At 42.1% G+C, this 215,003-nt stretch overlaps 4 protein-coding genes, 1 long non-coding RNA gene and 1 pseudogene across 5 annotated transcripts; 2 read left to right on the top strand and 4 right to left on the bottom strand.

Annotated features, from left to right (window-relative positions):
- Window positions 1-1,257: 1,257 nt before the first annotated feature.
- On the bottom strand, window positions 1,258-193,997 carry LOC146548161 (NACHT, LRR and PYD domains-containing protein 12-like). The gene is made up of 12 exons (XM_085265035.1): window positions 193,923-193,997; window positions 189,271-189,323; window positions 184,251-184,382; window positions 181,880-182,003; window positions 180,007-180,235; window positions 178,111-179,902; window positions 169,152-169,325; window positions 162,034-162,207; window positions 153,986-154,180; window positions 151,702-151,878; window positions 149,153-149,326; window positions 1,258-1,737 (listed from the first exon to the last, which is right to left on the bottom strand). Exons 1-12 carry the CDS (start codon window positions 193,995-193,997, stop codon window positions 1,725-1,727), a joined length of 3,312 nt encoding a protein of 1,103 aa, XP_085121161.1. The 3' UTR covers window positions 1,258-1,724.
- Window positions 33,360-120,655, bottom strand: LOC146548163 (protein NLRC3-like). The gene is made up of 9 exons (XM_085263809.1): window positions 120,639-120,655; window positions 117,194-117,328; window positions 115,336-115,571; window positions 113,443-115,231; window positions 108,519-108,692; window positions 90,382-90,558; window positions 38,917-39,090; window positions 35,681-35,857; window positions 33,360-33,573 (listed from the first exon to the last, which is right to left on the bottom strand). The coding sequence occupies exons 1-9, from the start codon at window positions 120,653-120,655 to the stop codon at window positions 33,360-33,362; spliced, it is 3,093 nt and encodes a 1,030-aa protein (XP_085119935.1).
- On the bottom strand, window positions 39,166-45,810 carry LOC146548165 (NLR family CARD domain-containing protein 3-like). The gene is made up of 2 exons (XM_085266232.1): window positions 45,537-45,810; window positions 39,166-40,940 (listed from the first exon to the last, which is right to left on the bottom strand). The coding sequence occupies exons 1-2, from the start codon at window positions 45,808-45,810 to the stop codon at window positions 39,166-39,168; spliced, it is 2,049 nt and encodes a 682-aa protein (XP_085122358.1).
- On the top strand, window positions 98,654-100,424 carry LOC146548164 (uncharacterized; annotated as a pseudogene).
- Window positions 129,606-132,600, top strand: LOC146548162 (uncharacterized). Its single transcript, XR_014890901.1, has 5 exons — window positions 129,606-129,952; window positions 130,652-130,717; window positions 131,068-131,226; window positions 131,679-131,771; window positions 132,069-132,600. It is a non-coding gene; the product is annotated as an uncharacterized LOC146548162 (long non-coding RNA).
- Window positions 193,998-203,147: 9,150 nt separating the features above from the next.
- Window positions 203,148-206,319, bottom strand: LOC146548160 (uncharacterized). The gene is made up of 6 exons (XM_085266250.1): window positions 206,195-206,319; window positions 206,002-206,073; window positions 205,784-205,902; window positions 205,640-205,700; window positions 205,455-205,549; window positions 203,148-205,019 (listed from the first exon to the last, which is right to left on the bottom strand). Exons 1-6 carry the CDS (start codon window positions 206,228-206,230, stop codon window positions 204,041-204,043), a joined length of 1,362 nt encoding a protein of 453 aa, XP_085122376.1. The 5' UTR covers window positions 206,231-206,319; the 3' UTR covers window positions 203,148-204,040.
- Between the last annotated feature and the right edge of the window lie 8,684 nt (window positions 206,320-215,003).

Here is a 215,003-nt window from a genome sequence, read left to right as displayed (position 1 = left end):
ACCTCTGTCACTCTGAAGTCACATTGAGTTTTCCTCACTGACTGTTTCAGACAGGATTGTGGGAGCAACACAAAAAGCAGCTTCAGCTGGAAACACACAGTTTAGTGTCTTTGCTGCTCGCTTTAAGTCACAATAAACAGGAAACTCATTGTGTCTCATGTCAGAATCACTCATATACAGGACAGGAAGAGGCGGAGCTTATTTCCTGCAGGGAGAGGTTAGCAGTCTGTGTCTTTCTCATTTCTGACTCCTAAAGAGCTGAAAAACACAGGCTGTTATTGGCTGGCTGACACTGGGATTAATGTCCTTGAAGCCAGCAGTCTTTAATGTCCAGGTTCAGAACGGGCAGGTGAAAAACAGTCCTTTATGTCCTCTGATGTTCAATAAACTGTCCTGATTACTGAGGGAGCAGAGAAAGTGTCTCCATCACTCACCACAGCTGGATGCTCTGAAATCCTGGAATCCAGCTGTGGAGAGGAGCGCCGGCGGCGTGGACGCAGTTTAGTAATCAGGGAACGGGAGGCAGGAGGGAAACACAGCTGGGACCAATTACACACACGAGACAGGAAACAGTAACACAGGACTGTCAAAGTAAAACAGGAAATATAACACAGAGTCCAAAGTAAGGAGACGTGGGACACAGTGAAGACACAGAAACAGAAACCAGAACTATAATCACAAAACAAACTCAGAAACATAAAGAGTGAATCAGCTGATTCAGTGTTTGTGACAAAAACATGGATCCTGGTTAATAACTTTTATTTGTTTGTTTCTGTATTATTTTGTGTATCGTTCTTATGAGCTGTTGTTTTGTCAGTGAAATATTATTTCATTGTTTTAAGCTTTTTGTTGACTTTGAAGTGCTTAAGTTGATATTTTTGAACATTTAATTTGTTCGATTATTGTCGAGTCGATAAAACTGTCAAACGCACAGCTGCTTCCAGCACGGCCGGAGGAGAGGTGGCCGAGCAGACGCACAACACACACAGCTCACAGGTTTGCATTTCTATATATTGCAGATGTTGCAGAAATTGAGAGTAAAGAACTCGGAGATCCAGCGCTGTCTCCTGCCCCTTATTTATACACCACAACACAACGACAGGCGTAACTCACACAAACGGGTAACATGAGGCTCAGATGCTTTGGACGTGTTCACATATACTGGACACAGAATGATGAAGATGGAGCTGCAGGAAGGAGGAAAAGAGGAAAAACACAGAAAAGATTCACAGATGTGGTGAAAAAGGACACGACAGCTTCTGTTTGTTAGTTTGGTTTTTCTTTATTTGGTAAAGATTCAGAAATAAAGAGAAGATCACATGTTTGAATATTATATTAACGTTCTGTAATTACAACAAGTTGTAAAATCTTTCCAGAGTGAGACAGAGACTGTGCAGAGACTGTAGAAGGACAGAGCAGCAGCAGAGCAGTCCAGATACACTGATGATCCTCTGTCAGATCCAGAGGGACACACAGGGCTGATGCTGGACTCTACATTGTGTCTGACAGTGGAGCTGTTCTCAGAGCAGTTCACTCTGCAGCACTGACAGTCATCTGCACTTCATTCCTCTGTCAGTCACTGCTGGATGAAGCTCTCCTCTCCACCTCCCAGTAACATGGCCCAGTCAGAGCGTCTCTACACACAAGCTGCTGCTGCTTCAACCTCTCTGGATCATCAGGACACAGCTGCTCCTCTCTCAGCACACACACCGTCCTGTTTACCATCATAACCTCCACCTGCAGAGAGAAGGAGGAAGAGCAGAGGAGATAAACGAGTGTTTCCAGAGACTCTTCATCAGCTGTCAGTCAGTGATGCAGCACATCCAGTATAAAGAGCAGCAGGGACGTCAGTGCTGGGACTGTACTAGGACTCATTGTTGCTTCACTTTTTCTAATCTTTGGATTTTTATTGAAGTTGCTGAAAATGTTTTTCCCTCCTAGTTTGAGTTTGGACTTTCATTCATTAGAAGAACCTTGGTGTGTCCACTCTGAGCTCTGTAGGAACCCCAACAACAAGCCCAACAATCCAGATGGACGGTTCCAGCTGTTAACTGGAGGAATTCCATCCAAACATCTGCTCTCACTAAATTCTTCCTCACCTACAGACTGTGTTCTTCACTGCTTTAAACTTGGAAATCAATGCAGTCATTGGTCTGCGTGCTGCTTTGTTCAGAGAGCTGATTGGCTGTTGACAGTGTTTGATCAGAGCGTGTCAGCCGTTACTATGGTGACCATAAAGGTGAGAAACAGGAAGTGTTTGTGTCCAATCCTGAAGCCTGTCACCGTTCTCCTCTCACAGCTTCACTGAGAAGCTGCAGCTTTACAGGAAACACTGGATCTTTGTTTCATACTGACTGTGTTTAGTACAATACTGCTGACAGCACCACCCACTCACTCCATCACTCTACTTACACCAGAGTCTCCAGTCTGTAGTCTGGACTCTGCTGAAGATCAGACAGCTGCTTCACATCTGGATCCTTCAGGTTGTTTAAGTCCAGGTCCAGCTCTCTCAGATGGGAGGGGTTGGACTTCAGTGCTGCTGCCAGATAATCACAGCTGATCTTTGACAAACCACAGCCCCACAATCTGTATAAAGAATGAAAGATGTAAGTTTATTAGACAAAGTGCTTGAAATCATTCAGTGTTTCATCATCTGTTCAGAGCTGAAGAAGGTTCAGAATGTAGAAGTTTAGAAAATGGAAACTCCAAACAGCTGAAGCCAACAGGAAGCAGCTTCAAACAGGAAACTGTGCAGAGTTTCAGACTATATGTCCTGATGCAGCCAGTTGGATTTTGGAGATTTGAATCTCTGTTCTGTGACTAAGTCCTTGAATCATTTCTTCCAGTTGGTCCAACAAGACAGACTAAGTATTGGACATGTGTTGTGGCTCCATCAGGGGAGCTTCTAAATGTGATGTGATGGCCCCTCTGGGTCTGTCAGGTCACAGCACTGAAGAGAGCTCAAACTGGGCACACAGTTGTTCCAGTCTGGACCAAAGACTCTATACTGGGACTGAGGGACTGCTTTGACTGCACCCACTGGGACTTTTGAAAGGTTCATGTTCTCACTTAGATCATCGATTTCTACTGACATTTCTTTCTGGGAAAAATGGGGATTACTTTGGAAACAGGAAGTATTTTCCCCAATAAGCAGCCCTGGATTAGTAAATCACTCCAACATGTTCTCAGGCAGAAGAAGCTGTCTTGTTATGAGGGAGAGAAGAAAAAGATTGAGGCACAGAAACCTGTTGAAAGAGAGATAAAGCAGCTAAAATCAGGTGTAAAAGTAAAGCAGAGGATGAGCTGAATAAAGGACACTCAAGGCTGGCTTGGAAAGGAATGAAGTCCATGGTGGGGATGCAGAACAAGGAGCAAAGATGAATGTGATGCTGAATCAGCAGAAGACTTGGACTCATTTGATTCCAGCTTTGATATCATTGATTTCAATGAAGAGCTTTGTGATTGTAGCAAAGGGCTGGTAGCTCTGAGAGTCCCACTGATGAGCTGTTTGTGTGGAAATCTCTTAGTGGGACCAAAGAGAGAAAAAGCCCTGGTCCTGATGCTGTGGGAGGGAAATGATTGAAGTGTGCTGTGAGGAAGTGACTGGGAGATTTTCACACATTTTCCAGTCCTCCTTGGAACAACAGGAAGTTCCCAGCATATGGAAACAAAGGTTAAGTGTCCTATGGCACTCAGTGATGATGGTGCTGTGGCCCCACCACCTCCACCTCTTTGTAAAGGAACTAACTGTAATCTGAAGCTTCAAATGGAACTAAGACTTCCTCCACTAGGTGGCAGTGTCTGATGAGAAAGTGTTAGTGGAGCTGGCCTGGAGTCAGAAACAGGAAGATGCAGGATTTGGGCTGAAATGGGCAAAAGTGGTTAGCACTAGTGCCTTAGAGCAAGAAGGTTGTAGGTTGAAGCTTGTTGGTCAGCTGGGCCTTTCTGTGGAGGTTGGATGTTCTCCCACAGTCCAATGAAATGCTGCTTAGGTTCATTGGTGCTTCTACATTGGCTGTAGGTGTGGATGTGAGGGAGTGCTTCTCTGTCGCTCTCTGTTGGCCCTGTGATGGACTGCTCACCTGTGCAGGTGGACCACGCCTCTTGCCCTATGACAGCTAGGGCACAGGCTGCAGCCCTGTGAGCCTAAGCTGAATAAACAGTTAGCAAAAATGATCCATAGATGGCCTGAAATCCCCCAGTTAGCAGTTTGGTAGATAGCTATGACATGCTAATCCCATCCAGCAGCTGTATTCTACCTGTAAGCTGATCCCTGCTGAGCCAAAGCACTTTTTCATATACAAATTACAACCTTTAATAGAAACCTATTGGTCAGCATCTTATTAGCCTGCTGTTAGCTTCATTCCACAGAAAACTGAGAGAAACTAACAGAGTTGATAAAGAATAAAGAGAAATGTGCTGATTTAAAGCCTTTGAAGTGCTTCAGATGATCTCTGTCCACTTCTGTCCACTCATTCATTCATGTAAGCTTTCTAATGCAGCTTTGATCTTCACAGTCTGCTTGATGAAACTCATTCTAACCCTGAATGTCAGAGTGTTCCTCCTTCTCTTTCCCATCATTCATGCTGGCAGTGGAGGAGATTTGGATGTTGGACTGTGTTTTGGATGATGTGTGTATGTTTGTGTTGGACTGCTGTCTGTAAAGCAAACGCACATTTTGCTTTGGATTTCAGTGTCACACAGACTTTAAGGTGCAATGAAGAGTTTGAGAGTTTCACAGTGAATTTTCCAGTGGAGGATTTTTCTTCTTCTTTGAAGGTTTGAAATGTGAACATTGTTCTGCTGCAGTCAATGGACTAAACCAGAGAAGAAGAAAACAGACTTTACCATGAAGATCCTCAGTGTGGATCAGTATAATATCAGCCTGATGTCTGCAGTTTAGTGTCAGCACAACTTTCACATCATATTCATCTCAGCACAACTAAAACATGCTGACTGACCTCAGAGTTTCAAGTTTACATCCTGGACTCTCCAGGAAACCACACAGATGCTTCACTCCTGGATCCTTCAGGTTGTTTCCCCACAGGTCCAGCTCTCTCAGATGGGAGGGGTTGGACTTCAGTGCTGCTGCCAGATAATCACAGCTGATCTCTGACAAACCACAGCTCTCCAATCTGTATAAAGAATGAAAGATGTAAGTTTATTAGACAAAGTGCTTGAAATCATTCAGTGTTTCATCATCTGTTCAGAGCTGAAGAAGGTTCAGAATGTAGAAGTTTAGAAAATGGAAACTCCAAACAGCTGAAGCCAACAGGAAGCAGCTTCAAACAAACACAACAAGAGAAAAAACTCTGAATGTTTCACATTAAAGTCGTACATTTCTCATAAAAACAGGACAAAGACTTGAAAAAGTCGTGTTTTTCCTTCCAGGAACCACATGGCTTCACTTTTAAAGGTGAAGTGTGACAGAAATGGACATATTTGAAGTCCAACACCTTTTTCCAGTCACATTATTAAAGCAGACAAACTACAAGCTCATTTTCATTGCAACAAGTCATCTTCTGACCTGGACTAACAACACTGGTCTCTATGTGCAGCTGGCTGTGAGACCAGTGCTCAGGGAGCGTCTACAAAGTGCAACACTGAAAGAACATCACACACTCATTTGCTTCCAGCACTTTCACACAAACATCTACTGTCATTATTGTCACCAAACTCTGTGGATCCTTTATTGCAAATTCAAATGGGATCAAATGGTCAGACAAAAGAGGGTTATGAGGAAATATGATGAAATGTTGTGTATTAGCAGCAACTTATTGAATCTTTTTCCTCAGAAACCAAACAAAATGATTGACAAACATGTTTTTACAAACTCAGTGTTGGACTTGGATCAGCAGGATAAGCTGATGTTTAAAGGCATTTGAGTCTCGCTGTATGAGAGTCCAGTTCTTACTCAATATTTATGGATGATGTTCTTTCAGTGTTGCACTCTGTTTGGCACAAAATGAAATTATTTGGCCTCTCAGATGCTTTTAGAGATTCCCAAATGACTGATGATGACATCTCTGGGGTCTGATTGATAGAAAAAAAATCTCTTTGAGACCTTTTGTAACTGACAAACTCTTCATCTGCTAACAACACTGAGTTGAATCTCCATGGCTGATAGTTGGAGCAGGCATCAGGAATACACATTGAAAAAACAAGAGGAGAAATCACCAGAGTCTTATAATCACATTCTGTAACTAAAGGGAGACGTTTTTCTATACAAATATATGTTTTATGGACATTAGAAAAAAAAGAGTATTGATGTGAAGCAGGATTATGAAATCTCCATACATCAGCCAGCCCATAATGATCAAGAAAGCTCTGAATGACGCATGCTGAGTTTGGACTAAGTGTACTTTTGTGTGAACTGTGGTCCATAGCAGATAATGAGCAGTTTAGGTCTCCCTCAAAGATGATATTGTGTGATGACATATTGGGGAGCCGCGCAAAGACATTAGTGAAAAATCTGTGATCGTCCCAATTAGAGGCGTAGATATTTGCTAAGATCAAAGGAAAACCATAAACTATATTTTCTGCACTTAAAATCCTGTAATTTTCTCATAAATCGACAGTGCGGCTTATGGATGAATTCTGGTTGTGCTTACTGACCTCGAACCGATTTTATGTGCTACACGGCGCTCAGAAACCTTTCAAAAGATGTTTTGGTACGACTTTGCTCAGCTACGAGGCCGCACCGCTTGATGGATTGTTGGAGCATTACAGCTACGAGGAGCCTCGCGGAGTGATACGTACTCTGCTTCAACGTAATATTACTGTATTGAGTGTGTATAAGGACCATAAATGGCACCTGTAAGAGACACGGTTACAAAGAGGGTTTCAAACTCCAGGCTGTCAGTCACGCAGTAGAACCTGGGAACAGAGCAGCTGCTTGTTATTATGCTCAGCGTCTGTTTACATTTTGACTGCACGATTGTGAGCTTTTTGTTATGCACAATAACAACATTGTTTTCTTTTATTTATGGAGCATTATTATTTAATAAATGCTGATCATTTATTCCTGAGTAATTGTTTCATGTACATCTACGCTGTATGTTAATAAATGTGCCTGTGTGAGATTTGGGACACAGCTTTGACTAAGAACTCTCTTTTTGTTCATACTTTCTGGCTTCAAAAATATCGAGATATATATCGTATATCGCCATCCAGCTAAAGAATATCGAGATATGAACTTTGGGTCATATCGCCCAGTCGTAATATTGCAATAGGTTGTCCGTTAAACTCAAGCGGGGCTTGGGCCCTGGCACGGCGTAGCCACACAATCCTGGTAGTAGTGACGCTCGGCTATGACGGCGTGCGGGTTACCAGCTGGCTTTCTCAGGATAGGGCTCCTGTGTGAGCGGTTGACAATAACGTCTTTATCCATACCCAGCACTTCACGTAGTAGCACGGATACGGCCGTGGAGGAGCTCGAGTCCAGGCCCTCTGGGATCCCTATGATGTGGATGTTAGCTCTCCGCTTCCTGCCTTCATCACATTTATCCTTCAGGTCAGACAGCTCCTCCTTCATACTCTCTACTGTAGACTGCAGGGTGGTCACCTCATCGCTCCACATTGACAGCCCATCCTCAGCTTCTTTCACTGTAACCTTTACTCCATCAACTTCGCCGCACGTCGCCGCCATGCTGTTAGCGATCTCATTTCTCAGTCCTTGCACGTCAGCCCTTATATTGTCAAAATCTTCTTTCAATGCATTTCTGACTTCTTCTTTTAACAGCGTACTAATGTCCTCTTTAATGGATTGAAGAAGCTCCAATTTTAGAGCAGTAGGATCCACATCACGCGCGTCTGTTGAGTCTGCTCTTCAGCGGCCGTAGAGCTGGACGCTGCCCTTTGGCCATCATCGATACTCTCGCCCGAGATCGCACCGGGGCTAAAATATTCACCTGCTCAGCTGTTTTTGATCAGTTTGAGCCTGTGTGGTTTGATCAGGTGGAGGAACGATGTGATGCTATAAAGACATCATCTTGTCCAAATGAAGTTGTTCCAACACGTGTTTAAAAAGATTTTAAAGGTTGTCGGTTCCGACATCTTAGCGATTTTTAACAGCAGTCTTAGTTCAGGTGTTGTACAGCCTGTTTTAAACATGCTGTTGTACAGCCTGTACTAAAAACCTGATCTGGATCCTCTGTCCGCTCAAACTTCAGGCCTATTTCAAAGCTTCCCTTCCTGTCGAAGATTTTGTAAAAGATTATATTTGTTCAGCTGCAATCTGTTGTAAAAGTTTCAGTCTGGTTTTAAAGCTCTTCACAGCACTGAAACTGCACTTTGAAAAGTTCTTAATGATCTTTTATCAGCCACTGATCAGGAGACTCCGCTGTGCTTTTGGATCTGACCGCTGCCTTGACCACAGCATCTTGACCTCACCATTGGAGCATGGCGGCATCAAGGGCGCTCTATTAGACTGGTTCAGCTCTTTTATTAAATCGCATTATTACATTTGGGGCTTATATTTGACGGCAATTTGAAAAACAGCTGAGCTCAGTTGTACAGCGGTCTTTCTTCAAACTGAGGCTTTTATCTAAGGTGAGATCATTTCTATCTTTTAAAAACCTTGAACGGGCGATTCACGTTTTCATGACGTCCCAGCTGGATTATTGTAACTCCTTATATGTTGGAGTTAGTGGGACCTGCCTGGCAAGACTGCAGCTGGTCCAGAAAGCTGCAGCTCGTCTTCTGACACAAGCTCAAAGACATTTATCGTCCCAACAACCACATATACGCTGGTCCCTCGCTGTAACACAGTTCACCTTTGGCGGCCTCGCTGTTTCGCTGATCTTTTTTGTGCAATTTTGCATGTTTTTGTTTTTTACAGTGCATTGTGTTCTGCGTCCTGATTGGCTGTAGACCATTGTCAGCCAATCTCGTGCCGTGTCTCCTGTACAGTACAGAATGTGTTCAAATTTACAGCAGTGTGACTCTGCAGTGCTGCACTGTATGTTTGTACGTTTTGTCCCAACAAACAACAATGATGACGAGACGTTTTGCACCTGTGGTAGCAGCCAAAGGCAGAGGAAGATGCTGACCATCATAGTTTCAACAAGGAGGCAAAAAGGTTGTAACTGTCCACAACAAGAACATCGTAAGGATGGAGTCAGCTTTGGCTTTGTGGCTCAGTGACCGCAGGAAAAAGAACATCGTGCTGGACACCAACATTATCTGCAGAAAAACTCAAAAGCTTTATGAAACTTTACCTGACAGCGAGGAGCCCAGGCCATGGACGAGTGCTCCTCACACAGAACCAAGCTCATTTAATGCCAGCAAAGGCTGATTTGACACATTTCAGAAACACTTTGCTTTCACTCTTTAATAATGAACTTATTTTTCTATGAAGGTTTGAACTTTGTTTAAACAAGAGAGAAAAGTGTGAAAATGTTCATGCCTGTCTGAGAAAAGTGTAGAAAGTGTGCAGTGAGGGTTTAACTGCCTTAAAACTTCTATAATACTTGTAAAACATAAAGCTGCTACTTCATTCTGAGACTTATTTTTAGAACGTAACTCGATAAACGAGCGACCGCAGTAATGTATTGTGTTTATTTTGAAAACTCTCAACAGGATCTTCAGATTTATTTTGAAAGCTTTATCTGGAAAACACAAACACATAAGCAGGAAACAAAGAGCGTGATATGAAACGATAGACGTTTTCATATGGTCATCATATATACATCGTTCTATCGAACAGCCCCAGCTCCTGCTGTCAGTCTCTGTAAATCTGCTCTGAAAACACATTTGTATTCACTGGCTTTTAATACAGCATGAGAGTTATTTGATATTTGATGTGTGATATTAATATTAGCAGTTATTTTAATAGTTATTTTGGATTCTTGTACAGCACTGTGGTCAACGCTGCTGCTGTAATTAATGTGCTATAAACACATAAACAATCTGCAGTTAAACATCCAAAACTAAAGATGTGATCGCTGCCTTTAGAAAATGTGCTGATGCACAAGATATCAGCTCCATTAAGGTGGAATGTGGCCGTGTTAGAAACATGTTGGAAGAAGTTTGAAGCTGAAACTGTGAAGCTGAGAGTGAAAGAGCTCCAGCGTCTGTCACAGGAAACTTTCTTATTTCCACACTGATGAAAGCATCAAGCTTTGATTTCCTGCTGCTTTTATTGAGTCACACTGTGAAACTGAGCCACAGCTGAACCAGCATCCCTGTACAGCAGACACTTACAGCGCTTGGCTGCTTCCATTGGACCCTCTGCACAGAGCTTCAGTTTCCTCTTCTGGTCCCAAAGTGCAGAACAACAAGGTTTCAAACAGCTTCGTTCCAGCAGCATCAGCCACAGACATGCAGAGAGAATCCTTTGGTTGTGTTGTGTGTTTGCATATCTGCTGTGCTGCTTTGTGAGGATGGATCATCTCCTGCAGCTCCAGATAAACAAGCTGGACCTGAACCTGGTAGCTTCACTTAGAAGACACTTGTGACGGGAACGTGTGAGAAGTTTTGTGCAGACAAGTTTGGATTTAGAGTGTGGGACGAGCTCTCCACAGTCTTTGTGGAGATCCACATTCTGCATACTGCCTGTGAGAAGCTGCAGACATTTGTCCTCCAAATCCACTGAGCAGCTGCTCGTGGTGGTATTAGCTTCATGTGTGCGTGTTAGCATGAAGCCTCGGTCACACTCTGCTGTGGACACGGTCACGGACAGCTGGACGCCTGATGGACGAGTCGTCCGTCCTGTTAAACTTCTTTGAGCATGAGAAGAGCATGAGAAGCTCAGTGGACACTGTTCAGTGTTTTAACTCTCGCTTTCTGATGGGTTTAGATTTTATTATTGTCATTTGTATTAGGAAATATTTAACCATATATTCTTAGAGGTGTATAATCAATTGTGTAGTGATAGGATGTGTGATCTTTAGCAGGCTGCAGGGGCTTGGTGTGTATTCCACACTAGAATGCACACCCACATCCTGGGAGCACGAGAGAGGTCGTACCTTCTCTTATTGTTTTATGGCAGGATTAACGTAGCTACGTCTGTTCTAGTCTAAGTGCTTTTTGTTTAGATGAACTGCTGGACTTCCTCACCATGTTATCTAGGGTGAACCATCTAGGGTGAAGGGGGGTCTACCCTCTTCCTGACCAAGGATGTTATATGACCCTTTGATCAGCAGTACCACACACACACACACACACACACACACACACACACACACAGTATTCTTTGTTCACATGTATACCTATGTGAGATGCTATATGTTAATGACCCTATGCATATTCATGTAACCACAATAAAAGGAGTGCTATGGGGAGCCTGGCTGAGAGTCTGATGGTGGTCAAGTGGTGGAACGACGCTTGGCTCCAGCCAGGTCTCCCTCATGCATGAGTAAACCAGAGAACTTTGGTGCCTTGTGTCTTGCTTTTTGCTGCGTAGCAGATTGTCCTTAACGTTCCAGTGGATAGGTTCAAACTACAAACCTATCACTTTCACTTCAGCTTCACCAACAACAGCACAAGCAGAGCAGCCCACTGCCTGCATGGCTGGGACAGCGCCCCCTGGTGACTGTAAACCACTACAACATGTAGACGGCCGTCTGCAGGCTGGATGTAGCACCACCGCAGAGACGTGCTGCAGCTCTGTTTAGTTACCCAGCTGACAGCAGAGGCTGTAGTTTACTGTTACCAACATGGAAAACTGAAGCTTCACCAGCTGGAGCTACAGAGCTGGAGAACAAAGGAGACTGAGAGGCCAGAATGATGTGGGAGGAAACATCAAGAGCCTGTTTGAAAGGAGACACATGTGGATGCTGTGCCAGTCTGTGGTCTGTCAGAAGTCAGCTGAGTCACACTGCAAGAAGCTGCAGAATCTCAGAGGAGGAGATTTGGAAGTGTTTGTGGGACAAACTGGACTCAAAGAAAGAAGATGTTTGTGAAGTCTTTGGTGGAGGTGAGCAGTGTGAAGCAGAACACATGCAGATGAATCAGGAGGTCAGCATCAGTGTCTCCTTGTGGTGGACGGTAAAAGAATCAGAGCCAACGCTCCCGTCCACCCTCGGCATGAAGCAGTGCTGTTTCTGAAACAGGAGGACAAGTCCAGAGAAGACAGAGGAAGCAAAGATGAGGGTGGGACAGGACAGCAGGACTTCCTTCACACCTGCAGCTCCATCACACTGCTGTAGCTCCTCTTCATCACACATGTACCTGCAGCCTGTCTTCAAGTCCAGGAGTCACCTCCACACAGTGTAGAAGCCTCCTGTGCAGACCATGGAGTCCAGCCTCTGTCAGGGAAGTCGGCACTAAAGCCTGAAAGACTTCAATCTGTCTCTGCTCCACCCGAGAAAGACCAGCACCGTACTTGTTGTGCATTCAAGGAGGGAACATCAGCGCTGCATCGTGGGAACAACACCGCAGGAACAAAGACACAGCACGGCCGATGAAGGACGAGGACAAAGGAAAGGTGAGTGAGAAGACCCTGGTGGTGTGGACGGACCTGCAGGGGCTCCAAGACTGAGGAGCAGAGACGTCCATGTACCAGCTGAGGATGCTGCAGTGATCCAGGGAGCTCGGTCCAATCTGAGGCCGTGTGAACTACGTGGACCACAGTTTCTTCACAGACTTCAGCCACGTGAACATCTGGAGATCCAACAGTGCACGAGCTGTGAGCCATCAGCTGTTTCTCTCATCAGCTGCTGGAATGAGAGCTGCTGGAATCATCTCGAGCAGCAGGAAATCACTGATGTTGTTTCTAACCAAAGATATGGGACTGAGCTCCGCTGAGCTCCTTCTACTTTCATCCAGATAGAAACTGCTACAGTCTGCTGATTATTGCTTTGCCTCCATCACACGAGCTCTTTATCCTGTTCTTCACTCTCATTGGTTCTTTGTCTGCTTGTTTTTACAACAGTAGTCTTCTGATTGGTCAAAGGAGACAATCAGCTGTGACTAAATGTAGCTCCTACAGCAGTGATGGGAATAACTACTGAAGCTAATCCAGTATCAAAGCTCAGGAATCAGCAGCTCCCACCTCGTTTTCTTTCAACAACTATTTTTAGCTGCTGTGTTTTTGTGTTTCTGCAGACCTCAGACATCCTGCTGCTCTGGACAACTTTTTCATTCTTTTGTATCATTATTTTGCTTTTCTTTTATTATTATGTTATATGTATTAATATGTGAAACACTTATTCTTTGTGTTTTTGCTTTGCTCCTGTCAAACTGCTTTAATAAAATCTGCTGCAGTCTAAACTGTGGACGTTCCCTTTTTAACCCTTTGTGAAACAATAAAGGTTTAAATCTGAGTATTCATCTATGTTAGTGTTTAATGGGTCTAATAGGTTGCTTTGGCCTTTCCCAGTAATATCTTCCCTTGCAGTCTGTGGTCCAGGCTTCTAAAACCATCCCAGGTTAACAAGAACTACAATCTAGAGGAGAGCTGCCATAACAGGTGTGACTGATGAGATCTGACCTGCAACGTTACTCAGGTTTGTTTGTATCAGGACAAGCAGGGAAGCCGCCTGGACGTCAAAGTAGTTAGAGCTGGGCGAGTGTCCTCACCCACATCGGCTTCACAACTCTGCATCATCTACTGAGTAAGACTCAGAGCATCAGAGATTAGAAGGTCTACAAAGAGCTGAACCAGACTTCCTGTATAAAGGTTTTAGTTCCACAGATCGACAGTGTCAGCACAACTAAAACGTGGAGACTGACCTCAGAGTTTCAATTTGATGTTGTGGATTCTCCAGAAGAACACACAGCTGCTTCACTCCTGAATCCTGCAGCTTGTGGTCGCTCAGGTCCACCTCTCTGGGATACGAAGGGTTGAGCTTCAGCACTGCTTCCAGATAATCACAGCTGATCTCTGACAAATCACAGCTCTCCAATCTGTATAGAGAATGAAAGATGTAAGTTTATTAGACAAAGTGCTTGAAATCATTCAGTGTTTCATCATCTGTTCAGAGCTGAAGAAGGTTCAGAATGTAGAAGTTTAGAAAATGGAAACTCCAAACAGCTGAAGCCAACAGGAAGCAGCTTCAAACAAACACAACAAGAGAAAAAACTCTGAATGTTTCACATTAAAGTCGTACATTTCTAACAAGAGTATTTTAAAGACAGAGTCACTGATGATCATCTTCTGCCCAGTAAAACTTTGGTTTTCCACATGTGAGTGTTAATGATGCACAAAGACTGTGAGTGCAAAGAGGGAGCGAGGAGGATGACAGAGAGATGGTACAGGAGCATCAAGAACCCGGCGAGGAAATGAGCAGAAGGACTTTGGAGCCTGTTGGATTGAAGCTTTCACAGAGACGTGTTTGACTGGACACCACCAGGACAGACTTTTAATCCCAGGATTTGGATGAGCTTTCTGTCTTTATGGTCACAAATGATGCTGTAACTCTGTGACTGTCCTGGAACTGTCAGCAGTGTGGTTACGTCCTTTTGACCTGAGTTTCCACAGCTCTTATAACAGCAGTGTACATTCAGACTGAGACACGCTTCAGTCTGTATGGACCTGTTTCTGTAGCTGCCACCATCATTCTACGGTCGTGTCCAAATTCATGGGCTGCATCCTCCCGAGGACCCGGCCTTTGCGGTCTACGTGGGCTGGGTCCTCAGAAGGTCGGGTAGGCTGGAAATAAACGGCTGGGGAAATTGGACGGTCTAGCCTTCTGATTAGCGTCACCGCTGTCTCGGTGGAGTTTAATAAACTCAGCCGTCTGCTCCTTGCTATCTAAAATATAACAGGACACTGGCGTAAATTCTCGACCGTCTCATACTTCTGTTTAATCAGTTTTCTGTTTGACGTTTAGTCAGCTCTGTAAAGACCAAGGAGGAACCCACCCGGGGGATTAATAAAGTTTTATTTTATCTAATCTAATAACTTTAATCTCAGCCAAACCGATTTACTCACGAACAAACAAAACACTGAAAAAAGCCAAACAATAACATTTTGAGGTTGTCTAAGTGACTTATATATCACGTTTAACCTGAGTAGCGAAAGTCCGCGGTGATCTGAAAATGATGTGCCGGGAGTTGTGCCGTTCTCGGCGGCTTCAGTGACCCTCGAGCTCCCGGCGAGCTATCGAGCTGGTGGGTAGCAGACGTCTCCGAAAACGTCGAAGCACTTTTGCAAATATGCGGTATCTTGATAAACCGAGCAGATATTTGATGTTTACACAGCTACTTTCTCGCCTGAAAATATGTTAAAAGTTTATTTTGTGACCGAAAAAGATTAGTATGAGTAATTTTAAAACTTAGTAGCGGCCGCCATTGTTGGAAACTGGAGTTTGGCTGGGCCGCGCTATGAATTCTGGGATATGGTAGGCCACGAAGGACACACCCGACCCATCCTTCAAATTCGGGGAAAAGGAGGACGCATTTGTTGGCTGCATTCGGAGGAGTCTACGAATTTGGACAGCCTTCGACGTGTCGCTGTGACGTAATCGGTCTACAAATGCGACCTCAGGAGGATGCAGCCCATGAATTTGGACACGACCTACATGTTTGTACATCAGCTTATCAAATACTGTCTGCTGTCTTCATTTATTACTCTTCACCTGCTTCACTGTCACTGTGTGGGCGGAGCTGTCTGAGCCCTGCCCACACAGACACAGCTCCTCTCTGGAGCAAAACTTCTGCTTCATCTCCACCTCTTTTCTTCATCCTCCACCTCTCTTTTCTCTTCTTCGGTGTTCTGCAGCCACAGAGCCTCACAGCCGTTAGCACGCCCATACCTGAGCAGCTAGCATTACCCAGCATGCCGTGCAGCAGTGTCAGTTTGTAAATGTGCAAGAATTCCTGCTCCAAACTGTTTCACAGAGTGCTGTGTGCCGTGACCTTTGACCTGCTAAAGACAGTCAGCTGTGGATTATTCATTGTTGTGTCTGATACTTAGAACTGTGAGGAAGAAGCTACACAGTTAATCAGGGTCCCCTCTCTCTGAATCAGGAAAGGTGGGCAGGCCGCGTGTGGGCCGCGGGCCATACGTTGAGTATCACTGTTTGAAATGTGAACATTGTTCTGCTGCAGTCAATGGACTAAACCAGAGAAGAAGAAAACAGACTTTACCATGAAGATCCTCAGTGTGGATCAGTATAATATCAGCCTGATGTCTGCAGTTTAGTGTCAGCACAACTTTCACATCATATTCATCTCAGCACAACTAAAACATGCTGACTGACCTCAGAGTTTCAAATCGACATCGTGGATTCTCCCGAAAACCACACAGATGCTTCACTCCTGAACCCTTCAGGTTGCTGTAGGTTCCACTCAGGTCCACCTCTGTGGGATACGAGGGGTTGGACTTCAGTGCTGCTGCCAGATAATCAAGGCCAATATCTGACAAACCACAGCTCTTCAATCTGTATAAAGAATGAAAGATGTAAGTTTATTAGACAAAGTGCTTGAAATCATTCAGTGTTTCATCATCTGTTCAGAGCTGAAGAAGGTTCAGAATGTAGAAGTTTAGAAAATGGAAACTCCAAACAGCTGAAGCCAACAGGAAGCAGCTTCAAACAAACACAACAAGAGAAAAAACTCTGAATGTTTCACATTAAAGTCGTACATTTCTCATAAAAACAGGACAAAGACTTGAAAAAGTCGTGTTTTTCCTTCCAGGAACCACATGGCTTCACTTTTAAAGGTGAAGTGTGACAGAAATGGACATATTTGAAGTCCAACACCTTTTTCCAGTCACATTATTAAAGCAGACAAACTACAAGCTCATTTTCATTCCAACAAGTCATCTTCTGACCTGGACTAACAACACTGGTCTCTATGTGCAGCTGGCTGTGAGACCAGTGCTCAGGGAGCATCTACAAAGTGCAACACTGAAAGAACATCACACACTCATTTGCTTCCAGCACTTTCACACAAACATCTACTGTCATCATTGTCACCAAACTCTGTGGATCCTTTATTGCAAATTCAAATGGGATCAAATGGTCAGACAAAAGAGGGTTATGAGGAAATATGATGAAATGTTGTGTATTAGCAGCAACTTATTGAATCTTTTTCCTCAGAAACCAAACAAAATGATTGACAAACATGTTTTTACAAACTCAGTGTTGGACTTGGATCAGCAGGATAAGCTGATGTTTAAAGGCATTTGAGTCTCGCTGTATGAGAGTCCAGTTCTTACTCAATATTTATGGATGATGTTCTTTCAGTGTTGCACTTTGTCGACGCTCCCTGAGCACTGGTCTCACAGCCAGCTGCACATGGACCAGCTGACATTACCCAGCATTAGAGGCGGCTGTAAAAAATTCATGTTCCCATTTAAATGGTTTTAATTTGAATAAAACGATGTTGATTCATTCAATCCTGAATCGATGTTTAATATAAATGTATTTTGCCAGAATCTCAGGTTAAAGCTCACAAACTATTTCAACAAGCAGCAAACAGCTAAAACAGTAAATGAGAGCAGCTAAACACACAAAGATGGAAACACAGAGCGTGGATCGTTCACTCGACGGCACGTACACGGACACGCCGTCGGGGCTGAAAGTGGACAGCTCACAGATCCTGAAGCTGCAGGTTTCATCTGTCTCCAACCAAAACTGAGTGAAGCAGCAGCAAAAGAAGATCCAAACTCTGCTTCACGTTTGATCAATATGCTCATGAATTCTCTCTGACTTTGGCTGTTCCTGCCTGCACAGCTCTCTCTCTCTCAGTGTACTCCAAGAACAGCTTCAAACATCTGTTTCTGCATCATTCACTGTTTATTAGCCACCAGTCTGCTGTTGTGTTCAGTGCTGTCGGCCTCTGACAGTAAAGCCTCATTTCTGCTGTTCCATGGAAACTTTTTAAAATGATGACAGATTACAAACTCTCAGCTGTGTCTGTAATCAAACCTCTGTAACTTTGCTTCACTTCAGCAGCATCAGCTCATGTTCACATGTTGCTTCATGGTTTGCTTCAGTTTTTGATCGACTGCAGAATATTTTGAAGGTTATCTGCTATAAAAAGCCAGAAGAGGAAAATCTGCTTCATGTGTTTCTGTTTGATCCTCAGTGACTTTGACACAAAGGCCTCTGCTGTGATGATCACACCTCTGATCAAGTCTCACAGTGTCACAACTGATAAATGATCAGAGTTAGAATATTTCTGACTGTCTGCTGTGTGCCGTGACCTTTGACCTGCTAAAGACAGTCAGCTGTGGATTATTCATTGTTGTGTCTGATACTTAGAACTGTGAGGAAGAAGCTACACAGTTAATCAGGGTCCCCTCTCTCTGAATCAGGAAAGGTGGGCAGGCCGCGTGTGGGCCGCGGGCCATACGTTGAGTATCACTGTTTGAAATGTGAACATTGTTCTGCTGCAGTCAATGGACTAAACCAGAGAAGAAGAAAACAGACTTTACCATGAAGATCCTCAGTGTGGATCAGTATAATATCAGCCTGATGTCTGCAGTTTAGTGTCAGCACAACTTTCACATCATATTCATCTCAGCACAACTAAAACATGCTGACTGACCTCAGAGTTTCAAGTTTACATCCTGGACTCTCCAGGAAACCACACAGATGCTTCACTCCTGGATCCTGCAGGTTGTTCTTAGTTGAAGACCAGGAGGAGTCATTACTCAGGTCCAGCTCTCTCAGATGGGAGGGGTTGGACTTCAGTGCTGCTGCCAGATAATCACAGCTGATCTCTGACAAACCACAGTCCTTCAATCTGTATAAAGAATGAAAGATGTAAGTTTATTAGACAAAGAGCTTGAAATCATTCAGTGTTTCATCATCTGTTCAGAGCTGAAGAAGGTTCAGAACAGAGGTGGGACCAAGTCATTGTTTTGCAAGTCTCAAGTAAGTCTCAAGTCTTTATCCTCAAGTCTCAAGTCAAGTCTCAAGTAATGTCAGGCAAGTCAGAGTCGAGTCTCAAGTCACTGGTGTAAAAGTCCAAGTCAAGTCACAAGTCTGAAATTTTGAATTTCAAGTCCTTTCGAGTCATTAAAAAAAACGAAAAAAAGCATGTTGCAGTTATATGCTAAATGTAAATATTAGACCATGTAATTTTTAAATCTGTGTTTTTCTCAACACATGACAAAATAGTGAACGTAGAAAATATACACAAATTGTGAAATTGCACCTCTTTAAAATGCAGCTCAATTAAACCTAGCTCCAAGAATAATTTTCACCGACAGTTCTGAGATAAGCTGCATGTTATTCTTGGATGCGGTTGTAGGACCGGCTTTAAAATCGCATGACAAAAATATCATACACATTAAAAAAACTGTATCACCAACGTAGCCTGGACAACATTTGCTAGTTAGATGAAGTCAGCTATCTCATCTTAGCATATTTATATGCATATTTATAATCATACGGTTCTTGGAGTGAGTGCATACACTCATGAAGTTTAGTAACTTCAGGTCACTGCAACAAGCCCAGGTACAGTTTACCGACGGATGGGTACAGGACCTTGAAATGCACCGTGTAGAACGAAAGACCATCGTACGTATCATAAGTTTACCAGTCTCACAAATCGTCGTCATAAATACACATTCGTTAACCGTTTATTAATAGGACCTTTGAGCTCAACGGTAATTAATTAGTAGTGGAAATAATTTCTGGTTCATTACAGAAATGTAGCAGTGACAATAATATTGTATGCTGTAATCGTACTGGGCAATTAGTGATACAAAACAACTGTTTTATCCTGTGAATAAAAGTATATGTTTTTGTTAATGTACCATAATAACAGAAGCGAAACGCAATATTGTGTCAGGACAATTCACTATTTATGCACAATAAATAAAGGAGCATAGCGCGACAATTTCTGTTCAGCGCCAGACTTGCTTGTAACCTATATCACCAATTATGTTAAGAAAAATGACGCATTAACTACAACAGCAGACTGACCTTTGTGTAAATGCTTGGAGCAGACTAACCTGTGAGCTGGAGTGTTCTGAGACGTTATATTTGATCTTTGAATGGCTGCAATCCAGTCGCATCTTTGTTACTTCGGAAACATGGCTCGAACAATTTCTCTTAAACGTCGTAATCCGATAACAACCGATTTCTTTACCCGTCGGCTTCCCGTGGCTGTCATGCGACCGGCTATTGCAGTTAATAATACAACAGCTTCTTGCCATTTTTGTGTTTCTTTTTATCGCTGTATAACTGATTTCAATTGAAAGCCTGCGTGCGCTAGTACCTCTTGCCACGAGTTCCCAGAATCCTTTGCGGTTCTACCCGTGAATGACGTCACATTTTCAATCTCTATATAATATGCGTGTTAAATTTTATATTTGGGGTAAAATATCAAGTCTTTTCAAGTAAACCGGTTCAAGTCCAATTCAAGTCCCAAGTCATTGGTGTAAAAGTCCAAGTCAAGTCACAAGTCTTAGAACATTTTTTCAAGTCAAGTCTAAAGTCATAAAATTAATGACTCGAGTCTGACTCGAGTCCAAGTCATGTGACTCGAGTCCACACCTCTGGTTCAGAATGTAGAAGTTTAGAAAATGGAAACTCCAAACAGCTGAAGCCAACAGGAAGCAGCTTCAAACAAACACAACAAGAGAAAAAACTCTGAATGTTTCACATTAAAGTCGTACATTTCTCATAAAAACAGGACAAAGACTTGAAAAAGTCGTGTTTTTCCTTCCAGGAACCACATGGCTTCACTTTTAAAGGTGAAGTGTGAAAGAAATGGACATATTGAAATCAATGATATCAAAGCTGGAATCAAATGAGTCCAAGTCTTCTGCTGACTCAGCATCACATTCATCTTTGCTCCTTGTTCTGCATCCCCACCATAAACATAAAGAGGCAAAACTCACATTTTCCAAAATCCTCTTTAAGCTTCGACAATAAAGGAAGATAGTTTTATACAAGTCTTTGTGGTTTTGTGTCTCTGTAATGGATTGAAGAAGCTCCAGTTTTAGAGCAGTAGGATCCACATCACGCGCGTCTGTTGAGTCTGCTCTTCAGCGGCCGTAGAGCTGGACGCTGCCCTTTGGCCATCATCGATACTCTCGCCCGAGATCGCACCGGGGCTAAAATATTCACCTGCTCAGCTGTTTTTGATCAGTTTGAGCCTGTGTGGTTTGATCAGGTGGAGGAACGATGTGATGCTATAAAGACATCATCTTGTCCAAATGAAGTTGTTCCAACACGTGTTTAAAAAGATTTTAAAGGTTGTTGGTTCCGACATCTTAGCGATTTTTAACAGCAGTCTTAGTTCAGGTGTTGTACAGCCTGTTTGAAACATGCTGTTGTACAGCCTGTACTAAAAACCTGATCTGGATCCTCTGTCTGCTCAAACTTCAGGCCTATTTCAAAGCTTCCCTTCCTGTCGAAGATTTTGTAAAAGATTATATTTGTTCAGCTGCAATCTGTGGTAAAGGTTTCAGTCTGGTTTTAAAGCTCTTCACAGCACTGAAACTGCACTTTGAAAAGTTCTTAATGATCTTTTATCAGCCACTGATCAGGAGACTCCGCTGTGCTTTTGGATCTGACCGCTGCCTTGACCACAGCATCTTGACCTCACCATTGGAGCATGGCGGCATCAAGGGCGCTCTATTAGACTGGTTCAGCTCTTTTATTAAATCACATTATTACATTTGGGGCTTATATTTGACGGCAATGTGACCTTTGAAAAACAGCTGAGCTCAGTTGTACAGCGGTCTTTCTTCAAACTGAGGCTTTTATCTAAGGTGAGATCATTTATATCTTTTAAAAACCTTGAACGGGCGATCCACGTTTTCATGACGTCCCAGCTGGATTATTGTAACTCCTTATATGTTGGAGTTAGTGGGACCTGCCTGGCAAGACTGCAGCTGGTCCAGAAAGCTGCAGCTCGTCTTCTGACACAAGCTCAAAGACATTTATCGTCCCAACAACCACATATACGCTGGTCCCTCGCTGTAACACAGTTCACCTTTGGCGGCCTCGCTGTTTCGCTGATCTTTTTTGTGCAATTTTGCATGTTTTTGTTTTTTACAGCGCGTTGTGTTCTGCGTCCTGATTGGCTGTAGACCATTGTCAGCCAATCTCGTGCCGTGTCTCCTGTACAGTACAGAATGTGTTCAAATTTACAGCAGTGTGACTCTGCAGTGCTGCACTGTATGTTTGTACGTTTTGTCCCAACAAACAACAATGATGACGAGACGTTTTGCACCTGTGGTAGCAGCCAAAGGCAGAGGAAGATGCTGACCATCATAGTTTCAACAAGGAGGCAAAAAGGTTGTAACTGTCCACAACAAGAACATCGTAAGGATGGAGTCAGCTTTGGCTTTGTGGCTCAGTGACCGCAGGAAAAAGAACATCGTGCTGGACACCAACATTATCTGCAGAAAAACTCAAAAGCTTTATGCAACTTTACCTGACAGCGAGGAGCCCAGGCCATGGACGAGTGCTCCTCACACAGAAGCTCATTTAATGCCAGCAAAGGCTGATTTGACACGTTTCAGAAACACTTTGCTTTCACTCTTTAATAATGAACTTATTTTTCTATGAAGGTTTGAACTTTGTTTAAACAAGAGAGAAAAGTGTGAAAATGTTCATGCCTGTCTGAGAAAAGTGTAGAAAGTGTGCAGTGAGGGTTTAACTGCCTTAAAACTTCTATAATACTTGTAAAACATAAAGCTGCTACTTCATTCTGAGACTTATTTTTAGAACGTAACTCGATAAACGAGCGACCGCAGTAATGTATTGTGTTTATTTTGAAAACTCTCAACAGGATCTTCAGATTTATTTTGAAAGCTTTATCTGGAAAACACAAACACATAAGCAGGAAACAAAGAGCGTGATATGAAACGATAGACGTTTTCATATGGTCATCATATATACATCGTTCTATCGAACAGCCCCAGCTCCTGCTGTCAGTCTCTGTAAATCTGCTCTGAAAACACATTTGTATTCACTGGCTTTTAATACAGCATGAGAGTTATTTGATATTTGATGTGTGATATTAATATTAGGAGTTATTTTAATCGTTATTTTGGATTCTTGTACAGCACTGTGGTCAACGCTGCTGCTGTAATTAATGTGCTATAAACACATAAACAATCTGCAGTTAAACATCCAAAACTAAAGATGTGATCGCTGCCTTTAGAAAATGTGCTGATGCACAAGATATCAGCTCCATTAAGGTGGAATGTGGCCGTGTTAGAAACATGTTGGAAGAAGTTTGAAGCTGAAACTGTGAAGCTGAGAGTGAAAGAGCTCCAGCGTCTGTCACAGGAAACTTTCTTATTTCCACACTGATGAAAGCATCAAGCTTTGATTTCCTGCTGCTTTTATTGAGTCACACTGTGAAACTGAGCCACAGCTGAACCAGCATCCCTGTACAGCAGACACTTACAGCGCTTGGCTGCTTCCATTGGACCCTCTGCACAGAGCTTCGGTTTCCTCTTCTGCTCCCAAAGTGCAGAACAACAAGGTTTCAAACAGCTTCGTTCCAGCAGCATCAGCCACAGACATGCAGAGAGAATCCTTTGGTTGTGTTGTGTGTTTGCATATCTGCTGTGTTGCTTTGTGAGGATGGATCATCTCCTGCAGCTCCAGATAAACAAGCTGGACCTGAACCTGGTAGCTTCACTTAGAAGACACTTGTGACGGGAACGTGTGAGAAGTTTTGTGCAGACAAGTGTGGATTTAGAGTGTGGGACGAGCTCTCCACAGTCTTTGTGGAGATCCACATTCTGCATACTGCCTGTGAGAAGCTGCAGACATTTGTCCTCCAAATCCACTGAGCAGCTGCTCGTGGTGGTATTAGCTTCATGTGTGCGTGTTAGCATGAAGCCTCGGTCACACTCTGCTGTGGACACGGTCACGGACAGCTGGACGCCTGATGGACGAGTCGTCCTTCCTGTTAAACTTCTTTGAGCATGAGAATAGCATGAGAAGCTCAGTGGACACTGTTCAGGGTTTTAACTCTCGCTTTCACTTCAGCTTCACCAACAACAGCACAAGCAGAGCAGCCCACTGCCTGCATGGCTGGGACAGCGCCCCCTGGTGACTGTAAACCACTACAACATGTAGACGGCCGTCTGCAGGCTGGATGTAGCACCACCGCAGAGACGTGCTGCAGCTCTGTTTAGTTACCCAGCTGACAGCAGAGGCTGTAGTTTACTGTTACCAACATGGAAAACTGAAGCTTCACCAGCTGGAGCTACAGAGCTGGAGAACAAAGGAGACTGAGAGGCCAGAATGATGTGGGAGGAAACATCAAGAGCCTGTTTGAAAGGAGACACATGTGGATGCTGTGCCAGTCTGTGGTCTGTCAGAAGTCAGCTGAGTCACACTGCAAGAAGCTGCAGAATCTCAGAGGAGGAGATTTGGAAGTGTTTGTGGGACAAACTGGACTCAAAGAAAGAAGATGTTTGTGAAGTCTTTGGTGGAGGTGAGCAGTGTGAAGCAGAACACATGCAGATGAATCAGGAGGGAACAAACTGAGTGGGCGGAGCTGCCTGAGCCCCGCCCACACAGACACAGCTCCTCTCTGGAGCTAAACTTCTGCTTCATCTCCGCCTCTTTTCTTCATCCTCCACCTCTCTTTTCTCTTCTTCAGTGTTCTGCAGCCACGGAGCCTCACAGCCGTTAGCACGCCCATACCTGAGCAGCTAGCATTACCCAGCATGCCGTGCAGCAGTGTCAGTTTGTAAATGTGCAAGAATTCCTGCTCCAAACTGTTTCACAGAGTGCTGTGTGCCGTGACCTTTGACCTGCTAAAGACAGTCAGCTGTGGATTATTCATTGTTGTGTCTGATACTTAGAACTGTGAGGAAGAAGCTACACAGTTAATCAGGGTCCCCTCTCTCTGAATCAGGAAAGGTGGGCAGGCCGCGTGTGGGCCGCGGGCCATACGTTGAATATCACTGTTTGAAATGTGAACATTGTTCTGCTGCAGTCAATGGACTAAACCAGAGAAGAAGAAAACAGACTTTACCATGAAGATCCTCAGTGTGGATCAGTATAATATCAGCCTGATGTCTGCAGTTTAGTGTCAGCACAACTTTCACATCATATTCATCTCAGCACAACTAAAACATGCTGACTGACCTCAGAGTTTCAAGTTTACATCCTGGACTCTCCAGGAAACCACACAGATGCTTCACTCCTGGATCCTGCAGCTTGTTCTTAGTTGAAGACCAGGAGGAGTCATTACTCAGGTCCAGCTCTCTCAGATGGGAGGGGTTGGACTTCAGTGCTGCTGCCAGATAATCACAGCTGATCTCTGACAAATCACAGCTCTTCAATCTGTATAAAGAATGAAAGATGTAAGTTTATTAGACAAAGTGCTTGAAATCATTCAGTGTTTCATCATCTGTTCAGAGCTGAAGAAGGTTCAGAATGTAGAAGTTTAGAAAATGGAAACTCCAAACAGCTGAAGCCAACAGGAAGCAGCTTCAAACAAACACAACAAGAGAAAAAACTCTGAATGTTTCACATTAAAGTCGAACATTTCTAACAAGAGTGTTTTAAAGACAGAGTCACTGATGATCATCTTCTGCCCAGTAAAACTTTGGTTTTCCACATGTGAGTGTTAATGATGCACAAAGACTGTGAGTGCAAAGAGGGAGCGAGGAGGATGACAGAGAGATGGTACAGGAGCATCAAGAACCCGGCGAGGAAATGAGCAGAAGGACTTTGGAGCCTGTTGGATTGAAGCTTTCACAGAGACGTGTTTGACTGGACACCACCAGGACAGACTTTTAATCCCAGGATTTGGATGAGCTTTCTGTCTTTATGGTCACAAATGATGCTGTAACTCTGTGACTGTCCTGGAACTGTCAGCAGTGTGGTTACGTCCTTTTGACCTGAGTTTCCACAGCTCTTATAACAGCAGTGTACATTCAGACTGAGACACGCTTCAGTCTGTATGGACCTGTTTCTGTAGCTGCCACCATCATACTACATGTTTGTACATCAGCTTATCAAATACTGTCTGCTGTCTTCATTTATTACTCTTCACCTGCTTCACTGTCACTGTGTGGGCGGAGCTGCCTGAGCCCCACCCACACAGACACAGCTCCTCTCTAGAGTTAAACTTCTGCTTCATCTCCGCCTCTTTTCTTCATCCTCCACCTCTCTTTTCTCTTCTTCAGTGTTCTGCAGCCACAGAGTCTCACAGCCGTTACCACACCCATACCTGAGCAGCTAGCATTACCCAGCATGCCGTGCAGCAGTGTCAGTTTGTAAATGTGCAAGAATTCCTGCTCCAAACTGTTTCACAGACTGCTGTGTGCCGTGACCTTTGACCTGCTAAAGACAGTCAGCTGTGGATTAGTCATTGTTGTGTCTGATACTTAGAAGTGTGAGGAAGAAGCTACACAGTTAATCAGGGTCCCCTCTCTCTGAATTAGGAAAGGTGGGCAGGCCGCGTGTGGGCCGCGGGCCATACGTTGAGCATCACTGTTTGAAATGTGAACATTGTTCTGCTGCAGTCAATGGACTAAACCAGAGAAGAAGAAAACAGACTTTACCATGAAGATCCTCAGTGTGGATCAGTATAATATCAGCCTGATGTCTGCAGTTTAGTGTCAGCACAACTTTCACATCATATTCATCTCAGCACAACTAAAACATGCTGACTGACCTCAGAGTTTCAAATCGACATCGTGGATTCTCCAGGAAATCACACAGATGCTTCACTCCTGAACCCTTCAGGTTGCTGTAGGTTCCACTCAGGTCCACCTCTGTGGGATACGAGGGGTTGGACTTCAGTGCTGCTGCCAGATAATCAAGGCCAATATCTGACAAACCACAGCTCTTCAATCTGTATAAAGAATGAAAGATGTAAGTTTATTAGACAAAGTGCTTGAAATCATTCAGTGTTTCATCATCTGTTCAGAGCTGAAGAAGCTTCAGAATGTAGAAGTTTAGAAAATGGAAACTCCAAACAGCTGAAGCCAACAGGAAGCAGCTTCAAACAAACACAACAAGAGAAAAAACTCTGAATGTTTCACATTAAAGTTGTACATTTCTCATAAAAACAGGACAAAGACTTGAAAAAGTCGTGTTTTTCCTTCCAGGAACCACATGGCTTCACTTTTAAAGGTGAAGTGTGACAGAAATGGACATATTTGAAGTCCAACACCTTTTTCCAGTCACATTATTAAAGCAGACAAACTACAAGCTCATTTTCATTCCAACAAGTCATCTTCTGACCTGGACTAACAACACTGGTCTCTATGTGCAGCTGGCTGTGAGACCAGTGCTCAGGGAGCGTCTACAAAGTGCAACACTGAAAGAACATCACACACTCATTTGCTTCCAGCACTTTCACACAAACATCTACTGTCATTATTGTCACCAAACTCTGTGGATCCTTTATTGCAAATTCAAATGGGATCAAATGGTCAGACAAAAGAGGGTTATGAGGAAATATGATGAAATGTTGTGTATTAGCAGCAAGTTATTGAATCTTTTTCCTCAGAAACCAAACAAAATGATTGACAAACATGTTTTTACAAACTCAGTGTTGGACTTGGATCAGCAGGATAAGCTGATGTTTAAAGGCATTTGAGTCTCGCTGTATGAGAGTCCAGTTCTTACTCAATATTTATGGATGATGTTCTTTCAGTGTTGCACTTTGTCGACGCTCCCTGAGCCTCACAGCCAGCTGCACATGGACCAGCTGACATTACCCAGCATTAGAGGCGGCTGTAAAAAATTCATGTTCCCATTTAAATGGTTTTAATTTGAATAAAACGATGTTGATTCATTCAATCCTGAATCGATGTTTAATATAAATGTATTTTGCCAGAATCTCAGGTTAAAGCTCACAAACTATTTCAACAAGCAGCAAACAGATAAAACAGTAAATGAGAGCAGCTAAACACACAAAGATGGAAACACAGAGCGTGGATCGTTCACTCGACGGCACGTACACGGACACGCCGTCGGGGCTGAAAGTGGACAGCTCACAGATCCTGAAGCTGCAGGTTTCATCTGTCTCCAACCAAAACTGAGTGAAGCAGCAGCAAAAGAAGATCCAAACTCTGCTTCACGTTTGATCAATATGCTCATGAATTCTCTCTGACTTTGGCTGTTCCTGCCTGCACAGCTCTCTCTCTCTCAGTGTACTCCAAGAACAGCTTCAAACATCTGTTTCTGCATCATTCACTGTTTATTAGCCACCAGTCTGCTGTTGTGTTCAGTGCTGTCGGCCTCTGACAGTAAAGCCTCATTTCTGCTGTTCCATGGAAACTTTTTAAAATGATGACAGATTACAAACTCTCAGCTGTGTCTGTAATCAAACCTCTGTAACTTTGCTTCACTTCAGCAGCATCAGCTCATGTTCACATGTTGCTTCATGGTTTGCTTCAGTTTTTGATCGACTGCAGAATATTTTGAAGGTTATCTGCTATAAAAAGCCAGAAGAGGAAAATCTGCTTCATGTGTTTCTGTTTGATCCTCAGTGACTTTGACACAAAGGCCTCTGCTGTGATGATCACACCTCTGATCAAGTCTCACAGTGTCACAACTGATAAATGATCAGAGTTAGAATATTTCTGACTGTCTGCTGTGTGCCGTGACCTTTGACCTGCTAAAGACAGTCAGCTGTGGATTATTCATTGTTGTGTCTGATACTTAGAACTGTGAGGAAGAAGCTACACAGTTAATCAGGGTCCCCTCTCTCTGAATCAGGAAAGGTGGGCAGGCCGCGTGTGGGCCGCGGGCCATACGTTGAGTATCACTGTTTGAAATGTGAACATTGTTCTGCTGCAGTCAATGGACTAAACCAGAGAAGAAGAAAACAGACTTTACCATGAAGATCCTCAGTGTGGATCAGTATAATATCAGCCTGATGTCTGCAGTTTAGTGTCAGCACAACTTTCACATCATATTCATCTCAGCACAACTAAAACATGCTGACTGACCTCAGAGTTTCAAGTTTACATCCTGGACTCTCCAGGAAACCACACAGATGCTTCACTCCTGGATCCTGCAGGTTGTTCTTAGTCGAAGACAAGGAGTCATTACTCAGGTCCAGCTGTCTCAGATGGGAGGGGTTGGACTTCAGTGCTGCTGCCAGATAATCACAGCTGATCTCTGACAAACCACAGTTCTTCAATCTGTATAAAGAATGAAAGATGTAAGTTTATTAGACAAAGTGCTTGAAATCATTCAGTGTTTCATCATCTGTTCAGAGCTGAAGAAGGTTCAGAATGTAGAAGTTTAGAAAATGGAAACTCCAAACAGCTGAAGCCAACAGGAAGCAGCTTCAAACAAACACAACAAGAGAAAAAACTCTGAATGTTTCACATTAAAGTCGTACATTTCTCATAAAAACAGGACAAAGACTTGAAAAAGTCGTGTTTTTCCTTCCAGGAACCACATGGCTTCACTTTTAAAGGTGAAGTGTGACAGAAATGGACATATTTGAAGTCCAACACCTTTTTCCAGTCACATTATTAAAGCAGACAAACTACAAGCTCATTTTCATTCCAACAAGTCATCTTCTGACCTGGACTAACAACACTGGTCTCTATGTGCAGCTGGCTGTGAGACCAGTGCTCAGGGAGCGTCTACAAAGTGCAACACTGAAAGAACATCACACACTCATTTGCTTCCAGCACTTTCACACAAACATCTACTGTCATCATTGTCACCAAACTCTGTGGATCCTTTATTGCAAATTCAAATGGGATCAAATGGTCAGACAAAAGAGGGTTATGAGGAAATATGATGAAATGTTGTGTATTAGCAGCAAGTTATTGAATCTTTTTCCTCAGAAACCAAACAAAATGATTGACAAACATGTTTTTACAAACTCAGTGTTGGACTTGGATCAGCAGGATAAGCTGATGTTTAAAGGCATTTGAGTCTCGCTGTATGAGAGTCCAGTTCTTACTCAATATTTATGGATGATGTTCTTTCAGTGTTGCACTTTGTAGACGCTCCCTGAGCCTCACAGCCAGCTGCACATGGACCAGCTGACATTACCCAGCATTAGAGGCGGCTGTAAAAAATTCATGTTCCCATTTAAATGGTTTTAATTCGAATAAAACGATGTTGATTCATTCAATCCTGAATCGATGTTTAATATAAATGTATTTTGCCAGAATCTCAGGTTAAAGCTCACAAACTATTTCAACAAGCAGCAAACAGATAAAACAGTAAATGAGAGCAGCTAAACACACAAAGATGGAAACACAGAGCGTGGATCGTTCACTCGACGGCACGTACACGGACACGCCGTCGGGGCTGAAAGTGGACAGCTCACAGATCCTGAAGCTGCAGGTTTCATCTGTCTCCAACCAAAACTGAGTGAAGCAGCAGCAAAAGAAGATCCAAACTCTGCTTCACGTTTGATCAATATGCTCATGAATTCTCTCTGACTTTGGCTGTTCCTGCCTGCACAGCTCTCTCTCTCTCAGTGTACTCCAAGAACAGCTTCAAACATCTGTTTCTGCATCATTCACTGTTTATTAGCCACCAGTCTGCTGTTGTGTTCAGTGCTGTCGGCCTCTGACAGTAAAGCCTCATTTCTGCTGTTCCATGGAAACTTTTTAAAATGATGACAGATTACAAACTCTCAGCTGTGTCTGTAATCAAACCTCTGTAACTTTGCTTCACTTCAGCAGCATCAGCTCATGTTCACATGTTGCTTCATGGTTTGCTTCAGTTTTTGATCGACTGCAGAATATTTTGAAGGTTATCTGCTATAAAAAGCCAGAAGAGGAAAATCTGCTTCATGTGTTTCTGTTTGATCCTCAGTGACTTTGACACAAAGGCCTCTGCTGTGATGATCACACCTCTGATCAAGTCTCACAGTGTCACAACTGATAAATGATCAGAGTTAGAATATTTCTGACTGTCTGCTGTGTGCCGTGACCTTTGACCCTCTAAAGACAGTCAGCTGTGGATTATTCATTGTTGTGTCTGATACTTAGAACTGTGAGGAAGAAGCTACACAGTTAATCAGGGTCCCCTCTCTCTGAATCAGGAAAGGTGGGCAGGCCGCGTGTGGGCCGCGGGCCATACGTTGAGTATCACTGTTTGAAATGTGAACATTGTTCTGCTGCAGTCAATGGACTAAACCAGAGAAGAAGAAAACAGACTTTACCATGAAGATCCTCAGTGTGGATCAGTATAATATCAGCCTGATGTCTGCAGTTTAGTGTCAGCACAACTTTCACATCATATTCATCTCAGCACAACTAAAACATGCTGACTGACCTCAGAGTTTCAAGTTTACATCCTGGACTCTCCAGGAAACCACACAGATGCTTCACTCCTGGATCCTGCAGGTTGTCGTTGTCGCTCAGGTCCAGCTCTCTCAGATGGGAGGGGTTGGACTTCAGTGCTGCTGCCAGATAATCACAGCTGATCTCTGACAAACCACAGTCCTTCAATCTGTATAAAGAATGAAAGATGTAAGTTTATTAGACAAAGTGCTTGAAATCATTCAGTGTTTCATCATCTGTTCAGAGCTGAAGAAGGTTCAGAATGTAGAAGTTTAGAAAATGGAAACTCCAAACAGCTGAAGCCAACAGGAAGCAGCTTCAAACAAACACAACAAGAGAAAAAACTCTGAATGTTTCACATTAAAGTCGAACATTTCTCATAAAAACAGGACAAAGACTTGAAAAAGTCGTGTTTTTCCTTCCAGGAACCACATGGCTTCACTTTTAAAGGTGAAGTGTGACAGAAATGGACATATTTGAAGTCCAACACCTTTTTCCAGTAACATTATTAAAGCAGACAAACTACAAGCTCATTTTCATTCCAACAAGTCATCTTCTGACCTGGACTAACAACACTGGTCTCTATGTGCAGCTGGCTGTGAGACCAGTGCTCAGGGAGCGTCTACAAAGTGCAACACTGAAAGAACATCACACACTCATTTGCTTCCAGCACTTTCACACAAACATCTACTGTCATTATTGTCACCAAACTCTGTGGATCCTTTATTGCAAATTCAAATGGGATCAAATGGTCAGACAAAAGAGGGTTATGAGGAAATATGATGAAATGTTGTGTATTAGCAGCAAGTTAATGAATCATTTTCCTCAGAAACCAAACAAAATGATTGACAAACATGTTTTTACAAACTCAGTGTTGGACTTGGATCAGCAGGATAAGCTGATGTTTAAAGGCATTTGAGTCTCGCTGTATGAGAGTCCAGTTCTTACTCAATATTTATGGATGATGTTCTTTCAGTGTTGCACTTTGTCGACGCTCCCTGAGCCTCACAGCCAGCTGCACATGGACCAGCTGACATTACCCAGCATTAGAGGCGGCTGTAAAAAATTCATGTTCCCATTTAAATGGTTTTAATTTGAATAAAACGATGTTGATTCATTCAATCCTGAATCGATGTTTAATATAAATGTATTTTGCCAGAATCTCAGGTTAAAGCTCACAAACGATTTCAACAAGCAGCAAACAGATAAAACAGTAAATGAGAGCAGCTAAACACACAAAGATGGAAACACAGAGCGTGGATCATTCACTCGACGGCACGTACACGGACACGCCGTCGGGGCTGAAAGTGGACAGCTCACAGATCCTGAAGCTGCAGGTTTCATCTGTCTCCAACCAAAACTGAGTGAAGCAGCAGCAAAAGAAGATCCAAACTCTGCTTCACGTTTGATAAATATGCTCATGAATTCTCTCTGACTTTGGCTGTTCCTGCCTGCACAGCTCTCTCTCTCTCAGTGTACTCCAAGAACAGCTTCAAACATCTGTTTCTGCATCATTCACTGTTTATTAGCCACCAGTCTGCTGTTGTGTTCAGTGCTGTCGGCCTCTGACAGTAAAGCCTCATTTCTGCTGTTCCATGGAAACTTTTTAAAATGATGACAGATTACAAACTCTCAGCTGTGTCTGTAATCAAACCTCTGTAACTTTGCTTCACTTCAGCAGCATCAGCTCATGTTCACATGTTGCTTCATGGTTTGCTTCAGTTTTTGATCGACTGCAGAATATTTTGAAGGTTATCTGCTATAAAAAGCCAGAAGAGGAAAATCTGCTTCATGTGTTTCTGTTTGATCCTCAGTGACTTTGACACAAAGGCCTCTGCTGTGATGATCACACCTCTGATCAAGTCTCACAGTGTCACAACTGATAAATGATCAGAGTTAGAATATTTCTGACTGTCTGCTGTGTGCCGTGACCTTTGACCTGCTAAAGACAGTCAGCTGTGGATTATTCATTGTTGTGTCTGATACTTAGAACTGTGAGGAAGAAGCTACACAGTTAATCAGGGTCCCCTCTCTCTGAATCAGGAAAGGTGGGCAGGCCGCGTGTGGGCCGCGGGCCATACGTTGAGTATCACTGTTTGAAATGTGAACATTGTTCTGCTGCAGTCAATGGACTAAACCAGAGAAGAAGAAAACAGACTTTACCATGAAGATCCTCAGTGTGGATCAGTATAATATCAGCCTGATGTCTGCAGTTTAGTGTCAGCACAACTTTCACATCATATTCATCTCAGCACAACTAAAACATGCTGACTGACCTCAGAGTTTCAAGTTTACATCCTGGACTCTCCAGGAAACCACACAGATGCTTCACTCCTGGATCCTGCAGGTTGTTCTTAGTCGAAGACAAGGAGTCATTACTCAGGTCCAGCTGTCTCAGATGGGAGGGGTTGGACTTCAGTGCTGCTGCCAGATAATCACAGCTGATCTCTGACAAACCACAGTTCTTCAATCTGTATAAAGAATGAAAGATGTAAGTTTATTAGACAAAGTGCTTGAAATCATTCAGTGTTTCATCATCTGTTCAGAGCTGAAGAAGGTTCAGAATGTAGAAGTTTAGAAAATGGAAACTCCAAACAGCTGAAGCCAACAGGAAGCAGCTTCAAACAAACACAACAAGAGAAAAAACTCTGAATGTTTCACATTAAAGTCATACATTTCTCATAAAAACAGGACAAAGACTTGAAAAAGTCGTGTTTTTCCTTCCAGGAACCACATGGCTTCACTTTTAAAGGTGAAGTGTGACAGAAATGGACATATTTGAAGTCCAACACCTTTTTCCAGTCACATTATTAAAGCAGACAAACTACAAGCTCATTTTCATTGCAACAAGTCATCTTCTGACCTGGACTAACAACACTGGTCTCTATGTGCAGCTGGCTGTGAGACCAGTGCTCAGGGAGCGTCTACAAAGTGCAACACTGAAAGAACATCACACACTCATTTGCTTCCAGCACTTTCACACAAACATCTACTGTCATCATTGTCACCAAACTCTGTGGATCCTTTATTGCAAATTCAAATGGGATCAAATGGTCAGACAAAAGAGGGTTATGAGGAAATATGATGAAATGTTGTGTATTAGCAGCAAGTTATTGAATCTTTTTCCTCAGAAACCAAACAAAATGATTGACAAACATGTTTTTACAAACTCAGTGTTGGACTTGGATCAGCAGGATAAGCTGATGTTTAAAGGCATTTGAGTCTCGCTGTATGAGAGTCCAGTTCTTACTCAATATTTATGGATGATGTTCTTTCAGTGTTGCACTTTGTAGACGCTCCCTGAGCCTCACAGCCAGCTGCACATGGACCAGCTGACATTACCCAGCATTAGAGGCGGCTGTAAAAAATTCATGTTCCCATTTAAATGGTTTTAATTCGAATAAAACGATGTTGATTCATTCAATCCTGAATCGATGTTTAATATAAATGTATTTTGCCAGAATCTCAGGTTAAAGCTCACAAACTATTTCAACAAGCAGCAAACAGATAAAACAGTAAATGAGAGCAGCTAAACACACAAAGATGGAAACACAGAGCGTGGATCGTTCACTCGACGGCACGTACACGGACACGCCGTCGGGGCTGAAAGTGGACAGCTCACAGATCCTGAAGCTGCAGGTTTCATCTGTCTCCAACCAAAACTGAGTGAAGCAGCAGCAAAAGAAGATCCAAACTCTGCTTCACGTTTGATCAATATGCTCATGAATTCTCTCTGACTTTGGCTGTTCCTGCCTGCACAGCTCTCTCTCTCTCAGTGTACTCCAAGAACAGCTTCAAACATCTGTTTCTGCATCATTCACTGTTTATTAGCCACCAGTCTGCTGTTGTGTTCAGTGCTGTCGGCCTCTGACAGTAAAGCCTCATTTCTGCTGTTCCATGGAAACTTTTTAAAATGATGACAGATTACAAACTCTCAGCTGTGTCTGTAATCAAACCTCTGTAACTTTGCTTCACTTCAGCAGCATCAGCTCATGTTCACATGTTGCTTCATGGTTTGCTTCAGTTTTTGATCGACTGCAGAATATTTTGAAGGTTATCTGCTATAAAAAGCCAGAAGAGGAAAATCTGCTTCATGTGTTTCTGTTTGATGCTCAGTGACTTTGACACAAAGGCCTCTGCTGTGATGATCACACCTCTGATCAAGTCTCACAGTGTCACAACTGATAAATGATCAGAGTTAGAATATTTCTGACTGTCTGCTGTGTGCCGTGACCTTTGACCCTCTAAAGACAGTCAGCTGTGGATTATTCATTGTTGTGTCTGATACTTAGAACTGTGAGGAAGAAGCTACACAGTTAATCAGGGTCCCCTCTCTCTGAATCAGGAAAGGTGGGCAGGCCGCGTGTGGGCCGCGGGCCATACGTTGAGTATCACTGTTTGAAATGTGAACATTGTTCTGCTGCAGTCAATGGACTAAACCAGAGAAGAAGAAAACAGACTTTACCATGAAGATCCTCAGTGTGGATCAGTATAATATCAGCCTGATGTCTGCAGTTTAGTGTCAGCACAACTTTCACATCATATTCATCTCAGCACAACTAAAACATGCTGACTGACCTCAGAGTTTCAAGTTTACATCCTGGACTCTCCAGGAAACCACACAGATGCTTCACTCCTGGATCCTGCAGGTTGTCGTTGTCGCTCAGGTCCAGCTCTCTCAGATGGGAGGGGTTGGACTTCAGTGCTGCTGCCAGATAATCACAGCTGATCTCTGACAAACCACAGTCCTTCAATCTGTATAAAGAATGAAAGATGTAAGTTTATTAGACAAAGTGCTTGAAATCATTCAGTGTTTCATCATCTGTTCAGAGCTGAAGAAGGTTCAGAATGTAGAAGTTTAGAAAATGGAAACTCCAAACAGCTGAAGCCAACAGGAAGCAGCTTCAAACAAACACAACAAGAGAAAAAACTCTGAATGTTTCACATTAAAGTCGAACATTTCTCATAAAAACAGGACAAAGACTTGAAAAAGTCGTGTTTTTCCTTCCAGGAACCACATGGCTTCACTTTTAAAGGTGAAGTGTGACAGAAATGGACATATTTGAAGTCCAACACCTTTTTCCAGTAACATTATTAAAGCAGACAAACTACAAGCTCATTTTCATTCCAACAAGTCATCTTCTGACCTGGACTAACAACACTGGTCTCTATGTGCAGCTGGCTGTGAGACCAGTGCTCAGGGAGCGTCTACAAAGTGCAACACTGAAAGAACATCACACACTCATTTGCTTCCAGCACTTTCACACAAACATCTACTGTCATTATTGTCACCAAACTCTGTGGATCCTTTATTGCAAATTCAAATGGGATCAAATGGTCAGACAAAAGAGGGTTATGAGGAAATATGATGAAATGTTGTGTATTAGCAGCAAGTTAATGAATCATTTTCCTCAGAAACCAAACAAAATGATTGACAAACATGTTTTTACAAACTCAGTGTTGGACTTGGATCAGCAGGATAAGCTGATGTTTAAAGGCATTTGAGTCTCGCTGTATGAGAGTCCAGTTCTTACTCAATATTTATGGATGATGTTCTTTCAGTGTTGCACTTTGTCGACGCTCCCTGAGCCTCACAGCCAGCTGCACATGGACCAGCTGACATTACCCAGCATTAGAGGCGGCTGTAAAAAATTCATGTTCCCATTTAAATGGTTTTAATTCAAATAAAACGATGTTGATTCATTCAATCCTGAATCGATGTTTAATATAAATGTATTTTGCCAGAATCTCAGGTTAAAGCTCACAAACTATTTCAACAAGCAGCAAACAGATAAAACAGTAAATGAGAGCAGCTAAACACACAAAGATGGAAACACAGAGCGTGGATCGTTCACTCCACGGCACGTACACGGACACGCCGTCGGGGCTGAAAGTGGACAGCTCACAGATCCTGAAGCTGCAGGTTTCATCTGTCTCCAACCAAAACTGAGTGAAGCAGCAGCAAAAGAAGATCCAAACTCTGCTTCACGTTTGATCAATATGCTCATGAATTCTCTCTGACTTTGGCTGTTCCTGCCTGCACAGCTCTCTCTCTCTCAGTGTACTCCAAGAACAGCTTCAAACATCTGTTTCTGCATCATTCACTGTTTATTAGCCACCAGTCTGCTGTTGTGTTCAGTGCTGTCGGCCTCTGACAGTAAAGCCTCATTTCTGCTGTTCCATGGAAACTTTTTAAAATGATGACAGATTACAAACTCTCAGCTGTGTCTGTAATCAAACCTCTGTAACTTTGCTTCACTTCAGCAGCATCAGCTCATGTTCACATGTTGATTCATGGTTTTCATGGTTGATTTACCTCATTTTTTCAAAAATGACCTCTGATAGGAAAGTCTCATTTCTGCTGCTCAACACTGAAGAAATGTAAACTTTTCAAAATGATGACAAATTGGAAAACACCTAAACCCAGGAGATGTAACCCTTCTCTCTGGGGCGGAGGCAAGCGGACCACCTCTTTGATTAGAGCTGTGTCTCTAATCAAAGCAGAGATGGAACGATGCCACTTTTTTTTTTAAATATCTTGCTGCATTTTGTATAAGTTCATACTCAAGTTTAAAAAATCTAAACACTAAAGCTGTTCTGTTATACCTGTCTGCAAAAACACACTGCAGCCAAAACATTAGACAATACTGATCTTTGTATTTAAACTTTTTTCAGAACTTTAAATCTAAGTATTTAAAGTAATATTCAAAAGTCATTTAAATCATTTTTATGCAGACTTCAAAAACTCTGGTTGTGAATAAAAGAAGTGCAACATCAGCACCAAATAATGTTTCTATTGAACAACTAACACAAACAGGTTGTAGAATGGAGCCTTTTATACTCACAGCTGAACAGAAACAACATCCAGAGTGGAAAACAGTGCAAATAACTGCAAACAGGCTTCATGACACTCATGTTTGATCAGATTCACTCCCTGCTCTCACACACCAACTCCAGACCTGCATTCATCTTTTCCCTCTGAACCCCCCAAACATACAAACCCTGAGACACCACCATTGCCCTTTCACTGACTGCCCCACTCCACCATTTGACTCTTAGAACTGAAGACGCTTCTCTCATAAGAGGTGAAACATCTTCAAGGAAACTTAAAGAAGTCCAGACGCTTTTCTTTCCAAGCTCCTTAGACTACGATGACCTGGATGTCTGAGAACCTTCACAGACTGATTTTACAAGAACAACTTGTGTCAAAAATCCCTGGCAGTGCCTCTCTGTCACACACACAAATCACTACAGTTACAAATTTAATAACTTAAAAAGTAAAAAGACCACTTTTGAGCCGTGTCTTTTTGGCCATAACGAATACCAAAAGAACCGAAATTTAATAACATTAAAACCAAACAATAAATGAGCAAAGTAGTGCATGATAAATATAGACAAATACAAAGTGCAATATAGAAACACTGGGTAAAAAGAAATGAACAATTAAAAAGGAGGATAACAGATGTGAGCAGTAGTTAAACAGTAGAAATAAATATATAATAAACAAACAAAAATAGATAATAAATGAAAGCCAGGTCTGAAAGGTGAGTTTGGCTTTAAAAGCATGAAAACACACTGCTGTCTTCAGGAAGGCTGCTCCAGTAACAGAAAGCCATCTACATGTGGGTTTAGTTCTGACTTTAGGGACAAGTAAAAAAAACAAAATAAAATAAAAACATCTGTCCAGACAACCTGACAGTCAAAAATATAAACTCAGGAACTTAAAAGGAAAATTGTGCTGACTTTGAACGTCCACATCAAGATAAACTTACAGATTTAAGAGTCAAAAAGTGTCAAAACGTCTGTATCCTTACCTGAGAGTTTCAAGTTTACAGTCAGGACTCTTTAGTCCAACACACAGCAAATCCAATTCTGAATCCTGCAGCTTGTTCGAGCTCAGGTCCAGCTCTCTCAGATGATTGGATGGGGAGCTGAGAATTTCAGACAAAGCTTCAAAGCTTCTTTTTGAGAGTTTACAATCTCTCAGCCTGAGGAAGAATAACAATGGAGACATATTCTTTTATTCATCTAGCATTATTAAACATATTTGTTCATAGATTCACTTACAGCACTTTCTTGGATGCTTTGACCACTGGCAGCAGCTTCAAAAATGCCTTCTCTGAACCGGAGTATTTCTCCAGGTCGAACTCATCCAGATCTGATGACAGTAAGATGAAGACCAGAGCCGACCACTGAGCAGGAGACAGTTGATCTGTGGAGAGACGTCCTGATCTCAGGGACTGTTGGATCTCCTCCACTAGAGAACGATCATCCAGTTCATTCAGACAGTGGAACAGGTTGATGCTTTTCTCTGCAGACAGTTTCCCACTGAGCTTCTTCTTGATGTAGTGAACTGTTTCCTGATTGGTCTGTGAGCTACTTCCTGTCTGTGTCAGCATGCATAGAAGATCCTGATTGGTCTGCAGTGAAAGACCCAGGAGGAAGCGGAGGAACAAGTCCAGGTGGCCATTTGGACTATCTAAGGCTTTGTCCACAGCACTCTGGTAGAAGTCTTTTACAGTAAGTGTTTTCTGGAAGATTTTAAAGAGAGGAGATTGTTTCTTAAGCAGGTTGACTCCAGAGTTGATGAAGGTCAGATAGACATGAAGAGCAGCAAAGAACTCCTGAATGCTCAGATGGATGAAACAGTAAACAACGTTGTTGAACATGTGACACTCATCAGCTTTAAAGATCTGTGTGAACACTCCTGAGTACACTGAGGCTGCTCTGATATCGATGCCACACTCTGTCAGGTCTGATTCATAGAAGATCAGGTTTCCTTTCTGCAGCTGATCAAAGGCCAGTTTTCCCAGAGACTCAATGATCTTCCTGCATGACTCTGTCTCAGCTCCTCCATCATACTTGATGTCCTTCGTTTTTAGGTGAAATAGCACAAGGCGTAGGTAGAGCTCTGTGAGAGTCTTAGGCAGATCTTTGCTCTCTTTGTTCTTCATGACAAACTCCAGAACTGTAGCAGTGATCCAGCAGAAGACTGGGATGTGGCACATGATGTGGAGGCTTCGTGATGTCTTGATGTGGGAGATGATGCTGCTGGCCTGCTCCTCATCTCTGAATCTCTTCCTGAAGTACTCCTCCTTCTGTGGGTCAGTGAACCCTCTGACCTCTGTCACCACGCCAACACAGTCAGGAGGGATCTGATTGGCTGCTGCAGGTCGTGTGGTTATCCAGAGGCGAGCAGAGGGAAGCAGTTTCCCCCTGATGAGGTTTATCAGCAGCACATCCACTGAGGTGGACTTTCTAGGGTCAGTCAGGATTGTAGTTTTGTGGAAGTCCAGAGGAGGTCGACACTCATCCAGACCATCAAAGATGAACACAACCTGGAAGTCTTCAAAGATGTAGATTCCTGCTTTTTTGGTTTCAGTGAAAAAGTGATGAACAAGTTCCACCAAGCTGAACTTTTCCTCTTTCAGCAGATTCAGCTCTCTGAAAGTGAATGGAAACATGAACTGGATGTCCTGGTTGGCTTTGTCTTCAGCCCAGTCCAGAGTGAACTTCTGTGTTAGGACTGTTTTCCCAATGCCAGCCACTCCCATTGTCAGCACTGTTCTGATTGGTTTATCTCTTCCAGGTGGGAGTTTAAAGATGTCTTCTTGTCTGATGGTTGTTTCTGGTCTGTCTGGTTTCCTGGATGCTGTTTCAATCTGTCTGACCTCATGTTCATCATTGACCTCTGCAGTCCCTCCCCCTGTGATATAGAGCTCTGTGTAGATCTGACTCAGGAGGGTCGGGTTTTCTGTTGTAGAAATCCCCTCGAGCACACACTGGAACTTCTGCTTCAGGTCTGACTTGAGTTTGAGCTGACACTCAGTGAGAATCTCTGCATGAATAAACAGCAAATGACACAAATGAGAAAACTGCATTCTGGTTACTGTGGTTATGTGTTCAGTTCACTGGACTCTTGGTGTCATGATCCGGGTGAGTCTGAGTAACTTTCCACAGCATCAGCTCTCCTCCCCTGGGTGGAGCCCTCCTCACTCCTCCCTGCTCCTCACCTGTTGCCAATTACTCCGGCAGTATTTATGAGCAGCACTCACAATGAACCTTCTCCAGATTGTCTGCTTACCACAGTCAGTTCTCTGCCTCACATTTTGTCTTGTGCTCCTCAGCTTGTTTCGCGTAACCCTCTTTTCCTGTTCCCTAGTCGGCACCTGGATACATCTTCCAACTCTCGCCATAAGTCACGCCTCAGGATTCTGCCCTGCCACTGCTGGGAAAACTCACTCTTGCAAACTGCCATCCTCACCTGCCTGCCTCCATGTGCACCCACATCTCACTCTGTACCCAGATTTAATTCATCTCCTCCTCCAGCTGATCTCCACCTGCAGCCACGTAACACCTCTTAGTTTTTAAATCTTGGACTCATTCACTACACTGTGGACCACTCTGATTATTATCTCCTTTGTTCCAGTGATCCTGGATAGTTTCTATTCGCCCGTTTCTGCCCCTGTTGTTCCTTTGACCTGCCTCAGCTTATGTTCTGGCCTCAGCTCTGCACTTCTCATAATACCTCGCTTGCTGTTGAATTTAGCCGTGATTCAGCTTTCTCTGTCAAGAAATCTAGTAAAATACATTTCTGTTAAAAGTCACTCAGCCTCCGTTTTTTGGTTCTGTGCTTGACTCCATTCCTTTTCATGAGCCATTGAGCCCTGACACTTGGGTTATAACTAGACTTGTAGTCAAGACCGCCTAATCCGAGACCAAGACAAGACCAAGACCAGAGGGTATCGAGACCAAGACAAGACCAAGACCAAGTTGAGACGAGACCAAGACCGAGACTGAGACGAGACCAAGACCGAGACCGAGACAAAAAAAGTCTTTAAACTGCAGCCAGATGCTATTCTATATACATATGCAGGACACCTTAAACTAGTTTTTTAATTAAGCAACAAGGCAGAACAAAGTCGGGCCTGTATCAAGACACAGGGACTAAACCCCAATTCAACCAGACCCAGAACTGATCTGGAATTAAAACAGAATCAGAACCAGAATCAGAACTAGATGATAGTAGCACTAAAAAATCATCATAGACCTGCACTACACTTATTTTTTAATTCTACCAAAGTACAATATTTAGATTGAGAAAAGTTCATATAATTATTTAGCCTTGTTGTGCAAACAAGCCTGCATAACTTAATAAATACAGAATTTGAAAAGTAACAAATGGTATCTAAAAAGAAACACTAGGTACTAGATACATGTTCTGATGAGTTTTGGCAAACAACCATTTGACTAACATGTGTCTCACCTGCTCTTGTTCATCTCTGTTCTGTCCTCATTCTCTCTCTCCCTCTCTGCTCCTCTCTCTCTCCCTCTTTGTGCTGACAATCAAGCCAAACACCAACATCATCAACTATACAGTTGAAACCACATATTTATGTACTCTTCAGATAAAAACACAAACACTTTTTAATTGTAACATCAAATCAGACTAAATGTTTATTTTTTTAGATTGATAAATATAAAAAACATATTTGTTAACTTTAAGAGTAAAGAGAGAAACTATCTGTATTTCTTAATTGCAAATGGCACCAAATTGTATTCAAACTGAGCCACACTTATGGAGCTCCACAGTTCTTTTCCTGGTGTTTTGGTTGACATCTCTTGATTTTCCCATGTCAAAGAAACAGGCTCTGTGTTTTGCCTTATATGCATCCACAGCTGTGCCACAAACTTACTCACATGGACTCTACAAACCTATCAGAAGCTTCTTCAGCTCAGAATTGAATCGTCTGGAGTTTCTTATTAATTAACAATAAACTTAGTGTACATGTACTCCTTAATATGATGAAAGTGATTAAAATAGACAGCTCCCTCTTTTTATTCTGACATTTAACTAATTCAAAAGATATTTCAACATTTATTTATCTAAAACAAAAGTTTACTCTAAATTGATGTTTAACAGTAAAAAAAAGTTTTTATGTTTTCTCCATAAAGTGTATGTAAATATCTGGTTTCAAATAACCTCCTGTGTACACATGAATATCTGCTCTTTTGGTTGGTTTGATTAAAATGGGACCAGCAGCAGGTTTAAGGTAGTACATTAAGATTGTGTACATCAGTACACAATTGAAACCGATTTAGAGAGTTTGTTTAGCCGTGGAGGGTAACAACTGAAAATATGAAATGTAAATCTCTAAAGAAACAGCATTGTTGCTGTTCGGCTTTTCATTTCGCCATTTGTTGATTCACTCGAAGAGCAAGTAACGCAACCAAGTGATCAGTTTGATATCAATCTTTTGTGATACACCGTCATATTTACATTATTAGTTCAGTACGAATGATTTGCTTTGGTACCTGGTCAAACTTAAGCTGTCCTCTGTCTGCAGCAAACTCGCAGCCAGCAGCTTCTCCCCCCTGGCTCACATGGGTGCTGTGCTCAGTCGCCTAGTGCCTGAGCTCGGATCATACCAAAATTAGGGGGAATTTACGACGGTGCGCTCTGTGCTTCGTGTGTTGTTTTTGTTTTATACAGTTGTCAGTCAGGCATCTAACTAAAAAATTACACTCCAAAAGACCCCATGCTTCTGAAAAAATGACCCGGGCTTAAGCCCAGTAAGCCACCCCCCCCCCCCGCTCCGCTGATGGTTGACTCCAAATCTCCCGAACACTATGTCGATTTGAGAACGCAAGACCGAAACAGCGAGACCAAGACCGAGACCAAGACAAAAGTCCGTCGAGACCAAGACGAGACCAAGACCACGTAAGAGTGGTCTCGAGACCGGTCTCGAGACATCCAACTCTAGTTATAACTGAGGGCAGGTTTTATAGAGACACATTCGATTTAATTATGTTTATTTATACAGCACCAAATCAATACTAGCAGCATTTCACATATTACATAAACAACAATATGGAGCCAGTAATGAATAAATATGTAGAATAAATGAAAGAATTTCAAGTATAAACGTTTTTTTTAATTCCTCCAAATAACAACAACAGTCACCCCAATGTGCTTTATATTGTAAGATAAAGAACCTACAATAATACAACAGAAAAAAACCCAACTATCTTTTTGGGTCCTGAAAACTGAAGGCTCTGCCTCCCATTCTACTTTTAAATACTCTGTGAACAACAAGTAGGCCTGCAGTGTGAGAGCGAAGTGCTCTAATAGGGGGATATGGTACTACAAGGTCATTAAGATAAGATGGGGCCTGATTATTTAAGACCTTGTATGTGAGGAGCAGGATTTTGAATTCTGGATTTAACAGGAAGCCAATGAAGGGAAGCCAAAACAGGAGAAATCTGCTCTCTCTTTCTAGTCCCTGTCAGGACTCTTGCTGCAGCATTTTGGATTAACTGAAGGCTTTTCAGGGAATTTTTTGGACTTCCTGATAATAATGAATTGGAAGTAATAAATGCATGAACTAGTTTTTCAGCGTCACTCTGAGACAGGATATTTCTAACTTTAGTTGCACAAATGGAAGAAAGCAGTCTTACATGTTTGTTTAATATGTGCGTTGAAGGACATGTCCTGGTCAAAAATGACTCCAAGGTTCCTCACAGCGTTACTGGAGGCCAAGGTAATGCCATCCAGAGTAAGAATCTGGTTAGATACCATATTTCTAAGATTTTCAGGGCCGAGTACAATAACCTCAGTTTGATCTGAATTAAGAAGCAGAAAGTTAGCGGCCATCCAGGTCTTTATGTCTTTAAGACATTCCTGCAGTTTAACTCATTGGTGTGTGTTATCTGGCTTCATGGACAGATGGAGCTGGGTGTCATCTGCATAGCAGTGTAAATGTATGCTATGTCTTCTAATGATACTGCCTATGGGAAGCTTGGTAATGGGAGCGTTGCCAGCAGAAGGCTGAAGTGGAATCTCCAAGAAAGCTGCAGAAGAAAAAGCATGAGCTGAAATGGTGGATTTCAGTCAAATAAGGAGAACTGTGGCTTTCCTCCAACCTTTGACCAATCACCTTAGTGTCCTGTTTATCAACCATAATAAAAAGCATTTACTGTCTGGGCATTTTTTTGTTTGGGTCTCCAAACAGCAGAAAGAAATGGCAGCCATTTTTTTAACTTTACCTTCAACTGGTAAATAGATTTAAGAAATAGCACTTTGATCATATTTGTGACGTGTCCCAAACTGTTGTTGTCGCCTCATTTATGTTGATAAAACAGCTCTAAAACCAATCTGACAATATAAATCTGTAAAATGGGCAGAAAACCTGCTGCTGGTCCCATTTTAATCAAACCAACCCAAAGAGCAGATATTCATGTGTGTACACAGGAGGTTATTTGTGCAGATGCATAAAACACATATAAACTGTTGGCTTTCTGCAGTCTCTCACTCCTGAAAGTGTTGGCAAGTGTTTTGGATTTATTATTTATATGGATTTTAATGGCACCTGTGTAATGTTAACTAAGGTTTTTATTGTTTATGTGTTTTTTGTTTAGTCATTCCCTGACTTACCTGTGGGTTCTGGGATGGTTTTATTTAAATTCTCCAACAGATCATTCCTGTTTAACCTCCCCAAAAGATTTTTAGTGACTTCAAAAGTGTTGATAGAGTAGGTATCAAACATCAGATCCACTATGTTCGTCCTCTCTGCATTCTCCAGTTCACTCTCTGGGATTGCTGGTAAACCTTCTACAGACCCGTTCTTCAGATGCCACTTAAATTCTTCAAAGTCATCACGTCCCAAATCCTTCAAAGTCCCCAGAAGGATTTCTTTAGGTGTCGTCATCTTTTACCCTGTAAGGACCCGATAAACAAAGACTGTAACAACAGCTGGAGAGGTAATTGTCTGATTTATCAGAATTTAACTTGATTCTAACAGCAGTTCATCACAATAAATTTCTAAGGCTCAGAATGCAACAAAATTGCACATGAAGAAGCACATAGAGAAGTATCCAAGTAACACTTTGCTACAATATAAAACAAACTATTATAAATAAAGAAAATATATAAACTAAATATATACACTACCCGTCAAACATTTTAGAACAGCCCAATTTTTCCAGTGTTTTCGTCACGGTTTGAGAGCCGTGTGTAAATTATCAAAGGACCCTTTATGCAGGCAGCTCAGATGCAAGTGAGTTTATTCATCACATGGTGATACAAACAGAAATGGCGAAGGTGAGCATGGAAACTAAGCAAAAACCTAAAAACTAATAGTACACGAAGGGAAGACGAAAACACGGAACACAAGGGGTGGGAGCAAAGCACCACAACACATCACTATATAGACAGTTACACAGAGGGAGACACAGAAGGCAACAACACAGGGCGGAACAAATGGACAGAGAAGACTAAACACAGAACAGAGTGCACAGAGAAACAAGGGGGGCAGGGAATCAAAACCTAGGAAGCATAGAATAACTCACAAACTAAACTGGCATAATACAAAAATCACAAAGAACTGAAACCACTAGCTCAGGAGACCCAGGACCCTGACAGATACGCAGACAAACCAGCAACTAACAGAGGCAAACACAAGGCTTAAATACACAGAGGGATAACGAGGGAATGAGACACAGAAGGAGGACACAGCTGGGAGTGATTGACAAGACGAGACAGAGGAAACGCAAACTAAACACACTGACATGAGACACGGACCTTCACAACAAAGCAGGAAATACAAAGACTGAACTTAGAGGTACAACAAAACACAGAACCAAAACGTAAGAATAAACAAAGATACATCATGAAATCAAAGATTAACAATACAAAACAGAAAACACTGAGTCACAGACCCAGGATCGTGACAGTTTTATTGAAAATATCCTTTTTATTTCTCATTGCGCTCTGAAATGAAAGCATAGTACAAATAAGCAGTTGGAGTTAAAAATAAATCATGAAACACATTTATAGACCAAAGTTTATTCTAAACGTTTGACTGAACACACCCGTGGCTTCTGTCTACAATAGAAATCAAATATTCTCCCATATCTGTAGCAGATGTTCCCGTAAACGTGGACCTTGTAATAATAATAATAATAATAATAACTTTATTTATAAAGCGCTTTCAAACAAAGTGCTGTACAACTAAAGAGATAAATTAAATAAAAGCGATACATAGCAATACAGGTAAAAGACACAATACAAGTTAAAAACAATAAAAATGTAAAAACTAAAAGCCATAGAATTAAGACATGTAGGATCGGGTGAACAAATGTGTCTTCAACTTGGTTTTAAAAACCTCCACAGAGCAGCCTGCCGAATATCTTGTGGGAGGTTGTTCCACAGAAACGGGGCATGAAAAGAAAAAGCTCTCCAATTGACTTTTTTCTGGCTCTAAGAACTTTTAGAAGACCAGAGTCCTGAGATCGGAGAGCACGAGATGGAACATAAAGGTGTAAAAGGTCGGAGAGGTATGAAGGTGCCAATCCGTTTAAAGCCTTGTAGGTGAGCAGCAGGACCTTAAAATCTGCTCGAACCTGACAAGGTAGCCAGTGAAGACATCTCAGAACAGGGTAATGTGCTCAAATTTCCCAGTTCTTGTTAAAATGCGAGCAGCTGCATTTTGCACCAACGCCAGAATCTCAGGTTAAACCTCACAAAACTTTAACAACCACCAAACAGCTGAAACAGTAAATGAGAGCAGGAACACGGATTCTGCACAAAGACGTAAACACAAAGCTCGGAGCCGCCGACGCATCAGAATCAGTGAGATGTCGCCTTTCTCACCCGATGGCACGGACACGGTCGGGGCTGAAAGCCGACAGCTCGCTGATTCTGATGTTTCGGCGGCTCCGAGCTTTGTGTTTACGTCCTTTTTACGCTGATTCTAAAGCTGTTAGTTTTATCTCTCTCCAAACAATATTGACTGAACCAGCAGCAAAAGAAGATCCAAACTACGCTTCACATAAACATCGTCATGAACTCACTCTGACTTTTGCTGTTTTGCTTCCACCAGGATAAAAATCACACTTCATGCACAGCTCGCTCTCTCTCTCTCTCTCTCACACACACAGTTTCCTGTCTAAAAATCTGTTTTCTGCATTATTCGCTTGCTTGTTACGCACAAGTCTACCGTTGTTTACAGCGCTGTCGGCCGCTGTTTTTTTCCTTTTACTTACTTCCGAAAAGAAAACCTAATTTCTGCCGTTCAACAGGCTTCTGAACAAATTTAAACTTTTTAAAATTATGCAAATTGCAAAACACTGTGTCTGTCATAAAACCGCTGTAACTTCAGAGGTAATGTTCATATGTCGATTAATGGTTTTCTTTCGTTTTTGATCTACTGTAGAATATTTTTATAAAACCACCTTCATGTTTTTCTGTTTTATCTTCAGCTACTTTGACACAAAGGCCTCTGCTGTGATGCTCACACCTTTGATAAAGTCTTGCGAGTGTCAGCTTCCTTTTTATAGATACAAAAATATGTAAATGTACTGATCTGAATTATAATATTTCTGACTGTCTGAGGCAAAATTTCCCAGATTCAAATCGAATTGAATCGAATCGTGGATCGAATTGATTCAGGACCTTGTGAATCGGAATCAAATCAATTCTAGAATTCAGTGACGATACCCTGCCCTATTTGCGACCATGTCAACATCCAGTCCAGGCTTTTTCAAGATTGGTACTACCACAGCTGATTTAAAACATTCAGGAAAGACTCAATGAAGTATTTAAAAGAAACAGGTTGTAGGGTCCTAATGCTGACCACAGTTCCTTTATAGCCCAGGCTGGTAGAGGATCCAAAGAACAGGTTGTACATCGAGCTGCTTTTACAACCTTACTTAATCCAGAAAGGGAAATAGAGATGGACCAATGCGATATTACGTATCGGTCCATCTCTATTTCTATTAATTTACGTCAGTATCGATACTGATTTTGTATGTATTTTGAAGGATTTGAACCAAAGGCAAAAAATACCATGAGCAAAAAATGGCAGTCATGATTATAAAATAGGGAGGTTTCTTTTTTTTAACATAGATTAAACTCGTTAAATAAAACAACAAGTTTATGAGCTTTCTTGTTATTCACAAGTTTCAGCAATTTAGCCCAGAGTCTAAAGTCATTCAGCCATCTGTTTATACATGGTTTAGCTTTAAAGTATCTGCATTTGTGAAGAAAAATTTTTCCCATTAACAAAATCGTCCTAATCAACAGGTCAAAATCTGCATTCTCAGCAAGTATTCCAAATTTTATTACTGTCACCGTCAAATGTGGTAACTGAATTCTCCTGGACTGTAGCCAGCTCCACATGTCAGTCCAGAAGGAGTGCACTGATTCACAGTAGAAAAACAAGTGATCCAGACTTTCAATATCATTTTCACAAAATGTGCAGGCGTTCACATCTAAGTTAAATTTCCGTCTTAAGAATTCATTGGTTGGATAAACCTCATTAATGATTTTAAAGTGAACCTCTTTTACTTTAGGGGAAAGAGGAAGTGAAATATACTTTTTTCTTATCGCCTTAACCTCCATGGTCTCAAATTCTTTAAGGATATAATTTCTTTTAACCGGATTAGGGCAAATGTCGTTGATCAAAATATTCCTGATCACTTTGTTTGTAAACCTGCTGTCACCAAATTCAACTCCAGCTATGCAGAGCTGCCTCAGTCCAGGAGAAATTTTAGAGTGCACAATATCTTCTTTTATCGTTGATCTCAAAGGGACTGGGATGGCTTTCACTAGGGATTTATATCTGTTAGCAGTACATCTTACATCAAATTTCTCACAAAACGTCTCATGTTTTAATAAGACCCCATTATCATCCATAAAATGAGCTACAGCCCAAATCCCTTAAGATCTTCCAGTAGAGAAGGACCTGCTGATGGAAAGCTGAGAGTTTAACAGGTAACGAACTGCAATCAAAGTCACAACGTAACAAAAAGTCTATTCCACCCATTTTGCCAAAAATCACATTGGGAATAATGTTCCAAAAGGAATTTTTGTTCCTAATGAAAGATCTTAACCATTTCAGTTTTAGTACACCATTCATAACATCAAAGTCAATGGCATTAGCCCCACCCTCTTCATAATTCTTAATCATATCATTTTTCTTTATATAATGACATTTGTTCCTCCATATGAACCTAAAATTAAGATTATTTATAGATTTAATTAGTTTTGGAGATATGGGCAGAGAAAAGGCTGGATAGATTAGTCTGGACAGACTGTCCATTTTGGTTAGCAAGATTCTCCCAAACAGAGTTATGTCCCTTTGCAGCCACCTGTTTAAAATTGACTTACACTTTTCTATATTGGCACAGATATTCTTATTTTCTGTTGATGTCTTATCCTTGCAAATTACAATGCCCAGATACTTAACCTCTTTTTTTGATCTGTATATTATCTATTGCTTGCAGGGGACACTCATGCAGAGCTAGAATTTCTTATTCATTAATATTCAGCTGTAGGCCAGAAGCTTTGGAGAAGTGGTTGATCACCTGTAAGGCTAAAGGAATCTGGTCCTCATTTTTTAGAAACAGGGTGGTATCATCTGCGAGCTGACTGATTATTATCTGTTCACCCATCACAGTTAACCCCTCAATGTGACTGTTTTTAATCAAAATAGATAACTCAGCAACCATGATGAACAGAAGTGGTGAGCTGCTACATCCCTGCCTTATCCCTCTATTAACCTCAAACCTTGAACATGTACCATGTTCTAGCAAATCAAATCAAATCAAATCACTTTTATTGTCACATCACATGTGCAGGCACACTGGCACAGCACATGCGAGTGAAATTCTTGTGGGCGAGCCCCACAAGCAACAGAGATGTGCAAACACAACAACACAAACGAGCAAAATACAAGAATGGCTAATCTGAAACTAATAAATATATGTACAATATATAATAGTGTATGCATTTCTGGATGTGTATACTAAATATTTTCCTACGTGTGTGTGTGTGTGTGTGTGTGTGTGTGTGTGTGTATACACATTTTTACAAATTAAATAGTAAAAAAAATAATAATAAAATATATAAAATATACAGAGTTGAATATGTGCAAAACAGAGCTGTTAATGTCATTATATAGCATCTCTATAACATTGATAAATTCCTGTCCAAAACCAAAAGACTGCAGAGTTTGTAATATGAACGTATGTTCAACTGAGTCAAATGCTTTGTAAAAATCCAAGAACAGGATGTATCCTCTCTCTTGTGTCACGATGAGTTGTGTAGCTGTCAGTGGCTGGACCCACGTGCAGGACTCAGAGAAAAAACATTAACTTATACGACAGCTTTATTTGCTGGTGAGTCACCCTTGGCGATACATAAACAACAACTTAAACTAACTAGACTGGAGATGCTGAAGGTAGACGACAATGAATACACACACAACAAACGTGGAGGACGCAACAACTGGCAGGGAAAAACACAGGGCTTAAATACATACTGAGGTGATTAGGGAATGTGAAACAGGAGGAGAACACAGCTGGGACTCATCAGACATGACAAGACAAGGGGCGGCAAAACTCAACACATTGACATAGTACACAGACTTTCAAAGTAAAACAGGAAACTGAACAGACGTGGACTAAACTAGGGGATACAGTGACAGAACAAGAGACACACTGACAGAGATGACTGTATACTAACAGAAGTAACACAGAACCACGACCTAAGAAGGAGAACACAAGAAATGCCAAGGACCTAGGGAGTTAGGAATACTAGCGACAAAAATCAAACCCAAGAGAATCAAAACACATCATGAAATCAAAGATAACTAATACAAACAGAAAAACACTGAGTCCACAGACTCAGGACCGTGACATCTTGGATTATTTCACTGTACTCAAGGAGGTCCAAAACCAGCCCAATATTGTTATGAATTAGTCTTCCTTTCAAAAAACCTGATTGTGTTTCACTGATAATGTTTGAGATGCCTTTCTTTAGCCTCTCAGCTACAGCTCCAGACAGGATCTTATAGTCAGTGTTTAGTAAGGTGATGGGTCTTAAATTGTCTAAAATTCTTTTATCCTTACCCGATTTAGGGATCAGGGTTATCAGCGCTTGTTTCATGCTCGGCATCAGTTCTTTTTTTCTCTATCGATTCCTTTAATGCATCAAACAATAAAGTTCTTAGGTCCTTCCAGAAGAATTGATAAAAATTAGTAGTGAGTCCATCTGTCCCTGGGGACTTGTTTAATGCCATTTTCATGACCACCAAATCCAGTTCCTCAATTTGGCGGCCACTACTAAGTTTTAAAATTACTCATACTAATCTTTCTGGGTCACAAAATAAACTTTTAACATATTTTCAGGCGAGAAAGTAGCTGTGTAAACATCAAATATCTGCTCGGTTTATCAAGATACCGCATATTTGCAAAAGTGCTTCGACGTTTTCGGAGACGTCTGCTACCCACCAGCACTATAGCCAGCCAGGAGCTCGAGGGTCACTGAAGCCGCCGAGAACGGCACAACTCCCGGCACATCATTTTCAGATCACCGCGGACTTTCGCTACTCAGGTTAAACGTGATATATAAGTCCAGGGCCGTGCAGAGACGTTTAAAGGGGCGGGTGCTCAAAGTTAAAAAGGGGCACATTGAACCAGGCTGAATAACAACAACACACATTCATCAACAATCTAATATGGGATTGCATCATACTATATCACTGTTGTGAGGTGGCGACAAGGCAAAGCAAACGTAGTCGATGTTTTACCTGATGGGTACAATGTTGCTGTTGAGGGGTTGCTGTGGATAGTGCTGAAGGGCAGGGCTGTGTTGATCTGAGACTGTAGACATTAAAAAGTCCATAGGAGAGATGGTAGCTGATTAAACAAGTGTCATGAGATAATAACAAAATGCAAAGATTGGTGACAGCGTTTGGAACCATAAGGCAACGAAAAACTGTGACATAAACTCTGCTCTGCCTGTGAATCACTCTTTGCTTCTCTTCTTCCTTCCATCCCATCATTTCATACATCACTCTCCACTTGCTGTCCATCTGAGAACAAGGCACAACTTGCTATTGCAATAAACTATAATCTAATTACCCACACCTAACAACTCCAGCACTTAATCTATAATAAAATGATGACAGAAAAATGTTATAGCCCTGCCTTTAGTAGCCTCACACAGCTCCTACTGTTTCCTCCTCATGTCCTTACCAGCCATGTCTGGACAATGTTATATCATGAGTAATAATTTAAAAAAATCCATATACATAAAACAAGCACATGCACGCACACACAGTGACATTTTAGACCTTCTTCAGAATACTGTATATACTATGGGCATAATGGTGCTGATCCAGAATCCTTACATTATTATTTATTACTAGAGCTACAATAATAAAGCAATGAGGAGGGGGAAGTAATAAATATGAAATAATGTATTTATGATGATTCCATTTGTTTCACTATCCACTCTGTGCAGGGCAAAGCTTATTACATGTTTAAACTGTAGAGATACAATAATTTTACTGCTGTAAAATCCAAATTTTGTCTTATTTAAAATATAAATCTAATATAATCTGCTTCTTAAAGTATGTTCTTTAAAATACAGCGTGTGTTTTTTTAAAATATTATAATAATGCATAATTATGTGGACATGTATATTAGATCGTTTTTAGTGAAATATAATCCCCCCAGAAAGGCAGGAAATGCTCTGTAACTTACTTTAAAACTAAACATGTTCCCTAAAACGGTGACAGAGCTACAGACCTATGACAGCCTTACCCAGTGAGCTAGCAGCTATGACCAGCACTACATGTGCAGTTAATAAAAGGACAGGTAATGTTTGTCACGCTGTTGCACACACAGCACGCTCGTTTGTTTCAGTTCGTCAGTTGCAACAAGACAGCTTACCAACGTGTACGTAATAAGCCAATACTCCTGTGTGCTATACACTACAGTGTACGCTGTACACCTACTTACTGGGTTTGTCGCATCAGTCTGTGTCTCTGAGTTAACTTGTGTTTCTCCTACAGCTCCGGACCGCTAAAAATGCGCGTGCTCTTTGTGAGCTCGTTCCCGGCTCGTAACCAGCGCGTTCTGCCATCAAGGGCGATCATTGGTTAAATGTGATCATGTGACTGATGCAAGCCAGATCCTTTTATTTAGCAAAACTGTGATTAATAGTTAAATATTATTGTTGAGGGGCACAGACAGGACTCCGCACGCACACACACATAAAAAAAAAAAAAAAAAAAAAAAAATGTTTTTTAAAAGTTGCCTCAACAAAAGGGCACTTTGGGCACCCATCAGGAAAGGGGCGGGTGCTCAAGCCCCTCCAGCCCCCCCTGCACGGGCCTGCATAACTTACTTAGACAACCTAAAAATGTTATTGTTTGGCTTTTTTCAGTGTTTTGTTTGTTCGTGAGTAAATCGGTTTGGCTGAGATTAAAGTTATTAGATTAGATTAGATAAAATAAAACTTTATTAATCCCCCGGGTGGGTTCCTCCTTGGTTTTTACACAGCTGAATAAACATCAAACAGAAAACTGATTAAACAGAAGTATGAGACGGTCGAGAATTTACTCCAGTGTCCTGTTATATTGCAGATAGCAAGGAGCAGACAGCCGAGTTTATTAAACTCCACCGAGACAGCGGTGACGCTAATCAGAAGGCTAGACCGTCCAATTTCCCCAGCTGTTTACTTCCAGCATATCCAACCTTCTGAGGACCCAGCCCACGTACGCCGCGAAGGCCGGGTCCTCGGGAGGATGCAGCTGATGAATTTGGACACTGTCACTACCCGATCGGGGGTGTGCCAAATGGCGGAGTGAGTAGACGCTCTCTACCGAGTTCTGCACAGAAAGTTCGTGAACAACGGTAAAACCTCAACTTTATGCTGCTAACACTAACAATTCACTAAATAAGAGAAGATGCAGCAATCATAGGGCAAGAAGCAGCAGAATGCCGAATCAGAAAGGAGCGAAAAGGGGACTGGAAAGTTCCAAGTCTAAGATAGCGCCTGAGAATGCTAACGAGGAGAGTGCTACGCCCAGCAACGTGCTAATGGATAGCTTCCATAACTACGCAGCTACTACGGTGGCACTCACGTTAGCCGAAGAAGAAGTGGATGAGTTCCCACCTCTCCCTGTTACACCTCTCAAATCGCCAGCTCCGAAGAAGGTGATGTACGAACGCAGCAACTCTGACCCAGTTGATGTAAATGAGATAATTTCTCGTCTGTCGGCACTAATAAACACCAGGTCTGATAACATTGAGAGCATGGTGAGAGAGAACTCGAACATGGTGAAAGAGAATACGCTCCAGATTGAGGGTCTCAAAAAGACGATTGATTTTGTGTGCGCGGAAATGAAAGATATGAAGGGGAAAGTTTGCGACTTGGAAAAAAAAGTAACTAAAGAGGAAGGTCGAGTGGACAACTGCCAACAGAGAATCTCTGAGTTGGAAAGATATTCCAGGAGGTGGAATCTCAGACTACATGGAGTCAGGGAGGCTGAGAAAGAAGACGCAAGGGGAAAGGTGACTGTGATATGCCAGTCTGTTCTGCCAGAACAAAATCATAGGCTGCCTGACGTCATCGACACCGTACACTGACTCGGAGCCAAGCGACAAGGTAGCACCAGACCTAGAGGCATCATCGTGCAGTTCACCTCCCGAATCTACAGAGATGCTGTATGGAAAGCAGCCAAAACATCCTCCTACCTGCAGGACAATCATTTGAGGTTCGCTGAAGATCTGTCCAGGGAGGACAGAGAACGTCGTGACAAACTGTGGCCGATGATAGACAAAGCCCCTAAGGAGGGTAAGCCGGCTTATTTCGTGGGAGGCCGAGGATTCATCAGTGGATCAGAAGTTTTCCCTCCTTCATAGAGACGCTTATTCAGTCTCCGAAATGACATTTCTGTAAGCTTGTTTACATGGTGAACTTGATATTTTCACCCTCAGGTTAAAGTTTTATTTTGTGTTGAAGAGTGTGTTTATCTATAAAAAGCTATATTTAAACCATAGCAGATAGTTAAATACTGTATTTTTATAAGCTTAGTCACTCAGGGTTTTTACTGTTCTACTACCTAAATTGTGCAGCACCCGGTCCCCTTATCCTATAGATCTATTCTTAGTTGTAGAAGTTTAGAACTTACTTTTTCTCTTTCTTTTTTCTAATAACTTTGTCTTTTTCATTTGTTTCTCTTAATACCAGGGGTTTAAGACAAACATGTAAACGCAAAGCTTTGTTTTTATTTGCCAAACAATTTAAAACAGATTTTTGCTTTTTCCAAGAGAGTCATTCCACACCTGCTGATACAAATTTTTGGAAATCACAATGGGGTAATGAAGTCTGGTTGTCCCATGGCTCTGAGCGTTCTGCTGGAGTTGGCACGCTTAAAAATTCTTTTTCTGGAGATGTGTTACACTCTGACTGTGACACCTTAGGACACTACCTCTGCTCACTAATCAGACACAATAACAGTACTTTCATTGCAGTAAATATATATGGTTACAATAATAAAACTGAAAATGATAAATTACTTGACTCCTTAGAAGAAAGAATTAATTTCTGGCTCTCCAAATACCCAAATTCAGTCCTCTTAATTGGTGGAGACTTTAACATTGCTTTAGACAATACGGTTGATAGGTGGCCTCCAGGGCAGCAGTCTTCATACAGTGCAAACTTAAAAAATTTCATGGGAAAATTTAATCTTGTGGATATTTGGAGAGAAAAATTTCCAGATGATAGACTCTTTGCTTGGAGCAATAAGACAGGATCCAGGCAATCACGTATTGACTTTTGGCTTGTTTCTGACTGTATTGATAAAGATAATATTACTGTTAATATACTTGCCACGCCCCTCACTGATCATAGAGCAATTTACATTAACGTCCGAATGTTTACACTGGATAATATACCTCATAAATTCTCTTATTGGAAGTTAAATAATTCTTTACTAAAAGATAAAATGGTTAACATGCAGATTAATAAATTAATTGTTTATTATTGGAACAAAGCTAACAGAGAGAAGTCCTTTTGTACCAATTGGGAACTTTTTAAATTTGAAGCATGCAAATTCTTCAGAAGATATGGGAGTCAAATTGCTAAATTAAGGAAAGCTGAAGAACAAGAAGTAATAAGCAGAATTGCCTCTTATTACCAGAAGTCTCCAGAAGAAATCTCAGAGGAAGATAAATTAAGTTTACTAGAACTTCAAAATAAACTGGACGGTTTATATCGACGCAAGGCTGAGGGTGCTTTCATAAGATCCAGGAAGAGGTGGCTGGAGGAGGGCGAACAAAATTCTGCTTACTTTTTCAGACTTGAAAAATACAGATCAAAAACAAACTCTATTCATCAACTAAATATTAATGGCATTGTCTCTGACAATCCTGGAGAAATTTCACATTTCTGTGCCGAATTCTATACTAAACTATACAACTCAAAATATAATGAGGCTGTCTCAACAGGATTTTTCAATAATATTAAAAACCTAAAATCTATTGTTGTGGAAGATAGAAGTTATTGTGACAGCCCTCTGACTGTGGAGGAAGTTTGTAATTCCATTTCTGCACTTAAGGCCAATAAATCTCCCGGCACAGATGGTTTGACTGCAGAGTTTTATAAATCATTTTCTAATCTCCTGGCTCCATTTTTACTGCAGGTTTTTACAGAAAGTATAGAGAATAACATCCTCCCTCCTTCTCTAACTCAAGGTCTCATAACACTTATTCCAAAACCAAACAAAGACTTACTCTTTATTGATAATTGGAGACCCATCTCCCTGCTCAATAATGACTATAAGGTTATGGCTTTAATACTTGCTAACAGAATTAAAGAGGTCTTGGAAACAATTATTGATGAGACACAATCAGGCTTTATGAGAAACAGACACATTTCTAATAACATTAGACTGGTTTTGGATTTACTTGATTACTCTGATTTGGTATCTGACAATAGCTTCATTCTCTTCCTGGATTTTTATAAGGCTTTTGATACAATTGAACATCAATTTATTTTCCACTCTTTGGAAAAATTTGGCTTTGGCAAGTTTTTCTGTAAAGCTGTCAAAACCTTATACACAAATGGCAATAGTTCTATTGAAATGATTAACGGCTCCACCCCGAGATTTGACCTGAAACGTGGTATTCGCCAAGGATGTCCTATTTCACCATATTTATTTTTACTTTGTACACAAATTGTTGCAACTAATATTTCAAACAGTGTTGTACAAGGAATCACCATAGCTGATAAGGAGCTCGTCATCAGCCAGTTAGCCGATGACACCACACTCTTCTTGAAGAATGCAAACCAAATCCCTCCAGCTCTTACTGTGATTAGTGATTTCTCTGAGGCCTCTGGTTTATGCCTAAATCTAAAAAAGTGTGAGTTACTAGCATTTAAAGACTGCCCTGCAAATACTATGTAATATCTCTGTTAAACAAGAAGTCACATACTTGGGACTGTTAATATCCAAAGACCAAAAATCAAGATTCTCTTCAAACTTCACTCCAATTATACAGAAAACCCTAAAAAAGTTCAACCAGTGGCTGCAAAGGGACTTGTCTTTGAAAGGTAGAGTGTTAATTACTAAAGCAGAAGGGATATCCCGATTAACATATGCTGCTGTCTCCTTACATCTGGATAAGAAAATTAGTAAAGATATTGACCGTATGCTCTTTAATTTTATATGGAAAAACCGTACGCATTATATTAGAAAAACTGTTGTGATGAATAAGTACGAATCAGGTGGGCTTAACGTTTTAGACTTTTCTACTTTAAATAACACTTTCAAAATTAATTGGGCCAAACATTTTCTTAAAAACCCTACCTCTATCTGGAACTTTATACCACATTATATTTTCTCTCGTTTTGGTGGCTTTAATTTTGTTTTAAATTGTAATTACAATGTTGAGAAACTCCCTGTAAAGCTTTCATCCTTCCATAAGCAGGTCCTCTTAGCGTGGACCCTCATTTATAAACAACAACAGAGATATTTTATATAAAAATAAATCACTTTTCCTGGAAACTTGGGTCCAAAATGGGATCCTATTGGTGGCTCAGCTGGTTAATAAAGAGGGACAACTACTTACTTACAACGACTTTATTGCACTATATAATTTTCCAATCAGTGTTCAGGAATTCTCAATGGTGCTTGGTGCCATACCCTCAGGGACTTTAATATTATATAAAAACACTGACAGCTCAATATCTACCTCAGTCACTCTCCCTCAGGGGTGTCAAACTCAAATACACAGTGGGCCAAAATTCAAAACTGGAACAAGGTCGCGGGCTAACATTAATATTTACTGAAAAAAAAATCTTCCTCCAGATTTAAGAATGAACCTCTTCTTATGGACTCAAACAAGTTTTTCTGAAAAACTGAATATGGAACAAGCAAAGCTTAATACTAAACAATATATATATTAGCTGTATAATACCAGTAGGCCAGCTCTAATAATAATTTGGTATGGCTTCGCGGGCCAGAGTTTGACACCTATGCTCTCCCTGATCCAGCTGAGTTACCAATAGGAAAAATCTGCTTTTCACAGGAACTTGGTAACAGCAATAAGAGAATACGTAGTTTATTCCAAGAAGATATCGTCTCTCTCCCATATATCTTATTGGAACCGATATGTTCCAGATATCAAGTGGAAGACAGTCTGGATGGTCCCCCATAAATATTTGATTGTAAATAAGGTGAAAGAAGTCTCATTTAAAATTCTACATAAATGTTATCCAGCCAGTCACTACATGGTAAAATTTAAAAGGGACATTAATACTAATTGTACTTTCTGTGGGGATCATCCAGAAACTGTGACACATCTTTTTTGGTACTGTTCTTTTACACAGAGATTCTGGAAGGAATTTAGCAGGTTTGTTATTGTCCATATTTTAAGGGAGTTTTCTTTACGATGGGAAAATTTTTTCTTCACAAATGCAGATACTTTAAAGCTAAACCATGTATAAACAGATGGCTGAATGACTTTAGACTCTGGGCTAAATCGCTGAAACTTGTGAATAACAAGAAAGCCCATAAACTTGTTGTTTTATTTAAAGAGTTTAACCTATGTTAAAAAAAAAAAACTCCCTATTTTATAATCACGACTGCCCTTTTTTTGCACGTTATTTTTTGCCTTTGGTTCAAATCCTTCAATGACTGTTCTTTCTTTTTGTGCTAACTCTTTTAGCTTTGTGCTTATTGTTGTTGTTGTTGTTGTTGTTTTTTGTTCGTTTTGTTTGTTTGTTTGTTTTGCTATAATGCTCAACAGGGGCGGAGCGTGGGGGTGGCTTACTGGGCTTAAGCCCGGGTTGTTTTGTCAGAAGCCCGGGGTCTTTTGGAGTGTAATTTTTCATAGTTAGATGCCTGGCTGACAACTGTATAAAACAAAAAGTACACACAATATTCGAAGCACATAGTGCACACTGTGGGAATTTACGACTGTGCGTGAATCCCCCCTGATATTGGTATGATCCGAGCTCAGGCACTAAGCGACTGAGCGAGGGGGCGGGGCAGCTGCTGCCAGCAGTGAGTGCGCTGTTGGAGCAACGGAGCCAGCCATACTAAGGAGAGCTGAAGTTTGACCAGGTACCAAAGAAAATCATTCGTACTGTACAAATAATGTAAATATGACGGTGCATCACGAAAGATTGATATCAAACTGATCACTTGACCAATATTATTTTACTTGCTCTTCAAGTGAATCAACAAATGGCGAAATGAAAAGCCGAACAAATGCTATTTTTTTAGAGTCTTAGCTTACGTGTGTTTATTTCATATTTTCAGTTCTTACCCTCCCCGACTAAATCGGTTTCAGTTATGTACTGAAATATAAGAATGGACATTAGAGGCTTCTTTCAAAGAAAAAAACTCAGGTAAATGTTATTTTATATATTATGCTTTGTATGTTGTTCAGTATATTTCTATGCAAAACAAGAGGGATTTCAGTACACAGCAGGATATTCACATTTGTAACCAGATATTTACATACACTTTAGGGAGAAAACATAAAACATTTTTACTGTACAACATCAATTTAGATTAAACTTTTGTTTTAGATAAATATTGAAATATCTTTTGAATTAGTTAAATGTCAGAATAAAGAGAGACAGAGCTGTCTATTTATTATCACTTTCATCATATTAAGGAGTACATATACACTAAGTTTATTGTTAATTAATAAGAAAACTCCAGACGATTCCATTCTGAGCTGAAGAAGCTTCTGATAGGTTAGTAGAGTCCATGTGAGTAAGTTGGTGACACACCTGTGGATGCATATAAGGCAAAACACAGAGCCTGTTTCTTTGACATGGGAACATCAAGAGATGTCAACCAAAACACCAGGAAAAGAACTGTGGAGCTCCATAAGTGTGGCTCAATTTGAATACAATTTGGTGCCATTTGCTATTAAGAAATACAGATAGTTTCTCTCTTTACTCTTAAAGTTAACAAATATGTTTTTATATTTATCAATCTAAAAAAATAAACATTTAGGCTGATTTGATGTTACAATTAAAAAAGTGTTTTTATCTGAAGAGTAAATATCTGGTTTCAACTGTATATTTGATGATTGTCAGCACAAAGAGGGAGAGAGAGAGGACAGAACAGAGATGAACAAGAGCAGGTGAGACACACGTGTTAGTCAAATGGTTGTTTACCAAAAGTATCACCGTATCATAGGTCCTCATGTATCTCGTACCTAGTGTTTCTTTTTAGGTTTGTTATTTTTCAAATTCTGTATTTATTAAGTTCTGCAGGCTTGTTCGCACAACAAGGCTAAATAATTATATAAACTTTTCTCAATCTAAATAGTGGACTTTGGTAGAATTAAAAAACAAGTGTAGTGCAGGTCTATGATGATTTTTAGTACTATCATCTAGTTCTGATTCTGGTTCTGTCTTGGTTAAGTCCTCAGTAATCCTGATTTTGAACTGTTGTAGTCCTGTTTTAATTCTGGATCAGTTCTGGGTCTGGTTGAATTGGGGTTTAGTCCTCGTGTCTTGATACAGCCCTGACCTTGTTCTGCCTTGCTGCTTAATTAAAAAACTCGTTTAAGGCGTCCTGCACATGTGATATATATTTTTCCCTATATGAAGTCATTCTTTTTTGAACAGAGCCTATTAATCTTTCAGTCATTTCTACCCCCCCCCAAAAAAAAAAAAAAAATCCCACATGCATACTACTCTTTGGGCTAAGCCCCGGGTGTTTCAAATATCTGGCTCCGCCTCTGATGCTCAACCGAGGATGTAACATAATCGGATTAATTATGGTGCCTTGTATGTTATACTGTTGTTTGTAAATAAAGTTTAATTAAAAAAAAAAAAAGTTTCTGTCGCCATTTTAGTTTTTAAAAGACGTCGTGATAAGGGCGGGTCTTACTGTGAACCTGCGCGCTCATTGGCTAATAACTTGAGATTGACAAGTCGTTATCCAATGAGCGCGCGGCTTCTCCCAACATAAAGTAGTTTCCTTTGAAAAACCAAAGTCTGATTATTTTTGCCTCCACTGACGGAGCCTGTTGTTCCCGCCACAGAGACACAGTAATGTCAGAGCGGTGTTAACACTCACCTGCCTCAGCACAGCTCTCACTCTCCTCCTGCTCTCTCAGCTAAACTCACTTCCTCTCTACTTACAGGAAACCAGCGCTCAGAGGAGCCGACCGGCCTCACGTTTCACCCACAGACACGAACAGTGTGGAATTATTTTATGTCATAAGAAGAAACATATTCATGTTAACACTCACCTGCCTCAGCACAGCTCTCACTCTCTTCCTGCTCTCTCAGCTAAACTCACTTCCTCTCTACTTACAGGAAACCAGCGCTCAGAGGAGCCGACCGGCCTCACGTTTCACCCACAGACACGAACAGTGTGGAATTATTTTATGTCATAAGAAGAAACATATTCATGTTAACACTCACCTGCCTCAGCTCCACCTTCCTCCTCCTGCTGCTCTGAACTAGTGATGGGTCGTTCGCGAACGAAATGGCTCTTAGAGCCGGATCGTAGACGTGAACAACGCAGCTGCCTCCTTATCACGAGCCGTCACATATTTTTTTTTTTCTTTCTCTCAGCCTCTCTCTCTCTCTCTCTCTCTCTCTCTTGCACTTTTTTTCTGCTTCACAGGAACAGAGCCAGAGAGAGAGAAAGAGGCAGGGCCAACAACGTCACATTAGAAAGGTATAGTAATCATCCACAACTATTTTCAGTTGGAGATGATAAAGGATTCAGAAAGTTTATTCATGCAGGTCCATATGACAGAGAATATGCATGTTCTTTTTGTTTTCATATAATTTATATTTAATTGTGTTGTGGTTTGCAGTGTTTTGTGTTGTTTCACTTTAAATTTGTAAAAGGAAAAAGCTGAAAATTTAAACAGTTAAAAGTTGAAATGTGAATAGTTGATTTTTGTATTATATGATTTATTTATTACATTTTATGCGGAGTGAATAAATAAAAGTGTCATGGTCCTGGGTCTTTTGACCCAGCGTTTTAAGTTTGAGTTTATTTTGTTCATTAGGTTATCTAAGTTCATTTGGTTATTAGACTCCTTGTGTTTTCTTCCCCTGTATTTAAGCTTCCCCTCACCCTTCGTGTTTCATGCTGCGTGTCTTATGTTATCAAGTTTGTATTATTATGCCTAAGTGTTTCTAGTTATTATTTTCCCCTCGTGTTTCCAACCATGTTAAATCTCCCCTGCTCTTCATGCGTTTCATGTCTGTGTCTTACGTTGTCAAGTTCGGGTTGTCATGTCTATGTCTCATTATGTTTCCTGTTTTATTGTGAAGAGGTCTGGTGTTCTGTGTTCATCATGTTCAGTTTTACTCTCCCACTGTGACGTCATTATGTTCATGTGTGCCAGCTGTTTCCTCATGTGTCTCCACTTCCCCTAATCACCTCCTGTGTATTTAAGTCCTCTGTTTTCAGTGTGTGATTGTCAGGTCGTCTGTTGTCCACGCCATGTTTCCTATGCCATGCTTCCAAGTTTCTTGTCTAGGTTTTTCTTATTGTTTGTTTAGATTTCCCAGTTTAGGTTTGTGTTAATTTTGCTTCAGTTTGCCTTGCCCTTTGTTTGTACCTTTTTTACCAGCCATATTAAACGGCTCGCTTTTTGTTAACATTAAAGTTTTGTTCCCTGTTCCTTGGAGTCTGCATTTTGGGTCCTTTTTCAATTCATACAGTCTGCCCTCGCCAGACTGTGACAAAAAGTATATTTGCGGTGGCCCCTAGAGACAAAGCACATACAAACTTCAAATCACGTACAAACTCTGAAGCACGTACAAACTCCGAAACACGTGCAAACTCAGAAGCACATAAAAACTCAAAACACGTACAAAAGACAACAGAAGTGCTCCAGGATGCTGGGCGCAGAGTTGAGCTTTTGTTACCTAGTGGCTACACAAGCCAGCAAGTACCGACGACCGGATTTGGTGTGTGGTAGTAACAGGAAAATGAAAAAATTTTTTAAATTATTTGAATATATATATGAGTGCCTGTGTATAAATACACAAACAATACACACATGCTTTCAATTGTGTAATTTAAGTGATCTAGTAGCTCTGCTTTGGAAGTTCAGTTCATGCTAGAAATGTGTTTTGGAGTTTGTACGTGTTTTGTCTCTAGGGGCCACCGCATATATCTACCACTTTTTTTTACGTTAGTAATTCCTTTTTGTGCATAATTTTACATTATTGTTAATAATAAATTAATTAAAGCAACAAAACAACCTGAAGAGCCGGTTTGGAGCCGAAAGAGCCGGTTCTCTAAAAAGAGCCGGAAATCCCATCACTACTCTGAATGGAGGATCAACACTTTCACTGCTCCTCCCTAAACACAGAGGATGCTGGGACTTGTAGTTTTTACCTTGTGTGATATTTATGGCTGTGACACTAAATCACAGCATGAAAACTTCCTGCAAACATGTCACAGGCGATAAAAGTTTCACATTAAAGGTGAAGTTATTTTTCTGTCTCATGTTCAATAAACAGTGAGCTGGGAAAACTGAAGAACAGACTTCAGACGTTCCCTGCAGAGTTTCTGCTGCTCGGTCGTCTGCATGTTGCTGAGACTGAGCTGATGATGAAGCTGTGATGGGTTTATGGCACGTTTGGTTCTGGAGAAGAGTTTTACTGCCGGTGCAGGTGAAATGATCAGAGGTTACAGCCTCTGGTTAAAGTGGAGGCAGCGATCAGGACGGCTGAGCAGCAGAGGTCTCGAGGGTCCTAAAGTGTAAAAGCATCAGTGTTAGTAACACAAAGATGACAGAATGGGATCATCCACACAACACTAACATCTAAATCCACGGCAGGAACTCTTCCAGTGTCCTGAAAAATCTGTGTGCACGATGCTGAGATTAAAATCTGTCTGCTCATCTTAATGCAATATTTACTAAAGTCTGGTAGAAGTTTTACTGATTTCCAGTCCACTTAGCAGACGTGTGGATAGGTGGTGGGTTGTAGAGCAGACTGAAAGCTTTAAGTTCATCCTCTGATTAAAAACTCAGACCCACAGATACAGGAAGTATAACGCTGGTGTAAGACAGGAAACGGCAACACGGCAGCCATCTTTTTCCTCCCATGATGACCAGTGTCCCAGCAGAAGCTGGGGTTTGTTAGATCCTGTTCGATCCAGAGGAAACAGGCTAAAAGAGTCGATCAGGGGGGGGCGACAGTGGCTCAGGGGGTTGGGAAGCGTATCTGTAACTGGAAGGTCGCCGGTTCGATCCCTGGGCTCTCTGTCCTGGTCGTTGTGTCCTTGGGCAAGACGCTTTACCCTACCGCCTACTGGTGTTGGCCAGAGGGGCCGATGGCGCGATATGGCAGCCTCGCTTCTGTCAGTCTGCCCCAGGGCAGCTGTGGCTACAACTGTAGCTTGCCTCCACCAGTGTGTGAATGTGAGAGTGACTGAATAGTGGCATTGTAAAGCGCTTTGGGTGCCTTGAAAAGCACTATATAAATCCAATCCATTATTATTATCATGGTTTTATTATGTGCACGTTATGATTGAAGCTCTGGTTGTGTGTTAGAGACAGAACCTGCAGATTCCTCCACTCTGCCTCCTCCTCTGCAGGAATCAGCCTCTTGGCTGGTTTTATTCACCAACGTGAATAAAATCATCAAACTAATCCAAGTTCATTGTGAAATGCCTGAAAATGGAGGAATAAATCTGTCAGTTACCGTATAAAGTTTGAGTTTGTCAGTGTTTTACACGGAGACGGTCGTCAGATGTTGAATGTTTAGCATGAAAGTTCCACATCTGGAGAAACCTTCAAGATTAAAGCCAGTGAAAAGTGAAGAGTTTCTGCAGCAGCCGCACTTCCTGCAAATCTGTTCTTTCAAAATAAAGTGAAAAGTCTAAATTTATATTCACGACAGGTTTAAAGGTGAAGGTGGTCACATGGTTTTAGTGGAATGCCTACGTGGGCGCGTCTGAGTGATTTTGATTCAGATTCATGCAGCGTGGAGCAGTAAACACTTGTTTTTGTTCATCTGGACTCATGAAGGATTCCAGTTAGCACATTTCCAGCCAATGAAACGTAACTACAGATGAAGACAAACACATTTAAGTTGCCTGACTCTCGAGTGTGGGTGCGTGTTCCCATTTTCAGTCTGTTTTAGTTTTCAGTTTAGAGGAACGCTGCAAACTCACAAAAACTTCTTTCTTGTGAGGTTTTGTTGTCAGACTGATAAAAGCAGCAGCAGCTGGTGTTTGATGAGCAGACGTGTGTTTCCTGTTCTGTAATAATCAGCTTGTTACCATCACATAATGAACTCAGCCGTGACCAATGAGGCCGTCCTTGTGCGGTTCTCTGGCGCTGATTCTGACTGTGACCTTCACCTCTGCAGGGTCGCCTCTGCTCGTGGCTCAGCTCGTGTTTGTCAGGCTGACAAAATAAAAGCTTCTTCATTTCTGTGGCTGAAGAGGAGTCTGCTCTTCTTCACCAACAGGAAGTGAAACATTTCTCACTGATTCTGAAATCTTCACTTGTTTCACAAATTCACAGTAACACACACACACGGTTGTGTTTTCATATCCTTGTGGGGACATCTATTTGACATCATGCTCTCCTCAGCCTTTTACTCTAACCATTAAGACTGAATGCCTAACCCTGACCTGACTGTCCCTGACACTAAAACCACATTCTGAGTCTCACAAATGTCTTCAAACTTGTGGGGACGGGCATTTTGGTCCCCACAAAGACATGTAAACATGCACACACACAGGTATTAATGACCTCACAGGTTCATGTTTGGGGCTTTTAGCATCTTTGTGTGTCACTCAGATTTAATTCACTCTTGTTTTGAGGTTTTGTGCCTTTTTGTTTCATTCTTTGTGCGTTTATTTTCTCTTTAAGCCTTTCAGGACTCGTGCTGTTGGCTTTTTCCTGGTGTGTTATTAGTATTTTTCATTTCTAAACTTATTCTAAAAGAAGGACCGATGGAACATTTATGTGAAAATAAACATGATCATTTAATGTTTTTGTCAATCACAGTGTTGGGACTAACGCGTTATTAAGTAACGTGTTACAGTAACTACGTTATTATTGTGGTAACGAGCACGGTAACTAGTTATTATGCTAAAACCAGGAACGCGTTAGTCGTTACTGGGATTTAGATAGGCTCGTTATTCGTTACTTCGTGTGGTGGCTATCGCGGAGCTTCCACAGATTCAGTAACATTAGCAAGTGGTGGAAGCCAGCAGGTGGAGGAGGGAAAGGGGGACGCAGAAGGAAAAGAGACCCGAGGCGGCCACCGGTCCAAGTGTGAACTGAACTTCAGGTAAGAAGTTATGACCTGCAGTCTCTCTGGGTCAGATATAAACCAAGTTTAGGTGGAGTTTATTTTTGTTATTCTGACTTTTTCCGTACTGCATACTAGCTAGCATGACAGAGTTTCTATACAGCTGGGTGGGTGCTATGAAGTTAATGATGTTGAACTTTATTTTGTTCATAAGTTATTAGAATTGCCAACCGTCTCATCTGGTATTCAGAGAAAATATTACGCATTTCTTATTGAGGGAAAAGGAACAGTTAGTCCCGTAATTCAGCTACAATGAAAAAGGCACAAAGCTGGATTTATTCTGTGTCTTTGCTGCACAGCTGCCTCTTCTTCTCTCATTCTCTCCCCCTCCCTCTCCCGTTTCTACTTCAATCATGAAAACTGATCAATGATCAGCTGATCGTCTCTCTTGTTTGTTTATCTCCCACTTTGCATCAGAAAGAGGAAACCAGCGGAGTTCACGTTAAACAACAGCAGCACGTTTAAGCTTGATCAGCTGTTGTTAGAATTTATTTAATATTAATTTCTAGTATCAGCTGATGTTTGCTGGAGCCACAGCTGCAAAAAAGCTGCTGGTCATGATGTCGGTTTGGTTATCTGGTGAGAGGGAAACATGAAGATGAAACCAGGAGATGTCCTTACTGAATCATCAGAGCTGTGATGGAGAAACAGGTTTACCTTTTAGGTGACATGAATGAGTTGAAGGGAAGTTATGAACTGTTTCTGAGAGACAAATAACACCAGGATCCTTTTTTAGGTAGCTGACAGCTGGTAACTGTGCAGGGGCAGCTCTAGCAAAGTTTTGCCAGGGGGGCCAGGTAGGGCATTAACAGGGAGAGGTGGGCACAAGGAAATACTTTTCTTTCTTATTCTCATTTAAAATGTCTCGCTTTTAAAAAATAATTATCTGAATCTTACAACAAACGATTGATAGATTGATGCATATACACCATCAAGACAGTGAGCATCACTGTCACAGCAGCGTTTGTTTTCATTCAAAGGCTTTATGATTTTTGCTATAATGGTGGGCCGGTCTCTAGTCACAATGCCCAGGCTGATTTTTTTGTCCCAGTCCAGCCCTGTATGCAGCTCATCTGCAGTCTGGTGTTACCTACATCTTCCTATTCAGAAGGCAGAATTTCCGAGTTCTGAGTACAATCGAAAGCACCACGACTGCAGTTTTTGTGTTGGATGTAAAAGGCGCACATGAGGCTGTGACGTAGGCTAGAATCATGGTGGCGGTCAACGGCGGTCCAGGCGTGGGATTTCTCTCGTGGAAATATGCACATTATCTTTTCCTTTCTATTGGTAGGTGGCACAGTGCACTTGTGGCAGGTAAGCAAGCTAGAAGACTGGCAAAGTTATGGAAGCAACACATTAACAAGAGAATTCTGAGTAAAACCAAAGTTACTTTCCCTAGTAACTAGTTACTTTGAAAGTAACGAGTAACTTGAAGTAACTGAGTTACTTTTGATAGAAGTAACTAGCAATGTAACTAAGTTACTCATTTAAAGTAACTTACCCAACACTGGTCAATCATTAAAAATAAATCCTGGTCTTTCATTTTGCTGCTGCATTGTTCACAGAAACACATATTTTCCTGTTTCTTTCTGTTTGTGTGTTTCTGCTTTTGCCTGTTTAGCGCTGCTGAGCAGGAAAACCCAGACGAACAAAAACCTCTTTTAAGTAAATGTTTGAGTCACTTTGGGTCTGAACTGTAAAAAACTGCAGACTGAAACAGATTTGAAGGCATCACAGGAACAGCCTCACATTCAAAACATGAAAGAGAGGACTTTTATTTTGAAACACTCAGGAAATGACAGAGAGATAGTTTTTTAATTAAAACAAATTATTATTTTATGCATTCTAAGTTCATACAACCACCAAAACTGTGATGATCCTCACATCAGCTTTACTGTGTGAGGTCCCATACAAAATCATTAATGTTACTATTATTATTATTATTATTATTATTAGAGACTTGCAGAGAGAAGAGGTGGAAACATTTTGATTTTCATAAATTTAACAGACTAAAAACCTACAAACATGTTTGGTGCTGAAGAAAAATGGAAAATATCAGAACATCAGAATAAAAAAGTGAAACCTGTGGGGAGGTCTGAGTGAGACACGGCAGAGCCCCACGGTGAGTGTCTGTCCGTGTCTGTGGAACAACAACGTTTGGATCACTTGCAGTCGCAGAGCAGCGCGGCGCCTCGCAGCGTCCAGTGCTCGGGCGGCTGCACGCTCCTCAGCTGCAGGGAGAAGATGAAGTTCAGGTCGGTGCGTCAAGGCTTCTTGTAGACGGGACACGAGTACAGGCTGACCGCCCCCCACATTCATTCGCACATTCACACCTAGTGACAATTTGGATTATCCAAATAACCTATCCCCACAAGCTTCATGTCTTTGGGCGGTGGGAGGAAGCCGGAGTACCCGGAGGGAACCCACGCAAACACGGGGAGAACAGTGGACCATTGATCAGAGGTCCATTGTGGTATCAATCAGACCACTGGTCTTTGATAATTATGATTGACATGGCAGCACTGAATGCACATGTGCTGTATCAAGCATGCACCGGGACGCAGGAAAGACGGTGGACTTCCTGGTGGAGCTTGCAAGAGAGCTGGCTCACTCTCATGTAGCTGGGAGGAAGGCAAGAAAAGAACAGTTGCTTCGGAAACAACCCTCCACACCGAGCCCTGGAAAAAGAGCCATGTGTCAGGTCAAACACAAATGCAAGAACAATCATGCCACTGTGCGATGTGTTCACTGCTACAGATACACATGTGGTAAATGCAGACTACAGATACCATGGCAGTGCCAGGATTGTGAGTGATTGCTGAAAATGTTGAAATGTACTCACTCACTTTTTATTATTATTTGTAAATATGTGTACAAATGGTTGGTTTTTTTTGTACTGTTTTTATCAATAAATCTCAGCAACAAAGGAAATACAGCCATGTGTGTTGATTTCTCCCTAAGATGGCAAACTGAAACACAAGTTTCCTTGTGGCTCAGGAAACTAACCACTCCAAGTTGGTGACCTTTGGAGATTTATTTTCCTGGATGATTGAGAATGCATCAAGACGAACACAAAAGGAAGTTCACCGCTTTTAGCAGCTCCCCCCCAGACAAACAAAGAGGCAGTTGGCAGTTAGAAATCAGCAATCATTCACACACCCCCACTCCCCTCCAGAATTCTCAGGTAACAACCTAATTTACATATGAATGACTAGCCAATTTAGCTTCCACTTGGCTGAAGCTAAAGCCTAGCTAAAAGCCTACCAGCCATTTGGCAACTCAGCCCATCACACGTCCACGTCTCTCCTTGTTTCGTCTTTTATTATGAAAGGGTTGTGTTTCCATGTTCAGTGTGTTTCATGTTGCTTCCCCTGTGGTGTCAGGTTCATTTGTGTCAGCTGTGTTTCCACTTCCCTCCTTTCTCTTCTGTGTATTTAAGTCCGCTGTCTTCCTCTGGGCAGTGTTGGTGCGTTTTCCTCCGTTCACGTTATTCCGGGTTTCAGGTTATCTCCTGATTCTGTTTAGGTCCATGTTCATGTTCATGTTTTTTCATCAGAGTTTCTCGCATGCACCTCCTCGGATTCATGTTCATGTTTTTCTTGTCATAGTTGTCATAGTCATACCGAGTTATTCCCAGTATAGGTTTTAGTTTTAGTTTCCGCCCCTGTTTGCTGGGCCTTGTTTTGTGTTCGTGTTTTTCAACCTAATAAATGGTTTGTTTTTTTGTTTAGATTCAGGTCCATCTCTCCCTTGTCTGCTTCCGGGTTCATATTGCAATCACATCAGCCACAGTGACAATAAACTTATTTTGATTTTTAACTTTCTTTAGTTTTTCAACAATATTATGTATATATAAACATTTTGCATCTTACAATATAAAGCCTGGATCCTGCACATATTGCACTTTGAACTTGAACTGTGTTGTCTGTTTATTGGAGATTGTACTACTTGAATTCATTATCCTGGTGATATAACACATTAATTCTCCATTTGGAATCAATATAGTATATAATACAGTATCTGTCTATCCATCTATATAGCTATTGAATTGAACTGGAGTGAATGGAAGAGAATTAAATAATGGATTTCATGTTCATGTTTATCTATGTTGTAACAGTGACGACTTGAGACATCTGTTTGGCACTATATGAAGAGAATTAAATAAAATTTAAATGAAAATGATATTAACTGTATTTATACATTTTATATTTTTGGATGAGACACTGTCAGTGTGCTGTTATATAACTCAGGTATTTTTAAGGCCTGACTGGTGGCATTGGTGCCCATTGCTTTACTGTGCTGTTGGATGTGTATGTGGGCTATCCCTTGTACTTGACATTTGATTGGGCATCACTGTGTTGCTATGGTATGATCCTGGTAGTTGTTGTTAATAAAACAATAACAAATTCAAATTCAAACATTGCTGCATTCTTCTGTCACTGAGGATTCCAAACCTGCACTCAGTCTCCTCATTACTTTGGTACTGAACTTTGGAGCTCCTGCAAACTTTATTCACAAACTGCAACACAAATCTGCGACTGACAACAAGCACAGAGACTTCAAACAATCACTGAAGTAAGGACTGAAAGATTTACTTTAAAACAATAATGATTAAGACCTTTTTCGTAAGGTTGTTTTCCCTTGATTGCCAGCTGTTACTGTTTTTATCTTCATATCTTTCATATTTGTCCACCTAAACAATGCTTTAATGATACAGTTTGAGAAGTTTGATATGAATTTATCCAACTGACTTGAAAATGAAACTGACAACTGTCCTGTAATCTTACACAGAGAAACCAAATCCTGCGTCTTTGCCTTGACAGACGCCTAAAATGGCTCGAGCTGTGGTAAGTTACCCTTCACTGTGTCTGTTTCTAAACATTAAATCGTGTGAATTTTTAAAGAAAAATCCAACAACAACAATAATAATATGTAACAGAGCAAAACGTCAGATGACTTAAATGTTCCTCTGCAACACAAAGTCAAAGTCTGCCTCCTCCACAGGCAAAGGAGAAGCTCCCACGCTCATCCAGTGCAGACCGTTGTGCTCTGGACAATGAAGTTCCCGCTTTCATGTTCCGACCTATCAGCGCACCTGCATGTGAGCTCCCAAGTCCACCACCTGCTGATGCCAGCTTTCAGTCGAAGGACACAGACAAGATCATGCATCCAGATTTGAAAAACGATCGTTCATCCCTGGATGATGACGTGACATTTTTCATGTGTCCTACTGATGTTCCTCTGCCTCCGAGACCTCCACCCACTGCAGAGGTAGGTCTCTGCAGAAAGCGCAGATATTCTACTGCTTTTTCTGTTAATGATGAAGAGGAACATTTGATGCCCAAACGCATGAGGCTGATGAGTTGGGATGTCTCTAAGTCTCCAGCTGCTGAGAAGGAGTATGTTTGCTTTACGTGTCCTGAAGACAAGAGGTCTGAGTTACCTCTCAGCTCCCTCCAAGGCCATCCACCATCACAGGTCAATAATAATGACACTGACCAGTGTACCATTCTGCTGCCTCCTGAAATCCCAGTACCTCCAAGTCCTGCCCCTGTTGGAGTTCTAGAAACTGTTGATTTTCCTTTTGTTGATAATTAAATACGTGTTTGTGGTAATAAATACATTTTTGAGCAAATACACGTTGAGATGATTCGGTTGATTATGATGGTTATAATTATCCAAACAGTATTATTCCTAATAAGATCTTTACTTTTTCTACTTATTTTCTCCATGACCTATTTCGATGTCTATTTTGAAGATCCACTCATATCATGACAGTATGCTTATTCTCAGTAGAGTGTATAGCCACATCTGAAGAAAGAATAAATTAAAGTCACTCATTAACAACTTACCACATACGCCGGAGCTGAATTCAAGATGTAAGCAGACGTTTCACAGATATCTTGGTTGTCTTTCCATTTCCTACACTAACAGTATCCTGAGAATTGGCTTATAGAGCTGATATAAAGGTGAAATTTGATGACTTAATCGAAGCATCATCAGCTTAAATGCAAATGAATCCACTGTACTTGAGGTAACCTAACACTGACCATGAACGCCACAATCACTGTGCGCCAGTCCAACACAGTGCTTTACTGTGAACTCACCACAGTACTGCAAACTAAAGTGTTTATCTTCCAGTCCAATCCAATCCATCTTTATTGAGAAAGCACTTTAAAAAACCCAGGACAAAACCAAAGTGCTGTACAGTAAATGAGTTAAGAACAATAGAATAAAACATAACAGTAAAAAAATAAAACACATAATACATAAAAAATGTAAACAGCCCTATATTTCAAAACAAGATAAAACAGCAAAAATAAACTAAAAAACTCAAACTAAAAACCAACATCTTACAAGGTGTCAAAGGTCAGGGTGAAGAGATGAGTTTTCAGGAGTGATTTAAGAACAGGCAGAGAAGAAGCCTGTCTAATCTCTAAAGGCAGATCGTGTCACAGTTTCAGAGATGCTGCAGCAAAAGCACGATGTCCTCTAAGTTTACGCTCAGTCCTGGGAACATTCAGGAACAGCTGATCAGCTGACCTGAGACAGCGGGTGGGTTTATAAGACTGTGGCAGCTCAGAGAGTTAAGATGCAGCTAGGTCATGGAGAGCTTTAAGAGACATTAATACCAAAAAGCTGCTAACATGATGTTGTATTTTATTTACATGTCTGTTTTAGCACTTTAACATTTGCATCTGTCTAACTGGCTAACCATGCAAGACTATTGTAAGCATTGCTCTGTAATAGTGCGACATTTTGGACCCCAGGAGGTCCTTCTGTATCTGCACGATGTTTGACCTGCAGTCTTTATAGCCGCCTATGTATATTCTTTTAAACCTTTTTATTGTTTTTAAATGATAGTTACGGACCAAATGTTAAACTATATAGTTGAATATATAGTTAAAGTGTTTCTCTAGATACAGAGAAAGGTTTTACATCAAAAGGTCATCTGTCTGCATATAAAACAGAAGCTTTCATGCAGATGCACTTCCTGTTTACAGACTTTGAGGTTTAGGTAGTGACGGGGGTGATTTACTGAGCGTGTAAGTTTTCCTCCTGTCAACACACTCTACAATGCCGCCCACATGCCACTCCTGTCCAGTCTTGAAAGCAAAACATGTATGTATAGTATAAAATGGTGAAATGCTGATTTCCATGTTTCAATTGAATCACTTGATTGTAATCAATTGATTGCAGAGACTTTTGTCAAGACCCTATAGAATCAGAAGTCCCGTGAACATGCACTAATAAAAGCTGCAGTTGTAATAAGGGATAAAGTGGTGTGCACAATGTGTGTTTGGATAAGATGTCAGTAATGCATTCACATTAAAATCACAGGGTTTCTTTCTTTTTCTTATTTTTCTTACATATCATGTAAAAAAACACTCCTGCAACATTTTTTCTCTGCCACAGATTTAGGAGAGGAAGAGTCCAGCATTTCAACACCTGTGCAAATGTTAGTTTATTTGATAGGTGCATCAGTAGTAATTATTTAAATTAGAGTTTTCAGCAGTGTTGTTGTATTTACAGCAAAGTGCCTGCAAAGTGTAAAAACTAATTAACTGATGATACTAGACCCTTAAAAGAGATAAACACCACTAGTCAAGTCATAATGGCTACTTACAAATACATAACCACTCAACACAACCCACACAGTGATCTAATGCACAAAAACAAAGGAGACTTAAACTGGCTGAATCAATTACTGTAAAGAAAACATGGAGGAAGGCTTCCTGTGGTGTCTGGCTGCGGTATAGGTCATAAACCTGCCTCCTGCATTACAGCAGACAGGTCAGGGGTCAAATGAAAAGCAAAATGTTTACCTCAGATAAGGGATGCACCGATACCACTTTTTTGGAAACGAGTACGAGTACGAGTACTTGCATTTCAGTACTCGCCGATACCGAGTACTTAATAAAAACATGATTTTAATTTACAGGTAACAGCTTTAGTCCTATAATTTAACAACAAAAAAACAAGGGACTGGTTTGGAATTAAGAACATTTATTTAAAATAAAAGCATGTTGTATGCAACATATTACAGAATAAATAATTATAAAGAAAATGTAAACAGTGACAGTGCAACTCAAGTATTTTTCAGTTTATTTTAAACTCTGCCGCTTTGGACAACACAAGGGGCATTAATAAACATCTTTGCCATTTAGTGCACAATATGTGAATAAACTAACAACATCCACCGACATAGAACTGTGGCAGTCAGTGCAGCTGAGGTAGGTATTAACATCAAGTCTAAGATGACTCACTAAATGGAGAGAAACAGTGAGTGGCAGGGTTTTTTAAGAAAAGTAGCTTTTCTGCATCATCAGCAGTCAGACTGTTTCTGTTTTCATCTATAATGTGTGACACTGAGCTAAAAAGCCTTTCACTGTCCACACTGCTACATGGGGCTGAGAGCTATTTACAGGCTATTTTAGCCAAAGTGGGGAACCTGATTTTGTTGACACCCCAGTACTTCAGAGGACTGTCTTCACGAGGGCTTGGGGCCTCTCCGAGGTATGTGTCGAGCTCAATGGCAGCACCTGCTGCCAGCGGCAGCCTGGGCCTTGAGGAACAGTTTAGCAGGAGGTTCTGCAGCTTCTGCCCGACTCCCCTCTGCCTCACCTCTAGAAGCTCCTGCTTCAGGTGCAGCTTGGCCTCTGGAGCAGTGTTGTTGGAGAAGAAGCGATCTTTATACCTGCACAAAATTCATAAATGTATTAATATGTGGAAAAATAGGACTGATGTCATGTAATACGTGCTCTTCCAGCGTGTCTGTATGTCCTGCTGCAGTCTCTTTATTGGCTGGTTGAGCTGTCCCTGAATGTCCTCGAGGCGGGAGTAGGCTAAGGCGGAATGTTTGTGCTTCAGCTTGTTTCTTTCCGCACATCTTCCTCTTCACTGTCGGTGGCTTACAGACATGTTAACAAGCATGGACGTATCAAAACTTTGCTTGATTTTGCTGTTACCACTAGCTGTGTCCCATGATGCTGAAGGTAATACAAGGAAACTATTTTCATTATGCATTATTAATATTTTTAAATTTATAACCTCCTTGCTTTTAGTTTAAACTAAACACATTATTATGGGATTAAAAAGATGGTTTAACATTCACAAAATATAGAAACTAAAGTCCTCTCTGACACAGGCTGAATCTTGTATTTACCGTATTTTGCTGTCCCTGTTTACAGAGACTGTTGTGAAGACAGTCAGGAGAGAACACGATGTCACTCAGATTTGCAACAAGGAAAGTCAGACTACTATTGTTTTGATTATCTGTAAGATCAAAAGACAGAGGGACACAGGAGGAGAGTGTCATCTGCTGTATCGACACGGAGAGAACGTTACTCAGGAATGTGACCCCAGGTTCTCAATAACAAAAGAAAATCAGACTGCCTTTCTGGAGCTGACCAGTTTAACACCAGCTGATAGTGGGAACTTCACCTGTGAGTGTACAAACACTGAAGGGACATATATTGTCCATATCAGTGTCACTGTGGAAGGTAAATGCATTTTGGTTTCTTTATCTGACACAGTTATTCAGCACTGTGTCAGCATTGTATTGACCTGCTTATGTGTTTTTTATTCTTGTAATTTGTTCATTTCTTTTCTTCTTATTTTCACTGACAGCAGTTTAAATACTCTCACTGACTCATTTATCAGGTACATCTTTGAACCGAGTTGGACCACCTTCAGCCATCAAACATGTCTTCATTTTTTGTGGCACAACAAGGCGCTAAAAACATTCCTCAAAGATTCTCAAGACATATTGAAATTACATCATCACACAGTTGCTGCAGATTCGTCAGCTGCTCTTACTTGAAGCAAACTTTCTGTTCCACCACATCCCAAAGGTGCTCTGCTGGATTGAGATCTGGTGACTGCGCAGGCCGTACATGATTTGAGCGCCGTGACATGGTGTGGTATCCTGCTGGAAGCAGCCATCAGACGATGGGTATTTTTTGGGCATAAAGACATGAATGTGGTCAGCAACAACCTTCAGGCAGGCTGTGGTGTTTAAATGATGCTCAGTGGTTACTACAGGGTCCAAAGTTTGCAAAGAAAATCCTTCACAGAGCATTACACCACCAGCAGTCTGAACTGTTAGAAATCAACTCATCGGGCAAGGCATCGTTGTTTTAGTCTTCTGTTGTCCAGACTTGCAAACTGTAGCCTCAGCTTGCTGTTGTTAGAGGACAGCAGTGATATCCAGTGTGGTCCGCTCTGCCTCAAGGTTTGATGTGTAAACAGCATTTTTACCCAGAGAATCACAGCTCACTGGATATTTTCTATTTTTCAGACCATTGTCTGTGAACAGAGATGATTGTGTGTGAAAATCCCAGCAGATCAGCAGTTTGTGAAGCACTGGGACCAGTAACATGTGCCATGTTGCTCTGTTTGAGCATTGATTTGCTGACATTTTATTATTTTATTAACCTTTATTTAACCAGGAAGATGAAGCTGACATGTGATTGACAAATGAAATGAACACTGAAATATTTGTGTTACACCCTGAACAAGTATACCTCATAAAGTGGCCAGTGAATGTATATAAGCAGTTGGACCAATTTCAGTTCATAGTAATATTCAGAAAAGATGCAAAAGAAGAAGAAGACAAAAGAAAAGAGCACAGTGACAATATTTAAAGCTCTGTGGTTATAAAACTGGGGTTTCATTACTTCACTCAGAGTTTCAGTAGACGTAAACTGTGTTTGATTTGTGTTTTGATTTCCAGGAAATGAAAGTAAATGATTTTACTGACAAATGCATCTTTTCAATGATTTAGACACAAACGAGGCCCACACTTCAGCAGACAAATCTTTTTCCGTTTATCTGCCCGGTGTTGTGATCATCTTTATAACTGGAGTTATCGTGGGATTTATCTACTGGAGGAAAAGTAATGGGTGAGACTATTTTTGCTGTAGTAATTCAAAGATGATATAGATGTAGAGAAAGTAAAAGGAAACATCACATTTCAATAAGTGAGAATTCGGTGTATGTTAAACATCATGTCTAGAATGAACACTTTTTATCCTTCCAAAAATAATTATCATTATTAAGAGAGAAGATAATATAAATGTAGATGTTCTTACTTGATTTTTCTCTGTTTGAATGTGAATAGTGTTACACTAATGCTGACATCCTTTCTTATCAACGTGGCTGCTTAAGGTCAGGAACATCTGGAGTGTCTGTACCTGAAAATCCCAACGGTTTGGTGAGCAATTTATTGCTACGATCTACAGCAGCTAGTTAAAAGTTTGCCAGTAAACATAAAACATGTACATTTATGTTTTAGGATGTTACTTATATAGATAATTACAGATTAGTGTTATAATACTATTAGTGCCAACTTCAGTGTCCTTTATTTTGTGAAGAAGCTCTTACAGAAATGAGCAGAAACATTAAATAATCCAGGCAACAGATGGAGAGATTTAAAGATCAATAGAGTGTGTGGGTAGACCGGGTTGAACTTGATTAATACCTAAAATATTTCACTTTTCTAAAGGATGACGATGAGCCAGATCAGCCCTATACAAACCTTCAGCAGCCATCGAGTGATTCCTACCAGACTATCATCTCAGTGAACCATCAACACGACAACAAGACACGCTCAGCAAGAAGCACAGGAACTGTGGGAGTGGATAATAAAGCTCTATGAAACATTTTAAAGTATATAAAACTTTAGGTGACATACTAATATAATAATATTCATATATTATAATAAACGTCCATCTTTTCACACTGGATAGTTGTTTCCCAGTAATGGAGACCATTCAGTCATAATACTCCAACTCAGGCTCTCAGATTTAATACAATACAAACACAATAAACTGTGGCAAACATGACTCTTTGTATCAGACTAGTTTTGTTTTTGAACAAACATCTCATCATAATTTGAACACAATGTCCATCCAGATAAACAGAGAGATCAGTCTGGCTTAAACAATGTTGGTGGTTTACCTTCTACTGTCCTTCCACTTTTATGCACTTCTATTTTAGACATAGTAAAAGTTTCAGTGTAGACACAAGAGGTGAAATAAGGAGGGTGCAAGTCTTCCTGCTTTCACTATAGTCTACCTCACACTGTCAGCCACAGTTACTTCCTCACCAGCATGACTGCACGGAAACTCTGCTTTCTCCTGCTTCTGCTTGTGGTTTTTAGCAGTGAAGGTAAATATATATAATTAAAAAAGAAAAGCTGTAAAGCCAGGTGTTTAAGAAGAAAGCTTTAGTTAGGTTAGTGAAATAATATATGTGATTGATTTTCCCACAACAACAAATATATAGAAACTATAATCCCGATTTTGTTTCATTTTAACTGGAACAATTTATAGAGACTCTTGTGAAGACAATTGGAAAGAAACCCGATTCCACTCAAATATGCAGCAAAACAACTCTGAATATTACTGTGATGATACTGTGTGAGATCAGCACAGAGAGGAGCCGAGGAGAACAGCGTCGTCTGCTCTATCGTTACGACCGAGGCTTTATTCATGGCTGTGACTCCAGGTTCACACTGATCAAAGAAAATGAGACTGTGTTTCTCCACCTGCTCAACTTAACATCTGAAGACAGTGGGAACTACACCTGTGAGTGTGGATTTCGTGGTGGATTGTATGTTCTCCATCTCAGTGTGACTGTGAGAGGTAAAAACATTTTCTATTTATACCCACACCGCAGATTCAAGGTGGATGTTTGGAACTGCGTTAACACTTTCTTTTCTGTCATACATGGTTTGAGGTCGTCATTCCCGCCTGCAGCGGATTAATGAAAGGTTTCAGTCAGGAGATGAACATCTGGAATGTTTTTAAGCTCTTCTTCTGGCTAATTTGTTTAAAATTTCATTATAAAACTGCTCCAATCACAACTTTGGTGTTATTTCATCAGTGAAATGTTTGAATGATGCAATTGTAACTCTAATGTAATGAAAAGATAAACATGTTTTCCACTTTAATATAACAGGTTAATGCAAATTTCGTGACTTTTCATGTTTTCAAAATGAAGTTTTTTTGTGTGTGTGTGGCAACATTCAACAGACGATGGAGATTCTTCTGGCATGAAGTTCATGGCTACAGTTCCCATCATTTCTGCTGCTGCTTCACTCATCAGTGTGGCTGTGATAACCTGTGGTTACAGCCTGAGGAGAAATCCTCGCAGGTGAAAACTTTTACTGACGCACTTAAACTCATGAAATGACCCTTTGAAATCACTTGAGCACATTACTGCATACAGCAGCCACTGTGGTGTTCAAAGTATCTCATAGGTTCTTTTCAAACACCACACATTAGTTGTAGACATAGCTAGTCTTGTTTTTGAGGTATTTTTCACCCCATGACCTCTGATGTTTTTATCCTAACAGAGAAAACAGATCAGGTCTAACTAACTTAACAGGATCTGAAACTCGCCAGATGTTTGTGAGTTTTCCATAGTTCTGTTTTACACTTAATTGTGCCGAGGCTGCAGTGCATTATGTCTGTGTTTTAAGCTGCACTTTAATTAAATGTAAATGACAGTGTAAATTGTTGTTTAGGACAAAGAGGACCGCTACATGAGCCTTCATCGGCAAAACATCGATGTCTACCAAACTATCTCCTCCGGTCGCCTTCATCATGATGCTGAGGCCACTGCATGTCACAGTCATGTACAATAATAATCAGAGATGGAGTTTTTACCCTGACTACGTGATCTATAAAACTATGATGCTAGACATGCTATCTATAAAAGACACTGACATTTTAACTTGCCAGCATCATGTGTACTGTTAGTTTGTTTTGCACTGAAAAAAGAGAAAAATATTAACGTCCAGTAAAACTTGTAATGATGTTGTGAATGAATTGCCTGAATTCATGGCTTTTAACACCATTTAATTTCTGTTTTTTATCTGGTTTGAACGTTGAAAATCCTGCCACTTGGCTCTGTGGCCTCTGCCACCATTATGGTTTTTGCTATACTGGTCCACTTGATAGTCATATTTGATGATGATTTTACTTTATTTTGAGTCATTAGAATCAGAACGGGGGTCAGGAAAGAAGAAAAAAGATAAGCTGGGGAGAAAGTTAACAGAAGAAGAGGGAAAAATACTGAAAATCTATTTCATCATCTGCTGAAAAACACAAGGAAAAACCAACACAGTGGGGAACCCACAGCAACAACCAATAATATGCAGTAAGTAGGCTAGTAAGTAGTAGTAAATAATAGATATTAAATGTTACTGAGCAGTAAATGGGCCCAGAGGGCCGAGACCTGAGGGCACCCCACCCGCAGCACAGGCCCAACAGGGCCAGGGGGCCGGGCCCCACCGAGCAGCCGCCCAGAGTGAGCCACTAAACACAGAGAACCACTAATGCACTGTGGGTGGGGGCACCAGCTACTGGCAGGAAGTGTGGTGGGGGGAAATAATACGTGACTATTTTTATGTGGAGTGGAATTAAACTGCCATAGAATATGCTTGTGGTGGATTTGACTCAACACAAGCGTATTGTCAAAGTGTTCTTTGGCATGCATCGAGACAGTTTCTCAGATACTGAAGTGACTTGAGCAGAGCCAGTTAAAGCCTACTGTGCTTGAGTGGGCAGCTCAAGTTTCCACGTGGAAGGTTTAGTGAGACAAAGACAGGAAGTTAAAGCTGCTGACTAATAATCTGCAGGTTCCTGATTTGAGTCTCTGTTAAGAGGATGGTGTCTCTGAGATAATTGCTTTTGTGCATCGATAAATAAACAGGGAAATAAATGAATAGAAAAAAGCATCCGAGCGGATGTGCACCGATGGTGTGCCCACTGGTCTTAAAGTGCCTTTGCGCCCCTTACCATTTATGGAGGTCCCATTTGGGCACATTGGCATGGACCTATAGTGTACATGGATGTTGCTTTGTATTAGTTCTGGTATATTATACAACACAATAACATGATGCAGTGCTGCTGTGCACCATTTCTGCAAAGAGTGTGGTGCAAGCAAGGAAGATAAGATAACTCTTGCACAGTCATACCTAGTGCAATAATACAACAAAATTGGAAACTGTCCCACCATAACACAATCATTTAGATACAATATTGGACTTTGTTTACATGTAACTGCACAAATAGAATTTAGAAATGTAATTATTGACAAGAGTGAACAACCACTTATAATGTAATCTACAGCTGTGAGCAAACAGCTAGATAGAGAATCAGAAGTGTTGTGTTTTCTACAAAGTTTGCTGTTTCAGTGAGAGTCATATGTCGTATCATTTCAAACAGTGGCGATCCAGAAATGTTGTACAAACGAGTAAGACTAACTATAGACTTTAGCCAAAGTTGTTAAGTTAGCTAAAGAGTTGGGATTGTGTGTAAGGCATAAATAAACCTAAAATGCAATGTTTTGGACGTTCTTTGGCACATTTCCCTACTGTAGGGGTCTCTGCAAGCATACGGGGCTCTGAGAGGGAACAAGATGACAACGAGGAATTCTACTGGAAATAGGGTTGCCAATTTCCTGAAAAATAAATAAGGGACACCTCGTGGCCAGGGCCAGGCGACCCAGTTGTCTTCACCCTTCCCAGTGTGGTGAATTTTCTAGCTCTTTTTTTTAACCATTTGACTTGAAGTTGATTTAAGTAGATATGTTCTACTTAAATCCTATTCTATTCTTTGTGATATGAACACATGTGAAACAAATGATCATTTAGCCATTTATTTTTAGCTCAAAATGACAACATTAACACAGTAAAACAGGTCTCTTTCTTAAACAGAAGCCTGTCATGCTTAACTTTTGAGAATATAAGTAAATCTTTCTTTAAAAGAACTCTGTCCTGCTTAACTTAAAATAATAGAAAACAATAGAAAGAAAAATATTCTTCTAACAGTGCACATTTAGTGCATTTAGTACAATTGGCTTCAGCTGAGGTATTATTTCAGCTTTTCTAATGCTAATCAGCTGCTCCTGTTTGTAAACCCGCTTGTTCCCATGATTACGCATCTTAACTCATCATCATTATTCATCTATGTATTACTTTTATGTATTAGTCATCAATTTGTTGTAATCATCTATCCTTGCAGTTGTTTCTTACACAAAATAAGTTATATTATCACACTTCTGGCCACATAGCGCTGATATTCACTGCACATGCCCATATTAACTTTTTCCAGCCAGGTGTTTTCCTTTTCCCATTCTTCCCTTTCTCTGAGGGGAACAAACATTGCTGCTCTAATGCTGGGCTCACACTGTGCGGTTTTAGGCCCATTTTGAGCCGATTTTTGAGTCGTGCGACCGTTTTGGTGATCGGACCGTTTTTTGGCCTTCGTCGTGCGTCGTGTAGTATACGTGGGGTAACGAGAAGTGATTAACACCTCGAGCAGCTCCCGATCATCAATCGCTCGTGAGCCGCTCACACTGCTCACGCGCAAACACGTAAACGTCGGTGAAAAAGACGGAGCAGCACGGCTGTGCAGCGTGTGATCTGGACACAAGCGATGGAGGCACAACTTGTAGAACTTTGGAAAGCTCATCCGAGCCTTTTCGATGTGGCCTCACAAAATTATCACGACCACAACAACCGTGAAAATAGTTGGATCTACACTGCTGCTCAATCACAGCTGCCTGATCAATGTTTTTCATTAGCAATTTAGCAAAGTTGATGGTGGTGGTGTGTCTGTGTGAGTGAAAGACAGAGAGCGACAGATTTTCTGCTATAACCTTCATTTTATGGAGGCACAGTGTGAGCACTCAGGTCGCATCAGAGCATCGGGCCGTATAGTGTGAGACCTGCATCGTGACCTACCAACTTCTAACCCCTGCGAGTCAATCGTGCAGTTTGAGCAGGAGCTGAATAACGTGACACTGTTTGCCCAGCTTTATGCTGGGCAAACAGTGTGCGATAAGTGTGCTGTCAGCTCATTGGTCACAAAGCAGGAGAGGGGCTGGGAATTATGTTTTCAAACAAAGTGTTAATTCCATTAAAAGTTATAGACTACTTTTGAGTCTCACTGTATTACGGGACAAAGTGCGTCCCTTATTAGCTCAATACGGGACGTGTACTTTTGTTTCGAAATACGGGACGATTCCGTATTTTAAGGGACGGTTGGCAACCCTAACTGGAAACAGTCGATCATGTCTGTTAAAGCTGAATTCAGGGCAAACTAAGCTAAATTAGTGTTTTTAGCTAACAGCTACAATAAGCATAAAAGTTACTGTTGGGCTGTTATTTGTTAACAGGGGCGATTTTAGCCCATTTTGGGCTGCAGCAGCATAAAATCCTCAGCAGGCTGGGTAAGCTTGCGTGAGCTCTCTGTGGAGGCTGTTGCAGCTGAGATGGCTCACCCAAGCGGTGCAAACTTAGTTACCTTCAAGGCTCCAGAGTCAGCTGAGGTCAGCAGCTCAGCCTCTGGGGAGGCTACAATCCCTGGAACAGCCAGGTCTCTACAACCAGAAACAGTCTTTGCATGTGCAGCTTCAGAACCAGACTTGAAGTTCCAGTTAGTGTCCGATGTCCCAGAAACACTCAGGTGCTCACTGAGCAATCTCTTGAGGCCAACACTCAGAAAATCAAACAGTCTTTGAGCCTTTGTGGGAACATTTATCGTCTGTGCTGGAAAGGTGGAAACATCTGGGAGATGCAGCCTTAACACACTGGGCTTCACAAGTCCTTGGAGGCAGCTCACTAAACTCAGGGATGCAGACAAAATCAGCACTTGCAGGAACACAATGTGCCCTCTCACAATGAGCTTGGAAGCATAAACTGAGTTTTCCTCACTGACTGTTTCAGACAGGATTGTGGGAGCAACACAAAAAGCAGCTTCAGCTGGAAACACACAGTTTAGTGTCTTTGCTGCTCGCTTTAAGTCACAATAAACAGGAAACTCATTGTGTCTCATGTCAGAATCACTCATATACAGGAAAGGAAGAGGCGGAGCTTATTTCCTGCAGGGAGAGGTTAGCAGTCTGTGTCTTTCTCATTTCTGACTCCTAAAGAGCTGAAAAACACAGGCTGTTATTGGCTGGCTGACACTGGGATTAATGTCCTTGAAGCCAGCAGTCTTTAATGTCCAGGTTCAGAACGGGCAGGTGAAAAACAGTCCTTTATGTCCTCTGATGTTCAATAAACTGTCCTGATTACTGAGGGAGCAGAGAAAGTGTCTCCATCACTCACCACAGCTGGATGCTCTGAAATCCTGGAATCCAGCTGTGGAGAGGAGCGCCGGCGGCGTGGACGCAGTTTAGTAATCAGGGAACGGGAGACAGGAGGGAAACACAGCTGGGACCAATTACACACACGAGACAGGAAACAGTAACACGGGACTGTCAAAGTAAAACAGGAAATATAACACAGAGTCCAAAGTAAGGAGACGTGGGACACAGTGAAGACACAGAAACAGAAACCAGAACTATAATCACAAAACAAACTCAGAAACATAAAGAGTGAATCAGCTGATTCAGTGTTTGTGACAAAAACATGGATCCTGGTTAATAACTTTTATTTGTTTGTTTCTGTATTATTTTGTGTATCGTTCTTATGAGCTGTTGTTTTGTCAGTGAAATATTATTTCATTGTTTTAAGCTTTTTGTTGACTTTGAAGTGCTTAAGTTGATATTTTTGAACATTTAATTTGTTCGATTATTGTCGAGTCGATAAAACTGTCAAACGCACAGCTGCTTCCAGCACGGCCGGAGGAGAGGTGGCCGAGCAGACGCACAACACACACAGCTCACAGGTTTGCATTTCTATATATTGCAGATGTTGCAGAAATTGAGAGTAAAGAACTCGGAGATCCAGCGCTGTCTCCTGCCCCTTATTTATACACCACAACACAACGACAGGCGTAACTCACACAAACGGGTAACATGAGGCTCAGATGCTTTGGACGTGTTCACATATACTGGACACAGAATGATGAAGATGGAGCTGCAGGAAGGAGGAAAAGAGGAAAAACACAGAAAAGATTCACAGATGTGGTGAAAAAGGACACGACAGCTTCTGTTTGTTAGTTTGGTTTTTCTTTATTTGGTAAAGATTCAGAAATAAAGAGAAGATCACATGTTTGAATATTATATTAACGTTCTGTAATTACAACAAGTTGTAAAATCTTTCCAGAGTGAGACAGAGACTGTGCAGAGACTGTAGAAGGACAGAGCAGCAGCAGAGCAGTCCAGATACACTGATGATCCTCTGTCAGATCCAGAGGGACACACAGGGCTGATGCTGGACTCTACATTGTGTCTGACAGTGGAGCTGTTCTCAGAGCAGTTCACTCTGCAGCACTGACAGTCATCTGCACTTCATTCCTCTGTCAGTCACTGCTGGATGAAGCTCTCCTCTCCACCTCCCAGTAACATGGCCCAGTCAGAGCGTCTCTACACACAAGCTGCTGCTGCTTCAACCTCTCTGGATCATCAGGACACAGCTGCTCCTCTCTCAGCACACACACCGTCCTGTTTACCATCATCAGCTCCACCTGCAGAGAGAAGGAGGAAGAGCAGAGGAGATAAACGAGTGTTTCCAGAGACTCTTCATCAGCTGTCAGTCAGTGATGCAGCACATCCAGTATAAAGAGCAGCAGGGACGTCAGTGCTGGGACTGTACTAGGACTCATTGTTGCTTCACTTTTTCTAATCTTTGGATTTTTATTGAAGTTGCTGAAAATGTTTTTCCCTCCTAGTTTGAGTTTGGACTTTCATTCATTAGAAGAACCTTGGTGTGTCCACTCTGAGCTCTGTAGGAACCCCAACAACAAGCCCAACAATCCAGATGGACGGTTCCAGCTGTTAACTGGAGGAATTCCATCCAAACATCTGCTCTCACTAAATTCTTCCTCACCTACAGACTGTGTTCTTCACTGCTTTAAACTTGGAAATCAATGCAGTCATTGGTCTGCGTGCTGCTTTGTTCAGAGAGCTGATTGGCTGTTGACAGTGTTTGATCAGAGCGTGTCAGCCGTTACTATGGTGACCATAAAGGTGAGAAACAGGAAGTGTTTGTGTCCAATCCTGAAGCCTGTCACCGTTCTCCTCTCACAGCTTCACTGAGAAGCTGCAGCTTTACAGGAAACACTGGATCTTTGTTTCATACTGACTGTGTTTAGTACAACACTGCTGACAGCACCACCCACTCACTCCATCACTCTACTTACTCCAGAGTCTCCAGTCTGTAGTCTGGACTCTTCTTAAGATCAGACAGCTGCTTCACATCTGGATACTTCAGGTTGTTGTTCAACAGGTTCAGCACTCTCAGATGGGAGGGGTTGGACTTCAGTGCTGCTGCCAGATAATCACAGCTGATCTGTGACAAATCACAGTCCATCAATCTGTATAAAGAATGAAAGATGTAAGTTTATTAGACAAAGTGCTTGAAATCATTCAGTGTTTCATCATCTGTTCAGAGCTGAAGAAGGTTCAGAATGTAGAAGTTTAGAAAATGGAAACTCCAAACAGCTGAAGCCAACAGGAAGCAGCTTCAAACAGGAAACTGTGCAGAGTTTCAGACTATATGTCCTGATGCAGCCAGTTGGATTTTGGAGATTTGAATCTCTGTTCTGTGACTAAGTCCTTGAATCATTTCTTCCAGTTGGTCCAACAAGACAGACTAAGTATTGGACATGTGTTGTGGCTCCATCAGGGGAGCTTCTAAATGTGATGTGATGGCCCCTCTGGGTCTGTCAGGTCACAGCACTGAAGAGAGCTCAAACTGGGCACACAGTTGTTCCAGTCTGGACCAAAGACTCTATACTGGGACTGAGGGACTGCTTTGACTGCACCCACTGGGACTTTTTAAGGGCTCATGTTCTCACTTAGATCATCGATTTCTACTGACATTTCTTTCTGGGAAAAATGGGGATTACTTTGGAAACAGGAAGTATTTTCCCCAATAAGCAGCCCTGGATTAGTAAATCACTCCAACATGTTCTCAGGCAGAAGAAGCTGTCTTGTTATGAGGGAGAGAAGAAAAAGATTGAGGCACAGAAACCTGTTGAAAGAGAGATAAAGCAGCTAAAATCAGGTGTAAAAGTAAAGCAGAGGATGAGCTGAATAAAGGACACTCAAGGCTGGCTTGGAAAGGAATGAAGTCCATGGTGGGGATGCAGAACAAGGAGCAAAGATGAATGTGATGCTGAATCAGCAGAAGACTTGGACTCATTTGATTCCAGCTTTGATATCATTGATTTCAATGAAGAGCTTTGTGATTGTAGCAAAGGGCTGGTAGCTCTGAGAGTCCCACTGATGAGGTGTTTGTGTGGAAATCTCTTAGTGGGACCAAAGAGAGAAAAAGCCCTGGTCCTGATGCTGTGGGAGGGAAATGATTGAAGTGTGCTGTGAGGAACTGACTGGGAGATTTTCACACATTTTCCAGTCCTCCTTGGAACAACAGGAAGTTCCCAGCATATGGAAACAAAGGTTAAGTGTCCTATGGCACTCAGTGATGATGGTGCTGTGGCCCCACCACCTCCACCTCTTTATAAAGGAACTAACTGTAATCTGAAGCTTCAAATGGAACTAAGACTTCCTCCACTAGGTGGCAGTGTCTGATGAGAAAGTGTTAGTGGAGCTGGCCTGGAGTCAGAAACAGGAAGATGCAGGATTTGGGCTGAAATGGGCAAAAGTGGTTAGCACTAGTGCCTTAGAGCAAGAAGGTTGTAGGTTGAAGCTTGTTGGTCAGCTGGGCCTTTCTGTGGAGGTTGGATGTTCTCCCACAGTCCAATGAAATGCTGCTTAGGTTCATTGGTGCTTCTACATTGGCTGTAGGTGTGGATGTGAGGGAGTGCTTCTCTGTCGCTCTCTGTTGGCCCTGTGATGGACTGCTCACCTGTGCAGGTGGACCACGCCTCTTGCCCTATGACAGCTAGGGCACAGGCTGCAGCCCTGTGAGCCTAAGCTGAATAAACAGTTAGCAAAAATGATCCATAGATGGCCTGAAATCCCCCAGTTAGCAGTTTGGTAGATAGCTATGACATGCTAATCCCATCCAGCAGCTGTATTCTACCTGTAAGCTGATCCCTGCTGAGCCAAAGCACTTTTTCATATACAAATTACAACCTTTAATAGAAACCTATTGGTCAGCATCTTATTAGCCTGCTGTTAGCTTCATTCCACAGAAAACTGAGAGAAACTAACAGAGTTGATAAAGAATAAAGAGAAATGTGCTGATTTAAAGCCTTTGAAGTGCTTCAGATGATCTCTGTCCACTTCTGTCCACTCATTCATTCATGTAAGCTTTCTAATGCAGCTTTGATCTTCACAGTCTGCTTGATGAAACTCATTCTAACCCTGAATGTCAGAGTGTTCCTCCTTCTCTTTCCCATCATTCATGCTGGCAGTGGAGGAGATTTGGATTTTGGACTGTGTTTTGGATGATGTGTGTATGTTTGTGTTGGACTGCTGTCTGTAAAGCAAACGCACATTTTGCTTTGGATTTCAGTGTCAGACAGACTTTAAGGTGCAATGAAGAGTTTGAGAGTTTCACAGTGAATTTTCCAGTGGAGGATTTTTCTTCTTCTTTGAAGGTTTGAAATGTGAACATTGTTCTGCTGCAGTCAATGGACTAAACTAGAGAAGAAGAAAACAGACTTTACCATGAAGATCCTCAGTGTGGATCAGTATAATATCAGCCTGATGTCTGCAGTTTAGTGTCAGCACAACTTTCACATCATATTCATCTCAGCACAACTAAAACATGCTGACTGACCTCAGAGTTTCAAGTTTACATCCTGGACTCTCCAGGAAACCACACAGATGCTTCACTCCTGGATCCTGCAGGTTGCTGTTGAAGCTCAGGTCCAGCTGTCTCAGATGGGAGGGGTTGGACTTCAGTGCTGCTGCCAGATAATCACAGCTGATCTCTGACAAACCACAGCTCCTCAATCTGTATAAAGAATGAAAGATGTAAGTTTATTAGACAAAGTGCTTGAAATCATTCAGTGTTTCATCATCTGTTCAGAGCTGAAGAAGGTTCAGAATGTAGAAGTTTAGAAAATGGAAACTCCAAACAGCTGAAGCCAACAGGAAGCAGCTTCAAACAAACACAACAAGAGAAAAAACTCTGAATGTTTCACATTAAAGTCGTACATTTCTCATAAAAACAGGACAAAGACTTGAAAAAGTCGTGTTTTTCCTTCCAGGAACCACATGGCTTCACTTTTAAAGGTGAAGTGTGACAGAAATGGACATATTTGAAGTCCAACACCTTTTTCCAGTCACATTATTAAAGCAGACAAACTACAAGCTCATTTTCATTCCAACAAGTCATCTTCTGACCTGGACTAACAACACTGGTCTCTATGTGCAGCTGGCTGTGAGACCAGTGCTCAGGGAGCGTCTACAAAGTGCAACACTGAAAGAACATCACACACTCATTTGCTTCCAGCACTTTCACACAAACATCTACTGTCATTATTGTCACCAAACTCTGTGGATCCTTTATTGCAAATTCAAATGGGATCAAATGGTCAGACAAAAGAGGGTTATGAGGAAATATGATGAAATGTTGTGTATTAGCAGCAACTTATTGAATCATTTTCCTCAGAAACCAAACAAAATGATTGACAAACATGTTTTTACAAACTCAGTGTTGGACTTGGATCAGCAGGATAAGCTGATGTTTAAAGGCATTTGAGTCTCGCTGTATGAGAGTCCAGTTCTTACTCAATATTTATGGATGATGTTCTTTCAGTGTTGCACTTTGTTTGGCACAAAATGAAATTATTTGGCCTCTCAGATGCTTTTAGAGATTCCCAAATGACTGATGATGACATCTCTGGGGTCTGATTGATAGAAAAAAAATCTCTTTGAGACCTTTTGTAACTGACAAACTCTTCATCTGCTAACAACACTGAGTTGAATCTCCATGGCTGATAGTTGGAGCAGGCATCAGGAATACACATTGAAAAAGCAAGAGGAGAAATCACCAGAGTCTTATAATCACATTCTGTAACTAAAGGGAGACGTTTTTCTATACAAATATATGTTTTATGGACATTAGAAAAAAAAAGAGTATTGACGTGAAGCAGGATTATGAAATCTCCATACATCAGCCAGCCCATAATTATCAAGAAAGCTCTGAATGACGCATGATGACTTTGGACTAAGTGTACTTTTGTGTGAACTGTGGTCCATAGCAGATAATGAGCAGTTTAGGTCTCCCTCAAAGATGATATTGTGTGATGACATATTGGGGAGCCGCGCAAAGACATTAGTGAAAAATCTGTGATCGTCCCAATTAGAGGCGTAGATATTTGCTAAGATCAAAGGAAAACCATAAACTATGTTTTCTGCACTTAAAATCCTGTAATTTTCTCATAAATCGACAGTGCGCCTTATGGATGAATTCTGGTTGTGCTTACTGACCTCGAACCGATTTTATGTGCTACACGGCGCTCAGAAACCTTTCAAAAGATGTTTTGGTACGACTTTGCTCAGCTACGAGGCCGCACCGCTTGATGGATTGTTGGAGCATTACAGCTACGAGGAGCCTCGCGGAGTGATACGTACTCTGCTTCAACGTAATATTACTGTATTGAGTGTGTATAAGGACCATAAATGGCACCTGTAAGAGACACGGTTACAAAGAGGGTTTCAAACTCCAGGCTGTCAGTCACGCAGTAGAACCTGGGAACAGAGCAGCTGCTTGTTATTATGCTCAGCGTCTGTTTACATTTTGACTGCACGATTGTGAGCTTTTTGTTATGCACAAACACAACATTGTTTTCTTTTATTTATGGAGCATTATTATTTAATAAATGCTGATCATTTATTTCTGAGTAATTGTTTCATGTACATCTACGCTGTATGTTAATAAATGTGCCTGTGTGAGATTTGGGACACAGCTTTGACTAAGAACTCTCTTTTTGTTCGAACTTTCTGGCTTTAAAAATATCGAGATATATCTCGTATATCGCCATCCAGCTAAAGAATATCGAGATATGAACTTTGGGTCATATCGCCCAGTCGTAATATTGCAATAGGTTGTCCGTTAAACTCAAGCGGGGCTTGGGCCCTGGCACGGCGTAGCCACACAATCCTGGTAGTAGTGACGCTCGGCTATGACGGCGTGCGGGTCACCAGCTGGCTTTCTCAGGATAGGGCTCCTGTGTGAGCGGTCGACAATAACGTCTTTATCCATACCCAGCACTTCACGTAGTAGCACGGATACGGCCGTGGAGGAGCTCGAGTCCAGGCCCTCTGGGATCCCTATGATGTGGATGTTAGCTCTCCGCTTCCTGCCTTCATCACATTTATCCTTCAGGTCAGACAGCTCCTCCTTCATACTCTCTACTGTAGACTGCAGGGTGGTCACCTCATCGCTCCACATTGACAGCCCATCCTCAGCTTCTTTCACTGTAACCTTTACTCCATCAACTTCGCCGCACGTCGCCGCCATGCTGTTAGCGATCTCATTTCTCAGTCCTTGCACGTCAGCCCTTATATTGTCAAAATCTTCTTTCAATGCATTTCTGAGTTCTTCTTTTAACAGCGTACTAATGTCCTCTTTAATGGATTGAAGAAGCTCCAGTTTTAGAGCAGTAGGATCCACATCACGCGCGTCTGTTGAGTCTGCTCTTCAGCGGCCGTAGAGCTGGACGCTGCCCTTTGGCCGTCATCTATACTCTCGCCCGAGATCGCACCGGGGCTAAAATATTCACCTGCTCAGCTGTTTTTGATCAGTTTGAGCCTGTGTGGTTTGATCAGGTGGAGGAACGATGTGATGCTATAAAGACATCATCTTGTCCAAATGATGTTGTTCCAACACGTGTTTAAAAAGATTTTAAAGGTTGTCGGTTCCGACATCTTAGCGATTTTTAACAGCAGTCTTAGTTCAGGTGTTGTACAGCCTGTTTTAAACATGCTGTTGTACAGCCTGTACTAAAAACCTGATCTGGATCCTCTGTCCGCTCAAATTTCAGGCCTATTTCAAAGCTTCCCTTCCTGTCGAAGATTTTGTAAAAGATTATATTTGTTCAGCTGCAATCTGTTGTAAAGGTTTCAGTCTGGTTTTAAAGCTCTTAACAGCACTGAAACTGCACTTTGGAAAGTTCTTAATGATCTTTTATCAGCCACTGATCAGGAGACTCCGCTGTGCTTTTGGATCTGACCGCTGCCTTGACCACAGCATCTTGACCTCACCATTGGAGCATGGCGGCATCAAGGGCGCTCTATTAGACTGGTTCAGCTCTTTTATTAAATCGCATTATTACATTTGGGGCTTATATTTGACGGCAATGTGACCTTTGAAAAACAGCTGAGCTCAGTTGTACAGCGGTCTTTCTTCAAACTGAGGCTTTTATCTAAGGTGAGATCATTTCTATCTTTTAAAAACCTTGAACGGGCGATCCACGTTTTCATGACGTCCCAGCTGGATTATTGTAACTCCTTATATGTTGGAGTTAGTGGGACCTGCCTGGCAAGACTGCAGCTGGTCCAGAAAGCTGCAGCTCGTCTTCTGACACAAGCTCAAAGACATTTATCGTCCCAACAACCACATATACGCTGGTCCCTCGCTGTAACACAGTTCACCTTTGGCGGCCTCGCTGTTTCGCTGATCTTTTTTGTGCAATTTTGCATGTTTTTGTTTTTTACAGCGCATTGTGTTCTGCGTCCTGATTGGCTGTAGACCATTGTCAGCCAATCTCGTGCCGTGTCTCCTGTACAGTACAGAATGTGTTCAAATTTACAGCAGTGTGACTCTGCAGTGCTGCACTGTATGTTTGTACGTTTTGTCCCCAACAAACAACAATGATGACGAGACGTTTTGCACCTGTGGTAGCAGCCAAAGGCAGAGGAAGATGCTGACCATCATAGTTTCAACAAGGAGGCAAAAAGGTTGTAACTGTCCACAACAAGAACATCGTAAGGATGGAGTCAGCTTTGGCTTTGTGGCTCAGTGACCGCAGGAAAAAGAACATCGTGCTGGACACCAACATTATCTGCAGAAAAACTCAAAAGCTTTATGAAACTTTACCTGACAGCGAGGAGCCCAGGCCATGGACGAGTGCTCCTCACACAGAAGCTCATTTAATGCCAGCAAAGGCTGATTTGACACGTTTCAGAAACACTTTGCTTTCACTCTTTAATAATGAACTTATTTTTCTATGAAGGTTTGAACTTTGTTTAAACAAGAGAGAAAAGTGTGAAAATGTTCATGCCTGTCTGAGAAAAGTGTAGAAAGTGTGCAGTGAGGGTTTAACTGCCTTAAAACTTCTATAATACTTGTAAAACATAAAGCTGCTACTTCATTCTGAGACTTATTTTTAGAACGTAACTCGATAAACGAGCGACCGCAGTAATGTATTGTGTTTATTTTGAAAACTCTCAACAGGATCTTCAGATTTATTTTGAAAGCTTTATCTGGAAAACACAAACACATAAGCAGGAAACAAAGAGCGTGATATGAAACGATAGACGTTTTCATATGGTCATCATATATACATCGTTCTATCGAACAGCCCCAGCTCCTGCTGTCAGTCTCTGTAAATCTGCTCTTAAAACACATTTGTATTCACTGGCTTTTAATACAGCATGAGAGTTATTTGATATTTGATGTGTGATATTAATATTAGGAGTTATTTTAATAGTTATCTTGGATTCTTGTACAGCACTGTGGTCAACGCTGCTGCTGTAATTAATGTGCTATAAACACATAAACAATCTGCAGTTAAACATCCAAAACTAAAGATGTGATCGCTGCCTTTAGAAAATGTGCTGATGCACAAGATATCAGCTCCATTAAGGTGGAATGTGGCCGTGTTAGAAACATGTTGGAAGAAGTTTGAAGCTGAAACTGTGAAGCTGAGAGAGCTCCAGCGTCTGTCACAGGAAACTTTCTTATTTCCACACTGATGAAAGCATCAAGCTTTGATTTCCTGCTGCTTTTATTGAGTCACACTGTGAAACTGAGCCACAGCTGAACCAGCATCCCTGTACAGCAGACACTTACAGCGCTTGGCTGCTTCCATTGGACCCTCTGCACAGAGCTTCAGTTTCCTCTTCTGGTCCCAAAGTGCAGAACAACAAGGTTTCAAACAGCTTCGTTCCAGCAGCATCAGCCACAGACATGCAGAGAGAATCCTTTGGTTGTGTTGTGTGTTTGCATATCTGCTGTGTTGCTTTGTGAGGATGGATCATCTCCTGCAGCTCCAGATAAACAAGCTGGACCTGAACCTGGTAGCTTCACTTAGAAGACACTTGTGACGGGAACGTGTGAGAAGTTTTGTGCAGACAAGTTTGGATTTAGAGTGTGGGACGAGCTCTCCACAGTCTTTGTGGAGATCCACATTCTGCATACTGCCTGTGAGAAGCTGCAGACATTTGTCCTCCAAATCCACTGAGCAGCTGCTCGTGGTGGTATTAGCTTCATGTGTGCGTGTTAGCATGAAGCCTCGGTCACACTCTGCTGTGGACACGGTCACGGACAGCTGGACGCCTGATGGACGAGTCGTCCTTCCTGTTAAACTTCTTTGAGCATGAGAAGAGCATGAGAAGCTCAGTGGACACTGTTCAGTGTTTTAACTCTCGCTTTCTGATGGGTTTAGATTTTATTATTGTCATTTGTATTAGGAAATATTTAACCATATATTCTTAGAGGTGTATAATCAATTGTGTAGTGATAGGATGTGTGATCTTTAGCAGGCTGCAGGGGCTTGGTGTGTATTCCACACTAGAATGCACACCCACATCCTGGGAGCACGAGAGAGGTCGTACCTTCTCTTATTGTTTTATGGCAGGATTAACGTAGCTACGTCTGTTCTAGTCTAAGTGCTTTTTGTTTAGATGAACTGCTGGACTTCCTCACCATGTTATCTAGGGTGAACCATCTAGGGTGAAGGGGGGTCTACCCTCTTCCTGACCAAGGATGTTATATGACCCTTTGATCAGCAGTACCACACACACACACACACACACACACACACACACACACACACACACACACACACACACACACAGTATTCTTTGTTCACATGTATACCTATGTGAGATGCTATATGTTAATGACCCTATGCATATTCATGTAACCACAATAAAAGGAGTGCTATGGGGAGCCTGGCTGAGAGTCTGATGGTGGTCAAGTGGTGGAACGACGCTTGGCTCCAGCCAGGTCTCCCTCATGCATGAGTAAACCAGAGAACTTTGGTGCCTTGTGTCTTGCTTTTTGCTGCGTAGCAGATTGTCCTTAACGTTCCAGTGGATAGGTTCAAACTACAAACCTATCATTAATTGGTCCTTCGAGAGCCGGATCCCTGGAGTCGACATTCACCGAGGGGAAAAGAGACACGCCGACAGACTGACGTCAGCCAGGACTTATAGAGGTCCTGCAGCAAAGTCCCGAGGCGTGAGAATTCGTCATCGAGCCGGTGGATTAGCCGTCTGTTTTTTCTCCTCGATGGATGACGATTGACGGGATTCGGGACTGATGCTACTCGCAATAAGCAACACCAAGTAGGTATGTGAAAAATCTAAGCCACTGTGTGAGGCTGAGTTGTAAAGTCTTTATCACTGTGTGCGATAAAGCGTGTAGTCACTGTGTGCGACTATTCTTTGCCGCTGTGTGCAGCAAAGCGCGCATCCACTGTGTGAGGTTGCGTTGAAAGTCTTTATCACTGTGTGCGATAAAGCGCGTGATCACTGCTATGTAAGTCTTTGCCACTGTGTGCGACAAAGCACGCAGTCACTGTGTGAGACTATATATACTGACAGTCAGTATGCATATGCTACACTTCATTTCTTTGCCGCTCAGTGGTCAAGACGAGGCATGACAACATCAACAGGTAAACCTGTGGAGCATGCGACATTGTTGCAGGCCCTGTTGAAAGCAGTCTTACTGCCTAGTAAAGTTGCGGTTTGTAAATGTGCAGCACACACACGTGGCACTGACCCCATTGTACTAGGCAACGCCTTTGCAGATAAAATTGCAAAGGAAGCGGCCCTTGGAACACATGGGGTTCATGTTCTGGCGTCACAGGAGCAAACTACGCCCATCACACATGATGTGTTAGCAGACATGCAGTCACACTCACCTCCAGCTGAGAAGCAGCTGTGGCTCACTAAAGGAGCAAGCCTGCGAGGTGATGTCTACTATCTTTGTGATAAACCTATATTGCCTAAGAACCTATATAGGACTGCTGCAAGTTTGAGCCACGGGCTCTGCCATGTCTCGACAGCTGGGATGGTGGCAGCAGTCGAACGGCAGTTTTTCACACTGGGATTCAATGCTTATTCAAAACATTTTTGTAAAGCATGTTTAATATGTTGTAAACATAATGCTCAGGGAAACCTCAGACCTAGGAGAGGAAAGTTTCCCAGACCCAGCTACCCATTTGAAGTAATCCATATGGATTTCATTGAGTTGTCTAACTGTAACACCTACAGGTACTGCCTGGTGATTGTGTGCCCGTTCTCAAAGTGGGTAGAAGTTGTCCCCACTAAGAAAGCAGATGCTATTTCAGTGGCTAAAGTGATATGCAAAAATGTGATCCCAGAGCATGGGATCCCCCAGACTATTTACAGTGACAATGGTCCTCATTTTGTGAATGAAGTAATTGAGAAAATGTCACAACATCTGGGGATAACGCTGAAAAACCATTGCTCATATCACCCACAAAGTGCAGGGCTGGTTGAAAGGACTAATGGCACAGTAAAGCTGAGACTCAGGAAAACAATGGAGGAAACAGGCAGAACATGGGTAGACTGCATTGAGCTAGTGAAAATGTATATGAGAATCACGCCAACTGATAATGGCCTAACGCCTTTTGAAATAATATATGGCAGGCCATTTAGAGTTCCAGTGTTTTGTAATGATAATGATAAAGCAGAAGAAGAAAACACACTAGCAGACTGGATGACTAAAATGCTGAAAAGCAAAGAAGTCATGAGTGCAAATAATCTGCCAGATGATTCTGTTTCTGTACAGGAAGAACGTCTGAAGCCAGGGGACTGGGTACTGATAAAGGTCATAAAGAGGAAGTGCTGGTCGAAGCCACGGTGGGACGGACCATACCAGGCTCTGCTGACAACACCAACTGCTGTGAAGATTGCAGAACGACCCACCTGGATACACCAAAGCCACTGCAAAAAGGTGACACACATCCAGGCCAGCTCGGAGTAAGTGGCAGGAAGACCGGGTACAAAGGGGGGAAAGCCTCTAGGGCCCTTCGTCTCAATCCGGTGAAGAAACCAACTGAGCCACAGGTACTCATCAGAATGGCTGGTAAAGTGTTGTCTACCCTGCTGGGTGTAATGGCTTTGATGTCATCATGGTCAGCTGTGGAGACCCTGTATGTCCAAGGAAACCACACCCAATACCCTCATGGCTATTCTACAAACTTTTGGTGGCAGTTTATGAATACAACTGCTCACTTGAACAATAGGACGGACTGCTATGTGTGTGCTCATATGCCGTTATCCGCATATACATCTGGACTGTGGCCGTACAGCATACCAGAGGACAGGAGTTGGTGTCTGTTGGGCTTAGCAACTCATCCTGGCAACAGAGTCCTCTGGTCCCAGGCCAACTATAGTACACCTCTGAACATCACCTGGAGTAAGTCGCCACTTATAGATGTGAATTGTTCTGAGCAAACTGACTTATTGGCCTGGCCTCAAGTGTCAGACCCACTGCCAGACATAATATTGCTGAACAAGCTGAATACAGCTCAACTGCCGTTGTGTGTGATGAACAATGGATCACTGTCAGTGGGGGAGCTGCCGCTTCGTTTATGTGGATACATATACACCTACTGCCCTCCAGAGAATGAGAGCAGGTGTATGAAATGCTTGACCAGTGCAAAGTGAGCTGAGAACTTGACATTAAGGAGGACTGAATGCAAGTCCAACCGGGCTTACAGGATACCAGTAAAAGCAAAGAGTCAGAAGTGGACAGGATGTGCAAGGATGGTGCCGAGCAGTAAAGGAACAAGAGTTTTGGCTGATTGGTATTTCTTGTGTGGACATAAAGCCTATCTATCACTCCCTGAGGGATGGGGAGGATTGTGTGCCGTGGTGAAGTTATCGGATCATGTCTTCTTCATGGACAGAGTTGAACATCACCCTAGCAACCGACGGAAGCGTGAGGTGAATATAGCCTCACCTAACTCTTTTGGAGTGACAGTAGACACTGGAGTGCCACGAGAATTCCGCATTTGGAGTGGAGGAGCTAAATTCTTCCAAAGTTTGATCCCAAACATCGGAGTTGCAGAGGTGCGGGATCATGTGGAGATCAACCGATATGCCTTACTGCGACACATTAATCTCACTAAGACTCTGGGAACAGCCTTAGCGGAGGAGCAAAAGGCCATCAGAACGATGGTACTGCAGAACAGGCTGACCCTAGACTTGATAACAGCATCACAAGGAGGAGTGTGTAAGCTGATTGGAGAGACATGTTGTACGTTTATTCCGGATGGATATACGACTGGAGGAGACATCTATGAGGCACTGCAGAACTTAACTGCTCTGCAGAAATATGTGGCGGACCACACATCAGGAGGAGACACGTCACAAGGCTGGATAGCCTGGTTGACATCTGGACCATGGTGGAATATGTTTCTAAAGTTTTTGACTCCCATTCTTACATTATTGGCTTTGCTTTGCTTGTTTACAGGTTGCATCTTGCCATGTGTAAGATCGATGGTGAATAAAATGATTGCTAACACCTTTACCAATTTCATACTGTTGCAGCAGAGTGACATGGATGCTAAGGCTAATATGTGTGTATGAAATGAAGCCTGCACTGAAAATGTTGACAAGTGGTGTAGAGCTGAAGATATATATATGCCGTATAGCCTTAAAAAATGACAATACAGGGTGGTGATGATGGGTTTAGATTTTATTATTGTCATTTGTATTAGGAAATATTTAACCATATATTCTTAGAGGTGTATAATCAATTGTGTAGTGATAGGATGTGTGATCTTTAGCAGGCTGCAGGGGCTTGGTGTGTATTCCACACTGGAATGCACACCCACATCCTGGGAGCACGAGAGAGGTCGTACCTTCTCTTATTGTTTTATGGCAGGATTAACGTAGCTACGTCTGTTCTAGTCTAAGTGCTTTTTGTTTAGATGAACTGCTGGACTTCCTCACCATGTTATCTAGGGTGAACCATCTAGGGTGAAGGGGGGTCTACCCTCTTCCTGACCAAGGATGTTATATGACCCTTTGATCAGCAGTACCACACACACACACACACACACACACACACACACACACACACACACACACACACACACAGTATTCTTTGTTCACATGTATACCTATGTGAGATGCTATATGTTAATGACCCTATGCATATTCATGTAACCACAATAAAAGGAGTGCTATGGGGAGCCTGGCTGAGAGTCTGATGGTGGTCAAGTGGTGGAACGACGCTTGGCTCCAGCCAGGTCTCCCTCATGCATGAGTAAACCAGAGAACTTTGGTGCCTTGTGTCTTGCTTTTTGCTGCGTAGCAGATTGTCCTTAACGTTCCAGTGGATAGGTTCAAACTACAAACCTATCGCTTTCACTTCAGCTTCACCAACAACAGCACAAGCAGAGCAGCCCACTGCCTGCATGGCTGGGACAGCGCCCCCTGGTGACTGTAAACCACTACAACATGTAGACGGCCGTCTGCAGGCTGGATGTAGCACCACCGCAGAGACGTGCTGCAGCTCTGTTTAGTTACCCAGCTGACAGCAGAGGCTGTAGTTTACTGTTACCAACATGGAAAACTGAAGCTTCACCAGCTGGAGCTACAGAGCTGGAGAACAAAGGAGACTGAGAGGCCAGAATGATGTGGGAGGAAACATCAAGAGCCTGTTTGAAAGGAGACACATGTGGATGCTGTGCCAGTCTGTGGTCTGTCAGAAGTCAGCTGAGTCACACTGCAAGAAGCTGCAGAATCTCAGAGGAGGAGATTTGGAAGTGTTTGTGGGACAAACTGGACTCAAAGAAAGAAGATGTTTGTGAAGTCTTTGGTGGAGGTGAGCAGTGTGAAGCAGAACACATGCAGATGAATCAGGAGGTCAGCATCAGTGTCTCCTTGTGGTGGACGGTAAAAGAATCAGAGCCAACGCTCCCGTCCACCCTCGGCATGAAGCAGTGCTGTTTCTGAAACAGGAGGACAAGTCCAGAGAAGACAGAGGAAGCAAAGATGAGGGTGGGACAGGACAGCAGGACTTCCTTCACACCTGCAGCTCCATCACACTGCTGTAGCTCCTCTTCATCACACATGTACCTGCAGCCTGTCTTCGAGTCCAGGAGTCACCTCCACACAGTGTAGAAGCCTCCTGTGCAGACCATGGAGTCCAGCCTCTGTCAGGGAAGTCGGCACTAAAGCCTGAAAGACTTCAATCTGTCTCTGCTCCACCCGAGAAAGACCAGCACCGTACTTGTTGTGCATTCAAGGAGGGAACATCAGCGCTGCATCGTGGGAACAACACCGCAGGAACAAAGACACAGCACGGCCGATGAAGGACGAGGACAAAGGAAAGGTGAGTGAGAAGACCCTGGTGGTGTGGACGGACCTGCAGGGGCTCCAAGACTGAGGAGCAGAGACGTCCATGTACCAGCTGAGGATGCTGCAGTGATCCAGGGAGCTCGGTCCAATCTGAGGCCGTGTGAACTACGTGGACCACAGTTTCTTCACAGACTTCAGCCACGTGAACATCTGGAGATCCAACAGTGCACGAGCTGTGAGCCATCAGCTGTTTCTCTCATCAGCTGCTGTAATGAGAGCTGCTGGAATCATCTCGAGCAGCAGGAAATCACTGATGTTGTTTCTAACCAAAGATATGGGACTGAGCTCCGCTGAGCTCCTTCTACTTTCATCCAGATAGAAACTGCTACAGTCTGCTGATTATTGCTTTGCCTCCATCACACGAGCTCTTTATCCTGTTCTTCACTCTCATTGGTTCTTTGTCTGCTTGTTTTTACAACAGTAGTCTTCTGATTGGTCAAAGAAGACAATCAGCTGTGACTAAATGTAGCTCCTACAGCAGTGATGGGAATAACTACTGAAGCTAATCCAGTATCAAAGCTCAGGAATCAGCAGCTCCCACCTCGTTTTCTTTCAACAACTATTTTTAGCTGCTGTGTTTTTGTGTTTCTGCAGACCTCAGACATCCTGCTGCTCTGGACAACTTTTTCATTCTTTTGTATCATTATTTTGCTTTTCTTTTATTATTATGTTATATGTATTAATATGTGAAACACTTATTCTTTGTGTTTTTGCTTTGCTCCTGTCAAACTGCTTTAATAAAATCTGCTGCAGTCTAAACTGTGGACGTTCCCTTTTTAACCCTTTGTGAAACAATAAAGGTTTAAATCTGAGTATTCATCTATGTTAGTGTTTAATGGGTCTAATAGGTTGCTTTGGCCTTTCCCAGTAATATCTTCCCTTGCAGTCTGTGGTCCAGGCTTCTAAAACCATCCCAGGTTAACAAGAACTACAATCTAGAGGAGAGCTGCCATAACAGGTGTGACTGATGAGATCTGACCTGCAAGGTTACTCAGGTTTGTTTGTATCAGGACAAGCAGGGAAGCCGCCTGGACGTCAAAGTAGTTAGAGCTGGGCGAGTGTCCTCACCCACATCGGCTTCACAACTCTGCATCATCTACTGAGTAAGACTCAGAGCATCAGAGATTAGAAGGTCTACAAAGAGCTGAACCAGACTTCCTGTATAAAGGTTTTAGTTCCACAGATCGACAGTGTCAGCACAACTAAAACGTGGAGACTGACCTCAGAGTTTCAATTTGATGTTGTGGATTCTCCAGAAGAACACACAGCTGCTTCACTCCTGAATCCTGCAGCTTGTGGTAGCTCAGGTCCACCTCTCTGGGATACGAAGGGTTGAGCTTCAGCACTGCTTCCAGATAATCACAGCTGATCTCTGACAAATCACAGCTCCTCAATCTGTATAGAGAATGAAAGATGTAAGTTTATTAGACAAAGTGCTTGAAATCATTCAGTGTTTCATCATCTGTTCAGAGCTGAAGAAGGTTCAGAATGTAGAAGTTTAGAAAATGGAAACTCCAACCAGCTGAAGCCAACAGGAAGCAGCTTCAAACAAACACAACAAGAGAAAAAACTCTGAATGTTTCACATTAAAGTCGTACATTTCTAACAAGAGTGTTTTAAAGACAGAGTCACTGATGATCATCTTCTGCCCAGTAAAACTTTGGTTTTCCACATGTGAGTGTTAATGATGCACAAAGACTGTGAGTGCAAAGAGGGAGCGAGGAGGATGACAGAGAGATGGTACAGGAGCATCAAGAACCCGGCGAGGAAATGAGCAGAAGGACTTTGGAGCCTGTTGGATTGAAGCTTTCACAGAGACGTGTTTGACTGGACACCACCAGGACAGACTTTTAATCCCAGGATTTGGATGAGCTTTCTGTCTTTATGGTCACAAATGATGCTGTAACTCTGTGAATGTCCTGGAACTGTCAGCAGTGTGGTTACGTCCTTTTGACCTGAGTTTCCACAGCTCTTATAACAGCAGTGTACATTCAGACTGAGACACGCTTCAGTCTGTATGGACCTGTTTCTGTAGCTGCCACCATCATTCTACGGTCGTGTCCAAATTCATGGGCTGCATCCTCCCGAGGACCCGGCCTTTGCGGTCTACGTGGGCTGGGTCCTCAGAAGGTCGGGTAGGCTGGAAATAAACGGCTGGGGAAATTGGACGGTCTAGCCTTCTGATTAGCGTCACCGCTGTCTCGGTGGAGTTTAATAAACTCAGCCGTCTGCTCCTTGCTATCTAAAATATAACAGGACACTGGCGTAAATTCTCGACCGTCTCATACTTCTGTTTAATCAGTTTTCTGTTTGACGTTTAGTCAGCTCTGTAAAGACCAAGGAGGAACCCACCTGGGGGATTAATAAAGTTTTATTTTATCTAATCTAATCTAATAACTTTAATCTCAGCCAAACCGATTTACTCACGAACAAACAAAACACTGAAAAAAGCCAAACAATAACATTTTGAGGTTGTCTAAGTGACTTATATATCACGTTTAACCTGAGTAGCGAAAGTCCGCGGTGATCTGAAAATGATGTGCCGGGAGTTGTGCCGTTCTCGGCGGCTTCAGTGACCCTCGAGCTCCCGGCGAGCTATCGAGCTGGTGGGTAGCAGACGTCTCCGAAAACGTCGAAGCACTTTTGCATATATGCGGTATCTTGATAAACCGAGCAGATATTTGATGTTTACACAGCTACTTTCTCGCCTGAAAATATGTTAAAAGTTTATTTTGTGACCGAAAAAGATTAGTATGAGTCATTTTAAAACTTAGTAGCGGCCGCCATTGTTGGAAACTGGAGTTTGGCTGGGCCGCGCTATGAATTCTGGGATATGGTAGGCCACGAAGGACACACCCGACCCATCCTTCAAATTCGGGGAAAAGGAGGACGCATTTGTTGGCTGCATTCGGAGGAGTCTACGAATTTGGACAGCCTTCGACGTGTCGCTGTGACGTAATCGGTCTACAAATGCGGCCTCAGGAGGATGCAGCCCATGAATTTGGACACGACCTACATGTTTGTACATCAGCTTATCAAATACTGTCTGCTGTCTTCATTTATTACTCTTCACCTGCTTCACTGTCACTGTGTGGGCGGAGCAGCCTGAGCCCCGCCCACACAGACACAGCTCCTCTCTGGAGCAAAACTTCTGCTTCATCTCTGCCTCTTTTCTTCATCCTCCACCTCTCTTTTCTCTTCTTCGGTGTTCTGCAGCCACAGAGCCTCACAGCCATTAGCACGCCCATACCTGAGCAGCTAGCATTACCCAGCATGCCGTGCAGCAGTGTCAGTTTGTAAATGTGCAAGAATTCCTGCTCCAAACTGTTTCACAGAGTGCTGTGTGCCGTGACCTTTGACCTGCTAAAGACAGTCAGCTGTGGATTATTCATTGTTGTGTCTGATACTTAGAACTGTGAGGAAGAAGCTACACAGTTAATCAGGGTCCCCTCTCTCTGAATCAGGAAAGGTGGGCAGGCCGCGTGTGGGCCGCGGGCCATACGTTGAGTATCACTGTTTGAAATGTGAACATTGTTCTGCTGCAGTCAATGGACTAAACCAGAGAAGAAGAAAACAGACTTTACCATGAAGATCCTCAGTGTGGATCAGTATAATATCAGCCTGATGTCTGCAGTTTAGTGTCAGCACAACTTTCACATCATATTCATCTCAGCACAACTAAAACATGCTGACTGACCTCAGAGTTTCAAATCGACATCGTGGATTCTCCCGAAAACCACACAGATGCTTCACTCCTGAACCCTTCAGGTTGCTGTAGGTTCCACTCAGGTCCACCTCTGTGGGATACGAGGGGTTGGACTTCAGTGCTGCTGCCAGATAATCAAGGCCAATATCTGACAAACCACAGCTCTTCAATCTGTATAAAGAATGAAAGATGTAAGTTTATTAGACAAAGTGCTTGAAATCATTCAGTGTTTCATCATCTGTTCAGAGCTGAAGAAGGTTCAGAATGTAGAAGTTTAGAAAATGGAAACTCCAAACAGCTGAAGCCAACAGGAAGCAGCTTCAAACAAACACAACAAGAGAAAAAACTCTGAATGTTTCACATTAAAGTCGTACATTTCTCATAAAAACAGGACAAAGACTTGAAAAAGTCGTGTTTTTCCTTCCAGGAACCACATGGCTTCACTTTTAAAGGTGAAGTGTGAAAGAAATGGACATATTTGAAGTCCAACACCTTTTTCCAGTCACATTATTAAAGCAGACAAACTACAAGCTCATTTTCATTCCAACAAGTCATCTTCTGACCTGGACTAACAACACTGGTCTCTATGTGCAGCTGGCTGTGAGACCAGTGCTCAGGGAGCGTCTACAAAGTGCAACACTGAAAGAACATCACACACTCATTTGCTTCCAGCACTTTCACACAAACATCTACTGTCATCATTCATGTTCCTGCTCCTCTGGATTCACACGGAGCCTCTGCTCATGCCGTTGCCATGGTGAATCATAGTATGTGGCTCCATAACTCAGACTGAGCATGCTCAGAGCTGATTGGCCCGACTCTGATCAGCTGATCTAGAAGAGGAAACTCTGCTATATGTACATTATTACATCTACACCTGAATCACAACACTCACACAAATATATCAACTGTGTTTAATATTTTGGCACGTAGATCATTTATGTGCTTCAGCTCTTCTTACATTTTACCACCAACATGTTTCAAAAGGAGCAGCTTTTACTTTGAAGGCCAGCTGTCTGTGTTTCTTGTTTTCATTGTTGGATAATGGAACAAGTCGATGCTTCAGTGCTTTGAATTAGGAGTGGGTTTTAATAATCGATTCATCGATTAAAATCGATTCTGGCTTGGATAACGTGATATTGATTAATTAAAATCCTGAATCAATTTTTTAATATTAATTTATTTTGCCCGAAATGTCAGAATCTCAGGTTAAACCTCACAAAACTTTAACAACCACCAAACAGCTGAAACAGTAAATGAGAGCAGGAACACGGATTCTGCACAGAGACGTAAACACAAAGCTCGGACCCGCCGACACATCAGAATCAGTGAGATGTCACCTTTCTCACTGACGGCACGGACACGGTCGGGGCTGAAAGCCGACAGCTCGCCGATTCTGATGTTTCGGCGGGTCCACGCTTTGTGTTTACGTCCTTTTTGCGCTCGATTCTGAAGCTGTTAGTTTTATCTCTCTCCAAACAATATTGACTGAACCAGCAGCAAAAGAAGATCCAAACTACGCTTCACATAAACATCGTCATGAACTCACTCTGACTTTTGCTGTTTTGCTTCCACCACAATAAAATCACACTTCATGCACAGCTCTCTCTCTCTCTCTCTCTCTGTACTTCAAGAACAGTTTCCTGTCTAAAAATCTGTTTTCTGCATTATTCGCTTGCTTGTTACGCACAAGTCTACCGTTGTTTACAGGCTGTCGGCCGCTGTTTTTTTCCTTTTACTTGCTTTCGAAAAGAAAACCTAATTTCTGCTGTTCAATACTGAACAAATTTAAACTTTTTAAAATTATGCAAATTGCAAAACGCTCAGTTGTGTCTTTAATAAAAACACTGTAACTTTGCTCTGCTTCACTTCAGCAGCATCAGGTAATGTTCATGTGTTTATTCATGGTTTTCTTTCGTTTTTGATCTACTGCAGAATATTTCTATAAAATCCCAGAACAGGAAAATCACCTTCATGTTCTTCCGTGTTTTATCTTCAGCTACTTTGACACAAAGGCCTCTGCTGTGATGCTCACACATTTGATAAAGTCTTGCGAGTGTCAGCTTCCTTTTTATAGACACAAAAATATGTAAATGTACTGAATTATAATATTTCTGTCTGAGGCAAAATTTCCCAGATTCCAATCGAATTGAATCGAACTGAACATTTCCTCATGAACTGTATTAAACTCTGTAAATGAACTGAGAACTATTTCTACATTTGAAACTATGGATTCATTTTCCCGTTCACTTCTGTACGTTAGTGTATGAATGAATGTTAGACTGGGCTCCATGGAAACACTTGGACTGGTCTCAGCTGCCTTCTTTCTGTAGTCCTTTCTCTTCTCCAGCTTCTGTTTGAAATCCTCTCACAGAGCCTGAAACCTGCTTTGCTGTCATGTTTGGGCCTGTGTTCCTCTGCTTTAACACAAACCTCACCACAGCAGCTGTGTGGGTCGTCTCTGTAGCAGCCCGATCAGCTTCTGATACATGAACATCATCACAGCTCCTAACTTCACCTTTATTAGCTTTGACATTCATGTCTTTCTTTTCTCTCTCTGTTTCCACACAAGCTCAAAGTCTCTGCAGCCTGAAATATAGAAACACAACAACAGCTGCAGTCAGTGAACTCACCTCAGAGTCTCCAGTCGACAGTTTGGACTCTCCAGTCCAGCACACAGAAGCTTCACGCCTGAATCCTGCAGCTTGTTGTTACTCATGTCCAGCTCTGTCAGATGGGAGGGGATGGACTTCAGAGCCGAGGCCACAACTTCACAGTGAGTCTCTGAGAGTCCACAGTCAGTCAGTCTGAGATTACAGAAAATATAAAATATGTTATTATAAAAGCAGAAAGTCTGCATTATAAACACAGACTGAATGTATATGAAGACAAAACAGAGTGAGGTCATAATCTGATGAACATCTGCTCTTCACATCTGTGCTTCAGCTCCTATTACTGTGTTTGACATGACACAACGATTGAGTCTCTCTCAGACCTGCAGACTTTTAATGAGAATCTTTGTTTGGCTTTAATCTGCAGATGAAGGAGGAAGATGGTGTCACATTTAGGCTTCCATAATGTCCACAGTCTGTCAGTGAGATCTGATCCAGAGTCAGAGTGAAGACACACACTTGGACTGTTTCCTGTCTTGAATCCAGGACATTTTGAATGAGTTCAGCTCAGTGAAGAGTTCCAGCTGGAAAGACGATCTCTGTTTGCTACCTGCTGCTGTCAGGTACGACTGTTCACGTCCACACGCAGGAAAAACCTGCTGACTGTCACCAAACGGAGCAGAAATCTCATCACTGGACAATAATGATGAATGAACTCAGAGCTGCTGATATCACATCTGATTTCAGGGGAACTAAACTAAAAAGGAACAAATAGAAACAACCATCATGACTCTGTTTGACCTTCAGATCAGAAACTATGGTTCAGAACAGCAGCAGGATTTCAGGCACTGTCACATCCTCAACATCCATATTCCAAATGCTCTTCCTGACAGGACACTCTTTGTTCCCACTCAGGGAGTTTCCATGTGTACAAATCATTTCTGAATCTCAGTAGACTGGGAGGTTTTTCCATCTCATGAATCTCTTTCCTAACATCAAACTAGATAAATCAAACAAAGGAACTGGAGTCTGTCTAATTTCTGACCCCAGTAAAGTTTGTACTGGGATACCCCGACATACTCTCTCTCCATCTGCTCCCACAGCCTCATATTCACAGCTGTCCCTTCTCTCAGCATCCACACTCAGGGTGGGGGCGGGGTCAACACCAGTCAAAACCATTGCTTTGGCCTTATGGCCATTTTATTAGTGTTCGTTTCTGAGTAACAAGCAGGCCTACGCACAGGTGTTTGGACATGTGTGGACCCGACCTACACTTAAACTTCTTAAATCCTCTGTTTCTGTGTCACCAGCTACACTTTTAATATTAATGTATTCACTCCGACATTTTTGGGGAGCGGTCAGAGCTCGTACACTGCAGACAAACATGTCTCCCAGCACACAGCTGACTGTCAACTCTCTGAGATTGGATATGATTCATTTAGATTATATCTGTAAGGTGAAGTTTATCTCGGTGTTTATTTGTTCCTGAGGAAGTCAGCTCGGCTCAGATTAAACTTTAATAACTGAACAATTTTAATGAACCTTAACGCCTCCCTGGAGCATATATGGAACTGAATCAGTCACTTTTCTTTATTTCCTGATGTTCATATGTGACATACATGTTTTAACCATTAATTTGGAATTAAACTGACATTTAATGTATTTTAAGGAGGAAAGAGAAATTTCACCAGAGGATGTTGATGCTGTTCATGGAGACTGAAGACAGAATGATTTATCTGTCTTAATATTTCTGCTGCTCTTTCCTCTGGTGCAAAAATATTTTAACTGTTGGTTTTAATTCAAAATCAATGGTTAAAATGTTAAAATACCAGCAAACTTGTGGCGTTAGTGTTGATATTCTGTGAGTTACTTAAAGAGATCACACAGGTACAGGACATATTTTATGTTCAGGTTTATGCATGTTTGCGGTGAGATGTGCATGTAGTGGGCTGTTATGTTGTAAACTGTGTGGATGTGTTTGGGAACAGAAAGATTATTTTACTGCATAAAACGGCGCTGATCAGCTGTTTCTGCCGCTGATACACTCGGCCGGTGAACCACCTGACTCACACAGGCTCTCCTCCTCCACAGTCCTCGTTTATGAAGAGCTTTACAAACACAACATCACGGCTAACAGCTGGATTCTCCCGTTTCAGTGCCAAACAGCCACTTCCTGCTACAGACAGTAAAGTGGACAGTTCGGCGCTAAACATGTTTTTAAAACTTTAAGCTCTTATTTGTTAAAGCCAGCTTCACAGACAGATCTGTGTCAGTGTTTTAGAGCAGGGCTCAGTGGTGTAAACCAGCCTTTATATGTGTTTCATCTCCATTTTTACATTAAACTGAACCAAAACACTGAAACCTTCACCTGATGTGTCTGTGCAGGTTCTCATCATACAGTCATGGTAATCTAAGGAGCCTGGAAAGAAAAGTGACTTCTTTAAGTTTCTTGAAGACGTTTCATCTCTCGAAACCGCTGCTGATAATCACCCACACCCTTTTTCACAGCTTGGCTCATGTGATGAGCCACATGATCAATAGTTGGTCAGCGACCCTCTTAAGGGACACTCCCACTAGGATTAAAATCTGGGACTCTCCACTTTTTGGTTTTAGAAGTGAAGAAGCTGAATGTTCGGATTAAACATCTTCAAGAAACTTAAAGCAGTGCACTCACTTTTCTTTCTAAGCGGCCTTTCTTAGATCACCTGATGTAACCTGAGTAAATTATGTCGGGTTTGAAAACTCTGCAGCATGACCCGGGTGTTGCTGGTGGCATCATGAGCTTAGACCCCTCAGTCAGCTCGGTCTAAAGTCATCGTCAGCACTAACAGGCACAAATAGGCTCTAACGTGACAAACTGACCCGACATTTAAAGAGTGCCCACTACAGTCTCAGCTAAAACATATTAAAATGTGCAACGCCAAGGACTGTACACTGGACTCCATTTCAGTGCAAAATAATAAAACAAAGTAAATCCATCCAATCTCCTCTGCCTGTCCTTATCATCAATAAAAACAATTAATAAAACAGAAAATCATAGAAACAGTCATCTTTGTTATTGCATCATCACACATCAGTTCCCAGTAACTAGTCAGAATGAGACGTTGTTTTCATCTTTCTCACACTCATCTCACTCCCCGGTCACAACAGGTGGTGACTTTAACAGGTGTTACAACCTGGCTCAAAGCTGCAAAAGAGGGCGGAGACTGAAAACAGAGACTGGTTTCATTTTGAAGTTCTTAATAACCTCGGCTAAAGATGAAAACAGACAGCGTGACAGGGTCTGACAACGAGTGGTGGCGTCGTCCTAGCCGACCTCGGCAGTTATTCACACGCCATGACCAAAAACTCCTGCAGTGTCACAGCAGACAGAGGAGGAGTCACAGAGGAGCGTAACAGCTGTGACAGATGCAACAGGAGGACGAGCTCCAACAGTAAACACACTGAAGACAGGAAAGCAGTCACGAGTGATGTTGGTCCTGTTTTTATCTCCACTAAAACCTCTCTAACGTCACATGTAACAGAACACAGACACATCTGATTATCAGGGACCACGACCCACATCTTTGCCTCACTATGTTTATAAGAAGAGACTGAAAATAATGATTCTCCCAACACATCACCAACACTTTTATGGCAAACAGATAATAGTGAGTGACAAGAGGTGAACTGTTTCATATGCAGTTATCAGGGTAAATACATTTAAACCAAAGACACTGGAAGACAAAATGAAAGGAACTGAAGGTGACAATTCAAGAAGCTCAACAGAAGTCAAATGTAACATGATCAAGATTCCCTGTTAAAAACAGATACGTATAGTATAATAGTAGACTACACTAATAATAGTGTCTAGTATAATAGTAGACTACACTAATAATAGTAAATTTAGTGAGTAAATGTATTTCATTTTAAAAAACATTTTTGAATTCCAATTTTACAAATCTTTTAAAAAATAAAATCAAAGATTTACTTTGTACATTTAAAATGGTGATTCCACTCCTCATTTGAAAATCCATTTCTTCACTGCATTTCCCTTTCCTGTTAGCTCAGGATTACCATATTAGGTATTAGCTGACCTCTGACCTTATATTCCACTTGTGTGGTGTCACAGTCTCGTCTCTGTTTTCACAGAGGATGTGGTTCTGTTGGCTTCATCAGGTGATGGCCTCCAGCTCACAGTGGAGCTGTTCTCAGCAGAGTGTGAAGCCGTGTGAATGAGGATCAGCATCATGGTCCTCAGCTGGGAAAGGGTGGAGTGCCCACTCTGGGTCACAGACAAGTTCCTGCCCCAGGTGGAGGAGTCTGAGTATCTCAGGGTCGTGTAAAGAAGGGGGAGGGGAGCAGGAATCAACAGACAGACTGTTGCTGCGGTAACAGTGAGGTAGACGCTGTACCAGTCTGTCGTGGTGAAGAGAGAGAGCTGAGCGTGACAGCGAAGCTCTAAATTTACCGGTCGATCTACGTCCCTGCCCTCACCTATGGTCACGAGCTGTGGGCAGTGACGGGAAGAACCAGATCATGGTTACAAGTGGGGCAAATAAATTTTCTCTGAAGGGTAGCTGGTGTCTCCCTTGGAGACGGGGTGAGGAGAATCCCCTTCACAAAAACTAATCAAGTGAACAAGACTCTCCAGGAGGTAAACATTTAAATATCCAAGTCCACCATAAAGAGAAAACTGCATGAAGGGAAACACAGATGGTGCATTACAATTCACTGCATGTGTTTTACATGAAGAATGGAGGATATACCGTCCACTTTCACTCTGTCTTTAGCAGCAAGTGGCTCTTTGTTGTTTGGCTAGCTGCACTGAAACAGGAGAATCCAGCTGTTAGCCGTAATGTTGGTGTTTGTAAAGCACTTTATAACCAAGGACTGTGTTTTTAATTTAAAGATTAAACTATTAACCGACACTGATCAATGATGTAATGATCACATCTGGACTCACCGAGCCTTTCTGCAGTTCCTCACAGCTGGAATCAGTCTCAGTCGTCCCTCCTTTGAAGCTTTGTACTTCTGCAGGTCAAACTCATCCAGAACCTCCTCTGACATCTGCAGCATGAAGGCCAGAGCTGAGCACTGGATCATAGTGAGGTCCTTTGACCTTTGCTTTGACTTCAGGAACTCTTGGATCTCCTGATGTACTGAGAGGTCGTTCATCTCCATCAGACAGTGGAAGATGTTGATGTTTCTGTCAGGACAGGAATTAAACTTCTTGTTATTCTTCAGGTTCTTGATGACTCTCTGGATGGTTTCTGGACTGTTCTCTGTCTGACCCAGCAGACCTCCTAAGAGTCTCTGGTTGGACTCCAGACAGAGGCCATGAAGGAAGCGGACAAACAGGTCCAGGTGGCCATTTTTACTCTGGAGGGATTTCTCCATGGCTCGTTTAAGGAAATCATCCAGAGATGACTCTTTGTATTTTATTCCCAGGAAGTCCTTCAGCACCTCTGACTTCCTGTTGGTGAAACAGTGGAACATGTAGACTGCAGCCAGAAACTCCTGGATGCTCAGATGAACAAAGCAGTAGACTGGTTTCTGGAAGATCACACACTCTCTTTTGAAGATCTCTGTACAAACTCCTGAGTACACCGAGGCCTCTGTCACATCCAGACCACACTGCTCCAGGTCTTCTTGGTAGAACATGAGGTTTCCTTTCTCCAGATGTTCAAACGCCAGCCTCCCCAGCTTCAGAAGAACTTCCCTGTCAGCCTCCGTCAGCTCCTGTGGACTCGTCTCATGTCCCTCGTGGTACTTGTTCTTCTTCCTCTTTGTCTGAACCAGCAGGAAGTGTGAGTACATGTCAGTCAGGGTCTTGGGCAGCTCTCCTCTCTGCTCTGTAGTCAACATGTGCTCCAGAACTGTAGCAGTGATCCAGCAGAAGACTGGGATTCTACACATGATGTGGAGGCTCCTGGATGTCTTCATGTGGGAGATGATTCTGCTGGACAGCTCTTCATCACTGAATCTCCTCCTGAAGTACTCCTCCTTCTGGGCGTCAGTGAAGCCTCGTACTTCTGTTAGCCTGTCAACACATGTAGGAGGGATCTGATTGGCCGCTGCAGGTCGGGAAGTTATCCAGACGAGAGCCGAGGGAAGCAGATTCCCCTGGATGAGGTTTGTCAGCAGCTGGCTGACTGATGACTTCTGTGTGACATCAGACAGCAGCTTCCTGTTGGTGAAATCCAATGAAAGTCTGCTTTCATCCAGGCCGTCAAAGATGAACAAAAGCTGAGAGACAGCCAGCTTCTCTGCTGTGACCTTCTGTAGTGTTGGATGGAAAACATGGAGCAGCTCCAGAAGACTGTACTGCTCCTCTCTGATCAGGTTCAGCTCCCTGAATGAAAGCAGAACCACCACACTGACATGTTGGTTCTCCAAGCCCTCTGCCCAGTCCAGAGTGAACTTCTGCACTGAGAAGGTTTTTCCAACACCAGCCACGCCGTTGGTCAGAACCATTCTGATGGGTCTCTGTTGGTCAGGTAAGGCTTTAAAGATGTCCTGGCACCTGATTGGAGTGTCATGGAGGGCGTCCATCTTGGAAGCTGTCTCCAGCTGCCTCACCTCATGTTGGCTATGAACCTCTTCACTCTGTCCCTCTGTGATGTAGAGCTCAGTGTAGATCCTGTTGAGGAGGGTTCTACTTCCTGTTTCATCACTTCCTTCAGTCACACGTTCACATCTCCTCCTCATACTGATCTTATGTTCATCTAAAACCTCCTGCAGACCAACATCTGCTGAAAGAAAGAAAAACAGAAAGAAAACTCTTCAATGTCTGAACAACAACAAGAAGTCCAGTTTTCAGAAATGAGTCCATCAGCAGACAGATGTTCAGTCTTACTTTGTACACAGCTGCTCTGACTGGCTGTCTGCAGTCCAGCTCTGGTTCTGGATCTTTCTCCACACTGGGGACAGGACCAGTCTCCTGATGAAGCAGACTGGTCCCAGTATGAGGACATGCACTGTCTGCAGAACCAGTGTCCACAGCTGGTAGAGACTGGATCCTTCAGGACGTCCTGACACAAAGCACAGCAGGACAGCTGCTCCTCCTCACAGACACCACTCCTCTTCCTCCCTCTGTGAACACATTTCTTTATCACTAAAATCATTGACTGTCAGTGACAAACATCCAGATTTGATGACACTGTGCAGAAGCTCTGATGGTCACAGAGAAAAGTCAAAGTGGAGAAACTTGTGTTTGAGTTCAGAATCCAAGTTTCCTTTGCTGTTCCTGCCTGTCTTATTAAACACAGAGTGATCAGCCTACAAACTCCACAGTAAAAGCCTTCATCACAGAGCTGATTATGTCCTTCACTGGATGTACTGGAAGTTTGGGATCCATCACTTTCAACTGACCTTTGACCTCCTCTAAAAACTGTTGTGGAGCAGCGGTGTCACATTCAGAGCTTTCAGCTTTATTTTGAAAGAGTTCAGTCATCAGGAAGTGAACTTCTGGGTTCTGATTTCCTTTCTATTATTTTACAGAAGTGAAGAAGAAGAACTAAAAGCTTTGAAATGATCTGAGTGATATTTTTGAACATTGCCACCAAATTGAGTTCAGCCTCCAGCAGTAACTTTGTTTCATGATGCCTCCCTGATGATGTGATGTTTGATTACAAACCTGTTTATGTGTTAGACATTAATCACATGAACACAGGCAGAAAAAAGAAGCCAATGAAACAAATGACAGAAACGTGTTCATTCACTGCCATGATCCATATTTGATATGTACAGATGTTTGTAAAGAACACGTGTGCAGCGCTTTGTTCTGAGTATCTGCTGTCAGCACACAGTGCAGCAATAACTACAACCACACGTTTCTGTAGATCCTGAACATCAGCCTGGAGGAATCTGACCTCAGGTCTGCACACAGAGGAGCTTCACCTCTGGGATGATGCTGGCGTCAGCTCCTTCTACAATCAGGCAGAAGCTTCTGCACCATCAGGACACAAACAGAGAGGAGCTTCTATCCTCAGACCATCCAAGTCCTAAATCAGAACATGCTCCCCTCATAGCATCACCATCAGGGTTTAAACAGGACCTTACATCATGTTCTTGTTTCACTGTCATATTTCAGATCATACCAGATTCATTATGACGTCACACGCTGCTACACTGATCCTGCTGCTTCATTACTGCTGATATTACTCTGCTCACTCTGTTCAGTTACTCTGTTTACATCACTTTGCTCATTTGCTTTGTTCTGCTTGCACTGCTCTGTCAGTACATGCTGTGCTAATGTGGCACAAAGCACTTTAACATTACATCTGCACAATGTTTCATTATTTCATTTAATGATTGTTTCTAATGTTTTGTCCAGTCACAGGAGCAGCTCAGCACATTTCACTGTGTTGTACGTGTATGACGATGCCTGTGACAAATAAACAGCCTCGGACTCTTCAATCTTCTGCATTTCTTTGGAGATCAGCTCAGTGGCCTGTTGAGACCATCTTTCTATTTCTGATGACTCAGTTCAGATTATTATCCTGATACTTTCTTTTAAAATGTGATGAAATCATTTATCTGATGTTCTGACACAAATACACCAAAACAATCCCAAACAGCACAAACCACCACGTTACACACAGTGTAATAAAAATACAGGCAACTACAAATAAAAACACTTTAAAATATAAACTAAAATTACAAAGTGGTCACAGAATTTCAAACACCCGTAAATGAGTCAGCAGCTCTCTTACATGGTCAGCTGAGCTCCATGATTGAAGAACATTGTTGCTGCAGGTTCATGACTGAAGTTTGGAGGATCTTTTTCTTTGGACCAATCACTCCTCACAGACACACAGCTGGATACTGGAGACTGTGACCTCTGACCTCTGCAAACACAACCACATTGCATTCATTTCACATCAATTAGTACACCACAAAAGGCATGCAAGAAACACAGTCTGAAGGCAAACTTCTGGCTTCAATAACATTCAACAGGTCAGGTGGAAACTTTTCTCAGATTTGATTCATGTTTTTATAGAACGATCCAGCTAAAAAAAATATACCATTAGGTCAGGGGTCAGCAACCTTCAGGACCCAAAGAGCCATTTGGAGCCAGTTTCCACGCAAAAGAAAACACTGGGAGCCACAAATACTTTTTGACATCTAGAATGAAGATAACACTGTATATACTGTTTTTTACCTTTATGCTTTGTGTGAACAACTAAGGTGTGTTGCTTATGAAATCCATGAAGTGCTACAGAGAAAATTACAGGTTATTTATGTAATGAACACATTTGAACTCTTAAAGAAATATAACCAAAGGAAAGACACCCAGCTGAACTAAAATGATGTAGCAAACAAAAACTGCTGTGAGCCGCCACCCTTATATCTCCTTTGGGCTTTTGGAGCCTTGACCTGACTTTTAAAAAATAATTGGAAAAAAAGCACTATGCTGCTGAAAGATGAAAAATAGATATTTGCAAAATTCTGCCTAAATATGTATTTTACCTGGTTAATGTGTGTGGCGGGGCGTGGTCTGCAGCGCCGCTGCAGGGGAGGCGGACGCACCTGAGCGGCACCCGCAATCACGCCTCGCCGCCTTAACGTCTGTGCTGTTGTGTGTCGGGCTGTGAGCTGCAAAGCTACAGCCGGCTGTGTGCGTACAGCAACCGTGTGTGAAAAGTCGTTTATTAAGAGAAGCTGAAAAGCGTGTTCATGCAAACATCGTCGGGTCTGCCGTGATATGTTTACAACGGGACTTCTGCTCCTGAACCTCTGCGCACAGCGTCTGCAGGTCGGGGCTGTACGAAGTCACTTTCATCTTTACAGGACTGTAAGCTGTCGTCTGTGAGGCGTGAGCGGTGTTTGTTTTTAACATAGTTCACGGTGGAGAACAGCTGCTGACATAATGTGGATCCAAGATCCATAATTGGCCTACCTGGGGCTGAAAGTCTCGATAAATGCACGGCGTTTCGGCGGGTACACCGGCTTCCACGAGTGTGACGCTTATTTGAGCGATGAAAAAATAAAAAAAATATAATTTTATTTTTATATTTCAATATCACAATAATCTTCCAATTTAGAACTACAAGTTAAAAAAGAACATAAATAAAATACACTTCAGCTAAATACTTCTAATTTATTTTCCCAAACCACGAGGAGCCGCACTGTAAGGACTAAAGAGCCGCAGGTTGCCGACCCCTGCATTAGTGTTAGTCAATGTTGCAACTGAACTGAAAAACAAAAGATTTTGGTCCAAAGAAACAAAGTCACTATTAATACAACACAACCCCCCCAAAAAGAGCCATGTAGACCCCGGGCTCTATGGGTCTTGTGCTCGGAGCTTGTTCCTGTGCTGCCATGATTAGTGCCTCTGTGCTGTCTTTCAGTCCAGCTTTGTTCAGCCACTGGTAGGATTTCTGGATGTCAGCCACTTCCTCTGCCTGCTGGTGGTGCAAACTGTGTTGTTCTGAGTTTCATTGGACGTCTTTGTCCAAAGCACCAGACAAAGGGCAAAGTAGATGCATTTGCATCAGCAGGAAAATACACCCCAAACTAGCATCATCATTATACAACTTTAACAACTGCCACTAAATGATACTTCATACACAGACCAGTGTTAGGTTAAGTTATGATGTCACTGGCAGAACATTTATAGAAACAACCTTTGAACTCTGAGTCAGCAGCTCTCTTACATGGTCAGCTGAGCTCCATGATTGAAGAACATTGTTGCTGCAGGTTCATCACTGAAGCCTGGAGGAAATATTTCTTTGGACCAGTCACTCCTCACAGACACACAACTGGATGCTGGAGACTGTGACCTCTGACCTCTGCAAACACAAACATCAATAACTGATCAGTTCTCTCTGACAGCCATATGATCAGCTGATCCCTCTGTGATATTGTGTCTGCCTCATAACGCTGACAGGTCAGCCAATCATCAGCGGTTTTTTCTGTCTCTGAATGAACTCAGTTTGTTCTCAGCTCTTCTCTCTGATTCTGCTGCACTGACTTCACTTAAACTTACAGAGTTCAGATCTTAGCAAGAAAACAAGTCAATAAAAATCAAACTCAGATCAAACAGTTTGAACCAATCACAGATCAATGATTCTGTCATGGTTATGTTGAAATGACTAATAAAGTTAGTAGTGTTCTTACATTATTGCTGCAGGTCCATGACTGTAAGGTGGAGGTGTTTGTGTAACCCCGTCACTCCTCACAGACATACAGCTGGATGCTGCTCCGTCCTCTTCCTCCATCTTCTTGATGTCAGGGTGGAGTTAGTCTGAGAGGTAAACACACACACTCAGAGGTGCTGTTGTCCTGGAAGCATCACACTGACGGCTTTCTAATGTTGGAGCTTTGGCCCTAAAGTCCAAACCAGTTATTTTAGAGGCTCAAAGTCTTTAAAAAACACCAAAACCATCACATTATTTAATAAGTACATGATCAGGTGGATGAAGGAACTCAGTGTGTTTGGGATCATCATCATGGTGAGGAGCCCACATGTTACGGCTCCTTTGGAGAGAAGCTGAGGATCACTGCAGGAAGTGAGCTCATGAAACCAAACTGCTGTTTGTGAGCAGGATGACTCTGTTATTGGACCTGCTCTGTGTTCTACATATGATCAATACTTCAAATATCTGTAAACATCTCATCTTATATTTGTTGCACTTGGTCACATCTGTCTTTAAAAATAGATTTTTAATGTCACTGAGAGTTCTTTTCTACCTTTATTGATTTATTTTGGAATAAATTAAATATAAAGGTGCCAAAAACTGCCTGCAGCTTCTGCTCTGTGACAGGAAACTACTGTCAGGCTCAAAATGACTTCAGATTATTCATCACAGAGTGTTTATAGATCACAGGACACGTTACAGTTTTACTGTCGATGTTTTAGTTTACAAGAATGACGAAGGTCTTACTGTGAATCTGCGCGCTCATTGGCTAATACCCTGAGACTGACAGGTGGTTATCCAATCAGCGTGCGGCCTCACACGGACATAAAACTCTTAAAGTTTGTTTTTGAAGGGATTTTCAGATCAGACCTGATGTTTCTGCCTACAGCCTGTTTACCGATATAATCAATATCAGATATCAGAGCAACAGAAACCTCGGTGATCAGGACGCCGGGACTGAGAACAGGAAGTGGCTCAAACGTCGCACTTTCATAAAGTCAGCCTGAACTCCACTCACCGAGTTTGTGTCGCCATTTTAGTTTTAAAACACGTCGAGATAAGGGCGGGTCTTACTGTGAACCTGCGCGCTCATTGGCTAATAACTTGAGATTGACAAGTCGTTATCCAATGAGCGCGCGGCTTCTCCCAACATAAAGTAGTTTCCTTTGAAAAACCAAAGTCTGATTATTTTTGCCTCCACTGACGGAGCCTGTTGTTCCCGCCACAGAGACACAGTAATGTCAGAGCGGTGTTAACACTCAGCTGCCTCAGCACAGCTCTCACTCTCCTCCTGCTCTCTCAGCTAAACTCACTTCCTCTCTACTTACAGGAAACCAGCGCTCAGAGGAGCCGACCGGCCTCACGTTTCACCCACAGACACGAACAGCGTGGAATTATTTTATGTCATAAGAAGAAACATATTCATGTTAACACTCACCTGCCTCAGCTCCACCTTCCTCCTCCTGCTGCTCTGAACGGAGGAGCAACACTTTCACTTTCACTGCTCCTCCCTAAACACAGAGGATGCTGGGACTTGTAGTTTTTACTTTGTGTGATATTTATGGCTGTGACACTAAATCACAGCATGTAAACTTCCTGCAAACATGTCACAGGCGATAAAAGTTTCACATTAAAGGTGAAATTATTTTTCTGTCTCATGTTCAATAAACAGTGAGCTGGGAAAACTGAAGAACAGACTTCAGACGTTCCCTGCAGAGTTTCTGCTGCTCGGTCGTCTGCATGTTGCTGAGACTGAGCTGATGATGAAGCTGTGACGGGTTTATGGCACGTTTGGTTCTGGAGAAGAGTTTTACTGCCGGTGCAGGTGAAATGATCAGAGGTTACAGCCTCTGGTTAAAGTGGAGGCAGCGATCAGGACGGCTGAGCAGCAGAGGTCTCGAGGGTCCTAAAGTGTAAAAGCATCAGAATTAGAATCAGAAAGGGTTTTATTGCCAAATGTTGAGCAGGTTTACAACATTAGGAAATTGCTGTGGTGCTTCAGTGCAAACATACTGTCATAAATTACGCTTAAATAGACATGAAAATAAAAATAAGAATAAGAATTAAAAGTGCTAAGTAGATAGATATATACATGATATATACATGAGTGCAGGTGGTGATCAGTGCCAAACATGGAATGATGCAGTGAACACAGCATAGGGTCATGTGTTAGTGGTGGGAACAGTCATACGGTTATTGTTCATGAGTCCAACAGCAGAGGGGAAGAAACTGTTCTTATGGCGAGAGGTTCTGGTGCGAATGGACCGGAGCCTCCTGCCTGAGGGGAGCAGGTCAAACAGACTGTGTCCAGGGTGAGAAGGGTCAGCTGAGATCCGAGCTGCACGCCCCAGTGTCCTGGAGGTGTACAGGTCCTGCAGAGATGGGAGTCTGCAGCCAATCACCTTCTCAGCAGAGCGCACAACACGCTGCAGTCTCTGTTTGTCCCTGATAGTGGCTCCAGCGTACCACACAGTGATGGAGGAGGTGAGGATGGACTCGATGATTGCGGTGTAGAACTGCATCATCGTCCGTGTTGGCAGGTTGAATTTCTTCAGCTGCCTCAGGAAGTACATCCTCTGCTGGGCTTTCTTAATGACGGAGATGATGGTGGGCTCCCACTTCAGGTCCTGGGTGATGGTGGTACCCAGGAAGCGGAATGAGTCCACAGAGGTGATGGGGGTGTCAGACAGGATGATGGGGGGGAGTGGAGCTGTGTGCGTCCTGAAGTCCACAATAATCTCCACTGTCTTCTGGGCATTCAGCACCAGGTTGTTGTGGCTGCACCAGGACACCAGACGTTCAACCTCCCTCCTGTAGGCAGACTCATCCCCGTCCGAGATGAGTCCAATAACGGTGGTGTCATCAGTGTTAGTAACACAAAGATCACAGAATGGGATCATCCACACAACACTAACATCTAAATCCACGGCAGGAACTCTTCCAGTGTCCTGAAAAATCTGTGTGCACGATGCTGAGATTAAAATCTGTCTGCTCATCTTAATGCAATATTTACTAAAGTCTGGTAGAAGTTTTACTGATTTCCAGTCCACTTAGCAGACGTGTGGATAGGTGGTGGGTTGTAGAGCAGACTGAAAGCTTTAAGTTCATCCTCTGATTAAAAACTCAGACCCACAGATACAGGAAGTATAATGCTGGTGTAAGACAGGAAACGGCAACACGGCAGCCATCTTTTTCCTCCCATGATGACCAGTGTCCCAGCAGAAGCTGGGGTTTGTTAGATCCTGTTCGATCCAGAGGAAACAGGCTAAAAGAGTCGATCAGGGGGATCATGGTTTTATTATGTGCTCGTTATGATTGAAGCTCTGGTTGTGTGTTAGAGACAGAACCTGCAGATTCCTCCACTCTGCCTCCTCCTCTGCAGGAATCAGCCTCTTGGCTGGTTTTATTCACCAACGTGAATAAAATCATCAAACTAATCCAAGTTCATTGTGAAATGTGAAGAGTTTCTGCAGCAGCCGCACTTCCTGCAAATCTGTTCTTTCAAAATAAAGTGAAGAGTCTAAAATTATATTCACGACAGGTTTAAAGGTGAAGGTGGTCACATGGTTTTAGTGGAATGCCTACGTGGGTGCGTCTGAGTGATTTTGATTCAGATTCGTGCAGCGTGGAGCAGTAAACACTTGTTTTTGTGCATCTGGACTCATGAAGGATTCCAGTTAGCACATTTCCAGCCAATGAAACGTAACTACAGATGAAGACAAACACATTTAAGCTGCCTGACTCTCGAGTGTGGGTGCGTGTTCCCATTTTCAGGCTGTTTTAGTTTTCAGTTTAGAGGAACGCTGCAAACTCACAAAAACTTCTTTCTTGTGAGGTTTTGTTGTCAGACTGATAAAAGCAGCAGCAGCTGGTGTTTGATGAGCAGACGTGTGTTTCCTGTTCTGTAATAATCAGCTTGTTACCATCACATAATGAACTCAGCCGTGACCAATGAGGCCGTCCTTGTGCGGTTCTCTGGCGCTGATTCTGACTGTGACCTTCACCTCTGCAGGGTCGCCTCTGCTCGTGGCTGAGCTCGTGTTTGTCAGGCTGACAAAATAAAAGCTTCTTCATTTCTGTGGCTGAAGAGGAGTCTGCTCTTCTTCACCAACAGGAAGTGAAACATTTCTCACTGATTCTGAAATCTTCACTTGTCTCACAAACTCACAGTAACACACACACGGTTGTGTTTTCATATCCTTGTGGGGACATCTATTTGACATCATGCTCTCCTCAGCCTTTTACTCTAACCATTAAGACTGAATGCCTAACCCTGACCTGACTGTCCCTGACACTAAAACCACATTCTGAGTCTCACAAATGTCTTCAAACTTGTGGGGACGGGCATTTTGGTCCCCACAAAGACATGTAAACATGCACACACACAGGTATTAATGACCTCACAGGTTCATGTTTGGGGCTTTTAGCATCTTTGTGTGTCGCTCAGATTTAATTCACTCTTGTTTTGAGGTTTTGTGCCTTTTTGTTTCATTCTTTGTGCGTTTATTTTCTCTTTAAGCCTTTCAGGACTCGTGCTGTTGGCTTTTTCCTGGTGTGTTATTAGTATTTTTCATTTCTAAACTTATTGTAAAAGAAGGACCAATGGAACATTTATGTGAAAATAAACATGATCATTTAATGTTTTTGTCAGTCATTAAAAGATAAATCCTGGTCTTTCATTTTGCTGCTGCATTGTTCACAGAAACACATATTTTCCTGTTTCTTTCTGTTTGTGTTTTTCTGCTTTTGCCTGTTTAGCGCTGCTGAGCAGGAAAACCCAGACGAACAAAAACCTCTTTTAAGTAAATGTTTGAGTCACTTTGGGTCTGAACTGTAAAAAACTGCAGACTGAAACAGATTTGAAGGCATCACAGGAACAGCCTCACATTCAAAACATGAAAGAGAGGACTTTTATTTTGAAACACTCAGGAAATGACAGAGGGAAAGTTTTTTAATTAAAACAAATTATTATTTTATGCATTCTAAGTTCATACAACCACCAAAACTGTGATGATCCTCACATCAGCTTTACTGTGTGAGGTCACATACACGATCATTAATGTTACTATTATTATTATTATTATTATTATTAGAGACTTGCAGAGAGAAGAGGTGGAAACATTTTGATTTTCATAAATTTAACAGACTAAAAACCTACAAACATGTTTGGTGCTGAAGAAAAATGGAAAATATCAGAACATCAGAGCTTAGACGACCTCCCTCATCATCTTGGTGACATCGTTGCTAAGGGTGACCATGTCCAAGGCCCAGCCCCTGGACAGGTTGGAGCGTGTCGTCTCCTGGCGCATGGCGGTCAGGAAACCCTAAAGCAGTGGTTCCCAAACTTTTTTTTGCTGGGCCCCTCTTGTTTTACAAGATAAATGTTCACGCCCCCCTCTCGCGCGCGCACGCACAAACACAACCTCCAACCACACACGCCCATATTTTGCTCCATTGCGGTTTATTTCACACCTCAAACATTTAGTAAACAATTAAGCAAATACAAATAATCTGCAATAAATTACAGGTAGTAAGAAAATAAACTACTAACTCTTTTACGCTACGTCCACATCTACACGGGGATTTTTGAAAACGCAGCTGTTTCTATGTGTTTGGACCTTTCGTCCACATGTAAACGGCGTTTCGAATCACCGAAAACTGAGATTTTTTAAAACTCCTTTTTTGCGTTTACATGTGGACGAGGAATACAGAGTTGGTCACGCAACGTCAAAGATATGTGCCTTTTTTTCACGTCACGCTGTGCGCACATTATTTTTTACATGAGATGAATTGCAGAATGGCAGATAGAGACAAAATACTGTTAATCTGACTATCTGCAGGTTTTACACACTTACATACACACATGCAGTTACTGTCCCTCCATTTACAAAGGCAGAGGCGTCACGGTGTGATTATCTTCCCTTTGGTTTCACCTGCACAAGTGGCGAGGTAGGTATTGATAGCAATGTTGAATATTATTACACAGGAAAAAACAACTACATGTAAAATATGCTTCACCATATTTTCTAGTCTTTGGCTTAGAATGAAGTTGGTTTGGACATATATTCAGCGATGCTTCATCTCCTGCTTTGCGTTTCTGTGGGTGCGCCCAATTTCTGTGGGCACAAAGTGTTAAGTGTGAAACAGGGCAGATCTGTCGTGGTCCTGAGTCATTGACCCAGTGTTTTGAGTTTGTTGGTATTATTTTCCAGTTTCTGCTGTTTTGTATTTGTTCTTAGGGTTTGAGTTGTGTGTTTAGTGTTTCTATTGTCCCTACCTGTGTCTTTCCTCTGTGTTCTGTTCGTGTCCCCAAGTTGGTATTGTGAAACAGCCTGTGAGTTTCCTGTTTTACTTTGTAGGTTTGTGTCTCGTTATGCCCATTAGTTCCAGCTGTGTCCCCTCCTGTCTGCCTGTGCTCCTCGTCGCATCGTCTGTGTTACACTCACCTCTTCCAGGCTCGCACGCTCACTCCTCTTCAGCCACTCACCCTCACACCGTTACACTCTCATGCCAATCCAGCAACAGGCAATCCACACAGGGTCAGGGACGCGTCCAGGAAATCTAGGTACAGGAAAGAACAGGTCAGGAACTGTAATGAACAGTACTGAGAATCAACTCAATGATTTAGCACAAACTGAGAAGACTCAACAAATCACCAACCTGTGGCCTAGAGTGTCCTGGTGCCACGTGCACTTATGGACACTCTTATGTTCGAACATGGTGTTCGTTATGGCCAAGCTGTGGTTTGCACAGAAGTTCAATAACAAAACACCACTCGGGTTCAGGTCCTGGGGTCCATTCCTCCCAATCACGCCCCTCCAGGTTTCACTGTTGTTGCCCACATGAGCATTTAAGTCTCCCAGTAGGACCCTCCAGTGTCCCACCCAGGGACTCCAAGAAGGCTGGGTACTCTGAACCCCAACCCGGAGGCACAGATAACAAACCCTCTCATCCACTGGGAGAAACCCCAACATACAGGCAGCAAGCTGAAGGGACACCAGGATACCCACCCCAGGCCGCCGCCTCTCACCAGGGGCAACTCCAGACTGAGACAGAGTCCAGCCCCTCTCCAGGAGGCTGGTTCCAGAGCCCAAGCCGTGTGTTGAGGTGAGCCTGACTATATCTAGCCGGTTCCTCTCAACCTCACGCACTAACTCAGGCTCCTTCCCCACCAGAGAGGTGACATTCAATGTCCCAATTGCCAGTCTTGGGGTTTGGTTCGCTCCTGGACGGCGCTCACAATGCACCCAACACACATTAGTTGGTATCAAATGAGCACAACTCATCATTAATCCCACTCCATGGTCCTTAGGGTGGCACAGTTGCTTCACTCTCTCCTCTTATTCCATTAGAAAGCATTCTGTATGTCCCTAATATAACTGAGAACTTCAATAAAATCTCTGAATCTAACAATATAAAAATGGCACTGAGTCTGTGTCTGCATTTGTGTGACATTAATGTTCCACTTTAACTTGGAGGTTTTGACTCCCACTTTTAACTCCTTCTCTTAATGTGGACGATCATACAGCTGGCTTCTTGAAAGGGGGGTGGGTGGGGGGCACACTACAGCCAAACTACACAACAGGACAAATGAAAAGAACAATCACAACTTCTCCTGTATCAGTGTGTTGCAGTGATTGTTTAGTTTTACTATCACTCAGTGTTTCTCATCAAAGGCAGTGCAACTGTCTGTGACACTGTGGCACTCTGTCAAGATTTTTGCACATTTGTGTCTCCTTTATAAAGTCAAACAGGATTTTGAATTGTCTGACATTTGCACGGGAATCTGGAGGAGGGAGACGGGCCTTCTTCAGTTTCCTAAGAAACTGTAGTAACTCTAACTCTACTCTAAGAGAGAGATCCACTAATGCCTCGCACCAACACAAACTGGGTTCTGGAGTCAAAGAGCTGTTAGTGTTTACAAATCGAGCGCAGCGACAGGATTGTGTGTCAGAGACAGAATCTCAAAGATTTTTGTGACCCTGATGAAGACCCAATTCTGGACATTCAAACTGTGTTATTAATGTTTTTAACATCTACAGATCATTATCCAGATATTTAATACAAATAAGCATGTCTTATTTTTGTGTTTTATAGATTTGAACTCACATCTCCTGTGTTTAGAAAACAGCAGAACTTTTGTAATTGGCCCAAAAAACGAACCATGTCTGTAAGCGCTGTTTTGAGCCTTTTAGCAAATCTTGCCCTAAACAGCCTGTTGCTGTTACAAAACAGAGGAAACATAGTGGAGTCTAATTGTTGCACCGTGGAGCTCAGCTGAACTCAGTTCTGGGAGTTGAAATCAACAGAACGTGTTTCATTTGACACTGAAACAGTTTCTTTTCCATCCATGAAGGAAGCTTTTGTATTTCACTCAGCAAAATATACAGTCTGGACTGCACAACATTTCAGACTGCATGTGATCTGTGCACAAAAACATCGAGCTTCATGGACACACGCAGGTCCTGCTCCACTTCCTGCTGTTGCCATGGCTTTACTCTCGTCTTGCATTCAGTCTAATTACAGCTTCTTATTCAAACTCTGCACGTCACTAATTCCTGGTCTCTCCTTGTTGAATACTTTTTATCTTCAGCTGTCCTTGAAATCATTGAAAATCATACAGTTATGTCTATAAGACTTTGGACAGAAACAACTTTCTCTAACTTTGGTTCTGTAAATTACAACAATGAATTTGAAATGATACAACTCAGATGTAGTTTCAGCTTTAATTCAGTGGGTCTCTCTCAGCTCCCTCCAAGGCCATCCACCATCACAGGTCAATAATAATGACACTGACCAGTGTACCATTCTGCTGCCTCCTGAAATCCCAGTGCCTCCACCCACTGCAGAGGTAGGTCTCTGCAGAAAGCGCAGATATTCTACTGCTTTTTCTGTTAATGATGAAGAGGAACATTTGATGCCCAAACGCATGAGACTGATGAGTTCTGATGTTCCAGTTTCTTCAGTTCCTCCACCTGCTGATGCCAGCTTTCATGCAAAGGACACTGACAAGATCATTAATCCAGATTTGAAAAATGATCGTTCATCCCTGGATGATGACGTGACGTTTTTCATGTGTCCTAGCGATGTTCCTCTGCCTCCGAGACCTCCACCCACTGCAGAGGTAGGTCTCTGCAGAAAGCGCAGATATTCTACTGCTTTTTCTGTTAATGATGAAGAGGAACATTTGATGCCCAAACGCATGAGGCTGATGAGTTGGGATGTCTCTAAGTCTCCAGCTGCTGAGAAGGAGTATGTTTGCTTTACGTGTCCTGAAGACAAGAGGTCTGAGTTACCTCTCAGCTCCCTCCAAGGCCATCCACCATCACAGGTCAATAATAATGACACTGACCAGTGTACCATTCTGCTGCCTCCTGAAATCCCAGTACCTTCAAGTCCTGCCCCTGTTGGAGTTCTAGAAACTGTTGATTTTCCTTTTGTTGATAATTAAATACATGTTTGTGGTAATAAATACATTTTTGAGCAAATACATGTTGAGATGATTCGGTTGCTTATGATGGTTATAATTATCCAAACAGTATTATTCCTAATAAGATCTTTACTTTTTCTACTTATTTTCTCCATGACCTATTTTGATGTCTATTTTGAAGATCCACTCATATCGTGACAGTATGCTTATTCTCAGTAGAGTGTATAGCCACATGTGAACAAATAATAAATTAAAGTCACTCATTAACAACTTACCACATACGCCGGAGCTGAATTCAAGATGTAAGCAGACGTTTCACAGATATCTTGGTTGTCTTTCCATTTCCTACACTAACAGTATCCTGAGAATTGGCTTATAGAGCTGATATAAAGGTGAAATTTGATGACTTAATCGAAGCATCATCAGCTTAAATGCAAATGAATCCACTGTACTTGAGGTAACCTAACACTGACCATGAACGCCACAGTCACTGTGCGCCAGTCCAACACAGTGCTTTACTGTGAACTCACCACAGTACTGCAAACTACACTCAAAAAAATGAATGAGGTGGATTGTTCAGTGTATATTAATTATTTATTTTCATTTTACTTAAAATATATGTTTTTGTTAAGTTAACATATGTTTTTCTAATCAAGTCTACGTAATTGTGTCTATTATTCAACGTACATAATACTAATGTGTTACTTGATCGCATAACATTTAAGTTAAGTCAATTAGGATCGATATACCTTGTATATCCACAAGGTGGCAGTAATGCAAAAACAGTTGTAATGAAACCGCGCAGAACAAGAAGGTTTCACGGCTTGTGCCTGCTCATGCACAAGACTTCAAATTTAACTGAAAAAGGCTGTTTTGGCGCCAAGCTGCTGTTTCTTTGAGAGGTAAGACCACTTTTTTCTTTGACTATGTTGTGTAGTATCTATATGTCCAGCATGGTTATATTTTGCGTTTGTCTTACAAGACATGTTATATCGTTTGCGTGTGCTTGTTTTACATTAGTTTTACTGGGTCCTGGACATGCTTATTTTGTGGACTGTGTAAGAAACATTTTTATTGTTTTTTGTTTTATTAAGGGATTAGCTACAGGGGTTCATGGGGTTATTCTTTCAAGGGGTTATTTTTCCATTTGCTTTCTTGGGATTCCTTTTCTGTAATCCGAGAGTCGGAAATATCGAATAGGATAGCAAGGATAGCATAAAGTGACATTTAAAATCCAAAAAGTCAAGGGCGAAAGCCACTGTGACACCATTGTTCTGCTCTATCAGTAATCTGTATTATGTAAAAATGGTCTGTAAATACAGCATGTTTCCTAGCGGAGTTATACATATCAATGTAGTTATAAATTACAGTTTGTGAAAGTACACACTTAATTTTTTTAATAAAATTATTCAAGACATATGAGTGGACAGACAATGGAGGTCGACAGACCTGGTGATAATTGCTTCTATAGAAAGTTAGCACATGGCAGTGTCAATCTCTTGCTTTTCTTCTGAGTAGTATTTTTATTTAGTTGTAATTCAAACAATAATTTGCTTCTTGAAATTAAGGAATTAATTATTTTTTTTCTTTATAAATCTCAGATCCTGCCTTTACCTGCTCCCTCCTATACTGATGTGGTGTATGTGGTATTGCTGAGCTTGTATGTGGTATGTGAACTGTTATACTTTTAAAAACAAAACTGTTTTATAAGTTAAGTTTTCTTTTGTGACCCATCCCATGCCCCTGTTATTTCTTCTCCACATCTGAACCATGGTAAAGGTTGCAGTTCAAGGGCCTGAGGCATGAAATTCTTTTCAGATCAGCTGTGATCAATATTTTTTGGAACTTGATAAATAACAATAAAAGCTGTAATGGCTCCATTAGCATTTTGTGTAAATGTTTGTGTTAAAATTATAGCTTTAATGAGGTCTTACTACATTAGTTTTAGTTTGTATATGTGTACATATAGTATGTATATTTACAGTACAGTATGTTGTGTTTGTTGACATATTTTCAGGTGGAAGCAGAATATGTGAGGATTACTACTGCTGCACATGTTCCAAGGCTTTTTACACAACTTGACCAATACACCAATGACCAGCTCATAAAAGTCTTCAAGAAAAAAGGAGGCGTTGCAGGGAAGAAAATTAGACAAACTTTGGCCCCAGCCACACAGGTGCGTTATTCTGTTGGTAGCAAAATATTATGGCTAATAAGATCATTTTCAAATTTAAACAGCTAGTGTATGGTAGCTGCACAGTGCACTTACATTTATATTAAGCAAGACAAAGTTTGGTACTCAAAACGTTGGAAAATTTAAATTACCTAAACATATGTAAAATCTGATCCCTTGATTTAGGTTAAACCAGAAGTGAATGTTTTTATGTTATGTTTTGAATGCAAAAAAGATGATGTATTAGTTTGTCTTTACCTCCATTATTGACATATATAATGTGGTGGAAACCCTGCCCAACAGGTTAACTATTCATGTCCATGTGATGATTAGTTGGTCTTGTGTACATGTCTATCTGTGCAGTGGATATGTCATTCATTTTGCGTATAATGTGAGTTTCTGTCATCCTAAAGTATATCTGTTTTCTCTTCCTGTATCTCTGCCACTCTCTACAGAAGGAAACCATTGAAAAGGGGAGGGAGTGTGTCCTCAGGGCACTACCTTTTTACCTGAATGAAGACCCAAGCATCTTCTTCAAAGAATAATTGGTTGGTAATTTTAGTTTAGTTTTTTATCTGTATTAAACCAAATTTTGAATAACTAATGTTGTTGCATGTTGTAATGTTGTTGTTGTTGTAATTTGCATGGAACCTGTTTAAATGTTTTGGGAAATCTTCTTGTATACCCAAACTATTTATATTTATCGTTGAATCTGTAGTCTAAAATAGTGGCGCACTGGGGTGCATGTTCCTAATATTGTGTTTACGTCATTAAAGGGTAGCTTTGGCCCTTTTTCTTTCTTTTTTTAAAACTGGATGCCATTTTTCTATGTTTTTGTGTCTAAGCTACAGCTGTTCAGAGGGAGCTGGAACAAATTACCCTTGCTATCTTTACCATCGAAAGAGCTGATGCCAGCACTCCTCCAGCCGATGTGGGTGTAAGCGCCAGACGTCTGCTTTATATTTTTATTTACGATTGAGTTCATGTTTGTTTTATAATTCATAGATTCATTACATAAGTCATCTTTTCAGGATTAATAAATGTGAAAATATATGTGTTTACATAAAGTAATTTTAAGTCACTGTTTTGGGATTGGAACCTAAAAGGGGGTACCTCTCACTTTAATTATGTAAGTGCAATAGTAGCATGAAACCCTGTGTGAGAGGGAAGGGGAGGAGCATGGACAGAGAGGTTAGGAGTCTCACGGTTTTCTGACCGTGTGCACAGCTAGTTCTGGATAACTGCTATTTTTTGGAACTTTCATGCTTTTTAGGAAGGAGTTCATTGTTACATCTTCCGTTTGTAATAAATAAACAGTCTTCAAATCATAATGCAACTGGAAGCATTTCTTTTGGAAACCAGGAACACGCGTCAGCCATAGACTCTTCTAGACTTTTACACAAATGCTCACTGAATGTGTTGGCAATAAAATAAATTTTAAAAAATAAGTTGGATGTACTTAATTCATTTGTGTGGAACCTGTTGACAAAATAGATTTATGTAAAACTAATTAATAAAGCACAAGGTGGCTGAAAATATAATATTTGAATTAATCTAACTTAAATTTAACATTTTACTGCCACAAATAAGAAATGTGTTGAAGTAACTAATCTAAACTATTTAACCTGAAAATATATCATCTATGTTCATACAACATAACTTGATTTAGTTAGTCTTAAATATGTCTTGTTAATCTTAAGTAGTTTTTTTTAAATTAGATGAACTAAAGATTTTTGCTTTAAACTAACATAATTCAATTTCGTGGAACCTGTTGACAAAATAATTTTAATTAAAGTCAACGTTTCATTTTTTTGAGTGTAAAGTGTTTATCTTCCAGTCCAATCCAATCCATCTTTATTGAGAAAGCACTTTAAAAAACCCAGGACAAAACCAAAGTGCTGTACAGTAAATGAGTTAAGAACAATAGAATAAAACATAACAGTAAAAAAATAAAACACATAATACATAAAAAATGTAAACAGCCCTATATTTCAAAACAAGATAAAACAGCAAAAATAAACTAAAAAACTCAAACTAAAAACCAACATCTTACAAGGTGTCAAAGGTCAGGGTGAAGAGATGAGTTTTCAGGAGTGATTTAAGAACAGGCAGAGAAGAAGCCTGTCTAATCTCTAAAGGCAGATCGTGTCACAGTTTCAGAGATGCTGCAGCAAAAGCACGATGTCCTCTAAGTTTACGCTCAGTCCTGGGAACATTCAGGAACAGCTGATCAGCTGACCTGAGACAGCGGGTGGGTTTATAAGACTGTGGCAGCTCAGAGAGTTAAGATGCAGCTAGGTCATGGAGAGCTTTAAGAGACATTAATACCAATAAGCTGCTAACATGATGTTGTATTTTATTTACATGTCTGTTTTAGCTCTTTAACATTTGCATCTGTCTAACTGGCTAACCATGCAAGACTATTGCAAGCATTGCTCTGTAATAGTGCGACATTTTGGACCCCAGGAGGTCCTTCTGTATCTGCACGATGTTTGACCTGCAGTCTTTATAGCCGCCTATGTATATTCTTTTAAACCTTTTTATTGTTTTTAAATGATAGTTACGGACCAAATGTTAAACTATATAGTTGAATATATAGTTAAAGTGTTTCTCTAGATACAGAGAAAGGTTTTACATCAAAAGGTCATCTGTCTGCATATAAAACAGAAGCTTTCATGCAGATGCACTTCCTGTTTAGAGACTTTGAGGTTTAGGTAGTGACGGGGGTGATTTACTGAGCGTGTAAGTTTTCCTCCTGTCAACACACTCTACAATGCCGCCCACATGCCACTCCTGTCCAGTCTTGAAAGCAAAACATGTATGTATAGTATAAAATGGTGAAATGCTGATTTCCATGTTTCAATTGAATCACTTGATTGTAATCAATTGATTGCAGAGACTTTTGTCAAGACCCTATAGAATCAGAAGTCCCGTGAACATGCACTAATAAAAGCTGCAGTTGTAATAAGGGATAAAGTGGTGTGCACAATGTGTGTTTGGATAAGATGTCAGTAATGCATTCACATTAAAATCACAGGGTTTCTTTCTTTTTCTTATTTTTCTTACATATCATGTAAAAAAAACACTCCTGCAACATTTTTTCTCTGCCACAGATTTAGGAGAGGAAGAGTCCAGCATTTCAACACTCATGCAAATGTTAGTTTATTTGATAGGTGCATCAGTAGTAATTATTTAAATTAGAGTTTTCAGCAGTGTTGTTGTATTTACAGCAAAGTGCCTGCAAAGTGTAAAAACTAATTAACTGATGATACTAGACCCTTAAAAGAGATAAACACCACTAGTCAAGTCATAATGGCTACTTACAAATACATAAGCACTCAACACAACCCACACAGTGATCTAATGCACAAAAACAAAGGAGACTTAAACTGGCTGAATCAATTACTGTAAAGAAAACATGGAGGAAGGCTTCCTGTGGTGTCTGGCTGCAGTATAGGTCATAAACCTGCCTCCTGCATTACAGCAGACAGGTCAGGGGTCAAATGAAAAGCAAAATGTTTACCTCAGATTAGGGATGCACCGATACCACTTTTTTGGAAACGAGTACGAGTGCTTGCATTTCAGTACTCGCCGATACCGAGTACTTAATAAAAACATGATTTAAATTTACAGGTAACAGCTTTAGTCCTATAATTTAACAACAAACAAACAAGGGACTGGTTTGGAATTAAGAACATTTATTTAAAATGAAAAGCATGTTGTATGCAACATATTACAGAATAAATAATTATAAAAAAATTTAAACAGTGACAGTGCAACTCAAGTATTTTTCAGTTTATTTTAAACTCTGCCGCTTTGGACAACACAAGGGGCATTAATAAACATCTTTGCCATTTAGTGCACAATATGTGAATAAACTAACAACATCCACTGACATAGAACTGTGGCAGTCAGTGCAACTGAGGTAGGTATTAACATCGAGTCTAAGATGACTCACTAAATGGAGAGAAACAGTGAGTGGCAGGGTTTTTTAAGAAAAGTAGCTTTTCTGCATCATCAGCAGTCAGACTGTTTCTGTTTTCATCTATAATGTGTGACACTGAGCTAAAAAGCCTTTCACTGTCCACACTGCTACATGGGGCTGAGAGCTATTTACAGGCTATTTTAGCCAAAGTGGGGAACCTGATTTTGTTGACACCCCAGTACTTCAGAGGACTGTCTTCACGAGGGCTTGGGGCCTCTCCGAGGTATGTGTCGAGCTCAATGGCAGCACCTGCTGCCAGCGGCAGCCTGGGCCTTGAGGAACAGTTTAGCAGGAGGTTCTGCAGCTTCTGCCCGACTCCCCTCTGCCTCACCTCTAGAAGCTCCTGCTTCAGGTGCAGCTTGGCCTCTGGAGCAGTGTTGTTGGAGAAGAAGCGCTCTTTATACCTGCACAAAATTCATAAATGTATTAATATGTGGAAAAATAGGACTGATGTCATGTAATACGTGCTCTTCCAGCGTGTCTGTACGTCCTGCTGCAGTCTCTTTATTGGCTGGTTGAGCTGTCCCTGAATGTCCTCGAGGCGGGAGTAGGCTAAGGCGTTTAAAATGTTTAAAATGCCCAACTATTTTCCGTCCCACTGCTTTAGCATCAGCTATGCTCCTCTGTGCTAATAAGCGTGGGTAAATAAGCGTGGGCAAACTCTTTGTACTCGTTGTCGTGTTGGGATTTTAGGTGCTTGATTAAATTACTTGTGTTAAATGCGCTACCTTTAGAGCCTCCTCTGGACAATTTCGATGAGCATAATTTGCAGTCCGCCTTTGTTTTCGTGTCTTCGTTCACTTTGAAATAGTTCCACACGGCTGACTTGTCTCGCCTCGCCTTCTCCCAGCTCTGAGATGCAGCCGGGGCCTGGGGGCGGGCACTCGGCGCCTGTGATTAACCCCTTACATGCCGCTCAAATATAGACAGGTCTCAGACCGTGGTATCAGTCCTCGGTATCGGGGAACTTTTAACGAGTACTTTAGAAAATGCGGTATCGAGGCCGATACCAGATACCGGTATCGGTGCAACCCTACCTCAGATTAAATATTTCCCAAAGTAAATTGGACTGAACTGGCCAGTTAAATACACGAGGGGATACAAATAGAAAAAAAAAATCTAAAATCAAAGAATGAAAACCAACTATTAATTTAATACTTAAGTCTGTGAAGGTTCTCAGTCATCCAGGTCATCGTAGTCTAAGGAGCTTGGAAGGAAAAGCGTCTGGACTTCTTGAGTTGCTTGAAGACGTTTCACCTCTCATCCGAGAAGCTTCTTCAGTTCTAAGGGTCAATGGTGGGGAGTCCCAGACTTAAAACCAGTGGGAGTTTCCCCCCAAAGAGGGACAAAGGACCCCCTGATGATCCTCTACCTAATCACATGAGCCAAGGTGTGAAAGCGGGTGTGGGTCCTAATCAGCCAGGGTTTCGGGTGAGCTCATTGTGAAACCTGGCCCCACCTTATCATGTGATTTCCTGAGGTCAGATGGCCCAGGATGTAAATGGTCTGAGATCCCTTCCCAGACGCCTTAACGTCCAGTGAAAACAACACATCATTTTCTCTCCAGTTACCCTCAGCAGTCCAACAGACCTCCAGCACCAGTAAAACTTTAACCAGAAATTGTTTATGGGACATGTGTCGTTATTTATGTTTGTGGAAATGTGCATTAAAATTAAAATAAAGATGCTGGTGTCTGACGTTACTGACTTCCCAATTGTGTGGCTTCTGGTGTGGCCTTCACAATTCAATTTTCAATTCAATTTTATTTGCACAGCGACAAATCACAACAATATAAAGTCGCCTCAAGGCGCTTTATATTGTAAGGCAGACCCTACAATAATACTTACAGAGAATAAGCCCAACAATCATATAACTCCCTATGAGTGAGCAGTCTGGAGACAGTGGGAAGGAAAAACTCCCTTTTAACAGGAAGAAACCTCCAGCAGAACCAGGCTCAGGGAGGGGCGGGGCCATCTGCTGCGACTGGTTGGGATGAGAGAAGGAAGACAGGATAAAGACACGCTGTGGAAGAGAGACAGAGGTTAATAACAGGTATGATTCAATGGAGAGAGCTGCATTAACACACAGTGAGCGAGAAAGGTGACTGAAGGAGAAATACGCATTGCATCATGGGAATCCCTCAGCCACATACACCTGTTGCACTACACAACAAATGCAAGCATGTCAGTTTTATTCATTTTATGCTCATCTTCGTACAAATTTTAAAGGTAATGCAGTCAAAACTTTGTAAGTATCTGAGTGATTGGATGAAGCGGTTTGATGACGTAACACGCTATTTTAGTTTAAAATGCTTATAATGTTATGATAAATAGTAGTTTTGTTGTTACTTTTACAATATTATCCATCCTTCAGTTTCAGCGAACATGACAGTTAGCAGTGTAATAATTCCTCTGTGATAAAGAAAAATTAGCCTGTTTTCTTTTTGTGTGGGAGCTCGCACAGTGTTTCAACTTTACAGCCTTTTAATATGAAAGTCCTGTCAGTACACTTCCTTTTTACATCATTTCACACTTGCCCCGTGAAGGGCAACAGTCTGACGTCTGCTTAGCCAGGAAAGCTTCAGCTTGTTTCTTTCCGCACATCTTCCTCTTCACTGTCGGTGGCTCACAGACATGTTAACAAGCATGGACGTATCAAAACTTTGCTTGATTTTGCTGTTACCACTAGCTGTGTCCCATGATGCTGAAGGTAATACAAGGAAACTATTTTCATTATGCATTATTAATATTTTTAAATTTATAACCTCCTTGCTTTTAGTTTAAACTAAACACATTATTATGGGATTAAAAAGATGGTTTAACATTCACAAAATATAGAAACTAAAGTCCTCTCTGACACAGGCTGAATCTTGTATTTACCGTATTTTGCTGTCCCTGTTTACAGAGACTGTTGTGAAGACAGTCAGGAGAGAACACGATGTCACTCGGATTTGCAACAAGGAAAGTCAGACTACTATTGTTTTGATTATCTGTAAGATCAAAAGACAGAGGGACACAGGAGGAGAGTGTCATCTGCTGTATCGACACGGAGAGAACGTTACTCAGGAATGTGACCCCAGGTTCTCAATAACAAAAGAAAATCAGACTGCCTTTCTGGAGCTGACCAGTTTAACACCAGCTGATAGTGGGAACTTCACCTGTGAGTGTACAAACACTGAAGGGACATATATTGTCCATATCAGTGTCACTGTGGAAGGTAAATGCATTTTGGTTTCTTTATCTGACACAGTTATTCAGCACTGTGTTAGCATTGTATTGACCTGCTTATGTGTTTTTTATTCTTGTAATTTGTTCATTTCTTTTCTTCTTATTTTCACTTACAGCAGTTTAAATACTCTCACTGACTCATTTATCAGGTACATCTTTGAACCGAGTTGGACCACCTTCAGCCATCAAACATGTCTTCATTTTTTGTGGCACAACAAGGCGCTAAAAACATTCCTCAAAGATTCTCAAGACATATTGAAATTACATCATCACACAGTTGCTGCAGATTCGTCAGCTGCTCTTACTTGAAGCAAACTTTCCGTTCCACCACATCCCAAAGGTGCTCTGCTGGATTGAGATCTGGTGACTGCGCAGGCCGTACATGATTTGAGCGCCGTGACATGGTGTGGTATCCTGCTGGAAGCAGCCATCAGACGATGGGTATTTTTTGGGCATAAAGACATGAATGTGGTCAGCAACAACCTTCAGGCAGGCTGTGGTGTTTAAATGATGCTCAGTGGTTACTACAGGGTCCAAAGTTTGCAAAGAAAATCCTTCACAGAGCATTACACCACCAGCAGTCTGAACTGTTAGAAATCAACTCATCGGGCAAGGCATCGTTTTTTTAGTCTTCTGTTGTCCAGACTTGCAAACTGTAGCCTCAGCTTGCTGTTGTTAGAGGACAGCAGTGATATCCAGTGTGGTCCGCTCTGCCTCAAGGTTTGATGTGTAAACAGCATTTTTACCCAGAGAATCACAGCTCACTGGATATTTTCTATTTTTCAGACCATTGTCTGTGAACAGAGATGATTGTGTGGGAAAATCCCAGCAGATCAGCAGTTTGTGAAGCACTGGGACCAGTAACATGTGCCATGTTGCTCTGTTTGAGCATTGATTTGCTGACATTTTATTATTTTATTAACCTTTATTTAACCAGGAAGATGAAGCTGACATGTGATTGACAAATGAAATGAACACTGAAATATTTGTGTTACACCCTGAACAAGTATACCTCATAAAGTGGCCAGTGAATGTATATAAGCAGTTGGACCAATTTCAGTTCATAGTAATATTCAGAAAAGATGCAAAAGAAGAAGAAGAAGACAAAAGAAAAGAGCACAGTGACAATATTTAAAGCTCTGTGGTTATAAAACTGGGGTTTCATTACTTCACTCAGAGTTTCAGTAGACGTAAACTGTGTTTGATTTGTGTTTTGATTTCCAGGAAATGAAAGTAAATGATTTTACTGACAAATGCATCATTTCAATGATTTAGACACAAACGAGGCCCACACTTCAGCAGACAAATCTTTTTCCGTTTATCTGCCCGGTGTTGTGATCATCTTTATAACTGGAGTTATCGTGGGATTTATCTACTGGAGGAAAAGTAATGGGTGAGACTATTTTTGCTGCAGTAATTCAAAGATGATATAGATGTAGAGAAAGTAAAAGGAAACATCACATTTCAATAAATGAGAATTCGCTGTATGTTAAACATCATGTCTAGAATGAACACTTTTTATCCTTCCAAAAATAATTATCATTATTAAGAGAGAAGATAATATAAATGTAGATGTTCTTACTTGATTTTTCTCTGTTTGAATGTGAATAGTGTTACACTAATGCTGACATCCTTTCTTATCAACGTGGCTGCTTAAGGTCAGGAACATCTGGAGTGTCTGTACCTGAAAATCCCAACGGTTTGGTGAGCAATTTATTGCTACGATCTACAGCAGCTAGTTAAAAGTTTGTAGAAATGTAGTTTTTTACCATCAGGGCCTTATGAGCCTATACTGGTGTTTTTAAAAGTTATGTTTGACTTTATGACTTTCTGTGTCGTTTCTGGGATGCTTAGAACTCATATTGCACTGCTGGAAATAGTTTATTTTGATGATTAATTTTGCATTATAATATTTATTTTTGTTTTTCCTGCATTATATAAAAATTGGTGTGTTTCAGAAATAAAACTATGAAGACACTCAAAATAAATTTCCTGTGGTGGGAAACTATGTTGTGCAACTATTTTGTATTTACAGTTTTGAGAGATAAGCCTCTTAAATTTCTCTAACTAGAAATATATGTTCAAAAACAAAAACGATTTTCAATTTTTTGGTAGTTTATTGCATTTTTTTGCAATTTATGTAATTACTGTGCACTTAATGCAGACATATTATTAGAATTTGGGCTATAATGGTTGTATTGATGTATATCAACTTGAAATGCTCCCAAAAATGGCACTACAGCATGTAAAAATATAATATGAGCTCTGGCAGACTTGGTAAAACATGTACATTTATGTTTTAGGATGTTACTTATATAGATAATTACAGATTAGTGTTATAATACTATTAGTGCCAACTTCAGTGTCCTTTATTTTGTGAAGAAGCTCTTACAGAAATGAGCAGAAACATTAAATAATCCAGGCAACAGATGGAGAGATTTAAAGATCAATAGAGTGTGTGGGTAGACCGGGTTGAACTTGATTAATACCTAAAATATTTCACTTTTCTAAAGGATGACGATGAGCCAGATCAGCCCTATACAAACCTTCAGCAGCCATCGAGTGATTCCTACCAGACTATCATCTCAGTGAACCATCAACACGACAACAAGACACGCTCAGCAAGAAGCACAGGAACTGTGGGAGTGGATAATAAAGCTCTATAAACATTTTAAAGTATATAAAACTTTAGGTGACATACTAATATAATAATATTCATATATTATAATAAACGTCCATCTTTTCACACTGGATAGTTGTTTCCCAGTAATGGAGACCATTCAGTCATAATACTCCAACTCAGGCTCTCAGATTTAATACAATACAAACACAATAAACTGTGGCAAACATGACTCTTTGTATCAGACTAGTTTTGTTTTTGAACAAACATCTCATCATAATTTGAACACAATGTCCATCCAGATAAACAGAGAGATCAGTCTGGCTTAAACAATGTTGGTGGTTCACCTTCTACTGTCCTTCCACTTTTATGCACTTCTATTTTAGACATAGTAAAAGTTTCAGTGTAGACACAAGAGGTGAAATAAGGAGGGTGCAAGTCTTCCTGCTTTCACTATAGTCTACCTCACACTGTCAGCCACAGTTACTTCCTCACCAGCATGACTGCACGGAAACTCTGCTTTCTCCTGCTTCTGCTTGTGGTTTTTAGCAGTGAAGGTAAATATATATAATTAAAAAAGAAAAGCTGTAAAGCCAGGTGTTTAAGAAGAAAGCTTTAGTTAGGTTAGTGAAATAATATATGTGATTGATTTTCCCACAACAACAAATATATAGAAACTATAATCCCGATTTTGTTTCATTTTAACTGGAACAATTTATAGAGACTCTTGTGAAGACAATTGGAAAGAAACCCGATTCCACTCAAATATGCAGCAAAACAACTCTGAATATTACTGTGATGATACTGTGTGAGATCAGCACAGAGAGGAGCCGAGGAGAACAGCGTCGTCTGCTCTATCGTTACGACCGAGGCTTTATTCATGGCTGTGACTCCAGGTTCACACTGATCAAAGAAAATGAGACTGTGTTTCTCCACCTGCTCAACTTAACATCTGAAGACAGTGGGAACTACACCTGTGAGTGTGGATTTCGTGGTGGATTGTATGTTCTCCATCTCAGTGTGACTGTGAGAGGTAAAAACATTTTCTATTTATACCCACACCGCAGATTCAAGGTGGATGTTTGGAACTGCGTTAACACTTTCTTTTCTGTCATACATGGTTTGAGGTCGTCATTCCCGCCTGCAGCGGATTAATGAAAGGTTTCAGTCAGGAGATGAACATCTGGAATGTTTTTAAGCTCTTCTTCTGGCTAATTTGTTTAAAATTTCATTATAAAACTGCTCCAATCACAACTTTGGTGTTATTTCATCAGTGAAGTGTTTGAATGATGCAATTGTAACTCTAATGTAATGAAAAGATAAACATGTTTTCCACTTTAATATAACAGGTTAATGCAAATTTCGTGACTTTTCATGTTTTCAAAATGAAGTTTTTTTGTGTGTGTGTGGCAACATTCAACAGACGATGGAGATTCTTCTGGCATGAAGTTCATGGCTACAGTTCCCATCATTTCTGCTGCTGCTTCACTCATCAGTGTGGCTGTGATAACCTGTGGTTACAGCCTGAGGAGAAATCCTCGCAGGTGAAAACTTTTACTGACGCACTTAAACTCATGAAATGACCCTTTGAAATCACTTGAGCACATTACTGCATACAGCAGCCACTGTGGTGTTCAAAGTATCTCATAGGTTCTTTTAAAACACCACACATTAGTTGTAGACATAGCTAGTCTTGTTTTTGAGGTATTTTTCACCCCATGACCTCTGATGTTTTTATCCTAACAGAGAAAACAGATCAGGTCTAACTAACTTAACAGGATCTGAAACTCGCCAGATGTTTGTGAGTTTTCCATAGTTCTGTTTTACACTTAATTGTGCCGAGGCTGCAGTGCATTATGTCTGTGTTTTAAGCTGCACTTTAATTAAATGTAAATGACAGTGTAAATTGTTGTTTAGGACAAAGAGGACCGCTACATGAGCCTTCATCGGCAAAACATCGATGTCTACCAAACTATCTCCTCCGGTCGCCTTCATCATGATGCTGAGGCCGCTGCATGTCACAGTCATGTACAATAATAATCAGAGATGGAGTTTTTACCCTGACTACGTGATCTATAAAACTATGATGCTAGACATGCTATCTATAAAAGACACTGACATTTTAACTTGCCAGCATCATGTGTACTGTTAGTTTGTTTTGCACTGAAAAAAGAGAAAAATATTAACGTCCAGTAAAACTTGTAATGATGTTGTGAATGAATTGCCTTAATTCATGGCTTTTAACACCATTTAATTTCTGTTTTTTATCTGGTTTGAACGTTGAAAATCCTGCCACTTGGCTCTGTGGCCTCTGCCACCATTATGGTTTTTGCTATACTGGTCCACTTGATAGTCATATTTGATGATGATTTTACTTTATTTTGAGTCATTAGAATCAGAATGGGGGTCAGGAAAGAAGAAAAAAGATAAGCTGGGGAGAAAGTTAACAGAAGAAGAGGGAAAAACAGAGAAGAAGAGAAATAGATGGAGAGGAAGAGAGAAAAAATACTGAAAATCTATTTCATCATCTGCTGAAAAACACAAGGAAAAACCAACACAGTGGGGAACCCACAGCAACAACCAATAATATGCAGTAAGTAGGCTAGTAAGTAGTAGTAAATAATAGATATTAAATGTTACTGAGCAGTAAATGGGCCCAGAGGGCCGAGACCTGAGGGCACCCCACCCGCAGCACAGGCCCAACAGAGCCAGGGGGCCGGGCCCCACCGAGCAGCCGCCCAGAGTGAGCCACTAAACACAGAGAACCACTAATGCACTGTGGGTGGGGGCACCAGCTACTGGCAGGAAGTGTGGTGGGGGGAAATAATACGTGACTATTTTTATGTGGAGTGGAATTAAACTGCCATAGAATATGCTTGTGGTGGATTTGACTCAACACAAGCGTATTGTCAAAGTGTTCTTTGGCATGCATCGAGACAGTTTCTCAGATACTGAAGTGACTTGAGCAGAGCCAGTTAAAGCCTACTGTGCTTGAGTGGGCAGCTCAAGTTTCCACGTGGAAGGTTTAGTGAGACAAAGACAGGAAGTTAAAGCTGCTGACTAATAATCTGCAGGTTCCTGATTTGAGTCTCTGTTAAGAGGATGGTGTCTCTGAGATAATTGCTTTTGTGCATCGATAAATAAACAGGGAAATAAATGAATAGAAAAAAGCATCCGAGCGGATGTGCACCGATGGTGTGCCCACTGGTCTTAAAGTGCCTTTGCGCCCCTTACCATTTATGGAGGTCCCATTTGGGCACATTGGCATGGACCTATAGTGTACATGGATATTGCTTTGTATTAGTTCTGGTATATTATACAACACAATAACATGATGCAGTGCTGCTGTGCACCATTTCTGCAAAGAGTGTGGTGCAAGCAAGGAAGATAAGATAACTCTTGCACAGTCATACCTAGTGCAATAATACAACAAAATTGGAAACTGTCCCACCATAACACAATCATTTAGATACAATATTGGACTTTGTTTACATGTAACTGCACAAATAGAATTTAGAAATGTAATTATTGACAAGAGTGAACAACCACTTATAATGTAATCTACAGCTGTGAGCAAACAGCTAGATAGAGAATCAGAAGTGTTGTTTTCTACAAAGTTTGCTGTTTCAGTGAGAGTCATATGTCATATCATTTCAAACAGTGGCGATCCAGAAATGTTGTACAAACGAGTAAGACTAACTATAGACTTTAGCCAAAGTTGTTAAGTTAGCTAAAGAGTTGGGATTGTGTGTAAGGCATAAATAAACCTAAAATGCAATGTTTTGGACGTTCTTTGGCACATTTCCCTGCTGTAGGGGTCTCTGCAAGCATACGGGGCTCTGAGAGGGAACAAGATGACAACGAGGAATTCTACTGGAAACAGTCGATCATGTCTGTCAAAGCTGAATTCAGGGCAAACTAGGCTAAATTAGTGTTTTTAGCTAACAGCTACAGTAAGCATAAAAGTGACTGTTGGGCTATTATTTGTTAACAGGGGCGATTTTAGCCCATTTTTAGGGTGCTTTGGTTCATTTTTGGGGTGCTTCAGCACTTACTTACTTTTTTTTGACAATATTTCCTGTTTGTGTGACACACTACTACTAAAAATATAAAAGGCAGAACTTGGTTGAGAGGTAACATTTTAACAACAAAAGTATCCATAATATTTTTTAATATTTTGTAATAATTTATTTGTAATAATTTATTCTGTTTCAGGAGTGTTTTTATGTATCTGTATTATATTATACAAACTCATTAAAAGTGAATCTCTGTCCAAAATATGCACTCAGTTTACTTCTTACTCACTATGAGCATCATTCATTATTCTCCTCCAGTAATTAAGGTTAGGATATGTATTTTTTTTATTCCAATCCATTCTTCTTTGGCAGCATTTAAATAACCTTGATCAGAATTGATGGTTTTGTTACAGACTTTTCAAAAAAGTGTTTTGCTTTTCTTTCACAAATGTGGGATTAAATTGTTAAAAAGTACAAAACAGTGATGTCATGTTTTGTGACGAGGACCCAGGCACAGAGAGACTTGATGGATTTAATAATCTTTTGATTTAATAAAGAAATTTGCAGACTTGCACAGAGACGGTAAAATTATGATGACTGATAAAGGAGGCGAAGACAACATGAGGACAGGGAGGATGCAGGGACAGAGACGGGGAAGAAGTCTCATTGTGACCAGTAAAGTGTATCTTGGCTGGCTGGGCAGCTCTCTGGGTGCTCAGCCCCCCAAAGCTCTGATCCTAGAATCCTCCCTGAATTGTGTTAATACAGTATGTCAACATGAAAGCATAACTGTACAGGGTGGGCCAGTTATATGGATACACCGTAATAACATAGGAATGGTTGGTGATGTTAAAGTCCTGTTTGTGGCACATTAGTATATGTGAGGGGGCAAACTCCTCAAGTTCGGTGGTGACCATGGTGACCATTTAGAAGTCGGCCATCTGATACCAAATGATACCAAACAAGGTAAAGTAAATAATTTTTAAAGGTAAATGTAGAGGAAACATCAAAAGTTGTCACGGCTGGGGCAGCAGTCGTGTGGTGGAGTGAATGAGGACCAAGATGCAGACGGCGGTGGAGATGCGAGTGGAGATTTATTTACAGTGAAAATAACAAAGGTGAGGGAAGAAGTGAACATCAACCTAAACTGGGAAGAACTAACAGACAAAGCAGAAAACATGAGGGCAGCAGGGAAACACAGAGATGACACGAAGAAGGAAGAGAGACGTGGAGAAACACCGATGGACACGGAGACTTTTCACCTGTTCCTTTTGTTTGAAGTGGCCGAACTTGGCCACAGTAGGACGTGGTCTCCCGGTCGCAGCCCGCATGGGGCCGATGCGATGCACTCTATCAAAGGCGATGTTCTTCACCGTGTCCTCCAGCAGCTTCAGGTGGGTTTTGATGAAGGTTTTGCACTCTGAGCCTTCTTCATCACAAGATCCTGGAAGCACTGATCAATGTAATCTTGGAGAGCCTCTAAACTCTCCCCGTTGTTCTCCAGGGTGTTGGAGATGATTTAGACAAATATTGTTAGTTAGAAGACTATTGATAAGTGTATTTGGTAATACTGAAGCTTAAAGGAATTTGTTCAATTCTAAACTACCATTCGCTTTAATTTTACGCCAAAATCTCCGGCGTCTGACGTCAGTTACAACATGAGTCGCTTACCTCTGTCACTCTGAAGTCACATTGAGTTTTCCTCACTGACTGTTTCAGACAGGATTGTGGGAGCAACACAAAAAGCAGCTTCAGCTGGAAACACACAGTTTAGTGTCTTTGCTGCTCGCTTTAAGTCACAATAAACAGGAAACTCATTGTGTCTCATGTCAGAATCACTCATATACAGGAAAGGAAGAGGCGGAGCTTATTTCCTGCAGGGAGCGGTTAGCAGTCTGTGTCTTTCTCATTTCTGACTCCTAAAGAGCTGAAAAACACAGGCTGTTATTGGCTGGCTGACACTGGGATTAATGTCCTTGAAGCCAGCAGTCTTTAATGTCCAGGTTCAGAACAGGCAGGTGAAAAACAGTCCTTTATGTCCTCTGATGTTCAATAAACTGTCCTGATTACTGAGGGAGCAGAGAAAGTGTCTCCATCACTCACCACAGCTGGATGCTCTGAAATCCTGGAATCCAGCTGTGGAGAGGAGCGCCGGCGGCGTGGACGCAGTTTAGTAATCAGGGAACGGGAGACAGGAGGGAAACACAGCTGGGACCAATTACACACACGAGACAGGAAACAGTAACACAGGACTGTCAAAGTAAAACAGGAAATATAACACAGAGTCCAAAGTAAGGAGACGTGGGACACAGTGAAGACACAGAAACAGAAACCAGAACTATAATCACAAAACAAACTCAGAAACATAAAGAGTGAATCAGCTGATTCAGTGTTTGTGACAAAAACATGGATCCTGGTTAATAACTTTTATTTGTTTGTTTCTGTATTATTTTGTGTATCGTTCTTATGAGCTGTTGTTTTGTCAGTGAAATATTATTTCATTGTTTTAAGCTTTTTGTTGACTTTGAAGTGCTTAAGTTGATATTTTTGAACATTTAATTTGTTCGATTATTGTCGAGTCGATAAAACTGTCAAACGCACAGCTGCTTCCAGCACGGCCGGAGGAGAGGTGGCCGAGCAGACGCACAACACACACAGCTCACAGGTTTGCATTTCTAGATATTGCAGATGTTGCAGAAATTGAGAGTAAAGAACTCAGAGATCCAGCGCTGTCTCCTGCCCCTTATTTATACACCACAACACAACGACAGGCGTAACTCACACAAACGGGTAACATGAGGCTCAGATGCTTTGGACGTGTTCACATATACTGGACACAGAATGATGAAGATGGAGCTGCAGGAAGGAGGAAAAGAGGAAAAACACAGAAAATATTCACAGATGTGGTGAAAAAGGACACGACAGCTTCTGTTTGTTAGTTTGGTTTTTCTTTATTTGGTAAAGATTCAGAAATAAAGAGAAGATCACATGTTTGAATATTATATTAACGTTCTGTAATTACAACAAGTTGTAAAATCTTTCCAGAGTGAGACAGAGACTGTGCAGAGACTGTAGAAGGACAGAGCAGCAGCAGAGCAGTCCAGATACACTGATGATCCTCTGTCAGATCCAGAGGGACACACAGGGCTGATGCTGGACTCTACATTGTGTCTGACAGTGGAGCTGTTCTCAGAGCAGTTCACTCTGCAGCACTGACAGTCATCTGCACTTCATTCCTCTGTCAGTCACTGCTGGATGAAGCTCTCCTCTCCACCTCCCAGTAACATGGCCCAGTCAGAGCGTCTCTACACACAAGCTGCTGCTGCTTCAACCTCTCTGGATCATCAGGACACAGCTGCTCCTCTCTCAGCACACACACTGTCCTGTTTACCATCATGACCTCCACCTGCAGAGAGAAGGAGGAAGAGCAGAGGAGATAAACGAGTGTTTCCAGAGACTCTTCATCAGCTGTCAGTCAGTGATGCAGCACATCCAGTATAAAGAGCAGCAGGGACGTCAGTGCTGGGACTGTACTAGGACTCATTGTTGCTTCACTTTTTCTAATCTTTGGATTTTTATTGAAGTTGCTGAAAATGTTTTTCCCTCCTAGTTTGAGTTTGGACTTTCATTCATTAGAAGAACCTTGGTGTGTCCACTCTGAGCTCTGTAGGAACCCCAACAACAAGCCCAACAATCCAGATGGACGGTTCCAGCTGTTAACTGGAGGAATTCCATCCAAACATCTGCTCTCACTAAATTCTTCCTCACCTACAGACTGTGTTCTTCACTGCTTTAAACTTGGAAATCAATGCAGTCATTGGTCTGCGTGCTGCTTTGTTCAGAGAGCTGATTGGCTGTTGACAGTGTTTGATCAGAGCGTGTCAGCCGTTACTATGGTGACCATAAAGGTGAGAAACAGGAAGTGTTTGTGTCCAATCCTGAAGCCTGTCACCGTTCTCCTCTCACAGCTTCACTGAGAAGCTGCAGCTTTACAGGAAACACTGGATCTTTGTTTCATACTGACTGTGTTTAGTACAATACTGCTGACAGCACCACCCACTCACTCCATCACTCTACTGACCTCAGAGTCTCCAGTCTGTAGTCTGGACTCTGCTGAAGATCAGACAGCTGCTTCACATCTGGATCCTTCACGTTGTTTCCATACAGGTACAGCTCTCTCAGATGGGAGGGGTTGGACTTCAGTGCTGCTGCCAGATAATCACAGCTGATCTCTGACAAACCACACCAGCTCAATCTGTATAAAGAATGAAAGATGTAAGTTTATTAGACAAAGTGCTTGAAATCATTCAGTGTTTCATCATCTGTTCAGAGCTGAAGAAGGTTCAGAATGTAGAAGTTTAGAAAATGGAAACTCCAAACAGCTGAAGCCAACAGGAAGCAGCTTCAAACAGGAAACTGTGCAGAGTTTCAGACTATATGTCCTGATGCAGCCAGTTGGATTTTGGAGATTTGAATCTCTGTTCTGTGACTAAGTCCTTGAATCATTTCTTCCAGTTGGTCCAACAAGACAGACTAAGTATTGGACATGTGTTGTGGCTCCATCAGGGGAGCTTCTAAATGTGATGTGATGGCCCCTCTGGGTCTGTCAGGTCACAGCACTGAAGAGAGCTCAAACTGGGCACACAGCTGTTCCAGTCTGGACCAAAGACTCTATACTGGGACTGAGGGACTGCTTTGACTGCACCCACTGGGACTTTTGAAAGGCTCATGTTCTCACTTAGATCATCGATTTCTACTGACATTTCTTTCTGGGAAAAATGGGGATTACTTTGGAAACAGGAAGTATTTTCCCCAATAAGCAGCCCTGGATTAGTAAATCACTCCAACATGTTCTCAGGCAGAAGAAGCTGTCTTGTTATGAGGGAGAGAAGAAAAAGATTGAGGCACAGAAACCTGTTGAAAGAGAGATAAAGCAGCTAAAATCAGGTGTAAAAGTAAAGCAGAGGATGAGCTGAATAAAGGACACTCAAGGCTGGCTTGGAAAGGAATGAAGTCCATGGTGGGGATGCAGAACAAGGAGCAAAGATGAATGTGATGCTGAATCAGCAGAAGACTTGGACTCATTTGATTCCAGCTTTGATATCATTGATTTCAATGAAGAGCTTTGTGATTGTAGCAAAGGGCTGGTAGCTCTGAGAGTCCCACTGATGAGGTGTTTGTGTGGAAATCTCTTAGTGGGACCAAAGAGAGAAAAAGCCCTGGTCCTGATGCTGTGGGAGGGAAATGATTGAAGTGTGCTGTGAGGAACTGACTGGGAGATTTTCACACATTTTCCAGTCCTCCTTGGAACAACAGGAAGTTCCCAGCATATGGAAACAAAGGTTAAGTGTCCTATGGCACTCAGTGATGATGGTGCTGTGGCCCCACCACCTCCACCTCTTTGTAAAGGAACTAACTGTAATCTGAAGCTTCAAATGGAACTAAGACTTCCTCCACTAGGTGGCAGTGTCTGATGACAAAGTGTTAGTGGAGCTGGCCTGGAGTCAGAAACAGGAAGATGCAGGATTTGGGCTGAAATGGGCAAAAGTGGTTAGCACTAGTGCCTTAGAGCAAGAAGGTTGTAGGTTGAAGCTTGTTGGTCAGCTGGGCCTTTCTGTGGAGGTTGGATGTTCTCCCACAGTCCAATGAAATGCTGCTTAGGTTCATTGGTGCTTCTACATTGGCTGTAGGTGTGGATGTGAGGGAGTGCTTCTCTGTCGCTCTCTGTTGGCCCTGTGATGGACTGCTCACCTGTGCAGGTGGACCACGCCTCTTGCCCTATGACAGCTAGGGCACAGGCTGCAGCCCTGTGAGCCTAAGCTGAATAAACAGTTAGCAAAAATGATCCATAGATGGCCTGAAATCCCCCAGTTAGCAGTTTGGTAGATAGCTATGACATGCTAATCCAATCCAGCAGCTGTATTCTACCTGTAAGCTGATCCCTGCTGAGCCAAAGCACTTTTTCATATACAAATTACAACCTTTAATAGAAACCTATTGGTCAGCATCTTATTAGCCTGCTGTTAGCTTCATTCCACAGAAAACTGAGAGAAACTAACAGAGTTGATAAAGAATAAAGAGAAATGTGCTGATTTAAAGCCTTTGAAGTGCTTCAGATGATCTCTGTCCACTTCTGTCCACTCATTCATTCATGTAAGCTTTCTAATGCAGCTTTGATCTTCACAGTCTGCTTGATGAAACTCATTCTAACCCTGAATGTCAGAGTGTTCCTCCTTCTCTTTCCCATCATTCATGCTGGCAGTGGAGGAGATTTGGATGTTGGACTGTGTTTTGGATGATGTGTGTATGTTTGTGTTGGACTGCTGTCTGTAAAGCAAACGCACATTTTGCTTTGGATTTCAGTGTCACACAGACTTTAAGGTGGAACGAAGAGTTTGAGAGTTTCACAGTGAATTTTCCAGTGGAGGATTTTTCTTCTTCTTTGAAGGTTTGAAATGTGAACATTGTTCTGCTGCAGTCAATGGACTAAACCAGAGAAGAAGAAAACAGACTTTACCATGAAGATCCTCAGTGTGGATCAGTATAATATCAGCCTGATGTCTGCAGTTTAGTGTCAGCACAACTTTCACATCATATTCATCTCAGCACAACTAAAACATGCTGACTGACCCCAGAGTTTCAAGTTTACATCCTGGACTCTCCAGGAAACCACACAGATGCTTCACTCCTGGATCCTGCAGCTTGTTGTTGAAGCTCAGGTCCAGCTCTCTCAGATGGGAGGGGTTGGACTTCAGTGCTGCTGCCAGATAATCACAGCTGATCTCTGACAAACCACAGTCCCACAATCTGTATAGAGAATGAAAGATGTAAGTTTATTAGACAAAGTGCTTGAAATCATTCAGTGTTTCATCATCTGTTCAGAACTGAAGAAGGTTCAGAATGTAGAAGTTTAGAAAATGGAAACTCCAAACAGCTGAAGCCAACAGGAAGCAGCTTCAAACAAACACAACAAGAGAAAAAACTCTGAATGTTTCACATTAAAGTCGTACATTTCTCATAAAAACAGGACAAAGACTTGAAAAAGTCGTGTTTTTCCTTCCAGGAACCACATGGCTTCACTTTTAAAGGTGAAGTGTGACAGAAATGGACATATTTGAAGTCCAACACCTTTTTCCAGTCACATTATTAAAGCAGACAAACTACAAGCTCATTTTCATTGCAACAAGTCATCTTCTGACCTGGACTAACAACACTGGTCTCTATGTGCAGCTGGCTGTGAGACCAGTGCTCAGGGAGCGTCTACAAAGTGCAACACTGAAAGAACATCACACACTCATTTGCTTCCAGCACTTTCACACAAACATCTACTGTCATTATTGTCACCAAACTCTGTGGATCCTTTATTGCAAATTCAAATGGGATCAAATGGTCAGACAAAAGAGGGTTATGAGGAAATATGATGAAATGTTGTGTATTAGCAGCAAGTTATTGAATCTTTTTCCTCAGAAACCAAACAAAATGATTGACAAACATGTTTTTACAAACTCAGTGTTGGACTTGGATCAGCAGGATAAGCTGATGTTTAAAGGCATTTGAGTCTCGCTGTATGAGAGTCCAGTTCTTACTCAATATTTATGGATGATGTTCTTTCAGTGTTGCACTTTGTAGACGCTCCCTGAGCCTCACAGCCAGCTGCACATGGACCAGCTGACATTACCCAGCATTAGAGGCGGCTGTAAAAAATTCATGTTCCCATTTAAATGGTTTTAATTTGAATAAAACGATGTTGATTCATTCAATCCTGAATCGATGTTTAATATAAATGTATTTTGCCAGAATCTCAGGTTAAAGCTCACAAACTATTTCAACAAGCAGCAAACAGATAAAACAGTAAATGAGAGCAGCTAAACACACAAAGATGGAAACACAGAGCGTGGATCGTTCACTCGACGGCACGTACACGGACACGCCGTCGGGGCTGAAAGTGGACAGCTCACAGATCCTGAAGCTGCAGGTTTCATCTGTCTCCAACCAAAACTGAGTGAAGCAGCAGCAAAAGAAGATCCAAACTCTGCTTCACGTTTGATCAATATGCTCATGAATTCTCTCTGACTTTGGCTGTTCCTGCCTGCACAGCTCTCTCTCTCTCAGTGTACTCCAAGAACAGCTTCAAACATCTGTTTCTGCATCATTCACTGTTTATTAGCCACCAGTCTGCTGTTGTGTTCAGTGCTGTCGGCCTCTGACAGTAAAGCCTCATTTCTGCTGTTCCATGGAAACTTTTTAAAATGATGACAGATTACAAACTCTCAGCTGTGTCTGTAATCAAACCTCTGTAACTTTGCTTCACTTCAGCAGCATCAGCTCATGTTCACATGTTGCTTCATGGTTTGCTTCAGTTTTTGATCGACTGCAGAATATTTTGAAGGTTATCTGCTATAAAAAGCCAGAAGAGGAAAATCTGCTTCATGTGTTTCTGTTTGATCCTCAGTGACTTTGACACAAAGGCCTCTGCTGTGATGATCACACCTCTGATCAAGTCTCACAGTGTCACAACTGATAAATGATCAGAGTTAGAATATTTCTGACTGTCTGCTGTGTGCCGTGACCTTTGACCTGCTAAAGACAGTCAGCTGTGGATTATTCATTGTTGTGTCTGATACTTAGAACTGTGAGGAAGAAGCTACACAGTTAATCAGGGTCCCCTCTCTCTGAATCAGGAAAGGTGGGCAGGCCGCGTGTGGGCCGCGGGCCATACGTTGAGTATCACTGTTTGAAATGTGAACATTGTTCTGCTGCAGTCAATGGACTAAACCAGAGAAGAAGAAAACAGACTTTACCATGAAGATCCTCAGTGTGGATCAGTATAATATCAGCCTGATGTCTGCAGTTTAGTGTCAGCACAACTTTCACATCATATTCATCTCAGCACAACTAAAACATGCTGACTGACCTCAGAGTTTCAAGTTTACATCCTGGACTCTCCAGGAAACCACACAGATGCTTCACTCCTGAATCCTGCACGTTGTTCTTAGTTGAAGAAGAGTAGTCATTACTCAGGTTCAGCTCTCTCAGATGGGAGGGGTTGGACTTCAGTGCTGCTGCCAGATAATCACAGCTGATCTCTGACAAACCACAGCTCTCCAATCTGTATAAAGAATGAAAGATGTAAGTTTATTAGACAAAGTGCTTGAAATCATTCAGTGTTTCATCATCTGTTCAGAGCTGAAGAAGGTTCAGAATGTAGAAGTTTAGAAAATGGAAACTCCAAACAGCTGAAGCCAACAGGAAGCAGCTTCAAACAAACACAACAAGAGAAAAAACTCTGAATGTTTCACATTAAAGTCGTACATTTCTCATAAAAACAGGACAAAGACTTGAAAAAGTCGTGTTTTTCCTTCCAGGAACCACATGGCTTCACTTTTAAAGGTGAAGTGTGACAGAAATGGACATATTTGAAGTCCAACACCTTTTTCCAGTCACATTATTAAAGCAGACAAACTACAAGCTCATTTTCATTGCAACAAGTCATCTTCTGACCTGGACTAACAACACTGGTCTCTATGTGCAGCTGGCTGTGAGACCAGTGCTCAGGGAGCGTCTACAAAGTGCAACACTGAAAGAACATCACACACTCATTTGCTTCCAGCACTTTCACACAAACATCTACTGTCATTATTGTCACCAAACTCTGTGGATCCTTTATTGCAAATTCAAATGGGATCAAATGGTCAGACAAAAGAGGGTTATGAGGAAATATGATGAAATGTTGTGTATTAGCAGCAAGTTATTGAATCTTTTTCCTCAGAAACCAAACAAAATGATTGACAAACATGTTTTTACAAACTCAGTGTTGGACTTGGATCAGCAGGATAAGCTGATGTTTAAAGGCATTTGAGTCTCGCTGTATGAGAGTCCAGTTCTTACTCAATATTTATGGATGATGTTCTTTCAGTGTTGCACTTTGTTTGGCACAAAATGAAATTATTTGGCCTCTCAGATGCTTTTAGAGATTCCCAAATGACTGATGATGACATCTCTGGGGTCTGATTGATAGAAAAAAAATCTCTTTGAGACCTTTTGTAACTGACAAACTCTTCATCTGCTAACAACACTGAGTTGAATCTCCATGGCTGATAGTTGGAGCAGGCATCAGGAATACACATTGAAAAAGCAAGAGGAGAAATCACCAGAGTCTTATAATCACATTCTGTAACTAAAGGGAGACGTTTTTCTATACAAATATATGTTTTATGGACATTAGAAAAAAAGAGTATTGACGTGAAGCAGGATTATGAAATCTCCATACATCAGCCAGCCCATAATTATCAAGAAAGCTCTGAATGACGCATGCTGACTTTGGACTAAGTGTACTTTTGTGTGAACTGTGGTCCATAGCAGATAATGAGCAGTTTAGGTCTCCCTCAAAGATGATATTGTGTGATGACATATTGGGGAGCCGCGCAAAGACATTAGTGAAAAATCTGTGATCGTCCCAATTAGAGGCGTAGATATTTGCTAAGATCAAAGGAAAACCATAAACTATGTTTTCTGCACTTAAAATCCTGTAATTTTCTCATAAATCGACAGTGCGGCTTATGGATGAATTCTGGTTGTGCTTACTGACCTCGAACCGATTTTATGTGCTACACGGCGCTCAGAAACCTTTCAAAAGATGTTTTGGTACGACTTTGCTCAGCTACGAGGCCGCACCGCTTGATGGATTGTTGGAGCATTACAGCTACGAGGAGCCTCGCGGAGTGATACGTACTCTGCTTCAACGTAATATTACTGTATTGAGTGTGTATAAGGACCATAAATGGCACCTGTAAGAGACACGGTTACAAAGAGGGTTTCAAACTCCAGGCTGTCAGTCACGCAGTAGAACCTGGGAACAGAGCAGCTGCTTGTTATTATGCTCAGCGTCTGTTTACATTTTGACTGCACGATTGTGAGCTTTTTGTTATGCACAAAAACAACATTGTTTTCTTTTATTTATGGAGCATTATTATTTAATAAATGCTGATCATTTATTCCTGAGTAATTGTTTCATGTACATCTACGCTGTATGTTAATAAATGTGCCTGTGTGAGATTTGGGACACAGCTTTGACTAAGAACTCTCTTTTTGTTCGTACTTTCTGGCTTTAAAAATATCGAGATATATATCGTATATCGCCATCCAGCTAAAGAATATCGAGATATGAACTTTGGGTCATATCGCCCAGTCGTAATATTGCAATAGGTTGTCCGTTAAACTCAAGCAGGGCTTGGGCCCTGGCACGGCGTAGCCACACAATCCTGGTAGTAGTGACGCTCGGCTATGACGGCGTGCGGGTCACCAGCTGGCTTTCTCAGGATAGGGCTCCTGTGTGAGCGGTCGACAATAACGTCTTTATCCATACCCAGCACTTCACGTAGTAGCACGGATACGGCCGTGGAGGAGCTCGAGTCCAGGCCCTCTGGGATCCCTATGATGTGGATGTTAGCTCTCCGCTTCCTGCCTTCATCACATTTATCCTTCAGGTCAGACAGCTCCTCCTTCATACTCTCTACTGTAGACTGCAGGGTGGTCACCTCATCGCTCCACATTGACAGCCCATCCTCAGCTTCTTTCACTCTAACCTTTACTCCATCAACTTCGCCGCACGTCGCCGCCATGCTGTTAGCGATCTCATTTCTCAGTCCTTGCACGTCAGCCCTTATATTGTCAAAATCTTCTTTCAATGCATTTCTGACTTCTTCTTTTAACAGCGTACTAATGTCCTCTTTAATGGATTGAAGAAGCTCCAGTTTTAGAGCAGTAGGATCCACATCACGCGCGTCTGTTGAGTCTGCTCTTCAGCGGCCGTAGAGCTGGACGCTGCCCTTTGGCCATCATCGATACTCTCGCCCGAGATCGCACCGGGGCTAAAATATTCACCTGCTCAGCTGTTTTTGATCAGTTTGAGCCTGTGTGGTTTGATCAGGTGGAGGAACGATGTGATGCTATAAAGACATCATCTTGTCCAAATGATGTTGTTCCAACACGTGTTTAAAAAGATTTTAAAGGTTGTTGGTTCCGACATCTTAGCGATTTTTAACAGCAGTCTTAGTTCAGGTGTTGTACAGCCTGTTTTAAACATGCTGTTGTACAGCCTGTACTAAAAACCTGATCTGGATCCTCTGTCCGCTCAAACTTCAGGCCTATTTCAAAGCTTCCCTTCCTGTCGAAGATTTTGTAAAAGATTATATTTGTTCAGCTGCAATCTGTTGTAAAGGTTTCAGTCTGGTTTTAAAGCTCTTCACAGCACTGAAACTGCACTTTGGAAAGTTCTTAATGATCTTTTATCAGCCACTGATCAGGAGACTCAGCTGTGCTTTTGGATCTGACCGCTGCCTTGACCACAGCATCTTGACCTCACCATTGGAGCATGGCAGCATCAAGGGCGCTCTATTAGACTGGTTCAGCTCTTTTATTAAATCGCATTATTACATTTGGGGCTTATATTTGACGGCAATTTGAAAAACAGCTGAGCTCAGTTGTACAGCGGTCTTTCTTCAATCTGAGGCTTTTATCTAAGGTGAGATCATTTATATCTTTTAAAAACCTTGAACGGGCGATCCACGTTTTCATGACGCCCCAGCTGGATTATTGTAACTCCTTATATGTTGGAGTTAGTGGGACCTGCCTGGCAAGACTGCAGCTGGTCCAGAAAGCTGCAGCTCGTCTTCTGACACAAGCTCAAAGACATTTATCGTCCCAACAACCACATATACGCTGGTCCCTCGCTGTAACACAGTTCACCTTTGGCGGCCTCGCTGTTTCGCTGATCTTTTTTGTGCAATTTTGCATGTTTTTGTTTTTTACAGCGCATTGTGTTCTGCGTCCTGATTGGCTGTAGACCATTGTCAGCCAATCTCGTGCCGTGTCTCCTGTACAGTACAGAATGTGTTCAAATTTACAGCAGTGTGACTCTGCAGTGCTGCACTGTATGTTTGTACGTTTTGTCCCAACAAACAACAATGATGACGAGACGTTTTGCACCTGTGGTAGCAGCCAAAGGCAGAGGAAGATGCTGACCATCATAGTTTCAACAAGGAGGCAAAAAGGTTGTAACTGTCCACAACAAGAACATCGTAAGGATGGAGTCAGCTTTGGCTTTGTGGCTCAGTGACCGCAGGAAAAAGAACATCGTGCTGGACACCAACATTATCTGCAGAAAAACTCAAAAGCTTTATGAAACTTTACCTGACAGCGAGGAGCCCAGGCCATGGACGAGTGCTCCTCACACAGAAGCTCATTTAATGCCAGCAAAGGCTGATTTGACACGTTTCAGAAACACTTTGCTTTCACTCTTTAATAATGAACTTATTTTTCTATGAAGGTTTGAACTTTGTTTAAACAAGAGAGAAAAGTGTGAAAATGTTCATGCCTGTCTGAGAAAAGTGTAGAAAGTGTGCAGTGAGGGTTTAACTGCCTTAAAACTTCTATAATACTTGTAAAACATAAAGCTGCTACTTCATTCTGAGACTTATTTTTAGAACGTAACTCGATAAACGAGCGACCGCAGTACTGTATTGTGTTTATTTTGAAAACTCTCAACAGGATCTTCAGATTTATTTCGAAAGCTTTATCTGGAAAACACAAACACATAAGCAGGAAACAAAGAGCGTGATATGAAACGATAGACGTTTTCATATGGTCATCATATATACATCGTTCTATCGAACAGCCCCAGCTCCTGCTGTCAGTCTCTGTAAATCTGCTCTGAAAACACATTTGTATTCACTGGCTTTTAATACAGCATGAGAGTTATTTGATATTTGATGTGTGATATTAATATTAGGAGTTATTTTAATCGTTATTTTGGATTCTTGTACAGCACTGTGGTCAACGCTGCTGCTGTAATTAATGTGCTATAAACACATAAACAATCTGCAGTTAAACATCCAAAACTAAAGATGTGATCGCTGCCTTTAGAAAATGTGCTGATGCACAAGATATCAGCTCCATTAAGGTGGAATGTGGCCGTGTTAGAAACATGTTGGAAGAAGTTTGAAGCTGAAACTGTGAAGCTGAGAGTGAAAGAGCTCCAGCGTCTGTCACAGGAAACTTTCTTATTTCCACACTGATGAAAGCATCAAGCTTTGATTTCCTGCTGCTTTTATTGAGTCACACTGTGAAACTGAGCCACAGCTGAACCAGCATCCCTGTACAGCAGACACTTACAGCGCTTGGCTGCTTCCATTGGACCCTCTGCACAGTTTCCTCTTCTGGTCCCAAAGTGCAGAACAACAAGGTTTCAAACAGCTTCGTTCCAGCAGCATCAGCCACAGACATGCAGAGAGAATCCTTTGGTTGTGTTGTGTGTTTGCATATCTGCTGTGTTGCTTTGTGAGGATGGATCATCTCCTGCAGCTCCAGATAAACAAGCTGGACCTGAACCTGGTAGCTTCACTTAGAAGACACTTGTGACGGGAACGTGTGAGAAGTTTTGTGCAGACAAGTGTGGATTTAGAGTGTGGGACGAGCTCTCCACAGTCTTTGTGGAGATCCACATTCTGCATACTGCCTGTGAGAAGCTGCAGACATTTGTCCTCCAAATCCACTGAGCAGCTGCTCGTGGTGGTATTAGCTTCATGTGTGCGTGTTAGCATGAAGCCTCGGTCACACTCTGCTGTGGACACGGTCACGGACAGCTGGACGCCTGATGGACGAGTCGTCCTTCCTGTTAAACTTCTTTGAGCATGAGAATAGCATGAGAAGCTCAGTGGACACTGTTCAGGGTTTTAACTCTCGCTTTCACTTCAGCTTCACCAACAACAGCACAAGCAGAGCAGCCCACTGCCTGCATGGCTGGGACAGCGCCCCCTGGTGACTGTAAACCACTACAACATGTAGACGGCCGTCTGCAGGCTGGATGTAGCACCACCGCAGAGACGTGCTGCAGCTCTGTTTAGTTACCCAGCTGACAGCAGAGGCTGTAGTTTACTGTTACCAACATGGAAAACTGAAGCTTCACCAGCTGGAGCTACAGAGCTGGAGAACAAAGGAGACTGAGAGGCCAGAATGATGTGGGAGGAAACATCAAGAGCCTGTTTGAAAGGAGACACATGTGGATGCTGTGCCAGTCTGTGGTCTGTCAGAAGTCAGCTGAGTCACACTGCAAGAAGCTGCAGAATCTCAGAGGAGGAGATTTGGAAGTGTTTGTGGGACAAACTGGACTCAAAGAAAGAAGATGTTTGTGAAGTCTTTGGTGGAGGTGAGCAGTGTGAAGCAGAACACATGCAGATGAATCAGGAGGTCAGCATCAGTGTCTCCTTGTGGTGGACGGTAAAAGAATCAGAGCCAACGCTCCCGTCCACCCTCGGCATGAAGCAGTGCTGTTTCTGAAACAGGAGGACAAGTCCAGAGAAGACAGAGGAAGCAAAGATGAGGGTGGGACAGGACAGCAGGACTTCCTTCACACCTGCAGCTCCATCACACTGCTGTAGGTCCTCTTCATCACACATGTACCTGCAGCCTGTCTTCAAGTCCAGGAGTCACCTCCACACAGTGTAGAAGCCTCCTGTGCAGACCATGGAGTCCAGCCTCTGTCAGGGAAGTCGGCACTAAAGCCTGAAAGACTTCAATCTGTCTCTGCTCCACCCGAGAAAGACCAGCACCGTACTTGTTGTGCATTCAAGGAGGGAACATCAGCGCTGCATCGTGGGAACAACACCGCAGGAACAAAGACACAGCACGGCCGATGAAGGACGAGGACAAAGGAAAGGTGAGTGAGAAGACCCTGGTGGTGTGGACGGACCTGCAGGGGCTCCAAGACTGAGGAGCAGAGACGTCCATGTACCAGCTGAGGATGCTGCAGTGATCCAGGGAGCTCGGTCCAATCTGAGGCCGTGTGAACTACGTGGACCACAGTTTCTTCACAGACTTCAGCCACGTGAACATCTGGAGATCCAACAGTGCACGAGCTGTGAGCCATCAGCTGTTTCTCTCATCAGCTGCTGTAATGAGAGCTGCTGGAATCATCTCGAGCAGCAGGAAATCACTGATGTTGTTTCTAACCAAAGATATGGGACTGAGCTCCGCTGAGCTCCTTCTACTTTCATCCAGATAGAAACTGCTACAGTCTGCTGATTATTGCTTTGCCTCCATCACACGAGCTCTTTATCCTGTTCTTCACTCTCATTGGTTCTTTGTCTGCTTGTTTTTACAACAGTAGTCTTCTGATTGGTCAAAGAAGACAATCAGCTGTGACTAAATGTAGCTCCTACAGCAGTGATGGGAATAACTACTGAAGCTAATCCAGTATCAAAGCTCAGGAATCAGCAGCTCCCACCTCGTTTTCTTTCAACAACTATTTTTAGCTGCTGTGTTTTTGTGTTTCTGCAGACCTCAGACATCCTGCTGCTCTGGACAACTTTTTCATTCTTTTGTATCATTATTTTGCTTTTCTTTTATTATTATGTTATATGTATTAATATGTGAAACACTTATTCTTTGTGTTTTTGCTTTGCTCCTGTCAAACTGCTTTAATAAAATCTGCTGCAGTCTAAACTGTGGACGTTCCCTTTTTAACCCTTTGTGAAACAATAAAGGTTTAAATCTGAGTATTCATCTATGTTAGTGTTTAATGGGTCTAATAGGTTGCTTTGGCCTTTCCCAGTAATATCTTCCCTTGCAGTCTGTGGTCCAGGCTTCTAAAACCATCCCAGGTTAACAAGAACTACAATCTAGAGGAGAGCTGCCATAACAGGTGTGACTGATGAGATCTGACCTGCAAGGTTACTCAGGTTTGTTTGTATCAGGACAAGCAGGGAAGCCGCCTGGACGTCAAAGTAGTTAGAGCTGGGCGAGTGTCCTCACCCACATCGGCTTCACAACTCTGCATCATCTACTGAGTAAAACTCAGAGCATCAGAGATTAGAAGGTCTACAAAGAGCTGAACCAGACTTCCTGTATAAAGGTTTTAGTTCCACAGATCGACAGTGTCAGCACAACTAAAACGTGGAGACTGACCTCAGAGTTTCAATTTGATGTTGTGGATTCTCCAGAAGAACACACAGCTGCTTCACTCCTGAATCCTGAAGCTTGTGGTAGCTCAGGTCCACCACTCTGGGATACGAAGGGTTGAGCTTCAGCACTGCTTCCAGATAATCACAGCTGATCTCTGACAAATCACAGCTCTCCAATCTGTATAGAGAATGAAAGATGTAAGTTTATTAGACAAAGTGCTTGAAATCATTCAGTGTTTCATCATCTGTTCAGAGCTGAAGAAGGTTCAGAATGTAGAAGTTTAGAAAATGGAAACTCCAAACAGCTGAAGTCAACAGGAAGCAGCTTCAAACAAACACAACAAGAGAAAAAACTCTGAATGTTTCACATTAAAGTCGAACATTTCTAACAAGAGTGTTTTAAAGACAGCGTCACTGATGATCATCTTCTGCCCAGTAAAACTTTGGGTTTCCTCATGTGAGTGTTAATGATGCACAAAGACTGTGAGTGCAAAGAGGGAGCGAGGAGGATGACAGAGAGATGGTACAGGAGCATCAAGAACATTAAAGTCTGGCGATTAAATGCCTCACTCCTAAATGACTGGCAGTTTTGTGAGTTCATACATACTGAACTAAATACTTACTTGCAGTTGAACACAACTCCAGAGATATCGCCTTTAACTCTCTGGGATTGCGCCAAGGCATACATTAGAGGTCGCATAATATCATTTGCAAGTGCCAGGAAAAAAGAAAAGAGGCTAGGCGGTGTGAATTGGAGGCCAAAATAAAACACCTAGATCAACAACACAAAAAAGCACAGACAGCCAATTTGCTTTCCGATCTTAAAATGTTACGTAGTGAGCTTAATAGTTTAATGAACGTGAAAATTGAGGGCAATTTAAGATTCACTAAACAAAAGTACTATGAACAGGGTAGTAGGGCTAGTAGATTGCTGGTAATAAGACTCAGGAAACAGCAAACTTGTAATATGGTCCAAAAGTTGAAGTCAGATCAAACCCTGATTACTAAACCAAATCAAATTGCAAGTTGTTTTGCCAATTTTTTCGAGTCATTATATAAAAATTCAGATACATGTAAAGATAACAATAGACTATCTGATTTCTTAGAAAAGATCAATTTAAAAACACTGTCAGAGTCTGTAGCAAAGGAGTTAGATGAACAAGAAATTTTACAGGTGATTTCAAACCTTAACACTTAAGAGGCTTAGCACTTAAAAAACTTAAGGACAAAGTCGCACCCTTATTACTGAAAGCTTACCACTGCGCTCTGGAGACTGGGACTATGAATTGAATTGAATTGAATGAATGCTTTATTGGCCATATGCAGGTTGCCCCGCAGAGGAATAGGACCCCTCCCCCCCAACTTACACACACAACAAAGACATCACATGGGAATACAGTCGGAGATCGGCAGCGTTACAGAAAAAAAAAAAAAAAACTGAAAAAGTACACAACAATGGGAAAAGTACATGAGGAAAAAAAGAGACCTCTTCTCACGCTGGGCACCTATGGGAGGACAGCATGAGAACAGGAAACAAAAAAAACTCCTCTGCACAGAGAGCACATAAATGTCCACATTACAACATTGGAGCACGTGACAAGCCACCGGGGTTGGGTAGGGGGTGAGGAGTAATACGAAGGAACACAGCAGTCGTCCTACACAGCGCTACCATTCCAGCGTGGCACACGGACCCGCCGTCTTCCCCCACAGGAAACAAGCATCGAAGGCGTTTGGAAAGGGAGGGGGATGAGTGCGTGCTTATCAGTTTAAGTGTATGTGTGTGCGCGTCGTCCTGGAACGATGCTACAGTTGTTGTAATCCATAAAGAGGGCAAGGACCCCACAAACTGTCAATCATACAGGCCAGTCTCATTACTTAATACTGATTCACACATTCTCACCACGATTTTAGCCAAAAGAGTTAGTAAAATTATTACACAGGTTATAAATCCAGATCAAACGGGGTTCATTGCAGGAAGGCACTATTGTCACGGCTGGCGGAGGGAGCCGTGTGGTGTGGAGGAAAAGGAGGACCCAAGATGCAGCGAACTGATGACAGAGTGATGTTTATTTACAAGGTGGTGGTGGTGGCAAAAACAGGCAACTCAACATGAGCAATTACAAACCTAAACTGGGAGAAACTAAAGACAAACCTGAGACCATACAAAAGGGGTGCGGGGCAGAGACAGGAACGAAACACCATAGAATGCAGAGCTACACGGAGGAACGCAGTGATACATGGATGAACGCAGACGAGCCGACGAGGAGCACAGGCAGACACCAACTATAAATACACACACCAGGTAATGAGGAAATGGCACACAGGAGGGGACACAGCTGGAACTTAATGGGCATAACGAGACACAGACCTACAAAGTAAAACAGGAAATCTAGAACCCGAACCGGACACAAGGGGGGAGGACACAGAATAACTAGAACAGAGGGAAATAGTCACAAAACACAAAACGCTGGGTCAACGACCCAGGACCATGACAACTATGGCACTATATTGCCTTCCTGCAATATAGTGCCATATTGACAAAACATTGGCAATGGATATAGGAGGAAACATTTCACTAACATTCAAGGAGCGATGTGGCTTTAAATGGCCAAACGAAGGTATCAAGTATTTAGGAATTCAAATTCCTCACTCATTATCAGACTTGTTTAAAGTAAATTATGAAGTTATAGCTGCAAAAATAAAAAAAGACTTAGAGAGATGGACAGTCCTGCCTCTGTCTTTCTTGGGTCGGATCGAGAGTATACGTATGAATGTATTGCCAAGACTTCTAGACCTTTTTCAAATGCTGCCTATTAACATTCCCAACTCTACATTTGATAATTTAGATAAACTTTTTTCCTAATTTATATGGCAAAGCAAACGCCCAAGGATCAAGTTCCAAACATTAAAACTGTCAAAGCTGCAGGGGGGATTGGCTGTTCCAAACCTGAAATATTATTTCTGGGCAGCTCAGATGAGACCCCTGACTGTATGGGTGCGGGATTTGTCTGAAACTCAGTGGCTAAACATTGAGAAGACAATGTGCGAAAGATCATTGGAATCCCTGCTTTGTTCTAACATTTCAATTAAAAATGTGCATATGGGGGAACGGACGAGGGTCACACTAAAGATTTGGCGTAGAATCAAACAATCATTTGGTCTTCCAAAAGAAATTTCAATGTTATCAAGGCTCTCCTCCCTGCAGGGTTTTTCTCCTATTGTGGAAGACTCTGGCTTCAGAGCATGGTCAAATAGCGGGCTTCATAAACTTTGTCATGTTGTGAGGAATGGGCACCTGAGCTCATTTGAACAGTTGAGGTCAGTTTCGGCTTCCTTCTTCTGACTTTTTTAGATTTCTGCAGCTAAGAAGCTTTTTGACAAAACATAAAGAATGGAGGCAAGTTTTGGAGCCCTCACCCATTGAGGAAATATTTCTAAAAACATTTCAAAGTAATTCCTCCCCAAAATTAATCAGTCATTTTTATAACGCATTTATGAGTTTCAATACAAATGCAACTTTGGATATTAAGGCAAGGTGGGAAGCTGAGACTGGCACTCAAATCTCAGAGGACACCTGGGAAGAGGTGTTCGGTGAAGCCCATCTGGTGACTGATTCTGGGCTGTGGAGAGAATTTAAATGGAAGGTGGTCATGAGATATTTTAGAACCCCAGAGATAATTGCCAAAATGAAGCCTACAAATCCTGACACCTGCTGGCGAAATTGTGGTACTTCTTTAGGAACCCACTCACATATATTCTGGTCATGCCCAAAAATCTGCTCACTTTGGAATGACATATTTAAAGTTCTCAGTACAGTTTTCCAACAACCATTAACAAAAGACCAACAGTTAGCCATTTTAGGAGTCTTACCAAAGGGTTTTGCGAGAAACAATAAAACGTATCTCTTAAGAATCTTACAGCAGCACTAAAGTGTATCACTATTAAATGGCTGAATCTTGACCCACCTTCATATAATATGTGGATTGATAAAGCAAGAGAAATTTACCAGATGGAGGAAACAACATCTGCTCTGCGGATTCAGAGAGAATTGTTTACTGAGCGTTGGCGACCCATACATGCTTTACTGTTTCAATAATTTAGCATAGGTCTGTTTCGTTTTGTCCATTTACAGCTAAGTTTGTCACATGTTAGGGCTGGGCGATATGGCCTAAAATCAATATCATGATAAATTGAGCAGTTAACCTCGATAACGATAAATGGACGATAACCACCCCAAGTGCCAAAAAACAAACGTTTTTTTTTTTTTTCATTTGATGGGGCTGTGGCAGGCAGCATAGTTCCTCCAGTTATTTTGATAATATTATTCCCCCTAGACCTATTCATTGCAATTATATTATTACCACTTTAAAGGACTGTAAAATGTCACTGAAAATAAATGAAGACAATAGTAGTAAGTACTTTTAGTGGTTAAGATTTATTAACTGAACAAAATAAAAAGTGTCGGATACAATATGTAACCATGCTCTCTAAAAAATGTATATCCCTTGTAAACAAAGTAGTTTAATAATAAATATTATTTATTAAGAGGTTGGTTGTGTTACCTTGACTTGACGCAACAGTCTTTTTGCAGAGTTTACATTTAACAATTTTTTGATCAATATCATCCTTGTTGAATCCAAAATGTTGCCAAACGATTGATGATGCATTTTTTTTATTAACAAGCGTCTCCTCTTCCTCCTCCACCAGCCTACCTCCGTCGCTGCTGCTTCAACATTTAAATCGTCCTCCATTTGTTCACTCGTGTCTCGTCTTGTTACAGGTAGTAGAGTCATGTGACTCCACCCCGTCAAGTCTGTAACGTAGCACAGCGTCTTAAAGGGACATGAACATCGCCAACCTGCACATGCCTTTCCTTTTTTTTTTAAAATACCGAATTTACCGACATGGGCAAAATGACGTCGATGAGAGTCATAAATTTCGGTAACGATAAATTTTTGATATATCGCCCAGCCCTATCACATGTTATTTAATATTACATAAAGTTTTTGTTTTGTTTTCTTTTTGTTATGTTGTTGTCTGTTTGTTTGTTTTGCTTGGGTTTTGTTTTGTGCTTCCTAATTGCAGTTCTTATTTTAATCTACATTTCTGCATTGCGGTTCCTGTAACTGTCCTACTTGTGAACATTGACAAGTACAAGTTGCAATGTTGTAAATTATAATAAAAATTGAGTATAAAAAAAAGAACATTAAAGTCGTACATTTCTCATAAAAACAGGACAAAGACTTGAAAAAGTCGTGTTTTTCCTTCCAGGAACCACATGGCTTCACTTTTAAAGGTGAAGTGTGACAGAAATGGACATATTTGAAGTCCAACACCTTTTTCCAGTCACATTATTAAAGCAGACAAACTACAAGCTCATTTTCATTGCAACAAGTCATCTTCTGACCTGGACTAACAACACTGGTCTCTATGTGCAGCTGGCTGTGAGACCAGTGCTCAGGGAGCGTCTACAAAGTGCAACACTGAAAGAACATCACACACTCATTTGCTTCCAGCACTTTCACACAAACATCTACTGTCATTATTGTCACCAAACTCTGTGGATCCTTTATTGCAAATTCAAATGGGATCAAATGGTCAGACAAAAGAGGGTTATGAGGAAATATGATGAAATGTTGTGTATTAGCAGCAAGTTATTGAATCTTTTTCCTCAGAAACCAAACAAAATGATTGACAAACATGTTTTTACAAACTCAGTGTTGGACTTGGATCAGCAGGATAAGCTGATGTTTAAAGGCATTTGAGTCTCGCTGTATGAGAGTCCAGTTCTTACTCAATATTTATGGATGATGTTCTTTCAGTGTTGCACTTTGTAGACGCTCCCTGAGCCTCACAGCCAGCTGCACATGGACCAGCTGACATTACCCAGCATTAGAGGCGGCTGTAAAAAATTCATGTTCCCATTTAAATGGTTTTAATTTGAATAAAACGATGTTGATTCATTCAATCCTGAATCGATGTTTAATATAAATGTATTTTGCCAGAATCTCAGGTTAAAGCTCACAAACTATTTCAACAAGCAGCAAACAGCTAAAACAGTAAATGAGAGCAGCTAAACACACAAAGATGGAAACACAGAGCGTGGATCGTTCACTCGACGGCACGTACACGGACACGCCGTCGGGGCTGAAAGTGGACAGCTCACAGATCCTGAAGCTGCAGGTTTCATCTGTCTCCAACCAAAACTGAGTGAAGCAGCAGCAAAAGAAGATCCAAACTCTGCTTCACGTTTGATCAATATGCTCATGAATTCTCTCTGACTTTGGCTGTTCCTGCCTGCACAGCTCTCTCTCTCTCAGTGTACTCCAAGAACAGCTTCAAACATCTGTTTCTGCATCATTCACTGTTTATTAGCCACCAGTCTGCTGTTGTGTTCAGTGCTGTCGGCCTCAGACAGTAAAGCCTCATTTCTGCTGTTCCATGGAAACTTTTTAAAATGATGACAGATTACAAACTCTCAGCTGTGTCTGTAATCAAACCTCTGTAACTTTGCTTCACTTCAGCAGCATCAGCTCATGTTCACATGTTGCTTCATGGTTTGCTTCAGTTTTTGATCGACTGCAGAATATTTTGAAGGTTATCTGCTATAAAAAGCCAGAAGAGGAAAATCTGCTTCATGTGTTTCTGTTTGATCCTCAGTGACTTTGACACAAAGGCCTCTGCTGTGATGATCACACCTCTGATCAAGTCTCACAGTGTCACAACTGATAAATGATCAGAGTTAGAATATTTCTGACTGTCTGCTGTGTGCCGTGACCTTTGACCTGCTAAAGACAGTCAGCTGTGGATTATTCATTGTTGTGTCTGATACTTAGAACTGTGAGGAAGAAGCTACACAGTTAATCAGGGTCCCCTCTCTCTGAATCAGGAAAGGTGGGCAGGCCGCGTGTGGGCCGCGGGCCATACGTTGAGTATCACTGTTTGAAATGTGAACATTGTTCTGCTGCAGTCAATGGACTAAACCAGAGAAGAAGAAAACAGACTTTACCATGAAGATCCTCAGTGTGGATCAGTATAATATCAGCCTGATGTCTGCAGTTTAGTGTCAGCACAACTTTCACATCATATTCATCTCAGCACAACTAAAACATGCTGACTGACCTCAGAGTTTCAAATCGACATCGTGGATTCTCCAGGAAACCACACAGATGCTTCACTCCTGGATCCTTCAGGTTGCTGTAGGTTCCACTCAGGTCCACCTCTGTGGGATACGAGGGGTTGGACTTCAGCGCTGCTGCCAGATAATCAAGGCCAATATCTGACAAACCACAGACACTGTATAAAGAATGAAAGATGTAAGTTTATTAGACAAAGTGCTTGAAATCATTCAGTGTTTCATCATCTGTTCAGAGCTGAAGAAGGTTCAGAATGTAGAAGTTTAGAAAATGGAAACTCCAAACAGCTGAAGCCAACAGGAAGCAGCTTCAAACAAACACAACAAGAGAAAAAACTCTGAATGTTTCACATTAAAGTCGTACATTTCTCATAAAAACAGGACAAAGACTTGAAAAAGTCGTGTTTTTCCTTCCAGGAACCACATGGCTTCACTTTTAAAGGTGAAGTGTGACAGAAATGGACATATTTGAAGTCCAACACCTTTTTCCAGTCACATTATTAAAGCAGACAAACTACAAGCTCATTTTCATTCCAACAAGTCATCTTCTGACCTGGACTAACAACACTGGTCTCTATGTGCAGCTGGCTGTGAGACCAGTGCTCAGGGAGCGTCTACAAAGTGCAACACTGAAAGAACATCACACACTCATTTGCTTCCAGCACTTTCACACAAACATCTACTGTCATTATTCATGTTCCTGCTCCTGCCGTCCCATTTCACAAGCCTTGCACTTCCGGCCTTTGCGGTCTTTGAGTACGCGGCCCTTGAGGACCGTTAAGGCTTCAGACCCTGAATTGTGATACAGCCAGTGAGTACTTTCATAGGCTGCATCCTCCTGAGGACCCGGCCTTCACGGTCTATGTGGGCCAGAAGTGCGAGGCTGTAATATCAGATGGTCTAGCCTTCTGATTAGCATCACCGCTGTCTCGGTGGAGTTTAATAACCTCGGCCGTCTGCTCCTTGCTATCTAAAATATAACAGGACACTGGTGGATGACGTCAGTGCGCACACACAGTGTTTACACACATCTTCAACCTTTCCCTCTCTCTGTCTGTAGTCCCAGCCTTCTTCAAAATGGCCACCATCGTCTCTGTACCCAAATCCTCCACCATCTCATCATTGAACTTCTGGCGACCTGTAGCCCTGACCCCCATTGTGAGCAAATGCTTCGAGAAGCTGGTCAGGGACTTCATCTGCTCTGCACTACCCGACTCACTGGACCCTCTACAATTTGCATACCGCCACAAGAGGTCCACTGATGATGCCATAGCCCTGACACTACACACTGCCCTGTCACACCTGGAGAAGAGAGACACGTATGTGAGAATGCTGTTTGTAGATTACAGCTCAGTATTCAATACCATCGTTCCCTCAAAGCTGGACAGGAAACTGCAGGATCTAGGACTGAGCAGCTCCCTCTGCAGCTGGATTCTTAACTTCCTGTCTGACAGATGCCAAGTGGTCAGACTGGGCAGCATCAACTCATCCCCCCTCACACTGAACACTGGTGCTCCACAGGGGTGTGTACTGAGCCCTGTCCTGTACTCACAGGAGAGGGCGGAGTACAGTTTGCGGACGACACTACAGTGGTGGGTCTTATCACCAAAGGTGATGAGACGGCTTACAGGGAGGAGGTCAGCGCCCTGACCCACCGGTGTCAAGACAACCATCTCACCCTCAACGTCGCAAAGACAAAGGAGTTGATAGTGGACTTCCGGAGGTGCAGAGAAGTACACACCCCCCATCACCATCAATGGTGCTGCTGTGGAGAGTGAGCAGCTTCCGCTTCCTTGGTGTACATCTGGCTGACGATCTTACGTGGTCAGTACTAGGGCTGCACGATTTTGCATAAAATGAGAATCACGATTTTTTTGCTTAGAATTGAGATCACGATTCTCTCACGATTTTCTTTTCCAGTATAAATATTTATTGCACTTATTAACTGCACATCAACTTCGTAACAGTTGAGACTGAACATAAAAACAATAAATAAACATAAAAACAACAAATGTCTCACGTTTTGTTGTTGCCGCAAAATGTTGTACTGCTTGAAATTCCGTCTCCACCGTTGCTCCACACTGCGTGTATAGAGCAGGTAGTGCAACAATAGAAAAATAGTTGCGGGACGGCACTGTGTAGCGTTTGTCTAGGGTGTTGATCATTTTCCTAAATCCCTCGTTTTGCACAGTGTTGATGGGAGCCATATCTTTGGTCAGGTGATAAGTGATAGCCTCCCTAATTTCTTTGTGCCTGCGGGAGTTCGACGTGTATAGGGAAGCGCTGTATAAGGTTCCCGTTATTGATGTTTGGGTTGTTGACCGGGACGGATTTTCTCCTGTTACTTTCGTCATCCCTGACGTGCTCTCCGTGGTTTTTTCCCTGCTAATTTTCGCAGCCAGCTTCTGTACCACGTGGTATAAGGCTCCGCCCTTGTCATTTGTTGAGCAGGAAGAGTGAGCGCTTGTTTTCATGCAGATTACGTCCCGGATCTAAATGCGGTACAATCGTCGTCGTCTTTTCTCTCTCTCTTTTTTTTTTAAAATCGTTGTAATTTGGAAATGAGATCGCACATAAGTATGAATTGAGATCGCGATTTTCTAACGATTAATCATGCAGCCCTAGTCAGGACACATAAACAAAACAGTGAAGAAGGCGCAGCAGCGCCTCTTCTTTGTCAGGAGACTGAAAAGATTCGGCATGAGCCCCCGCATCCTCAGGACCTTCTATCACTGTGCCATTGAGAGCATCCTCACCGGATGCATCACCACCTGGTACGGCAACAGCACCGCTTACAACCGCAAAGCTCTCCAGCGAGTAGTGCGGTGTTCTGAACGGATAATTGGAGGTGAGCTTCCCTCCCTCCAAGACATCTACAGGAAGCGCTGCCTGAGGAAAGCGGGGAGGACCATCAAGGACTCCAGTCCCCCCAGCCATCAACTGTTCAGACTACTTCCATCAGGAAGGAGGTTCTGCAGCATCCGGTCCCCAACCAGCAGACTGAGAGAGCTTTTTCCACCAGGCCATCAGACTGCTGGACACTTCATAGACACCTCACCTTCACTACTGGAACTTCAACATTATGCACTCCACACTGTATATAAATGCCACTTGTTTTGCACATGTCCAACTACCAGCCTCTGTATATTTTATTTTATTGTTTACTCTATTTAATTTCCATATAACTCTCAGATTTAGCCATTCTTCTATTTTGCTTGTTCTTATGTTATTGTATTTTTGCACACCTCTGTTGCTTGTGAAGCTCGCACACAAGAATTTCACTCGCATGTACTGTACCAGTGTACCTGCACATGTGATGTGACAGTCAAAGTGATTTGATTTCAGCCGCCATAACCCCCGCAGTACACTGACTTCATTTACTGAGGTTATATTCATCAGGTTTTTATTTCCTGATGTTCGTATGTGTCCTGCGTGTTTCAGTCGCCAATTCTGAATTATAACTAACATAAAAACATGTTTAAGGAGGAGAGAAAGCAAATAAATCCGATTAACATCTGATCTTTGTGTTTTTGTTCAGTAATCAGCGTGACCTGCGTATAAACGCATAAAAGAGATAACGTTGGTGTTTCATGTAGTAACTGCTGGCTTTAACTGTACAAAGGTTGTTCGACACTATGACACACATTTAGACTTCATGATGTTCGGCTAATATTTTAATTGTGAATATTAATCACGAGGGTAAACGGCCCTGTACACCACGGAGCGAGGTCAGCATGTCCACGATATCTTCAGCTCTCTGAGTTAACCCAGAGTTTCCCAGCTGACTAATCTAACTGTCATCTACGAATATGTCACGGCTCATATCAATATGATTTTACACAAAATCATCCTTTTTACTGCCAACTATTCCAGAGACGTGAAAATCTACAGCATAAAGAACAAAAAATATAGCAGTCTAACGCAACACTGTAACAGAGATGAACCGTCTGTTTGTCGCAGATCAAAGTGGAATGAATGTGATTGGTTGAACAGGTGTCCGTGATCTGTGTTTTCTGCATTTTCATCAGCGTAAGAGACTCAGCAGCAGATTAGAATAACATTTATACGTTTAATAAATCATAAATCATACACAAAACGATCAAACCTGTTCTGACAGTTTGAGTTTGTGTTCCCTCAGCTGCAGACTCGCTGCTGTTTAAATGTTTGAGAGGAAGATTAGATATAAACAAACGTCAAACATAGACTCAGTCTGCGTTCACATTTGATATGAGGCCAGCACGTACAGTGGCTGTGTCCTGTTTTAAGATCGTATATGTAAAATTGTTGTCTGACCTGGAGTCCGTGGTTACCATGGTTACTGCATAAGCAGCTGTAATGTAAACAGCTGGCACAGCGGAAACCTACCGGCGACATGAGGTTTGTCATTGCAACAGAACTGTCTGAATGGTTAACTGACGTTAACTTGGATAAATTATAGTTAAGCAGTCTCACAGATAACACCCACGGAGCTGTGTGACTGTTCACCACTACACTGAAATCAGCAGGCTATTACTGAAATACACGTGCTATCCGGTTGTTCAGTGATGACGCGACGAATCCTACTTCCGGGTCTAAAGTAGTCTGCGTTTAATATGGCTTTTGTGTTGTTAACATGTTTAATGTTATGTATTTTCTTCTATTTGATCTCAAAAAGTTCCTAAAACAGTCAGCGACCACTGTTGACCTCCCTCGGCTTTTATTACCGCTAATCATTTATTTAAGCTCAGTTTTTAAAACCTTACGATGTAACTACAGCCCAGCCCATGCAGCAGTATATGAATGACTAACCTCGTATTGTGGATGGATTATCTCAGTTGTTCTCCTGGCTGAAGTTTGGTCCTTTTACAGCATCCTGCCATGCGATTACATTTGTTCCTGACCACCGAGAACACTCACATTAACTTTTATCGAGTGGAAAAAAAGTTAGCTTGTTTATATTATGCTAACATAGCTGTGTCGCTAGCGGTCACGTAGCACATCATTATATACCAGCTAGCCCAACTTCAGTAACCCTACAAACGTCACTGCTGTTTAGTTTTCTGTCTTCATTTATGCTGGAAGTGATAGCAGAGCTGTACGTTTTAATTTGTTTCCAAAACCCCGCAGTCAGGACATGCTATATTGTATTTAGATAGAAGCTAGCGAGCTAACTCCCTGCTAACTTCTAACTCCGTTAATTGTCATAAATTCCGTTTTCATGGATGCCTGGATGTTAAACTCAATTGTTACACCTGGTAGAGAAGAACGCTGATCATTTTATTAAAGATGAAAGACTTTAGACAGTTTTTCAACTCTCAGTAATCCCATAGTGATCGTTTGATATATGGACCTGCAGCGGAGTTTAGACCCAGACACGGCTAGTGACGTCAGACTGAACAACCGGATATCATAAACTATGATATAAATAGGGAGGTCCTATTAACATGTTTAGTTTTACAGGACACCTTCCTACCTTTAGTCTCATTCATGAGCAGTATTAGTTTTCTTCTAACATCCAGAAGTCTGCATGATGTGTTTCATAGTTTCTAACAAGCCTTTGACAGGTAAACATAACATGACCGAAACACACACAAACAAACAAAAACAATCACACAAATTATATGTTAACCTCGTTTATTTTTAGTTAAGTAAACTCTAAAAATTCTAACAGATCGCTGGTGCTTAGAATACAGTTGAATAACTATTAAAAACCAGATGATGTAATATTTCTGCCCAGGTTGCAGTCTGAACACGCTGTTGCAAGCTCTGCTCCTCTCAGTGGAAATACGCCGTCTCTTTCCTCTTTGTATAAAAACATTTTAAAAGTCAGTTTAATCTCAAAATTCACTGTTAAATCCAAAACACACCAGATAAAGAAAAGCGAACGGTTCAGTCTAACACAGTGAACCATTAAACTTCAGTAAAACTATGAAGTTATGACGTCTTGATGCATTCTCAATCATCCAGGGAAGTAAGTGAAAAGGGAAAGACCATCTCTGAATCGAGGAGGAGCCTAAGGGTACATCTGTCACCATCTTACATGCTGTGATTGCAGCCATTCCCCAACTCTCTGTGAATGGGACTCATGGACATTGATCAGTGGTTGTTGATCAATGGCTGTGACAGTTTGCATAATTCTGATTAATGAACTGACCTCCCAGCCCTTTGTTCCTTCAGTGGGCTGGTTTCAGTCATTATGCAAATGTACTGTTTATAAGATTGAAACCTGCAGTCAGCTGAGACTGAAGAAGTCACCTGGATGATGACGAAACAAAACGCTACGTCCAGATGAACAGAATCAACTTTTGGAGACATGCAGTTTAACCTCAGCCAAACCGATTTGCTCAGTTGTAAATAAAACAGCGAAGTAAACGTGACCCGACAGACAGAACCTGAGTGAATTAAGTCCAGCGTTTAACCACTGAGAGCTAAAACTCAGCTGAGGTTTCAAAGCTGTGTGATTGGACATCAGCTGCTGATGAAGTTGGTTCGCCTATAAAGTGCTCTGTAGGGAAACAAGCTTCAGCAGCTCTGCGCTCGGGGAAAAAACTATATTTACTTATCTTGTGCAGAAAAATGCGCTGACATTGCATTATATCGAGCACCGGCTGCCCAGTTAAACTGTGACTATCACCAGGTCACGTGGGCGCGTTTCTTGAATTAGCAGCTAAACAGCTGACAGGTGAGGAGGAGGATGCATGCAGGTAAACTGAGGGCCTGTTGAGCTGATCGCTGGTGTCCTGAGAAACACGTCAGCTCGTTCTTTATGTTACAGAAGCACAGAGACACAAGGCGGAAAAAGACGGTGAAAATGAGAATCTGCAAATGCAACATGTGGAACACGGACAGTGGAATATGTAAACAAACTGGGTAACGTAACCCCCCCCAAAAAAACCCCAAAAACAGTTAAGCTGGAACACCGGGGCTGTGAGCTCGGTGCTCTCTGTCAGCTGACTGTTAGCAGAGCGAGTGAAATCTCTGAAAACATCTGAGCACTTTTGCAAACACGTTCTATGTTGACAACCTGACCAGACGTGTGAAGATTACGCTGCGACATTCGCGGCTAAAACACTGTTAAAAGTGTAGTTGGTGACAGAAAAACAGGATATTTTATAACTTTACACCACCATTGCTGACGGTGATTTGAAATGCATTCTGGGATACCTGGCTGCCCCAAGGCCACACAAGCAATCGATTATCTAGGATCGACCTGTCTTGACTTACTTTGCACGGCAACCAATCAAATGCTAGAGAAGCTGCAGTGGCAGCGTTAACCCCGCCCACTTAGTTTGATGGGTGAGGCTGACAGATAAAATGATTTCAAGTTGAGACATGAAGGGGACAAAAGTGCCAAAATGAATTAAATAAATACATCATTAAATAATTAATTAAAACTGTCAATACTTATTTAAATGTGTTGTAAATATTTATTTAATTATTTCCAATTTTAATTAATTATTGCCACATTTAATTAATTATTTAATGGTGTATTTAATTATTTCATTATGGCAGTCCTGGCGTTCCACAGCACCGTGCCATAAGGCAAAAGTGATAACTGGCTCGGGGACCAGGTCCCCAGATCTTAATCCAATTGAGAATTTGTGGTCAATCCTCAAGAGGCGGGTGGAGGAAACAAAAACCCACTAATTCTGACAAACTCCAAGAAGTGATTATGACAGAATGGGTTGCTGTCAGTCAGGATTTGACTGAGAGCACGCCCAGTCGAATTGCAGAGGTCCTGAAAAAGAAGGGCCAACACTGCAAATACTGACTGTTTGCATAAATGTCATGTAATTGTCAATAAAAGCCTTTGAAACGTATGAAGTGCTTGTCATTATATTTCAGTACATCACAGACACAACTGAAACAAAGATCTAAAAGCAGTTTAGCAGCAAACTTTGTGAAAACTAATATTTGTGTCATTCTCAAAACTTTTTGGCCACGACTGTACTTTCTTCTCACATGTCCATCACTCCTACTCTCGCCTGGATTATTTTTTGGTCAGCAGCTCACTGCTGAGTGACATCTCAGACACTGAGATGAAGACTTTGTTAAATATTTTTAAAAAAGAGTGGACTTAGGAAATACTGAACAAAATACCCCAAAAATTTGAACACAGTAACAAATTTGGTTGATTTTTAGCTAACCAGTTAAAAATAAATAAAGAAAAAACAACTATATGTGCTGTTAAAGATGATCTGGGAACACAATGTATGACCTGAAAGAATGAACAACATTTTTAGGGATTTCTATGAAACTTTATATTCACCACAAATAAACGCGTCTAAAAAAAGACATTTATTAGTTTCTTGACAGCGTAACTCTTCCAAAATTACTAGACAGTCAAGCAATGTCAGTGGATTCACCAGGTGACGCCGGGTGAACTCCAGGAAGCCCTGATAAGTATGCCCAATAATAAGGCTCCAGGTCCAGATGGCAGAATTCTACAAAGAATTCTGGACGATTCTGGCACCAGTTTTTTACAGAACGTTGTTGGAAATCAAAGAAAAGGGCAGACTTCCATCAAATATGAATTCTGCAAACATTAGTCTCCTGCTAAAACCAGGCAAAGACCCTGTACATCCCTCAAGCTATCGTCCAATATCACTTATAAATGTAGACCTTAAAATAATCTGCAAAGCTCTCTCAAAGAGATTAGAGAAAATAACCTCCCTCTTAATTCATCCTGACCAAACTGGTTTCATAAAAGGTCGGCACTCATCAACAAATACACATAGATTACTTAGTTTCATAGACTACTCATGCAGTAAAAACATCGAAACTACAATATTTTCTTTAGATGCAGAAAAAACGTTTGACAGAGTTAACTGGAAATGTTTATTTCCAACTTTACACAAATTTGGTTTTGGAAACTCTTACAAAAATATTACACAACAGCTTGTGTCAGAACAAATGACCAAACATCCTCCAGCTTCTGCATTTCTGAATAACAAATCTTGGACTCACCGAGCCTTTCTGCAGTTCCTCACAGCTGGAATCAGTCTCTGTCGTCCCTCTGCTGATGTGTTGTACTTCTGCAGGTCCAACTCATCCAGAACCTCCTCTGACATCTGCAGCATGAAGGCCAGAGCTGAGCACTGGATCATAGTGAGTTTCTTCTTTGATCTGTTCTCTGACTTCAGGAACTCTTGGATCTCCTGGTGTAATGAGAGGTCGTTAATCTCCATCAGACAGTGGAAGATGTTGATGCTTCTGTCAGGAGAGATTTTAAGCTTCTTGTTATTCTTCAGGTTCTTGATGACACTCTGGATGGTTTCTGGACTGTTCTCTGTCTGACCCAACAGACCTCCTAAGAGTCTCTGGTTGGACTCCAGACAGAGGCCATGAAGGAAGCGAACAAACAGGTCCAGACGACCATTTTTACTCCTGAAGGATTTTGTTAGTGTTTCCATCAAAAAATTGTCCAGAGATGACTCTTTGTATTTTTTTCCCAAGAAGTCCTTCAGCACCTCTGACTTCCTGTTGGTGAAACAGTGGAACATGTAGACTGCAGCCAGAAACTCCTGGATGCTCAGATGAACAAAGCAGTAGACTGGTTTCTGGAAGATCACACACTCTCTTTTGAAGATCTCTGTACAAACTCCTGAGTACACCGAGGCCTCTGTCACATCCAGACCACACTGCTCCAGGTCTTCTTGGTAGAACATGATGTTTCCTTTCTCCAGATGTTCAAACGCCAGCCTCCCCAGCTTCAGAAGAACTTCCCTGTCAGCCTCCGTCAGCTCCTGTGGACTCGTCTCATGTCCCTCGTGGTACTTGTTCTTCTTCCTCTTTGTCTGAACCAGCAGGAAGTGTGAGTACATGTCAGTCAGGGTCTTGGGCAGCTCTCCTCTCTGCTCTGTAGTCAACATGTGCTCCAGAACTGTAGCAGTGATCCAGCAGAAGACTGGGATACTACACATGATGTGGAGGCTCCTGGATGTCTTCATGTGGGAGATGATTCTGCTGGACAGCTCTTCATCACTGAATCTCCTCCTGAAGTACTCCTCCTTCTGGGCGTCAGTGAAGCCTCGTACTTCTGTTAGCCTGTCAACACATGTAGGAGGGATCTGATTGGCCGCTGCAGGTCGGGAAGTTATCCAGACGAGAGCCGAGGGAAGCAGATTCCCCTGGATGAGGTTTGTCAGCAGCTGGCTGACTGATGACTTCTGTGTGACATCAGACAGCAGCTTCCTGTTGGTGAAATCCAATGAAAGTCTGCTTTCATCCAGGCCGTCAAAGATGAACAAAAGCTGAGAGACAGCCAGCTTCTCTGCTGTGACCTTCTGTAGTGTTGGATGGAAAACATGGAGCAGCTCCAGAAGACTGTACTGCTCATCTCTGATCAGGTTCAGCTCCCTGAATGAAAGCAGAACCACCACACTGACATGTTGGTTCTCCAAGCCCTCTGCCCAGTCCAGAGTGAACTTCTGCACTGAGAAGGTTTTTCCAACACCAGCCACGCCGTTGGTCAGAACCACTCTGATGGGTCTCTGTTGGTCAGGTAAGGCTTTAAAGATGTCCTGGCACCTGATTGGAGTGTCATGGAGGGCGTCCATCTTGGAAGCTGTCTCCAGCTGCCTCACCTCATGTTGGCTATGAACCTCTTCACTCTGTCCCTCTGTGATGTAGAGCTCAGTGTAGATCCTGTTGAGGAGGGTTCTACTTCCTGTTTCATCACTTCCTTCAGTCACACGTTCACATCTCCTCCTCAGACTGATCTTATGTTCATCTAAAACCTCCTGCAGACCAACATCTGCTGAAAGAAAGAAAAACAGAAAGAAAACTCTTCAATGTCTGAACAACAACAAGAAGTCCAGTTTTCAGAAATGAGTCCATCAGCAGACAGATGTTCAGTCTTACTTTGTACACAGCTGCTCTGACTGGCTGTCTGCAGTCCAGCTCTGCTTCTGGATCTTTCTCCACACTGGGGACAGGACCAGTCTCCTGATGAAGCAGACTGGTCCCAGTATGAGGAGATGCACTGTCTGCAGAACCAGTGTCCACAGCTGGTAGAGACTGGATCCTTCAGGACGTCCTGACACAAAGCACAGCAGGACAGCTGCTCCTCCTCACAGACACCACTCCTCTTCCTCTTCCTCCCTCTGTGAACACATTTCTTTATCACTAAAATCATTGACTGTCAGTGACAAACATCCAGATTTGATGACACTGTGCAGAAGCTCTGATGGTCACAGAGAAAAGTCAAAGTGGAGAAACTTGTGTTTGAGTTCAGAATCCAAGTTTCCTTTGCTGTTCCTGCCTGTCTTATTAAACACAGAGTGATCAGCCTACAAACTCCACAGTAAAAGCCTTCATCACAGAGCTGATTATGTCCTTCACTGGATGTACTGGAAGTTTGGGATCCATCACTCTGAACTGACCTTTGACCTCCTCTAAAAACTGTGGTGGAGCAGCGGTGTCACATTCAGAGCTTTCAGCTTTATTTTGAAAGAGTTCAGTCATCAGGAAGTGAACTTCTGGGTTCTGATTTCCTTTCTATTCTTTTACAGAAGTGAAGAAGAAGAACTAAAAGCTTTGAAATGATCTGAGTGATATTTTTGAACATTGCCACCAAATTGAGTTCAGCCTCCAGCAGTAACTTTGTTTCATGATGCCTCCCTGATGATGTGATGTTTGATTACAAACCTGTTTATGTGTTAGACATTAATCACATGAACACAGGCAGAAAAAAGAAGCCAATGAAACAAATGACAGAAACGTGTTCATTCACTGCCATGATCCATATTTGATATGTACAGATGTTTGTAAAGAACACGTGTGCAGCGCTTTGTTCTGAGTATCTGCTGTCAGCACACAGTGCAGCAATAACTACAACCACACGTTTCTGTAGATCCTGAACATCAGCCTGGAGGAATCTGACCTCAGGTCTGCACACAGAGGAGCTTCACCTCTGGGATGATGCTGGCTTCAGCTCCTTCTACAATCAGGCAGAAGCTTCTGCACCATCAGGACACAAACAGAGAGGAGCTTCTATCCTCAGACCATCCAAGTCCTAAATCAGAACATGCTCCCCTCATAGCATCACCATCAGGGTTTAAACAGGACCTTACATCATGTTCTTGTCTCACTGTCATATTTCAGATCATACCTGATTCATTATGACGTCACACGCTGCTACACTGATCCTGCTGCTTCATTACTGCTGATATTACTCTGCTCACTCTGTTCAGTTACTCTCTTTACATCACTTTGCTCATTTGCTTTGTTCTGCTTGCACTGCTCTGTCAGTACATGCTGTGCTAATGTGGCACAAAGCACTTTAACATTACATCTGCACAATGTTTCATTATTTCATTTAATGATTGTTTCTAATGTTTTGTCCAGTCACAGGAGCAGCTCAGCACATTTCACTGTGTTGTACGTGTATGACGATGCCTGTGACAAATAAACAGCCTCGGACTCTTCAATCTTCTGCATTTCTTTGGAGATCAGCTCAGTGGCCTGTTGAGACCATCTTTCTATTTCTGATGACTCAGTTCAGATTATTATCCTGATACTTTCTTTTAAAATGTGATGAAATCATTTATCTGATGTTCTGACACAAACACACCAAAACGATCCCAAACAGCACAAACCACCACGTTACACACAGTGTAATAAAAATACAGGCAACTACAAATAAAAACACTTTAAAAATATAAACTAAAATTACAAAGTGGTCACAGAATTTCAAACACCCGTAAATGAGTCAGCAGCTCTCTTACATGGTCAGCTGAGCTCCATGATTGAAGAACATTGTTGCTGCAGGTTCATGACTGAAGACTGGAGGTTTGTCTTTGGACCAGTCACTCCTCACAGACACACAGCTGGATGCTGGAGACTGTGACCTCTGACCTCTGCAAACACAAACATATCACATGAATTACTGATTAATCTCTGTTTAAAATCTTTTAAGCAGCTGCAAACACACAAACTGGATGATGTGATGGTTTCTGTCAGTAATAGTTGTCTCAGATTAGAGTACAGACGGCTGCAGAGACGTTCACAGCAGCAGAGAAGAAATCATTACCTTGGATTGCATTACTACTACGATTGATACTAGCATTATCGTACCCGGACCACCATTAGGAATCATTTATGATGTCACTGGTAGAACACATTTATAGAAACAACCTTTGAACTCTGAGTCAGCAGCTCTCTTACATGGTCAGCTGAGCTCCATGATTGAAGAACATTGTTGCTGCAGGTTCATGACTGAAGACTGGAGGTTTGTCTTTGGACACGTCACTCCTCACAGACACACAGCTGGATGCTGGAGACTGTGACCTCTGACCTCTGCAAACACAACCACATTGCATTCATTTCACATCAATTAGTACACCACAAAAGGCATGCAAGAAACACAGTATGAAGGCAAACTTCTGGCTTCAATAACATTCAACAGGTCAGGTGGAAACTTTTCTCAGATTTGATTCATGTTTTTATAGAACGATCCAGCTAAAAAAAAATATACCATTAGGTCAGGGGTCAGCAACCTTCAGGACCCAAAGAGCCATTTGGAGCCAGTTTCCACGCAAAAGAAAACACTGGGAGCCACAAATACTTTTTGACGTCTAGAATGAAGATAACACTGTATATACTGTTTTTTACCTTTATGCTTTGTGTGAACAACTAAGGTGTGTTGCTTATGAAATCCATGAAGTGCTACAGAGAAAATTACATGTTATTTATGTAATGAACACATTTGAACTCTTAAAGAAATATAACAAAAGGAAAGACACCCAGCTGAACTAAAATGATGTAGCAAACAAAAACTGCTGTGAGCCGCCACCCTTATATCTCCTTTGGGCTTTTGGAGCCTTGACCTGACTTTTAAAAAATAATTGGAAAAAAAGCTCTATGCTGCTGAAAGATGAAAAATAGATATTTGCAAAATTCTGCCTAAATATGTATTTTACCTGGTTAATGTGTGTGGCGGGGCGTGGTCTGCAGCGCCGCTGCAGGGGAGGCGGACGCACCTGAGCGGCACCCGCAATCACGCCTCGCCGCCTTAACGTCTGTGCTGTTGTGTGTCGGGCTGTGAGCTGCAAAGCTACAGCCGGCTGTGTGCGTACAGCAACCGTGTGTGAAAAGTGGTCAATAAAGAGAAGCTGAAAAGCGAGTTCATGCAAACATCGTCGGGTCTGCCGTGATATGTTTACAACGGGACTTCTGCTCCTGAACCTCTGCGCACAGCGTCTGCAGGTCGGGGCTGTACGAAGTCACTTTCATCTTTACAGGACTGTAAGCTGTCGTCTGTGAGGCGTGAGCGTGTTTGTTTTTAACATAGTTCACGGTGGAGAACAGCTGCTGACATAATGTGGATCCGAAGATCCATAATTGGCCTTCCTGGGGTTGAAAGTCTCGATAAATGCACGGCGTTTCGGCGGGTACACCGGCTTCCACGAGTGTGACGCTTATTTGAGCGATGAAAAAATAAAAAATATAATTTTATTTTTATATTTCAATATCACAATAATCTTCCAATTTAGAACTACAAGTTAAAAAAGAACATAAATAAAATACACTTCAGCTAAATACTTCTAATTTATTTTCCCAAACCACGAGGAGCCGCACTGTAAGGACTAAAGAGCCGCAGGTTGCCGACCCCTGCATTAGTGTTAGTCAATGTTGCAACTGAACTGAAAAACAAAAGATTTTGGTCCAAAGAAACAAAGTCACTGTTAATACAACACAACCCCCCCAAAAAGAGCCATGTAGACCCCGGGCTCTATGGGTCTTGTGCTCGGAGCTTGTTCCTGTGCTGCCATGATTAGTGCCTCTGTGCTGTCTTTCAGTCCAGCTTTGTTCAGCCACTGGTAGGATTTCTGGATGTCAGCCACTTCCTCTGCCTGCTGGTGGTGCAAACTGTGTTGTTCTGAGTTTCATTGGACGTCTTTGTCCAAAGCACCAGACAAAGGGCAAAGTAGATGCATTTGCATCAGCAGGAAAATACACCCCAAACTAGCATCATCATTATACAACTTTAACAACTGCCACTAAATGATACTTCATACACAGACCAGTGTTAGGTTAAGTTATGATGTCACTGGCAGAACATTTATAGAAACAACCTTTGAACTCTGAGTCAGCAGCTCTCTTACATGGTCAGCTGAGCTCCATGATTGAAGAACATTGTTGCTGCAGGTTCATCACTGAACTCTGGAGGTTTTTCTCTGGACCAGTCACTCCTCACAGACACACAGCTGGATACTGGAGACTGTGACCTCTGACCTCTGCAAACACAAACATCAATAACTGATCAGTTCTCTCTGACAGCCATATGATCAGCTGATCCCTCTGTGATATTGTGTCTGCCTCATAACGCTGACAGGTCAGCCAATCATCAGCCAGTTTTTTCTGTCTCTGAATGAACTCAGTTTGTTCTCAGCTCTTCTCTCTGATTCTGCTGCACTGACTTCACTTAAACTTACAGAGTTCAGATCTTAGCAAGAAAACAAGTCAATAAAAATCAAACTCAGATCAAACAGTTTGAACCAATCACAGATCAATGATTCTGTCATGGTTATGTTGAAATGACTAATAAAGTTAGTAGTGTTCTTACATTGTTGCTGCAGGTCCATGACTGTAAGGTGGAGGTGTTTGTGTAACCCCGTCACTTCTCACAGACACACAGCTGGATGCTGCAGATGCTGCTCCGTCCTCTTCCTCCATCTTCTTGATGTCAGGGTGGAGTTAGTCTGAGAGGTAAACACACACACTCAGAGGTGCTGTTGTACTGGAAGCATCACACTGACGGCTTTCTAATGTTGGAGCTTTGGCCCTAAAGTCCAAACCAGTTATTTTAGAGGCTCAAAGTCTTTAAAAAACACCAAAACCATCACATTATTTAATAAGTACATGATCAGGTGGATGAAGGAACTCAGTGTGTTTGGGATCATCATCATGGTGAGGAGCCCACATGTTACGGCTCCTTTGGAGAGAAGCTGAGGATCACTGCAGGAAGTGAGCTCATGAAACCAAACTGCTGTTTGTGAGCAGGATGACTCTGTTATTGGACCTGCTCTGTGTTCTACATATGATCAATACTTCAAATATCTGTAAACATCTCATCTTATATTTGTTGCACTTGGTCACATCTGTCTTTAAAAATAGATTTTTAATGTCACTGAGAGTTCTTTTCTACCTTTATTGATTTATTTTGGAATAAATTAAATATAAAGGTGCCAAAAACTGCCTGCAGCTTCTGCTCTGTGACAGGAAACTACTGTCAGGCTCAAAATGACTTCAGATTATTCATCACAGAGTGTTTATAGGTCACAGGACACGTTACAGTTTTACTGTCGATGTTTTAGTTTAAAAGAATGACGTGATAAGATCTTACTGTGAATCTGCGCGCTCATTGGCTAATACCCTGAGACTGACAGGTGGTTATCCAATCAGCGTGCGGCCTCACACGGACATAAAACTCTTAAAGTTTGTTTTTGAAGGGATTTTCAGATCAGACCTGATGTTTCTGCCTACAGCCTGTTTACCGATATAATCAATATTAGACATCAGAGCAACAGAAACCTCGGTGATCAGGACGCCGGGACTGAGAACAGGAAGTGGCTCAAACGTCGCACTTTCATAAAGGCTGTATCCCAATTCAGGGTCTGTAGCCTTAAAGGCTGCATTTTAAGGCCGATTACGTCACAGTGGCGCACCGAAGGCTTTCCCAATTCAAAGGCTGCTCGAAATGCGTCCTTCACAAAGATGTCTAAAATATGTTCTCCTTCATTTCTGTCAAACAAAGCTGTGTGAAACGTTTCCAGCTGTTAGTATCATGGTTGCTAGGCAACCGGGGCAGCGCGACGGAGGCTAGACCGCCCATTTCACAAGCCTCGTACTTCCGGCCTTAGCGGTCCTTGAGTACGTGGCCCTTGAGGATCGTTGAGGCTGCAGAACCTGAATTGTACAGAGCCCCTCTGATGACATGGCCCAAAAATAAATAAATTGTGGCCACAAAATACTATTTCGTGCCCTCGAAATACTATTTTCGAGGGCACGAAATAGGTATAACGTGCGCATGAAATGCTAATTTGTGGGCATGAAATGGGTATAACGTGGCAATGAATTACTCATTTGTGGCAACAAAATAGATAACGTGCGCATATCATATTGATACAATTCCTGGACAGCTGCGTAGAGACACAAGCATGAGAGTAGGCTAAACCTATACACCGTGGACAGAGACGGTATGAGTGAGTTTTATTTTAGGCTGGGAATGAGCTACAATGCATTTTGAAAAGCCTGCAATGCAAGGAACCATTATTACGGAGAGACATTTAAACAGGATACTGAGAGCCCAGTTGCTTTACAAGACCTGGACGCCGGGATAGATTTTATTGTCAACCAACTGCAAGGGCCTGGGAAGGATCACGGTTATTGGTCAAGTGTTTCGTGCCCACAAATTAGCATTTCGTGCGCACGAAGTAGTATTTTGTGGCCACAATTGATTTATTTTTTGGACCATGTCATCAGAGGGGCTCCGAAGAATTGGGATACAGCCTCTGAGATAGAAAGTGTGCGACCGTGAACTCGACTCTCTTTATGACACATACACACACAGACACACACACAGACACTTGTTTTCAGATTTTAGTGAGGACACCAAAAAGCCTCAAAAATATCCTCAAACTCGTGAGGACGGCCATTTTGTGGGACTCTATTAGCCCACATAGTAGCATACCAACTCTTTGTCCTCACAAACATGTCTAAACAGGTACACACACACACACAGACACACACACACAAACAGGTTTGTCAGGTTCCTCGGCTCGTTCTCTGCGTTCAGTCCATTGAAGGTGATTATTGAGCCAATCACAGCTACAGAGCTCACTGTGACTCTTCTTCTCTCTACAGTCACACAAACAAACACACTCAGAGACTCTGACAGCAAAACTACAACAATGTGGTGTTAACACTCACCCTGCCTCAGCTCCACCGTCCTCCTGCTGCTCTGACGGAGGCTCAGCTGTTTCTCTTCCTGTTCCCACCTGCTCGGGTGGCTCCTCCCCTCTGCAGTTACAGGAAATCAGGTGTGTGTGTCTCTTGTTGAGACTGGTTCTTCCTGCTCTCTATCATCACATTGGGTGTTTCCAAATTCAGGGAGAGGATGCTTCGAATGCCACATTTGTAGGAAATTGTATCACATGGACGCGACGAAGGCTGTTCAAATTTGAAGTCTTCCAAATGCGTCCTTCATTTCCCTGAATTTGAAGGATGGGTCAGGTGTGTCCTTTGTGGCCCAACATATCCCAGGATTCATTGCGGGCCATACAGGAGATATTTTTCTGATAATGATAGTGATCGAAGTGGGAGTTAATGCAGGAGACGAACACTTTCAAATGTAAGTATATGAAAATCTGGTGGTGCAAAAGTTTTTATAGCGGGTGTGTTGTTAGGCTCTGGGCATCTGCATAGACATGTTCTTTTTTTGAGAATGTGAGGACAAACTTGAAAGAGAGACACTGTGAGAGTGGACACATCCACACTGCTGCTGCATCTGTGCTCACCACGATGGCCTCCTTCAGAGAGATGGAGGACTCACTCTGTCTTCTGGCTGATGTAAGTGTTCAGCTTTGAACAGCTGTCGTTCCAGCTGCTTTTAACTTTGTAGTTTCACATTTGTACAGACTTTATATTTTTTATAGACGTGTCATAAACCAGTCCTTAAATCATTTTCATTATCACAGATACAGTCTACACTCTGCATCATGAGCTGGTCAATATCGCAAAAGTTGTAATTCGTTTCATGTTTCATGTAAACTGCTCTGAGGTCACAGTGACACCAGCAGATGTAGTTACAGCCTCTCTGTCCCCACCATCCCGGCCCACGTAGACCGCAAAGGCCGGGTCCTCCGAAGGATGCAGCCGACGAATTGGAACACAGCTCATGTCTGACAGCAGTTTGAAGAGGAAATGGATTCTGTTCTGTTCTTCACTCATCACCTACCTGACAGCTGACACCTCACACCTGTTTCTCAGCTGCAGGTCAGACAGAAGGACACACAGAGGATGGAGGGAAGGAGGATGGATCTGCTAGTCTGAAAGTTGGTATGTCAGTTTCTGGTCAAGTTTTTGTTCAACAGGAAACATAAACAGAAGCAGGATTCATACCAGCCTCCACTTGAACAGCAGCCTGCTTAAACTGTCTGCGTGTCTCTAGCTGATCTCTGTCTCCTGCTGATGTCACAACGTCTCCGTTTTATTTGAACACTGGAGGTGAAGATGGCAGATTGTTGGCTAAAATGGATGTCTGTGGCATCCTGCATTTAATGTTCAGCATCTTTGTGAAAAACCCTTTAAAAGTTGTTTAACATGTCCAAAAATCCAAAACTGTTACAGATTACAAAGATGTTGTTTCTATGAGCTCAGGCTGTACTTGCTAGTTCACATTTCGGTAGTAATGTTGATGATGAGGATCATTATTTGTCATTGCTTTAGTTTTTATTCCACTGTTTCAAGGACATGCACTTAGTAGGGACAGCGGACTGGACAGGTCTTCAGTCTGTCTCGCTCTAAGACAGCTGGGTTAGGCTCCAGCGCCCCCGCGACCCTGAAAAGGATCAGCAGAAGTGGATGGATGGAGGGTCAGTTTGTCAACATTAGAAAAACAAACATACTACCTGCCTTAAATGTGAAATGGACGGGCTTTATGTTTGCTCGTTGTTTGCTAAAGAGACTTTTCTGCAGCATTTCTCTCCCGACTTCTTTGTAGCACCTTTCACTGTCACACATTTGATCTTTACAGCAGGGCTGTGCCATATCATATACCATACTATAGAATTTTGACATAGTAGCTATATAATGTTACTCCTACTTTATAGATCTCCATCACCCGATCCTCCGAAAACCTCTTGGAGTTGGCAGCACTCGACTGAGCCATTTTGTGCAGAAGAAGATTAAAATGATGCTTTAAACTCCAGATGTTATCTGAGCTCAGATCCTAAAGCCAGACCTCTGCATCTTCATTCTTGTGGAAAAGCAGAGCAGATGTTGTTTTCAGGAGGATGCTGCTATAATGGCTTTAGTTCCTTGCAGGTAATTATGACGACAGCGGAAGCAGCAGGAACAACAAACAGCCCAAACTAACAGACAAACTATTAATGAAAGTCCAACCCAATCTCCTCCATCCCCGTATCCTCCACTATTTGCATCTTCATCTGTGAAACCTGCAGAGCAGAAACAGTGTGTGGACAAAGTTAGCCGGTATGCAGACATGTTTGCTTTTGTTACAGGAGTTTGAAACACATCTGCAGCTCATTCAGAGGCTTTGGGGCCGTACACACTTCATTTTAAATCAGTACAGCCGATCTCACAGCTGCTGGATGTTTCTTTGAATCATAAGAACATTAAGACAAACAAGATGATCATGAAAATCATATTAATGATTGATTTGGCCTACGTTTGATGCTGAACTGCAGTAGCTCCTGACATTGTGCTTTTATTTCGTCTGGATTAGTTTGCAGCACTGCTGCACAGTTTACATTAAAGTGCACTTTTGCAGAGCAGACGACCCCCTGCACGACTGATGGGGTGAACCAAGGCCCTGCATCAGACAAAGAAGCATTATTTCAACTGTGAGTCATGCAAAGCAGCTCTAGTAGAGTCCTGTAAATGAACAGACTGGATCCCTGTAACGTACCACCTCAGTGACCAGTGGAAACATTCAAATGTTCAGGTAGTCATCCTAACTGACTTGGGGTTTCTGCCAGTGTGTTACAAGTGAAGCAGCTTGCCTGGTCTACACACTGGGACTCGTTTCTTTAAATCACCATTAATACAGTTTCAGCTGCTGACACATTCACTAGTGGGTAGTAATTAAAGCATGCTGCACCACTCATGAGTGCTATCATTCAGCACTCTCATTCATTTGTCTTAAAGCTGGTAATTAAACTCCCTGATGCCTCACTCTGTCTCACTCTTTTCTGTGTGTGAGAGAAAGAAGATGCAGCTGTGTTTCTAACAGCTGCTCTGGAGGAAGCCCTGCAACTCTAGAATCTCACCTGAGTCTGTGACTGTGAGCTTGATGGAGTGCCTGAACTCCTTGATGACTCTCTCACCACAGATGCTGTGGTTGGTTGGTTCACTCACTATGTATTAACAGACCTCTCTGCATTGAATCATATCTGTTATTAATCTCTGTCTCGCTTCCACAGCATGTCTTCATCCTGTCTTCCTTCTCTCACCCCAACCGGTCAGCAGATGGCCCCGCCCCTCCCTGAGCCTGGTTCTGCTGGAGGTTTACGTTGAAACCAAGCACACCATTGTTTTTCTTGTGACATTACCAATAAGTTTGATGTGTCACATGGCCCTCTTCCTATTGAAAAAACAAAAGTTGTATCCAAGATGGCCGACTTCTAAATGGCCACCATGGTCACCACCCATCTTGAGGAGTTTGCCCCTCACATATACTAATGTGCCACAAACAGGACTTTAATATCACCAACCATTCCCATGTTATTACGGTGTATCCATATAAATGGCCCACCCTGTACTTACATTATAACCAATCCGCTCCTTTATCCTCACTTAAAATATTTTTACTGAACTATTGTAATATTTGCTGCCATTGCTGCTGTCCTCTTGGCCAACTTACTCTTACAAAAGACATGTTTAATGTTAATGAGATTTTTTTTTAACTAAATAAATAAAGGTTATATAAAAGTCGCTGCCAAAAACTGATCGCGGCTTCTACCTTGTTACACGAATGTTGTTTGTGGCTCAAGATGACTTTATGTCATCCATGAGGGAAGCATTTGACATATGTTTCACATATTATAGCCCAACAAGTTACTTATAGCAGTTTAAATACGAGCAATCACTTTTTGGCAGACAATCACTTTTTGGCACAACACCGGTGTCTAGCAGGTTTTATATTTTAGAAAGTTTAAAGCTCAGCTTAATAGAAGTAGTGTGGTCGTGAGTTTTGCATAAACAAATTTGTGCAAACCTCAATGAAGTGAAGCAACATTATAAAGAAGAGTGAGCCTAAATGACTCCCCAATGATGTGAGAGACTGATAGTCATACAGAAAACAATGACTTTGAGCTGTTGCTGCTAAACGTGCTTCTACAAGCAACTGAATCTTGGAGTGCACTTTGGTTTGTCTGCTCATAAATTGGTGGTTCATGATGATAAATGAACTTCTGAACTGGTTTAACATCAGTGCAGTGGCTGGTCCATTCCTTGATGTATATGTCAACGTTCAAAATGAGCCATTTAAATCAGCTGTGTTGGATCAAGGACACATCTAAACCCTGCAGGACAGCGGCCCCGAGGCCTGGAGTTCCCACCCTCAGTGCAGTGGAAATAGTCTCGTGCCAGTCTTGGTGCTGCCTTTGAGTCTATATTGCCGAACACTGTGTGCACACATTTTTTTCCTTCCTAAACAAACACACATTTGTAAAGGAAAATTTAAATTGAACTCACAGTTGGCGGTTAATCGTTATATAGTTTAGATGTACACCGAGAGACGCATTTAGTGGGACTTTTACACCGCCACAGATTTTCTTCTTCTTTTTTGTTACATTATTGACATATACTAGATATTTTAACCTAAGCAGCAACAATCATGTCTCTGGTACAGGCACTTTCCACCATGCAGGTTAAGCTAAAATGTGACTTGAAACAAATTCTGGGTTTCCGTTCCATAAAGGTTCATTTCATCTGGTAAGTTAGCCCCTGAGGTAACAGTCTATGTGAACAGAACATACTCACTGACTCACACTCAACTTGACTGATAGTGATTTCCTGAATCAGGCAAAGCGCACAGAGGAAATTCATTTGCATATGTTTGTTTTCACAATCACTGAAATCCAAGTTAGGCATGTTTCCCTTTGTTGTTGTTGTTCTTGACACGAGTGCTTCAGTTATTTTCTCATCAGTATGTTAGGACAGAAAGGATTCTGTTGTGGATTTATGATCATCTCACGTGTGTCCATCTTTCAAACTCTTAGATTGTGTAGACATTAATGCAGCTGTCAGACTGTAGGCCAGTTTCTTTGCACTGTAAGCATTGATTGGATGCTACTGTAGCAATCAGCGCTTACACAAAACGTCCCTGCGTAAACCCTCAGACACACAACAAACAGATCAATAGTATCTGAAATTCAGAGTACGGATCTTTTTACACATTTCTCACAGAAAATCACCTAAATCGCTTTCGTGTGAGATGCACATCATGTTTGCCTCATAAAGACTTGCCCTGTATGTATTCATTTCTTTTGACTTTCACGTGGAATTGTCACCTAATATAACAGGTCCATCAGTAAATGGTGTCTATCTTCAGTTTCTGTCTCCTAGACTTTGTCCCTGTCAGGTTACAGCTGAATAGATAGTCATATCATGCAGAGACTGCATCGTACTATAATGCTCGTATGATCGCGTTTGTCATAAGTGGACTGGTCTTGTTGAAACTTTGCATAAACCTTGCCCAGTAAACTGTGAGTGCTAACATTTCTATGGCATATGCAAATACTTTAGACAAATCCCACAGTTGTCTATATTTGTATATTTGACAGTTTAATGAAGCATTTAGAAATCAAAGGTCAGATTAAAATGCTGGATCACAATAGAATGTGATATCACACAATACAATATTTTTAATATCACACACAGCATGAAAGTTTGCTAGTGTATATTATAAAAATATTACAGTATGTTGGTATAACTTTATCCCCTCCTAGTTTTTAAGATACAAATTTTGGCCCACACTGATTTGTGATCATATTCCTCTGTCCACTAAATGAAGATGGAGGCTCTGCTCTTTATTTCTGTGTTTCTCTGGAGAATCCTGGTAACATGATGGCTTTCTGTCTCTAAACACACACGAGCTTAACTCCGAATGAACATGATCAGAGTTCATTGAACCAACTCTGATCAGTCTTTTCTAAGGGTTTCAAGCCTTTCTTGTTCGAGCCTCTCTTTGTTGTTGCTACAGTTATGTGTAATTATTAATAGTATTGCAGATGTTAGCCTCTGCCTGCAGTGTTGATGTGGGTAAAGGCTTTAACCATGGATTAGCGGCAGGTCCCAGCTTGTAAATTGTGGAGCATTAATGCCCACTCCAGCTCCTATAACCAAATATAAACAGTTGGGATGAGAGTTAGCTCAAGCCACTACAACAGCCAGCAAGAATGATCTGTTCATGCTAGCATTAACAGTGCCTATACACATAGCGACACACGGGGGAGGGGCCTAACTAATAACCAAGATGACTACAGGCTTGGAGGTGCTAAAAGTCAGATATACCAGGAGCAGTTTGGGCTTTAGAACTAATTTTGTGTAATTATAACAATATGTAATTTAGGACATGGTTACATATGATGCTGCTGATTTTTTAAATCGAATTTTTACGTTGCATTAATTTCTTTTTGTCAGACAGGGAATCAAACAAGTTCTGTTTTCTCGAATGAATCCCACTGTTATTTGTTTGTCCTACCAACAGGGATGTTTACATGGTATTCATGACTGCTGCACCTGATGACTTTCACAGCTTGAGGACTGCAAACATTTCCCAACAAGACATGAGTGGTGGGGTGATCGTTGGTATTCCTGATCAGGTGAGGATCTGTTCCCATCAAACCACCAAAACCAGTTGTTCAGGATGTTTACAGGATGAAGAATCCCCAGTTATTCTTTGTGGTTGGAATGTGCCTACATATGGCTGTGTGGGATTCTGGCTTACTTTAGGGTCAGAGCAGTTGGTATGTGGAGCAAATACTGACACAGTCAGAGTGGGCAAACCAGCAATAGGCTTGTTGTCATACCTGGAAGTCTGAAAGCTCCCGATGCTGGATGGTCTTTCTAGTTTTTAATGACAGGTCGTCTAACAAAGCTTCCATGAGGTGCTATAATGGAGACTGTCCTTTTCAAGGAGTTTCTCATGTCTTATCCTACTTTTTTATTTTTTTTAATTAACAGGAGTGAGAATTTGAAATCCTCTATATTGACATGATTACATTTCTTCTATTAAATGAGAAGTACATTTTGAACACAGTACAGTGAACACAATATCCAAGAAGCTAAATCTGGTGAAATGGTTTCTTTAGCTGTCAGCTTGAAAGGCTGATTGGGGTATTTTTGTCACCTTGCATGCGGGTGGCATGGACACCCGACTTTTGTGTGCATTTATCAAAAAGCTTGGATGATTTTGAAGATCAGTGGCATTCAACTCATGATCAGCGTTCAAGTTTTCTTAAAATCTTGTAACATGATAACTAGAAAGAAGACAGCTAGGATTTTCAAACTGATCCATAGATGGATCTACTATGAAGCTGAGGGACAGCACTGCTTAAAAGATCCTTTTTAAATGACTCCAGCTGTCTGATTTAATGAGACCACGTGTGCTCAAGTTTCCTGCTCTGACTCGGCCTCAGAATGTCTAGAGGCAGAAATCAAGCACACTCAAAGGAAATAAGCGTATCAGTGGGCATGTGCTCAGCACGCAGAGTGGGAGTGACTAAAGGTGCCACTGCAGAGCATCGCAGTTGTTTCGTGTGATTAAGTTGTGTGTTTATGAACCTGTGAGTGTTAGTCCTTTTGGCAGGATGACTCACATGAAGCTGTTATAATTGTTTGTGCATGTTAAAGTTATGCCTCAGTTCTTTGATGCCATGTTGGTAGGATTATTTGGCACTAAGTTAATAGCAGTGGCTGTAATCTCCCGCAGTCATTACATCCAGCGGTATTACAAATAAAGGACTTTTCTATTGTTTAGTTTAATTGTGGCTAGCTTGCCATGTCCGTGCCTTATGATTGGCAATTTGTATGACGTGCTATTTAGGCAATATATGAGCTATAGTGACCCCTTGTGGATATTGTGAGATATTGCTGTGTTGAGTACATTATGTTTTCAATTGTTTTTCTAGTTATTTGTGACTCTACTAATGATAAAATTGCCTGTTTCTGTTTCCAGAAAACCATTGCTCATAGTCCCACATACTATACAATGATAAGTTCAAGTATGGCTGTACCTAATTTGGATTAAGCCTGGCAAGCACTTTGATGTAAACATTTCTTCTGTGGGACTTAAAGACAGTTAACCCAACTCCTGGACTGCTGCAGTCTTCCTGACAGAAAGCTTAGGCCAGGCTTGTATGCCCAGTATATATATTCTATAACGTGTGTAACTACTTCGTTTAGTTGTTTTTGTTTGGATTTAGTTTTGTTTTTTTTCTTTTTAGTGTATTTCAGTGTCACTAATTTGTGTGGTGCTCACTCACATTTTCAACTGGAAAAGACCTGCAATAGAAACGTATTTAGGAGCAAACAAGTGAATGAAAAGTTTGACATCAATAAGCCCAAACAGCACCTAGTTTTCAACAAAAACACATAACATAAGAGCAGCAGTGACGATGCAGCTGACACAGATGAACCCATTTAAACTGGTCCCAGTGTTTTTAGCCTAACTTGAGTCTTGAACCATTGGGGCAAATGAAAAATTCCAGCAGTTCTTGAAAGCAGCAACTCTGTGCTTTTTTGTGATGTTAGGGACATTATGGTAACTCGAGGCAGAACACCATCCAAATCTTGGTAAATAACACATGAAAGAACAAAACAAACAAACATGGTAAAAAGAAGCCAAACGTGTGATAACATTGTTCCATCACGCTCACTCACTATTCTCTCAACCTTTGCCTTCACGGGGCTGCTGCAACAATGTACCTGGGATTACCGTAATGATGCAAATATTAATGAAAAGTGCAGAGTTGCTGCTCTCAGGAATCATTGGACTTCTTTTAATTGAGGAAATGGATCAGGAGTTACGGTAGTTACAGATGTTTAATACAACCCTAGAAAAGAGCTTTCTGTAGTGCTGTGCGATACGGAAAGATGTTTTATGTATCCGATACAAGTAAATACAGGGCTGATATGATCTCTACTTTTTAATGTGGATGATGCATCATCAAAATGCCAAATTGTTTACATTTTCATGACCTTTACGTTGTTTTTTAGGGGGCTTCATCCTAATGATTATTAATGAGTTAAAACCGAGGACAGAAATAATAAAAGGATTTAGTTTGTAGCCCATAGTTTAAAAACAGTAATCACACATTATCCCTTTCTTTAACAGCAACACAAAAGGATCATTATATTCCATTAAATCTGAGCCATATTATATTCAGTATATTTATTTTAATTTCAGTAAATGTTTTTATTTAAATGACATGTTTCAGTGAGATAAATGTGTTATTTCAAGGTCGTTGCATCATTTTTACTTTTCGAGTTGGCTAAAATAAGAATTAGCCAGTTGCACTTTAAAGTAATATAACCAACATATCGCCACAGTTATCTACCTGGATATTCTTCAGAGCATGCTTTCTTGCATGTGACAACAAGAGACCTCTCGGTTGTCTGGTGGAGCATTTAGCGCCTCGCTACATGTTTCCAAATCGGCATTTCTTTTCAGTGAAAGCTGTCCTAGAGAAGTAAAGCAAGTTTGTAAGTTTCTCTCTCAATGTTTGTAACGCATTCCCACGTTAAGCTTAACAACCGATATATGGAGCGACTGCCGCGCCTCCTCTCCCCCTCCCTCTCCTGCTGCTACTTCAATCATGAAACTAATCAATGATCAGCTGATCGCAAGTTCCGTCTCTCTTGTTTGTTTCCCACTTTGCGCCAGAAAGAGGAAACCAGCAGATAAACCACAGCAGCACGTTTAAGCTTGATAAGCTGTTGTTAGAATTTATTTAATATTACTTTAATGCCTAATGCTATAAGTAGCTGACAGCTGGTAACTGTGCAGGGGCGGGTCTAGCACGGTTTTGCCAGGGGGCCAGCTGGGGCATTAACAGGGAAAAGGGGGGCACAAAGAAATACTTTTCTTTCTTATTCTCGTTTAAAATGTCTCGCTTTTAATAAATAATTATCTGAATCTTATAACCAAAGTTTTTATCTAACGTAAAATGTATAGAAATCTAATATTGTATATAGTAACTATTAAGTCTAATATATACCCTAGTAAGCTATAGTACTTTTTCCTTTGGGAAGATACCATCTGTGCAGTCTGCAGTTCTGTTGAAGAAAGATGTTGAATCTATTTAATTGTTGTTGAAAAATAATTGATTTCTGTGCATTTTTTTTAAATACATGCATTAAATTAAAGTCGATTATGTCGATTAAGCATCACGAGGCAGAGGGTGGGCGATGGTTCCCTTTAGTTTTTTTTTTTGCTGGGAGTTTGCAACCCTATTAGTTAGGTTGTTTAATATTTCTGCTAAGTACTCTTTAAAATACCAGAATAGGGAGTGATAGGTTTTGTATTGTTGATTGTCATTTATGCTTAGAAATATTTACTTATATATGCTTAGAAGTATATAATCATTTGTAGATTGAAAGAATGTCTCATTCTAGGAGGTCTGTAACAACTCTGTGTAGCATGAAGAGGGGGGTGAGTTCACTCCCCTACAGAGGAGAGGTCGTATCTTCTTTTGCTGATTTATGGTATAGCAAACACACGTATATCTGTTTAAGTATAAGAGCCTTTTGTTAGATGGACCCAGACTTCTGGCACCAGCTTTGGGGAGTCTTCACAGGGTCACATCTTGACCTCACACAAGTCACACACACACACACACACACACACACACACACACACACACACACACACACAGGCAAGGTACTCTTTGTGTGTATGTAGACGTCATATGTTAATGAACCTATGCATATTCATGTAACCTCAATAAAAGAACAGTGGTACGGGAGGACGGACGAGAGTGACTGGGGTCAAGCGAAGGAATGGCGCTTTGTCCGGTCATTTCTCCCGTGCACGAGAAACATGAAGTCTTTGCCTACCTGTGTCTTGCTTTGCAGTGTAATTACATTGTCTTCAACGTTCCAGCGGATGGGTTCAAGCTACAAACCTATCAACAGAGATGCACATCACCTAATATGCTTAATTGGTAGTAGGCTTTTGAGCCTATACAGCTTGGAAGACAGCATGCATGAAGAGGATGATGTGGACAAAATACTCATTTGCCTAATAATTCTGCACTCCCTGTATGTGTGTGCGTGTCCAGGGTTCAGCTGAGACAGTGTCCTTCGCCCTGCCAGGCTAAGTAAACAGTCTTCCAGCCAACCCAGGTGGCCTTGCATGGAATAGGAAGGAACAGACTCAACACAGTCGTTATCAGGGTGTTTTTGTTCGGCTCCAGCCTTGAGCCCACAGCTGGCGCCGAGAGGGTCTCCGCATAAGTGATGGTGCTTTTTACTTTAGTGCGAACAGCTCATATGAATTTCAAAGCAGTTCTACAGTCCAACACTGGTCTCTCAATCTCCCGTTGGAGAGCCGCGAGCTTCGCCATACTTGCGTTCTGTGATGTTGTCATTCTTGTGCTCAAGGAGCCGATTCTGAGAACTCACGGCAGTGTGCCTCCCCGAGATGTCATCCAATTTGTGCCCAGAGATGTTATTCTGAGCGAGCCCTTCCGAGATGTATCCAGTCTGCAGTCAGAGATCTTATTCTGAGTATTCACAGCAGCCGTAGCCTCTCCAAGATCTTATCCGTGCTGACTCAATGAGCCCATTTTGAGAAACTCACGCCTCTCCCATCGTTCCAATCCCAGCGGGCAGCCTTGTGGGGGTTTGAACAGCCGGTTCCGCTATCTCAAGCCAGCTCCGATCAGCCAGAACCCTGTTACCATGGTTCCGAATAGGTAGATATCTTCAGCACGCAGACTCACCCGAGCCCAAACTTCTCGTTGAGAAATTGCATTTAGGGACCAGTTTTCAACAGGACAATGACCCCAAACACACCTCCAGGCTGTGTACTAGAAGAAGTATACTAGATGGCGGCGCGCACAGACGCAGCGGCTCTATGCTCTCCACTTGGGTGCCTTTCTTTTTTGTTTCTCCACTTTTTCTTCTTCTTTTGTTTTCCTTATTGTGAAGCCAAATTTTCCTACAACCATCTGGAATTATGCAAGATCGGATATAACAGCCAGATCCCCATTACCAGTGATTATCAGAGGGTGCACAACATCCCCCCGGAGATAGCAAGAACATCGGGTGCTCCGTGGATTGTTATCGGCTCTGCCAAGAAACGCAGGCGGCGGAAGGAACGCAAACAAAAGCGGGGATGCCTGTCGGGCCTGCTGGCCAGGCTAAAGAAGCAGCCTTTCAAACCACCGCTCCCGAGCATCTTTCTGACCAGCGCACGGTCGGTCGTCAACAAAATAGACGAACTGAACCTACTTCTCGCCGCACAGCCAATCGTCCGTGACTGCTGTGTCCTGGTCGTCACGGAGACATGGCTCACTCCGCGAGGCTCCTGCCTACGACAGCCGTAACGCTCCGACAATCCATCAAGCGGTGGTAGCTTAGCAAAGTCGTACTGAAACATCTGACAGATTTTCGAGCGCCGTGCACATAAAATCGTTTCGAGGTCAGTAAACACAACCAGAGTTCATACATAAGGCACACGGGATTATAAGGGGCTCTGTCGACTTTCAGAAAAATCAAAGGATTGATTTGAAGTGCGCCGTATTTTCCAAACAACACGGTAATAACGACGGCCCGCTAGCATGCTCTACCAAAAATAGTGCTTTGTTGTGTATCTGACGGACGAAAGCTAAACCAGTTCCACACCACTGAAGCTGCAGCATTTTTACAAACCAGTTCTGGTTCATCCGTTTCATTTAGCGATCCACTTTCGCTCTTCTCATTCTGCGTCATCATCCAATTCCACCTGTGATCTTGTGTCACCATTGCTCTCTGAGCTTTGTGTTGCTTCTTCTGTCACCTGACAAATAGGACATACATGACAATAAGAATAAAATGTGGAGCTGCTTCAGTGTGTCTGTCACTTTGTGCAGATCTTGACTGATCAGTAATGTTTGTAGGCTGAGTGCATTTTTAAAACAAGTTGTGCAAACTGCACTACAAGGTGGAATATTTGCAAAATCATAACTATGACCTATGAATACGTCAGTGCCATTAAGATGAAATTCTTGTGTCACCAACATTTTAACGTTAGGCATATAATTCTAACAGCCTCTGTAAACTAATATCCTGGCTGCTCGAGGCTGCTGTTTTCTCTGACAGCTTCACTTAGATTAGAATTAGAAACGCTGCTCTGAGACTGAGAGAACTAACAGTGCTGCATGTTGTGCTGTTAGTTTCCAAAACACGTTATTCATGGTTACATACAGTTTTAGACTGATGTGGGCCAAAGCCTAGCATAGCCTGCAACGTTATTGTGACGGACACATTTTATGTGTCAGACCCAGGACCCTGAGCAGTTATGGACTAATATTATAATGTATGTATTTTGTATTGCTGTCCCTCGTTCTCCCTGCTTGTAGACGTGTGTGTGTGTGTGTGTGTGTGTGTGTGTGTGTGTGTGTGTGGCCCTGGCAGGTGATTGGCCACACCTGCAGCTGATCAGGCCTGTCGGAGGAGCTATTTGAGAGTGTGGTGGAGCTCTCTCCGACACTGGATCCTTGCGTGGCTTCACGTCAGTCTCTCGACCAGTTCCTAGTTTGAGTCTGCTGCATTATTGTGTGTCTGACGGCTTCCTCTCTCTTATGTCCCCAGGAGTTACGGGGAGACGAGAGGACAGCGAGCACGGGGTGCTCATCACGGAGAAGCGGAGACAGGAGCACTAGCACTGGGAAGAGGACACGTCACGGGAGTCGGGAGAGCACGGGATTTATTGTCATGTCTGTCCATCGCTGTAAATAAACGCACTGCTTGTACATAGAGCACCGCGCCTGTGTCCTCCTTCCCTACACCCCCACGGTCTGCCAGCCAGACCGTGACATTATGAGTGAACTTGGCTTTAAGTGACTTACAGGTTTCTCTGAAAAATACTTTCTTATATCCAGGTTCTTCCTCTTTGCTGCCGTCCTCCTCTCCTCCTGGGAGCGCAGGCTTGCCGCTGCTAAAACTCAACGGAGCTCCCTGAAAGGTTCAGCCAATCACATTGGCCATATTTGTCACATGAGGTAGGACTCCAGTACAGGACGTAATTTAACTCTTTCGGCACCGCTGGGTGAATGAGACGTTGACAGATCTTTTTTTTTCTTCTTTCTATCAGGTTTGCTTTTCTTTACTCGAAGAGATCAAATTATTGGTGGGGACAATTCAATAATCGCTGGATATTGGTGGGGACATGTCCCCTCCGTCCATGCCAAATCGACGCCCTTGCCCGAATCGATTCAATCCATGATTCGATTCGATTTGGGGAAATTTTGCCTCAGACAGTCAGCAATATTATAATTTAGATCATCCCCCCCCCCCACACACACACACACACACAGCCTTATGGGTACAGTAGTCTCCCGCTACACCTCCTTTTAGCTAAAGACATACTTCATAATGACTCACTCAGCTCACAAGAACAGGAATGCAGAGCATTATCAAACGTTAAAATGATACACATCTCTCACTTGTTCACTTACATTTAAACGAAACACATAATTGTAAACATCTCTAACAGCCTAAGCCAGCTTTGAATAGGGCCTGAATGGATAACTTCAGAGAATTACACATCCAATCTTACACGAGGTCTCACCGCTCGACCAGATCTGGTAACAGTCCCTGTTGGTGTGAGGTGGCTCCTATTTCTCCTTAGAAAACCTGTCTGTCTCTACCACATAAGATCTGGGAGCACTGGCAGGTCCAACTACTGCTCCAGTGGTTCCTTCAGTAGTAATCCACACCTTCTGTCCTGACTCTATGTCTGCGGTTGTAGTGTTTTGCCTGCTCACGCCTCCCCTCCTCATCCTTCTCGCGAAAAGCCTGTAGGTCGGGCCACTTTGGCACCAGCTTCGCAGCAGCTTGTGGCAGAGAGGTACGCAGGTGTCTCCCCATGAGCAACTGTGCCGGTGAGAGCCCATGTTCCAGTGGGGTGGCCCTGCACGCTAGCAGTGCTCTGCTGTAGTCACAGTCCTCTCAAGTCTTTAATGGTACGATCAGCGCGTTCTGCCTCCCCGTTGGCTTGGGGGTACCTGGGGCTGCTCGTTTCATGTGTGAACTGGTACTCTTTAGCAAAGTGCTTGAACTGTTCTGATGAAACTTGCGGCCTGTTGTCCGATACCACAGTCTCGGCAACTGCATGTCTTGCAAAGGCCTCTTTTATAGCATTAATAGTGACCTCTGCTGTTGTGTCTCTCAGTTCACCAAGTACCAACGACCAGATTTGGTGTGTGGTAGTAACAGGCAAATGAACTTTTGTTTTTTAATGATTTGAATATATATGAATGCTTGTGCATAAATACACAAACAATACACATATGCTTTCATGCTTTCAATTGTGTCATTTACGTGATCTAGGTCAGCGGTCTCCAACCTTTTTTGCACCACCGACCGGTTTATGCCCGACAATATTTTCACGGACCGGCCTTTAAGGTGTCGCGGATAAATACAACAAAATAAAACTAGTACCGGTACCGAAAAAAGAAGATTTATTCATAACACACGTGAAAAGACCCAGGAAAACCGAGTTAATGATAAAAACGATAACAAAATAACGCTGAAAAGCAATAAAAACCCTGAAAACCAGACATTTCACACCTGAGCCTCAACTCTCGCGGCCCGGTACCAAACGACTCACGGACCGGTACCAGTCCGAGGCCCGGGGGTTGGGGACCGCTGTTCTAGGTAGCTCTGTTTTGGAAGTTCAGTTCAAGCTAGAAATGTGCTTTGGAGTTTGTACGTGTTTTGTCTCTAGGGGCCACCACATATATTTCTATTTACATTCAGGTGACAGCAATCCATGGATGGTTTCGACATGCAAGAGGATATTTTCCCCGGTGCCCAGCGGGAGAAGACACTGCTTGCGATGTCGATGAGGTCCTGTGGCCAGACCCCAACAGACGGCGGGATCCATGAGCCCACGTATGTACAATTGTCATGATTTTTTGTGTGTACAGTATAGTGTTTTTTCTATTACTGTATTATGTTTGTGTTTTGCTTTATCTGAATTGATGGTGCTGCAGTGGACAATATTGAGTAGGCCTATTTGCTTTTGTTGGTTGTTTGTGTCTCCTGAAAATGTGCCTTCAGAATAAACAATGACAATGAAAGACTGCAGTGTTTTATATGAAGTAGACTAGTGTGTCCCCCTGATCTGATCTGCATGTGATGCAAGTATGTGTCATTTTGTCAACAGAGTTACATCTTGACAGAGGAATGTTAGGTTTTGACAGCAGAGTTTCAGTTTGGCACAGATGTGAATGGTATATTTTGATGTGTCATGTTTACTTGTGTTTAGAGTTTTGGCACAATGAGCGACGTTTTGCAAAATGTGTTCAAGCAACGGGCAAAAACTGTAACATGTTTTTCACCAAAGATTTCAGCAATTATAAAAATTCAACTCAAGCTATTCAGCTATTAGCATTCACACTGCATTTTCTACAGGAAGTACATTTTATATACCAGTTTCAGTTCAAAGTGCATTAAAAATAATAAATAATTATTAAAAATAATACCATCAATATGTTACTGCACTACACTTACTGGACTTGTGGAAGTATTTTGAGAACCATAAGAGATTCTTACAAATGTTTGAAAGAAAAAAAATCTTTAACATAGCTGGAGACTCGTGTAGAAATATGAATGAGTTTATAAAGTTTCTGTCATGGTGTGCTGTGACAGGCAGGTAGTAGGACCCAAACACAGGACTCTTACGTGGAATGAAACTTGAATCGGCAGCTTTTATTGCTGGAAACTCAGGTGGACTCAAGAAACTACAAACTAAGAAACAAGAACTAGGAAAACAAATCAGGAACTATGAACAAGAATCAAGTAAAGAACACGGAGGAGAAAAAACACCCAGCCCACTGAAAACTAAAGAAACCCCCAAAAACATGAAGAACAATCATTAAGGAACATATTTACATATTTAGAGTTACTGCAACACCAACACTGGGTCACAGCTTCAGTGTCAGTCGGTGACTTTTGGTCTGCAACAGCAGCAGAACAGACTTCTCAGTCTTTTGAAGAAGCCCTTTTTCTTCTTCTTGATCTGACGGTCTTCGGACTTCATTCTGGCTTCAGGTTCTGGAAAAGGTTCATCAGGAACATCAGGAACCGGCCCAATTTCAGAACAAGATCCGTTGATCATATGATCTTCACCTTCAACACAGGATTTGGACTCGCCATAGGGTTCCTCACAGGGAGCGTCGGGCTCTGCAACACTTTCTGACAGAGCTCCTTCGATCGTAAGGTCTCGAGTACTCAGACTGGATGCCCTTTCAGAAAGAAGTTCCTCACAGGGAACGTCGGGCTCTGCAACACTTTCTGACAGAGCTTCTTCGATCGTAAGGTCTCGAGTACTCAGACTGGATGCCCTTTCAGAAAGAAGTTCCTCACAGGGAACGTCGGGCTCTGCAACACTTTCTGACAGAGCTTCTTCGGCTGGTGGAACATTTGCCACTGAAAGGCCGTCAGAGGAGCGCTCACCATTTGTGCTCTTCACATCAGGACTTGAAGGGGGCTCAAAGATTTCACATATCCGGATCCTTGCTACATCAGCAATGGTCTTCAGCAACAGGGGTGCAAAGTTTGCAACTTGGATAGACAGAATTTCTTCAGGAAATTTCTGTCTAATCTCCGTCAGGATGCTGTCGACCAGATCGTCTCGGATAGAGCGGGTGAAGACGGCCTGTGTTTCCATCGCCGTGAGGCTCTTGGAGACACGATCTAAAGTGGCCTTGGTGACACTGGTGGAGAGGATACTTAGACTCTGGGAGGCCATGTTTAGGAGGGGACGAGGAGGAAGCTCCCAGAAGCCCTGGAGAACGCGGGGAACTACCTCGACCACTACCTCCTGCGCGGTGAGCAGTTTGCTGTTAGGCTGTTCCTGCTGCTTCTTTTTCAGGATTTCAACGTAATCCTTCACCGGGCTGAGGAATTTAGGTGCTCTGTAGAAAAACATGATAAGAGTTATCTGTTAAACATATTCAAAGCATCATTTAAATAATGAAACACTGTAGCTGGACTGTTAACCCTGTAACCACCTTTGTATCATACATGAGTTTCTGAGACCTCGATCTCATCAACATGATCAATACTTGCTATAATTTCTAAATGTTGTGGACAAAACTCTTTTTTAGTCTAAAGTTAACATTGTCGTTAACAAAAAGTTGCCAAAAACACCCAGTGTATCAAATGTGATACAAAAAATAAATACACAATAAAAGTAAATCATACACAACATGACATAGCAAAGAACTCATGTGTGGCTTTTGTTTAAAGGGTTGATAAACATCTCAGTTCCAAAGAATCTGAATTTTCTGGCTGTTTTTTGATGGGTTGGGTCTTACAGGGTTAATAACTGTATGTTACATGTGACTCACTGAAATTTAGGAGGTACGGCCTCTGGGAACTGAAGAAGCAACCTGGCTTCAAATTCAACGTCCCTCATTTTATTGCTGACGTTCACCGCCCACACCTGAAACAGAAAACACATTTACAGTGCGCTTATGTGTAAAGGTTATGTGCACGTAATGAAAAAAAAGTCTTGTGGGTTTTCTCGTCTTACCAGCCTTAGAAGAGGTTTGGCTTCCTCTTCGTCAAAATCCTCTAACTCAAACTCCCACAGCCTTCAAAAGAAAGCAAAGCAGAGGTTTTCTCTCAGCACTTACACGTCATCACAAACAGACTTTCAGGCGTGACAGTAACTCACTGCTCTCTGAGCGTCTCCCTGCTCTTCTCCACCAAAAGATCTCTCAGATCTTCAGCAGTGAGGTTCGGTGGAATTAGATCTTCCTGCTGAAGTCTGAGAAACTCCGTCATTATCGCAACCTAAAAGTAAAGGAGACATTTAATCACCACCACTCTCAGGTCCTCAGAAATGACCTGATATTTTCTGTCAGCTTTGGTTTGCATGAATCTGGGTCTAACCTGAGCCTTGTAGCCCGGAAGATACCAGCAGATCTTTACAGCTGTTTCATAAATCGGTGTGTTGAACAACACCTGTCAAAGAAATAGCAATTTAGTCATTGTTACTTAAAATGATTCTCAGTTTGTCAACTTTTAAAACGACATCAAATTCTTCAAATTACTGAAATGCAGTAAAAGCAAAAGCGTCACATACCCTGATAGGCTTATAGATTCCTTGACTCTTTTCCATTTAAACGTGTTCAAATCAAAGTCAGGAAGAAAAACGTCAACTGCTCTCCAACGATGGCGTACGGGGGATCTGGACCTGAAAATGCTCTCAGCTCATTGGTCTCGCACAGATGAGCTCTTTTGACAGTCTGATGTTTATTTATGAATGCAGAATTTCTTGAGCAGTCACCATGGAAACTTGATGCAGCTTCATGTTGTTAAATTAAAAGTAAACACTGTGTATTTTGCACTCCACTCCACTAAACTTATCATATAAGTAAATAAAGTGTGGGTTAGGTCCCTCCTGTGGAAAGAGCCACACAAACCGATGGATCAGAAAAGACAAAGTCAGCTACAGCATGCCTTTTCATATTATGTGCCTGCTTATCTCCATTTCTTTACAGTAGATGGGAACTTTTGCAGTAAAGCAATGGCTTACAAACAGTGGACTGTGGACTAATGCAGACATCTGAAGCCTGACAGCAGCTGGTATATACACAGCTTTGGACAAACTGGCCCTTTAAACAGCCCAGAGGAAGAAGAGACCTCTGCGTTATCAGTGCAGCCTAAAGCACAATAATAATAATACTATTAATATGATTTTTAGAGCAATAATGCCCCAAATAATGAAGTCATTAATTACACATTCGTCATGCTTCACAGGAGGTCAGGAGTGACCGATGAACGTGATGCTACATTAGAGTCTGTCCTATGAGTTCAGCAGGAGGAGGTGAACCCACAGCTGGGACCAGTTCTCTAGTGGGTCCAGTATCATACTTGTGTTCATCCTGGTCTGAACCTGGTCAGAAGAACTGACTTCACTTTTGAAAATTCAATACTTATAAAAGGTAACCCCAAACAGTCTACAACGGCTGTTTTCTGTCCACCGAAGCAAATTTGATTGACGAGGTTTTTGTACCTTCACTTCTCCAAAAAGCAAATAAAGAGATTAAACAAAGATTTACTGAACGACCGTCAGAATTCCCAGAGCTAACGTAGATCGCTTTATGCTCTTGAGTCAGGAGGGATAAGAAAAGTGACTGCAAACATTGTGGAACGATTCATAGCGTCTGATTGCTTGTGTGAATGTATTAAACAGGAAACCAGGAGCTGCAGAAACCCAGTAATGCTGAAGACGCATGCGTGTGCGTTTATTACAGGTTTTTCTGAATGCTTAAACCCTAACTGTGATTCTTACAGCACAATTCCTAAAACTATTGATACTTATAGCAAAACCACTCACTGAGTGTGCAAAACTAAAAGCACAAACACTGCTTTGCACTCAGTTTGCCATTTTGTAACACACACTTTGCAAACCTGTAGCTACAATCCACTGCACAGCACTCTTTTTGCAGAACTGTAAACACAACTCACTGCTTTGCACTCAATTTCCAAATGATCAACGCACTCCTAGCAAAACTATACACATTTATGGCCATTATTTACACTATTTTGTCAACTGTCTGGCACACTGCCACATGTGAAAGCTTTTTTAGATAATTAGTTCACTTTGCAATCAGCCTAAGCACTATGATACAGGTAAGCTCTGTGTGTGGAGTACAATGGAGGGAGCAGGAAGAGTGAGAGGAGGCCGAGGAAGAGGACGTGGAGGTGAAGAAGTAGGATGAAGAGGACGACAAGGACAAGGAGGAGCAAGAGGAGGACGAGGAGGGGGGAGAGGACGGGTAAGAAGAGTAAGAAATAGAATTGCTGATGACATCAGAGCTACAATAGTGGACCATGTCATCAACCGTGGAGTGACCCTGAGGGAAGCTGGCCAACGGGTCCAGCCTAACTCGAGCTGCTACACTGTAGCAGGCATCATGAGGACATTTTGAAATGAGAATCGGTGAGTACAGTCACTTTGCACAAAGATCTGTAGCACTGGATGGATCTATGACAGAAGTATGAGCTCAAACTGACATAGCCTACCTTGTGCACAGAGAAAGCAAAAGCCAGATGTGTTTTTCATTCATACCATCAGTGTGTAGTTGGTGCATTGTGTGCTTAGTAGATGATGGCTTGTGTTACAGTTTTTGCCCACTGCTTGAACACATTTTGCAAAACTCCGCTCTCTGTGCCAAAACTGTACACACAAGTACACATGACACAACACTGGGAAATATACCATTCACATCTGTGCCAAATTGAAACTCTACTCCCAAAACCTAAACTCTGCTATCAAAACCTAACATTCCTTTGTCAAAATGTAACTCTGTTGACAAAATGACACATACTTGCATCATATGCAAACACTGACAGATCAGGGGGAACACACTAGTCTTCTTTATATAAAACACTGCAGTCCTTGATTTCCATTGTTTATTCAGAAGGCACATTTACAGGAGACACATTTTCAAACAACCAAAAACGCAAATAGACCTACTCAATACTGTACATTGCAGTACCATGAATTCAGATAAAGCAAAAAACAACAACAACAACAACAAAATAATACTGCAATAGAAAAAACACTATACTGTACACACAAAAAACCATGACAATTGTGCATAAGTGGGCTCATGGATCCCGCCGTCTGTTGGGGTCTGGCCACAGGACCTCATCGACATCGCAAGCAATGTCCTCTCCCGCTAGGCACCGGGGAAAATATCCTCTTGCATGTCGAAACCATCCATGGATTGCTGTCACTTGAATGTCGCCGCAGGCCTGTTCCATTGCCTGCAGAAGAGGCATGCGGGCATGTGGTTGGCGGTCATATACTCGCCATCTCCAAGCCGAAAAAAATTCCTCTATAGGGTTCAAAAATAGTGAGTAAGGGGGCAAGTATACCACTTCAAATTGATTGTGGTTGGAGAACCAGGCCTGGACCAGAGCAGCCCGATGGAAACTGACATGATCCCATATCACCACAAACCTGGGCTGATCTGCTCTGTTCTGTACAACTATATCATGGAGAGAATCTAGAAATGTGAGTATATGTTGGCTATTGTATGGACCTAGTATTGCATGATGGTGCAGAAGCCCTCGAAGGCATATGGCGGCACATAATGTGATGTTTCCCCCGCGCTGCCCTGGGACGTGCACAATTGCCCTTTGGCCAATTACATTACGACCCCGTCGTCTTGTTTTGCTCAGGTCGAATCCAGCTTCATCAATGAAAATGTATTCATGAGGCTGTGCAGCTCCATCCATGGTCAAGATTCTCTGAAAAAAAGGGGAACATATCCCTGTACTACAGTGCTACACATACAGCACCCTCACCCCATCACACAGGTACCTGTGTAGCTCTCAGAATAGATCCATGTGGTACTGATATGGTACATATTCAGCTGCTACTGGACTTCACCAATACTCTATTGTAAATGTAAGGGACAGTTACACGTACCCGTACATATTCAGCTCGAAGTCCTTTGACCCTGTCACTGTTCCTCTCGAATGGGACTCTGTAGAGCTGCTTCATGGTGATGCTGTGTTTACCCAAGATGCGTCTGATGGTGGTGATGCTCACATGGTCTATGTTGCTGAACACTCGCCTGTCTGCAAGTATTTTCCGTCGTAGCTGGTGGAGACGGATGGCATTGTCTGCCCTCACTAGGTCCACAACGGCAAGTTCCTGCTGTTGTGTGAACAGGCGTTGCCGTCCACCCCCAGAAGGTCTTCGGGTCATTCTGGAGGAATACAACCACATATTGTCATCGGTTTGCTTATTTTTCTTACAGTACTTTACTGTACGTACTGTGTCATCCACTGTACAACACTGTACTTCAATATGAGGAATCAGCCACTTTGGCTGCAAAAGGAGCATTAGCACCCCGTACACTTGATATGGTAATGTGATATACTGTAGAACAGTGCTATGGAACCATCTGAGTAGAGCAGAAGGTATGGAGGTGAAGACATACCTGTTTTCTAGTCGGAATGTTCGTATTATAGATGCCACTGTGAAGCGGCTTAGATGTGGGTGGACTCTCTGCCCAGCTTCCCTCATAGTCAGGCCATGGTTGATGACATGGTCCACCAAAGTTGCTCTTATTTCATCAGAAATATGGGTCCGTGCATGGCCTCTTCGGCCTCCTCCTCCTCTTCCTCCTCCTCCTCTACCTCTTCCTCTACCTCTTCCTCTTCCTCTTGCTCTCCCTCCATCCATGCTTGCGAAGTTCTTGAAATGGCTACGCTGAGGGCTTTTTGTAGTTGGCTAATTGGTGTTCGGTTTTGCAAGTAAGTGCCTTCAGGTGTGTATTTGCGTGGTTGCAATTACCCGATGTGTTTTGTATTTTGGATACATGTGTTTTCCGAATGGCACCCTGACATTTCATTTTGTGAGCGAAGTGTCTTATGTATGACATAGAGTGTAGCATGCAGGACCATGTGTGTTGCATAAAGGAGTAGGAGTGTTGCATAATTGGTACTGGGGTGCAAAGCAGCGCTTTTGTTTAAGGTAGGGGTACATGTGTTTGAGGTATGGTAACAAAAGCTTCACGTTGTGTTACTTTAGTCTGAGCATGGGTTTATAGTGTTCAAGCAACGGGCAAAAACTGTAATAGCCCCCCTGTCCACACATCCTTGACATGAGACTTTCTGCAGAGTTGCACATGATGAATGCACACAAAACTTAAAGTGTTGCTGTCATATTTTCTTGGATGTGGTTTGTTGTCATAATCAAGAACGTGTCTTATTTTTTTATTTGTTTTGTTGCTGATCGGCCATTGGACTGCTGAGCCTGCAGTGAACAGCCAGTCACTGACTCTTGATGCTAGAGCAAGGACAACTGAGCTCTCTCTCTCTCTCTCTCTCTCTCTCTCTCTCTCTCTCTCTCTCTCTCTCTCTCTCTCTCTCTCTTTTAAATAAATAATACGTTCGAGCTGTTTATGTTTTTGACTTGTTATGGACTCTGACTGGCAATGGGAGGGCTGGCGGACTCATATTATGGAGGTGGAGGGTAGACACATTTTGTGTGCAAGAGACCACATACTACAGTGGTGATTGACACAGACTTCAATGGACATTTAGGTGAAGGGAACAGAGGTTATGAGGTGTTGGGTAGGTGTGGTGTTTAGGAGAGAAATCTAGAAAGACAGATGTGGGGCAGATTTTCCAAGTGGAAATGGCCGTGGTGCACACATACTTCAAGAACAGGGAGGAACTTGTAGAAATATATGAAAGTGGAGGAAGCTGCACACAGGGCAACTAAATATTATGCAGAAGGTGAAATCAAAAAGACAGGAGACAAGGAGGTGTCAGGGAGAATGCAGCTATGCAGCATCAAATGGTAGTTTGAAGGATGAGTTTGGACATCAAGAAGAGGAAGTGAGTGAAGGCAGAGACATGCAGGAGTATAAACAGGCTCTGGGTAGTAGGGAAGACTTACCAGATGGCTGGGATAGTACAGCTTTATTGAGATAAACTGCCAAGAAGGGGTTTGACGTCTTCTCTGCACAGAAGAAAGGGAAAAAAGAAAAGTGATTTTGAAAGTATTTGAAGGAAGAGATTTACAAAGAAAAAGAAGTGTAGTTAGTGAAATGAAGAAAATAGACCAAGAAACTGGGAGGCTAGGCATGTAGCAGAAAGAGGTGACAAAGGAAAAGGCTCAGTGCCACGTATGTGAAGCTGGACCCCAAGGAAATGAGGGAATGAGACTTGCTAGGCAGAGAGTGAGTTTGAATGGATGTTCAAACCCAAAAAAAAAGATATATTCACATAACGTAGATTGAAAGAAGCTGCAGGTGGCACAGCAGCTTTAATGTCTTCCAGACAGGAAGTTTTGGAAAGAAATATCATCATTTCCCAGATTTTACTATCTTAGTGTTCTGTAACAAAATCACTGTTGTGCGCATGGTGTTAGAGATGATGATGATTACAAAAAAACTTAATGTGCTAGTCGTGCTTTTCTTGAGGGATTTGTCCTTCGACCAGTTTTCATGTCATTGGAATCATTTGTATTCACTGATTCTGGCACTTATTTCATCAAACCAAACTCCAAGTAAATACTTTCAGGTTTTTGGTTTTGTCAAACGAACTAATGTAAAGAATGCCTGGCTGTGCACTACACCACGCAGTGGGAATTTGTCTTCTCCAGTTAAATTCAGGATTAACTTGCTTTATAACACAGACCTCAAAAGTAACCGTTATAACCCCAAACACAAGAAAATGTGATCTACAGCACAGTGAGAACTGGCAACGCTTATCTGGAGGGGTCAGAGTGAATGAACTGGACACCTGTAGAAGCAGGATTTGATTTCCACTGATTTCCTTTCCGATCCGATACCAAGTAAAATTCAGGGTGGTATCGACGATACTGATCTGATACCGATACTCTGTACAAAAACTTGTTTTTTTACTCTATCTTTTATTTTATCTCAAATTATAGCGTCGTAATGATCACAGGACATCAGATTACTTGTTCTTATCACTTAATGATGCAGAATTATCATATAGAAATGAAAAACCTGAAGTTGTGGCTATTTGTTGCCTGCCTGCAGCATTAAAGGACTCCGTGAGAGACGTCTGTCTCGCCCTGGCAGCACCTCTCCCTCTCCTCCTCTTCAGTTCGCCTCAACATACGCTCGTCATATTCTGTGATATGATTCACTCTGAGGTGTTTGACCAGGTCAGCGGTGTTACCACAACACCTCACATTCTTGCCACATGTATGGCAAACCACGTCTCAGCTGTTCGTGGAGGTAAAATACGTCTGCACATGACTCTGTTTATGCTCAGCCATTGTTGTGAGTGTGCACGCCAAGGGGCCGGACACAATGACGGGTATCGGAGGAATCGATATTTCAGTATCGATCCGCACATCACTAGTTGAGATACGTTTTAAACTGGTCCAAAAAACAAATGCATATTTTCCCGAACCACTGTTCCTTGACTAAGGTGGATAACGTGATGAGGTCAAGGAAGGGTGTGACGGAGATTTGATTGAAAAACTTTGTCGTCCGTTAAAGTTTCACGTTGGCTTTTTCATCTTGAAAGCCCTCTCTGCTCGTGTCCAACCCGTGTGAACAATCACAGATGTGAGAAATGTAAACAAACCGTCCGCAGAACGCTGATCAGGTTATTTTAAGCGCAAGAAAACAAAAACGTTGCGCTCACCGTCGGCGTCACGGACGAGGCCTGGGGGTCCGGGCCCGTCCACAAAGGTCATTGTAACACAAATCATACGATTGCTAATGAAAATGCTATAAAGCTACATCGCAGATAAGTCTCTGGAGTAACAATCAAGGCCATGTTAGTTATTTGATGAATAGTATCTGTGCCACTCATGGCGCATGACTGAGGAGGACGTTGACCTCTGCAAGTCAGGAAAGTCTGCTGCTCATTGTATAAATATGAGATTTTTTTCAAAAACCAGCCAGCCATCATCTCGGGAGGCTGACTCCAAAGTACCATCTCACTTCAAACTTGCAAAACAAGTCGAGTCGATGCGAGCGCACTGCTTGTTTCTAGTTAGTCTTTAAGGATGACAGCATTAGTCTGCTCCTTTGTATGAAATAAAGTGAGTCGAGTCCATGTGGTCTGGCACCCACCCACATTTCTCTGCTAGTGATCCATGAGGACTCCACCTTGTTGCCAGTTCTCTTGTGTGGAAGCTTCAGGAAATGACAGCTTCACTCTGACGTGTGTGAGCTGTGTGAGGTCTGTGGTTAGAAGTTTACAGTGTTTGCTCTTTGTGTCGTCTGTAATATGCTCTATGGCTTTAAAAAAATGGCCACATGTTTCTGTAGCTGAATTTGTCCATCTCTGACCTTCTGAGACTGTATTTTCAAACAGGGACGTTCTGACTTTTCTTCACCTTGTACTTCATTCTGCAAATGTTTTATACTCTATTAGAGTTATTACATTATTCTGTTATGCTATAAAATCAACCCCCATATAAGATCGTACTTAAGAAATACATTTAAAAAACCTTCCTGTGCAAATAACCCAAGTTATCTAGAAGAAATAAAAACTGCACCGCAAACCAAACTCAGGTGTTCGACCTGTTGAGCTCGGGAAACTAACTGGTGTTTCATTTTAGTGAGTGCTTTGTTAGATTCCTTCATTTGAACCAAATGAAGTTGATTAAAGTTGATGCATTGATGTGTTTGAAGTGTTTTGTTAGTTGCGATGGATCTCCTGCTGTCTTTTTTCCTCATTATTAAAAGAGGATTTCTTTGAATTTCAAACATCCATTTCCTGTTTATCTGGTCCCGGGTCACAGGTGCAGCAGTCTAAGCAGAGAATCCCAGACCTCCCTAAACAACCACTTCCTCCAGCATATCCAGGACAATACTGAGGCATTCCCAGGCCTGCTGAGAGATATAACCTCTCTAGTGTGTCCTGGGTCTGCCCTGGAGACTCCTCCTCATGGGACAGGCCCCAAACACCTCACCCAGGATATTTTTAATTAAAACATCACAAATAAGTCGTCAGGTCTGATGGTCACATTTGTGAGATTCAACCACCATAAAGCAGAGATCACACAGGACACACTGTGTAACCCTCAGCTCAGGTGTGTTCAGGACATTTGCTTGGAAGAAGCCGTCTGTGGATAAATCCTGCTCTCCACCTCAGCTGTCAGGTTTATCCAGAGAACGGCCGTCCTGACTTCCAGCAGCCCCACAGTCCTCGTTTCTAATAAACTGGCATCACTGAAATGAACTGTCTGCCTCGCTGTTCAATAATCTGCTCTTTGCCAATTTCCCAGCAGAAGCTTCCACTCATATCAGCATTTTTCTGTGATTCTCACATGAACTAAACATAAAAAGCTGAAGCCAACCTCAGAGTTCCCCGTAGTGAGGAAGAGTTTCCTCTGAGCCACAGCTGAGTTTGATGCGTCCACAAAGGAAGAC

Source organism: Mchenga conophoros, linkage group LG23 (assembly GCF_057382185.1).
Source record: "Mchenga conophoros isolate Kocher_MC1m ecotype Shallow Benthic linkage group LG23, M_conophoros_male_GT1.1, whole genome shotgun sequence".
NCBI lineage: Eukaryota > Metazoa > Chordata > Actinopteri > Cichliformes > Cichlidae > Mchenga > Mchenga conophoros.
The sequence above is the reverse complement of the archived record's forward strand: the minus strand, read 5'-3'. Positions and strand labels throughout refer to the sequence as shown.

Excerpts from the sequence above, each read along its gene's own strand:
- LOC146548163 (XM_085263809.1), bottom strand. Across the intron at positions 115,232-115,335 it reads TCAGAGCAGCTGTGTACAAA|CAGATGTTGGTCTGCAGGAG; the intron begins GTAAGACTGAAC and ends TCTTTCTTTCAG. Across the intron at positions 33,574-35,680 it reads TGTAAACTTGAAACTCTGAG|ATTGAAGAACTGTGGTTTGT; the intron begins GTCAGTCAGCAT and ends TTCTTTATACAG.
- LOC146548161 (XM_085265035.1), bottom strand. The coding sequence starts at position 193,997 with ATGGAAGCTTTGTTAGACGACCTGTCATTAAAAACTAGAAAGACCATC. Across the intron at positions 154,181-162,033 it reads CATCAAATTGAAACTCTGAG|ATTGGAGAGCTGTGGTTTGT; the intron begins GTCAGTCTCCAC and ends TTCTTTATACAG. Across the intron at positions 151,879-153,985 it reads TGTAAACTTGAAACTCTGAG|ATTGTGGGACTGTGGTTTGT; the intron begins GTCAGTCAGCAT and ends TTCTCTATACAG.
- LOC146548160 (XM_085266250.1), bottom strand. The coding sequence starts at position 206,230 with ATGGAAAAGAGTCAAGGAATCTATAAGCCTATCAGG. Across the intron at positions 205,903-206,001 it reads TTCCGGGCTACAAGGCTCAG|GTTGCGATAATGACGGAGTT; the intron begins GTTAGACCCAGA and ends CTTTACTTTTAG. Across the intron at positions 205,550-205,639 it reads CCAAACCTCTTCTAAGGCTG|GTGTGGGCGGTGAACGTCAG; the intron begins GTAAGACGAGAA and ends TTTCTGTTTCAG.
- LOC146548165 (XM_085266232.1), bottom strand. The coding sequence starts at position 45,810 with ATGACGACACCTAAAGAAATCCTTCTGGGGACTTTGAAGGATTTGGGA. Across the intron at positions 40,941-45,536 it reads AACCATCCCAGAACCCACAG|AGATTCTCACTGAGTGTCAG; the intron begins GTAAGTCAGGGA and ends TTATTCATGCAG.